The following is a 243,793-nucleotide window of genomic DNA, read 5'->3' as shown; positions in this document are numbered from 1 at the left end:
ATAAAATTGGAAATATTACAATATTCTCTAAAATAATAATTAATTTATACCTATGTACCTATATTGAATATCCTAATGTCTATTTACATGTACCATAGTAGCAGTAGTTTGTTTATAATGCGCTGAAAACACTGGCGAGATCCATTGGTCAGATCAACTCAAACCGCTAATCCTTCATTTGAACTCAATTTCCCAGCATCCTCAGAGACAGGTGATTCATAATATTGGTGAAATCTCGCGAGAAGTGCGGTCTGACCCTGCCCTATGTCTCGCGCATTCGCAGCTCCTCGCTCAGTATATAAAGCAGGACGACGGCGAACGGAGGACGGCTGGGGAGTCGCAGCCCGGGATTGTAAATAAGACCGTTAAAACTGTGTTATTTACAAACGTGATGCCGGCTGTTTTAGAGGCTCGTGCCCAGCTGATTTAAGTCGTTTTTTGGTCATTTTTGGCTTTTATTTCTCGCCTATTTCCGTGTGGTTTTGACACTACGCAAATAATGGCGAGCTCGGCTAACTCGAACCCAGTGGTAAGGATCAATCTCTAAGGACTGTGCACTGCAGGGGATGGGGTAAAGTTTGAGGAAACATGATGGAAAGCTGGCTCTTACTGGTACAGTGAAGTAAATATGCCTTTGCAAGCACTGCAGTTTAATAAACAAGGTCTTATCTGCCATTTTAGTGAGTTTCAGCTGGTTCTACTTCTCTTTAGGCTGATCTGTGGACTAACACTGGAAGCTTTATTCAGTGTAAATATTAACTCATGCCTACAACGCCACGACTTTGCTTCATAGTCTACGAAAGGCAGATTTTCACCTTGTTTTTGGCAACGGTCTTAAATAGTTTGTGCTTTTACTACACTTTATTTATTTAGACTAGTTTGCAGGTCTTTTGTCAAAGGTGTCTAACTACAGATGTTCGCAAAGCACTTACATTATCCATGTAGCTTAAAATCGCGTTTGAAACAAGCATAGCCAGAAGACGTGTGGTATTTTTTTTCAGTCTGCCTTATCATTGTCCACCATTTCCACAACAGAAAGCAGGACAACTCTCCCAAAAAACACAACTTCCGTCAATCCTATATAACATTTGCCATTTCCCACGCAATAACGACACGATAGGCCCTGGTTTCGTGCGCAATAAGGCTGAAATAGTCCTCCAAAGTGTGATAAAAATCGGCTTTGTACGCGACTCTGAGGCTCGCAGTTCCCCGCTCAGTAAAATGGCTTCCTTCTGTCCTCTCCTCTCGTCTCTGGCCCTCCTCTTTTCCGCTGCCTGGTTTTATACGGCCATATTGCCTCTCTAATATAGCTTTGCCCGGGATGGGAAGGTGCTACTCCGCGCTACGTCACCGGCTCCGCTTATAAACAGCACTCCGCTTTAAATAGTGGAGTCGGACCGAAGGGAGGGAGAGACGCGGCCGAGAGCGCGCAGTGGACAGTGGGACAGCGCACGGTGTAGGGAGCGCAGTGCGGATCTGTCCTGAAATGTTCCTCAGTGTCGCTTTAAATCCACGCTTTGTACAGTCTGTGGTGTAAACTGACGCGTTATAGCCGCTTGTTGTTTTGGTTGAGATAAAGCAGTGTGGTGCAAGCGCAAGACTTAAACACAGCGTATTATTAAGCTGCAGCGTTGATGGTCAGAGCGCAGGACTGTCCAGAAATAGCTCTAGGCTGTTTGGTATTGTGTTACAGGATTATCCCATGCTACTTTAAAGGTCGAATGTAGTGTAGTTTACAAATGTATTTGGACAAGCTATTATGGTCATTTAAAATGGTAGTAACAAATTACACAAGTTTACTCATATGCTGCAGTAGTGGGTTATGCACTATATTACTTACATAAATAGACCTAACACATGTAAACAATACTTACACTAATACTACTACTACTGTTACCTCTTGAATTTTAATAGAAAGCATGATTTGTTATTGTAATGTATTCTGAAGGACAAACAATACATTTTCATACGTTATTCAGTTTTGCTCATTTATTTATCATTTATTTTTATATATAGAAATAGTTGTTTGTATTGTAAAGTATTACAATTAACACAATTATATATTTATATTAAGTGTAATGTGGTTAAACTTTGTGATTGGGAGTCTGCCACCTGCTTGTTTTTATAGATATGTCATTGAACCTCTTGGAATGTTCCACAGTATGGCATTAAACAGCTCTGCCTTACATTTATTCAATTACAGATGGTTTTATAGCTCAAAAATATCTAGAAAAACAGGCATTCTGGGTGAGCAGGGTTGCCTCTCCACAGATATGACCTGTAACTGGTCTGATTTGATCTCCATGAAGATAGAAAGGTTTAATACCATACTGTGAAACATTCCATACGAAGCAATAACATCTCCATGGAGACGAGCATTTGACAGACCCTCCTCTGCATCTTTAACATAACATGTGATTTGATGTATTTTTTGCAGCCTAAGCTGTACAAGTCGGTGATTGAAGATGTCATCACTGAAGTACGAGAGCTGTTTTTGGACGAAGGAGTGGATGAACAAGTGCTCTTGGAGCTCAAAACGGTAAATCACTCTAACACAATTATTTTCAACCTGATATATTTGCAGATGTGAAATGGGCTGTATTATTGAAACCAAATGAAAAGAGTTCAAGTGCAGACACAAATGCATGCTGTTTTATTATATTTGTGTGTAATATAAAAAGTAATAATAGCCTACAGGCGATATGGGTTTTTGCAATTGAATTCTTTACATATATCATTACTACCTAAGAACACCATAATAATAAAACAGAAAATGATACTGAAGTAGAGGTTTGACTATAAAGAATTTCTAATATTATTGGTAGACCTAGAGCACAGAATTAGACTAATAGTAATAAAATGACTAAATAAATAATAATAATAATCATCATCATCACATCATAATCCAAACATATCTGGAGTTGTGTTTTGTTTCATTCACACGTGTTTAACTCACACCCTCTGCATATTAAGGCTGAGTTCTTCTCTCAAACTGAAAACACTGGTGATGTCATGTGGAAATACAGGAAGTTTTACATTGTGTTTTTAAACTCCATACACCTTCACTAGAATCATTTGGACGATTTCAGCCCTAGAATTGCCAATCTCTACTGAGCAAAAGGTGTAAGGTAGCTGTTAACTTGAAAACTACTGCTTCATGACATCACAAGGTGAAACAAGCATTCTGAGCTTTGGAGAGGTAGACAGACTAATAATAAAAGTCTACTCAAACATGTGTGAATGAAACGAAACACAACTTCAGGTATGTTTTGCATATATTGATTTTTGAAATATTATAACATGGCTAAAATATCACCATCATCAAGAGTTAGGTTTGTGTAATATAGAACTGTTAATGAAATGTGGTTTTAAAGGGATATTGTCAGTTGTTTGTTTTTTTTGCACATGGGGAGTGTGGATGAGTGTCTTTATTGTGTGTACATGTGATCTTCAGCTGTGGGAGAATAAGCTACTGCAGTCGAAGGCGGTGGAGGGCTTCCACACAGAGGAGCAGGCGGCTCTCCAGGCTCAGCAGCAACAGCAGGTCCAACACGTTCACTCCAATCCACAGGTGACCACAGCCCAGGCCCAACCGGTCATCCTGCCCACGCAGCAGCAACAAGGTACAGGCTACTGCAAACCCATGTGCATTGGATTCAACCAGAGCTGTCACGATAACACATTTTGAAGCATGATATATTTCTACAGAGAAATATCACGATAAACAATAGCACTGAAACTAGAATAATTTGTCCTGGATGTGACTTTTTCATCCCTCTACCACTCAGATGTTACTGTATTGCATTAAAAATAGCAGAAACCTCTCCACTAGTGCAATATAAATATGCACATGATAAATATTGATGCCTAAAATATATTGTTCTAACTATTATATATTGACCCAGAAGATAATGAACATTGGTAAGGCAATGGTGCTTTATTATTTGATACTCTAGTTTCCTTGAAATGGGGGCAGTCAATACAACAAATATATATATATATTATTATATTTTATGTATTATATTATATTCATTATATTTTTTTCCTCATGATCAATCACAACTTTTAATTGTACTCTTTCTTATTAAAACAAAAAACAGTAGATTCAGTATTAATTCCCTGATCATAACAAACAAGACAGATTGAAAATTATGAACATTATAACTGTACTTCTAAATTCTAATGCCATCTACATTCTGAATAGATCTGGGATGTTAATGTTTACATTTTTTCTCCTTTTTAAAACCCTCATACAATCATGATGGCGTAGAAAGTATACTGGTATGTGAACAACGTAAGTGACTGAACAGATAAGAACAAAGAAAAAGTTGTCTTATTTATAATACTGTAAGGCTCCCCACAATATTTTAATAATCCCATACACTATTGTAGCATTCATGATCATAAATATTTGGTTTTGTCCACAGCGCCCCAGCAGCAAGTTATTGTTCAGGATTCAAAGATTCTTCAACACATGAGTGCAACGGGGATGGTGAGTTTAAATATTATTCTACATTGACCCTTGTTTCTCAGAGCTTAAAGTCTGTTGAAATTGGATTCTCATACACATTCACATACAAGCCGATTCACACCAGGAAATGCATTGATTTCTTTTGGGGAGTAAGGTCATATTGGCTTTTTACTTCTTTCTCGCCATCACCTAAAATAACCTTTTGCTATGGCTGAAGCTTGTAGTGGGAGGCTGAATATTTACATAATTACAAAGCGTTTTTTCTCCACAAGCCAAGGGACATAAGAATATAATATGGTAATTTAAATAGCTTCTTAATTATGCTTCTCTGGAGATGTCCACTTAAGTTAAACACCTCTTAAGTTGATGTTTTTTAATTGCCTTCAAATGGTGATATACTTGTCCCCTAGGCATTGAGTGTACTAAACAGCCAGAATAACTGTGTAGTTTAATCATGTGGGTCAATTTTGTGCCTAATGCAGTTCTTTGTTTTGTCCACTAGAGTGCAGCAGCCACCGCAGCAACTCTGGCTTTGCCCACAGGTGTTACCCCGTACCAACAGCTCATCACCAGCCAAGGTAAGAAAATACATTGGAAAATTGGTTAAATCTTATAGTTTTAGCTGTTATGTACATGTTATGCAAAATGAATGAGGTTTTAAACATGTTACAGTGTTGTATATAGTTTTATTCATGCATGTTTGAATAAGTAATTTCCTGCATTTGTGGCTTGAATGCTCAAAAAAAATAAAAAATAAATCTGTTTTCATACTTAGTGTTGTACATGTAGGATTTGAAAATGTCTTGTAGCCAATTTTCAACAATAAAAAGGGTAAATGAAGGTCACAGTAAAGTCTCTATACCACTAGTCACTCTACCAAAGAGGCTCAACAGTTCTGTATGTTGGAACAGGAAGTGAATTACTCTTCTATTATTAAACCATTTTAAAACTGTTTATAATTAAAAAACTTAAAATCACGACTAGGTTATGTAGATTATGTGGTAGTACTAAATACCTGAAAGATAACATAATAATTTCTCATCTCTAAAATATTTCAGGTCAGATCCTTCAAGTGGTTCGTGCAGCTAATGGAGCTCAGTACATCATTCAGCAGCCTCAGCAGCCCATCCTCCTCCAGCAGCAGATGCAGCCCGGAGGAGTCCAGGCACCGGTCATTCAACAGGTAATGAAAACATGCAGATATGAATTTAAGATCAGCTAATCATATCAAAAACTAATATGATAATATGAGAGTGAGCTTAGGTCATTGCCAGTTGTTAATAATATGTGTTAATAATATGGTTGGGCCTTTTTAATCAAGAGGTCTACAGCAAATTCATTCAGTAAAAGCATGTGGTTTGGATCAGAGTTCATATATTGAAAGAAATTTGACTTTTAATAAAGACTGAATTGACATTTAAAACAAAAACACAGAATATTTCGTTCTATGTCAAAATAAAACTGAATAGAAAATCATGATCAAAGTTTTATGAAAAAATGTCAATTTTATTCTCTTTTTGTCATATCACCCAGCAGGATCGAACACTGTAAATGGGCCCTAATCTCCAATGATAACTTTTATAATGATAAAAATTAAACTAGTCCACAATTCTCCCAGTGTGAAAGATAAAACTTACTTTTATAAAAGCTATTAATGGTTAAATGTGGCTGCTCACATCCAGTTTGAAATTAAAATAAAATGGTCCAAAGCCAGACCCTTGTGGAACCCCTCACAATTTTGTATAACATCCCTCTCCTAGTATCATTATGAATGTATGAAGGATTCTGTTCTTGTATTGAATATGATTAGGAAGTGGCTCAGACTTGATAATGAAATCCCGGGTCTTGGTCTGGCTGTGCAGAATAACTAATGTGTTATCTAAAAGGCCATAATGTGTTTTGCTGTAGGTCCTGGCCCCGATCCAGGGAGGCCTGCCCCAGCAGACTGGAGTCATCATCCAGCCACAGCAGATCGTCTTAGCTCCAGGAAACAAAGTCCAAGGAAATGCACAGGTCAGCACTTTAAACTCACTGCACAGACTTTACTTTAGAACAACTTAATCTGAAAAATCCTTAGATTGGGGCCATGTATCCACAAATCCGGAACTGATGATGTATAGCTCTAAAGTCTGTTGTCCTGCTGTATTTGTTCAGTCATGCGACGCAAAGAACATGCAGTGGACTAGATCACTGTCCGCCAAATTAAATGCAAAACTACAGGCTTATAGAATACGGTCATGTGTCTATAATGTGTATCCTGTTGTGTTCTTGAGCAAGACACTTTATTCACTTCGTCCATGTATGAATGTGGTGTGTGAGTGGTCGGTGAAATGGAGGCTACAGGCAACCACACTTGTTAGACCCAGGGCAGCTGTGGTCATAGCTTCCCACAATTGAGTGTAAAGGGTGAATGAGTAATTGACTTTGAGAACCAGTGTGTTTATTATTTTACAAAATCACCATGGTAAAGATGCTGCACCCGATTTTTACGGTCTTAAAAACAGAACTAGTTAATTTTAAGCAATTCGCAGTGATCCAAAGTTATTCCTCACTTAATTTATGCAAGTCCAGAGCGGAATTTTGCTGTTGCTGTAAAATTAGTGAACTAATATTGGCACTTACTGATTCATAGACAAGAAAACACTTTAGAATTGGATACAGACAGACACAGCAGACTTATTTTGACCTCAAGAGCTGCTTATACAATAAATCTGTACTAGGGCAAGAGAAATTTTACTCAAATACAGGTCCTATATTATGCAAAATTGACTCTTGTGAGCTTTTAGACAGTTGTTATCACCTCAAAAACATACCCACAGTTGTTTTGCTTCAGTCACACAAATTTGAGTTATCCGTTTTTATTATTTTATTAATAGTCTGTCTACATTTCCAAAATACTGTGTTCCACCTTGTGATGTCATGTAGTGGTAGTTAACAGCTACCTTTTACCTTTTGTTCATTAGAGATGGGCAATTGTTACGACCCAGCTCGTTGAGGTCAGGGAAGTAACAAAAATAATCAAGAATGAAAATGGAATAAATTAAATAATGTTTAATTAACAGGAGTGCAAAAGGTAAATTAACAAAACAGACTAAAATATACAGAAAATAACCTAAAGTAAGAAACAAAACAACAGAATTAACAGAGGAGTTTTGTGCCACAAAACAGGTCACGCAGGCTTAAACAATAACAAGTGGTAAGGAACACACACAAAACTCAAACAAAGTAAACCACATAAGCCCACAAACAGAATTGAGTGATCAAATAAAAGAAGGCACAATGCAGAACTACACACACATGAACACAAACACAAAATGGCAGACTGGCCACCAAGTCCAGCAGCCCCGAACAGGTGCTGAGAATTTCCTTAAAGTGGGGGCAGTGGCTGCAGGTGAGGTGGGCGTAGACAAGCCCCACCAATCACGGGCCAGGGCTCCCACAGCAGGAATCAGGACAGCCAGCAAAATAATTAAAATCACACAAAACAAATTACAACTGAAGTCCTGGGGCCGTAACAGCAATTCCAGGACTGAAATCATCTAAATGATTCTAGTGAAGGTGTGTTTTTCATTTGAGAAAAGAACTTGACCTAAATATTCAGGATTTGTGTGTGAATGAAACAAAACACAACTCTGGGTATGTTTTTGATAAGGAAATATTATAACATAGATCAGAATAAAGCTCAATATAGTAGACCCTTTCAACACCATCTCCTGAGTTACACATGCATGACACAAACCTTTACAGTCTCATATTGAAACCCTCTGTTATCCCCTCTGCTGATTTCAGGTGATGCAGGCAGCGGCCATGGCCCCTCAGCCCGGGCAGCCCACCGCAGCAGCTCAGGTCCAGTCTGTGCAGCAGGTCCAGGGCGCTCCGCAGGTGGCCCCCTCCCAGCCCCAGACACAGACACAGCAGCCTCCCATGATGCTCCAGGTGGACGGGGCAGGAGACACGTCCTCGGAGGAAGATGAGGATGAGGAGGAAGAGTACGATGAAGATGAAGAGGAGGAGAAGGACAAAGATGGAGCCGAGGACGGACAGGTGGAGGAGGTGAGGAATCTGAATAATCGAATGACTAGTTTAACGACAACAGGATGAGCCAGTGATTCCTATCAGAGAGTAATGGTGGATCTCTACAGTCTAATTTTGTTGATTATGGCCTAAAAATGTGCTAAGGAATACAATTGTTGTACATAACACGTCCTGTTATGCTTCCTGTAGTGTCACCTGTAGTCTTAGAATCATAGAAAAGGAAATGTATTGTTAAGGAAAAGCTATTATGTGAAATCAACTCTTCAGAGCTTTTATAGTTTCTCATAGTTTAGCCTCTCTAAGCTGTTTTTGGAGTGATTCATGCATATTTGAGTAATCTTTAATCGATTTTCTTCAAGACACCATATTGCTGATCAATTCCCGTTTTCACCACCTCTGGCATGCGCCCATTTCTTTGTGCTTACTTCTTTCTTCAGTTTTATTCTTGTTGTCATTTTGCTACAAATGAAAAAAATCCGCTGCTTGCTAGCGTGATAGTGCCACCTAGTACCACCTAGTACCTCCTAGTACCTCCTAGTACCTCCTAGTACCTCCTAGTACCTCCTAGTACCACCACTCAATTTCATTTCTCTCCAGTGACTAGGTCAGGAATCGGAATACACTAGACGGTTCTCAAAAACCCTGGAAGAGCAAGTTTGGGCACCAGCCAATTAGCAAAGAGCCATACATTTTGTGTTGGCAACGATTCCCGAGATTGAAAGTTTAAAGCCAGAACAAAGAGAATGTTTGGTGAATTTAATCAAGGGGAAAGACGTTATTGTCCTTCTTCCTACGGGATTTGGGGAAAGCTTAATATAGCAGTTAGCCCCGTTAGTGGCGCATTACATACATCACGACCAACATTTAATCGATTGATTAAATGAAAAAAGTACACATCTGCTGTTGAGCGAACAAATCCTACCACTGCGAGGTCAGAAGTGAAACATCTGATCAATCAGGCTAGTGATGTGCAGTTATCCAAAGGAGTTGCCGACTCTTTGTTGTGATGACTTATGTGTGGCATTGTGTGCTTCCATTGGGTGCTACAGTTTTCTAACATGGAAGTCAGCGGACTTGTTTTAAGTTGTTGATGAAAGCTGTGATTTGAACTGTCCAAATTATAACAATGATCCAAGAGTGTCATATATTATGATTACATACAGGCTCAAGCACACTGTGGGATCTTTAAAAATGCTTGGTGCTGGGTGCTTGATTTTTCATAAGATCCGTGCTGTCCATGCAAAGCAGCTCGCAGATCCTCCACCTGAAAAGTGACATAGTGCACCTTTTATTCATGAAAAGAACCTTTTAAGGCAGAGTGTAGCCTGGAGCATGAGCTAGTACGTTTGAATGAGACAGAGAGGTATGTGATTTCTGACCTCATGCATTTTGATTGTCTTCCTTTTTAGGAGCCTCTGAACAGTGAGGATGATGTGAGCGACGAAGAGGACCAGGAGCTGTTTGATACAGAGAATGTAGTAGTGTGCCAGTATGACAAGGTAAGACACGACCTTTGACCCCCATCTCTGCCTTCCCCTGTAACCTCATGTGAACCACTGTCAAAAAGTGAATATGAAACAAACTGCCTTTAGGGTTATACTTGATGCATTATTCAGTGTGTAATTTCCCTATGGCTGAAAACTGTATGTAAAAAGAGTACAAGTAACTCAGCCCTGATACAAAGTGCCATGTTAAGTTGTTCAAATGAAGTTTAAAACAATAGCCGCCTTCTTTTAAAGTTACATTTCAGATCAGAATGTGGCGGTGGTGTGTGGCTAATTCTGGGATTATCACCCAACGATGTCACAAATTGAGCCCGAACTTTTTGGAGCACCTCAGTAGGACAAAATATAATGTATTACTTGAACAAGCATTAATGAATCAATACACTATTCAAGAGGTGTTTTTAATAAGTTTAATTAAGGACACACCATTTGCATTTTTTATATGAATAGATGCTGATGTAGGGGAAATATTTAAGTGTTTTCCCTCATTGATCAATCCCAATTTTTTTATTCAAGTAAACTTTGGCTACAATTCTGCATATTTACAAGTACATGAGTTTCTTTTGCATTATCTTGTCTTTTTAATATGCTTTGTCCCTTTAAGAAATAAATACAAATACAACATAAACCACACAGACTTTGATATATTTTTTTAAATTTAAGTAAAAGTTCCACTTCCAAAATCTGAACTCCCAACCAAATGCTTTTACTGATGGAGGATTGCTGGTTGACATCGCCAATCCAATCTAACTTTATTTGTATACCAGATTTTACCAACACAAAGTCTCCAAAGTGTGGCACAGAGTAGGCACAGTATAAATTAAAACACTGAATAAATTATAGAGAAATAAATCTTGCCTAAAAGACCCAAGCTGATCATTGACGATTTCAAATGACTGAATCTCAATTTCAATAAAAAATGATAAATCGCACAGCCCTAAGATAATGTTTTTTTTAATAATCTGGAAAATGAAGTGTCAATGCATTTGATATGCTCACATCTGTTATTCTATCTCCCATTTGAAGTCCGTCTGTCTGAAAGTGTGTCCCAGTGTCCCTTTAAAACACCCACTCTTCATTTCCTCTCCAGATTCACAGAAGTAAGAACAAATGGAAATTCCACCTGAAGGACGGGATCATGAACCTCAATGGGAGGGACTACGTTTTCTCCAAAGCCATTGGGGACGCCGAGTGGTGAAACTGCGAAATTACACAACAGAAAGGAGACTGAACTGACGAAAAACTCCGATCTCCAGTTAACAGACACTTCATATTCTTCCATATCCTGTGATCAAGACAGGGACATATTTTTGGAGCGTAAGACAAACCCAAAAGACTCTTAAGATACTGTAAAAAAAAAAAAAAAAGTCTAAAAATCCGGGTTTGTTTGAAAGCTTTGGGGGAGATTTATGCCTCTATCCGGCTGTTAGTTTTCCTCACATGTTCCTTCATACACACATAGAAAGCATAGTAAACATTTTAACTCCGGGGCAGTGGACCAGAACAATCGGACCTATTCAAAACTGCAGAATAGGTCAAAGCCTGTAGTTGAAAATGCTTCAAAATGCACTGCTAGTACTTGGTTGGCTGGATTAACAGTGAAGTCTCATTACTTAGTGCCATCCAGTCAAAGTTTGCTGCCTTTAGAACAGCCAGTCATTTTTGGCCTTTTTTTTTTTTTTTTCCAGTTTCATTTTCGTTTGTGTGTACAAATGGTGCTTCAGAGTGTTTTATGTAGTTCTCGTTTTTAATAAATGTTGAATGAAGGTTTAAAATAACAGTCCAAATTTAGATCATTTTAATATTTTTTTAGCAGATGTCGCGTATCCAAAGTTAGTTTTAACCTTCTCTGGAGCTCCATTCCATCGTCAGAAAAATTTCAGAAAATTCTTGAAACTGTACAACTCCTTGCTGTGTCTCGTCTTTGTGCTTGCACTCTTTGTTATGGTGGACCTGAGGGACAAAGTCACGCAGATTCACAAAGCACAATAACAATTAGAGCAAAAACACATCAACTAATTACTAAAAAGCATTGCAAAAAACCCAACAAAAAACTAAATATATATATAATAATAATCTGAAATTGGCAAATTAACAAAACACATCAACTAATTACTAAAAAGCATTGCAAAATAATAATAATAAACAAATAATAATAATCTGAAATTGACAAATTAACCAAACGCATTATAAAACAAATACTTCAGGGAGACAAAAAGCCTTCCTGATTAAATTAATTTAATGAATTAAATTTCCAAACATTAATTTAGGAAAGCAATAACAATATCAAAGCACAACATCTAAAGAGAATGCCAAGACGATTTACAATGCACAATTTTAGAAATGTACACTACTTATAGTCAACAAAATATAGACAAAAGCAAAATAAAATAAATAAGAAGAAGAAAACAAATAAAAGTAAAAAATTAAAATAAATTAATAAATAACTAATAATAATAATCTGAAATTTACACTACTTCTGACAAACAATATACTCACTAAAACATGGGTAGAAAAAAATAAATAAAATAAAATAAAAAATTAAACTAAAAAACAACAAAAGTAAAAACTAAATTGCTAATCTGAAATTCCAGACAATTCAAAATGATAAAATCCATGATCAAAATGGAAAACAAATTCGGATCACGAAACACTTTCTTGTTTAATTGAGATTTACGTTTGACTTTTGCAGTTCCACATTTAATTGCTGTGACTTGTCTCGCCTCCGGGCCACCGTAGTTTTGTCAATATCGTGAATCAGTCCACGCGTTGAAGGATGGCTTGTATTTTGTGTGAATGCCGCGTCACTACCTTTTTTCTTCTTCTTGCACAATAATCTGCGAATACACAACAGTTAGTTTTTATGTGTTATGAGACGAGTGTTGTATTTATTCCAAATGTTGTAATAATTATTTGAAAGGGTTGGTAAAGTTGCACCAAACAGTGCTCTTATAATTATCTAATCTAAGTGTTCCTTTTTTTTTGTTTTGTTTTTGGCTGGACCGTGTTTTAAATCATTTTGTCCACTGTGTCCTTCTCCCTCTCTGCTTTTCATTTTATTCATGACTTTTAAATGAGAATATTTTCTATCAAAGTGAATTTAACTGAAGGGGCTGGTGTGTCTATGCCGTTGGTTTCTAGTGGCCCCAATGCAGCAATTTGAAATAAAGTCTGTGTTTTTTGACCTTTTGCGTTGCTTTGTTTACTGTGTGGAATAATAATAGCAGTGGTAGCTCAGAATGGCAAAGTAGGAGCTCATTAATATAATTCTGAAATGAAAGTGTGCTACATTTTGGTATTTTGCATAGAGAATTTTGAATCATTTTTACCGTTAACAAGATTTTGGTCTCTGGTGATTAAGCTGAATTGGCCCACAAATTGTGCACTTAAGTTTATTTGTTTGGTAAAATATGACTCTTGTTTTCATTCATCTGGTTGGGAGAGTACATACTTTTTTTAATGGAAAATCACTGACGCAGAGATAACTTATAGAGGAGAATCTGCTACGTTTTACCATGGAGATGTTGTTATTTTGCCTGGATTGTTCCACAGTGTGACATTAAACTCCTATCGAGCATTTATTTCATTCTTCAAAAATCAGATTTGACCAGACTGTATAAAGAAGATGATGAAGGGAGTGTGACGTGACCCAGAGTGTTCAGCTCCAGTCAAATGAAGCTCATCGAGGCTCCCTGTTAAAGGGACATAATTGCATAGTTCCATATTAGAAATGAAAACTGATCTATAAAATAGCAAAATAAAAACACCAGGATCACGTAGAGCAGGTTAATATGAACATTTTAAGACCAAAATGACAAGTTTGACAGCAGCAGTTACAGAGAGGCAATGTTTTTTTCAGTACTTTTATATATCATCTATGGAGAGCAGAGATGGGGACTTGCAAGTCGAAACTTGGACTCAAGTCAGACTTGAGTCACTATTTTTAGGACTTGAGACTTGATAAAATAGACTAAGACTTGGGACTCCATTTCAACTTGAAGCTCAGAGACTTGGGAATTGATTCAGACTTTAACTTTAGGCCTGTGACTTGAGAAGACTTGATACTTCTCCTAAAAATATATATCTTTTTAGAAAATACTTTTCACTTTACAGTTGATACTTGTTGTGTTAAATTTTACAGGAACAAACTGAAACATGTTTCTCCCACTTCTCTGTTACTTTGGATGTAACTGAAGCACACTACAACTCTTACATAAATATTCATAAATGTACCATGACGTTTTAAGTACAATTTAGTTTAAAACTCATAAATTGCACAAAATCTAAGCTATATTTGGTACTTTTGTTTTATGTTGTGAAATGACTTGAGCTCAAAGCAGACGACTTGGACTTGACTTGGACTTATGGGCCAGTGACTCAAGACTCGACTTGGACTTGCCTGTCTTTGACTTGGGACTTGACTCGGACTTGTGGTCGAAGACTTGAGACTTATTTGCAACTTGCAAAACAACGACTCGGTCCCACCTCTGATGGAGAGTACACACTTCGCAAATCGCTTAAACAGAGGTAACTTTTCTTGGAGGATCTGCCCCTTGTTACCCTGGAGATGTTATTGTTTTGCCTGGATTTTTCCACAGTAAGGCTTTAAACTCTTCTGTCTGCATTTATTTCATTCTTCACAGATCAGGTCTGACCTGTAACTTGGACTGATGGTGTCATTGTTTCTATTCCAGGCAAAGAAACATCTCCACAGAGACAAGTAGGTGGCAGACCCTTCGCCAGAAAAGTTCCATAATACACCTTTAAAAGCATCATTAAACTAATATTTTTCTTTAGATTCATTCATAACAGCACTACAGTTCGGACAGATATTACATTTCCTTGCTTTGAGCCTGTTACTGTAGCTGTAATGTTTGTGTGAGAGTGCAGATCTGTCTCTAAAGTCCTTTGTAATCCTTCAGCTGGATCATAGGCGGTCTTTCCCCGTCCCTCCTTTAGTTCTATACCCCAAGCTCACTAAATCCAAGTTCACTCAATTCAAACTCACTCAATCCACGCCTGTTTCCTTTGGAGTTATTACAGCTCAAAGTTCAGGCAGAATTTAAAGGGCCCATATTACACTATTTTCTCATCTATGTTATGATTTTCTTTATCAAAAACATACTTGGAGCTGTATATGCATATTTAGGTTCAAGTTCTTCTCTCAAACTTCCACTTTGTGATGTCATGTGATAATCCAGGAAATGCCCCACTGTGTTTTTAAACTCCACAGTCCTTTACTAGAATAATTTGGATGGAAGTTCAGCCCTGGAATTGCCAATCTCTGCTGAACTAAAGGTAAAAGTTAGCTGTTAACATGAAAACTACCGCTTCACAACATTTTGAGCTTTGGAGATGTAGACAGATTAATAATAAAGGATGAGTCAAGCATGTGTGAATGAAATGAAAGAAAAGTACGGGTATGTTTTGGAAGAGGAAACAACAGCTCGACTTTGCATGATATAGGACTTTTAAACCATGACTGAATATGGAGATTGGCTGTCACTCCTACTCCCAGTCACACTTCACACTACGGGCATTTAAAAGGAGGAAAAAAGGCTGTATTTTGGAGGTTCTGAAGTGTCTGTATTGAATAATCAATTTAATCAAGGTGGAAAACATTTTATGTAACTTTTCTCATGGAGATGTTATTCTTGTTTAGCCTGGAACAGTATGACATTAAATTTATCAGTGATTTATTAACAGTTATTTTTATCACTCACACACATATATACCCTGAAAAACATGCATTCCTACCGTGAGCGGACTCTCCTCTCCACAGACCTGACCTGCAACTTGGCCTGTCATTATCACCTCCCTGCTTCCATGGATGTTGATCAATTTAAAGGGACAGTTTGGAATTTTGGACATAGGACCTCATTTCCTAGTGAGCCAGAGTGTTGGAGACTTGTTGAGACACTTTTTTAAATATTCCATCCAGTCCTTGTATTTGCAGAGGTCACTGGTGCTAGGCTAGTGCATGTCAATGGCCATAGTTAGCCTGCCACTAAAAACACCCAAAGCAAAACTATTAATACACAAGACTGTCGATGTAAATGTCTGTGTTGATAGAATAATTTTAGAAGTAAAACCAACTTTTGCATTTATTATGTCTGAGCAGCAGCAGTGAGTTGTTCTTCCTGATTGAAAGCTTGGCAGCAGCAGACTGATATATGAGAAAATAGTCCCTCAATATTGGGACGATTCATGTGATGCAAGGTTAGTTTTATTTCAAACATTATTCTATCAATACAGACATTCACATCAACAGTCTGGTGTTATAATAGATTTGCTTTGGGTGTTTTGTGGAGTGGGTAAGACTGTTTTAGTGGCAATCCAATCCAATCCAACTTTATTTGATTAGCACATTTTACAAACAAAACAGTTTCCAAAGTGCTTCACATAATAAAGCAACATTTTACTTTAAAACGAAACACTAAGAGACGCTAATAGAAAAATAAAAAAAAGTAATAATAATAAAATCAATGAACAAAAATAATAAAATCAATACATAAAAGCAGTACTAAAAAATAAAATCAATAAAAACAATAAATAAATAAATAAATAATAAAATATAAGACACAGAGGACCACACAACTCACGCTGTATTAAAAGCCAGAGAATAAAAGTGGGTCCTAAGACGAGTCTTAAAACAGTCCACTGTGGGGGCCGTTCGGACATGGCTAACTGTGGCAGGCTAACTATGGCCATTGACATGCACTAGCCTAGCACCAGTGACCTCTGCAAATACAAGGACTGGATGGAATATTTAAAAAAGTGTCTCAACAAGTCTCCAACACTCTGGCTCACTAGGAAATGAGGTCCTATGTCCAAAATTTCAAACTGTCCCTTTAGACAACGCATTAACATCTCCACAGAGACAAGCAGCTGGCAGATCGTCCAACAGAAAAGTTACATAATCCCCCTTTAATTTTAACTAGCAGCACTTATCCAGGCACTGTATAGAAATCTCTCCCCCTGTTCCCCAGCTCCTTGTGGGCATCAGACGGAGCCTCGTAATGGGGCTCTGGAGAGTCTGATGGTGCCCCTCCTGGAATGTCTGGTGTGGAGGGCTGGTCTGAAAAATATCAGGTCTCTCGTGAAAATCATACTTCAGGTTTTACAATCCACTTTATAGAGCCGCAAAAATTGTTAACTTCTTCGTTTGGTCGTTGTAATTTCACGTTCCAAAATCTCAAGTGTTCAGAACAAAGCATCGCAGTAATTCATTTATAGTGCAAGTACCGGTCAGGCTGAAGATTTATAGTGAGTCAGTCTTTGGACTTAAAAGTTACATAGTCCACCTTTATGGTTTGGGAGTCTGTCATCTACTTGTTTCTATGGATATGCCTGCCTGGAATGTTCCACAGTATGACATTAAACAGTTTTGTGGGTTTTTTTTAGCTCAAAAATACCTAGAAAAAACAGGTATTCTGACTGTGAGCAGGGTTGTCTCTCCACAGATCTGACCTGTAACTCAGTGTGGTTTGGTCTTCATGATGATAGAAAGATTTAATACCATGCTTTAATACATCTCCATCTCCCTCCACCAGAAAAGTTACACAATGTACCTTTAAACAAAATCCAAAGAAATAATGTGAGTTTAACCCCAAATCGCTGATATTATATTTTCTTGTTTAGTTAATTCATTTTTCATATTAACAGTAAATCTTCTGGGATACACAGAAACATGATATTGGGGGAGACTTTTATTAGGAGTTGCCAAAAATTTGTAAAACTAATACAAAACATTGAAATCAGTTGTGAAAAGCAAATACTTGGGCCACACACAGTTCAAGGAAAAAAGCAAATAATAGAATTTAAATTTGAAGAACCACAAAATTGTTAACGTCTTCATTTATTATTTCAAGTTACAAAATCTCGACTGTTCAAAACAAGCATCATAACAATCATTTATAGTACTTATATTATAGTAAATATTCACGCTTTGGACTAAAAATATTTAGGCTAAACCCAAAAAATCCCCCATAGAAAATGTATGTTTGTATGTCTTAACAAATTAATTCCCAAGTTCTTCTTCTTTCCAAATCTCCTGAGATACATTCAAAAAATATGATATATATTATTTTGCGAAGACATCTATCAAGAGTTGCCAAAAAGTATTATTGCTACCACTAGGGGTGTAACGATATCCAAGTCTCACGGTGCGATATCGTCACGTATGAACCTCACAGCGATATTTATTGCGATATCATGGGAAGGCTCATGATTCAAGATGTGACAATATCCAAATCTCTCAGTATGTATTTTCTCAGTATCTCAGTATTTTCACGATATACATCTCACGGTATGACATTTATTGCGATATTTTGTTATAGGCAAACAAAACTGTTAATATGCTACTTTTTTCTCTTAAAATGCCAAAACTTAATCCAAAGAACTAAGACTTAAAAGTTTTAGAACTGTTATTTCTTCTTGTAGTTTACACTGAAACGGAGCAAAGGATCATGGTCTATGTAGTTCTCTCTGTCTTTTTTCTGTCTATTGCTGCACCATAACTCTTCATTTAAGCAAAGAGACTTGTAATTCGATATATTGTGATAGTCCAAGATATTATTGTGAGAAATTGGATGATATGATATCAGGATATTTCGGTTACTGTTGCATCCACCAGCACATGTCAGAAAAATGTATACATCTATTTTGATAACCCAAGTGACTACAAAAATTAAGCCTGTACATATCTGATTTAAAAAAAAAAAAAAAAAAGATGGCATAAGATTGGACTTGACTGACAATTGATGCTTGTTTTTTTCTAGCGTTCATTAAACTTATCATGGATACAAGCACGTGACACCACCAAGCCAAGTTACAGGTCAGCTCTGTGGAGAAGCGAGCCGGCTCACATTAAGACTGCATATTTTAAGGTATTTTTGAGCAATTAAAACCTCTTTATGACTAAACGCAAGAATGCAAAGTTTAATGATATACATTGGAGGGGGGGGGCAAACCCAATATTTAAAGGCATATATTGACCTACAGATACATCACTAATAGTAATACATAAGAAATAAAATAAGGCACAAGTATAAGTATTTAATTTTGTAATGTTTATGTCATTTTGTAGTGCAGAGAGAGGGGTGGGGTATGGGAGGGTTTTGTTTTTGTTACGTAAATAAAAACTAAATATTCTAAACAAAAAAATATATGTATCCGATTGCATATAGCCCACATAACTTTTCTCCTGTAGCAGCAGTTTTTGATAATAAATAGACCTAAAGTTGTTGAATCCAGATGAAGTGATTTGTCTCATTTCTGACCTTTCCTGGCGCTGGTTTGTTTGTCCGACAGAAAGAAAACAGTGGCATAAACTCACCACTGAAGCAATAACTCCCTGGGAAAGGTTAACTCTGTCACTTATGGGCCTGCTGCTTTCTATATAATGTAATCAGCAGCAGGCACATTTTGATAAGAAAACTCATGATTTTTTAAGACTTTTAGGAGGAGACCTTTGTATCTCCAGTCCACAGTGATGTTTATAATAGTAGCCAGCAATATCACGCCTCTTGCTAATGTTATCTAGTGTATATTGTGGCCAGGAAATCCAGTAAAAAAACACATTTATTAAGCATTGTGAAAAGTTTAGTTCAGCTCCACAATGAAACATAATGCTCAAAAGTATGGAGTATTGTCACCCTTCTCTCTATAACTGCTGCAGTGAGCCTCGTTATTTTGGTCTTGAAATTTTTGTATTAACCCACTCTACATGATCCTGGTGTTTTTATTTTGCTATTGTGAGCTTCATTTGACTGGAGCCTAACACTATTGGTGAAGTTACACTCACTTAGTCCACTTCTTTTACTGACTATGACGTTTCCCAAACTTTGTGACCCAAGTCAATAACCATTATTTGAAAATCACAAAATAAAGGTGGATTTGATCATTATTGAACATTAAAGAGGATATTTTATTATTGACTGGGTGATCGTGTCTCTCTGAACAATTAGTATGACTCCAGTTTTAAACAATGAAAAACAGTCATTGAAGCAGCAATAAAAGGATCCATAATTGACATTAAATGTAGTCTATTTCTTTTTCTTTTCAACATTCAACTGAACCAGCAATATTAGAACAAAATAGTCAGTAAAATAATTACAAAAAAGATTAGAAATTATACAAAACATGTCTTAACATCTCAACATTTCTAACAAGACAGGTGGGCCTGTCTGTGTTTTTGTAACGTGTTCCAGTCCGGGGTGCAGGAGGAGACTGCAACAGCAGATCAGGCACAGCATTCAGTCTGTTTTTGTGCTGTCTTCATTTTCGTGAGCACAGAAAATCCCAATTCACACATATATGTAGTAGTGAAAGGAATAAGCAAATACATACTGGCCCTACTGAGGACAGGATGTTCTGACAAAATGCTTATCCAGAGGTTAAGCAGAGTTAAGGTTGAGTTAAGAGATAAGGTCACAGATCCATGGATAGAACTGTATATTACAGACTTACATGCATGTCTTTGGGAAACAGTGGTCTATGGTCTCTATGGATATGTTATTGCTAAGTTACAGGTTAGATCTGGGGAGAGGCAAGTCCGAACACAGAAAGAATTCCTGTTTACATGTATTACAGTTACAGTTAATGGAATAAATGCAAGAAGGATAAGCTCCATGCCAAACTGTTGGACATTCCAGACAAAGCAATAACATCTCCATGTAGACAAGCATGTGGCAGACCCTCCATCAAAAAAATTACGTAGTGTAGCTTTAATGCAAGAATCATTCTGGATCTTTCTCCTTTAATTTATATCCGGTGCATGGGCCAAAAGTCTGAAGAGCTGTTTGCTTAGCTGCCTCTCAGCCTGTTCAGCTCTCATGTTAAGCCCCATGTTCACTGGCCCAGTGAAACACAGGCAGTGAAATACAGCCAGTGACATCATAATGCAGGGATTTGGTGTTCCCTGGAACGCACTGAATCTTTAATGTTACACTCTGACCTCCTCGCTCAACCACGCTGCTCCGATTTCACCAAATGTCCCAAAAACATGTCCAGTTTTGTCCAGAGATCGTGCTGAAGGTAGAAACTATCACAAAAGTAAAGTTCAAAGTATGTAAAAAACTTCAACATTAAATTTTAAAAGGCAACAGTGGCTCAGTGATCCTTCAAACCCAAAAGTTGTCAGTTTGATGCCAACTCAGGACTGCAATTGTGTTCCTGGACAAGACACTTTATTCATCTTGCCTATTTATTAATGTAGTTTGAACTTTGAATGTCTTATGATAGGAGACTGGCGAGAGTAGTCATCAGTCTGAAGTCTAAAGACGCCACCAGGCCAAGTTACGAGTTAGATCTGTGGAGAGGTAAACCCCTAAGAAGGCATGTTTCTTTTATATATGGATTTTTTTTCAGCAATAAAAAACATCTTCAAATAAATCTGAATAAAAGCATAATATAAAAGTTCAGTGCCAAGTATATTATGGAACATTCCACGCAAGGAAATAACATCTCCATGGAGACAAGCAGGCGGTGGACAGCCTCATCAGATATCTTTAATAATGCGTAACACATTTTCAAACAACTTAACTAAATCCTCCCAGAAGTGTCCTGCTTATTTGAGTTCATAGAGGCAAAGGAGAAAAGTGGCCTGTATATTTCCCTTATCTTCTAAATAAATTGCATGACTTTAGCAAAATATTCAAATCATATAACATAAGTATCCAATAGCGACCGTTTCCACATTGTTATGGCGCTTCCTCTGCTCTGGTGCGGACTTCCTCTGGCGCCCGGGGTAAACGCGGTGTGACGTTGACGATGAGGGGCCTTGACACTTACACTGTGATGAGATGAGTGCAGCTTTGGAGAGGCACAGGGGCCCTCACTGGAGCAGCCAGGCACAGACAGGAGCCCTGAGCTTTTAAAGGGCTCTCCTGGTCCAGCTGAGTGCAGGAGATGGACAAAAACACTGCAAAATATCTGACACGCTTGATTCTGATTATAGGTTTAAAGGCAGTACATGGCACTTTGGATTGCTATTTCATTACAGACAGACAATTGCTGGATTTTACTACAGTTTGCTGTACATGGGTTTCAGAGTGATAAGAAATTAGGGCAGTTGTCATAACAATTAACTACTTAAAACTTCTGAATAGTGAAAAGACCTCAAAATGTCACCTAACATGAAGCTGAAACACATGAATGACTTTGTGTAACTGCCACCTGCTTGTCTCCACCTGCTTTATCTGGAGTGTTCCATAGTATGGCATTAAACATATCTTCTATCATCATATAGAAGGATACAAAGCCAAGTTAAAGGTCAGATCTGTGGAAAAGCGAGCCATCTGCATATTTTTCAGGATATTTTTGAGTAAGTAAAGTCTGTTAATGAATAAATGCAAAATAGCAAAGTTTAATTATGTTATACTGTTGAACATTCCAGGCAAAGTAATAACATCTCTTAGCCAGGCTAAGTGCCTCCACTCACTTTCATTTCTCTCCAGCGACTAGGTCAGGAATCGGAATACACTAGATGGTTCGCAAAAACCCCAGAAGTGCGAGTTCGGGCACCAGCCAATCAGCAAAAAGTCATGCAGTCTGTGTTGGCAACGATTTCCGAGATCGCAGATTTAACCCTCTGAGACCCAAGCATTCATTTCCTGGATGAATTTTTTTTTTACCTTGTTTAACATGTTTGTACTAAGCCTCTAATACAGAAAATAATTAGTTTTTTCTTTTTTTTTAGGAATCTGTGGAAATGTTGCAAAATTGCAACATTGGGCTTTAGTGGTTACGAATATTACAAACTTCACATTTAATAAAAGCCAACTTTGTATTAGTTATTGCTCACTCAATAAAATTAAAACATATTTTAAAATGAATAAATTTAATTGAAAAAAACAAAACAAAACAAAAAAAGTTTAAAAAAAAAATACAAAACAGCACTAAGTACACGGCATGGCCCCATAGCTGATGTGATGCCTTGTAACCTTTTCCAGTGCTTTGCTTTCATCCATCCACTTTGTGGACAACCTCAGTGTTAGGGATGAACAGAAGCAAGACAAAGTTTGGAAGATTAGGCCATGGTCTGGTGCTAGACCTAGCAGGCTTACCCTGCACACTACCTTGGTTCACATCGAAGTCACAGAGTATGCCGGAGATTCCTGTTCTTGCCCAGATCTTAAAGTCCCAAGAATGGGGTTTACCACGCATATATTGCCTGATTCCACTGAACCTTCCCTTGAAAAGAATCATCATTTCATCAATGGAGTTAGTTTTGGCCATCCTGGCTTGTCAAAGCCTGATCTCATCAGATCTCAGAAGCTAAGAAAGGCCGGGCCTGATTAGTACTTGGATGGGAGACACTGTGAATTCCAGGTGCCACAGTGGGGCGCCAGTTGCAAAAACCCCATCGTTGTGTCCTTAGGCAAGACACTTCACCCACATTGCCTAGTATGAAAGTAGTGTATGCAGTGGAGGTCAGACGGGCAGGTGGCACCGATTGGCAGCCTCCAGGGCAGTTGTGGCTACAGTAGTAGTTTACCACCGCTGAGTATGGAGTGAATGAATAATGAACTGTAAAGCACTTTGGGTATCTTGAAAGGTGCTATATAAATGCAATGTAATGATTAATTAATTAATAAATAATAGTAAATAAATAAAAATTTATTAATTATGCTTTTCTAGCACCTGTAGAAACTTCTCCCTGAAGGACTTCAACCATAGCCAAATCTTCCAAAGTTTGTCTTGTTTCTGTAACACTGTGGTTATCCACAATGTGGAAGGATGAAAACAGCACTGGAAACAGTTCTCACTAACATTGTTCTCTGATTCTATTTCAAAATTATACAATTGTATATAGTACACAACTTTACACACACACATTCTATTGGCTCAACACTCAGGGGTGAGGGATTCTCTGTGTAAAAAGGGCACCCTTTGTAACCCAGTGTTGCGTTTTTGCAACATTTACTTAAATCACTCTAACTCATATGTAGTATACTTTTAAAAAAATATATTTAACTTTTCTAACACTAAACATGTTAAGAATGAAAGAAAAAAATATCACAGATTGTTTACTTACTTCTACAATTGCTAAAATTTATCCAGAAAAGAGAGCTGGGTGGTCAGTAGAAGGCAGCCATGTCGTTTGACTTTGGAATGTCATATTCACTCCAATATTCATATTTTCCCTCCAAAAGTGTAATATAATGTAATACAGAGTGTTGGGTGCTGGTATATGCTCTTTTTGTTACATTCAGTCAATGTGAGGCACTACTAGACAGCTCTAAGTAAATGTTGCAATTCTGCAACTGTGGGTCTCAGAGGGTTGCCGGAACAAAGAGAATGTTTGGTGAATTTTATCAAGGGGAAAGACGTTATTGCCCTTCTTCCTACAGGATCTGAGAAAAGTTTAATATACCAGTTAGCCCCCGTTAGCGGCGCATGACACAGGCACGGCAAAATAGCAGCGATCGATTAAATTTAAAAAAGTACCCACCTACCGTCGAGCGAACGAATCCCAATGCAAATGCCTAATGTCAGATGGTTTCCACAAAGTGAAACCGGCTGATGAATCAGGCTAAACATCTCCATGGAGACAAGCAGGTGGCTAACCCAATTCAGGAAAGTTACACATTGCTCATTTAAAGGTAAACATTGGCCTACAGATACATAATAGCCATCAGAAATTAAAGAGACAGTCCAGAGGTTCCTGGTGCTAGGCTGGTGCATGTCAATGGCCATAGTTAACCTGCCACTAAAAACAGTCTTACCCACTCCACAAAACACCCGAAGCAAATCTGTTATTACACCAGACAGTCGATGTACATGTCTGTGTTGATAGAAAAATGTCTGAAATAAATCTAACCTTGCATCGCATGAATTGTTGCATGTTGAGGGACTATTTTGTCATATATCAGTCCGCCTCTGCCAAGCTTTCTATCAGGAAGTACAACTCGCTGCTGCTGCTCAGACATAAATCCTTCAAATGCAAGACTGGTTTTACTTCTAAAATTATTCTATCGATTCAGACATTCACATCAACAGTCTGGTGTAATAATAGATTTGCTTCGGGTGTTTTGTGGAGTGGGTAAGATTGTTTTTAGTGGCATGCTAACTATGGCCATTGACATGCACTAGCCTAGCACCAGTGACCTCTGCAAATACAAGGACTGGATGGAATATTAAAAAAAGTGTCTCCACACGTCTCCAACACTTTGCTAACCTAACAATGGAACTGCTTGGACACTGCGTGGGTGGTTTACAAGCTTTGCGCACAGTTGTTCTTTAGAGAAGGTGTCCAAATCTCATAAAAAGTAATTTCAGATGCGTTTTCTGACATCATCCGACCACAGTGATACCAACAGAGATTATCACACTGATCTTCTGGATTACCATCGGATTGCACCGTCCAGCTGTCTGCTCGCGTATCTCCTCCACTACTTTGCAAGTGAAATTAAGAAAAGCTCTGAAATAATCCCCTTTTCCTGGAACGCCTCCCCTCTACCCCCCAAAATCACCCTTGTTAAAAAATGTCACCCAGACTCCGAAATGCTAACCAGATGTTTCACAGCCACTGGTCGGAGGTGTCCATTAGATAGCTATTTAAAAGCTAACAACATCCAGCAGCACGTGTCTACGGCGTATTTACTTTAGTCTCGAACTATCTTCTCAGAGTAGAAGTCACTCAAGGATGGAAAAATATCTCAGTTTGTACTTGGGAAAACAATCCAAGCATACCAGACGAGACTATAGATATATATTTGTGATTATCATACCTGGCTGTAATTTGTTGAAAAGGGCTCGTAATCATAACATGCTCTGGTGTTTTGCTTTTGTAATTGGACTCCTCGTACTAAGAATGATGAACTTTGAGCTTGTCTGCAAACTGTTCCCATGCACTATCTGCGACGGGAAATAAACCAAATGGGGCTATCTATTCTGTTATATTTATTATTGCAGAGGCCGCTATCACAACAGCGGTCACCTTACATGGGGTTATCTTAAAAAATGGTAAGTGATGCATTGGGTCAAGTCAGGTAAGAACATTATTTACTGTACCTGACAATATTATTTACAAAAGACAACTACATAAAGGTGAACTATAACTTTTCTGGTGGAGGGTACGTCTGCTCCATTATCTCCATAGAGACAATATTGCTTTGCTTCACAGTATGTATTTAATAACAAGTGTTTATATCACTCCAGAATACCGTAAAAAAAAATAAAATAATTTTTACTGAGATGGTATAAGGGATTAGCCTGATTTATCAGCTGGTTTCACTTCATAGAAACTGTCTGATCTTGCAGTATTAGGATTCATTTGCTCGATGGTAGGCGGGTACTTTTTTTAATTTAACCAATCGCTGCTATTTGGTCATGACGTATGTAATGCGCCGCTAACGAGGTTAACTGGTATATTAAGCTTTTCCCAAATCCCATAGGAAGAAGGGCAATAACGTCTTTCACCGTGATAAAATTCACCAAACATTCTCTTTGTTCCGGCTTTAAATCCTCAATCTCAGGAATCGTTGCCAACACAGAATGTATGACTCTTCGCTGACTCGCACTTCCAGGGTACGTGCAAACCGTCTAGTCTATTATGATTCCTGGAGAGAAATGAAACTGACTGGAGGCACTAGGTGGCACCAGCCTGGATAATTAGGGATGCCACTCTGTTTCACTGACAGAATTTCAAAACTTTTCCATGACTTTTTCATGACTTTACAGCACCCTACATGTGTAGAATTGATCAGACATTTAGGGCTAAATATGAATGAAATACGAATGTTAACCCTTTCCATTCACCTTATGGTTTGGTATTATCATTTTTAACATCCAAAATACTGTCAGTGCATTTATTGTCATCTCTTTTAAACAAAAGGTGCATAGGTTGAAATACATACTGTGGATCATAATAGCCTAATGAGAACTTAACAGAACGCTGTAGATGCGTGAAAGAGATACTAAAATTCCATGACCTTTCCAAAACTTTCATTGAATTTACAAAAAACAAAGATCTGACCTGGAACTTTGGCTTGTCTACACAGAGATGGAACAGATACATTCATTGCTGTAGTGTGGAACATTCAGAACAATAATATCTCCGTGGGGACGAGCAAAAGACATCAGAAAAGTTTCATGGTTCACCTTCCAATACAGCAACCTGTAGTAAACTTAATGAAAAGTGGAATGACTCAAAAATACAATACAGAAGTGCTAATTTGTTACTAGTACACACTTTTTAGGCAGCAGTGATCCTAGTTTGAGCCAGTTTTAATTCTGATGTATCTGTCCTGTTCTAGTCCAGGTTTAGTTCTAGGTTAAAGGGCCATATTACACAATTTTCAGATCTATATTATAATGTCTCTTCATCACAAACATACCTGGAGTTGTGTTTTGTTTCATTTACACAGTTTACACACAAACCCTCCATTTAGACTCTTAGTTCTTCTCTTAAACAGAAAATACTTTGTTCCACCTACAGGAAGTTCTCCACTGTGCTTTTAAACTCCATATACCTTCATTAGAATCATTTGGATGATTTCAGACCTGGAATTGCCAATCTCTACTGAAAAAAGGTAAAAGGTAGCTGTTAATTTGAAAAGTATCTGACATCACAAGGTGGAACAGAGCAATTTGAGATTTGAAGATGTAGACAGACCAAAAATAAAGGGTTACTCAAACAAGTGTAAATGAAACAAAACACAATTCCAGACATGTTTTTGATGCAACAGTATTCTAACATTGTCTAAAGCTCACAATAGTCAGTTTTGTGTTATATAGGACCTTTAAGTTCACAGTCAGTCCTCATTTTGATAGTGTAGTCATACCCTTAGATGACCTTTCTATTGTAGATCTATCTTGTTTCTTTAAACATAGAACAGGCAAATTTAGATTGATTTCAAACAGAATGACCAAAAATCTGGAATAAATTATCTGTGGGTTTGAGCAATTTCTTGTAAAACAAAGGGATATTTTGTGGGCATAAAATAGTATTAATTTTCTCTCAAAACACAATGCTGCTGGAGGACACTGCACTTATTTCAAGCCTATGCCACTCTAAATAATGTGACAGATTATGTGCTAGTTTGCCCTTTTGTGGTTTTTATTTGAGAATAGCATTGCATTGGTTTTTGAGGGATGTAAATAAGCACAAATAGTTTTAGATTTCAGAATGCACAGATCATTTAATTATTTTCAACAATGCAGCTTAAATATTACAAAAAATATACAATAAAATATGTTTTTCATTGTAAATAAAAGTATTGCATGTTAAGTAATGTGTACAATTTTAAGTGCAATTGATGAAATGATAAACAAAAATGTGTTTCCAGTTTTAAATTGTGTGTCTAATATTTCTTACATTATAAATACTACTTCTTATAAAACATGTATTTACATTGATCAATATATTTCTTTCAAACTCATTCATAATATTCATACTGTGAATCAACCACAGATTCTTCACAAAGTTTCATCAGACTTTTCAGATTTTCAGTCCTCTCCAAAAACTAGAACCAAAAACTCACCTCAGAGATTGTGAAAGCAGCTGTCACATGAAACTGATATGGAAGTTTGGACTTTTATCTTTGCAACAGCTCTTAAAGGTGCATTATGTAACTTTTCTATTGGAGGGTACAGCGCTTTTCTCAAAAGTCTTGCTTTGCCCGGAATGTTCCACAGTAGTTGCCATGAAGACAAGCCGTGCGTTTCAAGGTATTTTTGGGCAATAACATCCACAATGCAATTAATTCTAAGTAGACGCATCCAGCTGTCATTGTTGGAGACTGTGTGGCCATTCAAACGCCAATCACTCTTATATTTTTTGGATATGTACAAAATTAAAATCATTCTGGGACAATGTGTTTGGAAAAACAGATACGATCTTGACTTATGTTGTCCCCAAGGACCTGGAGATATTTTTGTTAGGCCTTCTGCCTGGAGAGGTGATTGAAAAAGCGGACGGATACCTTTTTAAGATTCTGACATTGGCATCAAAAAAGTAATAACAAGAAGCTGTCTTAAAAAGGACCCACCGTCAGTGAATCAGTGGCTAGACATTATAGAAGAAATATATTCCATGAAACGACAGATTTTTTTTCTGTGACTAAAAGGACATTTCTTCTTTAAACGCTGGACAAAATGGTTGAAATATAAACAAAAAGAGGCTTGATTCACCCTTTAGCATCCTTGCAGTGGAACAGTGCCCCAAGCTTTGTATTGGTTGTATTTTTGTTTGTTCTTTATTACACAAAACTTGAAAAACTGAATAAATAAGGAGTATATTAAAATAAAAAATGGACACATCCAGCATTATACTGTGAACAATCCAGGCAAAGCAACAACATCTTAAAGGCGATAACGTTACACAGTGTCCCTTTAAGTGTTAAACTGTAGAGACATGTCAATATCTCACTGCAGAATATGTCAAATTTGGAATGTGTAAAATTTAAAAACCCTGACTAGAGTTTCTGAAAGTTTAAATAGGATCTTTAATCTCCTAAAGTATTTACACACATTTTCAGTAGTGCATATGCTACTTCACTTTTTCAACGTATTATTGGTAGTTTTCAGATTTTAAAATGTGATAATGTCATACTACCAGATGAGGGGCAAGAGACAGATTTTCCTATTGATTACATTGTACTTTACCATGAAATAACCAAAAGAAAAATTCATAAACTAGACCCCAAAACTCACTGTATTACAAAAAAAATCTGCATTCCAACTATATAAACTTTAGCTGCTCCCATCTGTATTAAATATAATTGAACCTATAGAATGCTGTGATTTAATCTGAAACGGAGAAATAATGAGTTTGTTTATCATTCTGGCATCTTTATTTAGAACTACATAAGTCATAATTCAGTCCTAGTTTAGGCCTGGCTTAATCCTGTTGTAGACCTGGTTTAGATCTGGTGGTTGGTCGGTCCGGCGAAAAATGTGATAAAATGGGCATCGCGACAATGCCCAAAGTGGCCCCACTCAACAGCGCTCACTTAAAATTTCACATTTTGAAATGAATGGGAGGATGAGAAGCATATTTTGGCATAGGTTCACGAAATTAAAACAGCTTACAGTGATAGAACTCCAGGAGACAAGCAAAAAAGCCAATCATTGTGCTGCTCTATGATGAACAGGAAGTCGACCATATTGGATAAAAAATTCGCCGCCGTTTTGATTGCGCGTCAGATTCAAATCACAATTGCGTTATCCGGACCTGAATGTAATGAAATATGAAATCTAATAAATGTGAACTCTATAGCGCCCCCTAACATAGACATTAAACACCACCATTATCTGATTAGAACCAAATTCGTTGATTAAATTCTATGCATGATTACAAGTAAATAAAAAATCTATTACACGCACATGCTTTGTCTGATTGTGCTGAAATTTGAATCAATAATGCCTGATCACGGCCTGATTATAATCCACTATAAAGTATATGAAAAGTGAACACTATAGCGCCCCCTACCATAGACATGAAACATCAGCATTATCGGATTTGTACCAAATTCAGGGATTAAATTCTATGCATGATTATGAACAAAAATATATTAAGGATATTGGGCATTTTTCATAGTTGGCCAGCAGGGGCACAAAAACTCCCCCCCAAAATATTTTAAAAATGATTACACGTACATGCTTAGTCCAATCGAACACAATTATCAGTGCTACAGCGCCACCTATAGAAATGCACAAAATTTACCATGGGGGAGAAAAAAAAATAGCTTTGACATTAATTCGTGAAACTTTGCAGAGCATTCACTGACATGCTCCTGATCATAAAAGTCAACGAGAACTATGCCCCATGCCATAGTTTGTACACTTTTGCCTCTAAATTTATTCAATTTTAAAGGCACACTATGTCATTTTTATAGTGGAAGGTGTGTTTTTATGCACAGTCTTAGTCTGACAGTGCTCTTGATCATAAAAGTCGTATGACCTATGGCCAAGTTTCTATAGTTTCTCTCTAGAATCATTCTCATTATCCAATTTTAAAGGTACACTATGTAATTTTTCTGGTGGACGAGCTGTCGGTCTGTGCGGCTGTTGGGAAGAGAGGATGTTGTGCTGAAGCGGTTGCGAGTCCTCGGAGGTCGCATGGGGGGGCGTGCGCATCGGGGCGAGGGCCATCATCGCCGCAAGCGGCTTTAATTTATTCTTTATTCCCTTTCCTTTGTCTCTACGGATTTGTGATGTCCCGCTGCTTCCTTTTGACGAAACGGTTTGCCCCCTGAACAACTGCGCCCTCTGCTGGCATAACCCAACTTTACTGAGGAGAATAAAAACATCTCCTCTGAACGCTTTGGTGAAGATGGCGTACAGAAATGGATTGGCGCAAGAGTTAAGTGGGTAAAATAGAACCAATAGGATTTTTGAATTGGACACTGTGATAAGGGGGCGGTCCATAACTGCGGACATAGCGTAGAACGAAATCGGCGCCATGCATAGGAAATCTGTAAAGATTAGCACAGCCATACGCTTAGCGATATTGGTATCTTTTGACCCAGAGTGGTAGTGCGGGTTGTGTACTGCGCAGTATATTCTAAAATAGCAAGCACATATTACGAAAAATGCTACAATATTAAAAAGTAGCACCAAAAGAATATAAACTTGCGCTGCTGTTGATTTCGTATCCATCGGAAGGCATATACTAACCATTTGATAGCTGCTAACGCCAACTAGCGGAAGTATTGCTAATACAAGGCAAAAAATCCACCCGGCTACCATGACGACCGCTGCGTGATGGAGCCGTAGCTTTCTATCCAACCGCATAGCAAAGGTGATGGCGTACCAGCGTTCGAGTGTAATCACCGTGAGCGTGTATACCGAAAGCTCGCTGGCAAAAACTGTAAAAAATCCAGCTAGTCCGCACCCAGGACCTGTCTGCCAGTCTATAGCGTGATTGAAATACTCTGATCTCGTATGCAGGTCTACAGAGGCAATAAGAAGTAGGTATATTCCCATACAAAGATCAGCAAAGGCTAAATGGCACATTAAAAAGCGGGAGACGGACAGCTTGTAGTGGCTAGTTAGCAACACAATGAGAACTACGACGTTGCCGAGAACGGCTAGCAAGCTAACGAACCACACTGTCACGCGAAGGAAGCTAAACCCCATGATGTCTTCGCAAGGGTTGAATTCATCGGGGACTGGCGCGCAAGCTACCTCCGCCTGATCGTCACAAATAATGTAATCATACCGACTATCAAAGAACTGGGTATTGTCCTCTTGGGGGTTTTTAAAGTTCTCCCCAAAGCCCACATCGTCGTCGGATTGGCCCCCGAAATAGGCGGGGTAATGTAGGCTGTTGTGGAAGTACGTCCTCCTTAAGTCCTGGTCCTTCAGTAGGTCTTCGTTTGTCTCTTGGTCCGGGACAGGCTCGGACATGAAATCGTCCTGGAGGGAGGACATCCCCACCGAGCGCTTATGGTGCTGGTCGTAGTAAGCGGTCAAGTTGCAAATAACGTGCTCCAGATAGCTGAAAGAAAATAGAAATATTGATAAAGAGAATATTTTGATGTTTAAATGGCCTACATTATGCTGTTTCCTCATCTGTCATAATCTTGGTTCTTCATAAAAAACAGAGTTGTTTCTTTTCATTCACACATGTCTAACACATAAATCCTGCATACTGAACTTTTCTCTCAAACAGAACACACCCTGTTCCACCTTGTGATGTCATGTGGTAAAACAGGATGTGTCCATACAACTTGACTATATGGATGATCTCAGCCCGAGAATTGGTAAAAGTAATTGGTAAAAGGAGCTTTGAACTTGAAAACTACTACTACATGACATCATAAGTCAGAACAGAACATTTTGAGTTTGGGTGATGTAAATAGACTAATAAAAAAAGATTACTTAAACAAATGTGAATGAAAAAACACACATCTCGAGGTATGTTTATGATGAGGTAACAGCATTATAACATGGCAAAAAACTCACAAGAATCCATTTTGCGTAACATATGACCTTTAATATCTACAATTAAGCTCCAAATGATTCATAGTCCAGACTATTTTTAATTGAATTCTGAAGTCTGTTTTGGCTGGAAGTGAAGGAACAAAGTGACTGAATCTTCTTAAAATAGCCTTGTTTTGATCACTGCTGGCACCAACATTTGACCTGGGAAAGGGTGTATCATCTTGGCCATAAAACAAATTTAAAATTAAAACTATTTTTTTAAAGCAGAGGGTGTTTTTGTTGCTAAACAGTGTGGCAAAATAAAAGATGAGTAACACGGCAAAAGAAGAGACAATTTGAAACCTGAAAATTTCTAAGTATTTTAACGAAATAGATACACGATATAACATTGATTTGTACTGTACATTATATCTTCAGTTTAATGGCCAGAAACATTTATTAAAGGTACAGTGTGTAACTTTTCTGTCGGAGGGTTCATCAAATGCTTTTCTCTGTAGAGATGTTATTGCTTTGTCTGGAATGTTTCACAGGGTGGTATTAAACTTTTCTATCTTCACAGAGACCAAACCAGACCAAGTTACAGGTCAGAGCTGTGGAGAGGCAACCACGCACACAGTCAGAATGCCTGTTTTTCTAGGTATTTTGGAGCTATAAAACCACCTGTAATTGAATAAATGTAAGGCAGAACTATTTAATGTCATACTGTGGAACATTCCAAAAAATGATATATCCATAAAAACAAGCAGGTGACAGACCCCCAACCAAAAAGTTACATAGTGCACCTTTAAATTAGATTCTACACGCTGAAAATATAATAATAATAATAAAGGCCTCTATAAGATCTTGCTTGAAACACTAGCCTTGAATTTAAAATGTACATTATGCACTTTTGGGTTGATATAATATTCCATGTGCAGTTAGGGGAAAGCCCGAAGCTTTAACTGTACCATTGCACGTTCATAATGAGTCCACACCTCCAGCTCCATTAGTCAGTCTGAGACCTCTCCCCAACAATAACAGCTTTGAGTGACAGTAATTACAGCCGTGCTTCAGACATTATAGGTGCACGTGTCAGACGGTTGATTCACACCCTGCCAATGTCCACAGCACTCCACAGCAGCCAACCCAGTACTTAGGCCACTCATTAGTACGCTTTACAGTGCCCTCTGCTAATACTGGCACCTCTAATAAAATCTATAGTCATGTAGGTAACTTGCGCTATAGATTAGAGACTTTCTGACTTCAAAATGATTTTGTAAAATTTATAATTTTTTTCCTGCATTTTTATTAACGGTTCCCTATGTAACTTTTCCAGGAGTGTCCAAAATACCATAAAATCGTGCATTCCTACTGTTACTGGGGTCATTTTTTCACAGGTCTGACCTGTAACTTGGCCTGATGAGGTCTCCATGGCGATAAATAATTGATTACCATACTGTAGTAGAACATTCCAGCCCAAAGCAATAACACCGCCAAGCAGCTGGTGGACCCTGTACTGTTAAAAATACACAATGAAGCTTTAAGTCTATAAATGGATACAAGCAGGTGACTCTACCAGGCCAAGTTACAGATCAGATCTGTGGAGAGGCAACCCCACTCACATTAAGAATGCATGCTTTTACAAGTATTTTTTGAGCAATAAAAACACCTGTAATTTAATAAAGGGAAGATAGATTTGTTGCACTGCTGAACATTCTAGACAAAGGAATAAACATCTCCATTGAGACCAGAAAAGCTCCATAGTGCATCTTCATGTTATTTGTTACTGTTAGCCCCCCCATTAAGAAAATAACACCTTTTTACACCTTATTTGCTCATTATCGTCAAGTTGTGTCTCACCCTCTTTTCTTCTTGAGGTTCTTGAAGCCGCAGCAGTGGCTGGGGTAGGTGAGGTTGGCGCTGCGCAGGTTTAAAAAAGTTTTAATGGGGGGCAGTTTCTTCAGGGCCCAGGCGTCTCGTGCTTTGAGCTCACGCACACTGCCCATCCCCAGAGCGGGCAGAGAGCTGATGGCTGTTTCAGACACATCTCTGAGGAAAGACAGGAGACCAGAAGTTAGCAGTTTACAAAGGGAGGGATTGACATTTTTTATCTTTTTTTTTCCATGTGTATACCTTTGAAGTTTGAAATAAAACTTTAGAAATGCATTTGTGAAATACCTACAAAAATGCTACATAAATGGTTTATTTCTGCTAGCTATGTAATAATAGGATATACAATATGCCCATGCTCCAGCTACATATTTGTTGAACCATGTAAGTAAGGAGCTTTCTGCAATAATCACTATCACCTTCTGTGCTGTGAAATTGCTGTTTCTATGACCCCTATTATCTTGTTTTGTCAGCCATGACTACACGCTTTGCCTATACCATACTATAATACTAATATAAGATGTGTACTCTGGTCCTTTCTGGAGAAGTGGCCAGTCTGAAATAGAAATATATATAAGACACAAATTGCACCCCGGTGTTGCAGAGAATCTAATTTTCATGATTTTCCAGTGTTACAATGGTTGAACAAAGGCTAAAAATCACTGCCTTTTTAATCCCCTGAATCCACGATATCAAAATCAACTTATTAAATTAATTTAATCGTAACTCAACCACACCAAAAGTATAATTTCTTTTCTCATGCTGTAATTGTTTTCTATTCCCTTTTGCTCTCGCCACTTCGCTGTACTTAGCTCGGTTTCCTCTCGCGGGACCCGTTGTGTGGGTGGAGAAGAGGCAGCAGACTTTTTAACTATTGCGTTTTGTTTTTCCCAGATGTTTAACACATGGACGAATGGTACTCACAGGGACAAGTACCTCTCAACCTGCGCACCAGCTTACTCCACAAAACCAGACACAGTGGATCTAATATAGAAACTAGATAGCCGTGGAAAATGCATTGAAGTAACCTTGAGATTTAAAATAGTGTCTGAAGTTACTCAAACTTGCAGAAGGCCATTCAGGTTGCTTGAGTCAGATCAGAAAATAACATAAACTGGACCCTTTAGAATATCTGTGTTATAATGTTGTTAATGTTTACCCATCAAAAACATACAGAATCAAACAGAAAACACTCTATTTCATGTGGTAATACAGGAAGTCTTCCACTGTGTTTTTAAACTCCATACACCTTCACTGGAATCATTTGGATAATTTTAGCTCTGGAATTTCCAGTCTCTACTGAAGGTGCACTTTGAGCTTTTTGCACATGTTTTTCCAATGTGTTTTTTAACTTCAAATGGCAAATAAACAAACCAACGAAAGGTCAAAAGTAGCTGTTAACTTGAAAACTGCCACTATGACATCACAAATCAGAAGAGCGGAATTTGTGATTTGGAGATACTAATAAACCAGGGTTACTCAAACATGTGTGAATGAAATAAAACAAAACAAAAGGAAGTAACAGCATTATAAGATGGATAAAAGCTCTCAAGAATCCATTTGTGTAACCTTTAATGACAGAGTCATGTCTAGTTTTGTACTTATGTGTCATCCTGTCTTCAAATGACATAATTGAAAACTTGCATGTTCTTGATTAAGCAAAGACAGTTAGTTTGCGATAAGGAAGCAGGTGGTGTATCTCAACAGGTGAAAAAACACAATACAAATGTAGGGACTCGCTTCCAGAGATGATAATGTAATTAAAAGTCACTTGAAATGCGTCATTAGATCAACATAACATAAGGGAATATGACTTCAGTATTCTGCTTCAGTTTAAAAGTTCACCGTTTTCCCAATTTACAGCATTACTAAAAACTAAGAAATGTTATTGCAAACCCTTCGTGTGCAAATATAATCTTAGATAACACAGCAGTGGCTCACTGCACAGTATATCAACTTACCAAACAATAAACGTTATATGAACTCTGTATTTATTTAGGCTTAATATTTCTTATACGTACATTTTTCTGTGCAGAAGTGGGGATGTAATTCAAATTTATTTGTAGAACATTTGAGATGCGGAGGGGCAAATGATTTATGTCTGTAATTTATAGATATTAAATAACAGCTGAAGTGTTTTATTTTGCTCTGTATTTATTTTAACTCATGTTTTATCCTGCTTACAGTTATTGTGTTAATTATGGCATTTTAAGGCCCTGGATTATACAAAGTTGACTCCTGTGAGTTTTTAGCCATGTTATAATGCTGTTACCTCACCAAAAACAGTTTGTGTGTTAAACATATCTGAACGAAACAAACCAAAACTCCAGGTATGGTTTTGATGAGGAAATAACATTATAACAGAGATCAGTAAATACCCTAATATGGGTCCTTTAAACTATTCAAGAAAGGTCAAATTCTGTCCAATTATTTTTGTTCACAATCAATACCTGTTCAAATGAGTATCTAGTTTCCATACTACTTTTTGTATTTGATATCTATATTATTGACAACTCTAGCTAGTGTAGTGTAAGCCGGAGTACTTTCACATTGTATGTAACTGAGATACTCACAGAAGCATGGGGCCACTGATGGTGCCTCCAAACGCCTTTTCATCGATCCTGGTCAGGTACTTATTCCTGTGAAGGTCACTGGACACAAAGCAAAACAATGATAGTGTATTAAACGAAAGCCAATCCTTTTCATTTCAATCAGCCCAAAGCACGGCATAATATTTGGCCATTCCTCATCAGTGCACTTTTTAAGGTTTATTTTTCTTAATCCGAGAGGTGAGGAGGAACAGGGAAGGTCTCGATCATGAGTTGGTTCAAATTCGGTTCATGAAAGACAGTCCGGTGAACTCTTAAACACACTCGCCACATCTCCCCATAGCTCTTAAATCCAATAAGGACCACAGCGGAGAGAGGAGAGTTTGTGTTGGTCGGGACAAGCTGTTTGACTCACTTCTCACCTCAGAGCTCCACAGGCCAAAGCAAACATCTGTGCGGTGAGACTCCCTGGTCATTCACTTACACTGTTATTAAAGATAGACTGCAGCGATACCAGTGATTTTTGTTCAGATCTGATACCAATACCAATGTTTTTTTATGCATATTTAAAGAGTTCATTTTATGCTATTTTCTGGTCTATGTTATAATGTCATTTCCTCATCAAAAACATACCTGGAGTTGGGTTTTGTTCGTTCACACAAGCTGTGCACTAGAATCAGCTGGATAATTTCAGCCCTGGAATAAAAAATTTCTACTGGACAAAAGGTAAAATGTAGCCGTTAACTTGAAAACTTCAGCTTCATAACATCACAAGGTGGTACGTAGCATTTTGAGCTTTGGAGATGTAGACAGCCTAACAAACATCAAACATGTGTGAATAAAACAAGACACAACTCCAGATAACAACAGTTAACAACATTATAACATGGCTTAAATCTTTCATGAGTCAAATTTGCGTAACAGAGGACCTTTAAATTATTACACATCGTACGTATTACATAGTCTATCAAATAAAATAAATAATAATGCTTTAATAACAAGTAATAACATCCAAGGTTCTGACTAAAGACTAGAGGCGACTAGACTTTTGCAGTAGCAGGTCCCAGACTCTCCAACTCCTCTGGTCTTCCTCTGGGTATTAGAGCAGCCAAATCTCCAAATATTTGTAAGTATTTGTTGAAAACCCATTTGTGTCCACTGGCTTTTAAACTGGGTGGAACATTTGTATTGCATTAGTTTTATCTTGTTTTTGCATGTTCAGTTTTATCAGACTGCACTTTAAACTGCTTTTGCACAGCAGTTTGGGCAGCTGTGATTGTTTTTAGATAAAATAAATAAATAACTGGATAAAATTTCTGACTCCAAAACCAAAATAACTAACCAAACAGATTAATGGAGTCTGTATAAAGTAATATTACTCATCCATTGGCACTGAGGTCTACAAAAACAGTTAAAAATCACCCAAATATTGCTTAGAACTTTAATATGAGTTCTACTGTTCAATAACCTTTGTTGCTTTGTAAGTAGAGTTGTTTAGGTGTATAAAATAGTATGCACCATTTCAGCTTTTCAGGTTTTTCCAATTGCGACACTATAGGCATTTATTTCTTTAAATCAGAGATGTCAAACTCAGGCCCGGGGGCCAAATTTGGCCTGTGATATAATTATATTTGGTCCGCGAGATCATATCAGATATGTATTAGAGCTGGCCCGCTGGTTACAGATAGGCTATAGAGACATCATTTATTTAAAATTTTGTTATTATTTTATATTATGCTTGTTCTGGATTCAGTGTTTAAGCAAAACTCTTATTAAACATTTATTTTAATAAGAAAAGGTTTAACATTATATAAAGTATCTTGAAAGAAAAGAAAAAATGCAGATGTTGGTGACATTTTTCAATAGATATTTAGCTTGGCCCACGACTTAGTTCCAGCTTTAAATTTTGGCCCTCTGTGAATTTGAGTGTGACACCCCTGCTTTAAATCAATATTTGTTCACTTATTACGAAATAGATCCACTTGTGTTAAATGTAAATGTTTTTTATCCTGCAAATAACTACAGAACGGCTTTGCATGAATAAGTTTAAAGATCAGCCTGTAGATAATCTTATTACATTCAGGATATAAATAAGGATACATCAGAATACAACCAGGATATTGGCTGAACCGATCATTAGGCCTGGCACAATAACGAATTTTGAAGCACGATATAATGCTACAGTGAAATACTGCAGTGAACAATAATATTGAAACTACTTTATGCCACTGACAGAAAACAAGATAATTCCAGTGAGCTGCAACAAATGAAGTCATAAAAAATAAGTCATGGAAGTTATTTATTCTGCCCTCTACAACTTATATCTCATCACAGTGCAGAAACACACACGATAAATCTCAGCTTTCATATTCATATTGAAAGATAAGTTGCTACCGAAATTATCGTGACAGGCCTGCTGATCATGAAATCAAAATCAGCCTGGTCCACCAAATTATTCTGGATCTGCTAACGGTATCGGTGCATCCCTATAAACAGCATACTTCTCTGTATAATATCTCAGTGACAAGCCTGATCTACATAACATCCAAAACTTATCTTTTGCAAACCAAGCATAAAACTGATTTCTAGGGTGACAAAAAACTTAGTGTCCCCGTGTATATGGCACAGGGGGGCACACTTTTTTTGGATACATTTTTCCCATGAGAACCACAGCGGGGTAATCAAGAGCTGGGCTTAGGTCTGCACTGGAGTACACACGAGACGGCCCGCAGAGACTAGCTGTGATCCTGCTGCTTTTGTAGTGCAATTTGGACGAAAGGAAATACACATGCCAGATGTCAGGAGCAATCTCATCCAGACCAAATACTGAACCAACCATTTGCAGAAAATGTAAAACCTCTAAATCCGCTCATTTCTGTATCCTGAAAGACCGGAACGACACGGAACAGAATAAAAAACACTTTGTGCCCCGGGACAGGGTTGGTTAAACAAGTGTGAATGCTGCTAGTGTGGCTATAAGAGGAGACAGTAGCATCGTAAGAACTATATCTAACAACATGCAGTCTAAGAGGTGGCGGTTAGTATTTTGTAACATTTTATATGAGTCACTTTATGATTCATTTGCAGTCGCCATGGAGATTCCACCGGACATATAACAGGGAAGATCTACGCAGAGGCAACTCCACTTGTGGTAAGAATGCACACAATTCAAATATGCCTCAATAAAGCAGTCAAATGTGTGTTTTAATCATCTGTTATAATTTTAAGTTATATGCTGTTTGGTGTAAAAATATGTTTGTACATTTGTGTTCATTCATTTGATTGATTTCTTGATACTAGGGGTGGGATGAGACATCATTTCCAGAAGATAATACAAGACACAAGATTATATAAATAATGAGATTTAGTTCCCAAAGTTGGTTTCAGAATCTATCATCGGTTCATTTAATATTTTGGTTCTAACACTGCTTTTTGGAACTACAGCTTCTCAAAGAGCCAGTCCAATTTCTAATTTCTACCGCTACCCCATGCCCCTTGAACTGAGCAACAAGGGGTAGGGGTTGAAAGTAAACCCCTACGAATTGGGACACCCCATCAACAAATGGTTAAATAATACGTCAAACATCACATACGTCACCAGTAGTCTCCGCCAGATTTTACATAAGCAGATGTGACGAGCTTTTGCCAGAAATCCAACATGCCTTCTACAGTTTGTGAACTTCTTTGGTCTCTGTGGCCGTGGTAGCAGCCATCTTGCCAGTGATTTGCAGGACATTCTCGGAAATTGCTCATACCCCTCCGTCTGGTTAGCCAGGCTGGCGCCACCTAGTGCTTTTGCTCAATTTCATTTCTCTCCAGCGACTAGGTCAGGAATCGGAATACATTAGGCGGTTCGCAAAAACCCCGAAAGTGCGAGTCTGGGCACCAGCCAGTCAGTGAAGAGTCAGACATTCTGTGTTGTCAACGATTCCCGACATCGAGGATTTAAAGCAAAGAGAATGTTTGGTGAATTTTATCAAGGGGAAAGAAATTCTTGCCCTTCTTCCTACAGGATTTTGGAAGAGCTTAATATACCAGTTAGCCCTGTTAGTGGCGCATTCATATGTCATGATCAAATAGCAACGATTTGTTAAATAAAAAGGTACCCGCCTACCGTCGAGCGAATGAATTCTAACGCTGCGAGGTCAGACAGTTTCTACAAAGTGAAACCGGCTGATGAATGAGGCTACCGCTTGCAATGTGCCTCTGAAAAATCTTTGTTTGAAGGGGTATATAGCCCTACCACTTTCCCCTACCCGTCTGCCATAACGATAACTGGGACACCCCTATATTACCCCTACACGTGAATGCACAAAATGGAGGGGTAGGGGAAAGTGGTATGGCCAAGGGGTGTAATGGGATTCAGCCATAAGATGCAACTCACCAGCACTTAACCCTATTTTGTCCAATCCAAATAGGGAAAAAAAATCTCACAAGATAATTTTTTCTCATGTGTGTAGTCTTATGGCAATGTTATCACGTAAGATCATGTGACATGAGATCTTGTCCCATCTCTGCTGCATACTGTTGTACTCACACTTGTTCAAGCCTGGTTCCATTGAAGGCGTGATGCTGAATCTCTCTGAAGCCATTTCCAAACAACGCCCTGAAACAAAACAGAAACTATCAGCCACATTCTAGTTTTAACTTTTTAACTGAAACTTTCACTGTGGATTTATATTGCACTTTTCTTACTTCTCAATTCCTTCAGTAATGACTTACGAAAACACAACATTTAAATTCAAACTGCCAGACTTCTAATCGTTAACTGTTTAACTGTTCCTGAACGCAGTCCTGCCATGATTAGAAGAACAGGGGTCTCCACAACCTGCAGCACAGGAACTACCAGTACCACCTTCTAAGTAGCTCACCAAGGGATTTCTAAATTATTTGTATTGTGCTGAATAAATAAAATGGGATGAATTAAATGCTGTTGTAAATGTATAATTGTGATGCCTGACTTTGTGCACTAATAAATGGATAATGGTTTGTTTTATAGGCAATTAACTGCACCCGAGCTAAGGCTTACTGTGGCTCTTATATATACTCATATATTTCCTGCGACCGCCTAAATTAATAACTCTCTGATATTTTCATTTTTTAAAGGTAGATCACTGGAGGCAAAAAGGTTGGAGAACCCTGATCTAGAACATAGAGATGGATGATATCAATTGTGTTTTTGGAGTATCCCGTTGATAATAATCAGAAGTTGCAGGTCCTATGACAGGTTGGACCACACATTTCACCAAAACACAGTTAAAGGCACATTGTGTACTTTTTTGACTGAGGATCCATCATCTGCTTGTTTCTATGGATATGTCATTGCTCTGTCTGCAATATTCCACAGTATTACTTTAAACAGCTGTACCTTATATTTATTCAGTTACAGGTGGTTTTATAGCTAATAAATACCTAGAAAAACAGGCACTTTGACTGTGAGTGGGATCGCATCTCCACAGATCTGACCTGTAACTTGGTCTGGTTTTGTCTCCATGAAGATAGAAAGGTTTAATATCATACTGTGAAACATTCCAGACAAAGCAATGACATCTCCATGGAGATTGATGGAATGACATTTGACGAAGCCTCCACTGGAAAAGTTACATGATGCATAGATTTGCGTTGGGGATACCATGATGCTTCCTGTCTAATTTTGTCATGTGATTGAGTTTGACAGCACAGCGTTCACTCGGTCTGGCCTCGCATTAAAACCATAATGTAGTGAATGGAAAATATGTGTGTTTGTGCAACATATTACATTAATACTGAGGTTGTCTGCCTGTCCTTCACCCTAATTTTGTGGTCACATCTCCTAAATTCTTCGTAAAATGTCCTCTCTACCAACTCCTTTTCCTCTTATCCCTGTAGCCCCTTCACGAATGTCTCTTCTGTGTCCATGTGTGTACTTGTTTTGCAATCCTTTCCTGTTGAGTTCACAAGGAGGCCATGTTTTCAGCGTGGATTCAGTTTGGCAGATTTCTTTCTTTTATTGGTTATTATAGAGAGTAATGAGATATGGGGATTTACTACAGGCTTACTTACAGCAGAAGGGGAAAGTGTAGCCAAACAATTAGAAGTAGAAGGTTAAAAAAATAAAACAATCCAAAATATCCAAATAAATACATTTTCAAAATGGCTAATTGAAAGTGTTTGTGTTACGCTATTTTCAGATCTATGTTATAATATTATTTCCTCATCACAAACAGACCTGCAGTTGTGTTTTGTTTCGTTCACACATGTTTAACACAGAAACCCTGCATATTTATTGAATTGAGTTCTTCTCTCCTACACTCTGTCCCACCTTGTGATGTCATGTGTTAATAAAGAAAGTGCTCCACAGAGTTTTGAAACTCTGTGCACCGTTACTAGAATCCTGTGGATGATTTCAGAGCTGGAACTGCCAATCTCTACTGAACAAAAAGTAGAAGGTAGCTGTTCATTTGAAAACTACCAGTATGTGTAGTGGAACAGTGCATTTTGATCTTAGGAGATACAACTACGACTAATAAGAAAGTTATTTAACCATGTGTGAAGGAAACAAAATTGAAATCTAAGCACGTAAATTCTGGAGTATATAATAAAATGGCTTAAAGCTCAAAGTCCTTTAAGACCTTTAAAATAGTAAAGTTTAAAGTAAGTAATTCAACTGTATATATTTTGAAATCTTCTTTATCTTCCAGAGGTTTTAGAGTGCACTTCAAATGATAAAATAAACATTTTTATACAGCGCTTTTCCACCTTCAAGGCACTCAAAGCACTTAACATCAAGAAACCCACTCACACACACATACACTGGGGGTGAGGTGGGTTAAGTGTCTTGCCCAAGGACACAACAATGGTATTCCTCTATGGGAACTAGAATCGTACTGCCAACCTGTGGGCCAGTGGATTTGACCCCTCTACTGATGATGATTCTGTCGAGAGTGGGATTTGAGTGGGAACACATATTTTCCCTGTTGCTTGAGGCTCTATTTTTAAACCTGTAATCTGATCAGTATCTCTCAGATTTGAAGGCGTTTGTGGTGTTGGTGTAGAGCTCTCACACTGTCAGCAGTTCAGACGTGATGCCCTGGAATGCGTTGGCTGGGATCACGGTGATGTACGGGTGATCCACAATCTCCCTGCAGAAAATGACACCAAATAACAGAGAGAACTGGTTAGAAATGGGAAAATAAAGACCCTGTAAGAGACAGCGGTGAGTAGAGGGTAAGAAGAGAATAAATATGCAAGTGTGGTTTTGAAATTCAATTAGAGACAACAATGAACCTAGTGCTTCAGTTCAAATGACTCAAATGGCTTAGTTCAGCAGTGTCTTCTGAAGTTATATTTTCATTTTAAATCATTAATCAAAATTCAGTTTAGTTTTTACTTTGGCTTCAGTCCTCCTTTAAAAATGAGGCTTGTTTTGGTTTAGTCATGACTTTGATCTAGTTTAGATATTCTGAATTAAATATGATTAGATTTTTATATTATGATATTTTACTTGTAAGATTACATCAACACAAACACTGCTTAGATCTGACCAGCATGGCGTCAGTGCTTTAAAAAAAAAAAAAGACATAAACATATTTTGAGTGATGTTGCAAAATAGACAAGAAATCATCAAAAGTCATATATTTTCATTGAATATAATAATGGTATAAGATTAGTAATATAAAAGCTACATAGCAAATGCAAACATACATATTACATACTACTGGATGCTACTCTGATGGTGAAATGGCAATTATAAAAAAAAAAAAAAAAAAAAAAAAAAAAAAAAGATAGATAGATAATTAAACAACCACAATCAGAGATAGCAACCTGGTCCCCCATGAGGCATCAGTGGGGGCAGTTCATCACCACGGAAGCAGCTTATGAGGAGCCCAGCCCATACCCCAGTTATGTGTGTGCCAACTTGTGTGATGATTGGATGAATATTTTAGCCTGTAAATGGTTCAAAAATTGCCAAAATTGCCTATCCTTTATAATGATGTGACCTTTCAATTGACCCTTGTGACCTCAAATGACCTCAGATCATCACCAACCTTTTGTTTGCGGCATTGGGCAATTGGGCTTGACCCACGTACAAAATTTGGTGACAATCGGTCCATAAATGGCGGAATTATCGCGGGTGGACAGACACACAGACACACACACAGAAGGTGAATACAACACCTGGTCAACCCTTCGGGGACCAGATAAAAATATTAATTGAACCTTGAAAGCTTTAATAATCACAGTTTGAACTTATATGATTATTATTATTTGTTTACTTACAAAATGAAGCTTGGGTCAAACGAGTTGATGTTGCTCAGATGTGGGAAGAACGTGAGTCCCGTGTTGTAAAGGCCCCTGAAAAAATGCACACAAACATATTCAAACATAATAACCCTGTAATAATCTCCTACCATTTGTATTCTTGGAACCACAGAAGCAGCCTCAATACAAAAACAGATTTCAGCATGCAACAAACAACATTTATTTTGTCAAGAATTCAGTGAGAAAGTGAACAAACATGCAAAGAAAATGAAGAGCCATTTGCTTCAATTTTGATTTGACTGACAAACCAAATCTACATCTTGGTTCAACATTCTGCACGCAGTCTTACTTCATATTGTATTTTATTCTTCTCTCAAACAGAAAACATGCTGTTCCACCTTGTAACACCATGTGGTAATACAGAAAATGCTCCAGTGTCTTTTTAAACTCCATACACCTTCAACAGAATAATTTGGATGATTTCAACCCAGGAACTGAAAATCTCTTCTGAACGAAACATCGCTATTAACTTGAAAACTACTGCTTCATGACATCACTAGGTGGAACAGAGCATTTTGAGCTTTCAGTGTAGACAGACTAATAATAAAGGGTTACTCAAACAATTCAAACTTTAAACTTATCTATGCCAAGTCACAATTTAGATCTGTGGAGAGGCGGTCCCACTCACAGTAAGAATGCATGTTTTTCAAAGCACTAAAAACATATGCATACTTCAGATAGAATAAATAGATTCCAGGCAAAGCAATAACATCAACATGGAAACAATAAGGTAGTGCAACACCAGAAAAGTGGCATAGTGCACCTTTAATAATACTTTTATAATATGCATGCCTTTTAATATTTTATAATGATTATTGCTACTTGTTGTACTGTATTTAGCACCAAAGCAAGCACATTTCTTATTCTTAAAATGCTGTTAATTACAAAGAACTATAAAGGTTAGTCTGACTCTGACAAACAATTTTAAGATCATCATTTATCAGGGAGAACAGACTAGAATCTAGATGGATGAGTTGCTTACAGGTATTTGAGGCTTGGCAGATCGTAGAAGGCTTCTGGGTCGATGTAGGTCAGACTCTTTAAGTTTCTCAGCTCTCTGAAAAACAAAACAATTTCAATCCTTGTTATCAAAGTAGGCCAAACCACACTGTATTTGATATTTGAAGAGAACGCAGTCGAGCCGCTTTTGTGTAAATGTATTTTGTGTTTCATTCTATGCTGCATCCATCTGAACAAGAATTTCTGAAAAGGACCTATATTACACTATTTTCGGATCTATGTAGTATGTAGGACACACATGAGAAAAATGTGAGATTTGTTTTTCCATATTTTTCCATTTGGATTAGACAGAAAAGGGTTAAAGTGTGAGAGTTGCATGTTGACAAGTTGTAGTTCCAAAACACAGCGCTATAATGACAAGAAAAATATTAACTAAAATAATTTAAAAACGGCACAATTTATTTAGTACATGTCAGAGTCGTGGACCCAGTAGAGAATTGTGTCTTATCCTACAATTATTAATTAATATATAAATAGTAAATGCATATACAAACAAATATTATTCAGCAATACAGGATGAAACTTACAACTCGGTCATCCATTACAACATCAATAGGGCTATAACTACCAGTATTTTTTCTTATCAAATTCTAATCTAATTATGTAGATCACGTGGGGATGTGAGATTTTCAACATTGGGCCACTGTAAAGCTAAAATTATGTCACTGGAAGACACAAGACCAATATTAGATGTATCAAAACATTCATGTTGTAATGTGATAAACCGCTCTCTGATTCTTTATAGTTGACAAAAGCCTGTGTGGTCTTCAGTGCTGCGGTGTTAGTGGTAAAACTAGGTGGATTTTGGAGATAGGTAGTTATTATTGGGGTCACAAGCCAAAGAAAACTGCACCATTTCAGTGAACCGTATTCGTGCTTCCAACAAGACCCCGAACAAGCTCTTTTGACGCCAGACAAGACTTAAGCTAATGCATCCTAAAATATCAGACATAAATTCAATATGTTTTCACTAGAACGAAAATTACAATGGCATAGATCTGACTGTTTGAAATAATCTTCAGAAAACAAAAGGAAATCTTGTATGAGAAGAGAACATATGATCCAAAGCAAATGTCAGGATTAGGATTTTTGGTGTTACTTCCTCGCAGAGAAAAGATGATCTTTAACCCGACATCCAACCCAGACTCTTAAAGGGCCTGTACACGATTTTTTCCCATGTATATGAGCAAAATTTGGCTCCATATATTGTATACGTAGCTCCTTGGGGTCAAAATAAATCAACTGTGTACTTTCTGCAGCTAATTATAAAGAGCTATATTGTCCATCCATCCATTTTCTTCTGCTTATCCAGGGCCGGATCCGGGTCGCGGGGGCAGCAGTCTAAGCAGTTACTCCCAGACTTCCTCCCAGACCAGGTCAGACGAAGAACAGTTCAGAAGACCCTTTATGATGAGTTCAATGCAGAGGCCAGCTACGTCGCCCTGATTGGCGTTACCGGTGTCCCACCTTGGATCCAGGCCGGGGGGTGGGAGCTCGACAGTGAGCGCCTGGTGGCCGGGCCTTCCCCCAATGGGGCCCGGCCGGGCATAGCCTGAAGGAGCGACGTGGGGCCGCCGTGGGCCCACCACCTGCGGGAGGAGCCATATGGGACCGGTGCAAGAAGATCAGGGTGGCAGTCGAAGGCGGGGACCTCGATGACTGGATCTCTGGACATGGAGAGCTATATTGTTCACATTTTTAAGACCGTAAAAATCAAGGACAGTGTCTTTTAGTTTTTACTTTTCTGACTGATAGAGGGTTCGTCAAATGCTTTTCTCCATGGAAATGTTATTGCTTAGTCTGGTTTCATAGTATGGAATTAAATCTATCTTGGAGACCAAGCCAGACCAGGTTACAGGTCAGATCTGTGGAGAAGCAATCCCCCCAGTCAGAATGCTTGTTTTTCTTAGTGATTCTGATCTATAAAAACACCTGTAATTGAATAAATGTAAGGATAGAACTGTGGAACATTCCAGGCAGAGCAATGACATAGCCATAGAAACAAACAGGTGACGGTCCTTCAGCCAAAAAGTTACATAGTGCACCTTTAAGTTTTGACTAAACTATCGTGATATCGTGTGGTCAGAATGTCATGGGCTGTCACAATATATCGACTCACAAGTTCCTTTGCTTAAATGCATGGTTTTATAGTAACAACAGCTTATAAATATATGTGATATAAGATATGTATTTCAGTGCAGACAGCATGAAGAAATATGTTTCTTACTTGAATTCTTGGGATTATGACGGAAATAATTCACACCAAAATCTTGTCAAGGTATTTTAAAAGCAAAAAAGTGTCCTATCTACAATTACATTAGCCTCTCCAAAATATCGCAATAAATATCATACCATGAGATGCATGTCGTGATAATATCGTATTGTGAGATTTGGATATCGTTATATCCCTAATAAGTTATAATTTAGTTGATATTATTATTTAACTAATTCATCTTGACATTGTTGACATAACTCAGACTTTACAATTAATATGACATAAACAACCATAAAAACAGGAAACACCATGCACTATGCACTATAAGTGACCTGAACTCCATTTAACTTTACTCCACCAAACTCACAATAGAAACCTGCTGAATCAAATCTCAAGTCTGGAAGCCAAACGCACACGCCAACACTACACTCACTGTCACCCGTGATAAAGTGCAGACCGAACATTTTTGTACAAGAGTTTCCCAATAAAAAGTAACAACTCTTTAAATTGGTGATTTAGCAGCACGCAGCCAGAACTCCACAGCTGCCGACTGCCTCTCCGCCAACAGGAAGCGTAGCATTAATTTGTGTCTGACCCTGAGGGAAACCTGAGAGAGATGCCATTATCTGCTGCATGGTACCACACCACACCAATCAGCGGCAAATGGGCCCCGGAGATCCAAAATACACCTCCGGATCACACACAGCCCTGGGCAAGCAGCTCCAGTTACCCACCAAGTCTGTGTTTTGAAATCTGGAATTAGCCGACTAATAGGCAGAGACACTAAAAACCAGGGATAATTAAGATCAAAATGCAGAGTAAGTGAGTCTCGCGCACATGAAGTGGGATGGATCAAGTCAATTTGCACGCTTCTCAATCAGAGTCGCCCTCTTAGACACAAACAGTTTGAGTTTTACTGATTTTGTTTTGGGAATTTTGAATCATATTCCTGATTTTAAAGGTGCACTATCATAGACTGTATAAAGAAGGCGGTGTACGTCACCCATAGCATTCAACTCCAGCCAAATGAAGCTCATTGAGGTTGGCAGTTATTAGATGAATCTGGAATTGATTTACGGACAAAATAGTGGAATAAAAACACCAGGATTATGTAAAGTGGGTAAATACAAACATCTTAGGACCAAAATTATGAGCCCATTTGCTGCCAGAGAAAAGGCGACGTTTTTTCAATACAAAGTGAATTGGAGCCGGAGTCGATGGAACCAGAAGCAAACTCATGCTCACTTTCTATTTGTTTATATATACAGTCTGTGTGCACTACGCAATATTTGTGATGAAGGGTATGACATTTGCTTGTCACTATTGGGATGTCATAGCTTTGCCTGGAATGTTCCACAGTACGGCATTGAATCTTGGCTCTTTGTTGAGACAGGGACGTTACAGCATCAGGCTAAGTTTGAATGGATGTTTTTCAAGTTTATTTTGTGATTAAAAACTCCTCAGATATGTAAGATAGATACGTTTAATGCTATACAGTCATGCACAGCACTAACAGTTACTGTATTTTCTGGACTACAAGTTCCGGAGTATAAGTCGCACCAGCCAAAATCATGTGCAATGAAGAAGAAAAAAAACATATAAATCGCACCAGGCTATAAGTTGCACATTTTGGGGGAAATTAATTTTATAAAATCAGAGACCAGGAACCGACATTTCATCTTGAAAGGCAAGTTATAGTAATAAAAATAGAATAAAGAGCAACAGGCTGTTAACAGTTATTCAGATAACTATAGCATAAACAACAGAACAAGTTTACCAAACTCTTCATCTCACTCCAAATCACTAAATCCATTGAATTCTTCATTGTTGGTGTCACTTCTGAGGAATTCCGCGACCTCCAGAGGTAAACAGAGTGCTGCTACCTCTTGTACAGTTTCATTTAGCATTATTCTGGCCTTTCTGAATCACTGAAGTCACTCAAGTCCATGCTTTGTCAATCCATCTAATGACTTCCAGGAAAATTGCATGGTGCACCCGCCCGGTTACCATGAAGCTGTGCTCTCGTACCTATATGTTCTCCCAGTCCATCACAAGTTTCTTGGTCACTCCAAACTTTCTTTCTGCTGCTCAATTATCGTTTTCAGCTGCATATTTCACAATTTGCAGTAGAATACATGCAGAAGACATGCGCAGTAGAGCGAAGTGACAGTGGTACAGGAGTAATAGTGGTAGCAGATAATGGCACACAAGCCTATAGCGCCCTCTTAAGGCTGTGAGTATGAAAATTTTAATATATAATTCACACAAGAGTATAAGTCACAGGACCACCCAAACCATGAAAAAAGTGTGACTTCTAGCCTGAAAAATACAGTACATAGTGCACATTTAAACACTCCACTACTCAAAATGAAAAGCCCCACGCCACATGCCAAGTATAATATGACTCTAAAGAATTAACTTCCATCATTACTTATACAACGTAAAGGCTAATCATTCATCTAAAAAGAATGATTGAGTTCTGACCAAGATCCTGGGTCAAGATCTGGAGAAAGGAGCTACACACTATGGTTGCCAACTGGATATGTAGGGGCCAATTGTAGAACGAATTTGCCTTACAGTAAATAAGTAAGTAAGTCTTTATTTATATAGCTCTTTCACAGACATTTCTGTCCCCAAAGACGCTTTACACTTTATTCAGCATTATTCATTCAGCATTCATTCATACAGCGTTATTCATTCACTCTATACCCTGGTGATGGTAAGCTACTATTGTAGCCACAGCTGCCCTGGGGCACACTGACAGAAGCGCGGCTGCCATGCCACTCGGCGCCATCGGTCCCTCCGACCACCACCATCACTCACACACACACCACTTTCATACTAGGCAAATTGGGAGAAGTGTCTTGCCTAAGGACACAAAGACTGAATTGATTGTATTTAACTGACCTTGACTATCAACTATAAGGGGATGAAAAAGTCTACTTTAACTTTAATATTTGTCTTTTTGAGTTCTACCTGATCTAATCCAGGTTTATTGCAACTGTTAAGGAGTATATCAGGTCTAACTAGGAGAAAAGTGAGCACACACCACCTTATGACATCAGCTGGTGGAACAGAGCATTTTGAACTTGTGAAAAGGAATCTGAAGAAATACTCAACCATTTCAAACCTATTATTTAAAATCTATTTAACATAAAATAGGGCCTCTAATATTTTTGATGAAGCGTGAAATTGAGAAGCAAAATACAACAACGTCCTTTGACTGCATAAAATAATCTCATTAATCAAATTACCCAAACTGATATTTTGACAGCAGATGACATTCCCAGGGGTTGTAAAGCTAACTGGAGGAACTGCTCTATCTGAAGCTCTCTTACTCAAGTTAGACTTTAACCTGAGATTTGTTTCAACACAATATAACCATAAACTGACTACTACAAAGACGAGCTGATTTGTACTATTAAACAAATCCCTCTCACATAATAATTACACAATTTCTCAATGTGCTTAAATTGCCACACAAGGGCAAAAAAAGTAATATTTAGTGATGGAAATTACAGTGACAAGCGAACAGTTTTTCAGTTAGTCACTTACATTTTTGTTCAAAACACCTACACAGAAACATGAAAGCTCGTATTGAACACAGGCTCCTGAAAAACATGCTGTTTAAATCTTTTTAGTTTTTTTTTTGTTTTGAGTTTTCAGGCATTCTAAAAACATTTTGTCAGTGTTTGCTAATGTGTGCACTGTATTGTGTTAACTGCTAAACATTCTGCCATAAAAATGCATGTAGAACCTCCCCAGCGTCACTGCCAAGAATCAATATAAAAATGCTGCCGTTTTCTCCATGATTACACACCCCATAAGTAAGACAAGAACAGTGCTTGTTTGGCCGTTTAAAATAGTAGCATTAACTTCTGCCATCAGATTAATTTTATCTCCAACCTGAGGCACAGGGGCCATTTTACCATTCGATAAAACCCTGCCATTTTCACTGCTGCCTTCACGATTCAGAATGCTTTTTCTTCTCAGAGTAAATAGAACAGCTTAATCAATGAGGCCAGTAAAGAGCGTGGTATTTTCTGTCAGCTACTCACATGTGGGTGATTTTCCTCAGCCCAGAGAAAGAGTGCATTTCCAACCTCTCCAGAGCAGTGTCCACCGAGATATATCTGAAAACAAATAAACACCGCTAATATCAAACGCCAACGTACAACCGCTTTTTGATTTCTTCAAATAATGTCATTTCGTAACTGTGAGTGAAGCAAGAATGGCCCACTTGTTAAAAGTAATGGGGGGACGGAAAGCTAAGAAGTGTTTTTCTAAATGCGTTTCTATGTTAGTTACTCTTTGCAGGATTTATCAGCCCACCTTGTCTGAAGCCCCCCTGTTGAAGGCAATTTTACAGGTATGCAGCCCCCATATACGTTACCCAGTCATCAGTCACACTCAGTACATTTGTTATTACTCCAGAAATGGTCGGCTCTGTAAATAAACTTTGAACTTAGCAGCAAGTTGGTGTTGAAGTGAGGAGTTATTAGGGGAAAAGACAAGCATGTAAACCATTACTTAGAGTAATTGGGAGATACTTCACAAAATAAACCACTAATTCAGGAATTTGACTGACATTTTGGTGGATTTGAACATCTGGAGGAGGAACTGAGCATATTAATATGACATGTATTTTGTTCATGTTATAATAAGTAGTAGCAGTTAGGATGGATTGATACGATACTGAATTCGGATATCGCTGCTGATACTGAAAATCCTGGTTGGACATTAATGTAATATTCTATTTCCTGGTCGTAATTGGCCCTGAAATTTGTGTTTGAATTTCTATATATACAAAGCTGTTCTGTAGAGGAATAACATTTGGATCAGTTTTGCCTTAAATTATTTTAGTTTAAAAGAAATAAATGCAGTTGGTATTGGTTAATATTGAGTACCGGCAGATCCTTAAAGCCATAGTATCAGAATGTGTATCAGAACTGAAAAGGATGGATTGGTGCATCCCTAGCAGTAGTATAGTAGTAATAGTAGTAGTATATTTAAGTTTATTTAATAGTTGTCAGCCATCATAATATGAATACAATAAGTTATATACTGTATAAGTACTTAAAAAGTGAAACTTACAAAATCACACATGGCATTGCTATTTACTCCATTATTGAACTTGCGTTTATATTTTAATCATGGCCCTATTTTGCAGCTGTAAATTTGATCTACTTTCCCAGATAGAACATAAATCTTTCATTATAGCCAAGATGATCAAACAAATTTGTATTTTTAAAAATCTACTACATACATACATACAATATTTTATTTATCTAATATTCACTTTCACTTTTGAATCATTTTATTGTTTAATCTAAAGAATGAGCAAGACCAGAGTTTGAGGCACCATTTTGCGGCCAAAGAAACTTCCAGAGAAACTCCCTCCACTTGAGCTGTCTGTCTTGCGTGACATTTACCCAGAGAGGCTCTGTGTATATTTTACTCTCCTCCTCCAGTCTGCACCAGCCCAAAAACACTGCTCAAACCCCCAGCCCATGTCCAAGCACCGCTGCGGCTGCAAGGGCCACATTCCTCTCACAGGAACGCATTAGCGCTTCCAGCTGTGACTGTGAGCCAGGACTGATACTAAGCAGAGCACATCATCTGCCTCTGCTTGGGTGGGAGTCTGGAGCAGGGACTGGAGATAGGGAACAGGGGAGAGGGGTCCAGGATTTCAGCAGAAGAAGAAGCACAGGTGTAAAGGAAGAAAGATGAAGAGAGTCTCTGATTAAAAGGCAGCTTATGGAAACTCACATCCAGGAAATGTTGACCATGTGTGAGAAGACATCTGTCGGCACTGACGGAAGATGTGTCTCCCCAAGATATCTGCAACACATGGAAAAGGTGTGATCATTTTCACTGAATTACTGTGTCATTCATTAAAGGTGCACTATGTCACATCCACCACCTGGTTATTTCTAAGGAGAAGTTCTTGTTTTGTCTGGAATGTTCTGCAGAATGGCATAACCCTTAGCAATCTTCATGGAGACAAGCAGGTGACACCATCAGATCAGTAAAAATTTGAAAGATAGTTTATAGAATACTGTGGACCATTCTTGGCAAAGCAATAACATAACATTGAAAGACTCGGTGCTAGAAAACTTACACAGTGTACCTTTAAATGAAAGTAACAGTAATTTGAAGAACCAAGCAATCACTATTTTTTTTTTTCTTTTCAAATACAGGTCTGATCCAAATCCTAAACACAAACAGTCTGAAACCAGGACTAACCCAGAACATATTTAAAATAACACCAGGTCCAAACTTGGCATGTCTAAAATGTAGCTCAACTCCAATTTAAACTATCACAGCTCAAGATCAAGATCAGATCAAGACGCCCAAACACAGACCAGGCCACGTGTAACTGAACTGAGCATGAAATTAATGATTGGATACATGCATAGAGTTGGACATGTTAAATATTGCTTTGACCAATTAAAAAGAAATATTTAAGAATCAAGGTTATAATGGGGGACTTGTACACTTAACAAAATTACATAGAGTGTCATACCATAAAATGCAACAAGCAATGTAGGATATAGTCCAGGTTTTAAAGGTGGACTGCGTAACATTTCTAGTGGCACAACCTGCTGTCTCCATGGAAATGTTATTGCTTTGTCTAGAATGTTCCACAGTATAGATCAGGGTCACCAACATGGTGGGCACCAGGTCACCCCCCAAGGACCACATGAGTCGCCCGCAGACCTAGGTGGTTCTAAATATAGCACAACTCATTAGTGCGCTGCATCTAAAATGTAATATTATTCTCTTGCTATTCTTTCTTAATCAGCCTTCATTTACATAGATTTAAAATGACAATATCTTAAAAATATGTTCCTTATACATGAAGTTTAGATAAGCCATTTAGATGAGCAAGCTGTTTATTTTAGGGCTTACAGTTTATGTAAATGAGCCGTGCGGTTTTAAGTTTCATTTCTGTAAAATGTAAACAAATGTGGCAAAGCTGCATAAAAAATTTTATAATCTCAAACGGGCTGATGTGGCTCTATAATGGCTATGGTTTATATGTTGTAAAGTTGAGTTTATTTATGCAGAAGATTTTAATGAAGAATCTGCTGCAGTGCAGAACTTCTACAATAGAGTTTGGAAACATGGATCAGTGGATTGTGGGATACCTCAGAGCTCCTTACAGCTGGTTAGAACCTCCCAGGCTTCCTCTGCTAAAGGAGCTCATGGTTGTTTGTATTTTTCCTGGTTTAGTAAATATATCATTTTTGCACTTGTATTTGTAAGATTATGTCAAGTAACCAGGATAGTGCATTTGTAACTGGGATACTGATGTGCATTTAAACGCACTCAGAGAAGCAATGATGATAATTGCTAACACTGCACTTAATATTGATATCTGTTTCCCACCTTGCTGTTATTGTAGATAATTATTGTGAGAAATCATGAACGTGATCAGTGTCTTCAAATAGATGATTATCATGAATCATTATTAATAATGTGTAACTAAAGGCAAACTGTGCACACGTGTTATTTCAGAAGAGCATATCAAACTGGTAGCCCTTCGTATGACTCATTACCCATGAAGCAGCTCTCAGTTTCAAAAAGGTTGGTGACCCCTGGTATAAATTAAACCTATTATGAGAAAAACAAGCTGGTCCGAGCATTACGCTATATTAGAATTCACATCTGTGGAGAGTTGCCCCTATTCACAGAAGGATTGTGTTTTCTGAGCAACAGAAACACCTGTAATGAATACTGTAAATGCTAGAAGGAAATGTTTAAAGTCATACCACGGAACATTTTAGGCAAGGTAATAACATTTCCATGGGGACACGCAGGTAGCGGATCCTCCACCAGAAAAGTTGTGCAGTGCACCTAAAAAATGTAAAATGTAAACTTGCTTGCATGCTGGACAACACTCTTATCTGTCTTAGTGTTAATTATACATCAACTACTGAACGATTCCCTTTTATTCTAGCAGAGACAGAGAAAGCCACCCTCTGCTATCACTGGCTAGTGGCTAATAAATATGCCTGGTGTTTATAGACTCTTAAGTTGGCTAATTAAAATGGTAAATCCTAAAGAAGCACACCATAAAAATGACCATTGTGACCAAGTAGCACATAAATTATCTTAAACATATCGACAGTAAATGTATACATTTACTGTAGTTGTACTCACATTGTAAATCCTAAAGAAAGTAGGCTGTTAAAATTAGCTAACACATTTGCCTAGATCAGTGGTTCTCAAATGTCTCTCTTCAGTTGCCATCTAAAAGAGAAATATTTGGCATTCCAAGTGCCACCAAATCTAAACCAGGTCTGAAACTGGACTATTCTAGGTCTAACTGGGCTAAATCAGGTCTAAAATAGGACAACACAGTTTCTGTACCAGTTCTAAGCAAGGATTAATCCAAATGAAGAGAAACATGTGGAAAAAAGGAGACTGTACCTATTTTTCATGTAATAAAGTTAAATTTGTCTTGCCCTAGTACAGATGTATTGTCAAAGCAGCTCTTAGGGTGACAATGAGACCACTCTGAACAGTCTGCATGTCATTATAAAGTGTTTTTATTGTCTGCGAACCAGGAAGTAAGCTTGGTGTGCTGTTATCATACCTGTAGGATTACTGTGACGACAAAACTTCTCTGGCCTCTGAAATTTGAGAAAAGTGCTTAAAACCTCATTGTAGTGAATAATTAGGATGCTAGGAATGTGTTAGGAATGCGAAGAATAAGCTTGGACTGCTGCAAACAATTTAAAAGGAACTTGTTCTGTTTTTCACGTTTTGAAGACTTTAAAGGTGCTTTGTGTAACTGTTCTGGTGGAGTGTCCGTCAAATGCTTTTCTCTATGGAGATGTTAGAGACCATAGAGACCAAACCAGACCAAGTTACAGGTCCGATCTGTGGAGAGGCAACCCCACTCACAGTCAGAATGCCTGTCTTTCTAAGCATAGTTATAAAACCACAGCCTGATTCATCAGCCGGTTTCACTTCTTGGAAACCGTCTGACCTCGCAGCATTAGAATTTGTTCGCTCGACGGGTACTTTTTTAAATTTAACCACTCACTGCTATTTGATCGTCACGTATGTAATGCGTCGGTAACGGGGCTAACTGGTATATTAAGCTTTTCCCAAATCCCGTAGGAAGAAGGCCAATAATGTCTTTCCCCTTGATAAAATTCACCAAACATTCTCTTTGCTTTAAATCTTCGATGTCGGGAATCGTTGCCAACAACCATCTAGTGTATTCTGATTCCTGACCTAGTCGCTGGAGAGAAATGAAATTGAGCAGAGGCACTAGGTGATGCCAGCCTGGCTACTAAAACCACCTGTAATTGAATAAATGTAAAGCAAAGCCGTTTAATGTCATACTGTGGAACATTCAAGGCAAAGCAATGACATATCCATAGAAACAAGCAGGTGACAGACCCTCAACCAAAAATGTACACAGTGTGCCTTTCAGATAACTCTAAATTCAACTAATCTTCACGTACTCCCTGAATGAGCAGTTTGAGAACCACTGGCCTAGATGGTGTCAAATTTGACTTTTCCCTCATAAAAATGGCAGCCACATGCGTGAAACTATGTGATGTTATCTTTGAAGCCATCCAATTTTAAAACATTGTGTGCCCATTCTAATGCCAGCAACCCAGAACCAGGTGTAAAATCCAAACGTGCTAACTGAAGCCACCGTGTTTATGCACCTTGGCCTGATCAGGGGGAACAATAGGTTTATTCAGAGCGAGCCACGCTCAAATACGGGGGTCAGTTTGCCTGTTAGCGAGTACAGCGTACACAGTCTGACAAATTCAAACAAATATGGCGACGTAAAGCAGGCCTACATCACAGTTAAAAGAGAAAGGGCTGAAGCGTGGCTAGTTTACCCCAATGAAAAAAACGACTTCAATTTGAGAAGCAGACGTGTAAACAAACAGGGCTTAAATTGAGTTTGAAGTGGGGAGAAGCCACATGATTTAAAATGGTGTTGGTATTGGAGCTACAACAAGCTGTGGGTCATATATGGGAACAGGCTTGTTTTGATGTATAATGAGGGGTTGATGGGTCAAAGCGGTTATGGATGGACAACTCTGAAATACCATTGAAATAAATGAAGAAGATTAAAGGTCATGTATCCAATTTTTCCCCATGTATTTGAGCAAAACAAGTCCAGGACAGATGTATGGTATAGGCTGCTCATGAGGCCAAAATAAGTCAGCTGTGTGTTGTCTGTGGTTTTGTCAGATAATCAGGAAGTGCGAGTTAGCATGCTAGTTGTGCTTACCATCAAAGCAAAACTTCACACTGGTCACTGGAGCTAGGGTTGGTTGGTAATACAGTATTACGGTATCCCGCGGTATCAAAAAGTAGCAACGGTATAATTTTCATTACCATCATTAAAAAAATCTGCAGCGCATAAGGACCAAATATAATCTTATAATTTATTGGTACCTAAATTTGTTTGCTCAGCACAAATTAATGTATGGTTGTATTTTCAATTTAATGCGATCACCATTTAAAACAATAGTGGTCTATAATGTTTCTTTTAACTGCGCAGGGAGATGATGTTCTATTAGTTTCATTCCATTGTCACGTGACGCTCATAAGGGAAACCAAGACAAGACGGCAAGTGAGTTGTCTCCCAAAATACTTGTACCTCTGCAATTTGGCAGCATTTTGGCTTCAGGCGCACATTTGTTTACATTTTACAGAAACGAAACTTAAAACCACATGGCTCATTTGCATAAACTATAAAGTAGAGCCCAACCGATATGGATTTTGTTGTGGCCGGTATGAAACCGATATAATGGGAGTTGGGGCTGCCGATAGCCGATATAATCGCCGATATATTTAGTGATGTAAAAATTCACTGTAAATCTTGAATTGATTAAAAAACTTAGGTTTGGCTCTAGTGGATTCTAAATTGGGTTTATTTAGGCAACATTTATTGTTATTTTGACTCTTTACATCATATTTACATACAGTAGATTGGCCTAATGGCATTTTTGCATCACATTCTAGCTACTGTTACTGTCACTGCTAGTGATGGGTATTCCAGTTTTTTTTTGTTTTTTTTGGAGAACCGGCTCGGCTCACTAAAGCAGCTGGCTCTTTCGGCTCCCAAGCGACTCTTGAGATTGTTTTCTTGCAAGCAGGACTAAACCAGAACCGAACCAGGACTGAGTGTCGGAACTCGGTTTCTATCTTTCTCCTGCACTCGAGCCCAAGATTAGTCCTGGTTTATTCATTTTATGCTGAACTGCAGCCAAATATGCACTTTTTTTATCCTATGCACACGCAGATTTCTGAAAGTTTCGTTTTCAGCCGCTGCTGCTGTCAAACTACGGGTCTACATGCGGCATGAAGAGAAAAAGTGAGAAAAAGAGAAAACACGGCTCCCATCGTTCGCTTCAAAGAGCCGGATCTAAGAGCCGCTTCGATCGTGACCGAGCCATAACTCCTAGCTAGTAAACTATCGCTATTAGCCTTTAGCCGTAAAAACTTGCGCACCGCGGCAATTAATTATATGCATAAATGTGGATCATTCACACGTCTATTCACAGCTCATTTACATATCAGTACTGGTCCAGTAACAAATGTACGGCCAATATAGTCACTTTACAATAGACCAATAGAAAACAGCCTGTTTATGTGTGGGAGCTACAGCAGCTAATTGCTAACAAAACCTAAACTAGCTTCAAAGTCGATGTATTTCCAACACTCAGCGCTCACACAGGCTCCTCCCACATCACAAGTCTGAACTAATAAATGTCCTTTTAATCCAGACTCAAACCGATTGTCCGAAAAAGAATATAATCTCAGTGTTGCGCACGGCTGCGGGTGTAAACAAACACACGCGAGTGAAGTGACGTCACTCTGGTGGTGTGTTCAGGGACAGTACGGACACAGACACAGACAAATTACACCGCAGATAAATACTGATGCGGAGCCACATATTAGGACATTTATCTGTCTGCAAATTGGATTAAATGAACATAATGTAGAGAGTCTAAGCTTTATAACTAGATATAACATGCCCACGTGAAATATCGGCCCATATCAGCAAGCATATCGGCCGATAGCCGATATGTCTCCAGGTGCCCTTATTGGCCGATAATATCGGCCAGCCGATATATCGGTCGGGCTCTACTATAAAGCGCTGAAAAAAACAGCTCTTTCCTTGTGCGCTGATGATGATAAATGTGAAACTTTTCAGAGATGACAGGTCTGCCCATCATATGCATAGACTGTAGCGGTTTGGCTTCGTAGCTTACCAAAGTCGCACTAAAACATTTTGGTAATAAGGTAATACCGTATACCGTGGTAAAAGCCCGAGAAATTTTAACAGTATAAAAATCTGGATGCCACCCAACCATATTTGGAACTATGAAAAGCATAAAATGAGGAATAGGTTTGGACCAGATCTCCCTGCCCCAGCCCCTTATGGAGGAAGTGTCCGGGGTGAAGGAAGTCTGGGAGTCCCTGCTTAGACTGCTGGCCCTGTGACCAAGCTCCGGATAAGTGGAAGAAAATTGATGGATGGAGTTTGGACCACTGCAAACTGTTTAAAATGAAATAAAAGTTCTGTTTTTCACTGTAAGGCTGATGGTTTGATCTCGGCTCTGACAAGTAAATATTAATATTGTGTCCTTCACTTCTCCTACCTTTTGTACTGGAGTTACTGCCAAACTGTTAAGCTTCTTTGAGTGTCTGGTAAAGTGCTTAAAAGTTAAACAGCATTATTCTAATTATATAACAAGAAATGAATATTACAATAACGGAACTTAAAGAAGCTCCATGTATATGTGTCATAGAATCTCTAACTGTTATAACTGTCTAGGCTCTATGTTTAAAATGTTGCATTAATTTACTGGCAAGTACCATTTTAACATCAACATTACACCATCTTCTCTATTATCTAATAAAGCCATCACATATTACCAGCAGAACATGAGACACTTGTCACAGTTTCCACGCATGATTCTTTGTTATAGAATAGCTGGGAAAAATGACACTATTTCCAGTAATTCCCACAATAGTTCTTTCTTTTTAGTTATTTTACAATTAATCCTTGCACTCATCTGTTCCCATTCAAGTAGCCACATTGGTATTTCACTCTTAGTTACAGCTTATGTCAGATACACGCAACACAGTACTACAATCGTACAATTTTGAGGTATTTGTGAGACTGACAATTGCTGTTTTGATTCCTTTCTCCTTGAAGTCTTTTTGCTCTTAATTATTCTCAAATGGGACTCTTTAAGTGTTTGAGAAATGTGCAGCAGAAGGTAAATATTGTATTTGAATGCATCATCCAGACGTAGCCCGGAGTCACGCTACGAGAACAGCGTCTGTGCTTTTCTCTCCACCACAGCAGCTCCGGTGTCACAAATACAACCCACTCTAGTACTCATAGGGCTGTGCAATTCATCTAATAATCAATGATCAGCTTGTGGCTTTTAATTGAGATGTGTACAGCCAGGCTTCTGTCAGTTAAAGCATAGTTCAAACTGAGTTCAGACTTTAAAGAAGAAACGTAACGATTTTGTGAGTTAAATAGCAATTATTTAAAGTCTGTATTGTTTATGGTAAGAAAATTAATAGCCATTGTATTTGTTTTGAATTTTTAAGACAAAGTAAAATCCAATGTATAAAAATATATAAGAATTCAAGATTTCCTGAATGGCCATGATCTATTAGAAACCGCTAGTATATTGTGTTTACATTGACTAAATAAGAATGTTTTTATTATTATGTGGTATCAAGACTGGTATTGATATCAGTGTCAATAGTCCTTAGATGTCTTTAGTATAAAAAGTAAAATTATAGTATTGTATAATAATATAATCTTTAAAATCAAATTCCAACACATCAGCAATGAAGAAGGAACAAAATGTAACACATCCTAGAAATAGTGAAAGAAAGAAGATATTGGGGACATGTAATGAGAATGCAAACTCAGAATCCCCCTACAAGTCTAGAGATGGTCACTGACAAAAAAAAAAGAAGCAAAGGAAGGCCCAAAGAAACTCTAAAAAGAACAATGAGGCGGGATGCACAGGCCTGGGGGAAGACAACGGAACAGCTAGAGACCAGTGCCAAGGCCAGCAGAGGTACAGGAAGATAGTAAGTAATAATAACACTATCAAGGACCCATTCTTTTATTCACAAACAACCACACTGAATACTTTTATATACTCTAATGTAATACTATTGATGTGGGTCGTCCTGATATGAGATCTATGGTATCTTGATCAGACTTATGTTAAAGCTGATCAGATAATTACATAGTGAAATTGATCAGATAATTACATAGTGAAATTGCTATGATATATTTGTACCATGTGCATAAGAAGTTCAGTTCATAAAAAGTCATTGTAAAAATCACTTAGCAGCTCTTGATCTTTATTATACACTATTCACTTCTTAAAGCACTCTCCCCTTTCATCAGTTATTCGCTACATTAGCCAAGACTATAATTCCAGTAGCAGATAGTAATGCCGTGATTGAGAAGATAATGCCTTGTTTCCCAGTGCATCAGCTATTATTCTGTATTTTGCTAAGCACCGAAGATTAGGTAAAGCTATACTAAAATCTTCCCCGTTATTCAAGCCCAAATCCATGGCACTTATAATTATCATGCGGCGATGAGCATCTAGTTTAGCCCATTTTAAAGGCCCTATATTACGCAAAATTTATTCTTGTGAGCTTTAAGCCATGGTAGAATGCTGTTACCTCATCCAAAACATGCCTGGAGTTGTGTTTTGTTTCATTTACACATGTTTGAGTTACCCTTTATTATTAGTCTGTCTACATCTCCAAAGCTCAAAATGCTCTGTTCCACCTTGAGATGTCATGTAGCGGTAATTTTCAAGTTAACAGCTGCCTTTTAACTTAAGTTTAGTAGAGGTGGGCAGTTCTAAGGTTGAAGTGATCCAAATGATTCTAGGGAAAGCGTATGGAGTTTAAAAACTCAGATGAGCACTTCCTATAGTACTACATGACATCACAAGGTGGGCCAGAGTGTTTTCAGTTTGAGAGAAGAACTCAGCCTAAATATGCAGGGTTTGTGCATTAAAAATGTGTGAATGTAACTAAATGCAACTCCAGGTGTGTTTGTGAAGGGGAAATAACATTATAACATAGATCAGAAAATAGCGTAATATGGGCAATTTAACTTTTTGATTTTTTTGGCAGAGTATAAGCAGGAATGTGGTGAAAGTTTGGGCATATTGGAGCATGTGGATTTTCGAATTGAAGTAATGATTGGAAGATAATTTAATGTGATGGGCACTACTAAAGTTATCCCATCTGATTAAACACCAAAGAATGCCTAATTTCAAATGGAAAGAGCATTGCTAAAGAATTCCATTTTCCATGTGCCACAGTAAAGCGCACATGTTTCCGTCACTCAAGGCCGGGGCAAACTGGTCACCCGCGGTTATATAAGTCTCCTCTTTACTCAAGCAGTTCAAAAATTGTAAAAGATCTGTTGGATTTTTCAGAAGTGACCCTGACACATTACATCATGGACTTCCATCACTGTCTCACTCTCCCATAGTCTGTCTATATAGGATGTCAGTTTCCCCAGACGCGACACGCAAGTAACTCCTAAGCAAAAAACTTCAGGAGATAGGAAAATCTACGATGTCTTTATTTTAGCGCAGGCAGCTTACAGAACTCAATTCAAATGATTACAGGATTTTGGTCACCAGCGTCTCTGAATGACAGCAGAATAGACAGCTCTTATACATGACATCTTGTTGAAATATTAACTAATTGATTAGCTCACTTTAGCAAGAAAGTCCACATACATATTTGATAAAACTTGTTTTGAAGGACATTTTGCAGACATATTGATCAGGCTACCAGGTTCCCCCCTTTGGACCTTGATTTGGGGCAGCAACCAAAAGAAAACATAACAAGAAACATTTTGATATGATTCAATTAACAGTAAAGCATCAACACAAGAAAATAAACCCACAAGGACCAGTGCCATAGAAATTCTACTGTGGACTGAGATTAAAATAGGACCCTTAAAGAGCACTATCTAACTTTTTAGTGAAAGCTCAGCCACCTGCTTGTCTCCATAGAGATGTTATTACTATAATGTTCCACGGCATGGCATTAAATCTACATCTCTTACATTACCAATATATTAAACTTAAATCTTACAGTGAGATTTGAGTTTTAATTCTCCACGGGTCTGACCTATAAACTATCCTCCATAGAGATAGATCAATTTAATACCATACATTCTAGGCAATGCAATTAACATATCCACAGAGACAACTGGAAAGATTTCAGGAAGTTCAGCTTTGAGTAAACATATGTTTAATGTGCATAATTTAAAGTGCCATTTCTTTGAAGGGTTCATTGATTTGTTGTTCTACCACATCAAATCATCTGCATCTTAGTTGTAATATTCAACCGCTTGTCTGCATATTGGCCTTTTGATCCACTCTAATATTCACTTTACATACTATAATAAAGTCCTTGCAACAAATTGTGTGTGTAACTTTGAGTGGGCAGCTGTTGCTACATAAGTGACTGAGCCTCAAATTAATAAGTGTATAAAAATATAAAAGAGTATAAAAATCTCGTTACGACTAATGCATTACTGTCAAATGACTAATGTTGTTAATATACAATAGTGGGTTTCTGGGCATACATTTTCCTAATTAATTTTATTTCATAATTCAAAATCTATATATTATAGCAATTAATTTTCCGTGGAATGGAAAGGTATGGGTTCAAAGCAATTCCATGCACATTGTTCTCAACTAACTTTGCATTTATAGTCCTCCCACATAGGCCTATACCTCTATAATTTACATAGCAGCTTTTGCAGCCATTAAAAGATGTTATACCCTCTACCTATTCAAGGGCACCGCTCTGACTCTATCCATATTAATAATAGCACGAAAGACAAATGTAGCTTAAAGGGAATAACTGCTTAACACGGCAGACATCTTACAGCCCCCCTGGGAGCACTTTGCGGGAATATTCATGATATTATAATGGTTTTTCCTTAGGGTTTAAGAGCACTTTCTGAATGCATGAAAAACAGATGGATGACTTTTGCACGTGCACGCCTACTTACAGATTCTCCGTACTTGCTGGGAATTTGGGAATGAGATCAATCCCGCCACAGTAGATTTGGTGGTTCCCGGGCTCGCAATCGCACGACTCTGGACAAGCTTCAGCTTCGGCCGTTGCGCACATGTGCAGCGTCAACAGCGCAAACAAGACGCACGCAAACAGCACCTGCATACTCAAAACAAAGTAGAAAAAAAAATCCTCCAAGATAAATAGTCTTTTAGTCAGTGTGAAGTCTTCAACACGCGTAAAAGCCCACGAGATTGACTTAACTTATGAAAACAGTGTAAGAGTGAGTAGTTTATTTTACCAGGCTCAATGAGATTCTGAGTGGTTGTGAAGGTTGGATGCTAGAAAGGGCAGCTGCTGCATTTTGAAGGAGGATTGGAGGTGGTCTTCTGGAGAGAGGGTGGACTTTGGGGTTTAGATCTAAAAAAAAAAAAAAAAAAAAAAAAAAAAGAAAAAGAAAAAAACTCTGTCCAAAAATTCCATGCGTTGTACCTGCCAGGGTACAGTGCATGTACATGAAAATAAATTGCATTTAACACAAAGTTTAAGTATTTTTGCGTCGTTGGAATTAGAAAATAAATAATAATGTACAAATATATTTGTATATTAAACGTTGATTTCTGAATGTTTTATGTAATTTATTTCAATGATTTCACCTTACAGTTTATTCTTGTTTGCTGTCTCCAGAAGTTTAGAAAAGCGGCGGTAACAGTGGCGCAAATGAGTACTTTTTGGACAATGTAGTTCACAAATAATAAATTCCAACAGTGTACCCCTGCCCGCTTCCTACATTTCCCGTCGGACTTTGCGGCTGCGTACGAAGTCGGTTGTTTTGCTGCTCAGGCGCGGCTAGTTTGAGTTGCCATAGCACAGTGAAGCTGAGAGTTTTCTGTTTCGCAAGAGATCAGGTGGACCTTTATCTTTTTGTTACTCAAAGTGCATTGCAAGTAGTTTTCATTTTAGACGTTTAGTGCGCGTCTGCAGTGGTTGGATATTAACTTTTCATGGATGCATATAAGAATAGTTAGCCTTGGAGCTAGCTCGCTAACGCCGATGGAGATTTTACCACTTGTTGCTAACGAAGAGGATCATCCCACAACAATCATCTGAGGGGTCGTCTGTGAAAATAAAGAAAAAGTACAAAGTGCAAGATGTATGTTTTATTCGGTAGATGCCTTTAACTTTGAAGACGACAATGAAAAAGTCTACTTGTCTGTTTACCATGTCAACAAAAGGTTTGGGGAAGAAAGTTAAAATCCTGCAGTTTGTGTGTTAATACGATTATCGACCCATTCAGGAGCTAACATGGACGATTAGTTAAACCTCAAACCAAGAAAACATACTTTGTTTCACGGTTACTTGGGATGTCCTGCAGTATGAACACATCCAGTGAGTCAGATACATATGAGAGGAACCGGGGGCAAAGGGTGAGGGGCCGAAGACAGAGCCGAGACAGAGGCAGAGCGAGAGATGTCCCAACTTCAGAGATCTCCAGTAAAATCAGCACTTTGGCAAATACTCTACAGGTACTGTCTTTCTCCATTGTACCACAACACTGCATGAGTTATGAATGAAATATTAATGTGCTATGTGTTAACGCAAAATTGACTCTTGTGAGCTTTAAGCCATGTAATGGTGTTACCTCATCAAAACATACCTCGAGTTGTGTTTTGTTTTCACTCACACATTTTTGAGTAATCTTTTATTATGAGTCTGTCTAGTCTAAAGCTCAAATTTCTCTTTTTCCACCTTATGATGTCATGTAGTGGTAGTTTTCAAGTTAACAGCTACCTTTAGTTTACTTAAGCAAAAATGGGCAATTCTACAGGTGAAATGATCCAAATGATTCTTGTAAAGTTGTATGGACTGTAAAAACACAGTGGACCACTTCCTACCACATGACATCACAAGGTGGAACCAAGTGTTTTCCATTTGAGAGAAGACCACAGCCTAAATATGCAGGATTTGTGTGTTACTTCAGGGATGTGTAATGAGGAAACATTATAACACATAGTATGGGCTCTTTAAGTTGATAGTGTATTAACAGAAATTATTTGAGAATATTATATTGTTTCTAAAATTAATCTACTGTCCGGTTTGTTGCAGAGCACAAGCAAAAACCTGAATAAAGTTGACCGGATGCTGGGTCAGTACAGGGAGCACACGGATGACCAAGCTGAAGCCATGGCTCTGGTGAGTAAACACAACCTTATTATAATATGTCTGTCTGGTCCAGATAATTATGATCATAATTACAGTTATTGTAATAGTTGACTAGTCCCAATTAAGTAACTTGCTGCTCTAATATTGTTATTGTGCTGTGATAAAAGCACTGTTTGATGCAATGTTTCATAACAACACATTACGGTATGTGTTCCACTCTGGTAATGTTAGCTTGGTCTTATTGTCTTGAACAAGCTGCAAATTGGTCACTCTAAATTGCCCGTTGTAAATTAGTGTAAGTCTGAATGAATGTCTGTTGTGTCTCCAAATGCAAGCCATAAAATGAACTAACTGTTGCCCAGGGTGACCCAAGCTCCTGCAACACTGTGCTCATTTATATTTCATCTTCAGCTTAGGGAGAACTTGGAGGACTCGATCAGCCAGCTGCAGGCCCAGCGGCGGAGTGGGCGCCATGGGACCAAAAGTGCCTCTGCTTCAGCCTCACCTCTTCACACAAGTGACCTAGATCTCTACTCTGAATCAGGTACAAAACACTTCATGGTGCCATTGTTTGCGTATTCTATATTTATTTTTGGATACAAAGTAAAGTTTAGTATCCTCTCTTGCTTGCTCTTTTATTGTAAGCTTTTTTGCATTTGCTTGTCATTGCTGGAGTAAATAAAGTTGTACTATTATTTTACTTTTCTATTCCAGATAGTCGACATTTTCACCCCACTTCTCCCTTGAGAGACTACAGGAGTTCTCCAGAAAGAAGAAGGAGGTCCCACTCAAGTGTTCGCTTCAAGGATGCTCGGCTGACAGGAGAAGAGGTGAGAGAAAAAAATATATATATTTCTGCAGTATTATCTTTTACCATCAGGGGGCAGGCTACAGTACCTTCACATGTGCTGAATTCTGCCCTGGAGAATTAATGTCTTTTATAGATTCCTTTTATAAACTATTTTTTTCTTCTTGTTTTGTATTCTGTTTCTGTGTGATGTAGATCCATACTTTACACCAGTCCCTGAGGGATCTTCGTAGTGACCAGCAGAGACTAGCAGATGACCTGGGAAGAGAAATTCTCAGGAGAAATAGGTATTGTTTGTGTTCAGATATATTTCATTCAGTCCACAACAGCTTATAATAATATATAAAATACCTTTTCAAGAATGCCACAGATTAAAGATGAGGGTTCTCCTTGTCCCCATGGAAATGTATTATATGTTACCTTGAATGTTCCTTAGTTTGGCATCCATTTTGCATTTATTAAACATACATTCAACATAGATTAAACATACATTTTTACAGCATACAGGTTTGCCTCTCCACAGATCTGACCTGTTAATTGGCCCACTAGCCTAATAGTGTCACTTGCTTGTCATACATAAGTGACATAATGTCATACTGGAGAACATTCCAGCTAAAGCAATAACATCTTTAAAGAAACAAGGAGGTGGCAGAAAAGTTAGAGTTACTGTTCTCTATAGCTTTCAAGGATTTCTAATTAAGTCTTATCATTTTCATTCATTATTGTGTTTTACTCAGACATAACTTCATTTCCTGATTTCTATATAGAAGTACTATTATCTCAAAGGCAAACATGGTCCCCTCTCTTGGCCAAATGATTATGAAGTCATGGTACTAAAGTTATCCAGAGAGTTTTGAAAGTCAAGAGGCGGCGTATTTTTTCTTGCTGCCCATTAGAATTTGACATTTTGCTGTTATTAAAAACCTTGCCCCCCGCGATGCTGCTGACCACACTGCTCTGACCCTCCTCCCTATTTCAAAGCCCGACATCCACATAATTATTTCTAGTAGCTTCACATCATGCATTCATTTTGATTAGTGCTGTTTGGGAATAGGAATTTTAAACGCCTCTGAGCCTCTATTGCTGCGTAAATAGCTGCTCTCCTCTGAATTTGTCTTTTTTATAGGGCCGATATTGACACGCGGCGAGCAATGGAGAACCTCTCGGAGCATATGACAGCTTCACAAAGACAGGATGCAGTGAGTTGTGGCTGCCTATTCCACCATTTTAAAAATATGCTTTCTATTCTAAACGTCAGAATAAAGGCGAGGGGCGCAGAGGATTTACACGCCTCACAGTCTTTGATGGATGAAAAGATCCCATGCACATATATTTCAAAAACAGACCAATGAGTTTTTGTTGTAAAAATGTCTAGCAAACACTTCAACTTCATTCCCAGCACCTCTGGTTGGACGAGTGTGTTGGCTCCACCTGACATGTTTAATATTTTTTATCTTGACGCTGACAAGATAAAGGTATTTATGTGAATGTGATGGTTTCTGATTACACAAAGAAATCGCGCATCTTCAGCGTAATGTTTTCAGTTGTATTAATAAGATAGATCTGTCACGCTCTCGTCTAATTTCCTGTTTCCTTACGAGATCTCAAATACAAAGGTAGCACGCTGATGTATTGTGTCAAAATATGTCCCTTAGAAGAAGGAAAGAAGTTTTAATTAACAAATCTTGAGTAAGCCCAAACTCATTTTTAAGGATTTGCGAAATATCGGCTCCAGTGTTAGTATTGGCCAATCCATCTTTGTCAGTATCTGTATTGACAGATAAGTGAAAAGTCAGGTTGATCTTTACTTCATTTTCAGATAAATTTGTGGGACTGGCTATGGATTTCAAAACTAAATACTGGTATCAGCAAGGCCAAATATTGGATATCTTATCATCTCCAAAAGTCGCTACTGCTTATAATTATTTCTGATAGTATTTTGATTATATTTTGATTACATTTTACTAATATTGCCGGTTGTTATGTTAGAGCACATACTTTAAGCTAGAAACAGTGAGTCATACGTGCTTGATGCTAATGGGAATTTTTGATTAAATAGATATTACTATCTGAAAGCCTTTATTATGTAATTTGGCAAATAAGTACCCTTTGCATTGCATGCTAAAATCTATGTGTCTGTAAAATCCAAAAATATGATGTATAGTGTATTGTAATGTGTATATTGTGTTCAAATGCAGAGCAGGAAACAAATGGAACAATGTAGGAAAGTGACTAACATTAAACTGCTTTTCATCAGCCTTGGTTTAGCTCTCAGATTGTGTTCCCCTATTAGACAAAAGAGGTGCCAAGCTTTTATGACTGAGGCTATTCAGCTGCTGCTCTCTCATTTCATTTAATTTTACCCATTCTGGACATGTAATAGATGTTTTTGTCAGACTACCCTTGATATCCAATTTATCACTCCATCTTTCCAATTATTAGCTGAACTTTAGCATTATCATTTTCCCCACGTGTAGGTGTCGTCTCTTGTGGAACGCCGTCTGCACGAGCTGGAGCTGGAGAGGGAGATGACCTCGGAGAAGAGGGTCCCAGAGCGCAGCAGGAGGACGGAGCAGCGGGCGGCCATGTCCGAGGAGGTGACACTACACTAATGTGATCCTGTCATGTCACACCTCTCTCTCCTCACACTCAGGGAGATCACACGTCCAGCACTGAGCCTGGTCAGGGGCCGGACATGGGCGAATATGAAATCTAACACCTCTGACCATGAGTATGACTAATACAGTCACTGGTTTGTGGTACAAAAGTATTTTAAATGAGAAAGCCTGTGAAAGCTCATTATGAACTTTTGTAACACCTTCTGAAAAGACCTGGACTGCCTTCATCATCAAATCGTACGCCACATAACCTAAACCAAAAAACACAAAACAGAACGCTGACATTGTGCAAAAATGAACTTAATTGGTTCTGAAATGGAGGCTTCAAGAATAATCACAATGTAATAAAAAATATTTAAATGATTGCAATGAGCTAAAAAGTTCAAACATTTCAGTAATCTTTAAAGGTACACTGTGTAACTTTTCTGGTGGGGGTTTCACCATCTGCTTGCCTTCATTGAGATGTTCCACAGTATGGCGTTATATTTATCTGTCTCCATAAATACAAGGGCGTGAGAAAAAATGAGCATCGGTGCCATGGCAAACATTTATTAAATGGTGAAAAATACTCAGAATGGTCTCTATAAACAGGAAGTTGAAGCCCATCGATAAATGGCAATTATAAAGCATGTGATTAAGTCCACATAGGTCCCAGTAGTAGTAGTCTTCCCACTCTTTTGTCCTTAAGGCCTCCCTACTTTGTCAACAGTTTCTCTGATTAGCTTTAAACTCGAACACTACTGCTAATGCTCAGATGCAGCAGTAAGTAATCATTTGCTACGTTCCCATTTTGTGCCAATCACTGCCTTTATTTTTAGTTGTGCAACCGTCTAAAAGCGTTAATAGCAGAGAGGGAGCCCTGTCATTAGGTGCACTTTAGTTTTGGCAGAGATTATAGCTCAACTGAAGCCTATAGGAGAAAACGTCACATTGCACTATTAAGTCAGGGTTAAAGGAGATGCCAGAAATAGTAATTTGAAAAAAATAAAATAAAATCATGCAGGAAATACTTTGTAGTAATATAATTTATAACGCAGGGTTGTCAAAATGATCAAAAATCAGATACTAAATGATACTAACTGCTAGATACTCATTTCAGATCCTCAACAATTAGATCTTGAGTTTTATCAGATCTACTATAACACCACATGGTATGATTTTAAAAAAAAAAGCTATTATTTTTTGTTGAAAATTACAGTATTGTTGAAAAGTTTGCTTTTAAAACTTGAGTATCAAAATCAGTATTGAGTATCAAGTCTACTCTTATTGAAATAATATCGAAAGTATTGAAATAGAGTTTAAAATTTTTGGTTGTGGCTTTTAGAAACCTGCCAGAACCGAATAAGCTACATGGATGAGTGGTCAAATGTAATCGCTCTTAAATTTTGTCAATTTTTCTTTTGCTATTCATAATCTGGAGTAGATTGTGCTCTGTATCTGTAGATTAAAAATTGTAATTAGTAACTCTTTTCCCCTGTATCTTGAATTCAACATTGGCGTGCAGTAGTAGTTAATCTTGCTTTAAAAATGCATTCCCCATCCTTTTATCCCATTGGAGTATGTCAGTATTTAGTTTCACCACATAGGGGCACTGTGTAGCCACTCTCTTACTGTATCTTATATGAACAACACTTGCAAAGATAGTAGCGTACAACTCATTTGCATTGCCTCTTTTCTGTAGTGGCCTAATGGGACACCAGCAGGGCCCGAAGCACTAGAAAAAAAAACAAATTTGTCCAAAAATTAAGACTAAATAAACAAATATGTGGAAATGAAGAGGAAAATCATGCTTTAGTACTAAAAAGCAGCAGAGGAGGAAGCAAAGGGCGCATCTATTCCCCACCGATGGGCCTGCTGTGACAATCAAAAACATGATGAGTCACTTGGCGCATGTTATTGCTAGCAGCTGGTAATTCATAACCACATTCTGCGTAAAGTAGTGGCATCTGAACCCTTTAAGTATTCTTCATAACATTAGCACAATTCTTTCTTGTTTATCATGACTTAATCTCAGAAAAGCTATAATTAGAAATGCAATCCACACTGCTGTTGATACAATTTATTTCGGTGACACTATGTTCATCCCTATAGTACCCATTGCTAAACAGCTAGACTGTATAAAGAATTGGACTAAGGGAACCTGATGTCATCCATAGCGTTCGGCTCGAGTCAAATGAAGTTCACGAGGCTAGCAGTTACACGGGCAAATTTGGAGCAGAGTTTCATATTAGGAATAGGAATTTATTTATGGACAAAATAGCGGAATAAATGTGTAGCAGGTTAATACGAACATTTTAAGACCAAAATAACGAGGCTCACTGCAGCAGTTACAGAGAGAGGGGGTGACAATTTTGTAGAGTTCAATTGGAGCTAGAGTCGATGGAGCCGGAAGCACCCCCATGCTCACTTCCTCTTTGGAAAAAGTTGTGAAATCTGAACCATTTAAGTATTCTTTATAATATTGGCACATTTCTTTCCTGTTTATTCAATACATTTTTGTGACACAAGCTGTTTTTGACCGTTTACCATTGAAAAGTTTCAGAATGAAGAAAAAAATGGGATCTTTGACATAGTGATTAGCTATTTAAAACAAAATATTATATCTTTTGAATGAGAAAAGGTCCTTAAAGGTCACTATGGGTAGGGATGAATACATATCTTTGGTCAATGCATGCAAATTTGTCTCTACCTGCTCAACGTTCACAGCTCTCATTCACCAAACTACATCAGCTGACCCAACGCCACTGCCAGTTTATATTTGATTATTAGTGATAGAGGTGGGAACACTATTAATAAAAACATATACTGCATACCATTTATGATAGAATATGCTGAATTACTTGTGTGTCGTCTTGTCCTTCACCCACTGATTTTATACATACGTTCATTAAATTTGAGTTGTGCAATTTTCCCTCTCGTAGCTTCCAGAACGCCACAAAATCCAACCCAATGAAGGAAATGAGAGCATCACGGATAGGTTACTCCAAGTAGAACGAGAAAGGACCAAGGTAAAGTGGTTCATATAAACAAATATAGAGTAGTACTTGAACTTCTGCATTACCAAATTCACAATATTCATTAAATATGTACAAATAATTAGTTTGGATATTTGGAATGAGAACAACCCATGTCTTATATTATACAAAGTACTAATACTTTTACAACATTTTGTAACTGCTTCATAGCATGTGCATGGTCCAGTGAATTGTTTTGTCAGAAAATAATTACCTATCTTTTTAAATGTTATAATATACATTTTTTTACATTTAAGGCCTTTTTTTACGAATCAAATGCTTAAATATAAATGTACTTCATTAACAGGTTTAGATAATTTTTAAAATCATGTTATCCAACAAAGTCAAATTTTTTATTGTATTTTATGATACAGATTGTCCGAATTAGGGATGGGCATGATTAATCGATTAATCGATAATTGATCATTAAGAATTTCATCGATTACGTTAATTTTAATCGACAAACCGAATGCAGTTTGCTGTGTGTAGCGTGACCAAACAGGGGTCCGTACATGTGTCTCTGCACTCAGAAGGAGCAAGCAAACACAAACATTCGGTCAGTCTGCAGCGTACCGAAGCACAAATGCGTATTTAACGATGATTTGTACAAGAAATTCCACGCTTTCCGTTACGTTCGGGACAAGTGGGAGTCCATGTGCACAGTGTACAAAGCAGCACATATGTTTCGGTGTCCAGTGGGAAAAAGTTTTGCCAGGTGAGAGTCGCACAAGGTCGATGACGAGTTCCCCCCGTACGGTGTCCTGATTTTGACAAACGCAAATATGGTCACACTAACCTGTATTCCACTGAATCATGTCTTTTAATCTGACAGAAATTGACCGCATCAGCGACACAAGAGCTGTAGTTTTATCTTCGCTGAGTTTATGCAAATTAGCGATGTGGTTTTAAGTTTTGTTTCTGTGAGAGTTGAACAAAACTGCATTAAACACATTATAATTTCAAACGGATTGATGTGGCTCTAGAGTCGTTACGGTTTATATGTCGTAAAGTTGAATTTATTTATGCACATTAGTAGTGCAGATAGTAATAATAATGATGATCATTTTAATATAAAAACGTTAATGATTAATCGATAATCGATCGTTAATTCTTCCGACGATCGATTAAGAAAATTTCATCGAATGCCCATCTCTAGTCCGAATATATTTACTCCAGAGTTTTGTCCACTTAAAAATGATCACAATATAAGCCTTATGTTTTCTATCTTTCTGTATTATGTTACCTTACTAACTTAAACTATGAATTTATTGTATATAAAACCCATTGTTGTTATTGTATGTTATTGTATCATTGAGTCATAATGCCTCATTATATATCACTGTGTCCCTATCAGATGGAGGTGGAGCTGGACCGGGCCCGCAGACTTCTGGAGCAGTCGGAGGACAGCAGAGAGACCCTGGTTCAGCAGGTTTGTTTGTTTGGTCTTCTGGTTATGCAAGGCTAAGGAAATCCCCCCACGGTACCACAAACAGACGACGCAGTTGGTATGGCAGTGTTTTAAGACGCAGGTTTAGTGCAAAGAGTTCTGTCTAAACAATGAGTCAGTCACTGTGGACCTAACTACGTCAGTCTCTTCTGCTGGGCCTCCTGATGCGATGATCCCTCTCTTCATTCTCTATTCGCTATACTTTGAATACTAAACACTTGTTTGAACTTTCGCTATGTCTTATGCAAGTCTGTTATCTTGCCCCTGCCATTATTTTAAAAACTTGGTAAACTCTTGCTAAAGTACGTGATAAAGGTGCTTGATAAAAGGGGACATTATTGGTGTAGTATTTAAAACTGAATAGGAAAATTAGCAAGTTCATTTAAATATGTCCCTTTGATGACCTTTGGCCCTGCATAGAAAAAAAAAGTGGCAGTAAATAGGATGCATTCTAGTTGATGCCAGAGATTTGTTAAGAATAGCTTGTGACAGTTCTTCCAAAATAACCAACATGACTGTTACATTCTCATTTAAATTGTTTATCTCTAAAGGCTGTGCAGTGGATTGAATTTTTATTGAGATTGAGGTTCAGTCTTTTCTAGTTGTCATTACATTTTAATCAAAAGATCTACAGCTATTCTCCTGTCAGTAAAAACATGTAGAGTGGAGAATAGGCCAGACTTTGGAAAATACATTTTACATTTTTTTGTTGTTAAATGACAATGATGAAAATTCTATTCAGGAAATAAATAATGAAAGCCACTGTTGTTTGTTTTTCATAAGATTGAAAATTGAGGTCTACATATCCTACATTCTCCCTTCAGAAAAACTCAGAATAAATAAGCATAAAAACAATGAATGACAACTGAATATTTTAAACAGCCCATATTACTCTAATTTTTGATCTGTGTTATAATATTTTTCGTCAACACAAATGTTCGTGGAGTTGTGTTTTGTTTGTTTAACACACAAACCTTGCATACTTAAACTGAGTACACTCTGTTCCACCTTGTGACATCATGTAGTGATACAGGAAGTGCTTCACTGTATTTTTTAAATCCATACACCTTCACTAGAATCATTTGGATGCTTTCAGCCCTGGCCAAAATTGCGAATATCTACTGAACTAAAGGTAAAGATGGCTATTAACTTGCGGACTTCCTCTAAATGAGATCAAAAGGTGGAACAAAGCATTTTGAGCTTTGGAGATGTACACAGACTAATATTGCAGGATCACATACAAGAGTCAGTTTTGTGTAATATAGGGCCTTTAACTGCACCTTTACACCGGCTTTGTGTATGTTTTTATGTAACCTTTAGTATAGACTTGGTCATGTTATTTCTTGTGATTTTTCACCCTCTCTTCTGACCCACAGGTGGAGGACATGCGCAGTGAGTTGCAGAGGAGCAGAAAAGCCCAGAGCGAAGCGCAGAGGGGGCGTCTGGAGTCGTCACAGCCCATTGCCCCTCCACATGGCCCCCACACTGAGAGAGAGGAGAGGGGGGGCGGTGCGGGAGGCACAGGTAACTGATCCAAGTGCTCCAGAGGTGAGGGTCACAGCATGGAGGGAGCACCGGGAGGAATCGGAAATCTGTACTTTTACTGCAGAGATTTCAACACCACGAAACTCTACAGAATGGTGATGGATTGTGGTTCATGGAGGAATTTTTCTGAGTAAGACGGCCTTCAAGAGTCAAAATATTAACCCTTCCAGATACGATACCGTCGGACATGTTTTACATAACCGCGCATAACTTTTTAACCATAAAAGATAGAGACTTAATTTTTTCCCCCTTGTATAGATAAGACCCGTGGCTTTACGAGCATCTTTCCGGCATCATCCTACGTCACACGCACGCTGCGTGGTGACGTAGTGAAAACAGGTGTCCAATAGGAACTTCGCTCTTCGGCGCGTGACGCGCTCCATCCATTTTCATTGGCCCAAACTTTGCCAAAGATTGTTATATCAAGATAGTTACTCCTCTGAGCGACTGTGCTCATAGCATTTGATAAAGCAGACCTAAGTACCATTATTTCTCAAGTAAATGGCAAATTACGCATCTCGGTGTGCGTAATTGCGCATCCCTTACTATTTTTATTTGAAAAGTTTTTTTTTTACTTGCAAATGATACATAATACACCCAACAGGACGTAAACAGCCTAGTGCCGAGCAATGAATCGGGTGCGCGCGGGTGTGAGCAGGTGCGCGCAGATGCGCGCTTGGCGTACACACATTTGTGTGCCAAGGCATTTGTTGTTTTGCGCACAGAGGATAAAGAGCTCCGGGAAGTCTATCAGAAGAAAGAAAGAAAGAAAGAAAGAACGAACGAACAGAAATGGCACGCAAAGCGTCACTTTCCTTGCTGGAAGCAGTGGCGATGGTAACGGAGCCTGGCAGTGACGCCGAGTCCGATGTGGACACTTTTTATACAGATGAAGAGTTGGATTACCTGGAGGATCTGGACGCTATTGAAGAGTAAGTAGCAAATATTTCATAGTTATTTAGAGCAAACATCATGCACACTTGTAGTAAACGGGCGTAAATACATAATAGTAGCATGCGTAATGCCTATTTACGCATTGTTTGGATACAGTTTTATTTGATGCGTGAGGGGTATAATCATTTAGGTGGGGGATGAGATTGTGAACTTCAGACAACTGTTTACCTGTGTTGCACTAGACTTATGACATGTATGTTGTTGTTTGTAATAACGAGCTACAAACTACATGTGTAAAGTGGATGAAGTGGTTTGGGAGGTGTGGATGTCCTAATTAGTGAGGTCATAATATGTTGACACCATTTGGGTGGGGGATGGGGTTGTGCATTGTGTTTGCCCCTGCTGCACTAGACTTAGACTTGTTGTAGTACATGTGTAATACACAAGTTTTACACAAGCACACAAACTAACATTTTTCCCTTTTCTTTTGTTTAGTGCTGAGTCAGAGGATGTTCCTCAGGCTCCTCCAGATTCCCCTGTGCCATTCACTTCAGGTGTCTCCCCAGCTTCATCAGTGTCTACAACCCCAGCCACCCGTCCAGAACCATCAACACCTTCAACACCTACGATCTCCTCTGAGAGCAGGAGGAGGGGCAGGGATGGAGGACATGGAAGATCCAGATCTCCACTCCTCAGTACTTCATCTCGACCACCACACTTACTAACCACCACACCAGGAAGACCGCAGCAGGCAAGGATCATATGGGAGGCTGTCATGTGTGCACTGCTGACAAACACAGGGGAAGAGGCAGTGTACTGCATGGAAATGCAAGGCCTGTGATGTGGCACTATGCCTGGTGCCTGATAGGAACTGCTTCCATGATTGGCACTAGTGAAGGACTTGGACGAGTGCACTTTTTTTTTTGTTTTGAGGGCAAAAATGACATTTTTAGAATACCTACAAACTTCATATTTTGCACTTTTGTAGCTAAGACCCTAAACTAAGTATTTATTATGTCTAAAAAGTTGTTTATACATGTTTGCTGTGTGTTTTGAATAAAGGAGTGTGAATATTATTTTCCGTTTTTTTTTTCCTTTGTATTTCTAGTTCTATAGCTTTTATTACAGCCATATGACACAACTACAGCACTCAGATTGTGAAGGAACAGGTTGTACTGAAAAAAAGGATGTATAGCACTTCATTAGGGGATAAAAGGGGGAGTTTTAATAGCAAAATTAGGAAAAAAATCCAGGCGAGGACAAATGTACCAAAAATGCCCTTAGGTCTGGAAGGGTTAAAAAGGGAAATCATTTGGTACTTGAAAAAGAGCATAATGTTAACCAGTTGATACTTCACAGCTGATACCATCAACAACCCCTGGGGATCATGTGAAACTAACTGAGGGCACTGTTCTGTTAGACGCTCTCGACTCAAGTTAGATTTTCAAATCTCACTTTCAGATTAAATGTTTTGATCACAGGCTCCTGTTGCTTAAATCGATTTTGTATATATTCTTGACTTTTCAGACGATCTTAAAATGTCTCTGCTTTTTGCAAGCAAGTCAAAAATTTTCATATCTAATTTGTTTTGGTTGTTGCAGATCGTTCAGACCTGGAGAAGGAGGTGTCAGAGCTTAAAGAGCAGCTGCGCAGAGCCTCTGTGATGGGGGAGGTGGAGGAGCTGAGGAGGGCTTTGGCTCGTGAAGAGAAGGAGAAGATGCAACTCTCCTTACAAGTTCAGGTTTGTCCATTGTTTTATATGTAACGCACTGCATATGTTTCCATGCACACCAGTCTGATCATTATCTGATTTCTGAATTTATCAGTTCAATGAAATATCATGTAAACAGTAACAGCTGATGATTTATGATTTACTGGCCATAAATGTACCCACATCCGATCTTTGTTTTTTGCCCTTTTTTAAAAGCACTGGCCCAATCTTTTTCCTGGGTGTTTGAGGTTCAGATATATTGTATTGCATGCAATTAGGAAGCATTTTATTGTCCTATAATCAGGAAGTTAGTTGCTGTTACTTAAATTGTCATAGCAATACTCCAGTCTCTTCTCTGAAAGTTATGAAAAGCGTTTTATAAACCCATCACGGTGAATAGTTAGGCTGCTCAGAATAGATAAGGTAAGTGAGGAATAACTCTGGACTATAAACTGTTTAAAATGATCTAGTTTTATTTTCCTCTTTTAAGACAGTAAAAATCAAGTAAAGCAGTTATAACGCATCTTTCCAAGGCCTCCCTCTGAATGTCTGTCTTTCAAATGTGCCATTAGTCATCACAGTTAAGTCATACGGGCGCCTTTTTCTGTCGTCTGGTTATTTCAGTGAGAGATGTGTCTCCAGCTCCATAGCGGCTTCACACTGACCTTTTCTATATCTGCAGTGAAAATGTAACCTTTGTATCGACAACAACAAACCTGTCTGTGTCTATGGGCATTTCTGTTACTTTTTGGGGTAGGCCAGATCCAGCATCAGTAACTCACATTTTTTAAACAAATTTCCTTAAAAGCCCCAATACCTGATATTTGAACAGATCTTAAAATGTGAAAACAAAAATCTAAAATTATTGCTCAATTAACTTATGCATTCCAAGCATCCTAATTATTCACAGCAGTGAGTGTATATATATAATGGAGTTTTGCTGTCATGGTAAAGGTAATAATAACTAGCATTATAACTAGGTCTTTCATGATTTTGAAGCATGATATATTGCACACAGTTATATCACAATAAACAATAATATACCACTGATACAAATAATAATCCAAGTAAACAATTTTTTTTTAAAATGCTGCATCATTAAAAAGCCTGAGCTACAAAAAAATAAATAGCTGAAAGGACCAATAATTTGTATTGGGAATTACTTTTTCATCCCTCTACAGCTCAAATGTATCATATTACATAAAAAGTTGCAGAAACCTCCCCACTATTGCACAAAAATATATGCACACAATAAATAAAACCCCAAAATACCTTGTTCAAAGTATCATGTATTGCACTATAATGTATAGTATTATTATAGCGTAGTAGTGTAGTTTGTAGTGTATTATGTAGTATAGTATGATAGTGTGGTAATGTGGTAATGTTAATTATCCTGATAGGCCTAATGACAGAGTGCACGTCCTTATCTAAGATAAAAGACTTCAATATTGGTTGCAGACAGCGCTCAGCTGGCATATCAATAGCTGCTTATACAATATACTGTATCTGCACTGGAGCAAGAGACATTTTGCTAAAATACATGGGCAAAAATAATAACTGGCCATTATAACCAGTTTCCTTCACTATCAAGTTTAGTTTTTAGTTTGTTTGGTTCCGATTGAGATTCAGACTACTTTGTTTATCCCTTCAGGGACAATTCATTTGAGCAGCATTTCAGACAATGTTTGTTTTATTTGTCAGCTGTCTGGTAGTTGGATTGAGAATTTTCCAGTACTTCTTCTTCTGGTATCTCTATTAGGCAGACATTGACTCAGACTTATTAAATGGTATTAAAGCAGCCACAAGATGAGACCTTGGCGCAGCATTTTACACATTACTCTGAGTATTGCTGGTTTGTTAGAGTTGACATAACCCATAATTTTAATGCCTTTTAACCTACTGTTGTCAAACTCAACTGCTGAAGCTACAGCATTTTTTATGCAATAATTTACAACACACAACACTATTAGTTTCTTTAAAGACCTAAAGAAAAACTGACTCTTTTGAGCTTTAAGACATGTTGTAATGTTGTTATCTTCTGGAGTTGTGTTACAATCCCTCATCATAAACCAGGAGGTGTGTATTATTTCATTCACAAATGTTTAAGGCTGAGTTTTTCTCTCAAACTGAAAACATTGTTCTACCTTGTGAAGCCATGTGGTAATATAGGATGTGCTCCATTGTGTTTTTAAACTCCATACAACTTTCACTATTATTTGGATGATTTCAGCCCTGGAATTGTCAGTCTCTAGGTGAAAGGTGAAAGGCAACTGTTAACTTGAAAATTATTGCTTGATGGCATCACAAGGTGGAACAGAGCATTTTAAGCTTTGGTGATGTAGACAGACTAAAAATAAAGGATTACTCAAACATTTGTGAATGAAACAAAACATAACTCCAGGTATGTTTTTGATGAGGTAACAACATTATAACAGGATTTATAGCTTACAATAGTATATTTCACATAATATAGGTCCTTTAACTATTGTGCACAGTTTTGGCTATATTTCATTGATATTATGTCTCATATGCACTTTTAGTTTCCTACGCTCTCAGCTCCGGCCACATACCCCAACCCTAGTACTATCTGATCCTCTTAAATCAACAGTGAGAATAGCACATCAGACAGTTTGAATCAACAGCCCTTTTTCCTGCTCAAACTAGTGCAACGTGTCACTTTCAACCCTGACATAAAACCCACATTCCCCTGCTCTGTGCTTCTCAAGGCAAAAGGTTGCTATCAAAAAATATTTCCAGAAAGGCTCGACTTTTAGAATTGGCACATTTTGTATTTTCTTGCAACCTGTGATGTTTTCAAATGTGTTTAAACTCCCACTCTTTCGTCTGTGGCAGAGTGTGTCACCCAAGGCGTCTCTTAGCGGTTTTTAAGTCGACATCAAAATAAACTCTGCTTTCATTTTATCCGTAAATGAGTTAAATGAAGTATAGTCTGGAGAATGGGGTGAAGGATTGCATTTCTCACTGTTGGTTTAGACAATTGTGATTTGGCTATGACTAATTGCTTCGTGATTAATTACCACTGATTGACAGTTTTGTTGACTTAAACTGTTCCAGGCGTCGCCTCACCTGTACACTCTAAAGGGATTTTATTACAGTGTTGAAACTACCAACTAACTAACAACTAAATTACCATAAAGACATCATATTAAGTTTAATTCTAAGAATTTTCTCATATAAATCATTAATTAACAGTTTATTAATTGTGAACAGCAAAACAGCCTAGTAGATGCACTGACTTCATATTCAGAACTGCAGAGCACATATTCAGCTGCTAGCCCCACCTCTTAAACCTAAAATTCTAGGATCATTTCAAGTGAGTACAGTCAAAGCGGTCAAAGAGAGTAGGCAAAATTGTTTTGCTGACCACTCGAGGATGCAGGACAATACAGGATTACTCACACATGCATGAATCACTCAAAATACTTTCATCTCAAAGTAAGCTAAATTTGAAGGGAAACCATTGGGACACGGGTAAAAACATCATACAAGTCAATTTTTCAATATGTGTCATCTAACATTCATTATATAATTTGGCAGTAGAATATTTCCTACGACTTCGCCTTGGTGACTGTATTGTTGTTGTGTGCTGTCCCTGTACAAATAATACCATACCATTAACCAAAAGAAATTGTGTTCTGTTACAAATTGTATATTGCTTTGTTTCTGTTCCATCCTTCACTCCTCTAACCTTATCTTTCCTCTTTCTATGGTTGGTCTTTGTTACATAAAGTGCAAACACATCTATTCCTGACCTTTCTCTTTTGTGTAAACACTAGGACCTGACGTCTGATCTGGCACGCCGAGAGCAACAGCAACTTCGAATGCTCGACCAGCTCAAAGAACTACAGGTACCTGGATTAATGTTTTCATGATACTAAAATTTCAAACTTGATTTTGATATCAGATTTGGTACAGTATTGCTGCTCACAGGACTGAAGTATTACAAATTGTATCATTATGACTTGGCCTCCATATTTGTTCATTAGGAAATTACACCCTACCATTATAATGTGGTCTTAATCAGCTCAAATTAAAACTTGATTAGACTATTCACTTAATATGAGTCATCAAAATTATGAAATTACTATGTTTTAAGTCTACCATGTAACGTTTCTGGTAGATTGTCCACCACCTTTAATTGTATTGGCTGGGAAGTTCCATTGTATGGCATTAAACTTTATATCTTTCATTTATTCAGTTCAGTTTCTAACTCAAAAATGCATTGAAAAACATGCATGCAAATCTGAGCAGGATTACCTCTCCGCAGATCTGAACAATAACTGGGTCTGGTGACATCACTTGCTTGTCTCCATGAAAATAAGAAAGTTTAATACCATACTGTGTAATATTCCTGGAAGAGCACTTGGCATCTCTTGGCATGGAGACAAGCCGGTTGCAGACCTTCCAACAGAAAAGTTACACAATGCACAAATTAAAAATTTTTGGAAAAAAATGCAGTTATTGTGAGCCTACATTTGAAATATTATGAAATTGGACAGAATAACATCTACAAGTTCAACTTTTTCTTTTCTGTGGAGTGAAATACTGCTTATGAACTGTAGACATCTTGTGTCTATGGTCCTTGCAGGGCTGTGAGAGCGCTGAGAAAAGACAGTTGGAGGAGATGCTGGAGGAGAGCAAGAGGAGCAGAGACGAGCTGAAGACCAAAGCCCAGGAGGCCATCCGTCAGTGGAGGGCGAAGTGCAAGAGACTGCAGAAGGAGAGAGAGGAGGTGAGACCTTAGACCAGGCCTCATAGAGGGTCAGACACAGGCTTTCATAACCAGAGCTTTGTGGCTCATTATAAGGGTTATGCCGATTTTCACTCAATCAAAACAGAACTAGTTAATTTTAAACGGTTTGCAATGGTCCAAAGTTATTCCTCACTTACTTTATGCATTCTGAACATCCCGATTATTCACTGTGATGAGTTTACAAGTGCTTTTCACAACTCTCAGAGGCCAGAGGGGAGTTTTGTTGTGACAGTAAAGCCAACAACACTTACTGATTATCAGACAGTGAAACACTTTCTAATTACATGCAACCAGCACACACTGGACATATTTTCACCATAAGGTCAAGGTCTTTAAGCACTTCTCTTCTTTCTCCATTAAAAATTTGGTAATTTCTGAGTAGAAGAAAGTCAAAAGTATCAGATCCCAGATACGAATTGATACTTAACTAGTATCAAACAAGCAAAGTATCAATACTAGAAAAAGTATATACAAAATCTGACTTTTCCTGAGTCAATGGAGAGTAATTTTAAAGAATCTATATATCTATATATAGAATCTTATATTTTGTGTTGAATTTTGCAATCTGTTGACTTTTCTTAGTATTGAAATCAAGTTTCAAATTTTTGTATTTGTGACAACAGTACTAACCACTGAGAAGAAAACAAAATGTGTTGAAACAGATGAGAATATGCTATAAACCCAATTACACAGAAGTATATTTGAGAATATTTGTACATCATCTGGCAATAACAGGATATATTAACAACTGTGGCTAATTAACAGATTTTTCCAATACAAGCTTCAGTTCTTCTGTCAGGGATGTTTTTCTGTAGTTTTGTATATTTTTAGAAGCTTTGTCTAACTATAAACTAATTAACATGTTTTAGGATGATTTTAAATAATTGGAAAGCACAATATGTTATCTCTTAATTTGCCAAAATGATAAGCCTCTGTTTATTTCCCCAAAATTTGACACATTCCTATACATAAAATATTTGAGCATATGGTATTTGTGCCCCTCCAGTGAAAACATACATCTGCTTCAACGCTCTGCAAACCGCCACAATTCTCTATTTGAGTCTTATCGGAGCTAGCTTTGATGGTTATCTTTAGGCTTTTTTATTTTTTTTGTCGAAGCTTTCTTTTCGCAAACCTGCAGAGCCTCTGCGTTTCTATCAGTTGTATCCAGACACGCACCAGACCATGGTAAATCTCTCCCAAGCAATCTCAGCGCAAAGAAATGTAGCAGCAGCACTGGTGGTAACAGAGGCACAAATACAGAAGGGCTGTTAGCTGTTAGCTTCTGGCGTATCTGTTCAACACGACACAGCTGCCCCGGGCTTCTGATTTTCTGATTTAACAGCTGCTAGTGCTGTTAGTAACAACAACCAGACGACATTTAGTGTGTGTCACCTTTGCCCATTTTAGCAAGTTTTTCATAGACTCTTGTTTTATTTTTATTTTGATCTGTATTCCCCTGAAATTCCAGGTCTCAGTGTAGTTCACCTTGAGGTTTGGTGTAGCCAGAATAAAGTTAAAATCGAAAATATCCCAACAAATAACTACAGTCGGTGTGAGAAAGTACAGAATGGTACCACATTATAATAACTATACTTTAATTAGCTTTATTAAAGCATAAAGTAATGGTCCAAGTGGAGTATTTAATTAATTAAGGTGTAATTATAGTGTTACCCACAGATTTCTTAGAAACATCTTCTTAGAGGCAAATGATGATTGTTTGACTAGTAATAAAATCTTTGAATCTGAATTTTCTTGCTATTTACATCAGTAAAGAAAACCCTCCATATAATATTTAGAGAGCTGCTCTTAGTTATTGAGCAAAACTATAATAAGATCTTCTATTACAAACCTGCCTATTTTTATTTCACCTTGTATTTTTTCTTGAGATTGTGTTCCATTTTTGTCTTCTAACCCAGTGGCTCTGAAACTTTTCAGAAGTAGTCTTGGTCTAATCTAGGATTAAATCAGGTCTAAAACTGGACTAGACCGTTGCCACTTCAGTTCTAAACTAGAAATGATCCAAAAGTGAGCAAAAAAGTGGATAAAATAAACTCTAATTTAGGCAAACGCACAAGCTGAAGAGCTGGCTAAATACCACCTGAGGAACCTAACCTATTACATACCTCTATTGTATTGTATTACAAATCATTAACTTTCTTGCAAGCCCACCTCAGGAAAAATGTTACATCTTTCTTGTAAATTGACATCTACATTTTATTATAAACTACCTTAGGCTGTTGTGCATAGGTTAAACATAATAGGGGTTAGCTCTGGCCTGTGTTTTGTGTTATTACTGAGCGAGTCACCTTCATACTCGGCAGACAGACTCCCACCTGGCTCTGGGACGTGACCAGAATCTATTACACAACCATCTCTGCTCCTTTAATGAATTAGGGAGGGGGAATCAAGTGCTCAATTAAATGATTAGCTTCTGAGCTACAGCAAAATCCAGTCAAAGCCGACGTATTAGCGCCAATCTGCCTCAAACAGACCTGACCATTGTCCCTTATCACAGAGCTGAGTGCTAGCGTTTTCCTATCAACGCTAAAGCCTTCGTTGCACATGTTTCCTCCCTCGGTTACTGTTACTCTTTCAATTCTTCTAATCATTATTGTTTCGTTTATTCTCTGCGCACCTCTCACACCCTCTCTTCATGGTTTGCCTTTCTGTTTGTCCCAGCAGGCTGTGGGGGAAAGGGAGAGTTCTCATGTCCAGATGAAGGCGCTGAGCCAGCAGACAGAGGCAGCCCGCAGGGAGCTGGCTGAAATCCTAGGCCGCCTCGCCCATCGGGAAGAAGAGCTGCGGCGCAAGGACGTGGAGCTGTCCGATAGTCGCCAACGGCAACTGTCTCTGGAGCAGGAAGTCAGGGAGGTACGGGCTACAAATAGAACTATGTACTGAAGAAGAGATGTACTTTTCTGCGCTTATTTGCATTTGCTGAAAGTTGACATTTTCTTCTGTGTGGTGCTCAAATTATCTGCTAAAATCAAGCCTGGGTTTTGAAAGTGCATACAATGTGAATACTAACTTAATACGAATTGCCAATGCTTTCTTTAGGGATTAACTAATTCAGATTCATTATTGCTCTACTCAAATACAAAGTGAATAATATAATAATATATATATATATATATATATATATATATATATATATATATATATATATACACACACACACACACACAGAAAATGTACAGTGGCTCTAACAACACATTGACAGGTTTCCAACTGATAAAAAATTAGGACCGTGGTCATAGCAAATAAGAATTTAAAATGAAATCTGAATTTCACAAAACATTATTAATACATTAAAAAAGTATATTTTACCGCAACAGGTAAATATTTCCTAGTATGTGTTTTCAAAGGGTGTTTTCAAGTATATAGTCCAAATAATCCCTTTTTTTCTGTGCTGCCCTAATACTAAATGACTTACTCATATGTTCATTTACCGACTATTTACCAGGTACGAGAGGCCTACACCTCTCTAGAGCAGGAGGCTCGTAATCAGGTGGCCATCCATAAACGACTAAAAGAAGAAAACCAAAGTCTGGAGGAGAAACTGGAGTCACAGGCCCGAAGACGACAGAAAGACGAAGAGCAGCACGCGGAGCTCCAAAACACCGTCAAACAGGTCACATCGTCTCATGCTCAGCTGGTCCAGAGGTTATCAGAGGAGGAGAATCTGAGGAAAGAGCTCCAGAAGTCTCACTCAGAACTCCAGGACAAACTGAGGTCTGTGCAGGAGGAGAGGACCGCTTTGGGACAACAGCTGCAGCTACAGAGGGAGGTGCATCAGAAAGAACTGGACAACATGAAGGTAGGATGAGAAATATTGAAAATTATTATCGTAACATTATCAATAACTTTGCATTGCATTGCGTAACTTTTCTGGTGGTGGGTCTCTCAAATGCTTTTTCTCCATGGAGATGTTTTGCTTTGTCTGGAATGTTTCACAGTATGGTATTAAACCTTTCAATCTTCATGGAGACCAAACCAGACCAAGTGACACGTTAGATCTGTGGAGTCAGAATGCCTGTTTTTCTGGCAATATTTGAGCTATAACACAACCCGTGATTGAATAAATGTAAGATACAACTGCTTAATGTGGAATATTCCAGGCAGAGCAATGACAAATCCATAGTAACAAGCAGGTGACTGACCCACACCAAAAAGTTGCATAGTGCATCTTTTAAATTGTGGTGTTTTTTCTTGCAATAATCGTAGAAATAAAATTTTATATTGTGACACCACTAATCGCAATTGTTGTTTTGGAGACTGGAGATTGAGTATATCATCTATAATTTAAAAAAGAGTTAATTAAAAATAACATTAAACATTTCTACCAATTTTATCTTCCAAACAAGGGTACAGAGAGATATTTCTCCTCTTTTGTGATTCATTTTATGTTTCATTCATGTTTTGTGCGATGCTTCCCAATGCATTGTTAAAATATCGTCTGAATATTGTTTGTTATCAACATAAAGGCAGCGCTGGAGGAGGACAGGTCCAAAAAGGAGAGGGACCTTCAGGACATGCTCAAACTCTTCACACAGGAGAGAGATGAGCTACAGAGACACCTGAAAGAAGTCAAGGTAAGTCCGTCACTGCTTGATACAATTTGCTAAGGTCAGTGTACCTGATGTTTACAATGTTGATACTTTATATTCCCCTCTTTCCTTACGCATTCCTCGCTTCCTAATTATTCAGTTTTGCCATCACACCAATTCTAGCAACAACGCACCACCATTACTTCCTCATTCGCAGATGCAGACAGCCCACCAGGGTCTCATTTTGAGCTCAAGAGCTGCTTTTACAATAAATTTAAACTGGGGCAAAACAAATTTTATTGCAGGAAAGAAATCTGGTATAGCCCCTTTTACAGTTCAGAAAAGATACATTTAAAGGTCCTATATTACACTAAATTGACTCATTCACACATGTTTGAATAATCCTGCATTAATAGTCTATCTATTGCCAAAACCTCATAGTGCTCTATTCCACCTTGTGATGTTATGAACTGGTAGTTTTCAAGTACCACATGACATCACAAAGTGGAACAGAGTGTTTACAGTTTGAGAGAACACAGCTTTCATTCAGCTTTCATTTCATTCAGGGTTTATGTGTTAAACATGTGTGAATGAAGCAAAACACAACTCCAGGTATGTTTTTAATTAGGAAACGGCATTATAAACACAGATACAAGAATATCTATTTATTAACTATTAAAAGTATTAGCTGCTAGCCTATTTGGTTTGTCTTTAGAGGTGGTCAGATCTGGACTTTATTTTCAGTTTAATAACATAAGAAGCCAACATATGTCTAAATGTGCTAATAAATGCAGAGCAAATTTAACCAAATGGCAACATTCACAGCCCATGAGGTGATACAATATGACGTCAGTACAGTGGTTGGGTTTATTTATAGTCTGTATGGTGATTTTGTGCCAACTTCCCCTGTTTGTAAACCATTAACTGCCATTACATTTAAGAATCTCCAAAGAATCTTTAGTCTAACTTTAACTTTTAATATCTTTAGTCTAACACTAAAGGTGCATTGTGTAATTTTAAAGTGGAGGGTCCGCCACCTGCTTGTCTCCATGGAAATGTTATTGCTTTGTCTGGAATGTCCCGGTATAGCATTAAACATTTTTATTTACTCAATAGCATGTTTTAATTGACCTAAAAATTTGCATTCTTACTGTGACTGGGCTTGCCTTTCCACAGAGCTGACATGTAATTTGTCCCTGTGCTGTCATCTGCTGTCTCCATAGAGATAAATAAGTGTAATGTCATACTGTGGAACATTCCAGGCAATATCTCCATGGAGTACAACTGCAAACAAACCCTCCACCAGAAAAGTTACACTGTGCACTTCCTTTGAGATCAATAAAGTATCTATCTAGTATTGGAAAAAATTTAACCTTGATACTTCCCTTGTTATATTTCAACAATTTCATTGTCACTACAGCCCTAATCAAACTTGATGCTCTGTGCTTTTTCTGAAAGCAGTGAAAGCAAATGAATTAAAACTTGACTTTTAATTTCAATTTGCTCAACAAAAGAAAAATTGTATCAAATAGCAGCAAGTTAATTGACTGACTGAAGCTTCAAACAGGCACAAAAACCCTGTAATGTGCAGGCCCTGCTCTTACCTCGGCCTATAATTGTCTCTGTCATGTTAAAATCCCATCTCCCATCTGCTTTTTACCTCTGTCACATTTGAATGTACCTCAAACGTCCTCCAAAAGCACAGTTGGCGTTCAATTATGCATCTTCCACTTCACACACACTTCCTGTCAAATCCGTGAGCGATGGCAAGGTCATAAGCCAAGCAAAGAATAAACACGGATCAGGGTTTAGCGCTTTTTAATTGACACTCCGGATCTCATGGGCTCCCGTTTGAAATTCCGCACATGGAAGACACGCCTCAGCCACTAAACATCTGGCAAATTTACGCCGGCTAAACCCTCATTTTGTGCACTTTTGCTTCCATTGTCCTCGGAGTACGGGTGAATCGAGGATATATCTGCTCCTTAAGTGTGTGCAGTGCCCCGTGGACTCCAGTTCTTCCAAGGCTCCGAGCGTGAATATTTAAAAAGGCCTGATATCAGACCTTTCCAGCGTCATCGAAGCTGGTTGGGAGATAGGGGACTCTACTCCTCCGTCGGTATCTCCCAAGATGAGCCCTGGTGGGTACATTATTTCTTAAGGGGGCATGGTGCTCGCTGATACGCTCCAGTTTGGGCCATTAACGCACACTAAATGACATTAATATCTGACATAGCTCATTGTAATGGTGTCATTTGTGAAGTGCGCTAAGGACAAGGTCGTAGGCTGGAATGTGTAAAATGCTCGCCTCAGGGTGCAGCAGATGTCCCCAAAGAGGCCCACCCAATATTGGAGCAGTTTCGCCCCAAGCTTCTGTTGAGATTTAGATCCAGTGGACTGTCAGGCAAAGCTTTAACTACTCGTATATTTTTTGTCCTTGCGTTTCTCCATTTCTATCCTCTCCCTCTCACTGTCTCAATGTTAATCCGTCTTTTAATGCCCCCCTCAAGTCATAGTTCTACGTTTTCCATCTGTTTTTCTTTACCCATTTCCAGAAGACGTGTTTTGCTACTTTGTTTATGCCTTTTTGGCTTTTGTATTCTTATTATCTTTACAAAGGAGTATGGTAAAGAGGCCATAAAGATTAACATAATACCTAAATTTACAGAAGAGGGAAAGTCAGTTCTATGAATATTAATTTAAGAATCACCAAAACAATAGCTAGTGAGAGTACCTTAGTTCAAAACATCTGAACATACTATAATAACTTAATTTATAGAATTAGAAGGGCAGAATAGAAAGATTAATGCCATACTGTGAAACATACCAGAAAAAGCAATAATGTATCCATGAAGAAAAGCATTTGATGGAAAAATGGATGGATAGTTGTGCACCTCTAGCACAACTATCCATCTTGCAAGAAACAAAATATATTGCTGAGGTTCTACATTCGACAGTAAGTAAATAAGTATTTATATAGCGCTTTTCACAGACATATATCCACAAAGTGTTTCACAGTAAAAAGTCATCAAAAGTGTGCAGCAAAGGTACAGTTATATATAAATAAATAAGGTTAAAATGCTTGCTCAAAGAGGTAAGTCTTTAGGTGCTTTTAAAGGCATCCGCAGAGTCCAAAGAACGAAGGGAAGGAGGCAATTTGTCCCAGAGAGGAGGGGCAATAGCCAGGAGCTAGTGAAGCCCTTTTCAAATAGCTGTGACAGAAATGTACCTTTTTTATTTAAAGGTCCTATATTACACAAAATTAACTCTTGTGAGCTTTAAGCCATGTTGAAATGCTGTTACCTTATCAAAAACATACCTGCAGTTGTGGCTTTGTTTCATTCACACATGTTTAGGTAATTCTTTCTTATTAATCTGTCTACATCTCCAAAGCTCTAAATGCTCTATTCTACTTTGTGATGTCATGTAGTGGTACTTTTCAAGTTAACAGCTACCTTTTTTCCTTTTGTTCAATAGAGAATGGTAATTCCAGGGCTGAAATCATCCAAATGAAATTATATGGAGTTTAAAAACACAGTGGAGCACTTCCTGTATTATCACATGGGAAGAACAGAGTGTTTTCTGTTTGAGAGAAGAACTCAGCCCAAAAATGTGTGTGTGTTACGTAAGAATGAAAGAAAACACAGCTCTAGATATGTTTGTGAAGAGGAAACAACATTATACACACATCAGAAAACAGAGTAATATGGGCCCTGTTAACGTAAAAAAAAAAAAAAAAAAAAAACACTTCATGAAATCCAAAATTAGCTTTGTTTTGGTCTGGGCCACAGTCTACCTAGAAAAAATACTGCATGTACATTTTAGTTACATCAGAATCCATGTTATTTGGTTTATTAACATTAAATAATTCTCATTACATATCACATTTTCCTCATATTGTGTTCCCTTTGCATTTGCATTAGTGGCTTGGTTTAACACTCAATTAAAACTCATTATAGACACACTCAACCAAACGAAGTACTTAAAGTGGAACAACACAGCTTTACACGCATTCCATGAAATAATTAAGCCATTGCGTCCGTGTAGATCTATTACACTTTTAAAAACCCTATCAACTTGTTTTATGTTGGGTTTGCTTTCCCCGCCGGATCGCCCAGTGGCTTTTATAGCAGTAAATGATTGCTTATGTCCACATCTCCTCTGTACCAGGCAGATGCAGCCTCCGACAGAGAGCTGTGTGAGGGGCTGCGCATCAAACTGGACAGGATGAAAGATGAGTGCGATAAACTGGCAGCGCAACTGAGCTCAAAGGAAGAAGCACACTCCCACCTCCAGAGAAAGCACCAGCTCCTGCGAGAAGAACTGGACCACAAAGTAAGCAAGACCTGCCCACGCTCAACTCAACATCACAATCCGTATTAAAGGTGCGCTGTGGAACTTTTCTGATGATTGGTCCACTACATCCTTGTCACCATGGAGTTATAGCTGAGAGAAACTATGTTATTTGCTTTAAATGTTCCACAGTACAGCAGTAAACCATTCATTTTTGTATTTGTTCAATTACAAATATTTTTATTGCTCAAAAATACCTTGAAAAATATGCCTTCTTCCTGTGACGCCTCTCGACAGATCTAACCTGTAACTTGTCTCTGATGCATCATCTGCACCTGCTTGGAGATACATTTAGGTACATTTAATGCCATACTGTGGAACATTACCTACAAAGCAATAACATCTTCATGGAGACAAGCTGGTGGCTCATCTCTCTCCAGAAAAGCTACACAGCGCACCTTTAAATTTTCTGTATTGTGCTTTATATTTGGGCTGCTTAGGACACCATTGATGCTTCCTGTTGTTTAAGTATAAATGTTTGTGTTTTGGAAGAACCTCAAAGCTTTAATCAGTATGACATGATTGAAAATACCAATAGGGTGTGCTAGGACTTCATCTGCTGTGCTATTAAATTATGTAGCTTATATGCAGCAAAGATAGTTGTAGCTATTGTCAAAATGATTAAACAATTTGAGCTATGAAATTAACATAATATTATGGACTATAAAAATACTTTAAAAACATGAAGGAACTTTTTACAATGTAGTGGCATTTAAAAGGGCCTATATTATACTAAATTGACTCTTGTGAGCTTTAAGCCATGTTATAATGATGTGCAAAACTCTTGATTTACCGGTCAGTCTTCGTTCCCACCCTCACCTATGGTCATGAGCTCTGGGTAGTGACCGAAAGGACAAGATCGCGGATACAAGCGGCCGAAATGAGTTTCCTCCGCAGGGTGGCTGGGCGCTCCCTTAGAGATAGGGTGAGGAGCTCAGTCACACGGGAGGAGCTCGGAGTAGAGCCGCTGCTCCTTCACGTTGAGAGGAGCCAGTTGAGGTGGCTCGGGCATCTTTTCCGGATGCCTCCTGGACGCCTCCCTCGGGAGGTGTTCTGGGCATGTCCCACTGGGAGGAGGCCCCGGGGAAGACCCAGGACACGCTGGAGGGACTATGTTTCTCGGCTGGCCTGGGAACGCCTTGGGGTCCCCCCAGAAGAGCTGGAGGAAGTGTGTGTGGAAAGGGAGGTCTGGGAGTCCCTGCTTAGACTGCTGCCTCCGCGACCCGGCTCCGGATAAGCGGAAGAAAATGGAATGGAATGGAATAATGATGTGCTTTGGTTTCAGTCACTTTTGTTTCAGTAAATCCTTGTATCATTCCTTCTTTCACTTTTTCAATATAAAACCAGAAATAAGAAAACTAAAAAAAAAAAAAAAATTCCAACATAGTTCAGTTTTCAGTCAATTTTGTGTTTAAATGAATAATGGAAAAACTCATAACAGCCGTTTCCCGTTTCCGTTACTTAAACTGTGATGCCAGACTGAACCAGGACTGATCTCAGTCGTGGTCTGGTCCTGGTCTCAGTCCTGGTTTAGACCTAGTTTAGTCCTGGCTCAATTCTGGTTCAGTCCGGCATTGCAGCTTAGGTCACGTACACAGGAAACGGCCGTTATCTGTTTTTACCATTTTTCATTTAAACACAAAATCGAAAACTGAAAAAAACAAATTGTTATCCGATTTTTCATTTTGGTTCTGGAGACAAATAAAAAAGAAAATAGTTGCTGTTTTTTTTTTTTTTTTTCTTATTTTTGGTTTTATCTTGAAAAACGAATGAACAAATGACACAATTCTCTGTTCCACTTTGTGACGTTATGAGGCAGTTTTCAACTTAACAGCTACCTTTTACCTTTGGTTTTGTAGAGATCGGCAATTCCAGGGCTAAAATTATTTAAATGAAGGTGTATGGAGTTTAAAAACACAGTGGAGTTGTATTACCTGTATTACTACATAACATCAGAAGGTAGAACAGAGTGGTTGCGTGGAATAACTCAGTGTAAATGTGCAGGGTTTGTGTTTTAAACATGTGTGAATGAAACAAAACACAACTCCAGGTATGTTTTTGATGAGGACAACATTCTAACATTAGGGTAATATGAGCTCTAAAAAGTCCTAAATACTCTGTATTACCGAAAGCATGCACAAATGAAACACAATAACACTGTAGGTGTATTTGCAGTGAGGATGCAACAAAATGCTTAAGAACTCAAAAAAAAAAGGAGCATAATGTACCTTTTTCAAAATAAAACTTGCACCGATAGCAGAATTTCCAGCGTCATGGTTTCGGATTGTAAAAGGCATATCTTTTCCCTGGGTTGATGTCGTACAGTATTTGTGCTGATTCTAATTAACTGTGACAGCGGAGGTCCAAGGACATGAGAAGACAAGCTGTAAAGATACAAGTGTGTATTTGGCAGCGCTGTTTCACTGACTCTGCAACTTTCTCTCGCCTTTACTGAAATTTGAGTTTGCTGTGTTATCTGATATAAAACAACACAGAGCACAGTGGACTCAGGGATAAAAGAAGGATTGGCTTATAATTCAGACATTTTCTTAAACTCTTAAGGCAGTTGTATTTTAAGTCTAGTTATCTGCTACTTTGAGCTTCTATCAGTGTTATGAGGCATCTGTTGTCAAAGTCATATAGGGCAGATTTCTGTTTTGTTTCATTACACACTTGATTGGCTAGTCTTGCATATTTTCTCCTCCATGACCTAAATGTTGTTTGTTTATTGTTTTTGCCTAATATGATCTGCTTTACTCTTTGCTGTGCCTGCAAACAGTGAGTTTTTTCACTTCTGTCAACCTTTTCATACAGAAAACTAAATATGTGTCAAACAACAATGCTCAGAAAAAAAAATGTTTCAAATACCTGATCAATGCATACTATAGAAAATTTGTATCTATCAATCTATGGCACATGTCTTTTAAAAAGTGAATAGCATTATAACCTTTTTTTCTGTTGTTGAAAAGTTGTAAATAAGCGTCAGTAGCACCTTCCATAATAAATCTTAATCTACAGCCTTTAGCACTGCCACAAACAAGGTTGGTGTCTTATTAATGGAGATTTAGCTAGTCCATTAGCTTCAAAAAGTATATATCTCTCATAAAGGCATTTTATACAAGTCAAACCCAGTAACACCTCTTTGTACTGGTAACTGGCTTAGCTTTTTCATTTATGTATTTTATTTTTATTCAGGAGGTGTCATTGTGAATCATGGTGACTAGTAATGTCATGATTCTAAAAACATTCTATACTAAGGAATAGACTCAATACTCAATACAGATTTAAATACAGTCGTCCCTCACCTTTCATGGTCTCGCTGTTTCGCAGATTTTTTTTGGTGAAATTTTGCATGCTTTTTTTTTGGTGTGTGTTCCTCCCCCTGAGTCTTGATTGGCTGTAGACCATTGTCAATCAATCTCCTCCGTGCCGTGACTCCTGTACAGTACAGAATGCGTTCAGCTGCCAAATTTACATAAATGTTCGATCACAGTGTGATTCTGAAGTGCAGCATGATTGGGCAATTGCTACACTTACCTCCATGAGGTGCGGAGCTCTCAGTCGGTCCTTTCTCCTGTGGTCACCTCCGAGCCTGTCCCGATCGTGAGTCCTGGTTCAGTCCTGGTTCAGTCCTGGTTCAGTCCTGGTTTACTCCTGGTTTACTCCTGGTTTGTCCTGCTTTAGTCCTAGTTCAGTCCTGGTGTAGTCCACCTCTTCAGTCCTGAATCAGTCCTAGGTTAGTCCTGGGTTAGTCCTGGGTTAGTCCTGGGTTAGTCCTGGGTTAGTCCTGGGTTAGTCCTGGTTTAGTCTTGGTTCAGTCCGTGGCATATGCAGCGCAAAAGTTTGATATAATCTCGGGTTAACGGGCGGGTGCGGTGCTGTACTGTGCAGGTGCGAATCTCCAAAAACAGACCCGTGCGGGACCCTGCGCTGTGGGGCTCCATTACGGAATAAATTAATCTTCGGTTCATTACATAAAGAAGGAGAAAAATAACCTAAGGACGACAGCAGCAATAAATTTTAAGAAGGATGCAAAAGGGTTGTAACTGTCCTGTGTGAGAAAAGTGTTAAAACAGATATAATCATTGTGAAATATAAAGTTGACTACTTTGCGGATTTCACGCAGGTTATTTTTAGAACGTAACTCTGCGATAAACGAGGGACCACTATACCACAAAAACAGTAGAATGTCATTTTCGATGTTAAACTGTAGTACCAGTACTTTCTTTCATATTACCATGTGGTCTTATATCTGTGGAATCCCTCAGTCGTCCAGGTATATGTGATCTTATACTTGTTCTGATACGGATCAAGATTATTCAGGAAAGGTGTTTTTCTGTCCTGTTAATGTGAATTTGTTTGTATCAATACTACCTCAAACAAGTATCTAGTTTCGATACCAGTTTTAGTATCAATTTCCCATACGTTTGATAACCCTAGTGACTACTTGGCAGATTTTTTCTCCAGAAGCCCATACTCAGAAGATTGTTTGCGAGTAAGAACAAAAAACAAACAAAAAGCTGTAACCTTCTTCAATAATACTATATAAACGTACGAGGTGACAACAATGTTTGGTGTAACGTTGTTTGAGGCATACCCAATTTCATATCTACAGCTCCATTGCCTTTAGATAACAGACTTTTCACCTTCATAAATCCACTCTGTGCACATCTCCAAAACCTCGCAAAGGTGCAGCCATGCCAAATCAGCAGTATTTTTAAAAGCATTTTATTATCACGTCTTCAGGTGTTTTATAACTACAGATGAAGTATTGAACACTATTCCCTCAACTGACAGACCGCTGATAAGTACTAGGGACTCTATTGGGGATCCATGTATTGATCTGATGTAAGTGAAAGCAGAAAAAGCGGCTCTTATTAATGTTACTGCATAGGTGGTTTATTGTCAGGGGACTGTGTAATGATCCAGGTCCCTATGTCTTTTCCCATCGACTGACCCTGAAAGTATTGACGTGAAAAGACAGGATTGTGGATGAGTCATATGCTATGTGCCATGTGGAGTAAGATGTCCTCACAGCAACTTTTGGCTGTTTTTTCAAATATTTGTCCAGGTGATTGACAGGGAGCCAGGTTATTTTGTCATAACCTGCCCAGTTACTGATGCACAAATGTTTTATTATGTTATTATTTAGCCTGGATCGGGGAAGTGGTTCTCATGAATACGTTTGTTACTAACATTATCATTCAACTTTTGTATTATTTTTGCTTGACAATAATGAAAATAGATGTTCAAGCACCCTATATTACACAAAAATGACTCTTGTGAGCTTTAAGCCATGTGATAATGTTACCTCACCACAAACATACCTGCAGTGTTTTGTTTCACTCACACAAGTTTGAGTAATACTGTATTATTAGTCTGTCTACATCTCCAAAGTTCAAAATGCTCTGTTCTACCTTGTGATGTCATGAGGTGGTAGTTTTCAAGTTAATAGCTACAATTAACCTTTTAAGTTAAGTGGAGATTGGTAATTCTAAGGCTGAAAGTATTCAGATGATTCTAGTGAAGTTTATTGAGTTTAAAAACACAGTGCAGCACCTGTATTACCACATGACATCACAAAGTGGAGCAGAGTGTTTTCCATTTGAGAAAAGAACACGTCCTAAATATGCAAGATTTCTGTGTACGTGTGAATAAAACAAAACACAACCCCAGTTTTGTTTTTGATTGAGAAACAACACATAACATAAATCTGAAATATGGATAATATGGACCCTTAAATATATTTCAATGAGTAATTCATAAATGTGTAAAAACATTCACTTTAAAATTTGAAACCTTGCAAAGAGGACTGTATACTTCTGTCATGCAACTGTGGCAGGAACTTGGTAATACTATGCAGTAGGGATGGGCATGATTAATCGATTAATCGATAATTGATCATTAAGAATTTCATCGATTACATTAATTTTAATCGACAAACCGAATGTAGGTTGCTGTGCTTAGCCTGACCAAACGGGTCTGTACATGTGTCTCTGCACTCAGAAGGAGCAAGCAAACACAAACATTCGGTCAGTCTGCAGCGTACCGAAGCACAAATGTGTATTTAACAATGATTTGTACAAGAAATTCTACGCTTTCTGTTGCATTCGGGACAAGTGGGAGTCCTTGTGCACAGTGTACAAAGCAGCACATATGTTTCGGTGTCCAGTGGGAAAAAGTTTTACCAGGTGAGAGTCGCGCAATGTCGATGACGATTCCCAACCTCCCACCCCCGTACGGTGTCCTGGTTTTGATAAACGCAAATATGGTCACACTAACCTGTACACTGAATCATGTCTTTTAATCCAACAGAAATTGACCGCATCAGCAACACAAGAGCTGTAGTTTTATCTTCGCTGAGTTTATGCAAATTAGCGATGCGGTTTTAAGTTTCGTTTCTGTGAGAGTTGCGCAAAACTGAATTAAACACATTATAATGTCAAACAGATTGATGTGGCTCTAGAGTCGTTACGGTTTATATGTCGTAAAGTTTAATTTATTTATGCAGATTAGTAGTGCAGATAGTAATAATAACGATGATCATTTTAATATAAAAACGTTAATGATTAATCGATAATCGATCGTTAATTCTTCCGACGATCGATTAAGAAAATTTCATCGAATGCCCATCCCTACTATGCAGTGATAATGTTGAATGTTGTGGGACTTTTATCTACTGATGTCTGTACAAAATACTTAAAATGTAGGTTAAATGTTGAAACTGAGTGAGAAAACAGTTTACAAAGTAGCTGACCATTTTCTGTAGTTCTTGTATAATAGATTTAAAATGAAACTGTCGTTAGGCGTAAATAACAGCAATTGTAAACCATATCATCTGCACTCAAATCCTTTCAAAACAGCACAATTCAGAAGTAATTCATAATCATACTGTAAGTAAATTTCACATTTTCTTTTTGAATTAGTCTTTGAAACTCTGATTAAATAACCTCTCACAGGGCTGATTTGGGGCTGTTGTCTCTGCTGCGTTAAGGTCAGGTTAAATGAAAGAAGGCGCTGCTCTGGGTTTCTCTGCATTCCTTTCCAAATGGCACAATTCAGGTGTAATTCATGATCATATTGTAAATCAATTTTCCCTTTTTTCTTTTTGAATCCATCTTTGAAAATTTGTACTAAAAGAAATCTCACATGTGATGGGCTGTTGTCTCTGCTCTGTTCAGGTCAGGTCAAATGAAAGGAGACGCACATCAGAGTCGGAGCTGATCCTGCTGAAGGAAAAGGTGTCTAAGATGGAGGAAGAACAAGAGGTCGTGCTCACAGCCCTGGGAGACGAACTGGATCTCGCCTGCCGCCAACTCCACAAGAACGGAGAAGATAAACTACAGGTACATACACTATTCTGTCTTAGATTTGCTTTAATTAACTGTGTACTAGGGATGTAATGATATCCAAATTTTGCGTATCTCACGGTAGGATATTTATTGGAATATTTTGTGGACGATTACATAATTGTAAATATGCTACTTTTCTGTCATAATCAAAAGAATTATGATTTAAAAGTGCTTAATAACAGTTATTTCATCATGTAGATTATACTGAAACAAAGCAAAGGATCATGGTCTATGTAGTTTTTTTAACTGTTGCTGCATGATCACAATGTATTTAAGTAAAGAAACTTGGAATTTGCTATATTGTGATGGCCCATGATAATATTGTGAAACTTTTGATGATACGATATTGTGATATTTAGAATATTATTACATTCCTACTGTGTATATGGTGTTTTAATAGCATTGCTTATCGTTCCTGGTTCCTTTTTTTGTGAATTTGCAGCTTTATCTTCAAAAGCAGTCAAAATAACTAGCTACTGCAATTTCAAGTATTATGTGACATCACACATGACTGCCCTGACTAAAGATTGAGATTACAAATACTTGGCTGTAATTAAATAAGGACAAAATTTATAAATTTAATGTCAGACTGTGGACTATTCTAGGCAAAAAGCAATACTATCTCTACGGAGTTAAAACAGTGTCAGACCACCCACCAGAAAAGTTACTGACCCTTTAATCAGTTCCAAGTTCAAATTATTCTGACCATTTCACAGTGATAAAGGAATCCCAACTCTATAATGTAGCCCCAGAATGATCCCCGTGCCCTCTTATTCCTGCTTCTTAAACTGGTTCCTTCTGCCGCTCAGGGCTAATGAACCTAGCCAGCTCTTATCTGCTGATATGGATTTGCTAATCTCAGCCAGCAGTCTTCCACCCGGATATTTGAGCCAGTGCCGCGCCTCATTTGTAATCTGTCATAGTGAAAAGAAGTCAAACTCGCCCCTGATTGGCTTAATGAGGGGAATCATTAACAGTTAAGGGCTGTATTAGTTTGCAGTTACCCCAAGATAACCTCTTTTCTCCCAGTTCTTGTTGCCACAGCCAAAATGGAGGTAAAACTGTTGTAGTGAAGTATCAGTGAGCACAACTTTTTTTTTTCTTATTTTGTTTTAATTCAAAAGAACAAGAAAATAGTCCCTTACTGAATTGCAGTGATAATGCAATGCAATGAACAGCAATATTAGAAAGCCACCGAGACTTAATTCAATTCAGATTCTAAGTTATTAAGACAAAAAAAAAAAAACACAGATTGCTATCAACTAAGCAATTATTACATTATAAATTTTGCATGATGTATGTGTAGTTAACTTTGATGTATGTGTAGTTACTTTTCTTATGCATAGAAAGTTAATGTTGGATAAGTTAGGCTACGTTCAGACTGCAGGGCTTAACGCTCAATTCCGATTTTTTTGTGAAATCCGATGTTTTTGCGAGGTCGTTCACATTTTCAATTAAATGCGACTTGTATTCGATCCCCTGTGTGAACAGTAAACGGCCCAAAAGTGTCCCGCATGTGCACTGGAGACACGATGACGTCAACCGCAGCGAGCGTGCTCTGTGTTTACGGAAGTTGTCCAAACATGGACGCAGCATCGAGCACCTGGAGATTTTAAAGTTCCTCTCGTAACGGAGCCAGAACATGAACAACTTACTTGTTTTAAGGAGGAGATTGAGAAGGAGAAGGACGAGGTTTTTGGTCGTGGTGTTTTGTGGAGCAGCGGCAGCGTCCGTTGAAAGGAACGTGTGGATGTGGAGACGGAGTCAAGAGTGGTGAGTGGTGATGTGCTTCGCTTCAGTGACACGGAGTTCATTAACAATTTTCGCCTACTTCAGCGCAGAATAGTGACGTTGTGTCTTGTTGATAACTTGTAGGTGGATGAATGCACTTTGGCCATTCACACTGAAGTCGCATGTCAAAAGATCAGATATGTATCAGTTTTAGGAGCACATATCCCAGTGGTCTGGGTCGCATTTGAAAAAATCGGATCTGTGCCGTTCAGACTGTCATTAAAAGATCAGATACAGATCACATAGGGGCCAAAAAATCGGATTTGGGTCACTTCAGGCTGCAGTCTGAACGCAGCCTTAGATGACTCCAAATTAGATAATGGTTCACGTCTATGTTAGGGGGCGCTATAGTGATCTTATTTAAATGCAGGTGGAGCTGAACATCGTCCAGCATCTGAGGAACATTGACCTAAACCAGGTGAATAATATAAAGTTTTTGATGATTAAACAACATTATAACATAGATGAGAAATAGTGTAATATGTGCTCTTTAAAGACTGCATAAAAGATACTAAGAAAATATTAATTGTAATAAAAATCTAAATCCTGATTAGACTGTAAGAAAATTCTAATATAAGTTTTTGGCATACTCCCCATTCTCTAACTCACTGTTGTACCACTGGTGTCAGAGAAAGTCACACGTTCACTCTGAGCTTAAAAGAGACATAACCTGTGCTATTGCTTGTTAGCTGGGGCAGACTCCAGATTACCTCCACTTTTGGCCTTTTTTCACTTTAACTCAGTAGACAGCACTTTGAACCTGCAGCTTTCTCCACCTTCTCAACACTTCCACCTCCTGTTTGCCTGCCCGTGCTGCTGCTGCCTTTGATTCTGTGGGAAGAGTAAAAAGAATCGTAGCGCCATGTTTTATCCACCCACACAATCACACGCTCCGCCACACGCCCGTGATGGGGGCCTCTACACAGCTGTGAGCCGTTCAGACGCTTTGAGCTACCGTGGCAACATCTCTGGGATATTCATTTTGCTTGGAACTGAACTTGAGTGACGTTGTGGGGAAAATGGCTTGACACCTGTGCAGCGCCGGCGTTGTTTACCAAAGCAAAGGACAGAAAAAGCTCCAAATGCTCCCGCTGACTGTGGATCATGTGTAAACACGGAGCCATGAGGGGCACTTGAGGAAAGCAGGCCGTAGCATTAGCCTTTTCATGATTCTGAGTGGGGGTGCGAGCAGGTCTGCACCTATAGTCAGAGGAGAGCTACTTCTGCTTTGCCTTTTTTCTGCCGTATTTTTCTGCCTTTTCCTCTCTCTTCACTGCAGAGACTCTGGTTCAAGGCGAGCAAGATCATCACTTTTTCTTTGTGCACACTACAATACAATAATCTCGCAGTATGGCAGAGTTTCTTTCAAAATTCAAACAGCTTATGGCCTGAACCTTTAGACTTTCCCTCCAGGACAAAGTATATTGTCAGTTGTGGAGCACTTGCAGACCCATGTCTAAAACTACAATAGACGTACAGCTACTTTATATTTTATAGACTGCACTGCAGCTGTAGCCTCCAGTCAGGCTGGCTTTTTATTATAAAACCTGCTAGGACATTTTAAGCAGTTTGAAAGTTCCATTTGTCCAGACCTGAATAACAATTGCTGTTAGAACTCTGCATTTACATAGGACAACTAGGATTAACCATATCAACTCATTTTATTCTGACTTTGGGTAATCACCAAGCCTGTGGGCTAGGGATGTAATGGAGTTTGTTATAAAAACAGAAGCTTTACTGGCTTGTGTTTATTTTGCAAGAAATATGAATTCGACACACAATTACACAAGGTAGTATGTAATTATGTACAGTTAGTTTTGCCTCTGTACAGAGATATTGCAAAAGCAGCTGCTGGGGTCAAACTGAGACTGCCGTGTTGTTTGCATCTAATTATAAAGCAAAAGAAAAATTGAATTCTGTCAACTGAACAAATATTTTTGAGTGAATTGGCTTCTTCAATTCAATAATTACAAAACTTTTAAAGTAGAAGTAAGGCTAGTGTGCTGTTAGCATGCTAGTTGTTATTAACATTACCATCAGACCAAAACCCTGCTCTCTGCCTCTGAAAGTTGTGAAAAGCTCTTATAAACTCTTTGCAATGTTGGTGAGAATGCTGCTAAAGTTTGGATAACGGAGGCAAGCAGTATCTCATAATCTTCTACAATGGAAACCTTCCTTTACCTTTAGTTGACAAATGCATGTGGTACTGTAATAAAGTAAAGGACCTTGTTTAGGCTGTGTGTGTGGTGTGTGTGTGTGTGGGTGGGTGTGTGTGGTGTGGTGTGTGTGGGTGTGTGGGTGTGTGGGGTGTGTGTGTGGGTGTGTGTGGTGTGTGTGGGTGTGTGTGGGTGTGTGTGTGTGTGTGTGGGTGTGTGTGTGTGTGTGTGTGGTGTGTGTGGGTGTGTGGGTGTGTGTGTGTGTGTGTGTGTGTGTGTGTGTGTGGTGTGTGTGTGTGTGTGTGTGTGTGTGGTGTGTGTGTGTGTGTGTGTGTGTGTGTGGTGTGTGTGGGTGTGGTGTGTGTGTGTGTGGTGTGTGTGTGGTGTGTGTGTGTGTGTGTGTGTGTGTGGGTGTGTGTGTGGGTGTGTGTGTGTGTGTGTGTGTGGTGTGTGTGTGGTGTGTGTGTGTGTGTGTGTGTGTGTGTGTGTGTGTGTGTGTGTGTGTGTGTGTGGGTGTGTGTGTGTGTGTGTGTGTGGTGTGTGTGTGGGTGTGTGTGTGGTGTGGTGTGTGTGTGTGTGGTGTGGTGTGGTGTGTGTGTGTGTGTGTGTGGGTGTGTGTGGGTGTGTGTGTGGTGTGTGGGTGTGTGTGTGTGTGTGTGGGTGTGCACTTGTTTGTGTGATTACCCCAAGCCAGTGTGTGTGTGTTGTGTCAGCAGTCATTAGGAGCTGGCTCACAGTTTGAATGTCTGATGCTGACACGCTTGTCTCAGATGGATCAGGGAACATTCTCCCAGAGCTCATTTTGACAACACACAAACACAAGCAGGAGCCCAATGTGTGTGCGTGTGTGTGCGTGCGTGCGTGTGTGTGAGTGTGTGTGTGGGATTTGGTCTGAAGTGCAATTACTGTTACACATAGAAGCACTTTAATGTTAGCTGGATCGAGCATTTAAAAACTGAAATTCATGTTTTGTTTTGTTGTTTTTTTTCTAGTTTTTTAGGTTTTAATGTTGTCAAGGCTTTTAATAGGCAAAATAATCTATTTTTAATTAAGTTGCTCTACACACCCAAACAAGAAACAAAGTGTTCAATTGTGTGGGCAAAAGTTGAGACAAGTCAAAGTACCATTTTTTGTTTATTTTTTTCTTGGATTTGAAGAAAACCTTTGCTTCACCAAACATACTGTAGCAACTTCACAACAATACAATACTTCAACCTTCAATCTGTATTTTATGGTAACACATAATGGTACAAAACTGTATGCAAAGCTTGGTCAATTTTCTTTTCGTTGGTCATTCCTAAATGCATAAAGCTATTATGTTACCTGCTAATGTCTTTTACCACTGACAGTATAAATCTGTTAAAAAGTTGAGTACAAATGGTTTATTCCTCAACTTTCTAATTCTTCACTTCCAAGACTCACCTCATCACTCATCTCATTAGTTCTTCTATTTCACACAGTCTCTCTTGGTTACCTAAACAGCCATAACAGATAATGGAGGATGCATTTTAGTTTTTGCCAAATGCACTGCACAAATTTATTTCTGATTTTCTAAATGTCAAGTTAATTATTTTCAAATTTCGACGAATGCGTTCTGTAGAAAGTGCTTCTTTGAAACGCTGCCAACGTGACTCACTTGTGTCTTTTTCCTGCTCTTTTAACAGGCAATCTTGCAGAAGCCTGGATTAGTGCGAGACCCCCACCGCTGGTTAGCTGAGACAAAGGTAAGGATTTAAAGCAGCGAATGCGGCTTTCCATCCGATCCTTCACATAATGGAGAGAACACAGGATTAACACGTGACATGATGAGCATAACATGGTGCTTACACTGCTCTATTCAATTAGAGGGCTTATATAACCAGGAACTTTGATTTTCCCTGCTAGAAGATACTCATCCCTCAGCACTCACAGGAATACATTTTAAAAATTGTTGTGCAGTCATGTGTTTTCAAATTTATCACCTAGGATTATCCAAAAAATCTGATACTTAGGGTGATGATACTTAATAACTGTAGGCACTGCTCTGTCTGAAGTTGTTTCTGAAGTTAGACTTTAAATTGAGCTTTATTTTATCACAATATGACCAGAAGGAGCTGAATATGTTTGGAACTACAACAGGTGAGATGATGTGTGCTGTTAAACAAGTTTTTTACACTTAAAATTCCAGTCACAAAAAGATAACTAACACTAGTCAGTTTTTTTTTGTTTTTGTTTTTTTTTAGTTAGTCACTCTGAACTTTTTGTTGAAAATCTTAACACTTAAACAGGACCATGGACTCTTGTATTGATATAGGCTCCTGAAAATGTTTTATTTGTATTTTATCTTAAACTATTACATCTTAACCTTTTTGGTCTGTGCATTGTGTCACCATGGTAACTGCTGATTTCTCCCAATAGAGGTAAAAGGTAGAACAAAGGAAGAACACCCCCAGCATGATGTCACTTCAAAGTATCAATTAACATTATTCCATTCCGCCCTGTCCACTTTTGCCTCTAGCTACTACTAAACTGAACTTTTTTGTGGTGGTACTTCCAGTTAAGCGGGAATCCCATTCATTGCTATGGAGAATTTGAGAAAAGTTTCACTGCTAAAATATAATATAAAGTAGGTTGATTTGTGTGAAATATTCAGTGTTCATGTGCACCGATAAGTCAACAATGCACCGATTTTCTGGGAGCCTTTAACACAGCTTTGTTTATGATCTGTAACTTTGCCTGGTGGAATCACATGCTTGTCTACATAGAGAGATGAGATTCACGTCACCCTGTGGAACATTCTTGGCAAAGCAATACAATCTCTATGGAAACAAACGGGTTACTGACCCTCCACCAGAAAAGTTACCGTATATAGTGCACCTTTAAGATACAAACGGAGCCATTTCTGATCTTTTGATTCCTTTTCCCCCGTCAGTCGAAGGTGCGCTGGCTTTGTGAGGAGGTGCGAGAGCGTAACAAAAGAGAGCAGAGTCTGAAGAGGCAGCATCAGCACACCAAGGATCAGCTGAAGGCCCTGAGGCACAGCCGAGACTCTGAACAGGCCGATCTCCTACAGCGTTTAGACCAACAGGAGAAACTACTGCACTCACTCAGCACAGAGAAGCACGGTACGACTCTACAAACACATAATGCACCCAAATAATTCAGTTTATACAGCCTTGTGTTTAGGGAATGGAGAAAGTAACTAAAAGTGCATTGTATATTGTGTATTCTCCTTTAAATTTAGAATAAACATTGTTGGTAGAGCGGTCACAGCCACAGTCCCATGAATAGGTGAGTGATTCCTTGAAATATAGCACGTTTCAAGGTGCTCAAACACTCTATATCACAAAATGTAAAGATTTACTACTATACTATTAACACATTTTCACCACTATCTCACAACTGACATCTCACACCACCTGACACCTGTAGTGGTAGTAGCACTAGAATGAGTCATGATCACTTTGAATGGGAGTAGTAGTAGTAGTATCTCAAATAGAGCCTTTCACCCACTAACCCAAAGTAAAGTTGACATCTGGCTTTGCATAATGCCATTGTGCCCTACAGCAAGACACTGCTCCCTTTATCACTGAGGAGGTGAATGAATAATTTATCTTAATTGTAAACCGCTCCTGAAAAGACTATTAATATTTCAGTAATTAGTAATCTTCCTACTGATCGACCAACTGCACAGTAGTTCATGCAAAAATAACTAATTTTGAAATAAACAATGTATTTCTAAAGACAGATAGTCTTTTTACTAGTAAATACAAAGAACACAAATCTTCATCTAACTCACTCACTAATTTCTCCTTTCTGCTGTGGTTAATAAATGTGTCAGCTAATACAGATCTAGATCGCCTAAGACAAAGTTTGTCAAAGTTTAATAGCTTATTGTTATGAAAATATCCCAAGAGCCCACTATCGTCCTCCACAAAAGCATCGCAATAAAATTCATAAGTTCAAGCATGTTTATAACCTAAATAGGATGAAGATTTATTTCTCAATGTTCCTATTTTATTGGTGTAGTTGTTGTCATCAAAACATCAAATGTTTGTGAACGTATATCGTAAGAAATTTTGGGATTTAAATGATGATCAGTTGCCCTCGGATCCCATCCAAAATGGGACTAAGACAACATGGCTTTGTCCAATTCATTGACCAACTAAACGACTACAGGCCTACAGCCCTAAAAATTAGCAATTAATTATTTATGAGAAATCAAATATATTTGTCTGCAAACTTTCATATTTCCTACTTGGACTAATGAAAGTATTTTTACTCAAGTAAGTCCTTTGAGTACTTTTATTCATGTTGTTTTGAGGTAGTGCAAGTACTGATTCTTTTTTTCCTCACCTCTTGATTTTTTGCTGTTCGTTTGGGTTCACATGAATCATAAAATATGGCACATACGATTATCCCCTGTCAGTGTGAGTGAGTTTTAAATAACAGTGGCTGGTGTCTGTTTACAATGACTAATGTTTGAAAAGGCGCCATGATGTGCACGGAGTTCTGGGAAAATTGACTCTCTCTTCTTCTAATGAGCTGTAACTGCCAGAGGAAGAACAGTCTGTTTTGGTGCTTCTTCTGAACAATACAGAGACAAGGGTCTAAATTGGATTCCATTATTATAGAACAAGAGAAGGCTGGACCCCAGCGAGACTGACAGGGACAATCAGTGCGGTTTCATTCAAGTAAGAAAATTTGAGTTATTGGCTTTGATTATAGCAGGAGTGTGCATGTCCTTATTCAATGGCAAAGCTGTAATTTTCAGTTTTTCTTAATGGTTGCGCCACACGTGAATAATTAATTTGTGGACAACATGCATACAGGACAAAGCAACCCATTCAGACTAAAAACTGAGAGAAAAACATGAACAGTTTTTGATACAGATACACACTTTTATAAAGGGAAAGTTAAAATTTGAGGTTTATGTTGCTTCTTTACTTGCTGTTTAACATGATGCAGTTTGTTGGAAACTTCCTATTTCTTATATTTCTGACTGTGCTGACCTTATTATCCATCTATTAAGTCAGAAGTTGACAGAGAGTGTTTCCTTTGGTTTTGGTACTTGAAAGGTGGGTACCGATGAGTTTTTGGTACCTATTCCGGTATCAACATTTTTGAGATCGACATTATAGAAGGCAAGGCAAGTTTATTTCTGTATCACAGTTTGTACACAAAGTAATTCACAGTGCTTTACAGAATAAGAAAGACATAAAAATTACTATACAGATTTAAATAATCAGCATAAAAAACATATAATAATCATCAAATTTGCATTAAAAGAGAAAAGTGTGGACCAAAACCCTTTCAGACATAAGCAGCTAAACAGAACAGTTTTTAGGCTGGATTTAAACTTAGTCAGAGCAGAGGCCTGTCTCACATGTTCAGGAAGAGTTCCAGGTTTTAGTTGCATAAAACTGAAACGCTGACTCCCCGTGTTTAGTCGTGACTCTGGGCACCAGCAGGGGGCCAGTCCCTGAGGTCCTCAGACTGTGAGTTGGAGATGGTTCATATGAATAATACTGTTGCATTAAATACTTTGAAGAAAAGCTGCTGTATTTATAATTTATTTTTTTCTGTACCAATAGCGTTTTAAAGAGGTAGTATAACTTTTGTGGTGGAGGGTCTGTCACTTGCTCATCTCAAGATATTTTTAGCTGGGATGTTCCACCAAGTGACATTAAGCTTATCAATGTCCACGTAGATAAGATGGTAATAAACTGTAACTGGGTAATGCAAGATAGAACATTAATGCACTTTTGTAAATCCTTCTAGGCAAAGCTGTGACATCTCCATGGAAACAAGGCAATAGTAACCCCTTGTTCCCCTCCACTCCCACCCCAAACAAAAAATGTACATACATATCTCAAAATGACAAACTCATTTCTCTGGAATGATTAAGAAAGAATGATGAAGAGAATCGTATAATCTCATCCTTTCTTCCAGACTTCCAAGCCCACCTTTTACTTTTAAACCTGTCATTTTCATTCAAAGCAGTACATTATCTATTTCTGTGCGTCTTAACTGACATCATTGTCTATTTATCTACATGACAATTCATGACTGCTATTTTCTACACAAGTGTTCAGATTCTTAAACTTATACTTGCTTTATGAAAGTTTATGGAAAGTTTAACTCAATAAATCACACTAATTGCTTGTGCTGTAGCTTGTGTACCCAGGCACGCATTAATACACTTTATTTATTAATATTATATGTATTCATTCACTATATTTCAACCTTAATTTTGTTGATAATGAATTTGAAAAGTTTCATGTACAATAGAAATAATCACTTGACTAGTTCACTAATCAAAAAACTAATCACTGACAAGTCAACCACTCAAACTGTTAGTCACAACCCTACAACATAACCTTCAATACCTCTTCATTTCATTCACAATAAATGCATTAGATTATATTAAAAGTACATTTCTCTGTAGTACTTCCAGCTTCAGTGACGAGATACCAGCCCAATCATATTATGCACAAGAGCTGCTTTTCCTCTGCTGTATCAGTGCTCCCAATCAGCATCTGACAGCGCTCGTTCTGCCCATCTCCTCTGCTCCTCTGCTCCGATACCACTCTCCAGTAATTAGAACTACACCTAATCTACGCTCCACAACAGCTTCCAGATCGGCTTATTTCAACCACGGGAATTAAGATTTTATCAACTTTTACTTTGAATATGGGTAATGCGCTTGCTTGCTGCTCCCTTTTGTGAAATTATTATTGAGCGGAGCTGGGCTTACAAATTCTCTGTATGCTTGAATAGGCCCTGTATAATGAACCATACCTCACTAAAAGCACTAATGGCATGCCGCATTCACAACAACGCATTTGAAATTCTAATTATGTCCTCATTTACCTGTCCATCACTCGTTGTTTTTCGCTGTTGAAAATTACATTGTAAAAGTTGCTGTTTCGTTAGTCTGCCGTCCCCTCCATTGTGATATAATGGTGTTTATTTATGCTAAGCAGGCTTTTTGATGTGTCATTTTACTGGCTTCTTTAGAAGTATAGACATGAATGAAATATGTATATTATAGCTTGGAGAGAAGATGGAGGAAGTTTGGTCTGCAAAATTGAAATGGCAAAATCACAATAATTTTAGCCGATACCCTATACTTAAAATGTGAATTGCATAACTTTTTCTGATGGCGGTCTGCCAGCTGTTGCTCTCCATGGATATATTATAACTTTGCATACTATTACGCAGTATGGCATTAAAAGTATCTAGTGTATCTAGTATCTCCAGTAGATGACACCACCAGGCTTTGTCCGATCTGTAGAGAAATGAACCCACTCACAGTAATACATTTCAGATGGATAAGTCAATGGCAAACAGAACATTTCAGGTAAAGCAACATCTCCAGTAAGACAAGCAGGTAAATGGTAACTGTAAATCGTCACATTTTTCTGTAGCGCTTTTTCACCTTCAGGGCACTCAAAGGGCTTTACAACAAGGAACCACTTACCCATTCACACACACACACATTCCCACAACCAGTGTACACAGACACTGGGGGCGAGGTGGGTTAAGTGTCTTATCCAAGGACACAACGACAGCATTCATCTGTGGGAGCTGGAATCACGCCAGCCAACCTGTGGATCAGTGGATCTGACCGCTCAACCAATGATGTTTATGTCGAGAGTGTGATTCAAACCGCCAACCTTCAGATTACTGGATGAACACTCTTCCACCTGAGCTACTGCCGCCCAGGTGGTGGACTCTCCTTCAGAAAAGTTACAAAGTGCATCTTTAAAGGTCCTATATTACACAAAATAAACTCTTGTGAGCTTTCAGCCCTACTGGAATGTTGTTACTTCAGCAAAAACATACATGTAGTTGTTTTTTGTTTCATTCACACATGTTGAATATATCTTTATTATTAGTCTGTCTACGTTTCCAAAGCTCAAAATGCTCTGTTCCACCTTGTGATGTCATGAAGCAGTAGTTTTCAAGTTAACCGCTTGCTTTTATCTTTTTGTTCAGTAGAGATTGGTCATTTCAGGTCTGAAATTATCCAAATGATTCTAGTGAAGGTGTATTGAGTTTAAAAACACACTGGAGCATTTCCTGTATTACCACATGACATCACAAGGTGGAACAGAGCGTTTTCCACTTGAAAGGAGAACTGAAGATGCAGGGTTTGTGTGTGAAACACGTGTGGCTAAAACAAAATACAACTTCTATACAACATTATAATATAGATCAGAAAATAGCGTAATATTTAAGCCTCTACAAACATTAACAAAACGTATGTGTTTCTTGTATTACTGGTGTGTAAATTGTGCTTTGTAAACAAAATCCTTTATACAAGTCACTGGACATACTGCAGCTTATTTTTTGACTGCTAAACTTTATTCTGCTTACTCTGCGGTCCTGTGGGCACTCATTGGACTATGTTAAAGAATTGAAGTGATACCATGAAGAAGCACTCAGCATGTTGAGAAAAGCACTTGTAGAGTCATTCAGGTCCTGTTCACAATGGTACAAAATGGATCAAAAGCTGTAAATATTATCCTGGAGTGTTTTGCAGAATACAGCAAGAATATGTGAAAGTGTTTTTTGTTCAGCAAGGTTTTCATCGATTCAGCCCTTGTTGAGTGTGTTTAAAGCTAGAAAGACTTGAGAGGAGATCAATCTGCAGATCTATTTCTTTGGCAGATACTCAAGAAATGTCCAGTGGAAATGCTAAATGATCACCTCTTTATACGGTGCTTTTCTACCTGTGGGCTTTCAAGTACTTTTACATAAAGGAATTGTCCACCCATTTAGTCACTCGTTCATAATTACATCAATACTGGTGTACTGTGAAGGGTTGTATTTTTATCTAATACTAGAATTTCCAACCACTGATATTAAAGAAAAAGCTGATAGAAATTCCAATAAAACTCTACCCTCTTTATTCACTTTATTGACACTTTGCAACTGATGTCATCAACATTCTCTGAGGGTGTGATGCTAACTGTAGGCACTGCTCTGAAACTTTTGTTAGAACTAGACTAGACAGTGCGTTGTCACTGTAAAGAAGTTGTGTTCATGTTTAAGTGTGGAGCTGGGCGATGACTATTTATTTTTATGTATTTGTTTTTATTCTCATGTTGATTAATCACTGTTTTTAAATACATTTCTTTATGTTTCTGGATCATAAGTAAATAGACCCTTTTAGTAATTGCCATTGAACATAAAACATATTTCTGTCTGAGCCCTGCTCCAAAGTTGCCAGGCTGGTTCCACTTAGTACCTCCGCTCAATTTCATTTCTCTCCAGCGACTAGGTCAGGAATCGGAATACACTAGACGGTTCACAAAAACCCCGAAAGTGTGAGTTCGGGCACCAGCCAATCAGCAAAGAACCATATATTCTGTGTTGGCAATGATTCCTGAGATCGAAGATTTAAAGCTGGAACAAAGAGAATGTTTAGTTAATTTTATCAAGGGGGAAGACATTACTGTCCTTCTTCCTATGGGATTTGGGAAAAAGTTTAATATACCAGTTAGCTTCGTTAGTGGTGCATTACGACCAAATAGCAGCGGTTGGTTAAATGAAAAAAGTACTGTTGAGTGAACGAAATCTAATGCCGCGAGGTCAGACGGTTTCTACGAAGTGAAACCGGCTGATGAATCAGGCTAGCTCCAAACCACATAACTTTTACTGACACAACTGGCTGTAGACCTCACGAATAAAAACTCAATTCTGTTTCCTTTTCCAAATTAAAAGCATAACAGTATAATGACATTTTGAACACAGATTGTCAGTAGTTTCTTAAACTGTCTATACTGTCATACTACTTTTGAAGAAGTTCAGAATTATTGACACCTGCTCAAATTAGTATGTAGTTTGTATAGCAGTTTTATTTTATGCAATGGTAAGAGCTGGGGTAGAACTATCAACTTTTGAATTTGTGGGTTTTCTTAACCCTCTCCAGGCAGGCGTTGCAGATTTGCAACAGCTAAATTCCAATTACCTACTGACTCCACATCCATATTTTATGAGCTTTTTTTAACTCAGGAGCCTTTTCTCCCATCCATGCTGATAAACGTGGGCGATGCAGACAGTGCAAGAATGGCTCCACGCAAACGGCCTGCCAGAAGTGCAAAATAAAATTTTTGTTCACAAAGGATAAAAAAGTCAGGATTGTATATTACTACCCCATATGATCATTTTCCCCAAATATCAGATTTTTCCTGATACTAAAAATTAATTTGAGCCTGAGAGGGTTAACTCTCTTTTCACTGAGCAGTTGTTATCTCAAGAGGATACATATCTGTTACTACATATCTGTTCTTCCATGTTGTATTTACATCTGTGTTTTGGAAGAACACTTGGCTTCAAATATGTTAAAACCACAGGCCCTGAAAACAATTACCTCACAATCATTGGTGTAAACAGCAGTGTGGTATTTCCATAATAGGTCTGCACAGCTAAATAAAATCAGTCATTCATGAGCACAAACATTTAATTAAGCAAACAGAGCTTGTTGTGTTGTAATTGTAAACAGTGAGGTGCAGCCGTCAGCAGTGCACGGTGCAGGTTTGTTTTCACTCCTCTTTCTACAACTGCTCAGGTTGTAACTGCAGCCATGTTTTTTTATTGAACCAAAACATGTCACTGTTACCCAAGTACAGCCCCTTCAAATGAGTCCAAGGTAGACCTGTCACAATAAATACTATATAGGCTTATAGTTCAGTATATGAAAGCTGGAATAATATTATTTGGGTGTCAGTATTTATCATGTGTACATTTTCTTTGCACTACTGAGAAATGTGTGGTTATTTTTTGGCTATATGATCAAATTTAAGCTGTAAAGGGTTGCATTAATAACTTCTATCACTCATTACAGATGCAAACTAAGTACAGAAGTGTCTCATTCTGCTGTTTATTTATTGCAGTTCTTGTTTTTTTAACAATATTGTAGATTTAGAATATTTTTTGTGATGTAAATCTGCTCTTGGGTTATTGTGTGAATGGTATAAACAAGTTTGAATTGAATTATCGTTTAGCGTCTTTATGTACTTCAGCAATATATTGTACTACAAAATTTGGTATCGTGACAGGCCTAGGCTCAGTGTTTACCAGCTTATGATTAGGACTTGGCTTTACAGGGTCCCTCACAGGTTGATAAGATACATAAATCATGGCTCGCAATATACAATATACATGTGATAATTGATATTTTGCACATTTTATTATTCTATGATTTATTACTGTTTTAAAAGGTACATTTTAACAAGAGTATTTTTTTGTTATTTGTAGTGTGCTAAGTCAGGATCTCCTGTATTCAGCATCTAACTGTAACGTGGTTTATTCTCCTGGAATCAGGAAGTGTACTATTATCATGCTAGTTGTGTACTGAAAAATATTCATGGTAATATATAAATGTAACAGCCTTCAGTAACAGTATTATATATAAAAAATACTAATAATAATACAAATGTAAGCATCACAATATCGATTTTGAGCACACATCTAATAATCATACTCATGTTTTATTACAGAGTTGCTGGAGAGAAGTCGCAGTAAGGAAGATGAAATGAGAAGTCTTCAAGTGAGTATACCATAATTACATGCTTTATTCATTTTCCCCCCTACTTTTTCTTTTGCAAAAGTGTTTACAGCTTATTTTGTCCAGGGCATTTGTTATAAGAGTCCCACATGGGTATTAACACGCCCAACTCTGATTTATTCATTTCTGTTAAGGTTAATAATCCATTTATGTTACTAAATTCCCAACTTGTTCTGACATGCCCTTCATTGTATGTTTCATCATGCTCGGCCAAATTAGCATGTTAATAGTTTTAAGGTCAGTAAAATATTTTCATTTGCCCTGCCCTGAGGTGTGTAATTAACAATTCACAAAATAGGTTTTTGTAGCACATGCTCAGATTTCTCTCCTGCACCTTTTTAGGAAATTTAAAAAGATGATACAAATATTACTTACTTTGAATTACTTTGTGTATTTATGTATTATAATGTAGTTTCTTACAATAATGACAAAATAATGGAAACACTGCTGGTCTACAGTCACTTAAATGTCCTGTAGGCAGTCAGACTCTTTAATCTACTTTTGAACATTGGCATTTCACATTTTAAAATTTTAAATTATATATACAGAATTAAAAAAAGAAGAAAAGTATTTCATCTGTATTTTTGAGCATGCAAAATTCCATTATTACCTGAGGTGCAAAGTGAAGCAGTTCAAATGAGGCTAAAGACAATAGTGTCAATCTTCCGTGTAGTCAAGACAATTAGGGATGGGCATTCGATGAAATTTTCTTAATCGATCGTCGGAAGAATTAACGATCGATTATCGATTAATCATTAACGTTTTTATATTAAAATGATCATCATTATTATTGCTATCTACACTACTAATCTGCATAAATAAATTCAACTTTACGACATATAAACCGTAACCACTCTAGAGCCACATCAATCCGTTTGACATTATAATGTGTTTAATTCAGTTTTGTTCAACTCTCACAGAAACGAAACTTAAAACCGCATCGCTAATTTGCATAAACTAAGCGAAGATAAAAATACAGCTCTTTTGCGCTGATGCGGTCAATTTCTGTCGGATTAAAAGACATGACTCAGTGGAATACAGGTTAGTGTGACCAGCTTTGTCAAAACCAGGACACCGTACAGGGGGAGGGAGGTTAGGAGTCGTCATTGACATTAAGTGACTCTCACCTGGTAAAGCTTTTTCCCACTGGACACCGAAACATGTGTTCCTGCTTTGTACACTGTGCACATGGACTCACACTTGTCCCGAACGCAACGGAAAGCGTGGAATTTCTTGTACAAGTCATCGTTAAATACGCATTTGCGCTTCGGCATGTTGCAGGCTGACCGAATGTTTCTGTTTGCTCGTTCCTTCTGATGCAGAGAGCTACATGTACGGACCCCTGTTTGGTCACGCTACACACAGCAAGCCTACATTCGGTTTGTCGATTAAAATTAACATAATCGATGAAATTCTTAATGATCAATTATCGATTAATCAATTAATCATGCTCATCCCTAAAGACAATATGTGTTTCCTTTATTATCACCTAATGATGTCAGATTAAACGGACAATTTAAACAGATAGGAACAGGATGACCAATCTAATTTATGGATGTTACAATAACTGAAATGTCATGATATTATATCGTCAAAGTTCTCATAATAATATCATGGACCATTACAATATATCGAATTACAAGTCGCTTTGCTTAAATTAAGAGTTATGGTGCAGCAATAGTTAAAAAAAGACAGAGGGAACTACATAGACCCATGGATCTATTAAAATAACTGGATAGGGTATTGCTGCTTGTAGCTGCCTCCAGTTGACGTAGTGGCCACTCACTGGAATTTCAGCGGAAAAAATCCCACGGGCTGAGAGGAATTATCTCATAGAGCACAAACACCCACAACTTTCAAAAATGTCGGATTTGTTGGTGATTTTTACCTAGTTTTAGATCATAAACTTTTTCTCAGCTCAAAATCCTTCAGTTGTCTTAAAAAACGTTTTATAATCGTTAGCTCCGGCTACGCTCTAGCTCCTCTCGCTCCGATTGGTCAAAGCAATCAGGTGATACACGTGCCTGCGCTCCGGGCGTGCGCTCGCGTGCATTCACGTGTGCCCACAGGAAAAAAGAGCACTACTGCGCATGCTCGGTCGGCCCACAGCCACCAGAAGTACCTAGGTGGGCTAGGCTAATCTGGGATCAAGCGCTCAGCCCATTGACTTGAATGGGCAACCATTTTGAAATCCTGGGACTTGATCCTTTGCTCCATTTCAGTGCAGACTACAAGAAGAAATAACAACTCTAAGCACTTTTCAGTCTTAGTTCTTTGGATTAACTTTTGTCAAGGCATTTTAAGAGGAAAAAGTAGCATATTCACAGTTTTGTTAGCCTCCACAAAATATTGCAGTAAATATCGTACCGTGAGATAGAGGTAAGATCTTAAGACCGAGCCCAAGTCTAAAATGTCAATCATTACTTCGGGTCGGGTCGGGCTCGGGCTTCAAATAAATATATGTTTATAAAATGTATGCTAAAACGATGTGAGGATACTAAACTAAGGAATACTTGTTATAAAATAAATAATATGGATAAAACAGAGAAGTGATGTAATGTAATTGCTATTTAACTACTAAACAGGATCCGCAGAGCCAGAGCTCTGCGCACGTGAACGCCCCCTCTTCATTTAATAATCTTCCCCTCCGCAAGTCTGCATCTATTTTGACCTGGTATCCCCAATATGGAGGAGCAAGAAGTTAAACTAAAGGCAGGAGAACTGAAAAGACAAACACGCACCGGTAAGAGTGAGGTGTGGAAAAGCTTCAAATTGATTGTTGAAAATGCTACAGAAACTTGCGTTGGCTTCGCTGAATGTCGTCAATGTGGCGCTTTGCTTTCATACGAGAGCAAAAAGACTGGCACCTCGACGCTGAGCACTGCTCCTCCTCCCGAGTCCTCACAAATAAAATATGACATTTCGGGTTTGCTTCGGGCTCGGGCCTGCAAATCAAGTTAATTGGTCGGGCTCGGCCCGGGTCGGGTTTTAATACCCGCGGGCCGGGTCGGGTCGGGCTGGATTTTTTAGGCCCGATCTCACCTCTACCGTGAGATGTATATCGTGAAAATATCATACCAAGAGATTTGGATATTGTTACATCCCTAATCATGACTCTTCCCCCCATATCCTGAGTTTTCCATGATATCGCAATAAATATTGTACCGTGAGGTTCAATATTGTGACAATATCGTATCGTGAGACTTGGCTATCGTTACATCCCTAGATATTAGCTTTAAAGCCGAAGTCTAGATTACCGTACTACATTTTAAGCCTGTTTTTTATTTCATTTTGGATGACTGACAGCGTACCACAGCGTTTCCATCCTATCTTGTTTAGGTAATGACCCAGAGTTGTTTAATAGAAACTTCTACCAGTTTTTTATTTAGACCTCATATTTGTGCTTGTTGTGAAATGTCTGCTCACTGAATTCTCCGTCGTGATGGCGCAGTGCTACAAACAGCCCTGGGCCTGTCAGACTCTTACGGCTTTGCTTGGACAAGTAGCTAATTACTGCAGACACAACACTTCGCACTTTTAAAATCCACTCAGGGCCCTTCTCTTCAATACCTCTACATCTACTACACTCTCTTGGCAAGCCACCAACTCACCTTAGACTGTAGTGGACTGGCCTGGAGCGTCACTGTGCCCCTTTACTCCCCATTAGGCATCCCAACATGAAGCCCTGGCCCTCAGAAAATGTGCTGATCAGTTGGACTTCCCCCGGAGTCTGCAAGCTCAACGCTGTTCCCATCTGTGGCGGTTTCCAAGGCACCTGCCAGAACTCATGTGCAATTAATCAGCCCTCCCCAAGCCAGTCAAGCTTTTAATTATGAAGGATGAGGAGAGCGCGAGGAAGCCGAGAGGAGACAGACAGCAGCAGAGGCGATGGTGACGAGGAGAAATGGTGTGTGGGTTTAAAGGTGCATTGTGTAACTTTTCGAGTGGAGGGTCCGTCATATGTTTGTCTTGTCAAAGCTCAAAATGCTCTGTTCCACCTTGTGATGTCATGACACGGTAGTTTTCATGTAAACTTTTACCTTTTTTTTTTCAGTTGACTTTGGCAATTCCGGAGCTGAAATGATCTAAATATATTAGTGTTCATGTGACAATGTATGAAATTTAAAAACACAGTGGAGTGCTTTCTGTATTACCACAAGACATCACAAGGTGGAACAGTGTTTTTCCATTTGAGAGAAGAAGTTTGTGTGTTAAACGTGTGAATGAAACAAAACAAACTCCAGGTATGTCTGATGATCTAACATTATAACATAGATCAGAAAATGGGCTCCTTAAACAGCTCTACTTTTTTAAATTACAGGACGTTTTGTAGCTCAAAAATACAGAGAAAAACAGGCATTCTGACTGAGCAGGGTTGCCTCTCTAAAGCTCTGACCTGTAACTTGTTCTGGTTTGGTTTCTATGAAGATAGAAAGCTTTAATACCATACTGTGAAACATTCTAGACTAAGCAATAAACCTTTTTCACAAAAGCCAGAAGTGCCGCAATGTTGGGTAAACGTCACTTAAGTGAATGCTTTTCTCTGGCAAAATATCTGTGGAAATGTCTTGCGTATTTTCCACCAGCTTCATAAATCTGCCCCATCACCAAGTCTTCATCCAACAAGGCTGACAAAGGACATATTCTGTCCATGAAGAATTATCCACAACTATCAACTTTAGAAAGATGAAAATGTAAAGGTGAACAACGATGCATTAGTGAACTTCTCCTGAGCAAAACTAACTAATAAGTAAGTACTAAGTAATTCATTAATAAGTAACTTGTTAACTCAGACTGATTCTAGAACTAAAATTAAAAAATCGATTTTATGAGGTAGATATTAGCATAGACAGAGAGATTGCTACAGATGGTCACAGATTACACGTCTTGCATTTAAACTGCACAAATCTCTCTGTCTATGCTAATATCCACATCATGAAATCAATTTTTAATTTTAATTCTAGAATCAGTGTGAGTTAACAAGTTATGTTTTATTCATGACCATAATCCTACTTTTGCTCATTTTTGCGCCACTTCCGGCCCATTGTGAAAAAAGTCTCTAATGCCTACATTGAGACAAGCATTTGACGGACCCTCCACCAGAAAAATTACACAATGCACCTTTAAGGGAGAAATGTTGACACATTAGAGATACGGAGAGACAGGGGGTTTGGGATGGGCAGGTGTGTTTGAGTGGCAGAGTCAAAGGCGGGAGCTGGAGGAGTGAGTAGTGCCAGGGAAAGAAAGTGGAGCTTTGGACACTGAGCCAACACTGCAGGTGGTTACTTCACTGCTAACAGAACTCCTGTGAGAAAAGGAGAAAATGGGGGCTTTCAAACTTTAAATAACATCTAATTAATTGGTTCACCACGATGGCTATAGAGTCACCATAATTACTGTACCGAGCTACATATACATACATACACGATAGATTGAACATTGTATTTTGTGGGTCAATATTCTTTATGGGTACTTTTTCTTTGTGCTTTTTTGTTATTTTTTGTGTACTACGATTAGATTCGAGCCTGAAGGGTTGATTAAATAACTTCTATGACTAATTTTAGATACAAGCTAACTACTTAAATATTTAATTCTGCTCTTTATTGATCACAGCTCATCTTTTGTAATGAAATTGTACATTCATAATAGGGCTTTTTGGAGAATCCTGCTTTAGAATCAAAGACTTCACAAGATCATTGTGATTTATCATGCTGCCGTTCCTTTTATTCGGTGCACCACTGGCTTTTTCTCCAAACCTGCAGACAGACCCACTGGTTATTGTTCATTTACAAATCTTTAATTGGTAAAACCCCGTCCTTCCTACCTCAGATCACTACTTACATCCACAGCTCCTTTAAACTGCTCATTCCTAAAGCCTCCTGTGGCCACTTTTCGTTTCAATTTTCTGCAGCAGGTGACTGGAACCACCTAAACGGACTTTAAGACTTTGTTTTTACCTGTCTGCTTTTAAAAATTCAACCCAGAGTATTTTACAGGATTAGTGCATGTGCTTTTAGACCCTTAAACTGCAAATGTTTTGATATTTCATGTTATAATTCACAATTTTCTTCTGCAATATACAGTATCTCACAAATCAAAATGTATAACAGGCCTTCTTCTATAGAGAATGGTCAAACGTCTATTGTTTATGAGGTATTGACCGTTGTTTCTTTTTAACAGGACCGAGTCTTTGAGCTCGAGATGGTAAGTGAAAGATTTTTTTCATACACTTATTTTAGTTTATTCTTTAATGTTCGGGGACTATGTACAAATTCATTAATCTAACAAAAGAAAAGATGATTTGTACCAGATTTCACAACTGTATTATTGAAAGTTTGTTCCCTTGAAAAGCACTACTGGTACATATGGCCCATTTTACAATTAAAGCCATTAAAGATGATTACAAGCCCTTGCCTTTGCGCAAGTATAAATGCATGTTTTGATGTTTTGATTTTGAAGTAAAACAAAGAACTTTCCATGGAACGAACCATCCCACTTACCACTAGTTTACTCCTGGGTCAGATTGACCAGGCTGTGTTAAGAGCTGAAATACTAATTAACGCTTTTTGTGCAAGTCATATTAAAAAGTTTAGTTTTTTCAAGTGCGCCGCCTAATGGACTCACATCAAGTTTGAAAGTGCGGTTTCTTTAAAATCTGTAAAATACTTTGACACACTGGGTCAAAGTAACCTGTTGAAAGAAAAGTGAATGCGAATACAGCAGGAGGGATACATTTACACTAGATCTGTTGTTCATTTTTTTGTCAAAAATTACCCATTTAAATCAACAAATTGAAATGATGGCTTTACTCAAGGTCTCAGGCTCAGTCAGTCATGTCACTGAGTGCTGACAATACATTATCGACCCGTGCACCAAAATGGCTCTTCACTCCACATTCATCTCAGCACATGTCAGGAGTAATCTAGTGGAGTATTGAACACATTTACAGACCAGAGGGATAAAGACAAGCAAACATGGCCATCATGCACTGTATTTGTAGAGTACCATTTGATTCTTTTAAATAGTGTGGAATCATTTTAGTAGTTAGCTGAATCAGTCTATTTGTTATTACTTGTGTATGAAAGAGCGTTAAAACTGTTAAATAGAGAGATGAACAGAATTAAGCTCTGAAATGAAATGTGTCAATGAACCATTGCAATTAGCTGTTGTTGCTGCTATTATGTTGCATTACTGCCCTGTCAAGCAGTTATTATCTTTTGTTTGTATCTATTGTCTCAATGTACACCATGATTAACATATGTGTGACAAGTAAAATACAGTAAGTTTTATATCTCATCTGTTTTTGGTTATGCCCCCAATGGTGCACGCCACAACAGTTATGAATGACAGAGTTTGAAAAAGTGAAGTTCTACATAGACAGTGTGTTTTTGAAGTTAAGGTGTACTTTAATTCATTTCCTGCATTTGAACTTCAGTCCTGCTGGGGCAACCTGTCAGCAGCACTGAATGCCATAATGCATGAATTGGATTGATGGGGGTAACTGGAGTGCTAGCCACCCATGCTTTTAGATAGATTTCAGAAGATTTAACACACAGCAACATGACCGTTACACTGTTCTAAAGTTCCATCACAATACTTTTTACAGTCAGCTGCATCTGTATGTTATTTCTTAAAAATAAAACATCTCTGGGTTATAGAGACAAAATGTCAGGGACAAAAATCACATAACATAAAACAATGAATAATAATACTAAAGTATAAATGTTAGATTAAAAGACAAGTATAAAGTATATAAAAGTATAAATACAAAGTATTAAGTAAGCTTGCAGCACATTCAACACCCATGGTATAGCAAATGTTTACTGTGTAAGGGAAGATAAGGTTAAACTCAATTCTTCAAAATCACATAAAAGTATATTATGGAACTTTTCTGGTTTCCACTTGCATTTTGGAGATGTTATTACTTGACCAGGAATGTTCCACAGTATTGCATTAATTGCATTGATAAACCTTGCATTTTACTATGACTGCTGTTTTAATACCTTGAAAAACATGCATTCTTACTGTGAGCGGGGTCTTCTGGAGCCCTGCAGGGACCCAACGCAAAACAGTACAGCTCGGGACACATTTTGAAAGCTCATTATGGGAGCGGGGGCGGGACTGCACAACGCGGGATCGGGCAGGTGGGATGATAAACTGCACTCCCGCAAACTAAATATGAGTGTAAAATAAGATATGCAAATGATGAATGTATGCCTATCATAGGGCTGGGTATCATTAAGAAGTTGCCAATATGATACATATCTCGATACATAGGCCACGATACGATACATAGCTTGATACAGTGCGCTTTTGATTCGATACGATGTATTTCAAATTGATTCTTTACGGTTCAATAAAATGTCTAAATCATGGCTGTGATAGTAAAATCTTTGTTAAACCACTTCTTGTGCAAAAGTGATATAAAATACGCCCATTTGAATCAATCATCGCTTAAACAAGTTTCCTTCTTCTAAACAAGCAACAAAACTGTAGCTGTAACAAAATTATTTTGTAAAATATAAAAAAAAAATACTCTTGGCGATATATATATCGATACAGCACCCCACGATATCGATACTGTATCATCACTTTGAACAATACGATATATCGATATTTCAGTATTTTTGCACACCCCTAGCCTATCATCGTAATTTGTGCTGGATATTTTATTTAGCCTTAATAAAAATAGTTTAAAGTGCATGTGACTGATTAGACTACCCATTCCACTAAAACATTCTTAACATTATATTTTTAATACTGTGGGCCCGATCTTGCCCCCGATCTTAGCACTAGCCTGAATATCAGGTGGAGTGGAACCAAACTGAGGGCATGGTGTGATGCGTTCAGTGAATTGCCAGAATCATAAAAATAAATATCAAACTAGACCATTGAAAAACAACGTGTAACATGCTCAAGTCTTCTTTTACTTGAAAATATATTAGGATGATAAATGCTTAACATTCATAACACGTTCATGTGCTGGGTAAGATGTTCGCGCATCGTCCGGATGCCCTCCCGCAGCAGAGCACAGCCCCTCGCCCACTCTCTCTATCAAAAGCTGCTCATTCACATGACGCACACACATAGACACACACACAGACGCACAGAGACAGAATGAAAGAGACACTGGCCTTTTGGTCAAATTGTGCAATCAAAACTTGTGAACATGTGAGGAGAAAAAGAGAAATGCTGTGGCTCAGGTGATTTTTCCTAAACAAGAATGCAAATCCCCTGTGCTTCCCTTATCATTGAGATCGAACAAATTTCAGATCGTGACCTATTGATCTTACAATTTTTGGCACAGCCCTAGTTCAAGCTTTGTTTAAGCATCCTAAATTTGCATATGTGGTCTAATCTCGTGTACATTTTAGATAACTCCTTTCCGCTTCTCCATGTTTCATGGAACTTAAGAAAGTGAATGTCCACATCTTGCGGGACTTGTGGGCGGGACCGGGACAAAATATTGCAGATGTGGGCGGGAGCGGGACTGAAAATTACAATTCTTTGCGGGAGCAGGAGCAGGCAGGAGCTGGCAGGAGCGGGCTGGAGCAGGCTGGAGTGGGCAGGAGCAGGACTGCATAGTGTGGGTGCTTACGAGAACTGAAAATTCGGTCCCGCATAGACCTCTAGTCCTCTCTTCATAGATCTGACCTGTAATTTGAGCCTACCGGTATCACCTGCTTGTCTCTGTGAAGATAGATAACGTTCAATGTCGAAATGTTTCAGGAAAAATGATAACATCTCCATGTAGACAAGAAGATGGCAGGCTCTCCACCAAAAAAAGTTGTAGTGGCAGATTAAAGTCATGATTCACAAGTTTATTCTGTTTTATATAAATACATTGTTTCCTAGTAGTTTTTTCTACATAAAGAGTTGTTTTTGTATGAACTCCTGTGCAGGTGTAGTCTTGTGAGTTCAGTTTGGGTCATATGTAATAGAGATACATAATAGTTCCTTACCTAATGCCTTTAATGTCTTCCCTCCATCTATCAGTGTGAATAGCCAAAGCCCTGTCATGCCAACAGTATCACATTTCTTCTTATACTGTGAGTTCTGTAATAAGCTTTAATAAAGGAGCATCAGAGGAGCCTTAACTTGCACCTCCAGCTGTGAGCGCCTTCACTAATTGTGCTTCGGTTTGACCCGTGTCTTGGACCAATGTCTCATTTTACTAATGTGTGTATGATCGATTCTCTCCCCTCACGTCTCCGCTTTCATCTGAGCCTTCTGAAGAGGGAAGTGCTGAGACAGAAAGAAACTCAAGACAATTAAAGGCTTTGGGGATGTGTCTCATTTTAGCCTGTGTTGTTTGAGGTGACTGTCCAAAGTTAAATAAGACGTAGTACAGTTTGTAGTAGTGAAATTTTGCATACATAGATCATTATTTTATATTTTGTTCATTGTATATCTCAATATTTAGATATAACCATTTAATAATTGAAACAGGTTCATTGAGTTTTTGTTTAAAATTGCAGAATTCTCTCTTCACAACGGCTAGGGCTGTAGTCCACTAAAGAAATATATGTCCTGCCCTCAGAACTATTGTGTGTCTCTACGTATCTAACCCAAACTGTGTTCATATACCTGCACAGGAGTTCATGCAAAAACAATTTATGCAGAAAAAGTGCTAGGAAACAAAGTATTTTACATAAAGCCACTTGTGAATCATGAGTTTAACCTTCCTTTTTACATATAGATACCAAAAAAATACAGAATCCTCAGATAACACACTCTCTCGCTAGCATCTCCTTTCTGCTGTTGTCCCATATAAATCACAATACAAATACAAAAAGACTAAACCACTAAAGGACTGCAACTCTAAGAGCGGCATAGTTTTATTTTCTTCAAATGCAGAAGAATCCATTTTTCAAACTTGAATCTCTCATCATACGACTCTGAGTAAGCTAATGACCAGGGAGTACTATTATAACAGGCTTGAACAGCTTTTAGCACTGTGACATTGCTTTATTTGGGGTTGGCAAAAGAGAAATTCAGTTTATTAACTGGACAAACATTTTTGGGTCGAATACATTTGCAGCTCATCCAAGTTGCTGCTTCAGTTCTGATCAGATTGCTGGCAGAGACTGCCTTATATCTGCCTGAGGGGAAGAGCTAAGTACAGTGAAACTACTCTAAAACTAACATACCTTACTTGTTTTGCTTGGGGTTACATGTTAAACAAAATGCCAACTTTATAATGTACAAAAAAAATCCTGTTAATCTAAAAATTATTAGATTCAACTTCATTACTCAGTGCCATAATTCTAAACTGAGAATTCTCCTGTTTGGTTAAATACTTTTATGATGGCTGCACTTATTTAATGTATTTAATTTTCTCACGAAGCATTGTTCCTTTTATCTGAAATAAACAGATGATTCATTCATTTCCCTGTTAGGATCCAGTGTTGAATTTTATTTAAAGTTACTCCAATCAAAATAAGTTACTGTAAGGATACACAAATTAGACTTGGACTGAAAACATTACCTCACACTTGCGCAAAAAATAAATGGTAATAAAATTCTAAAATGTACCAAAACTTCTCCTACCCCAGGTGCTGTTTTGACTAGTGCTGCAATACAGACAGTGATTGACAAGTTTATGTTTGACAATAGTCACTGAATATTACTGTTTAACCATCTGATTTAGTTGTATTTTTGTGTTCTGTTGAATAGAGCACCAGAGCAGCCCTGGACGGCCTCGAGGCCATCCCAGAAAAACAGTCTCTTATGGACAACTTTAAAGATTTGGAGGTGAGTTTTAGTTTTAGTACAAACTAGTAGAAGACTGTAATTTAAATTTGTGGAGTTAAAGGTACACTGTGTAACTTTTCTGGGTGTGGGCTCCATCATCTACCTCTATGGAGATGATTATTATATCTATAGAAATGAAGTATGACATTTAAACACACTGTAACTGATTTTTAGTCTTAAAAACAAGGTTATACAAGAACTTAAACTTAAAAACAGAAGTAGTTCATTTTAAAGACTTTGCAGTGGTCCAAAGTTGTTCCTCATTTACCTTATGCATTCTAAACATCGTCATTATTCACCGTGATGAGTTACGAGCACTTTTCACAACTCTCAGAACTGCTTATACAATTTATCTGGGGCAAGACTTATTTTGCTGAAAGATGCTGAGGGATTTATTCAAATTTATTCAAATACAAGTGTTTATCCAAGTGTTTATAATGTAAAGTGTGAGTGGGGTCGCCGCTCCCCAGCTCTGACCTGTAACTTGGCCTTGTGGCATCATCTGTTTGTCCTCATGGTTGTAGATAAGTTTACTGCCATACTGTGGAAACTTCTCGGCAACGTAATAACACCTCCACAGATACAAGCAGGTGGCGTATTCTCCATTACAAAAGTTACGCTAGTTAAGTTAGTTTAATATGTGCATAATTCATAACACACTGTACATTGACCTGGACTGTGCCTTGCTCCAGGAGTCCCAGCGGCAGAGGGAGCAGGTGGAGCAGAGATACTCCAAATACAAAGAGATCGTGTGGGACCTTCAGCACCAGCTTGATGAATCCAAACGAAAGATCCAGGAGTACAGGGTAAGACCGCATAATGTATTGAATCAAAATTTGAGTTGGAGCAATTATCAAATCACAAAGACATAATATCCTGTCTTTTTTATAGAGAAAAAAACTTATATCTGTAGTTTAGACCTCTACAAACGTTCTGAGATGTATGGTATTCTTGTATAGGTTTATTAGTTCATATTTCAGCCGTCTTCTCTCTTCTCTTCTTGAACAATATCCCACTTTTAAAAACTAAATCGCATACTTGTCAATACTTGTAAAAAATGTATTTGGCTCTGTTAGCATCACTACTTCCTGTCCTACTTCCAGTTATCTCTCTATGGATTTTTTGCCAAGTCACACTAGAATTGACAAATACTTAAAGATCAGACAGTGGAACTCGAGTTGTGGGTGAATGTCACTGACTGACGATATGTTCAACACTTTACAAATAAGGTGTGTGTAAAGGCTGGTGTAACACTAATGCAGATTTTGAGATATAAGAAGTATTAAAATAATCCCACAAACTGAATCAATCTACATATTGATACTTTGCAGTGACATCACGCTGGGGGTGTTCTGCGTGCATGTCTATAGTGGAATGTTCAACAGTTTCCATGATGACACAATGCATACATTAGTAAACAGTGACAAAAAGTTTTAAGACTAAATCAGCTCTTTCTGGTTAGATGTTGTTAGACTTCCTCCAGACTGCCTCCAGTTTGCATCACACCCCTGTTGTGTAATGTTGTGTGATATTGATGACATCAGCTGCAAAGTATCAATAGCAACAACTGTCTAGTCTTTAACTTAGAAGTGATTGTTTATTTGATATTTGATGTTTTAATAATAAGTTAGCATTAGCCTTGAAACACAGTGAGCTAGCCAGCGCGCTTCTGTGTACAGATCCTTTTACATTTTTGTTTTGTTTCGTTCAGTGCTAGATGAGTACAGATATACAAGCTCAGCAAACACAAACTAATCAGTTAGCATTAAAAGGCTCTATTTCCAGTACAAGAGGCCGTCCTCCCAAACAACATCCCACGCGCTCCTTCCTCAGCCCTAACTGCTCTCTGTATTCGAGTGGTGAGGTTTGAGTCAGGACAGTCCGAGTCTATTTGTGAGTGTAGCGCGCCCACAGCACTGCCAGTCTGTGCACCTCTCTCATTTACAACTGCTATGAATAAATGAATAATTCCTCACAGAATAACACAGAGCCAGTCTCCAGCTCTGGTACAAATGTACAGTTCAACAAAGATCTGCAGCTCATCTCGTTTGTTTGAGTTCAGTCGAGTGTTCCAGTGATAATGAGCCTGTTTTGATTATATTTAGGTACATGACAAATTACTCAAACCTAGTTGTGCTTGCGCCCGAGTGAATGAAAAATGAAGCTGTACTGTAAGTTTTCTGCAACTGTAATCAACAGGCTCTGTGCACAGCATCACGCGAGCTAGCTCACTGTGTCTCAAAGTTAACAGTCACACTAATTAAACTAGGAAAACATAAAATAAACAACCTATTAAAATTCAAATTAATAAAAATAAACGGTGCTCAATTCTTTTTAAATGTAGAATACTAGTTTGTGGTGTTGTTTTAGTATTTATTATTTAAAATTAGCATTAGCATTAGCATTGAGACACAAACCTCTCTCATTCTAAGCACAGAACTCATTTTATTTGCGAACTTTTTAACATGTCCATGATGTCCATCCTCTCCGTCCACTGACTGCCCTTCCTTTATTTATTTATTTATTTATTTTTATTATTTAAACATGACTCAGCAAAAACCTCATAGAGATCAAATTGGACAGGAAGTATCATCACATCTCAACTCCATCAGCCCTAGTACAGCTTCTAAAGATGCAGTATGTAACTTTTCTGGTCTTTTTTGCCACCTGGTTGTTCCCATGAAAATATTATTGCTTTGTCTTGAATGTTCCACAGTATGACATTAATCTATCTGGCATTCATTCAGTTTTTATTTTCAGTGTTTATTTTGCTGAGAAATATCTTACATAATATGTTCTCCACAGATCTGACCTGTAATTTGGATATTAGTCATTGTCTCCATGGTGACAAGTAAATTTAATGCAAGGCAGAACAGTAATATCTCCATGGAGACGAGCAGGACCAGAAAAGCTGCATAGTGCAAAGCCAAATAATTCATCTAATAACATTACTAATCTATTGCTGTTCTATTCATAAGCAAAGTAAAATTAGAATCAACACATAAAAAGAATAAAATCGAAATAAAATTTTTAAAAAGTCCAATCTTAAATAGGCTATAAAAACCTGCTGTGCAATCTGAACAACGCTCTATAATAATGTATTTCCTATATCCTATTATGAGTCATTGAAAACCCTCTTAAATCTTGAATTTGGAGCGTAAAACCCCGGAGTTATCCTATGAACCACCTAATTGTTCTTGTTAAACGGTCCTTGAAGAGCAGCCCAGAGAGCCATCCACATGAAGCCGAGCGTTGACAGGCAAATACCCCCTCTCCCCGATCAAGTACCCCCCCTCCCTCTCCGAGCACCCGTCCTGTCACTCCTCAAATGCCCTTAAGAGCCAGATTACCCCCGCGCTTTGCCAAATGAGTCCGTGTTGAGCGATAAGTGCCCATTGCATTAGCCTAATAGCTGCCCCTACTTCAGTTTGTTTAAGGAAAATAGGATGGATTGAATGTCTTTGTGTGTGCCACTTTTGAATCAGCGCTTTAGGTCAAAGTGGTGATGTTTGTTTGGTGTGCAGTGCCAGTTTCAAACATTTTTTTGTATGAAATTAAACAAAGATATAGTCGAAATGATGACATTGGTCTACAGTGGAGTGTTTTAAAGGTGAACTCTCTGACTTTCTGGTGGAGGGTCCATCTACAGAGACAGGAGGTGAGACTACAGGGCCAAGTTACATGTCAGAGCTGCGGGTAGGCGAGTCCTCTCACAAGAATAATGCAAGTTTTAGGTCAATAAAAAGCCAAGTTATTGAGTAAATGCAAGATGGATACATTTAATGCCATACCGGACCATTTCAGATAAAACAATAACATCTCCATGGAGACATGCAGGTGAAGGAGCCTCCACCAGAAAAGTTGCTCAGTGCACCTTTAAGTCTCATCTTAAGATCCACTTTTATTCTGACTTTTAACACCGCCTGAGCTGTGTGGTTATGTGTCTTTTTATTTATTTTTACCTTTTTATTCATTGGTATTTTTGCTCTTATTTGATTCTACTAGTTTTATTAATGATGGACGAAGATTAGTGGAGTTTTTTAAATGTGTATTGTACAGAACTTTGAAATGTGCTAAATAAATAAAGTGGTTTGGATTGGATATGTTGACATGCCCTTTTCAGTAGATTTTACAGTTTTAACAATGGCCAACTTGTGAAAGCATGGAGGCTGGTTCAAAACATATCCAAAAAAAAAAAGAATGGGAAATTACTTGGGGCACAGTAGATTGAAATACAAACTTAGAAAATGCAAAAATATGAATCATAGAAATAATAAATAAGTGAAAATGTTCTGTAAAACGTTCTGACGATGAACAAAATATTACATTGAAAATTACACATTACCGACCAGCATTGCAATTATTTTTTAATAGTAGGATTCTGTTCATAGTTGACATTTTAAACAAGTCCAGGAGAATTAACATTTGAGAGAAACTGAAATTTGAATTGCTAAACTAACACGAGAATCACATGCACTTCAGAACGTGTTTGATTGAGGTTACGCTGACAGTAGCTCAATTTGTAGCCTGTTTTTTCTGGTACGAAGTTTGGTTTAATAATAATAGTACATTTTATTTATGTAGCGATCTCAAAGACTCTTTACAGAATTAAGACAGTCAAAAGAGCAATAAATCAAATACCACAAGAACGATAAAATCAAAATGAGAAGTCAATTGAAGTTGGTTTGAATCCTGATTTAAACATCAGTGGTAGAGCAAACTGTTCCGGGCATCTCTCAACGGAAGGAGGCCCCGGGGAAGACCCAGGACACGCCAGAGGGACTATGTGTCTCGGCTGGCCTGGAAACACCTTGGATCCCCCGGAAGGAGCTGGAGGAAGAGGCCGGGGTGAAGGAAGTCTGGGAGTCTCTGCTCAGACAGTTGCCCCCGTGACCCAGCCCCGGTTAAGCGGAAGAAAATGAATGAATGAATGAATGAATGGCAGAGCAATCAGACCAACAAACTTGCAGGTTGGCAGTTTGCTCCGAGCTCTCACAAATTAATGCTGTTGTTCTTTGGGCAAGACATGCAACCCTCCTCACTATCACTTTTGCAATTTGTGCTTTTTGTTTTTTTCAGTGTGGCAGCTGGTTACAGTAGCATATTATATTGTGATGTGTGAGCTACTGTGTCCAAATAATTTTCCTTGTGGATCAATAAAGTTTATCTAAATCTAAATAATTTGGCAAATCTTGCAGTCTTCAAAGATAGTAGTTCAGATTACTATGTACTGTTATATATTTAGAACAGGGGTGTCAAACTCAAGTTCACAGAGGCCAAAATTAAAAACTGGGACTAAGTCGTGGGCCAGACTAAATATTTATTGAAAAATGTCAACATCTGCATATTTACTCTTCTTTTGAGATATGTAATGTTAAACCTTTTCTTATTAAAATAAATGTTTAATAACAATTTTGCTTAAACATTGAATCCAGAATAAGCATAATATAAAATAATAACATTTTAAATAAATAATGTCTCTATAGCCTATCTGTAGCCGGTGGGCCAGCTCTAATACATGTTTGATAGGATCTTGCGGGCCAAATTTAATTATACCATGGGCCAAATTTAGCCCCTGAGCTTGAGTTTGACATGTCTGATTTAGAATAATAATCAACCAAAATGTGTAACAGTTTCATTTAGATTATAATGATTTAATATGAGTTGATATGTTGCGGTATTTATCTAGTAAGGAAGATTAAACTCATGATTCATATGTTTTTAGTCTGTCTTTATATAAATACATACGATAGTTTTTAGTCGATTTTATTAGTTAGCAGATCATGTCTTTAGTCAACTAAGAATTTCTTCAGTTAACAGCTTCACTCGTTCTCTGTTGGTTTGTGCAGGAAGAGAAATTGGACGCCGCATCTCGAAGCCTGCGTCTGACCACTCTGTCCTCGTCCATCAAAGACCCTGGCACGTTCCTGTCCGGCTCCCTCAGATCCGACTCTCTATGTGGGTATTTTTATAATCCGCCTGCCACTGTGCCTATCAAACACTTTGATGCCAGCCATGTTTTCTTCAAGCTCTACTTTGCTGGATAATTTGACAATGTATGTTTATTTTTAAATCTGGTTCAACGCCTTCACAAGTCTACTTTGTCAAATCCAATTATCAATAAGCATATCATGATAAAATGCAGGATCCCAGGAGAAAGGAGAGCACTACTGATTTCGTAGGCTTATATTATTTTAATTATTTAGACTGGGGTGTCAAAAGGATCGAAAATCTGATACTGATACCAAAACTAGTACTGAAACTAGGTACTGATTACACTGACTCAGAAAGTAACAAAAAACAATATTAAAGAAATCACACTAACAAAATTAGAGCTTTTGTGAATAGTTTGAGTGACCTTGATTAGAAATAAAAGAGGTAACAAACAAATAACAAAAAAGTATTATGAAACCACACCATTACAACTACAACTTAATTAGTCTTTATAAAGCATTAACAAAGACTTTTCAAGGTCACTAACTACTACTTAAACTAATTAAACTGTAGTTATTATAAAGTTTTTCCAATACTATTATTTAGTGTCTATTGTCTATCAATGTGGTATCAAAATCAGCATTGTGTTTTGAGCCTATTCCTTATCATTGAAACCAAGTTTGAAAAGTTGGTTAAAATGAATCACAGTGCTCTTTTTTCTCATATTGATCGTTCAAAATTTTCAATTCAATGTAATTTTCTCTTTTGAAAAAATAAAAAATAAAAAGGGCTTTCAGTGGAGATTCCATGAACAAGAACAAGACACACTTAAGGCTGCCACACACTACTGCAGAATTTGTCAGATTTAGGCTGTGATTTGTTACTCCCAGAGTTCAGGAAGGCGTGACCCGACTGTGTGGTGTCAGTGTGACTCTGAGCGGCTCTGTCAGATCATAACCACCAAACATCAGCAACGCTACGGTAACAGGCAATAAAGCGTCAGGGGCAGACGGAGTGACAGACACAGAGGCGCAAGATACAAACTCAGTAAACAGCGAAAATAATTATTCCTCACCCCTCATAAAGTTGTAAATTTAAACTGCAGCATCTCATACGCATTATCTATACAATTTGTCCTCCGCAAATAATGGCACCCAGTCCCCGAACAGGGCTATGAATCCAGTTTGAGTCATTCTTTAAAAGTAAAAAGGTGAGAGTAGCTCCTTACGTGTCCGTTTTTATCCACACAGCAGGCGGTCGGGGTGAAGCTGCATATTAGCAATCGAGACTCTACTTCCTGTGTGCCTTTTATACTTTAAAAATCATGTATCTGAAGTATTGCACCACATTTCACAAATATTAATAATGCAGTTTGACTTGTATCTAAGCTAGAAGTGCAGTGCTCTGATCTTTTGAACACAAGAGTCTCAAAGCGAGTGGTTTTACTGTAGACAGGAAAGGATAGACACGAGGTGCTCACAACTTTGTAGCATGTGGTACGTAGCCATATCCCGCTGAAGTTGCTGCAATCTGAGATTTTAAGTCTCATAAAATTCTCTCTTCTACATCCTTCTACATCAGAGGGGAAAGAGGGGAAGGACATTTCAGAGCCAAAGTTTACTGAGAAGTTTTGACACTGTAGAAAAACTACTGTTAAGTGTTACTCATTTTCTCGTGTCTGTCATCTTTGCTTTTAAAAATGGTTTAAAACCAAAAAATCCTGTAGTGTGTGGCGTCTTTTATAATCTGTGTAATTTAACAAAAAAAAAAAAAAAAAGCAACTTTCTTCCTCCAAAATCTGAACTCTCACATGCTTTAACTGACAGTATCTGGCTGTGGATCTCTCAATTAAAACCACCCATGCACATAATTGACGATTAGACATGACTGAATCTCGATCTTGATTCAAATTAATCAGTTGTCCATTAATTAGACAGCCCAATTAAATGTGATTTTCTGGGATTATAAACCTGCTCACAGTCCGAGACTCATTTTCAATTCTCTATGGCTAATTTCAGTTCAACTTTTCTCTGTGAATGAGTTCTCCTCTGCTTCACTGCCAGCAGCTCTGAGCCAAAACCACTTGTAGAGTTTTTGCCAGTCACAGACACCTGGCAACACATCCCAGACTCTTCTGCATTTAACCTGCCGCTCTATGGCTCTGTGCATCATTTTCATCATTTGTTCTTAGTTTTATGGCCAATGCAGCAAGTTTTAATCATTTTAGGTATTTACTTTAAAAGTGCACTGTGTAACTTTTCGGTTTTAAAGCTCTACCTTACGCTTTTTCAATTACAAGTGGATTTATATCTCAAAAATACCTAGAAATATTGTGATTCTGAAAGGTTTAATGTCATACTGTGAAACATTCCAGACAAAGTCATAACATCTCCACGAAGAAAAGCATTTGACGGACGCTCCACCAGAAAAGTTACACAAAGCACTTTTAACAGCTGCTGCTTGTAAACTTGTAAATTTTAGTTTTTATTCACTAAGCACGGATTAGATAACCAACTGGACTTTGTTTGCAAGGTATTACACATGTAGTGGATAATGAAAACGCACTGCTTTAACAAAAAAAACTAGAAAATGTAAAAATGTTTTGTAATTCTGTTGGGCGGGGCAACATGATAAAAAGTAGTATTTATTTACTGCAATTATCTTTTCACCATCTTTTTTATCATTATTAAACACAAAAACGTTTGGCCTTTAATAACAAGGTTTAGGAATCTTTAAAAAAAATAATTATAATGGAAAAATTCACAAATGAATACCTTCCGTTCCAGTACCATTTAACACACAAAAAAAAGTCCATTTGTTTCTCTTAAGGCCAAAGTTCCCAACAGTGTGTTTTATTGTTTTTACACTACATACAAGAACAATACACGGGAGACTCTGTGCGTGTTTTCTTACAAAAACACTATTACAACAAAAGTGCAGAGACTTGGTTATTTCCAAGAATTTCACATCACTTTCTATTTATTCTTGCCCATGTGCTGTACTGGACATAAACATATAGTCACTTTTTTATTGTTTTGTAGCCTACTTGCACAGTGTTGTATTTTTTATTATTTGTCTTTGTAATACGGGTGTAACGGTCACAAAAATCACAGTTCAGTATGTACCTTGGTTTTAAGGTCATGGTTTGGTTCATTTTCAGTACAGTATGGGAACAAAATGCAAAAGCATTTGTGTGTTTATTAAACCAACAATTTGTTTTAACATTATACAAATGGGAAAATTCAGTGAATGCAAAGTGCTGCTTGGTAATTCTGATAAATAAATATTCTCAAATATGCAACAAATGTATGAAATATTATAAAAAATAAATAATAAATTCCTTGTAAACAGTAAACAAAACTTTTCAAAAAGTAAAGTGCAGCACTAACTAATTTTTGGCCAGAAAAAAACAACTTGTCCACATTGTCTGCAATAAGTACAGATCTCCTGGCAGTTGCAATGTCCCCAGCATTTGAAAATACCCTTTTGGGGTGGGCAGAGATTTCATGGCAGCGAAAGTGAGGCCCATACGTGGCAATCGTAGTTTTGCAAGGATTCACATGTTTTGGACTGACGTAGTCAAGGCGGGGGGCAATTGTTGTCAAGGCAGCCCCCCTGACATACTGACTATAAAACACTGCGGGAAACACTGTCACCCCAATCACGGACGAGTTCCCTCGTGAATATTAAAGAGCCGAGCCTTCCGTGTAGCTGCACATGTTGTGGAGGAATGTAAACACACAGAAATTGCGTGAACTCACTCGTGCACAGCCCTGCACCAAACTGAACGTCCCGTACTGAAACGGTTCAGCATGAATACATGTACCATTACACCCCTACTTTGTAAAGTTTGGTCTCCGTGCAGATATAAAGGTTTAATACTCTACTGTGAAACTTTCCCATACGATGCACCTTTATTTATCTTTATTTTTGAGTGCATATTTTATGTTCTCCTTCCATGTTGTATTTTTTGTTGCAACTCCCATTGTCCCACAATTTTCAAACTCCTGTTCAAACAACATCTGTTACTGCCAAAAGACTGGCCATACACCTCTCATTTTGACTACAGTTTCATTACTTTCACACTCATGGATGCCATTTTGAGGACTTTAATTCGCAGCATTTACCCAACCATAACTCGTTTGGCTATCACACATAAACAAACTGAAAAAGTAAACTCCTGTCTCTCTCCACAGCTCTTCCCAAACGCCTGACCACTCTAGACCTGGGGAGCTCTACGGTGAATGGGACCTTCTCTGATTAAGTCCACTACAGGAGGACTCTTAAAAAAAACAACGGTGCTTCCTTCTCCTTGTGAGCCTGATTCTGCCCTCTTCAGGACCAAAACATAATGACACTCCACACCACGGCCTTGCACTCAAACTAACCCTAACCCTCCACTACGTCCAAAGAAGAAAGGGATGAACGAATGGAAGGACAATTCAGAGGCAAAGTTTACGGAGGAGTTTTGACACTTTAGAAAAAAAAGTGCACACTACTGTTGAAGTGTTACTAATTTAAAAGAATGTATTTTTATGTGAAAACTATGCTGTTACTAACCAAACTTTTTAACTTTAGAATGCCAATGTTCTTTGTTTTATATTGATTTCTGACTTGGGCCCTGTATTACAAAACTAATTTGGAATTGGGTGTTGCCAGATAATTGGTGTGGAAAATGGCTAAAAGTCTAAAAGTCCAATCACATCAATATTTTAAAAAGATGAAAAGACAATATATTTCAGGTTTTCAATTCAAAATGAAGCCATACTCACAATCACAATGACCACTCAGATGCAAAAATTTCAGATTTTATTTGAGAGTGTATTTTGGCAGCTCTGTCAGAATAATGTACAAACTTTAAGATGAGATGTATTGGTGTTTTTCAAGAATGTGTTTTTATAATATATGAGCCAAGAGACATTTTTTTCCTATTGATTACATTTGTACTTTGCCGTGAAATAGCCAAAAGGTAAATGTACAAATGTCGAACCTGATCATTTCTTTTATTGATCTGACCAGACCCAAGAACTCAGTGTGTTACAACAATAATCTGCATTAGAACCATATACATTTTACCTTTTTTACCCCCCATTCGTGTTAAATATTATTAATCTATGGAATATTGTGATGCCATCTGAAACCTGGCAATGAGAATGTTGTTAAGAAGATACTGTCGTCCCTCACTGTAACATGGTTCACCTTATGCGGCCTCGCTGTTTCGGGCTGTTTTAGGGATTGTAGACCATTGTCAATCAATCTGCTCCGTGCCGTGTCTCCTTTCCAGTACAGAATGCGTCCAGCTTGCCAAATTTACATAAATGTTCGATCTCTAGCAGTGTGATTCTGAAGTGCTGTATGTTTGCGAGTTTTCTCCCCAACAAAACCCAAAATGTCGACGAAACGTTCTGCACCGACAAAGCTCCTGCGGTCGCACCCAAAAGGCTGAGGAAGATGCAAAGCACCACACAAAAACTTGGACTTCTGGACATGCTGAAGGAAGGGAGAAGTTACGCAGCTGTAGGCGCCATTACGGAATAAATGAATCTTCGGTTCATTACATAAAAAAGGAGGAAAATAACATAAGGATGACAGCAGCAATAAGTTTTCAGAAGGTTGCAAAAAGGATTGTAACTGTCCTGTCTGAGAAAAGTGTATAAAGTGTGTGGTGAGGGGTTTTACAGCTTTAAAACAGATATAATAATTGTAAAAAGTAAGGCTGACTACTTTGCGGGTTATTTTTAAAAACGTAATCCCCACGATAAACGAGAAACCACTGTACACTGAAGTAATTTGTAGTTAACTTTAATCCTTTTGTCTCTTGTATCTTTGTTATACTTTTGCTAGAGTTAGTAACTGCATCTAACAACACGGCTTTCAGAATGATTAAAAATTAGGATTGTCTCCATAACAATTAACAATTTAAAACGACATATCCAAATGGTGAAAAGTCCTCAAAATGTTGAAGCTGAAAACCTATAAACACACACAGATCTGATTCTCTTTTATGGAGTTTGCAAACTTCCGAAGCCCATTTCTCGAGCCGTTTTCCTCTGTTAGGATCCAACAACCACACAATTACAATGTCTGAATCCCATAACTAAAATATGACTATATCGGAACCAGAAACAAAAGCGATATGGTTCAAAAGACTAGAAAAGACCAGCTTTGACAATAGACAAATCCCACTGGGAAATCAAACATGGCGGGTTGATGGTCACTTTTTCAGAGGATCCTTCCCAGTCTGCATTGTGTGATGACTGGAAATTCGGGATGCATGTATTTGAAAGTTACACACTGTGGCATTTCAGGGCCTTATCTCATCCAATATTGACATTAATTTAAATAAACTAAATGGCAACAATATACAGTAGTTATATATGTGAACCAGCATAAACCCAGAGTTCACCTCAAACTTACCTTTTCACCCTCAGTATTTTTGTACTACAGGGCCCTGTTCTCTTTTTGCACAATATGCATTTTATACTTATCTCTTCCTCACTTCCTCCACAATAAATTATGCCAACGTTCTCGCCTCCATTCTAAGGTAACTATATTTTAATATTCTCCAGTAATATGTGTATTTTAAAAGTGCACTGTAAGGAACTTCTATTTTTTATGCGCCACAACAGATAAAAATAAACCTGATGAAGCGCCATGTCTTATTTAATGAACCTGTTGTCCCAGTGTGTTTTTAAACTGAAGTGTTAGCTTTGCTGCAGCCCAGAGACTCGTGAAGTTCCTGCTGTAGAGGTTTGCTAAAATTCTTCATTTTGAGGAAGAGCCACGAGAGAAAGAGGAGTGAAAGAGAGAGATGGATAGAGAAAGAAGAGAATGAGGGAGAGGAGAGATAGGAGTTAGAGAAGAAGAGACTAAGGGGGAGAGAGGGTGAGAAAGGGAAGAAATGGAGGGAAAGAGAAGGCAAAAGAGAGCAAGCGGGAGAAAGGGAGAGGAAGGGAAAGAGAAATAAGGAGTGAGAGAGGGAGAGAATGAGTGAGAGAAAGGGAAGAGCGGTGGTAAAGAGAAAAAGGGGAGTGATGCTTGGCGAAAAATCTCATTTTTAATCATGACAGGTTTTGGCCCCAAGCTGCCTTCGAATGACAAACGATGTTCTAATATGTACATCTGGGTGGTCTGAGGTTGTTTGGAGACGTTCCCAGCAAGTTTTGGTTTGGTCAAATTTAAGCTGAAACACCTGGCGAAAAATCTCATTTTTGGCCATGTCAGGTTTTGGCCCCAAACTGCCTTTTAGGGCCTGTTTAGACGAGAACACTTACAGGTAAAAGCAACAAAATATTTTATCAGAGGTGCCTTTTGTTTAGACAGTGACGGCCTTTTTGGGGCTTAAAAATGCAAAAATCTGAAACCACCCTCCAGAGTGGAAAAGTTGAATACGCTCTGCCGTAGTGTTTCCATCTGCACTGCCCAAGACACAAAACTCTGGTCAGATCTGCTCAAGTCGTGGACTCGTTTACGTCACATACATCACCACCTAGAGTCACCACCGAGCCGCCTGGCATTCATATCCAATGGAATTCCACACACTTTTGTGGCACCATATGCACACAGATTTCCTCCAGACAACACTCATCTGAATGCAGAATAAAAAGTGAAGATACGATGTCACTTTTGCGTCTTCTGTTCAGACCGTCATCATATAAACGTAGCCTAAGGTTGAGGTTAATATAATTGAGATTCAGGAGCAGGACCACGCCTCAACCGTCCTCTCCTCCTCACCAGCCGACCACAGCTCACTTCGACCACACCTCTAATTTCCCAGAAACCTTTCCCATCATCCCAGTTTGTCTCATCTAACTTATCCCCACCCTCCCACACTCTATCTTGTTTGTCTTTCAGCCATAAGACACCTACGAGTTAAATTTGAGCCGAATCATTGAGCAGAAATGCTGCCAACACAAAATGTTTGTCTTCATCTAGATCCATCCTGACCACTTTGTTTACTGTTGTATCACAAAAGGGACCCAGACCAGCACTTAAGTTTGACATCATGGCTTCACAGCTCTTCGCTGATTGGCCGGTGCTTGGTCTACAACCTCCAAGGTTCTTGCAAACCGTCTAGTGTATTCTGATTCCTGACTTAGTCACTGGAGAGAAATGAAATTGAGTGGAGGCACTAGGTGGCACCAGCCTGATGAAAAATCAAATTTTTGGCCATGTCAGGTTCTGGCCCCAAGCTGCCTTCAAATGACAAACGATGTTCTAATATGTACATCTGGGGGTGGTCTGAGGTTGTTTGGAGATGTTCCCAGCAAGTTTTGAGCAATTTCAAAATGTGGTCAAATTTGAACAGAAACGACAGGGAAAGCGAGAGTGAAAGAAGAGAGGGACACTGAGAGGAACAGCAGACAGACTGGCAGAGAAGTGTGAGAGAGAAAAACAAAAAAAATAGAGAGAAATAAGAGAGGATGAGGAGAGAAAGAAAAAAGGGAGGGAACGTGAAGAGTGAGAGAGAAAGAGAGACAAGCCCTGTGTTAATTTAGCGCTCTACTTCAAAGGCGTAAACAGAGCTGCTGTGTAAACACTTCTGCTTGTACTTAATCTGTGAGGGACTGGAGCTGAACTGCAGACACACAGGGCTCAGGGCATAGTACTAGTCAAGGTATGTCTAGCATGTACTGTAATTCAGACTGTATTTAAAGGTGCACTGTGTAATTTTCTGTCCCCCTCCTCTACTCGTGTTTGTCTAGAACGGTCCACATATAGCTTTAAATTTACTGATCTTTCATTTATTCATTTATTCATTTACAACTGTTTTAACTGCACAAAAGCTGCATTCATACTGTGAGCGGGCTTGCCTCTCCACAGGTTTGACCAGTAACTTTGCCTGTTGGATAGATAAGTTTAACGCCAAATTATTTCCTCGATGGTAGAATCACTTTAAACTAATAATTTCAACTACTGACTTGGCCCTTAACCCACTTGAGTTCGATATATTTCAACAAAATTCCCTATCTTAACAATTATTTTAGGTGCCCCTCATTTGTATGAAGTGTTTTTTACAATGTTAGAATGACTAGGTTTTACATTCTGATGTGTCCGTGCCTCGTGTAGTCTTTGCAGGTCTTACTGTTCTGTTTGCAGACAGGCCCGGCCCAGTCTGCCTTCAGCGTCTGATTAACAGTTTCACCCAAATTACATCATCACAGTGAAATTATTATTATACTTTAACATTGTTCAGCAAATTTCAGCAGATCTCACATCGCCTCCAGTCACTATCACACACCATTTAAGACGAGACGCTCCTTTAAAGAGACGCTAAGTCACTTTGCTGATGGAAGGTCTGACTTTGCTGAAATGTATGGCAAAACATATTTATCATCACAGAGATAAGCAGGTGGCATCAGTAGACTAGGTTACAGGTCAGATCTGTGGAGAGACGACAATTCATTTTCGGTGGAAGGTCTGCCATGGTTTGTCTCCACGGAGATCGTTACTTTTTCTTTAATGTCCCTTAGTGTGGCATTAAACATTTATCATCACAGCATCAGTACAGCAGTAGGCAGTAGGAGAGGTTACAGGTCAGATCTGTGGAGAGGTAACACAACTCAGAGTGAGAATACTATAATCCACCTACTTTGTGTCTGGAATGTTTAACAGTTTGGCAATTTTTCTATCTTCACGGAGACCAAACCAGACCAGGTAAGCTCTGTGGAGAGGCAGCCTCGCTCACAGTCAGAATGTATGTTTTTGTAGGTATTTTCAGCTATAAAACCACCTGTAATTGAATAAATGTAAGGTAGAGATGTTTAATGTCATACTGTGGAACATTCCAGGCAGAGCAATGACATATCCATAGAAACAAGCAGATCACAGTTTATTTGTACACAAAGTAATTCAAAGTGCTTTACAGAATAAGAAATACATTAAACTCACAATACAAACCAATCAAAACATAAATAATCATCATAAAATTAAAAGAGAGAGAGACATTAAATAGAGAGAAGAGGGCAGAATGCAGCTAAACAACTGTTTTGAGTCTGGATTTAAACAGAGTCAGAGTAGAGGCCTGTCTCACATGTTCAAGAAGACTGTTTCAGGTTTTAGCTGCATGAATCTGAAACTCTGACTCCCTGTGTTTAGTCGTGACTCTGGGCACCAGCAGGAGGCCGGTCCCTGAGCTCCTCAGAGTGTGAGATGGTTCATATGACACTAACATGTCACAGATGTATTTGGTGCTCAGTCATGGAGAGACTTGTACAAGCAGAGACACTTTAAAGTCTCTGAGCCACAGGAGCCACTGCAGAGACCTGAGCACAGGACACATGTTCTTGTATTTTCTGGCTCGAGTCAGGACCCGAGCTGCAGCGTTCTGGATGTTCTGCAGAGTCTCACAGCTCGTGTGGAGAGACCAGTGAGCAGAACATTACAGTATCTAACCTACTGGAGACAAACGCATGGATAAGTTTCTCCAAGTCTGCTTTAGACAGTAAACCTTTGATTTTTGTTGTTTTTTTAGATGGTAAAAGGCTGCAGATGTTATTGATTTGATGTGGCTGTTAAAGTTCAAGTCTGTGTCCATTATTACCCTGAGATTTCTTGCCTGATTTGAAGGTTTTAGAGCGAGAGAGACTGGAGGTGATGCTGACACTGTCCCTTTGTTTCTGTGGACCAAACACTATGACTTCAGTCTTGTCAGAGTTTAGCTGGAGAAAGTTGTTTTTCATCCACACACTGATCTGTTGGATGCAGCGGCAGAGTGAGTCCACTGATCCAAAGTCCCCTGCTGCATCTGAGCATCGTCTGCATCGTTGTGGTAGGACACATTATTGTTACGTATTACCAACAGATTGAACAAAAGGGAACCCAGGATCGACCCCTGAGGCACCCCACAGGTCAGGGCCATGTGATCTGAGACACAGTTTCTAATTTCAACAAAATACTTCCTGTCTTTTTCATAGGACTTGAACCAGTTTAGTGCAGTACCAGAGAGGCCCACCCAGTCCTCTAGTCTCTGTAGAAGGATCCCATGCAGGTGACATAGTGCATCTTTAACTAAACATTAAAGCATCCTACCTTCTAAAATCCTTCATGTCTGCAGTTATTTTCTGTATCTCCTGTTTCCTTTGTAGAGCAGCTTGTAAATATTCAAACACTATTAATTGACAGCCAAGTTGTTATCTCAGTGTGTAAAAATCAAAGCAGAGAAGTTTGTCATTCGTGAACACATGTTACACTGCACCGCTCCTCTGAAGTTACCGTTTTAACATGAGCAGCAAAAAGGAGAGAATTTGAAAAAATACAAATAAAAATACGAGTCAAACTTTGTGCCAGACTTAAATTACAATGTTCAAATGTGCTGTGAAAGTGACAGTTTTGTGAGGCCTATTTTGATAATACCTACCTCTGAACGGAAGTTTCAGACTGAATGGGTTCTAATGATTTTAATAACGGTGAAATTTGTGTAACTTTTTAGGAAATGTTGTAAAATATTAAGAACAAATGTATGAGATATGATACAATTTTATTTCATCCTTTGTAATAAGTTTTAAATGTGCGTTGTGTAAATGTGTGAAGATGTTACTGCTTTGTCTGGATGTTCCACAGTATAGCTTTAACATTCACTATCTCCATGGAAACAAGCAGGCCCTTAAACTAAGTTACAGGTTAGATCTGTGCAGGGGCAGGCAATCTGTGTGTCATTCTTTGGTTCGTTTTTCAAAATAAAACCAAAAATACGAAAATGAAAAAGCAACTATTTTCTTCATGATTTGTCTCCAAAATCAAAATGAAAAAACAGATAATGATTTGTTTTTTTCAGTTTTCGATTTTTGTGTTTAAATGAAAAAATAAAAAAAAAACTGATAACTGCCGCTTCCTGTTTTTGTGACTAAAATGTGATTTTGGACTTTTGCACCGCATATGGACTGAACCAGACTGAACCAGACTGAACCAGGACTAAAACAGGTCTAAAACAGGACTGAACCAGGACTGAACCAGGTCCCAGTGTCAGTCCTGGTCTGGTCCCGGTCTGGTCCTGATCTCGGTCCTGGTCTGGTCCCGCTCTGGTCCCGGTCTCGGTCCCGGGCTCAGTCCTGGTCTCAGTTCTGGTCTCGTCCCGATCTCAATCCTGGTCTGGTCTCTGTCTGGCCCTGGTCTGGTCCTGGTCTCGGTCCTGGTCTGGTCCCAGTCTCGGTCCTGGGCTCAGTCCTGGTCTCAGTTCTGGTCTGGTCCCGGTCTCAGTCCTGGTCTGGTCTCTGTCTGGTCCTGGTCTTGGTCCTGGTCTGGTCCCGGTCTCAGTCCTGGTCTCTGTTCTGGTCTGGTCCCGGTGTCAGTCCCCCTCTGGTCCTGGTCTCGGTCCCGGTCTGGTCCCACTCTCAGTCCTGGTCTAGTCCTGGTCTGGTTCCAGTCTCAGTCCCGGTTTGGTCCGAGTCTGGCCCCGGACTGGTCCCGATGCAAGTCCCGGTCTCAACCCTGGTCTCACTCCTGGTCACAGTCCTGGTCTGGTCCTGGTCTGTTCCTGGTCTCAGTCCTGGTCCTGGTCCCTGTCTGGTCCTGGTCTTTGTCCTGATCACCTGACAGTCTACGCGGGCACCTCCAGTCCTCAACACTCAGTCCTGGTTTAGTCCTGGTTTAGTCCTGGTTCAGTCCTGGTTCAGTCCTGGTTTAGTCCTGGTTTAGTCCTGGTTTAGTCCTGGTTCAGTCCTGGTTCAGTCCTGGTTTAGTCCTGGTTTAGTCCTGGTTCAGTCCTGGTTTAGTCCTGGTTTAGTCCTGGTTCAGTCCTGGTTTAGTCCTGGTTCAGTCTTGGTTCAGTCTTGATTCAGTCCATATGCTGCACAAAAGTTCATTTTCTTATTTTTGGTTTTATTTTGAAAAACGAATGAACGAATGAACGAATGATACACAGATCGCAGGACATCTCCATGGAGACAACAGGTGATAGATTCTTCACCAGAAAAGTTACACAGTGCATCTTTAAGCACATAAAAAAACATTTGTCAGGTGGGATTTTTAGCCGTATCTTACAATGGAACAACAAAATAACACTTGATATTTGACCCCAAACTATAATACTAGTTGTTTTAATATTTTATCTCTCAAACTCTAAAACAGAAAAATCCATGTTCCACCTTGTGATGTCATATGGTAATACAGGAAGTGCTCCACTGTGTTTTAAACTCCTTACACCTTCACTAGAACAATTTGGATAATTTGAGCCGTGGAGGTGCCAGTCTCTACTGAACTAAAAGTAAAAAGTAGCTGTTAACTTGAAAACTACCACTACTTGACAATGGAGACTAATAATACATGTTTACTCAATGTGTGAATGTAACAAAACACAACTCCAGGTATGTTTTTGATGAGGTAAAAGATTTTATTTAAATGTGCTAAATTTAACAAGTTATGTACATAAAGTAAATATGCATCGAGTTTTACACATTTCCAGTAGTTCACTCTGACAGAAAGTACCATGTCTTACACAGCAGTATCCACAGAGAGCAAAGCTGAGCCAGGCTTAGAGGAGGAATAAGCTCCAGCTACACTAAGCTCCACCCAATCCGTCCATTTTAAGGCCCAGAAAGAGTCGGCGCTGTGGTCCTAAAGAAAAGCTCAACAATTGTGTTTATACTCATTTTGGTTTAGGGGGCAGGGGAGTTTGGGGCATTATTCTCTTATTTTCATTTAGGTTCTGTATTACGCTAAACTTTAAGCCATGTTAGAATGTTGTTAACTGGAATTGTGTTTTGTTTCATTCAAATGTTTGAGTAACCCTTTATTATTAGTCTGTCTACATCTCCAAAGCTGAAAATGCTCTGCTCCACCTTGTGATGTCATCAAGTGGTCATTTTTCAAGTTAACAACTCCTTTCACCCTTTGCCAGTGCCATACAGTAGATCATTCCAGACAAAGTAATAACGTCTCCATGGTTACAAGCAGGTAAAATATATAGTAACTGTAATAACTCTGAAGCTGAATGCTGTATAAACAAGACTCTTATTCCTACGTCTTTTCAACTGTCTTTTGCTGTCAGCCAATCACAGTCTGACTTTTCCGTCTGAACCATCATATTAAGACATTCACACTCTCTTTCTCCTTCGTACTCGCAACAGTAGCACCCAAGATTGACAATGCCAGGGCTGAAAACATCAGAGGATTCTAGGGAAGGTGTATGGAGTTTATGTATGAAGCACTTCCTGTGCAAATATGTATTAGAGCTGGCCCACCGGCTACAGATGATTTATTTCAAATTTTGTTATTATTTTATATTACGCTTGTTTGGATTAAATGTTTAAGCAAAACTATTATTAAACATTTATTATAAAAAGAAAAGGTTTATATCTCAAAAGAAGAGAAAACAGATTCAGATGTTGTTGAAATTTTAAAGAAATAGTTAGTTCCAGTTTTTAATTTTGGCCCTCTGTGAATTTGAGTTTGACACCCCTGGTTTAAAACTTGAGTAATACTAATAGTTCACTCAGTCAACAATAAAATATCCTCATTAATGTTCAATAATGGTCAAATCCACCTTTATTTTGTGATTTACAAATAATGTCTATTGACTTGGGTCACGAAGGTTTTAAAAAAGAACATGGGTCCCCAGAAAAAAAAAGTCTGTGAAACACTGCTTTAAAAGGAGAAAATCCTATCTCCATGGAGCTGTTACTGCTTTGCCTGGAATATTTCACAGTATGGCGTTAAGCATACTTGTATTCTTACATTCAGTAGGCTTGTCTCTTCACAGATCTGACATGTAACTTGGCTAAGTGGCATCATCTGCTTATGTGGCATCATCTGCTTACGTACATAGAGACAGACAAGTTTAACTCTATAGTATACAACATTCACATCAAAGTAAGTAACATCTCCGTGGAGACAAACAGGCGACTGACTCCCCCCCCCCCCAGAAAAGTTACACAGTACACCTCTAACACAATAAAGTCTGAATTATAATGATGAGTGATTGTAACTGCTGATCGCTTCCCTATTCCTCCATTCATCACAAAACAACACAATAAATCACACTTGTTTATTACTGACAATACGCACTCACTACTCTGACATAAAAAATGGCTACCCACATTAAAGCTACTTATCTGTAACACTGTATACTAAATTTCTTAAGAGCTTTCCCAACAGCTTTCTATCGCATTTGCATCCTGCCCCATCATTAGTCCTGCTTTTGTACATTCTGTCAGGTTGAGAGAAGCTAATAAATTGTCCCTCCCCATTGGCTGCTGTTTATTTGAGCGCGCAGAAAGCATGTCAGAGGAGTAGATAATCTGCATTTGCACATGCATGAGCAGCTAAGCACACATCTGTCTCCCTCTTGTCAAAATAAAGAGGGAGAAGTGTGGTTGGGAGTTAGCTCAAATGTGGGACTTGTAATTCAAATCTATGCACGAGACTGCGGCTATAGTGTCTAGCCGTGCAAATCAGGGCAATACCGGAGAGAAGCGTGTACGGCAAAATGGAAATATGTCCCTCTGAAATCACGTTCAAGATCATGATTTCACTGTTATTTTGTGCCTGGAACTTCTCTGACCAACACGGATATACACTGCAAAAACTCAAATCCAGCCAAGTTTGAGTACATTTCACTTGACAAGCAAAACAGTCTACCAATGGAACAGCTTTTTGTAGTTAAAATATGAAAATACATCTTGCTTGAATTAAGAAAAACGCACTTATTCCATTGGTAGATCATTTTGCTTCCCCTTAATGTAAAACAAAGATTGAAGGTCTTATATTACGCAAAACTGACTCATTCTTAAGAACATTGGTACCTCATCATCATCAGCATACCTGGAGTTGGGTTTTGTTTCATTCACACGTTTGAGTAAACCTGGATTATTGGGACATCTACATCTCTATGTTCTAATGTTCTATTCCACCTTGTGATGTCGTTACTAGTCAGGGGTAGTTTTAATGTTGAGAGCTATTTTTTATCCTAAATTGAACAGCTTCACTTTACAATACATTAGAATAACCTTAAGCTTTTTATGTTTTAACTTTTGTACAGTCTACTGCATTGTTTCAAAGACTGGGTCGCGATCCTCAGGTGGGTTGCAAGAGATTTTTTTGGGTCAACTTGTCACGATCTGCATGTAGGTCTGTAATACACAGTTCTGACACATGACATTTTCTGTGCCCATAAAAATGAAGACAAAGCACAGAAACAGACTGAATTCTGCGCCTGATCTGTATGTTGCGCTCTCCTCCTGCACCTGGACTGGAACGTGCAACAAAAAATGCAGATTTCATTAGAGATAGGTGGGCCTAAGACATGTTTTGTATCATTTCTAATCTAATTTTTGTAATTATTTAACTGACTATTTTGTTCCTTTCAATTTGCTATTTCAATTGAATGTTAAAAGAAAAAGAAATGGGCTACATTTAATGTACAAATAGTGACTTATGGATCATTTTATTGCTGCTTCAATGACTGTTTTTCATTGTTTAAAACTTGAGTAATACAAATTGTTCAGAGAGACACGATCAGTCAGTCAGTCAACAATAAAACATCATCATTGATGTTCAATAAGGGTCAAATCCACCTTTATTTTGTGATATACGAAAAATGTCTATTGACTTGTGGGACTTGTGAAGGTTTGGGACTTGATATGGGTCCCCAGAAAAATAAAATAAAATAAAAAAATTCGGGAAACACTGGTCTACCTCTGGTGCACCAAGAAGCAAATATTTCCCTGCAAATGATTCTAGTGAAGGTGTAATGAGTTTAAAAACACAGTGGAGCATTTCCTATATACACCACATGACATCACAAGGTGGACCAGATCAGGTGGTTTAGATCTGGTGGTATAATACTGTCTGTGGGTGAATCACAGTTATAGATCTTGTGCCAGTATTGACAGGAAATAAACATGTACTTTCATTGCAGGATTATATGATTGAAAATGATGACATATTATTGTTTGTAGCAGTTTTATCTGTAAAATATTTACTTAATAAAACTACGCTAACCTTTTACGATCACAGTTATCTCCTCTATCTACTATTGTAACACATGGTCGCTGTCCATGGTGCTGAACTAAAGAGTATAAAAACTCAAAAAACGTATTGTATTTCTATAACTGTCTATAAATGTGGCCTTGACTAGAAGAAGAAGAAGTATTTAAAAAATTGACAATATAGCAATTATTTTCTGACAATAAGCAGAATTAGAATATCAAGTATAACGTCTATAGATAAATTAATAAAAAAAAAACACTAGTGCAATCTTCTAAACAAAGACATAAAGGCATGTTTTGGCACTGTTGTGTTCTGTGTGATACTTGAACCTCCACCAAGACATTTATAGACTCATTTTAACACATTCTTGATGCGTTGTTAAATATTGAATATGAATATACTCTTCGAGATAATGCCAAAAAATAAATATAAATATACATTTGCTGTCAATACTGCCCACCCACACTGTTGGCTATCTTTCTACACAAACAAACTTCACTTATAGATGCAGACATACAAGTGAAAGATCCTATATTACACTAAATTGACCCTCGTGAGTGTTATAATGTTGTTATCTCATCAAAAACATACCTGGAGTTATGCTTAGTTTAGACCTCTGTTCTAAATCTCCAAAGCACCAAAGTACCATAATTTCTGGACCCTAACCCGGACACCTGAATATAAGCCGCATCAAATCTGTACATATATAGGCCGCACCTGAATATAAGCCGCAGGTGTCCACGTCTTCAAGAACGTTTTCAAGTTTAGACCGTCTGCTTTTATCACCTCTGAAAGCTTTTGTCGTCTTTTTGTATTGAGTCAGTTTGTCACTCCGCCGTCGCCAACGTCTCACCATCGACTCACTGATGCCGAGTTCACGTGCAGCAGCTCTGTTTCCTTCTTCCACAGCCACATCAATCTCCGTTAACTTAAAAGCTTGACCATCTGCATTTCTTTGTGTGTTTTCCATGAGGAGTGTGTGTGTGCATGAAAAGCAAAACACAAGCACACTGCATCTTACTCAGTGCATAACTCCATCTCTCCCCGCGCTCTACGGCGCATGTCTCCTCCAGAAAGAGCCTGTCTGTATCATGTCAGTGTCTTGGAAGATTTCAGCAGATTTCAGGCTCTCTCAGGGGGCTTGTCTAGTTGTGTCGATCAGGTATGAGTGGATGTTCGGCTACTGAAGTTTGAGACATTTCTTCTCATCATTTACGCATACGGGTAAGACGTATCCCCTCACTAATGTTCATTTAGCATCATAACTTATTTTATCACACGCCGATAAACAGATAAAGAGTGTGCTGACAATATCACTAGCAAATGTTGCAACTTCATGATAACCTTAGATCCATGTGTTACCCACACAGACAGCGGTGTTTTCTGCACTCAGGCTGTGAGTATCTGCTGTGTTACCAAACCATAGACCTTATATATGAATGGACAATGTGCGAAACAAATAATCCATCCATATATTAACCGCATCATTTTATTCGCCGCAGGGTTCAAAGTGTGAGAAAAAAGTAACGCTTATAGTCGAGTATTTACGGTAGTTTTCAAGTTAACAGCTTCCTTTACCTTTAGTTCAGTAGAGATGGGCAATTCCAGGGCTGACATTATCCCAATGATTCTAGTGACGGTTTATGGAGTTTTAAAACACAATGGAGCACTTCCTGTATTACCACATGGCATCTTAGGCTGTGTTCAGACTGCAGAGCTTAACATTCAATTTCAGTTTGTGAAATCCGATGTTTTTGCGAGGTAGTTCACATTTCCAATTAACACGACTTGAATGTGATCTCCAGTGTGAACATTAAACGGCCCAAAAGTGTCCCGCATGTGCACTGGAGACACGATGACGTCAACCGCAGCGAGCGTCTCTGTGTTTACAGAAGTTGTCCAAACATTGACATGAGCATTGAGCAGCTGGAGATTTTAAAGTTCCTCTCGTACCGGAGCCAGAACATGAACAACTTATTTGTTTTAAGGAGGAGATTGAGAAGGAGAAGGACGAGGTTTTTGGTTGTGGTGTTTTGTGGGACAGCGGCAGCGACGTCCGTTGAAAGGAACGTGTGGATGTGGAGACGGAGCCAAGAGTGGTGAGTGGTGATGTGCTTCACTTCAGTGACACGGAGTTCATTAACAATTTTCGCCTACTTCAGCGCAGAATAGTGACGTTTGTGGCTAGTTTATAACGTGCACTTTGACCGTTCACACTGAAGTCGCATGTCAAAAGTTCGGATATGTATCGGTTTTAGGAGCACATATCGAAACGGCCTGGGTCGCATTAAAGAAAAATTCGGATCTGTGTGGTTCAAACTGTCATTAAAAGATCAGATACAGGTCACATAGGGGCCAAAAAATCGGGTTTGGGTCACTTCAGGCTGCAGTCTGAACGCAGCCATAATGTAGAACAGTTTGAGGAAAGAACTCCTAAAGAAGCCTAAATCCTGTATGCATGTGTGTGTTTGTGTGTTAACCATGTGTGAATGAAAGAAAACACAACTCCAAGAGTGTTTGTGATGAGGAAACAACATTATAACATTGATCATAAAATAGAGTAACATGGGCCCTTTAAGTCTGATATTTGCTCCATTAGTTATTGTTCTCTCACTTCTCAAACAGGACTCCACAGCTCTGCAGCGCTGAGAGCCTGAGCAGCCACCACCGACTCCCATTACAACAAAGCTATTTGGCTGCATTACGGACTCATTGGTTCGGACCGGTCTGCTGCTCTGGGCCTGGGGGGGAGGAAGGGAAGGGACGAGAGGGGTGGGGAGGAGGGTTTGGGGGGGCTGTGATGAGGGGTGTGTCCTGCAACTAACGCTCTATAAATGAAAAGGTTTGTGTCATCAAGTCTCCCAATCATCATCGTACGAGATGGACGTAACATATTTAGATATCATTTTGGACTTCTGATTACCACTTTCTATTAGTAGTAATGGTTGTAATATGTATTTTTTTTACTCTTTGTTATTATATTATATTGCGATGAGGGAGCTACTGTGCCCAAATAATTTCCTTTGTGAATCAATAAAGTTTGTCTAAGTCTAAGCACTTAAATGTACAAGTTAAAGGTGCACTGTGTAACTTTTCGGGGGAGGTTCTGTCAACTGCTTCTGTCCATAGAGAAGTTACTGCTTTGCTTAAAATGTTCCACAGTATTGCATTAACCATATGTTACTTGTATTTATTCAATTACAGTGGATTTTGTCTTGAACAGCATGCATCCACTGGTCACTTATCCACAGATCTGACTTGTAACTTGGCCTAAGCAGCTTAACCTGGTTGACTCCACGGAGAAAGAAATCTGCTTTTTAATTAAATGTTTTGCTACTATTATTATTATTATGAAACTCATACCGGTAAGTGAAACTATGAACCAGATATTATGTGTTCTCAATAAAGATTGGATTGAATTGAACTGAATTCTTCATTTTATTACAGTTCTGTTGAGAAGGGACTGGCTGTAGACAGTGGGTTGCCAAGTCTGCTTCCTTCCTTATAGCAACTTTGAGCATATTTATTATTTATTTATTTTTGGAGAAAATTGCTTGCCAGGTTTGACAGTTGCAGCATTAGTAAAGCAGCATTAATGACAGGAATGAGATATAACCAAAATTCAAATGTGTAAATTATGTGAAATATCTAAGAAGAAATCCTATTAGTACTATGTCCATCTATTATTTGAACTAGTTGCTAGGCTTATTTTTTCACATTTTACTAAGTGCAGTTGTATATATTTTAACATGTTAGGCTGTGTTTGAGTGTGTGTGTGCGTGCGTGCGTGTGCGTGTGCGTGTGTGAGTGTGTGTGTGTGAGTGTGTGTGTGTGTGTGTGTGTGTGTGTGTGTGTGGGTTGGTTGGTTGTGTGGGGATTGGGTAGGTGGGTGGGCAGAAGAAAATGTGGGATTGTTTTTAATCACTGTAACACACTTTGTGTTAAATTCTTGTATGAAAAGCACTTTATAAATAAAGTTTGATTGATTGATTATTTTTAATTGTGTTATTAATGCAATAGAACTGTCCTTTATTCAAGTCATGATAGTATATTCCGGAGGTGGGGACTTGCAAGTTGTGACTTGGACTCGAGTCAGACTTGAGTCACTGTTTTTAGGACTTGAGACTTGACTTGATAAAATGGACTAAGACTTGGGACTCGACTTGGACTTGTAGGTCAGTGACTTGGGACTTGACTCGGACTTAAGGCCTGTGACTTGAGAAGACTTCAGAAGCTATTTTAAATCTGAATTCTTTCTGTTCTGACCATAATGATTCACAGTCACTAACATCTTGTCAAGACATTTAAAAACATTTTTACAACTCTTATATACTTTATAAATACACTTATATAAATATAGTAAGATTTTTTAAAGTATAATTTATATTAAAATGTATATAAATTACAAAAATCTAAGCTCAGTTTGGTACTTGAGTTTAAAGGCTTGAAATGACTTGAAGCTCAATGCAGACGACTTGGACTTGACTTGGACTTGAGGTCAAAGACTTGAGACTTACTTGAGACTTGCAAAACATCGACTTGGTCCCACCTCTGGTATATTGTAGAGATATTTATTAAGAAATAATAATAATAATAATAATAAAGCCTACAGTAGATTCTTTTTGTGCCTTAATCTCATCATGTCTCTGGGCGTGAATGTTCCCAGGATGCACTGCCTGTGCTGGTCTGTAGGGGGCGCTCCTGTGTGTCTGTGGGCGGGGGGGCGCTCCGTGTGTCTGTGGGTGGGGGGGCGCTCCGTGTCTGTGGGTGGGGGGGGCGCTCCCTGTGTCTGTGGGTGGGGGGGGCGCTCCGTGCGTCTGTGCTGTTTATAATGCAGCGTTGACAGTCTGTAAAAGCTTTTCTCAAAAGAACGGCAGATTTACAGACAGATTAGTGCATTCATAACATGGCAGTTAATTAGGAGTGAAGAGCTAACGAGGGAGTGACAGACAGAGAGAGAGAGAAAGAGAAAGTAAAGGGGAAAGGGAGGAGAGGAGACTTAATACTGTCAATACTGCCTGAATAGATAATTATCAATGACAAGGCTTAAAGGTCTAATCCACAAACACCTCATTTGGCTTTGTCTGCAGAAACGTAAAAATGTTCCCAAACAAAGAGCCAAGTTTAAATTAAAGGTGCAATCTGTAACTTTTCTGCTGAGGATTTTGCCATCTACTCCTCTCCAGGGATGTTACTCACAATATGATTTTACATGAATCTATGCTTTAATTACTTATATTTTATAATAAGCGAGAGCGCCTCACCACAGATCTGACCTGTAACTTGTAACTTGACGGCGCCGGGCAAGCAGGTAGACATGATCATTTTATCAGTAGACCGTATATGTATCTGTGCAAAATTACTTTTACTTAAGAAACTACTTGGATTATGAGAAATGCTTTTACTTCTGCTTAAATATTATTGTTAGTAAATGAGTCTTACTTAAAGGTGCATTGTGTAACTTTTCTTGTGGAGGGTGTTTACCGCTATCCCCAAGTTTTCCTCACATAGCCACATCACAAGTAACACCATGTGATTATTTTCATTTTCCTATTTGTGCTTAGAGACTATTATTATTATTAAGGTATTTTTGTTTATGGTACTGTTTATGATTTTGTGGTATTAAACGGGGAATGTATGTACTATTTCTATTTATCCGTTTTTTATTTTTTATTGATTTGGGGGAGGAGCCTTATACTATAAAAGGGGTCTCCCATCTTCACAGAGGTAAAACATTCATTACACCAGACTGTCGATGTAAATGTCTGTGTAGATAGAATAATTTTGGAGGTAAAACCAACCTTGCATTTGAAGGATTTACATCTGAGCAGCAGCAGTGAGTTGTACTTCCTGATAGAAAACTTGGCATCTTACCGGCAAAGTAAAATTCTGCTGTTGCTGAGAAAAAAGCGACGATTCATGAGATGCAAGGATAATTTTATTTCAAACATTATTCTATCAACACCGACATTTACATCGACAGTTATAATAATAGATTTGCTTTGGGTGTTTTGTGGAGTGGGTAAGACTGTTTTAGTGGCAGGTTAACTATGACCATTGACATGCACTAGCCTAGCACCAGTGACCTCTGCAAATACAAGGACTGGATGGAATATTTAAAAAAGTGTCTCCACACGTCTCCAACACTCTGACTCACTAGGAAATGAGGTCCTATGTCCAAAAGTCTGGACTGTCCCTTTAAGGAGAAGAGCTGTGTGCACCACAGGCTCCAGCTTTGGAGCTATTCAAGAGCTGCTACAGACTGTAAATATATCTTTTTTTTTTTTTTTTTCACTATTTTGCGCACTTCTGTAAATAAAATCACCAACACTAGTATTATATAAGACGTTATAAAATTTGCATGGTCATTTTCAAATACAAACATATTTTTTTTTACTGTGACCAATGTTAATTTTTACCAAATAAAATCAAGGAATTGTTGTAATTTCTCCAACTAATTCTTGTTTCAGCTACTGTTTACATCTATGTGAGTCGTTTTCATGGTCTCAAGGTTTCCGTTAAAGTTTTAAATGCTACATTAACGGCCCCACAACTGAATACCATAACTTTCTGTGTTTTTGAGCTATAAAATAATTGAATAAATGTAAGGCAGAGCTGTTTAATGTCACACTGTGGAACATTCCAGACAGAGCAATGACAACTTTAAGCTTTAATGCTGTTCATCGGAAGTGAGGGAATTTACACCGTTTATTCAGAGATATGTATATATCCTTTGCATTCAAATAAAAATACACAGCTGTGAATAAACAACCAACTTATAGAAGAAACTTTTTGCTGTAAGAAAAATACCAGACCATCACCCCACGGCAGCTTTTCTCAAATACAAACGTAATGCCTCCATTTCCCTTTCATTTAGCTGTTTATGTGTCCTTCCTGATGTGGCGTTTAAGGTCAGTGGGTTTATATTTTACCTGTCAGCTCTGATCACGTCTTCCCTCGGCACTGCTCCTCTGAGACTTCACAGGATCTGCCTCCTGCATAAATGCTCATTCCAAACAGGAGAGACTTTTAACTTTTAACTAAGACTTGTTGGTGAAGAGGAAGGGTGGAGAGGATGAGGCGGCTGGTTCGGCTGGTCTTTAAATATGATTGGTTCTGAAGAAAATGTCAGATTGTGATTGGCTGACAGCAAAAGACAGTTGAAAAGACAAAGGAGTTTTATTATACAGTGTTCAGCTTCAAATTTATCTAAAGTTACTATAAATTTAAAGGTACATAATGTCACTTTTCTGATGGGAGCCGCTACCACCTGCGTGAAGTTGGACCCATCAAACGCAAACCTACACAAAACCTATGTCAGTCGTTTGTGCTCCATTTGTGCTGTTCTGCAAAAAGTTTCATTTGGGCTGCTTTAGTTTTTGAGATATTAGTGATTATTTTCCAGGTCAAATTAGGGTCGAGCAGCCCTCCAGGAAACTTCAAAATGCTCCAAAACAGCTCAAAATGGTGTCATTCGTTTGTGCTCTTTTATGTGATTATTACGGTTCTTAAGATATTAGCAGTTTTATTTTCAACCGATGATGTCATCCAGCCCCTGAAAATGTTAAATGGCTTCAAAACAGGCAGAAAATTATACGAAACATTTGTATTTCATTTGTGTTGTGACAATTTTCATTTATATATATTTATATTTCTAAAATGTAAAGCGTCTTTGTGACAAGTGTCTGTGAAAAGCACATATACATAAATAAAAGAAAGAAAGAAAGAAAAATTACGAATTATTATTTTTGCGGAAATTTTATGACATAATTTCCGTTCAGCTGACGGCAGCAGCTTTAACAAAACTCTGCAAAACAATTGAAGATAAACGATCTCAGGCTGTGGAAAAGTCTGTATTATAATATAAAATATGAATCAAAAGTTATAAGACTGATATATACTTTTTTGATACATACTAGTTTTGCAGAGTTTTGTGTATAATAATATAAATATGTGTTGAACATGTGTGAATGAAACAAAACAAAACTCCAAATATGTTTTTGATGAGAAAACAACATAACATAGATAAAAAAAAAAGAAGAAAAAAAATAAAATAAAAATTTATATTGAGCCCTTTAAATATAAAAGCTTTAACTTGTAAGTGGGCTTGCCTTTTCATAGATCTGACCCATGTCTTGGTCTAATGATATCTCCTGCTTGTCTCCATGAGAGGACAGACAGATAGATGGTCCAGTTTAATGCCATATTTATGAACATTAAAAAAAACACTGACAGAAGGCAAGAAAATGCGTTGTGTCAATGTGAACAGCTCTTTTTAATAATAACAATAATAATACATGACATTTGTTTAGTGCTTTTCAATACCCAGACGCTTTCCATGAAGAGACAAACAAAGGCATACAAAAGAAAGAAAGAAAGAAAAGAAAGTCTTTTTGAACATTTGAACCTCTTTGACCCTTTTACATTGATGTAAATAACCGTTATGAATATGAATTATGCAGTTCATTAGTCGAGTTTGTGCTTCGTCCAGGTCAGTGGGCAGTGTTAAACCCTACATGGACTGTGCACATTCAGGGTTTGTGCACTCAAACTCCAGCCCATTTGAAAAGCCATTAGCAAATGTAAATTGTTTTTCTGTCAATTAAGATATGAATTATCCGCCCCACATCGGCAGGATTGATGTAATGTACTTGTGCTAATTGGACTAAAAGGAAAAGGAGTTGTTACACATAAAATTCAATCAATAAACTTTGTCAGCCAACCACTGTGTAAGCAAACTGCTGCTGAATATCAAATAGATGGAAGTGTGCAGAGATAGAGACATGTGTAAACAGCTCCTCATCTGTTTGAGTGAGATATGATACCATTTGTCAACGCAACGTGTTTAATAATGTGATTTATAGAGCTGCTGCTAAATGTGGGCTTTTATTTTGCAACAGTTGAAAAGAAAACTATCTAGTGTCTCTGCTCTATACTGCAATTTTTATTTTTTATTTTGGTGGTAATTATAAGTAATATACTGTGGTCCAAAGCAAGAAAAATGTTCTGACGAAGGCTTTTTTGCCTAAATGTTATTTAAAAAAAAAAAAAAAAGCTTTTGGACGTCAGCCATCTGAGTGTGCTATGCATTTATTTTTTACTTTTATATTGCTGTTTGTTGCTCTACAAGAACTTTGGTGTGTGTTTTCTGTTTCATTTAATTATTTCATTTAATTATATAAACAGTAATGGACTAGTACTTACTATTACCACTACCACTACTACAGCCAGTCCAATGGACTCTGGAAGTTATAACAGCTATTTTGCATCCAGCAGAAGTCAACTGAACCCAGACTCAGATTAAACCAGTTTGTGCCTCTGCTCACTTCCTATTTGGCAGCAGCTAGCAGGCTAACTATGTCCGTCTATTTGCAGTCTATGGTCGCACCCAGTTTGTTGTGTTGTGGCGTTTGCATTTGTACAACACAAATGCAAACGCTTTTGTATTTGTGATGTGGCGTTTGCATTTGTGTTGTGGTGTTTGTATTTGTTGTTCGTCTCGCGGTCACTTCCTTTGTGGCTTCTTTTGGTCCGTTGTGGCTTTTCGGTTTGTTGTGGCTTTTTTTTTGGTTTGTTGTGTTGTGGCATTCGCATTTGTGTTGTTGCGTTTGTATTTGTTGCGGTGTTTGCGTTTACGAGCCTCCCGGCTTCAGTGTGACAGTGATGAGAAACAGAGCCCCCACCCACGGGGGAACGCCCATTTGTGTCCACAGCTGGATGATATTGGGAACTACTTACTTAAAGGTGCATTGTGTAACTTTTCTGATGGAGGGGCTGTCAAATGACCAAACCAGACTAAAGTTACAGGTCAGATCTGTGGAGAGGTAACCCCACTTACAGTCAGAATGCATGTTTTTCTAGGTATATTTGAGCATAAAACCACCTGTAATCAGTGTTGGGGAGTAACGGATTACATGTACCAGAGTTACATAATCAGAGTACAAATTATGAGTAACTGTGTTCGGTTAGTTACTTGGTTGAAATAAATGGATTACACGGTGGTATTTTCCTGTTTTCACATTTGGGTCTAAACCAGGACTAAACCAAGACTAATCCAAGACTAAACCAGGACTAAAGCCAGGTCTAAACCATGTCTCCAACAGGATTTAACAGGACTAAATCATGCTGCATGGACTGTGTCTCCTCGTCTTCTATCAATATTATTTTTAATTTGGTTCAGTAAAGTCTGGGCTTTTTATTTTCTTTTAGCAGCCAAACATCTTATGTGAAGATATCCTAGTCTTTGCTTCTCAACAGCAAACCAAGTAATCCAAAGTATTCAGATTACGTTACTCACTTTAAGTAATTTAATGGATTTCGTTACAAACTACATTTTGGGGCATGTAATCTGTAATCTGTAGGGGAATACATTTTAAAAGTAACCTTCCCAACACTGCCTGTAATTGAATAAATGTAAGGTAGAGCTGTTTAATGTCATACTGTGGAACATTCAGAGAGCACATTGTCTCCATAGAAACAAACAGGTGACAGACCTTCCTCCAGAGAAGTTACACAATGTACCTTTAAAGAAACACATGAAATTCTTCACAAATTCACCTAGTCATGTCATCTTTAGTGTCATTCCTGCTTTCTTTGACCTTTACAAAACCACACATTTTCAAATAAACCCTCCATAAACGATCATACAGGAGCTTTACTCACCAGCACCTGTTGTCCTGCCGGCCCAGTCTCTTCATTCCCAGAGGCGGAATAAACGCGTTAATCTTGTAGTCATCAATGCGTGCGCTGGATCCACTCACACTCACCTCCCTGATATGCTACATCAATGGGCTATAGCGAGTTAATGACCAGCTCCTTGAAGGCCCATTTACACGAAATATGGACAGAGTTAAACGAAAACGGAGAGAGCAGGTGCCACCACTATTATGCAGTCCATAACCTGACCATATGCTGGTGCAAAAGCCCATTCACGTCAGTAGAAGAGAGCCTTGTGAATACTTTCTGGACCCGCTAATATCTACCTCCCGTTTTCACGTGTCGCACCGGTGAGCACTGTATGAATTTGCATAACCATCTATAGGTAAATGTACAGTAGAGCGGCTTTCATTTGAATAGAGATTATGGCACTTTTCAACCTTAAAGAAATCAGCCAGTATAGAGTATAGAGCGATTGATACTTCGCACTGACGTCACACTGGGGGTGGACTGCATATGTGTCTACGGGGGAATGTTGTGGAGTTACCATGGTGACACAATGCACACATTTGCAAACATTGCCAAATAAGGCCCCATTCACACTAGTACGTATTTGAATCATATCTGTTGTGGATGCAGTGTTCGTCCACACTAATACGATTGAAAACAGCTCCAGAGATGGAACGATCTGGTGCCTGCAGCTCCCACAAATTCATTTGAGTATGGATCTGATCTGGCACCGTATGGACACCTGAAAATGCTGATACACTGATGTATATATTCATATATACAGTCTATGTGTATGACCTGCAGACGTATAATCTCTGAAAAGTTTAACATGAACCATCTCCAATGTGATAGAAGCACAGAACAGACTCACCATCAGCAGAACACCCCTCTGTCACAGAAAGAACACACATAATCCACTGAGTCGTGTCCTTTAGTCCGACAAAAGCTGAACCGTGTTTTGAGTGCTCACTTTATGCAAATGAACCATGCGGTTTTGAGTTTCGTTTCTGTAAAACGTAGACACACATGCTCAAAGCTGTGTGGATAAGGAAGGATTGCAGACAAATGACGTGTGTGGATGCAGATCGTTTCCGATAAGGTGATACGCAGATTTGTTCCAGTGTAAACGGGGTCATAGTTGATACAAAGATAAAAGTAAAAAGATTTCAAGTCTGAAAACTCAATAAAAAAATACAGAGTGGATTTTTTCAGGAGACTGATCAATACAAGAGTTCAAGTGTTCCTGTTTAGGTGTTTGATTTTCAACAAAAACGTGAGACAGACTAACTGAAAAATGGTTGGCTATTGTTATTCGGCTTGTAGCTGTAATGTTATTTGAGAGATTTGTTTAAGGACGCACTCACGTTAGGATTTTAGAACCGTGTCGTGCTCAGGCATGACTGTATAGAGTTCTATGACCCACACTCACATCTGCACAACTGACGACGTCACATGATGTTGTTTGATTACATGTGACGCAGCAGAGCTAACAATCTGTGGAGAAAATAAGTCCAGTGGCAGAAATATCTATTAAATAATGAGACAGATATGACTCCTTCTGTATGTATTATGTATGTGTGGTGTATTCTATATATGTATTTATTAGGGATGTAACAATATCCAAATCTCTCAGTACAATATTTTCATGATGTACATCTCATGGTAAGATATTTACTGTGACATTTTGTGGAGGCTAAACAGCTAAAACTGTTCATATGCTAGTAGGCCACACTGAAACGGAGCAAAGGATCATGGTCTATGAAGTTCCCTCTGTCTTTTTTTAGCTTTTGCTGCACCATAACTCTTCATTTAAGCAAAGAGACTTGTAATTCAATATATTGTGATGGTCCATGATATTATTGTGAGACTTTTGACGATGCGATCATGATATTTCGGTTATTGTTACATCCCTAGTATTTACGTGTAGGTGTGTGTGTACATATGTGTTCTGCATCAGTAGGGAGTTTAAGGGCGGGAAGTGTGGGGCTTAAAAGGGAGAAAAATGCAATGCTAACTGGAATATGTATAACTGCAACTAATAACACTTGAATAAAAAATGGATCACAAAAAAATAAAAGATAGGAGTCCTGCTGTGATACGCGCTCCTCTGTGAGTTATGGATATAAAAACAGCTCGGAGGAGTGAGGAACGCTTGAGGACTGAAATTGCAAAACTTCTGTCACCGTACACAGTGAGCGCGGATTCTCTGTGTGTTTAGGAGCAGAGTTTCTTCACTGTTTTCTTCGTATGAGTAACATCAGCGCTCACACACACAGGGCTTGTGCGTGTACACGAGCAACCGGGCCATGCCAAAGTCCCAACTGAGCCATGCCCGGGCACAGTTCGATTGTGCTCACAAACGTACAGCGCTTTAGGGGCAATCCGTGCTTGGGCGCAGTTCAATTGGGCTAGTGTGAGCGTGGTGTAATAGTACAAATCATCTCTCCTGTTGCAGTTCCAACTATGTCAGTATTTTATGGTCAGATTGTGTTAAAAATTGTGCTAAAACTCAGCTTTAAGTTAGCATCATATGGAAGATAATTTGTTCCATCAGATTTTGAATTTTAAATACCACTGAATTTCTCACTTTGGAAAAGATGTTTGAATTATTTTTATTCTGAATTTTAGTTGCTGAAATTTGAAGTTTACTTGTGTGTACTATATTTTAAATTGTAAATAAAAAAAATAAAAAAATCACCACAGATATTTTCAAGCCCTCAAATTCAACAGTCAAAATTGGGACTGTAAAATTCGCAGTGAAAAATTACACAGCAAAAATCCAAGATGCCAAGGCAGAAGCAATCGATCAATCATCAATCGATCATGTGAGCGGGGAGGACAGAGGCTGTTTCCTATTGGCTGTTCTCGTCTCTGGGCAGAGTTTACACTAAAGAAATCAATGAGGTGAGGTTCCAATGAGGCTAATTCTGACCAGTCACATCGCTTCACTGCACCTCCTGTTTGTTTCCTGTTGGTTACTATGGAAGATAATTTGTTCCATCAGATTTTGAAATTTAAACACCACTGAATTTCTCACTTTGAATTTTTTAACTCGACTAAGATGTTTGAATTATTTTTATTCTGAGTTTTAGTGGCTGAAATTTGAAGTTTACTTTCAATTCAAAATAAAAAAAATCAAGCCCTCAAATTCAACTGTCGAAATTCAGAGTGTAAAATTCGCAGTGAAAAATTAGACAGCAAAGATCCAAGATGCCAAGGCAGAAGCAATCGATCATGTGAGTGAGACAGAGGCTGTTTCCTATTGGCTGTTCTCATCTGTGGGCGGGGTTTACACTTAAGAAATCAATGCAATGATGTTTTGATGAGGCTAATTCTGACCAATGAGATCACTTCACTGCACCATTTCCTGTTTGTTACTAAGTTAGATCAGATCACTTTGGATCTTTACTGTGAATTTTTTTCACTGCGAATTTTACACTCTGAATTTTGACTGTTGACTTTGAGGGCTTGGAAATATTTGTGCTGAATATTTAAAAGGTGATTTTTTTTTTAAATTGAATTTTATCCACTTCGAAAATGTACACTTAAATTCTCAGAAGCTAAAATTCATAATATGTTTTTTCAGAGTTAAAAAATTCAAAATGAGAATTTCAACTGCATTTAAAATTCAAAATCTGATGAAACAAATTATCTTCCATAGTTACTAAGTTAGATTGGATCACTTTGGATCGATTGCTTCTGCCTTGGCATCTTGGATCTTTACTGTGAATTTTTTTTCACAGCGAATTTTACATTCTGAACTTTGACTGTTGAATTTGAGGGCTTGAAAATGTCTGTGGTGAATTATTTTTTTTATTTTGAATTTAAAACATAGTGCACACAAGTAAACTTCAAATTTCAGCAACTAAAATTCAGAATAAAAATAATTCAATCATCTTTTTTCAGAGTTATAAAATTCAAAGTGAGAAATTCAGTGGTATTTAAAATTCAAAATCTGATTAAACAAATTATCTTTCATAGCATCACACCCCCAGTGAATGTTGACGAAATCAGATTTAAAGTATCAACATCAACAGTTTTGCATGCGAAACCCACAGATTATTTTTGGGAACAACAGTTTTATTTTTGGGAATTGTTCGGAGTCAAAGGAGCATTAGACAATAATAATAATTCGTAATAACACAAAAAATTAAATATAACGTACACACTGATTGAGCTGCATGGAAATGAATGAGAACATAGGACATACATTGGTAAAATAATAAATACAAAAACAACATATTGTCAGAAGAGAATGTAAAAATATGAAATAACTGAACAGAGAAACAGTAAATAAATATGCAAAAAAGACAAAACATTGACGTCACAGTTTTTGTAAAAATCAAAACTAAATTCGAACACGTATTTGAAGTCATTAAGGTGCTAGCAACAGCTCTCCAAATCCATCATAATCTTTCTTTATTCTCTTCTCATAGTTTAAAATTTTCCATTAAAAAAATAAACAACATGAAATCAATTTGCAAAGAAGTCCCAAATACATATAGGGGAAGTCTGCTTTGAATGACAACTTTTCTTGGACAAATATTTAGCATTTTAGCATGAAAAACTAGACTCGTAATCCAACATTATTTGCACCCCTCATAAACAAAGTACTGAAATGTAATGTACTGCTGTCTCCAGGCGTTTGCTGTAAATGAAGAGCGATGATTTTCTGAAACGTTGCTACAGACATGAAATCAAATTTAATACAAGAACTTCAGATACGGAAATTTGAGTTTTCTGAACAATATTGACCAGCAAAGTACAACGGATATGAAGTAATATAAGATGTAAACATATTAGCAGTTTCGTCATGGTAATCCAGACACTAAAGAATGTATAGCCGAACATTTAAACACATTTTCGCAAGGTAAAAAGTGATGTAATGTATTTTTCACAGGATTAAATCAAAACTGAAAAAGCGAAGACAATGCACTCGGCCTGGATCTCTCACACTTACAAACTATTCGCATTTTTGGATGCCATTTTTGCTAGAGGTCTGAAGCTATGTCCACATGTACGGCTGGTACTCTATTACGACGAATGTATCGCGCTTTTCTAATCTTAATTATTAGTTATGGTCTCATAAGATTGACCGACCACTAGATGAAAAATGACCGTTTCATTTGGTTGCAATTTTTGTTTTACTACCATTTTAACGCAAAAAGTAGTAGCCTAGTAACAAAATAACATATTTTTCACGTAATCTGTATAGTTAAATGTGATAATAAACTGAAAACGTTGCGTACGGAAAGCCCAAACGGCCAAAACACCTGCCCACATGTGAACATAGCTCAGATCGTCAAAGAGGGAGAAATACACATTAGGAAATGTAAGGTAGCGGTCTAAACTTGGGTCGCCTTGGCAACCCACCATTATCTTAAAAAACAAAACAAAAACAAAACTCAAACGTAAAAAAAATCGGACTAATTTAAATACACATAAACCTCCGTTGTCATCTGTGTTAGCTACATTAAATGAAACCGTTTGCAGGCTCTTCTTTATGACTTCCAACCTTCCCCTTACAATCATAGTTTCTTTGAGGTCCCTCACTTACACAGATGCCAGCACCACGTCACATACACCTCACATGCAAGCTCAAAATGGCCCAATGACACTGGTCGTATTTTACAGGGTTAACAATGGACAAGGTTGTTTTCAGAACTCCGAGGGTGGCGCCCCCTACAGTCACGTTAAGAGGGTTGCGTGGATGTCAACAGTGATGTTTTTATTCACACTACTAAATGTCTTCAGAGGGGGACTCCTTAAAAAAGTCCTTTTGAGCCCCGCTAGATTTTCACTGCGTTTATTTGTCCGTAATGGATACAATAGTGTGCTTCCAGGAACACCAGAGTTCTTTTTAGTCCAGTTCAGGAGATGTCTTTCTTTTTTAATCACAGTTGCCAATATGGTACTGTCTAAAAAGTTTATTTATCTCCAGTTTTTGTGTGTTGTAAATGACTAAATTTTCTATACATAATATTCCTTGTCCTTGTCTTTCGGTCTCTTGCTACTCCCGCTTGCTTTGGCGCTGCCGCTGGGTGCTTTCTCTTTCACCACAGCGCCGTTGGTTTGCGCCGAGTTGCTGATGTAGTTGCGGGTTTCGTCCACCTGGTAGGAACCCTCGTCTCTGTTCCTATACTTGTACATGGCGTAGAGTAAGATAAGGATGCAGAGGGCGGCGGCGGATACGATGCCCACCACCATGCCCGTGGTGCTGCTGGACTCCCGGATCACCTCGGAGGCTCCAGGAGGGACGCGCCGGACGATGCCAGGCACGGTGGGCAACGCCGCGGGTACAGTACGCAGCATGGGCGACGTGATGAAGGGCCCCCGCGGTTTGGTGCCATCTGCGTCGAAGGCCGTCGGCAGGGGCAACAGAACTATGTCTGGCTGGGGCGGTTTGACCTCGCGATTGTTCATTTTCCCCGCGGGCAGCTTTGGGGGCGTGTCCGAGGGGACCGCCGGTGTGCCACGGGGGCCGAGGACAGGAGAGGTGGATGTAGTCCTACCTGCCTCAGAGGCTTTGCTAGGCCTCAAGTCCTTCGATTCCCACTTGGGCGCGATAGCTTTGTAGCCCCCTTCATAAGCCGACGTGGTCAAGATCTTATCTGTTACCAGGGAGAAGGTGGTGTAAAAATCTTCATCGTCAGTCGGGGGCAGGCTTGAGTCGAAAGCCTCGCCAGAGCCAAACCCCGAAATCACCATGCCATCATCACCATCAATATCACCATCACCATCATCACAATCATCGCCGCCTCGGTCCGACAAGCAAGGAACCCCCGCCTCAGTTGCCATGGTGAGGACGGGGCGGAGGGTCGGGGGGAGGGGGATGAAGGGAGAGCGGGTGGATACAGAAGGGATGTCTATGGGGTCCTCAACTAGCACGGGGATCACTAGCTCCCCTCCTGGAAACCAAAGAGAGAAAGAGCAGAGTTAGAAAGAAGCGAGCAGGTCCACAGACAAGACAAAAGTTACAGCGAAAGTCAGTATAAAGAACATAAAAAAGCAAAGCCCAACAGAGGAACAGAGGAACTGAAGAGAAACAATAAAAAGAAACTGAAAGTACTATACCAGTGCAAAAACAATGGAACTCAGAACCAAACAAGACCCAACTGAAAGAAAACAGCCATAAATAAAGAGAACATTGCATCAAAAGGCTTTGAGGGATGCACAAGGGAGAGCCGTCTTAAACCTAACTTTCCTACTGAAAAAGTAATATTGGTAAGTTAAAATCATCTGAATTAAGAATATTTTATCTTGATTTGAGTGGATTTGATTTGAAAAGTAAAATTATCCACCAATGTAATAAGACTTTTCATTGGTAGATCATTTTAACTAAGTCTAATCTACACAAATCAAGAAAACATGCTCTTAATTCAAATAACTTTAATTTATCTCGATATTACTTTTCACAGAGTATCTAAACTATCAACTGTTAAAGCTTAAATGTGCACTACGTAACTTTTCTGGAGGACAGTACGCCGCCTGCTCATCTCCATGGATCCATTACTTTTTTCCTTGGAATGTTCCAAAGTATGGCATTAAAGTTATCAATCCATGGAGACAAGCGAGTGGGAAAGAAGATTTTTTGAAGAACCAGTAACTAAATAAATGTAAGATAAGTTTAAGGTGATACAGTGGAACATTTTGCAGCAATATCATCTCCATGGAAACAAGCAGGTGGCGTATCCTCCTCCAGAAAGTTACATAATGCACCTTTAACTAGGACTGTTTAAGCTGTGCCTCCCTGTAAATCACTACCTGATCCTCCTGCATATTTTTTCAATTAAAGTCAAGTCCAGTTTTGTTTAATTTAACTAAGAGTAAATCTTTCTAAAATCCTTTTTCAAATCTGAGCTGTGTGAATTCAAACAAGGATTTAGCATTTGTTTGCAATTCATATGTGAGCCGTGGGCCCGAAAGTCAGTTAAGAGAGAGATAGTGTTCAGTGGAGCAGCGTTTAACCCCACTGACCTCCACAGCCAAACAAATCCTACAACTGCAAGCTGCCTGGAAAACTCTGAGAACGAAACGAGTCCAAGGCTAATATGTTAGAATCATTTAAAGTATAAGCCTGTTTCAAAGTTTGGAAGTCACAGTGACATTGAGGTGGTAGTAAAGGTTTGGTCTACTTCTTTTACTGACTTTTTTAGTAATTGCGTATTTTAGCTTGGGTAGACTTTACATACTTTCAAAAATACACAATTCAAGTATTAATCTTTCACTAGTTTTGATTTATTTACCTGATGGACATAGATTATCTGAATTGTTGCAAAACATCTACACAAACTGAAATATATGTACAGATTTAATCATTAATTTGAGTAGATTTGAGCATTGCGTTTACTTTAATTTCCCAACGTTTTAATACATAACAGGGTTTTAATGCATTTTTAGAATTCAAGGTATTGCTTTTTATCATCTTGGACTTGAAAAATACACTTTCTAATCTCAAATGGCAAAAATTTCATCATCTAGATCTGTCAATAATGTAAGAAATATTGGCCCTTTTTTATTATAAACAAATCTAAACTAGTAAAAATGTCAACCATAGCAAAGATTATACAAAACTACATTACACAATTCAAGTATTGATCTTTCACTAGTTTAGATTTATTTACCTGATGGACATAGATTATCTGAATTGTCGCAAAATATCTACACAGACTAAAATATATATGTATAAAAAATAATGTTAATTAAAAAAAAGAATAATTAGAATTACAATTTTAATAATTCATTTGAGTAGATTTGAGCATTGCGTTTACTTTAATTTCCCAACTTTTTAATACATAACAGGGTTTTAATGCATTTTTAGGATTCAAGGTATTGCTTTTTATCATCTTGGACTTGAAAAATCCACTTTCTAATCCTAAATGGCAAAAGTTTCATCATCTACGTAGATCTGTCAATAAAGTAAAAAAAAAAAAAAGGGCTTTTTTTTTGTAAAAATGTAAACTATAGCAAAGATTACACAAAACTACATTAATCTTTCAGTGTGTATCCAGTGCAGTTTGATACATGATTTTCTATTTAATTCTCTTGTCTGAATGTATTTTTCATGTATTTTATCTCATCTCTTATCTCATCGCATAGTATATAAGTACATAAGTATAATATTTATCCCTTCCTGTTATGTGCCTCCTCTACCCTTGATTAATACTTTCTAAAACTGTACTAATTGGGCTCCCCTATATGTTCTGGCCTCTTGCCTTTTGACCCCTACAGGGACCACTATGGCACAAAGTCTCACAGCAGTTCAAGTACACCTGAATGTTTGCCTCAGAACAGATTTAGTCAGAATATATATGTAATATAAGTAAAATAATATATGTAAAAAATAAAATAAAATAAAAAATACTAGAAATTTACTAGTTATTAATATTTTGCTCTAGCATGCAAATTAAAGGGCCCATATTACGCTTTTTTGCTCTCTGTTCTAATGTTGTTTCCTTATCGCAAACATACCTGGAGTTGTGTTTTGTTTCATTCAAACATTTAACACACAAACACTGCATATTTATGCTGTGTTCTTCTCTCAAACACTCTGTTCCACCTTGTGATGTCATGTGGTAATACAGGCAGTGCCTCACTGTGTTTTTAAACTTCATACACCTTCACTTGAATCATTTTAATCATTTCAGCCGTGGAATTGCTTATCGCTACTGAACTAAAGGGTAAAAAGTAGCTGTTAACTACTACTTGATGACATCACAAGGTGGAACAGAGCATTTTGAGCTTTGGAGATATAGACAGACTAATAATAAAGGGTGACTCAAACATGTGAATGAAACAAAACACATCTCCAGGTCTGTTTTGAAGCTCACAAGAGTAAATTTAGCGAAATATAGGACCTTTAAAAATGACTTATTTTTGGATTTATTTTGCAGTCTATCAAAAAAAAATGGGAAACATTCAGATATGTCTTGAAGCTGCTTTTCCTCTTGCCAATGTGGCTAGTTAGAACATTGCAAAGGCACAAACGGGGCACTATAAAAAGAGATGCAAACCTTTTGGAACAATAAGGAAAATTAACCGAAAACAAAAGTGAAAGTAAAAGTGAAACCAAGGCATAAGTAAGGCATTGCAAAAAGAGTTTAGAGTTAGAGCAAACATCGTCAAAACATTCACAAAGTAAAGCCACAGATAGAGCTATCCAGAAACAGGGATTAGTATAAAAACAAAAAGAAATTTGAGCTTGGAAAATGATAAAAGCCTACGAAAACTTTGTCAAAAAGGAAGAAAAGCATACCAGTCAGTTTTGTCAACTTACATCAACAAATTGCCCGCATGATTTTGGCAGGAAGAAAACAAAAATTTACAAAAGAAAGTTGTGTAAGAATGCCTTTGGACAAGTTAAGTTTCTTTTTTTATACAACTTCTGATTAAGTAGTATATAACTCTGTATTTTCAGACAGGATGGGAGGCAAACACATACATCCACACATCATGACATGAAAATATTCTTGACCATTCTGTTGGGGGTATATCTTTTCTTTATAAAAATGTTATAGCTATACTTCGATACACAAGTCTCTCCGTTAAGTATCTTGATGACTTCTTCTGTTTTTTTTGTTTTTTTTTACTTCCAAAATGGCTGTACAGTTTTTCTAGTAAAGTAAAGGGAGTTGGGGAGAAGGTAAGGTAGAGTGGGTGATTGAAAGGGGGTGGGGCCTATGAACATACTAGGAAGGTAATGATATAAATGGGGGTGAAAGTGTACATCAGCTGCCATGTCCATGTAAAGGCGGAACGGAGAGATCGGACGGCATTAGAGCTTTTGGCTGTAAGGAAGGGATGGGAATACAAACAATGAGCATAAACATGCCCATCTACAGAAGAAACAGCACTCTGAACAGTCACAGTGTTACAAACCCTAAACTGCAACTTCTTTGACATGCACAAATATAATAAGAATTAAGTCAGGTAATTCAAATTTGCAAGTAGCTGCTAAGAAGATTTCAAGATTAGCATAGAAACAAGATCGCAACAATAGGGTTTAAGTACTTTTGGAGGTGGCTTCGCTTTTTTCTCAGTGAAATTCCCCAGATTTCGATTTAGAGTTGCAGAACTGAAAACGGCCCGATGTGGTGAAATTTTCGTAAATGCACAAATTTCATTGAGAAAAAAGGAAGCGTGATTCTAATAAGGGACAAAAATTCGTTAAACATTTCTATACAGATTCTTAAAAATTGGAACATTTTCAGAAAGTATAAAACAGAGAAACATATATGCGTTGGGACATATATGTACAAAAAATAGACAAGAAAAAGAAATAAGATTGGCAAGCAAGAAAGAAAGGCATTTGAATTTTCCACAGTTTCAAAGATGGACAACCAGAGAGCACACACTGAGGGACAGGTCGGGGGACAGTTTGTACGCAAAGTGTCGCCACCTTCAGTTAACTAATAATAAATTGAAATTATTATTAGTAACAGTTTTCTCTTGTTAGTATAAAACACATGACAGGGCGTGCAATCTGGATGTACGTCAAGAAAAAAAAGTTAGGAAATCAAAAATACTGGACATGGTGTTTTTCTAATTGGATTTTAGTTTCGCTATCACAAGTTAAGGGTTAATGCATGCGTTAAGTAAGTTGCATTTAGGGAGAGTAATAAACAAATAGAGTTACAGAGCAAGCAATGGGTAAGGTGATAAAGGGAAAGGGAAAGAGGGCGGGGCTTAGAAAGGTCAAAGGTGAATAAAAAGGAAGCTGCAACCAATGGCTGTGGGGTACATCCGTATAAAAAGACACCATTTATCAGTGGCTAACAGGGAGCGCGAGGTGATAAATAAGCCACATTATAAGGCATTTAAGCAAGCAGCGGTCGCTAATTAATCAAGGGGTGGAACGCTATGGTAATTAATGGGCGAGTTTTATTTAATTTTTTGAAAACCAACAGCCTTCGCTTGACAGAGGGAGAGAAAGAGGGATGGAGAGAGGGAGGAGTTCCACAAAGAAGCATTCATTTGGGCATTGAAGTTAAGCGGATGTGAAAGGGACATTTGTCTTCACGTATCAGAGACGGGGGGATCTGTGCAGGGTGCCGAACCAAACCTGATTTATTAAGCGGCGCCGAGTGTCGCGAGGATATTATATAAAGGATATGGGAAATGTCGTTCACGTGGCGACAGTGTGTTATCAGTTTTGGCGTGTTAAATGTGAGGTTTCTGACTGTACGTTTGGAAGCATCACCTTGTACATCTTGAATTGATAAAGAGTGCCATTTTTTGATTTTTTTGTAGATGTGTTTATGGAATTTTTCGCTTTCTATTTGTTATCACTGAGCTACATATTACAGTTTGCTTATTGTTTCAAGGAATGTTCAAATTTAAAGGTTCTATATTATGTAAAATTGACTCTTGTGAGCTTTAAGTCAGGAGTGTCAAACTCAAATTCACAGTCAAAATTAAAAACTGGGACATCATAGGCCAAACTAAATATTTACTGAAAAATTGCATGTTTTCTCTTCTTTTGAGATATGTAATGTTAAACCTTTTCTTATTCAAATAAATGTTTAATAATAGTTTTGCTTAAACACTGAATCCAGACCAAGCATAATATCAAATAATAACAACATTTTAAATAAATAATGTCTCTGTAGCCAATCTGTAGCCGGCGGGCAGCTCTAATATATATTTGATATGATCTCAAGGGCCAAATATAATTATATCGTGGGACAAATTTGGTCCCCGGGCCTGAGTTTGACATGTCTGATTTAAGTCATGTTATAATGCTGTTACCTCCTCAAAAAACAAACCTGGAGTTGTGTTTGTTTCATTCACACGTTTGTTATTAGCCTTCCTGTATCACCACATGACATCACGAGGTGGAACAGGTTCTGAATGAACATACTTTAAAACATGCTACATCAACTCTGGAATTCAAACGCACCATTACAATATTTATTTTTATAATGAACAATGGCATTAATTTGAATTTTTACTAAATAAAATCAAGCAAATATCTAGACTTTTAGATATTTTTACTAGTACTTTTTAATTTCAGTGTTGTCTAGTACATATTTCTATCTACTGTATGTCAGCTGTTTTCATTGTCTTCAGGTTTGCATTTAAGATTTTATTTCTGCCAAAACAGCACCACAACTTTCTTAAACTCCTCTTCCATTATATGTCAGCTCTGTCACTCTGGCCTGGGACTCTTCACTGTTGACATCTGCCTGCTGTTGTTGCTGCAGGACACAGAATATTTCAGCCACAAAGTCGAGCTCATAAATGAAGCCAGCCTCAGTCCAGTGAAGTGATTTCATTAGAGGCTGCCCTTGTGCTCTTGACCCTGTTTTCTTCATGTAAATATTGTCTGATACTGATTAGGAGTGTAGCTTTTTGTAAACAGAAGGGTTCATGGTGGTTAATTTCTTTCAAAATTGACCCACCGACTACTGTAAATTGAGAATTATTGAGTATTATATAAGACGTTATAAAATTTGCATGGTCTTTTTCAAACACAGACATATTTTTTACTACGATCAATGTTGATTTTTACCAAATAAAATCAAGGAATTGTTGTAATTTCTCCAACTAATTCTTGTGAGTCATTTTCATGGTCTCCAGGTTTGCGTTAAAAGTTTTAAATGCTGCATAAACAGCCCCACAACTGAATACCATAACTTTCTTAAAGGTGCATTGTGTAACTTTTCTGGTGGAGGGTCCGGCAAATGTTTTTCTCCATAGAGATTTTATTGCTTCATCTGGAATGTTTCACAGTATGCCATTAAACCTTTCTATCTTCATGGAGACCAAACCATACCAAGTTACAGGTCAGATCTGTGGAGAGGCAGCCCCGCTCATCATCAGAATGCCTGCTGCTAGAGCTGTTTAATGTCATACTGTGGAACATTCCAGGCAAAAAAAAAAAAAAGTTACATCGTGCACTTTTGGGCTCCTTATTTCGATATTCCTTCAAGAAAAGTAAAAATTCAAGTTCAGTCCAGGGGAAGTGATTTCAAAGAGGTTTTATTTATTGAACGCTGTACTTGTTGTCTTGGCCTTGTTTGCATCCCAGTCCCCCTATTCGCCGCTAGCAGCTTTCGGTGACTGTTAGCTTTGTGCTAAATCAACAGAGCACTTAGAAGGGCAGGAGAAGAAGACGGGAGGGGTCTTTTGGTGATGTCCGCGCGGGGGAACCTTGAGGTTTTGGTCAACATTTTAATCCCGCGTAAGCCCCAGTCAAAGCTTCGGCCATCTCACATGTTTTCAAACCCAGGCAAACAATGCACTACCTAATACGTTTATTTAGCCAGATTGAGTTTGTTTTGTGGACTCCTAAAGATGCACGGGGATTTCGTTGTAAGCCTCAGCCTCCCTGGTAAATAATTCTTCAGTTGAATACAGACACTTCTGTTTTTCTGATTTTTTCAAAGCTACAACTACAGATTAATACATTATTCGTGAATGTTGCTTTCTTTTATTACCCTGAGTGTGGGTGACAAAAAAAAAAAAAAAAAAGAACGATTGCGAGGAGCGGCGGAGTGGACAAACACCAGCAGAACAACACCACGAAACAAACTCTATTCTATCTCTGACACAACACAAAGTTTACACTGCTTTAAAGCATTGTGTAAGTTTTCTGGTGTCTTTGTCTAGAGTCTTGTCTGGAATCTTCCACTGTAGAGATTAAACCGATCTATTTCAACTGAGACAACTATAGACTACATTACAGGTCAGATCTATGGAGAGGCAACCCTGTACACAAAGAGAATTATTGTATTTTAGAGCAGTAGAAACAAACAAATGCTAGATAGATGTATTAAACATCACGCCATGGAACTTTTCTGGTGGAGGGTCCATCAAATGCTTTTCTCCATGGAGATGTTATTGCTTTGTCTGGAATCCTTCACAGTATGACATTAAACCTTTCTATCATCATGGACACCAAACCAGACCAAGTTACAGGCCAGATCTGTGGAGAGGCGACCCCGCTCACAGTCAGAATGTCTGTTTTATTTATATATTTATATCTATAAGTATTTTTGAGCAGTAAAACCTCAATGCAAAAAGTTAAATCTAGTCAAGTTAAGATGACTTGAATTAAGAAAGTTTTATCATGATAAATTTCACTTGACAAGTAAAATTATCTAGCCAGGCTGGCGTCACCTAGTGTCTCTGATCAATTTCATTTCTCTCTAGCGACTAGGTCAGGAATCGGAATACACTAGACGGTTTGCAAGAACCCCGGAAGTGTGAGTTCGGGCACCAGCCAATCAGCGAAGAACCGTACATTCTGTGTTGGCAACGATTCCTGAGGTCGAGAATTTAAAGCTGGAACAAACAGAATGACGTTATTGTCCTTCTTCCTACGGGATTTGGGAAGAGCTTAATACCAGTTCACCCCATTAGCGGTACATTATATATGTCACGACCAAATAGCAGCAATTGGTTAAATGATAAAAGTACCCGCCTACTGTCGAGCGAACAAAATCTAACACTGCGAGGTCAGACGGTTTCTACGAAGTGAAACCGGCTGATGAATCAGGCTAAAAATTATGTACCAGTGGAATAAGACTTTTTGTACTAAAATCTGAAAATACACTTAAAATAGGAAACAAAATGTTACTTAAATTAAGAAAAAGACACTTATTCCATTAATAGATCATTTTACTTGTCAATTTGAATCTATTCAAATAAAGTCAAATGTTATTAATTTAAGTCATTTTAACTTACCTAGATTTGTTTTTATTCTAGTGCAGTAACTAAATAAATGTAAGGCAGAGCTGTTTAATATCATATATGTAGGTATAACATCCCAGACAGAGCAAAGACATACCCAAAGAAACAACCAAGTAATGGACTCGCAACCAAAAAAGCTCCACAATGCACCTTTAAGTAAATATAACTGAACTTAAATGTGTGGATTGACTGGCCAGCTCAGCAGCCTGGAGTCTACACACGAGCGGAAACCTTGAAGCAGCACTTTTTCTTCACTGATCCATGTGTCCCTCTACTGTTTGCTGAGGTTTCTGAACCGGGGTTTGGTGGATTTCACTCCTTAAGAGTAAAAAAAATATATATATAAACCCTGCACCAGCATCAAACGTGGAGTCAATGGGATTGCAACATGGCAATTTGTGGTGGATTCGCCGGCTTGCCGACCTTAAAATCCCATTGTTGTGGCGTGCATTGTGCCCAGAGACCTTGCTTGCTATGGCAGATTAATTCACTACCAACAGCGACAGGTAGCGGCTGATTGCTAGCATGGAGGCGCTAAGGATTACGTTCTATGCATGGGTTAGCTTCTCGCGCCTTTAAGAGCCTCGTACTTTAGCCTCCCATTAAATCATCTTATCTCTGCTGCACACATGCTAGCAGGCTAACTGGAGCTAAGAGAAGTTGGGTTTCTCACCGATGGACAGTCATTCGTTTTCATTGCTCAAAAAGTTGGATAATGTTTCATTTATGGCCCGAGTGAGCGCGAGATTCACTGCTGCCCGGGGAGAAAGGAGAAACCCAGAGCAGGGCAATATAATATCTACGAGAGAATGGGGAAAATTGTTTGGGGGATTTGCCGAATTGGAAGTGTAACTGCGCAACCAATTTCAGGAATCAACCAAAAATCGTCGCCAAAATTTTAAGAGCTCAAGAGAAAAGTAATTATGTGTATTATGTGATTTGTCTGCCTTTTTGTGCTTCTTTTCAGCAACAAATTAAAGTCGTGCTTGGTAACTTTTCTAGTGGAGAGAATGTCACCTGCTTGTTTCATGAAAATGTTGTAAACTTTATCTTTCATTTATTCATTTTCAGGTGTTTTTTTGTGTCTAATTTTGTCCATATATACGTTTAAAGCATTTTGCAGTCCGATAATCAGGAAGTACATATTAGCATGCTAGCTGTTGTTAGCTCTGGTCTCTGGAAGTTATGAAAAGCACTTAGAAACTCATCGCGGTGAATAATTTGGATAAAGGTAAGTGAGGAATAACTTTGGACCACTGCAAACCTAGTTCTGTTTTTCACGTTTTTTTTTTATAGGAAAATTAAATCTGGGTGCCTTTAACTACAACAAAAATCTTTAACTCTTACGTTCAAGCAAATTCCACATGGGTAGCAATGACATTTTCGTGTTATTGTTGTTACGGTAATCAAAAAAATATCGATAAATACGTTTTTGTTAATAGAAAACCAAAGTGCGTGCCCTGCTACTGTAGATCCTGATCCATCACCGCGGGGCACAGTAGGGGAGCACCGTGGCATATTAAACTGGCATCTTGTACCAGGCGCGGCGACTCGGGGCCCTGTCAGATGCTCCATTTGGTGCGCAGCTATTAGGTGTGTCAGCCGGATAACCTTTAAAGTGATCTGAGGGCTGCGCTGGGTGTCACGGCAACTGATGGGGCTTGACGGAAACCAGAGAAGAAGAGGAGACCCGCTGATCCGTGCCTATCATAGCTCACGCCGAACCAAATACAGTTGTCTGGCGTGCTCTTCATAATGGAGAACTCACATGACAAAAGCCAGTCTGTTTCATTGTCCGCTGGAGATTTGTGGCTTCCAGAAGCGGGAATGTACGCTGGCAGTTTGAGGGGTTACACATGTGCATGGATTTAGTGCCCACTTAATCAACCAATGATGGGGCAGAGACTGTATACGATCTGTTATACCATGGTCAGTGAGAATTGGAAAGGCTCATTTATACTTTAAGCTCCAGACACGTACAGATACGCATAGAGGCTTCTGTTGGTAATATGGTCCTTTTCTAGCCTGATTCATCAGTCGATTTCACTTCGTGGAAACTGTTTGATCTCGCAGTATTAGGATTCATTTGGTCGACGGTAGGTGGGTACATTTTTATTTAACCAATCACTGCTATTTGGTCGTGACATCTGTAATGCGCCAAATCCCACAGGAAGAAGGGCAATAACGTCTTTCCCCTTGATAAAATTCACCAAACATTCTCTTTGTTCTGGCTTTAAATCCCAGATCTTAGGAATCGTTGCCAACACAGAATATATGGCTTCGTCTACATCCATCTCGAACGCTTTGTTGAGCACTAGTCCTTTTCTTCAGAACATGTGGAATTTTACCAATGGAGCAGTACATGAGCTGACCACTAGGGGCAGTAGTGAACACAGCGTGATTCTGGAAGCTAAAGTTATAAAAAAAAAGTGACTAGAACAAACTGACAAAACTGAAATTAAATGCTTCTCTCACTTAATTTTTCTTTGTTCTTTTCCAACAGATGCGATGCTTGTTATTATTAGTTTGTTTGTTTCATTGTTGTTACTGAAAATTGAATTTCCTACAGGATCAATAAAGTCTTTATCTCTCTATTTATCTATTGTTCTAGCTGTCCCTCTATCTCCCTATCGATGTATCTTAAAACTGCTATGTGCAAAGACTTATGGTAATTCTCTTAAGGAGATATTAAAATTGCACCATGCAGTTTTTCTGATGAATGTCTCACTACCCACTAGACTTAATGGAGACATCATCGCTGAGAATGCTCCACTGTATGGCAATGTACATGTTTCCATGGAGATAATCAGGTGATGCCACCACGCCAATTTCTGATGCCATACCAGTGCAGAGGTGAGCCCACTCACAGTAAAAATGCATGTTTTTAAGACATACCTATAATTGAAGAAATGCAAAATAAATAAGTTTAATGCCATACTGTGGAACATTCTAGGCAAAGCAGTAGCATCTCCATGGAGACAAGGTAGTGCACACTATCAGGAAAGTTACATAGCACACCTTTAATGTTTATCTTTTGAGGAAAATGTAGAAGTTCAGACCAGTTGAGCAGTGATACCTTTTTGTCTCTTACCTATTGTATCTATTGTCTTTTTAATGATCTTTTTAAACTATTTCTTTAATATTAAAATAGCAGAGAGAAGGACCAGAACTGAATTAGTGCCAAAAACGACACCATTAATTACCTTTAGCAATGTACTTTCTAACACACAGACTAGTTGAAGATCTCATAGTTTTTGGGAGCTTGAATGCACCTGCCAAATTAAGTCTTTCCTAATAATAGCTACATTTGGGAAATCTCTGTAATGCTTCACTTTGTTGACTAGCTACTTTCTTATCTCCAACTTTTCCCTCTGAGTGCGGAAATGAAATATTCGTTTTGCATAATCCTATTAAAATTTATATACAGATGTTATCAAAAGTTGTGCACGCGTCAAAACCCCCAAAACAAACCAACAGCAGCATAAAATTTAACTCATTATTTCAAGAAGACTGAAAAGATTGGCACTAGAGACGCCAATGTGGTACTTTTACAGCCTCTTTTCCTCGACGGCCAATGTTTTTAAGATGCAAATGTGGTGGAGTTTATTTAAAAATGAGCCGTCAGTTGGCTTTTTGGTGCTGGCCAGATGATGAGGAGCCCCGCTGCTGCTCAGAATAACTTCAATGATTTGTATTGATGTGACGCTAAAATGACTGTTGTTCAAGATGGCTCCCACACAGAGCAGAGCCAAAATACAGAGGACATCAATTTTCCAAACACAAAACTGCTAAACTAAAGATGTAATTAGAAATAAATGCTTAACTCCATGTTGTTTATACCTGAAATGTTTTACAGTATGACATTAGAGACAAGCAAGTTTAAGAAATAAAAATGCCTGTAAGTGAGTAAATACAAGATATATTTCTTTAATGGCATACTGTAGAACATCCCAGGCAAAGCAATAACATCACCATGGAGACAAGCAAATGGCACACACTCCACCAGAAAAGTTACACAGCGCACCTTTAAGCACGATTAGTCATTGTAAAATCATCAGTTAGAAGTGCGTCACATTTTTTAAGGTTAAAATGATGATTCTTAACGCATTCAAGTTGCCTCCCACGCAGAGCAGAGCCAAAAGACAGAGGACATCAATTTTCCAAACACAAAACGATTAAACTAAAGATGTTATTAACTGTATTTGTTCCACCTCCGCCAGGTCAAAATGCTCCCCACGACAACTGCGCACATTTGAGTGGCGATTTGTCTTTGCTTTAAATCCGAAGGGGAAAGTTTGATGTGTTCTGTAGTAGAATATTCAGATTTATGGAAATCATTTGCATCAATTATGAGAGTATAATTACATATTAATCATAGAATTGCTCTGATTACACGGTAATGACAAGCTCCAAAACCGTTAATCTCTGTGAAATGAAATCATAAATTGGCATAGTGTTCTTGTATTTATCATTGAGAGGATGTGTTTTCTGGGCCAGGGAGAGGGGCAGATGAGGGGGGCAGTAACAAAGTACACAAGTAGAAGTAATATATGAATATGTTTACAGTGGATTATTTTATGATTACGTATTTTATTTTGATTTGGGCAACTCTTTTTCCTCTTTTACAAAATTTACAGAACATAGTCATCATAATCTTGGAGGTACTTTGAATGATTTAAGATGAAGGGAAATTGAATATTGAGTAATTTTGGGTATGAAAATCTTCAAAACAAGAAAATGTAATAATTATAATTGGTGATATACTACAGATGCACCGTATATATGATATGATATATGACATAAGGGGTTCTCAGAGCGTGAAACAACCACAAAAGTTAGGAACTACTACTAAACTTTTTTTTATTGCACTTCAAAGTAGAAAGTAGAAATTTCCCTCAAGGTTTAACTGCTGAACTGGCTGAAGGGTTCATTTTTTTGGGAGGGGGGCAAATATTTTTTGGGATGAAATATGAAAACTGTACTGAGTTGCCTCAAATTTCAAATGACCATTACGTTTGGCACATTAATAGTTTTAAAAATATGTTCTATTTTACTCTATAAGTACATTTCTTGGCACTTGAATACTTTTACTTCAGTACATTAGATGCTCATTGAATGTAATACAGTATTTGGTAAATAACATGAGTTGGAAACATGTGAGGAACGGCATTTAATTTGTTCGTAACAATCGCCATATCGTCTTTAGTTAAAGGTGCGCTGTGTAACTTTTCTTGTAGGGGGTCCACCACCTACTTACATCTGTTGTTTTTTCCTGAAATGTTCTATAGTACGGCATTTAATTTAACTATCTCCATGGAGACAAGCGGGCCACATCACCAGTTTTGCCATAGTTTTGAGAAATAAAACACCTGTAATTCAATAAATACAGGACATATTTGTTTAATGCACTGTATTTATCTTTTTATTCTTACCATTGTCTTTTTAATACAATGAACCCGATATCATGTGTTCTTAATAAAGATTGAATTGAATTGAACTGAATAATGCCATACTGTAGAACATCCCAGGCAAAGCAATAACATCACTATGGAGTGATGAAGTTACACAGTGCACCTTTAAGCATGTTTAGTCATGTGAGTCAATCTTTTAAGGTTAAATATATATAGTTAGTAGTATAGTTAAATGTCAACTGTATGTAAGATTCTTAATGTGAATAAACCTGATATTGCAAGCTCGAAGAAAAGTGGAAATTTACGATATGTACGCTTGAGAGGGAATGCATTTTCACAGTATTTTTTGAGGTAGTATCCGTCACACCGCTGCACAGTGTTTGCCTCTTGTGGAACTCCAGGGGGCATTGTGTTGAGGTTTAACACTTGTATTTAAGACACAGACAAACACAGAAGAAGACAACCAACACACAGCCAACAGACATTGCTGCTTTGTTGGCCACTGACAGGAGACAAGCAAGCACCAGCACCAAAACACGAGACACATTCAACGTCAAGGGGAACGGCGGTGGGCCGGGGACCCCCCACGTCGCCCCTAGCAACACACTGACATGTATTAGAAGCCAGCTGGGGTTATGGGTGGAGTAGCACACAAAATGGCTGCCAATCGAGTGCATGCTAAAGCAACAGGGGTAAGTGGGTTGGGAAGGAGGGGCGGGGCTATATGCTATATGTTAAAGGTACAGTCCAGTTACATTGCATGCCACAAATACCTTCTACTTGGAGCAACAGATAGAATAGAAAAACAGATATACTGTGTGGCAATAAAAGTCTTTTTTATGCCATCCGCAATTCAAACAAACATGTAGATGCAAAAGAGGCGGTAAAGGTAGGGAGGTAGGAAGGAAAGGAGGAACGAAGGAGGGTGCTGGGATGGGATGGAGGAGTGGAAAAGGGGGCGGGGCATGTGAAAGGAGGCGGGGTCACTCAGGGAGAGGTACAAGAGGGGTCATTCTTTCACACACAACTTTCTTGAGGCCAAAATAAGGGGTGATGGCAAGAAAAGATTTTGTTGCCGTTCAATTTCCCTATATGGTCGAATGGAAAAGGGGGCGTGGTGTGATGGTAGGGGGCGGGGTCACTTTTAGAAGCCATTAAACACAAACTTCATGATCGTGATGAGGGAGCGAGGGGGGGATTTTGAAAAATTTTTCCAACCACCAAAAGTTCATGCGGCACAAGATGAGGCAAAAACGGGAGGAGCAGCTCTATCCTTGCTTGGAAGATGGTGACGACGATGATGGAGACATGGTGATGATGAAATAAAAAAACAAAAACAACAAAAAACACACCCCTCCCGCCCCACGTCAAGCACTCAAGCCCACCCAAATATGAAAACAAGGTAGAAAATCCGACCCGAGTATCAGATCCGGACCACCACACAAGAGAGATGTTCAATGTGCATTCACAGAGGAAGAAAAAGCAACACAAAAATCATGGCATGCAATCCTCAACCGACAGAAAGCAGGGCAAATAATGAGGAGATGAATTTCTGTGTCAACATGGAGGATGTACAGTGAGTGTGTGTGTACAGTACGCGGACATGTTAGCAGCTTTTACAGTGAGTGCTATGGTACAGGTCTGTTTGGATAGTGGCCCAAAGTTTAAATTCATAACCTTGTCAATTACGAACATTTTTATATGTTTTAGGCTTCAGAAGAACAAAATTAAATGAATCTACTATGATTGTATGGTAATTATTAACATTTTGTTCATTGACATGCTATACTGTCTTACATAGCAGAGTTCAGGGGTCACCAAACTTTTTTCTCTGGGGGCCACATTATCGCTCCTGACTGTGATGGGGGCTGGGGTTTGGTAGACTGTAACAGAACTGCATGACCGTGTTGAAGCAGATTATATTCTTTGAAAATTGCCACACTTTCTTTACATATCAAACAAACTGCACGGTCCTTGCGCTGAACAAAAAATAATTGGTCGTCCAGTGTTTTTTGAAAACTCAGCGCATTCTGTCAAGTTTTTGTACTTTAACACTCGCCATTTTGCTGTTCTTAACTGCATCACAGTACTTTCTGTGTGCATTGACTGTCACTGTTTGACCTCGAGCTTGACAGGGGACAAAAATGTGGCAGCAAATTTGGTGGCAAATGTAAATACGTCATATAATTATTTAAATATAAAACTTCATATAAATATCATAATTTTATTGAAAAAAATCAACAAAATACAACATGCCGACATGTTATTATTTGCCAAAAAGTAATTGATTTAAAAAAATAATAATATAATAAAAAAAAAAATAAAAATATAAATAAATATATATATATATATATATATATATATATATATATATATATATATATATATATATATATATATATATATATAGGCCATGACAACTTCATGAGGATTGCCTCATAAGGCAAGTTCAAGTGTTGGGGGGCAGAAGGGCTGGGGACCAGTCAAAAGGGCGTGGCGGGCCAGAGTCGGCCCGCGGGCCTTAGTTTAATGACCCCTCCCTGCTTTAAGGAGCAGATTTCTTTGATTAAAAATACATATGAATAAATAAAATTATAGTATTGTTATAGCTGTTACATTTTTCATGTATATAGTTAATTATATAGATTATAATTACTGTTTAAATTAAGATAGTCTTAATAATAGTCTCACGTACATTATTTAGTTAGTTAGTTAGTTAGTTAGTTGCTGACCCACCAACCAGGGGGTCAGCAGGTCTGAACATGCTGTTTGTGCCATACTGTTTTTGTATCCATGAGCAAGACACTTCACCCAAATTTGCCAGTTACAATAGTTGGATATTTGCAAAAAGAATGGCAACCAACATAGCCATTTGTTTTCACTGTTTTGTGTGTTTAATGTAAGATATGGCTTTGAGAAGAAAAGCAGTTATCACGACATCATCAGAACCTTTAAATGTAAATTAGTCCTGTTAACAGATACATATTTTAAATTTTTGACTATGAAGGTTTAACAACTAAATTACAACAGCATTAAGATCAATATTAACTAAATGAACCAAAGTAGAAACGTTGACTTTTTTGGGACATGAAAACAGACCTGTGCCGGATCACCCATACCATAGCACTCCAGGCTTTTTGGGAGGAGGGTCCCTTATTGTGAGTAAAAACTTCTTTGCTGCTCTATTGCTTTGAGAAAACTTGGGTTTGAGCCTTGAACAGTGGAAAACATGCTGTGAAAATGTCTCTTTAACACCAGTCATTTTCAAATTAGTAAAACCATTTGTGCTCAAAGATAAAGCACCTAACACAGGGAAAATGACTTTGTGCTCACATCAAAGACCCAAACATGGTCAGAATATTCTACGAACAATTGCTCCTGTGTTTTGATAAGACCTCAAAGTAAATAAATGAGGAATATTGCAGGATGAATATTAAATTTTCAGCCCTAGCTTCAGCCCTTATAAACACGGGGTTGATTATCCGTGGTGCTGTGTGAGCGCTGATAACCGAAGTGAAAGGGCAAGGCATTGTGGGAGCTTGATTATGGGCTGTGAAAAGTGGACATATGCTAGGTGCTAAGCTCAGCCATATTTAGCCAGATTAATGCTTCATCAATTAGCGTAGGGTGATGGTGCTCTGAAGGACAGTGTGGTAATCAAATAGTCTCAGTTGTTAATGATTCACACTGGGCCTAAGGGAGCAGGTTTTTACATCGTAAGCTCATTTCTACTGGATATACCGTGTACAGAAGATATCATGTGTGCTATATTGCTAAATCAACAGATATGTGGAATAAATACATTTTTTAATACTTCCAGTAGAAATTATAATTTATTGGTTTTACATATTTATCAGATTTTAAATGCAAATTATGTTTTTTCGTGATAGCAACATCTGTAAACAATTGCTTTGCGAATTGTTCACCTCAAAGTTACTTCACAGGGATTTCAGTACTTCAGGAACTGTTGGGAATTGTACTAAAGCATCCTTGTATCGATCCCTGAATTGCCAAGAGTCTGGAGCACTAGACTAGTAAGTGGATGTTCTAGTTCAGACTTTGAAGATCAAATGATTTTCCATTTGAAATTGTAATGTGAATATTTTTAAGTTCATCCATTGAAAACTACTTCTGATCTCAGACTTAAAGGGTTCTCACACAGCCCAATGCAAAGGTGAAACTGTTTTTGCTCAAACCTAAAAATTAAACCTAAAAATGCTCCAAAGTCTAAACAAACTTGATACAGATGATGAACTGTGAATTCAGGAACAAGAATATACGAATAACTCTTGTCTTTTAATTCTAAGAAGTACGATTAAAGGTGCATTGTGTAACTTTTCTAGTGATGGGTCCATCAAATACTTTTCTCCATTGAGATGTTTCACTTGGAATGTTTCACAGTATTATAGTATTAAACCTTTCTGCCTTCATGGAGACCAAACTGGGCCAAGTTACTGGTCAGATCTATGGAGAGGTGACCCTGCTCACAGTCAGAATGCAGAATGTTTTTCAATGTATTTTTGAGGTATAAAACCACCTGTAACTGAATAAATGTAAGGCAGAGCTGGTTAATGTCTAGGGGTGTAACGATATCCAAGTCTCATGATACGATATCGTCACGGTATGAACCTCACAATATGATATTTATTGCGATATCGTGGGAAAGCTCACGATATGGTGGGGAGGCTCACAATTAGAGATGTAACTTATATTTTATATTATCATGATATACATCTCACTGTACGGTATTTATTGCGATATTTTGTGGAGGCTAACAAAACTGTTAATATGGTGCTTTTTCCTCTTAAAATGTCTTGACAAGACTTAATCCAAAGAACTAAGACTTAAAAGTGCTTAGAACTGTTATTTCTTCTTGTAGTCTTCACTGAAATGGAGCAAAGGATCATGGTCTATGTAGTTCCCTCTGTCTTTTTTAAAACTGTTGCTGCACCATAACTCTTCATTTAAGCAAAGAGACTTGTAATTCGATATATTGTGATGGTCCAAGATATTATTGTAAGAACTTTGACAATACAATATCACAATATTTCTGTTGTTATTGTTATTGTCAGTTATTAATGTCATACTGTGGAACATTCCAGGCAGAGCAATGGCATATCCATAGAAACAAGCAGGTGATGGATCCCCAATGAAGAAATTACATAGTGCACCTTTAGACGAGATGAATGTACTAATCAAAATCATTCCAGTATTTATTCCACAGTTCTGTGCTAGCTGGTTGTATTTGATTCAGGGGACTGGGTTACATTTGGCAGCGAATGTGAGGCCGACCCAAGTTTCCTCAAAACCACACTTCCATTTCGATGTCAAATATACTCTCTTTCTTCCTCCCTGACCCTGAATCGTGTCATTCACTTTGATCCAACCACAAAGTGACCGATCTGTTGTGCGTCTGTGTGTATATTTGTGTATTTGAGTGTGTGTGTGTGTGCGAGGGAGGGGGGAGAGAGACGATGTGCACAGAAATTCTAGGATATCTGTTCTCTATTAGAATGTTTCAGGTAGGGCAAGCCTCCGACGGAAAGGAAAAACAGAGGTACAAACAAGAGAAGAAGAGTAGAGAGGAGGAGGAGGAGGAGAGGGGGAAAGGCTCTGTTGCAGGTTTATAGTCTGCTACATTTCACAGTATCTTGGCTGAAAGCATCTTTGCTCTCGGAAGAATCTCAAAATGTATCCAGTGTCAGAAAAGGACGCACACAGCAAGAGGAGGTCAACCAGGTACAAAACGGATACATTTTGAAGCATCAGTGCGGGCAACATGAGGCTTGATACTAATTGAGTAGTTTGGCTCTCCACCGAATGCTGAGAGCCCAAAATTAGTATCAACGCTCGCTCATGTCTGCGACCAGTGGCCCCATAGCTAAGTGTAACTTGCATTTCTCAGAGTTGGGGACTATATGAAGAAGAGGGTTAACTGAGTCTAGAGGGAAGGTCTATCCAGTTACAAACGTTAAGAAAAACATGCTAAATCTATCTATATATCTATATAAACAATGCATTTACTACAGTTCTATAAAAATGATACTTAGGCCATTACTTTATTTATTATTGCAGTGATTAATTATGGGCCAAAGGGTTACACAATTCCTACTGACTGTCGATATGGTGTAATATGACTACCTCAAACTTCTTGTTGGGGGACCAAATCAAAGTAACTGATTCATTTTTTCAGTCTAAGAGGCTGTTTGGGGATTGTATAATGTAAAACTGAACATAAATTAATGGTCAAAACCTGGTCAAAAACTGTTTACGTCCTATCTCCTCTCCATACACTACACTAATGCATCTACTCCACATGTCAATGCATCCATCTCCAAAATCTCAACTTCACTTTCCAGTATTCTACGTTCACTACTCCCCTAAAATAACCCTAAAAATACTGTGGCTACAAAGGTGGGGTCTTTGAAGTTACACTTGAAGCTCCCATGGGACCTGATGCTAAGAGGAAAGACTCCTCTGCAGCAAATCAAAGAAAAGAAGAAGAACTAGACCAAGTAAAGAGCAAGCACAGGGCGCACACCCATCCCACCTGCATGTCCAGAATCGCACTCCTCCAGGTCCTCGTCGTCGCTTGAACACTCCGCTGAAGAGACAATGTCATCTGTCGTCTGTGGAAATATAAAAACAGGAAATTAAATTAGGTTAGGTTAGTTTATTTGCGAGTTAAAGATCATATATTATACAAAACTGACTCTTGTGAGCTTTTAGCCATATTACAATGTCATTATCTCATCAAAAACAAATCTGGAGTTGCTGTTTGTTTGAGCAATTCTTTATTATTAGTCTGTCTACGTCTCCAAAGCTTAAAACGCTTGTGATGTCAAGTAAAGTTTTCATGTTAACAGCTTCAAAACTTTACATTTTGTTCAGTAAGGATTGGCAATTCTGGTGCTGAAATTATCCAAATAATTCTAGTGAAGGTGTATGCAGTAGTTTAAAAACACAGTGGAGCACTTCCTGTATAACCACATGACATCACAAAGCGTCTTTTCAGTTAGAGAGAAGAGTTTTTGTGATAAACATGTATGAATGAAACAACTCCAGGTAGGTTTTTGATGTAGAAACAACATTCTAACATAGATCAGAAAATAGTGTAATATGGCGCCTTTATAAACCATGTGTGTGAAGCTCAAAGTGCACCAGGAGACATCACCCATACATGTAGTCAGTCTAAAGCCATGCCTCCCCCCTGTGAATAGTGTCAGAAGTTTGCTCCCTGATGTGATGGTAAAGAATCTGCCTGTGGAGCAGCAGGTCACAGGTTCAAGCCCCAGAGGAGAACTTGATAGATCAGGTACTCACACTGCAGATAGTTTGGAAAATAAAGAATACTGAACTAAACAACAGCGGGGAACAAGAAGAGAGTAGTTGAATATAAAAGGGATCGCCATGGTCACAGTTTATCTGCTTCAGTGGTCAATTTATATACCATCAAAGTGTATGGAGGAGGTTAAACTCTTGCAGTCTGTTTATCCTCCCTGTGTAATGGTGGATTCTCTTCCCAATGTTTGTTATATGCATGAAAAAGTATTGGTGTGAATCTAGATAATTATTTAGATCGTAGATAGACTGACAGCACTTACGAACCTCCTGTGCATTTTCAGAGACAGAAAACTAAAAAAAAGCTGTCTTATTTTGTGTATATTTCATTATCTTAATACCTGTTGTACATGTCTATTAACCGGAGCACACACTTGCTGGTCTGAAGCCATTGGCTGCTGGATAACACATGTTAATGCAGTGATTATGAGGTATTTTTATGCATTGAATAAATTACTTTCAACCGTAATTTCACTTCATTCTCTGGAGTGCGAACCCAAGTAATTTAATTCACTCAAAATACATTTATGCGTTGAATTATGTGTTCTTCAATACTACATAGTGCCCAAAGTGGTCTTCCATGAGCACTCAGTCCGATTGTTGCGTCACCATAGCAACTCTTCTCTGAATCAACTTTTGTTTCACTACTTCCACTACCTCCACAGTGTCCTATAACTGATCATATGATCCACTCCTCCTCTACACTGCCCCATGTCTCAGCTCTGGAGCAGGGAAGAGAGAGCGCTCATCTCCCCTCAAGGATATCAGCTCCAGGCCAGGCTCTCCGCTTGTCCCCTGGCCTCCATACATCACCCAGCAGTCCATCATATTTCACAGTGTTTATCATTCTTCACTTTATGTGCTTTCCACCTCCACCGATAATTGTTTTCCTTCACCCCTCGCACCGTGCCTCCCCTTATTTATCGCCCCTCTCGTCTCGCAATCAATGGACCTATAGCAAGAGAGCACCGGTGCAGATTTGTGCTGGAGGGGTGCGAGCTTCGAGGGGGCGGGGGAGGGAGGGGGCACTAAACATGAACCAGCAGCAATGGATTATCTACAGCTTCCAGCCCTGACAATTCTGATTTATCCACCCGCCCCGTGCATGGCTTTCCTTCGGGTCGACCCAAGGAGGACAGCAGGGGTGGATGGCGGATAGTGGTTGGCGGTTGGAGGTAGTGGTGATGTGGGGGGAGTGAGGTTGTATTTCAAACTGTGGTGTGAGCGTTTATTAGAGTGAATCAGCGTGACGATAAAATAAGACAAAATACTGAACTGCCAAATGTTCTCAAAATGCTGCTCATGAAGAAGAGGGGACCAAAGCTAACTTACTCTAGAGTAAGGGTCTGTCCATTTCAAAACAATACAACATATAGTGTAAAGCCCAAACTCAGGAATAAGGCCAACTGCTTCTTGCCTCCATTACTATATCTAATGACTTCAGTCAATAGTTATAATACCCAGTAGGTATAAAAGTTATATTACAAAAAATGTTGTAGTGTGTGCTCTACTTTTTTGTTAGTCCCAGATGACATTCCATTTTAAAGTTTTTAAAGATGTACTTTGTAACTTTTCTGGTAAGGGACCCACCACCTAACCTTGCACAGCAAGATGGATTCTCGCAATATTTGTGAGTTCACAAACTCACAAGAATCCATCTTGGCATGCACCCACTGCTGCCATAGGGCCCGCCAAGTGGTTGGTGCACCAATCACAGAGCAGCATTGAGGTGCGGAAGCCAAAAGAAAAGTGCACAAGTAAACCAAAAGGACAAAGGATGTACTTCAGTCTATTTTAGCTTCAATATTGACCATTTTGTGAAAAATGTGCAGAAGGTAAACACTGTACATTTGTGGACAGGGAAGATGTCTGATGGCTTTTCTCACAACTGGATGTAAGAAAAGTTAGATTTTTCATCTTCTTCTGTTGTTGTAACGCTTCAACCAGTCTGATTGAAATAGTCGTCATGACATTTTGCGTTTTCTGATCGCTTTCAGCAAGAGCCTTCCCAGATTGATAATGTGCAGAACTCAGTTCAAAGTGACACACATACCAATGTGCCGTGAGCCAGGTTACCCGCTCCTGCTTGTCTCCATTGATATGTTATCGCTTAGGATGGAGTCTTCCACTGTATTAAACAGCTTCCAGCCCTGACAATTCTAATTTAGCCATGGCTTTTTCTTCAGGTCGACCCAAGGAGGACAGGAGGGGCTGGAGCTGGGTTGCGGTTCGCGGTTGGAGGTAGCGCTGATGTAGGGAGGGTGAGGTTGTATTTCAAGGCGTGGTGCGAAGGGGCAGCTAGCGTTTATTAGAATGAATCACCGTGGCGATAAAATAAGCCCTGTCATTGCTTTGGGGTTATGAAATCAAGAGTGCTGATTGAGTTTTCCAGCGTTGGCCCGGGCGACTCGGCTCTAAATATCATGCGCAGTGACAGACTAATGAAACGCACCCCACATGCTCACACTGCAGCAGCTTTCAACAGGCTGGGAGAGGAAGGCTTTGTGTGCATTAAAGTGGGATTCTGCAGCGTAAATGTGGTTATGATGTGAGGTACAGCGACGGCAATTTCTCAGCTCCTCGAGTCTACAAATGCAACTTAGAAAATAACTATTATTCAGGCGTTTGTTGTACTTTTCGTGCGACTGAAAGGATATTCAACTGATATTTTGCAGCTGATGTTGATGAACATTCCCTGTGGGTGAGATGCTAACTGAAGGCACTGCTCTGTCTGAAGCTCTGCTACAATCACATTTTTGTTGACAGGATCAATAATGCTTCCACTGATCACAGGCTCTTTTTCTTGCATTTTCAGAAAATCTTAAAACTTTTTTTGGCAGTGTTTGCTAATGTTTCACCATGGTAAGTGATGTAGAACACCCCAAGTATCAATAGTACTGTCTTTAAATGTGCAATTTGTAACTTTACTGGTTTGATACTCAAAAATGCACTGAAAACACATGCATTTCTACTGTTAGTGGGGCTGTCTCTCCATAGATCTGACCTGCAACTTTGTCTGGTCTCACATCCTGCTTATCTCCATGGAGAATGATACGTTTAATGCCATACAGTGAATGATCTCCATGGTTACAAGCAAAAAAGTTCCTAGAGCACCTTCAGTAACACAAAACTATATCTGTGGCATATATAAAAAACCTACTGTAATAAAGTTCATTGCATTTACCATGTTATTTAGGTCACAGGCTGTATAATATGTAGTTGTTAGATAGTGCACGTTCTATAACCTCTTATGCAAACAGACCTGTCGCCTCAGTGATGTCTTCACTGTGTAATCAGAAGTCACAAAGGCTGTTATTTTCACTACATCTCATAACTCCATAATGTGTTCCAATGCCATTTACCGCCAAGGCGAAGAAGACGAAATGCTTGCGACTAAATAGCTGAAAAATACAGCCCCTCGGAAAACATGACATTATTTATTGAGGCCACATTATGGGTGTAAAAGTCTGGGTTATTGCTGAAAGAGGGGTTATTGCTTGTTATTATGATGAAAGCGGCAGATGTGGAAGGCAGTGAAATGGAAAAGAAGAAAAAAAATATATCCATCTACTTCAAATTCTGCTCCAGTCGTTTCAAACCGCGGACCATTGTGCCATAACCCAGCATCAGCAAGACCAAAATGTCGCCATCTTTCTCTCTTTCTCTTTCTCTCTCTATTCTCCGATTCTCAGCAAATATTTTCACAGCTCCGTTAGCGGGTCCCGTCCACTTGTGTAAAATGTGCTTGTTGTGGTAGAAATGTGATCGTGCACAAAGCGTTCAACTGCGAGGACAATGTTCTACAGCCATCCAAGACGTACAGTGTCTATTTTATGGGAATATGAGAATAGCCCTTTCGCAGTGAGAATGATACACTGACACATATCACTTGAGGCAAAAAACCCTGCTGTCTACATTGCAAAAAGTAATATTTGGCAAGATAAATTGAAGTAAATTAACAACTTTTGACAACAATTGTGTGTGTTTTTTTTTCTAGATTTAAGCAACATAAGATTTTACTTCTTATTTTGACTGCAAAGATTTGTTGTTTTTCTTATCTTATGTAAAACCAGATGTATTTCATTATTTCAAGTACAAAAAACCTGTTCCATTGGTAGATAATTTTACTTACCTATTGAAATGTAATCAAATCTAGGGCTGGGAATCATTAAAAAGTTGCTGATACGATACAACATAATTCGATACAGTGCAGTTTCAGTTCGATATGATATATTTCAAACTGATTCGATACGGTTCAATAAAAAATAATGGCAAAATGATGGCTGTGATACCAAAAGTCTTTGTTAAACCACTTCTTGTGCAAAGTTAATTTGAAACACAAACATTTTAATCATCAAAACAGTAAAAATGACAAATGTGTCACATAAACGAGTTTCCTTTCTCTAAACAAGCAACAGAACTGAAGCACTATATCAAAAGAATTTAGTAAAATATACCAAAAAATACTCTTGGCGATATATAGACACAGCAGCCCACGATATTGTATCATCACATTAAAAGATATGATATATCGATATTTCGATATTTTTGCACACCCCTACTCAAATCAAGATCAAACTTTCTTAATTGAAGTAATTTTAACTTAGCTAGATTAAATTTTTTGCAGTGTACTTAATATGTATTTTGAAGAGTACATAATATGTAACTTTTCTGGGGGAGGGTCGGATACCTGCTTGTCTCCACAAAGATGATGTTGCTTTGCCTGGAATATTTCACAGTATGGCATTAAATGTATCTATCTCCTTGAGACAAGCAGATCTATGGAAAGGCAATCCTGCTCACAGTAGATTGTATGCTTTTCAAACTATTTTTAATTGATTGAATTGAAGATAAATCAATTTCATGCAGGGGGGACTTTATCTTTGGGTTGTCTTAAGAACGCCTTGGGGTCCCACTGGAGGAGCTGGAGGAAGTGTCTGGTGTAAGAGAATTTAAGTAATTTATCTTCCACGTACAATACATCTCAGTTTACCATTGACTCACAAAAGCTACATTTAAACCATGATCTTCCCTTGGCATACTACTGGCACACTGTTATCTAAATTGTGGCATATTGCTGTTTAACCGGTGCCTACTGGCCTTCATAGTCTCACTAAATGCTGACTAACTGGGGTCTACTGGCCTTCATAGTCTCACCACACTTGCTTTATAAACCTCCTCCTCCGTAAGCATAGTAAAGGGGCTTCAACACTCAAAGATCATACTATTTCAAGTCCCCCTGGGCCCATATATTGATCGTAAATAAACTTCGCCTGAGTAAGACATCCAGTTGGTCTCCAGCTTTTTACTTCCACCCTTTCTCTTCTTTCAAGCTGAAAACTTCAACAACATCTGGGGTGAGGGAAGTCCCTGCTTAAACTGCTCCCCCCGTGACCTGGCCCTGGATAAGAAGAAGGGAATGGATAGATGGATGGATAAATCAATGTCAGGCTATATAGTGGAACATTCTAGACCAAGCAATAACATCTCCATGGAGATAAGCAGGTGATGGACACTAGATTACATGGGGACCATTTAAGTACTGGCAAATTGCAGACTGCTGGAGTTTTATCTGTGACAATTTACCACATAATAGACAAGACCTGCCACTTCTTCACAAAGAATGGTTCAACTGGAACATAATGATAGTGATAAGAACAAATATAGAACATTTTAAATATTGGCTTTAAAATACGACACTTACAAACACTGAAACAAGCCAAGGATGAGTGCAGCTAATAACAGTTATCCCCCAAACAAACAGAAAGCAGTCGCTGGAGTGAATATGCATTAGTTTAACGATAAATCCACTCTCTCCACATCATTATTCTTCACCTGGTTGGAGCTCTCCTCTTGCTATTGCTTCACTGAAAGCACTGGGAGCTGCCTGGGAGGCTTGAGTTGCCAGGTATTGTGCAAGCATTGCGTCTGGAGCCTCACAGGTCTGCTCTGTTTGATTAAAGGCCCGTACCAAACATTTCCATGATTGGGGCTAAGGTGGATGCAGAAAATCAATAAGTACTTAAACCAATGAAGACAGTGGTGTGGAGAGAGGACACGTGTAGAGGTGACGGATGCGGGGATACTGATGGTTAGCGCGCATGTGGGCTAGCTAATCAATGTAATAACACCAACAGAGCACAGCCTTTAGCCTTTATAGCCCTTCTGTGCTTTCTCTTCTCAGAATTACATCTTCGTTTTACAGTAAATGGCGTCGGCGAACACTTCAGACGATTCTCTACCTCTCCCGCTTTGATTGAAAAACCATTCTCGGCGAAAAGAAGTGCTCATCCACCTTTCAATCCACTCCGAGAAATTGAAGAGGGCTCCCGTTTGACATTTAGCGACCCTCTCCACAACGCGCTTGATTCATTTTCATAAACACGGCGTACACCAACGATGCTTCCGATTCCCAAGTGCTGTGATCGGTTTAGGGTGTCATTTTTCTACATTTAGACTGATGCAGAACCAATGGAGTGAGTGGCACGCCGTATCTAGGGTGTCCATGATAACATATGGCGACACAGTTCAATGCGGAGAATGTAAAAGCGTCGTAGAGTGGAAAGCCTTAGACAGTGCATATACAAAACCTGGTATGGTATTATGATCCGGTTGGCTAGCACGACTACAAAAACTGATTTCACAGCTGGGGAAATCCAATTCTTTCACTAAATCTCCATAACGTAGAGTGGGATAAATGTTGGCAGCAAAGTGAATTCATTTTTTAGAGTAATTATTCTCTACAAATCATTTATAAGAGTAGAGGGATGTGAGGGTACAGCTTGCTTACTGCGTGGGAGGGATTTAATATGCGAATCTTCATCTTCCAGTACCAGAGTCGATCGCATGAAATTTCAAGGCTGTGAGCAGAACTGCTGATGGTCCTGTTTAGGCTGCCTCCTGTGAGTCGTGCACATATTAGAACACAAACATACACTATTCCACATGAAGATTTCAATGCTGTTTTCACCTTTTGACCTCTCCTGCACTCCACAGACATTGGGCAAAATAGACAGACAGACAGACAACGTTAAAATTACATGATATTAATACAAAATGGTAAGGTTGCACTATGTTTGGAGAGAAATTCATTCAATATTGTGGTCTGTAAATCAGTCAAAAGCGATAGAGAAACTGTTAACACTGACAAGAGACTAGATAATCTACAATTCATGAGAGGTTAAAAGTGTTAACTACATGTCAGTGTAAAAGTAGATGGGGTAGGATTCAATACGTTTTCTAAACTTCCACCTACTACCTTTTGGGCACCAATAATTGTACTGACATATGCATATGTACACTAGCCAGGCTAGCACCACCTAGTGCCTTCTCTCAATTTCATTTCTCTCGAGCGACTAGGTCAGGCATTAGAATACACTAGACTGTTTGCAAAAACCCCAGAAGTGCAAGTTCAGGCACCAGCCAATCAGCAAAGAGTCATACATTCTGTGTTGTCAACGATTCCCGAGGTCGAGGATTTAAAGCCGGAATAAAGTGAATGTTTGGTGAATTTCATCAAGGGGAAAGACTTTATTGTCCTTCTTCCTACGGGATTTAGGAAAAGCTTAATATACCAGTTAGCCCTGTTAGCGGCGCATTACATATGTCATGATCAAATAGCAGTGATTGGTTAAATGATAAAAAGTACCCACCTACCGTCGAGCGAACGAAATCTAAGGCTGCGAGGTCAGACTTCGTTTCACTTTGTACAAACCGTACAAAACTGTGTACAAAAGTATGTACACAGGCATGTTCCTCAAACTAATAAAAATGAAATAAAAAATGACATTTACAGTTTAACATCAGCTTCCTGTAAAATGCATTTTGAAGACTTTTTGTGATTGTGATTTTAAAATGTTGATCACTATGCCAACGGTCCTAAATTTTCATCATTCTAAAAGGCTTAGCTTGTTCACCCTGTTTAGTTCTGAAGTAGACTTGGTTTAGTCCTGGTTTAGTCTCAGTTTAGTCACCCCAAGAGACATGTGCACAAAGAAAACTACCAAACACAACCCACAAGAGCAAAGTAACAGTGTGTTCTAGCATCTATATCAAACTGAAATCAACAATCATTTTTTCCCACTGTTTAGAAAGGAAAAAACAAATCTCTTCAACGTGACTGCTCAGACCACTCTTCTGTCCTTACTTTAACCTCAGCCCACTTCTTACAAACAGCCATATATCCCATAGAGCCCCTTTTGCACTCACAAATGTATGTGTTGATAGCCAGCTGCTGCTTATACCACAGCTGAATTCAGTGTTGAGTTGTGATGCTGATGCGAGCAGTCACATCAAAAGCCACAGAGAAAAAGACATAATGTAGAAAGCCACTGTCTGCAGCTGTCCCCTGGGTCGGCAGTGGCAGTAGAAAGGGTAAAACGCAGCCATGGCCCCGGGTTACAAAACATGACATGAAATATGAGCACGGAGTGGACCGGAGAGGTGAGAAAAAAGAGAGGAAAAAAGAAAAAAGAGTGCGCGCGTACACATGGTTAAGTAACAACTGTATCGCATCATGAAGAGGGCAGTGGAGGATGTCCCTGAACGCGCCACAAGCTTATCATAACAAATGACCTTCAAGTGTTCTCAAAGTCCACAGGGAGAGGGAGAATTGGTGGTTTTCAGATGTGATGATGTCATACTCCTAGATAAAAGGACAAGAGGTACTTTTTGATTATATTTTATTCTCAAAAGAAATAGAAGGTACATTCACATTTCTGTTTGACAATACCCAAGTGCATTTTAACAATATGCATGTTAGCTAATAAGAAAACATAAGGAAGTAACTAAGTCCATGTGGGTAAAATACTGTGTTTCAGATGATATCACAACATTCTAAAGGTCACTTAGTAGATGGAAAGCAGCTTTATTAAAGGTCCTATATTATGCAAAATTGACATTTAAGAGCTTTAAGCCATGTTAGAGTGTTGTTATCTCATCAAATAACATACTAAGAGTTGTGTTTTGTTTCATTCACACATGTTTATATAATTTATTATTAGTCTGTCTACATCTCTAAAGCTCAAAATGCTCTGTTCCACCTTGTGATGTCATGAAGTGCTACAAAGTGTTTTCAGTTTGAGAGAAAAGCTCAGTCTACATGAGGAGGATTTGTATTTTAAACATGAGTGAATGAAACAAAACACAACTCCAGATATGTTTTACTGAAGAAACAACATTATAACAGAAAACAGCACAATAACATGCAAAGTTATGTTGTAATAAAGCTAGTTTGACAAATGTTATTTTAACTAACTACTGTTAAATACAATGCAGTCAACACAAAAACTATCTCTAGCCCCACATTCTCAAAACTGAAAACCACAACAATAAAGTTTACAAGTAAAATTGGACTTTCTTCCTCAAACACGAGTATCAGAAGTAGTTGTTGCCTCGTTCCCAGTGGCTAACCTGACACTTTTCTTTACTGTGAAGGGATTGAACCCTAAACAAATCAATTTTCCAGCAGCACCTTGTCCTTGCAGCCAGTTGCCATGGATATCCAATGTAGTGCATGTGCAGAGATCAAAGTGACGCCGCCAAGGTAAGGGCGAATCAAAGGTACAAGAGAAAGGCACTGCGTATTCCCATGGGGTCCTGTGGTCACCTTGGTCATATATTATACACATTAACGCGTGTTTGATGGAAATACATGCGGCACACTATTTATCAGTTTGAGAAATGACCTGAGTGACAGATATCAGAGGTCACTCCCACCAGCTTCTCTTGGTTCTACCTATCTGTGGTCCAGTCCATCCTCTCATCAAACCAAACTAAAATCTCCTGTGCAGACATCAGGAGGCCTATGAGTGTATGAGCACATCAAAAGGGGGAATACTGTATTAGTGCAGAATACACACAGCACTCTCTCTATCAGTCTGAGAAATGACCTGAGTGACGGATCTCAGAGGTCACTCCCACCAGCTTGTCCTGTTTCTCTCATATTTGCGGTTTAGTCCATCCCCTTCTCTCCTCACACCAAAATAAGATAGTCATCTCCTCTGCGGAAGCCTCTATTGACGTCTGTCTGATGCGCGCGTTATCATGTCCGATCTGGGCTTTGACAGGTCGACAAGGGAGAAGCTTGTATTACAAGGGGAATCAATGGCACTGGGCCATATCCCTATCAATAACCTGCCACAACTCTTTTCGCTCATACTCGCCCACGCCATGACAGATAACACCCTTTATCAGGCAGTAACGGGTCAGTGATGTGGCTGGTGATAGATATACGTCAGCGGGAATCACACCACATCAGAAAGTTTTTTGTTTTTTTACTTTGGCTTAATCTTAATTAGTTTGTTCCAGTTTCAACTTCAAGATCAGAACAGTTGCATAACAAATGGATCAGATAAGAGTCAGAAATCCAATATTCCATTTCCATTTCCAGTAAAATGTGAATGAAATATGTTGCTTCCAAAATTAGACACTTTCCCTCCTAGACTTTGACTTCAAAATAGAGGCTAAAGAAAATATATTCTCAAGCCGATCAACCATGCAGAGATGTCGTAAAATTTAAAGGTGCATTGCGCAAATTTTCTGATGGAGGGTCCGCCTGGAATATTCCATGGTAAGACATTAAACATATCCATCTAACATTTGTTCTTTCACAGGTGTTTTGACTGCTCAAAAGTACAGTAATTCCTTCTGTGAATAGGGACGACTCTCCACTGATCTGAACTGTAATGTAGCGTAGTGCTGTAACTGGCTTGTCTCCATTGTGATAGATAGGTTTAATCTATATTGTGGAACATTCTAGACAAAGCACTACTATTTCCATAGAGACCAGCAGGTGACGGACCCTCCACTAGAAATGTTATGCAATGCACCTTAAAAAAAAGACACACACAAAGAACAACCAAACAAATGAAAGACTCCTGCGCTAAACATGGCAACACACAGTATTTCCCAGTACCATTTTCTCTTCCCATTTTGCCTTAATTAAAAACAAATTGTGAAATAGTGGAAAAGCTGCTAGTGCCAAAGGCTGCATGTCCTGCTGTTAACCTCAGACTTCCATTGAGAGACCGTTTAAAACATAATGAGCAATACTAACAGACTAGTGCAGGTCAAAGCTCCGCGCAAAATCATTCTTAATGCATTGTGTGGTGCATTGTGTAACTTTTCTTGTGGAGGGTTTGTCACTTGCTTGTTTCTATGGATTTGTCATTACTCTGGCTGGAATGTTCCACAGTATGACATTAAACATCTTTACCTTACATTTATTAAATTACAGGTGGCATTCTGACTGTGATCTGACCTGTAACTTGGGCCCCGTCCACACTAGTACGTATTTGACTCGTTTTTGTTGTGGATGCAGTGTTTGTCCACACTAATCTGTACCACCAGCTTCCAATTCATCTGAGTCTGGATCCCGCATGGTGTGGACGCATGAAAATGCTGATACGCTAATGTAGTTCTATGTGCCACGAAGTAGCTGATTCAGCGCCAAAACGCTAAGAAGCTAGAATGTGTATGATCATACACATATACAATATAATCTGTGAAAAGTTGAACTATTTCCAACGCAATAGAAGAACATAACAAACTCGCCATTAGCTGAACACCCCTCTGTCACAGAAAGAACACATATAATCCACTGAGTCGTGTCCATTAGTCTGAAAGAAGCTGAACCGTATCAGCGCACAATAGTGAGCTGTTTTTTGAGTGTTTAGTTTATGCAAATTAGCCATGCAGTTTTAAGTTTGTAGTCTGTAAGACAGGGAAGACTTGTGGACATAGAAACGAGTCAGTCCTCACTCTGAGCCGCCATGCTCGTCTTAAAATCCAGTGTTACGCTAAGTAACAACTGAACCTCGTCGTTGGTCTATGAAAAGACTGTTTTTACACTTGTCATCTCATTCAGCTCAAAAATCAGCTGCTGCAACTTCAGACTTCCTTGTTTTTACTGCTCACGTGACGTCGGGACGTTGTGACGACGTGACACCAGCCTGTCACGTGAGTAGCATTTCAGGCAGTTTCGCATTACTGTGTGGACATGGAACGCTTTGATTGCAGATACAGAAACAACGTGTCTGGACGCAGATCATTTCTGATACGCTGATATGGTGATACACAGATTTGTTTTAGTGTAAATGGGGTCTCAGTCTGGTTTTGTCTCCATGAAGGTAGAAGTGTTTAATACCATACTGGGAAAGATTCTAGTCAAAGCTATAACATCTCCACAAAGAAAAAGCATCTGACGGAGCCTCCACCAGAAAAGTTACCCAATGCACGTTTAAATGTAATATTGATATTTTAACAGAGCAGACTTGGTGGGCCTATCTGGGCGAAATCATATCGTCAGCATTTCTTTCAGGGGATTGGAAATAACCACTTTGGAAAAAAATTAAATAAAAAAAACATTTAATTTGTTGGTTGATGCGTGTAGGGCTCGAGCAGAATACCTTACAAGTATATAGTCTGTTTTTCAAGGACCTGCCCCAGTCGACGGCGAGGCGAGGGCTGCTGGCTCACTGCAGAGTCTAATTGCCCCGTGGCCATAGGCAGCCACTTCCAGAGCAGGTCATTCATCTTCCCATGGAGCAGGGAGCGGTGGCCAGCCCTGATCCTTAATCACCCCCATGCCGCAGCGTGCAAGGTCGTCACGGAAACGGCCGACAACACTCACGCCTGCCCCGGGATGAGGTCAGGTGGGCAGGTGAGGGACAGGTGCGTGACAGGCACATGACAGCTTTCCCCAGTCAAAGACCCAGGAAGGGCTATGAGTATGTGAGCCCATTAAAAAGGGAAATGTATTACTGATTTGATTGAAAATATTGGTGCTGAATAATTAAGTTATTAACTAAATTATGAAGAGTAAACAAACAAACAAAAAAAAAAAAAAAAATCTAATTCCCATTCCCAAGGCTGAAATTTTAAAACTAATAGGCCTATAAGAATTGCATTTCAGAACTTGTTTGTACACATTTGACTACAGGGTTAGCAAATTCTAAACAGAATAACAAAGTATATTTCAGTGCTTGTGGAGGAAATTATGATCCTTTTTGATTACAGCCTTTATGATTTAGAGTAGACGAACTTTATTGATCCACAAGGGAAATTATTTGGGCACAGTAGCTCACACATCACAATAAATATAATAACAAAGAGTAAAAATGTAAATGGTAATAATAAATTCTAAATAAGTAGCAAAAAAGAAAGCAAGAGACAAGTAAGTCAAATAAGACATACTTATATAAATGTACTGTATTTTTTGGACTATAAGTCCCTTCGGACTATAAGTCGCACCAGCCAAAAAATGTGTAATGAAGAAGAAAAAAACATATATAAGTCACACTGGACTATAAGTCGCACTTTTTGGGGAAAATTAATTTTATAAAATCAGAGACCAGGAACTGGCATTTCATACTGAAAGTCAAGTTATAGTAATAACAATAGAACAGAGAACAAAAGGCTGAATAGGCGTCTGATATGTTACTGTAACATAACAGTTATTCAGATAATTATAGCATAAACAATATAACATAAATTTACCAAACTCTCCATCTCAGTCCAAATCACGAAATCCACTGAATCCACTGAATTCTTTATCCTCAGTGTCACTTCTGAGCAACTCCGCACAACTTTTACATTACATTACATTACAGTTATGAAAAAGGAAAATAAGAAAATGCCTTGGGTACACTGAAGTTATAATGAGAGATTTATTTATCTGTTTTGACGTTCTGTTTTTAAATAGCCTGAGTGACCTTGCTAATTGCTCCTAAATACTACAGTAAGTAAGATGAGACTTTCTATTGAATGAACTATTGGCTTTCTATTGGCCATGTGTGAAGTCATGGAACATGCATTTGAAACCGGAGCTCGCACTTCTGTCCTCGCGGAGTGTTTTGATTTGCCTTTTCAATCCATTTCAATATTGCCAAGTTTCTCGCCGTCAAAGGCTATTATGATTTCAAGGCCGCTACACCAAATCAATGTAGGCGTTATGTAATGGGTACCGCTGGAAGATTTGCATTTCAGAAATTAGCCAGGGGTCCCTATTGGGTTTGTGTTCATAATGAGCACAAACTAAATTAAGCATTCGATTTGGAGCTGTTTTAGTAGATGAAAGTTGAAACGTAATCACTAACCAGCGGAGGCATTTATCTAGACTCTACACACGTCTCCGAGTATCCGAGCTTGGTTCGCTGGTTGCCATGCGTGCACATATAAAACCTCGTCTTTATTCCGCACAATTATCATCTGCTTATGGCGATTAAGTGCAGAAGGCGTCAGTGAAGTTTGAATCCATTCTCTGCGGATGCTAAAGAAGAAACATTAGTGGGCTTTGCTAACAGTTCAAGCTAAGCAATGGGACAGAACACTTAATTGAGGCTAAACATCAAAGCGTGCTGTCTGTGAAATGCAGAGGGAAATTCAATTGTGAAGGGCCTTTGTGGATGGAGATGCAGGGATGGTGTATTTTATAGGGCAGAATTTGTTCCAGAAAATTTGAAATAGAAGTGTTGTTGACCTGGTTTGTAGATCATGTGCAGAGCCATCCAAAAAAAAAAAAAAAAAAAATGGTCTTGACGGTAAAAAAAATATATTGTTTTTATCAAAAACACTGAATATAGAAACAATTTACCACAATGTTGGAATGGCCGGAAGTGCCACGATGTAGGGTAAACGTACCGTATTTTATGGGCTATTAGACGCACTGTCATTAAAAGGTCTATTTTCGAACTTTTTTCACAAATAAACCGCACCGGACTTTAAACAAAACACAACAGTTTGATGGGTTAGGCGGACCTTGTTTGGTGTGTTCACGGTGACTCTGGGCTTTGTTCAGTTGTGGCGTGCAGGGAGGGTGCTGTCTGGGAACATTGGACTGTTGACATGTTCGCAGTGAGTTTTTCAGTTCTGGCTCAGAAAGGCACATTGGACTCGCTTTTTCAGTTTGTTCCTCCGTTCCATTCCTCGTCTGCGTGGAGTGATGAGTGTGTCTGTGGGTGTGTTTCGCTGTGCGGTCGCTGTCTGCTTCGTGTGTGTTTGTGTGCGCTGCGGGTGATGCGGCTTTGTAGTTTACTGAAGTCGCGCTGAGACACCCGAGTGGATTCGTGTATAGGGCGCTCTGGATTGCGGGGCGTGCGGTTGTTTTTTGATGGGGTTAGAGGCTTAAGAGCGCGTCTAATAGCCCGGAAAATACGGTAATTTCCGGTTAATGCTTTTCTATGGATAAATATCTGTGGAAATGTGTCACGTATTTTCCACCAGCTTCATAAATCTGCCTACTCATCACCAAATCTTCATCCAACAAGCTCGACAAAGGACATATTCTGTCCATGAAGAGTTTATCCATAACTATCAAGGTAAGAAAGATGAAAGCTTACATCAGGAAATAGATTTTTAATTTTAATTCTAGAATCAGTCCGAGTTAACAAGTTACTTATTATGACATTAGTTTTGCTCAGGAGTAGTTCTCTAATGCTAGTTGTAGTTCGCCTTTAAGCTTTCATATTTCTTACCTTGATAGTTATGTAAACAAGATTTGGTGATGGGGTAGGCAGATTTATGAAGCTGGTGCAAAATATGTAAGGCATTTCCACAGATGTTTTGCCATAGAAAAGCATTATCCAGAAGTTACGTTTTCCCTACACTTCCCTACACTGTGGTACCAGATTTTCAAACAATAAAAGGAGACAGTATTAAAATCCGTCTCCTATAGCGCTAAGAAATTCTATGGCACATTGCTATTATTGTTGTCCTTGTGGTGAAGCACTTTGTGACTTCCTTGTCAGTGAAAGGTTCTTTATAAATAAGCTTTACTGGCTAGTATAGTAATTCACTTTACATTATTATTTGGTAGATCTAGGGCTGCGCAATTAATAACATTTTTGTCAAGATTCAGTCATATCTAATTAACCAAAAACAACTAAATGTATTTATTTACAAGAGAAAAAGTTGGGTAGTGCAGCTTTAAAGGTGCACTGCGCAACTCTTCTGGTGGAGGGTCTGCTACCTGCTTGTCTCCATGGAGATGTTATCGCTTTGCCTATAAGGTTCCATGTTATGACTTTAAACATATCCAGTGTTTATTCATTATGGGTGTTTCTGTTGCTCAGAAATACAGTAAATCTCTGTGAATAGGGTCGTCTCTCCATAGATGTGACTTGTAATGTCGCCTGTAGGTGTCTCCCTTGAGATAGATCTTAGTCTCTATGGTTGAACATTCTCAACAAAGCAATAGCATCTCCATGGAGACAAGCAGGTGACAGACCCTAAAACAGAAACAATACCTAGCTAGAGGAATGTTATATTTTTAGATTAAACAGAAAACCAAACAATCTACAGCCCAGGAATTGAACTCACAACTTTCTACCTGCTATGCTGCTTTAAAGGTACATTGTGTAACTTTTCTGAGGGAGGGTCTGTGAAATACTTTATCCCCATGGAGATGGAGACCAAACCAAGTGACAAGTTACTGGTCAGATCTGTGGAGAGGCAACCCCGCTAACAGTCAAAATATCTGTTTTTCTAGGTACTTTTGAGCTGTAAAACTACCGGTAATTGAATAGATGTAAGGCAGAGCTGTTTAATGTCATACTGTGGAACATTAGAAGCAAATCCATAGAAACAAGCAGGAGACGGAACCACAACCAAAAAGTTACATAATGCAGCTTTAAGAGAAACATATAAATCTACTGTATCAGCCTGTTTCCTTCACACACAGATACATCTACATAATTAGAATGCATCAAGGGTTAGCTGGAGATGTCTTCATAAAGTACATTTCCTTCCCAGTGGAGCAAGCCGTGAAAAGTGTTAGGGCTTCCTCCAAAAGCGTCCAACTCTTCATTACTCCGCTCCAGGCGCTGCTCTTGATGTATACGATTTATAATTTAACATTTGTGGGATTTTTCTGAGCACTGTTTCGACTAAATGATGAATGTCAATTTCATATTTTATCTTCAGTGTGGTGCAATGTAAAGGATGTGACATGATAAGCCCCGGGCTGGAAACAAGCTCTGAGGTAAAGCCAAGCATTAAAATACAAACAACAGCGTAAATGTTTAAAAATCAGATCAACTTTTTGTAGCGAGTGAGTGTTTTCTGTGGGAAGAGATAGTGTTTTCTATAGCACTGCTTCAAATAGAGATATGTCTTTTTTGGATATGAAGGAAAATTTTAAATTAAGATTACACCCCTAAACTCCACACACAACCACACTGCAAATACAACTACTAAACTGTGCAGTACCAGGAGGACTAAAGTGAGGGCAGAGTCTAAAGGCGTAAGGAACAGTGTGATTGGCTGAACAAACTCCACCCCTACAGCAAGATGTTTGTAATCAGAAATACATGGCTTTATTAAGGTCAGTCCTGTGTGATGTCACCCTGTACTTGAAATTGCAGTCACCACTGGAAAGAGCACACACTTTTTGACTTTTCTTGACCACAGAGTTGCAAATTTACCTCGTGTGCACAAAAAATGGCCAAAAATGACTATGAACAGTAGACAATGCTATTAAAACACAGCAATAAAAAAGAAAGAACAATACTGAATAAAAAAAATACAATTGACTTTAACTCATAATGTTAATTGTAATGAAATGGGAAATATATTTGAGGAATTATTCAATCACAGTTTTTATATATGTACATCATATAGTTTGTCATTGCTGTAGTGGAGTTCCACAAGGTACGACGTTTGGACACATTACGCTCCTGACTGACTAAATTTGACCTATTAATCATTATCCATAATTGTTCTAGAGCAGGGGTTCAAACTCAAATTCACAGAGGGCCAAAATTAAAAACTGAGATTAAGTTGTGGGCCAAACTATATATTTACAAAAAAATTTCAACAACATCTGCATCTGTTTTTTCTTCTTTCGAGGTATGTAATGTTAAACTTTTTCTTATTAAAATAAATGTTGAATAATAGTTTTGCTTAAACATTGAATCCAGAACAATCATAATATAAAATAATAACAAAATCTTAAATAAATAATGTCTCTATATTCTATCTGTAGCCGGCGGTTAGGGCTACAGATAATACATATTTGATATGATCTTGCGGGCCAAATATAATTATATCACATGCTAAATTTAACCCCCGGGCCTGTTTGTTCTAGAGGATCATAGTACATTATTGTTTTATTCTATAGATCTTTCTAGATGTTTCTCCTTTTTCCAGTGACTTTTCATGCCCTCAGTTGCTCCAGTTACTTTCACATTACAGCATGTTTTTGTTATTTGTACCATTTCCTTTCGAAAAATGCAATTTTCTGAGTTTCCGTTATAGTACACTGCCTTACCATTACACCAATAATAAGCTAATAGGTTGCTTTTATATAGCAAAATTTGATGTCATAATTTCCGATGGAGGACAGGGGCCTATATAACCCGATGAGAGATTTACTGTTTTTGAACGATTCACAAATGTTCAACCTTATCATTGTTTGTTATGGATTGGCTACAGAAAATTGCCATATTAATCTTAGGTCCATTCAGCTGACAACAATCACATCTTTGGAGTTGAATAATGGCTCCAATTTCTGAAGCTATTGTGAGAACATAATTTCACTTTTGTTTATTTGTGCTGATCGAGAAAATGTCCAACTTAGTTTTTGTTTCATGTGGCTAGACAATCTGCAATCTGACGTTTAAAGATCCTAGATTTTCTGATCTGTTGTAATGTAGTTTCCTGAACATTTAGACTAAGTTCTTCTCTCAAACAGAAATCACTCTGTTCCACCATGTCATGCGGTAATACAGGAAGTGCTCCACTGTGTTTTTAAACTTCATAGACCTTCACTAGAATCATTTGAATATTGTCAGCCCTGGAACTGCTGATTTCTATTGAACTGAAGGTATAATGTCACTGCTAACTTCAAAACTAGCACTTCATAACGACAAGATAGCGATAGAGAAATTAATAATAAAGGGTTACTCAGACATGCATGAATAAAGCAAAACACAACTCCAGGTATGTTTTTGAGGACGTAACAACATTCTAACATGGCTCAAAGCTCACAAAAGTCAATTTTGCGTCATATGGGTCCTTTAAACAGTAAATTCTACCATAGAATTTAGACCTGTACTTCAGCTCATTTTTAAACTATAGGTTGTGACCTCTTGAATATTGTGTGGTAAAATGCCTCTGACTATATATATATAGTAGGAGCACATAAGTCCTGTGCTCAGGTTTCAGCAATGGCTCCTGTGGCTCAGAGACTTTAAAAGTGTCTTTGCTTGTGCACAAGTCTCTCCATGACTGAGCACCAAATACATCTGTGACATGTTAGTGTCATATGAACCATCTCACACTCTGAGGAGCTCAGGGACCGGTCTCCTGCTGGTGCCCAGAGTCACGACTAAACAAGGGGAGTCAGAGTTTCAGATTCATGCAGCTAAAACCTGAAACAGTCTTCTTGAACATGTGAGACAGGCCTCTACTCTGACTCTGTTTAAATCCAGGCTCAAAACTGTTCTGTTTAGCTGCGTGAAAGGTTTTCATTCTGCACTCTTCTCTCTCATTTAATGTCTCTCTCTCTTTTAATTATATGATGATTATTTATGTTTTGATTGGTTTGTATTGTGATTTTAACGTACTTTATATTCTGCAAAGCACTTTGAATTACTTTGTCTACGAACTGTGCTTTACAAACAAGCTTGCCTTGCCTATATATATATATATATATATATATATATATATATATATATATATATATATATATATATATATATATATATATAATCTATTTACAAACCCATGGATTCATAGTTGAAACAGTTGGCTGTCAAGGAGCTCAGCTGACATGAAGCCGAAATTGAATCTCCGAAGGTTCTAATCCATAATCATGAGTGCATCACAAGAATATGATATCAAAATCTATACATTTCGGTTTTGCAATGCACACATCCATTATGCTAAGTTTAATATGACAGTGAAATGGGAGGACAGTCTGCAGCCCCGTGCTAAGCTGCTCTAATCGTATCATGCAGCTATCAGTGTTCACCAAAGACAGATGAAATTAATATTGATCTCCGTGCAGCCTTCATCAGAATGCCTCTCGAATATTCCAGTGTCTAACAACAGCATGAAAAAGCTCAAATAATGCCTAGAAAATTAGCTGTGTTTTTGTATGTCAAAGCACCGGACTTCAAAAACTCACTATCAACTACCTTGTGAAGTGGAGAAGAAAGAAAAGGATAGACAGGAATTTTACTTTCATAATAGTTTTGTTCTGGGAAGCGTTGTGTTGGAAAAAAGTTAATTACAAAGCAGCAAGAGAGTAGGATGTCACCGCATTCACACAAGTTTTCAAAATGACTTGGCAAAGGATTTAATACCAACTGTTCCACTGTGATAGGCCACATTCAGCGGTGGCATTGGATCGATTACATCTGCAGGAGAACTGGGTTTGTACATTGGTGAAGTAATATGAAAATTAAACAGTTTGCTAAGGTTTGGAGCTAGTTGAAGAAAAATATCACAAATTTAAAGGTCCCGTATTACCCAAGATTGACTCTTGTGAGTTTGAAGTCATGTTAGAATGTTGTTACCTCCTCAAAAACAGACCTAGAGTTGTGTTTTGTTTCAATCACACGTTTGAGTAATCTTATTATTAGCATTATTATTATTATCATTAGTTTGTCTACATCTCCAAAGCTCAAAATGGTCGTTCCACCACGTGACGTCATGCAGGGGTTGTTTTCAAATTGACAGTTGCCTTTTACATTTTGTTCAGTAGAGATAGACAATTCCAGGTCTAAAATGATGACAGGACATCACAAAAAGGAACTGATTGTTTTCCGTTTGAGAGAAGAGCTTGCCGGCAGTAAGTCAGACCTGTTCCCAGTATACGTTGGACTCCGCCAGGCTGCAATTTGCCACCAGTTCTTTTCTTTGTATTTATGGACAGAATTTCTATGAGCAGTCAGGGACCGAAGGGGGTCCAGTTTGGGGACCACAGGATCTCATCTCTGCTGTTTGCAGATGATGTTGTCCTGATGGCTTCATCCAGGACCTGCAGCGTGCATTGGGGTCGGTTTGCAGCCGAGTGTGAAGTGGCTGGGATGAGGATCAGCTCCTCCAGGCCATGGTTCTCAATGGGAAAAAGGTGGCTTGCCCTCTGCAGGTGGGTGGTGAGTCCCTGCCTCAAGTGGAGGAGTTCAAGTATCTCGGGGTCTTGTTCACGAGTGAGGGGAGGATGCAGCTGAGGTGGCTCAGGCATCTGTTCCAATCATGTCCCACCGGAAGGAGGCCCAGGTGAAGACCCAGGACACAGGTCTCTCGGCTGGCCTGGGAACGCCTTGGGATCCCCCCGAAGGAGCTGGAGGAAGTGTCTGGAGCAAAGTAAGTCAGAGAGTCCCTGCTTAGACTGCTGCCCCCGTGACCCGGCCTCAGATAAATGGAAGAAAATGGATAGATGGAGGAGCTCAGCCTAAATATACAGGTTTTGTGAGGGAATTAAACTAACCCTTTTGGTAAGGAAACAACATTATAGCATGGATCACAATAGCATAATATAGGCCCTTTAAAGGACAAATTCCACATGTATTTGCTGTGTATGAATTGTAAATTTTTGATGCTTGAAACTGCTTTGATAATAATAAAAGAAAACTCCATAAATAACTCTCCACATGCCCATAAACAGTCAGAACAGCATTATAGACACTCCAAGAACATTCTATCCACATATACTCCAGCCTCACTCACAAACATCCCTCCCCTCTGTTCCTGTGTGTGCTGGTTGTGTCAGTGACAAGACAGCGTGTCTCCTCTCACATAAGCCTTCCCCCAGGATCTATAAGCTGTTGTGCCACTAGGGGGGAACATCCATTACAAGCCCCCCAAAGTCCCTCACCGCACGAGCTGAATCCCGGGGCTCACACTGAGAGACAAACTGCCCACAGCACGCCCGAGAACATGAGATCGCCAACGCCACACGCAGAGAGGTCTAATGGATACTGGTCTGTGTACATGTTGTCTTTTTTGTAGCGAGTAACATGAAAAATGCATGGAGTCACAACTAGCTTTGCATGCTGCGGGTACGGGGCTGACGGAGCAGACAGGCCACGCATGACTGGGCTGAAATGGGATTGTCATGTCTGGGAATCTCAAATGGAAGAGCGGATGTGCCCTGCTTTGGCATTTTGAGGAAAGAGTGTTGAAAAATCCTGCTTAAAATTCCTACATCATGCAAAATTGACTCTTGTGAGCTTTAAACCATGGTATAATGCTGTTATCTCATCAAAACATACCTTAACAGCAACATTTTACCTTTTGTTCAGTAGCGATTGGCAATACCAGGGCTGAAATTATCCAAATAATTCTAGTGAAGGTTTATAAAGTTTTAAAACACAGTGGAGAATTTCCTGTATTACTACATACTGTAGATCAGAAAGTAGAGTTATATGGGCCTTTTAAAAGATACTGAATTAATGTATTTGCATTGTTGTTCTGCCCATATTGTAAATTTTGTACCTATAGTCTCATTTTTATCTAACCGAATTGTTGTCTTAAAGGGAGAGTCTGGAATTTTCTACATAGAACCTCATTTCCTAGTGAGCCAGAGTGTTGGAGACGTGTGGAGACACTTTTTAAAATATTCCATCCAGTCCTTGTATTTGCAGAGGTACGCCGTTGCTAGGCTAGTGTATGTCAATGGCCATAGTTAACCTGCCACTAAAAACTTGTAAAAACAGTCTTACCCACTCCACAAAGCACCCAAAGCAAATCTATTATTATGCCAGACTGTTGATGTAAATGTCTGTGTAGATAGAATAATGTTTGAAATAAAACTAACCTTGCATCACATGAATCATCACATGTTGAGGGACTGTTTTCTCAGCAGCAGTCAGGAAGGCAGGTGTAAGGTCAGAGTTTCCCAAACGTTTTTCTAGGGACCCATATTTTAAAAGTCACAAACCTTCACGACCCAAGTCAATAGACATTATTCGTAAATCACAAAATAAAGCTGGATTTGACCATTACTGAACATTAATGAGGATATTTTATTGACTGAGTGATTGAGTCTCTGAACAATTAGTATTACTGAAGTTTTAAACAATGAAAAACACTGAGCCAGCAATAAAAGGATCCATAAGCATCTATTTGGATATTAAATGTAGCCCATTACTGTTTCTTTTCAACATTCAATTGAACCAGCAATACTGGAACAAAATAGTCAATAAAATAATTATGTCTCATATGTCAGAACTGTACATTGCAGAGCTACAGGCAGATTGTGACAAGGCAACTCAAAAAAAATCTCTTGCGTGAGGGTCGTGACCAAGTCTTTGGGAAACAGTGTATTGGTAATATCAGTTCTCCGCTGCCAGGCTTTCTATCAGGAAGTACAACTCGCTGCTACTGCTCAGATATAAATCCTTCAAATGCAAGGTTAGTTTAACTTCTGAAATTATTCTCTCAACACAGACATTCACATCGACAGTCTGGCATAATAATAGATTTGCTTCGGGTGTTTTGTGGAGTGGGTAAGACTGTTTTTAGTGGCAGGTTAACTATGGCCATTGACATGCACTAGCCTAGCACCAGCGACCTCTGCAAAATACAAGGACTGGATGGAATATTTTAAAAAGTGTCTCCACATGTCTCCAACACTCTGGCTCACTAGGAAATGAGGTCCTATGTCCAAAATTCCAGACTGTAAATAACAATGGCAAAAAGCCCCTCCATGTTCGATTATTTAGTTTTCAAAACAAAATTAAAATTGGAAAAAGTGCTAAGAAATTGCTTTCACTTTAGGTCCTTTTTTTTTTTTTTTTTTTTTAATCTTATACATTTTATTTTTGCAAGTTTAGAACCCCCAGTTCAATATCTAGCTTTCGTTTTGATGGTGTAAATAAACAGTTAGTCATTTTCGAGCCAAACGCTATTTCAGTATGCTGCTAGCTCTCATTTAAAAAAAACACTCCAAAACACAAAACAAAATTGTTGCAAATTGTTTCATTTCGTTCAAAAAATATATATAAAAATAAAAATTAATCAGCCCAGTTTAACCAGCAGTTATCAGAAGATCCTCTAATGCAATATTAAAATCTGAGTTCCCATCTGAAAACACGCAGACGAGCATCACACTCCGACCCAACAGCTCTTCGTCTTTCATTAGCATAAAGCGTAGTAAGAGTCTTCATTTAGCGGCGCTCGTATGCAAATGAGGGGGATAGAGATGTAGTGAAGATGGTAGACGCCGCGTGCCTTCTCTGCCGCTTTTGTGCTAATGAGCCAAACACCTCAGCGGGGTCACCATCACTCTGCCGGCTCCTAATTGGTCTAACGGCGCTAACAGCAGACCTCCGGCATTCATCTCCCATAATGCACCGGGACATCACAGCTCCACACAGAGAGAAGGACAGATAAGGAAGAGAGGGAGAGAGAAGGAGAGGGAGAAGAGAAGAGAGAGAGAAGGAGGGAGAGAGGAGAGAAAAGAGAGGGGTAGAGAGGGAGAGAGAAATGAAAAGGAGGAGAAGAAGAAGACAGAGAGAGAGGAGAGAGATTGAAGAAAGAAAGGGGGAGAGATGGAGAAATTGAGGGAGAGAGAGAGAGAGAGAGTGAAGAGAGAGGGGAACGGAGAAAAGAGAGAGAGGGGGAGAAAAATGGAGAGAGAAAAGAGAAAAGACAGAGAGAGAGAAAAGAGAGGCATAGAAAAATGAAGAGGGGGACAAGAAGAAGACGGAGAGAGAGGAGAGAGAGATTGAAGAAAGAGAGGGAGAAATGGAAAGAGAAGAGAGGGAGAGAGAGTAGGAGAGAGAGAAAGAGAGAGAGAAAGGGAGGGAGAGAGGAGAGAGAGAGGGAGGAAGAGAAAAGAGAGAAAAGAAAGGTGGAGGAAAATGGGGAGGGAAAAGAGAGAGGGAGAGAGAAAAATGAAAAGGAGGAGAAGAAGAAGACAAAGAGACAGTTCAAAGACATTGAAGAAAGAGAGGGGAGGGAGACAGAGAAATGGAGAGAGAAGAGAGGGAGAGAGAATGGGAGCGAGAGAAGGAGAGAGAGAGGGGGAGAAGAGAGAGAGGGAGGGAAAATGGAGAGAGAATGAGAGAGAGAGAGAGAGGGAACAAAGGAAAGAGAGAGAAAGCAAAAAGAGATGAGAGAAAGGAATATGGTGCAGTTGACCTTTTGCGTTCCAAGTGTTTTTAGGATTTATGTGTTGGAATGGACAAAACTACAGAATATACATCAGCCAACAGAGTCTCATCCAAACTGACACTATTACATCTCACACTCACACTCACACATACTGTCAACACTCACACATCTACAGACGTATGTGAACATCAGACATTTCACTGGCAGTAGTATGTATGGCTGACCTGATTTTCTTTTTGGCATAGATTCAAATAATGTTTCCGTAAACTCATCTATTGCAATTTTGGATTTTATTTGATCTTAAAATAAAATATACTTGCTTCAGTAATAATATTAAACAAGGCTGAGACAGACTTAAATAACAAAACAGTTAAATCTAATCGTGCAAAGCCTGAACTCTGCTCCAACCCACTTGATTAACTGACTGTAGACCTCTCAATTAAAAAGCACCGAGCTGATCACTGATGATTGATTCAAATTCAAAGAACTGCACAGGCCTGTACGGTGCATAGTAAAACTGGAGTTAAATTATAATCGTGTTCTGACTCCTGATGTGTTCTCCACAGTTCTATATAATCATGAAACTAGTGAAGGTTTGGATCCAAATACATCTCCAAGCAGCAGAAGACAGATTTGACTGAGTTTCTGAACATCCAAATCCTTCCTGAATCCAGCTGCTTCACAACATAATCAGTTTTGCATAACATTTAACACTGCAAGCCCTGCTACTGTACAATCACACATAACACACACACACAACAGCACTACACAACCACACTAGACACAAGCTCACACTCAAACGAACGCTGATCAAACATCATCAAGCAGCGAGCACTTGGAGACACAGCGTTTTAAAAAGAATAAAACAGTGATTACCACACAAGCGCGAGCGTTTAGAGATGCAATATACTTTACTTCAGACAATCAGCCAAAAGAAATCGAAAATTAGGATCCATACATTATAATGTAACATACAAGTTTCAGTCAACTTTCAAGTTTTACATGATATCACAACACTTACATAGGCCAAGAGTATTTTGAATGCATAGGAGGGCAGATACAATTAACTAAACCTTTAACTACAGCCCCGTCCACACTAGTGCGTATTTGAATCGTTTTTGTCGTGGAGGCAGTGTTCATCCACACTAATCTGATTGAAAACGGCTCCGGAGATGGAATGATCTGGTGCCGCCAGCTCTCACGAATTCATCTGAGTACGGATCTGATGCGGCACCGTGTGGACGCCTGAACATGCTGATACGCTGAAACGCTGATGTAGGTCTATGCACCATGAAGTAGCTAAGTCACCGCCAAAACGCTAAGAGGCTAGCATATATTCATATATACAGTCTGTGCGTATGACCTGCAGATGTATAATCTCTGAAAAGTTCAACATGAACCATTTCCAACGTGATAGAAGCACAGAACAGACTCACCATCAGCAGAACACCCCTCTGTCACAGAAAGAACACATATATTCCACTGAGTTGTATCCTTTATTCTGAGAAAAGCTGAACCGCATCAGCACACAACAGTGAGCTGTTTTTTGAGTGCTCAGTTTATGCAAATTAGCCATGAGGTTTTAAGTTTAGTTTCTGTAAAATGTAAACAAATATGCTCAAAGCTGTGTGGATAGGGAAGGATTGCGGACACAGAAACGACATGTGTGGACGCAGAAAGTTTCTGATACAGTAACACGTGGATTTGTTTCAGTGTAAATGGGGTCTAAATGAATTGTACCATTTCTGTTGAAATTCTCCATGGAGATGCTATTGCTTTGCCTTGAATGTTTCGCATTGTAATATTCTCCAACCAGGGCATGTCACAGGACAGATCTATGGAGATGTAACCCCAATCAAAGTAAAAATGCATTATTCAAATATATATATTTTTTGGAAAAAAACACCTGTATTTCAATAAATAGATAAGTAATAAGATAAGTGTTCTGACTGTGGAAAATTTTAAACTAAATGTTCCACATGTTTAACTTGTAGATGTTTTATGTGTTTTGAGATCTTCGACATACACACTTAGACTGTATATATGAGTGGACATAGCTAACGTGCTTCCAGCTCCTTCTGACTCTGGCTCCAGTTGACTTACACTGGGATCTTGTCGTCCCTCTCTCTGTAACTGCTGCACTGAGCCTCGTCATTTTTGTCTTAAAATGTTCGTATTAACCCATTCCACATGATCCTGCATTTTGTTTTCGCTATTTTGTCCCTCCAAAAAAATCCTATTCATAACAAAGAGTCTGGCTCCAGTTTCGCTCCTGTAACCGTGGGGCTGAACGCTATGGGTGACGTCACACTTCTTTTATACAGTCTATGCACGCACACCAATATACATGATGCTATAAATTGTTAATTCAAATTTATGATGGAAATATCGGTTTTCAGCCTCCTGTTATATGCAACATTTTGAGAACTGTTTCTCATTCAAAAGATGTAATATTCTGTTTAAATTATTAATCGCTATGGCAACAGCCCTAAATTCCTAATGTCATCTCTCGCTTGAACCAGTAAAGACCCAATAAAGCTCGTACATCTCTCTTCTAGCTTCAGAAAAAATATCATACTGTTAATATCTAGTGAAAATTAGATACAATTAAATACATTGTTAATCGCTATGGCAACAGTCTGAATCATTCTGTGTATGTCATCTCTCACTTGAACCAGTACAGAACCAATAAAGCTCACATATCTCTCTACACTCCATTTCTCTTCTACCTTCAGAAAAACATGCTTTCCTATCACTCGGCATGTCAGCTCAATGTAACACTGTCAGGGGAACCAGGAGAAAAAAGCCCAATTAAACCACAAACAATTTACCTCTCATTTCCCCTGGACTTGGAGCGTGGTGTAGCCGAGCATGATGGACGCGAGCAATTTCGGAAACACGGCAGCCATGCAAATCATTTAGACCGGCTCTCCCCACAGTACGCTCCAGACCGCCGCCTACCTCCCTGCAGTTTTTCCATAATTGTTCCCAAACATCTCAGACTTTCGCCGTGAGTTAATTGAGTATGCGAATGATGCTGATCTCCCGTGATAGAGGCGCGCTCCCAAAATGAATACGCAAGATCGGAGTTGCAAGCGGAAAAATCCAAGGTACGCTTCAACGGGAATGCAATGGAGAGAAAGGGAGATTTGTCATACAGTATATGGTCATGTGTAATGTTAAAGACACATTATGTAACTTTTATAATAGAGGAACTGTCTTGTTTTGCTTTGTGGAGATGCCAGTACGACGTGCACCACGTAACATTTCTAATGGAGGGTCTGCAATCTGCTTGTCTCCATGGAAATGTTATTACGTTGTCTAGAATGTTCCGCAGTATAGAACCTATCCATCACGAGGTAGACAAGCAGGTTAAAGCACTACGCTACATTATAGTTCAGATCTGTGGAGAGTTGTCCCTTTTCACAGAAGAAATGATTGTATTTTTGAACAATAAACATGAATAAATGCCTGATACATGTGTTTAATGTCATACCATGGAACATTCCAGGCAAAGCAATAACATCTCCATGGAGACAAGTACCAGAAAAGTTGCGCAATGCACTTTTAAAGACCCAACACAGTAGTCTGAATGTTCCGCAGTACAGCATTAAACTCATCTATTGTGCATTTTGCTCAATTAGGTGCAATTACTGTACATCCCTAAATATTTCGCTTTGCCTATATTTACCCCCTGCTTGTTTCCATGGAGATAGATAAGAAACATTCTAAGCAAAACATCTTCATGGAGACAAGCTGGTGTGGCAGATCTACCACCAGAAAAGTTACGGAGTGAACCTTTAATTGTCTTAATGCAATCAGTAGTGCAAGATGTGTTAGAACACATTTGAAGATTCCTCTCTATATAGGATTATTTTAATATACTTGGGTAAAAAAATCCTACTGCAGGTACGTTTTAAAGTGTAAATAGCCAGCCAACATGTCCAAAAGCACAAAAAGGTGGATCTTTTTTAACACTGCACACTTTATTTCACCTGTTACATATTTAAGACTCTTTACTTTAGCTTAAGGTTCTGATCTAAGTGTTAATAAAATTACTACTAAAATGTCCTCTTGCCTGAAGTTCCAGACCAGAGCACATGATTTCACTTTATGGTTTGAGCGAGACATATTTAAAAGGGCCCATCCATCTCGAGCTGGCTTTATCTATCTGCACATATTGGAAAGCTGTTTCATTTTCAACCAAACTGCACAGCGTACGGAGAAGAAAGTTATCCTACAGCTACAGGTTTGGTCAAGCAATACAACCAGTGTTAAAAAAGAATGGATAAAACAATATCAGCTTATACCCTTCATTCATATGAAGGAATATAAGAAAAAAATATACTATAGCTTCACATTTACACTACAGAGGATAACCAAAATATTAATTGATAATAACACTTTTTTGAACAGGTGTCAATACTGAAAAAAGCAAAAACTATATCACCATTAGTAAAAAGACTTAATATCAGTTGAAATTACATTATATCTTATTTCCTAAATACCATATTTTTTAACTATAAGGATTATAAGGCCCATTAAGCAAAACAAACAGACAACACTTGAGATTGATCCCTTAGCCCAGGCATCCAATGATCCATGTGCAGATAGTGGTGTAACTCACCCGGCGTTGTCTTCCTGTCTTGATGAATACATTGAGTAATAATGTGTTTAATGCAGCTTTGTGCACAATTGTTTAGTTTTACAGAAACAAAATTTAAAGCCACATGGCTTAAGCATAAACTATAAGCACTGAAAAAACAGCTCGCTCCTTGTGTGCTGATGCGGGCAGCTTCTGACGGACTTACTCCACGAGGCTCTTGACTACGGCAGCCATAATGTTCTGACAATCCATCAAGCAGTGTGGCTTCGTAGCATACAAAAGTTGTACTAAAACATTCTGACAGATTTCTGAGCGCCGTGTACCACTGGCCGTGTAAATCAGTTTGAAATCAGTAAGCACAACCACAATCAATACGTAAGGCGCACCGGATTTTACGTGTGCCTTATAGTCCAAAAAATACATATAATATTTTCTAAAAGAGTGTTTTATTGTCATTGTAGTAACAAAATTGGTATTGAGACTTTTCCTTATTATTTAAATCAAGTTTGAAATTTTATTATTGTGACTACGCATCCATGGAGACAAGCTGGTGGAAGATCTGCCACTGGAAAAGTTACATAGTACACCTTTAATGAATGGAATCTTAATGTAATTAGTAGTACAAGGTGTCTGCTTTATTCAAACTGGAGTCTTATTTCGCATGTTTGGCTCTAAGCACTGGGGCATACAGACCAAGTTGGAAATCTTAGAATTGTGGCAAAGCTAACAACTATTTTATTTAATCTATTATTCAAGCTCCCTACCATTGAAATGAGGTGAACCTGAGCCAGCCCCAAGCACATATAAACAGGTCACTGCAATAAAAAACAAACCCATTTCCAACTGATTCCACTCTTTCCTCTTTTCTTCGACACACGTTAAATCCCTTCAAACCTGGTGTTATCTGTCTTCACACAAACCGTTTTCCTTTTCACACTCTGAGACAACACTGTGCACTAGGGTGTGAACAGCCCATCCTACATCCTCTTGTTCCAGCCCCCAGCGGACCACCTGACCCATCCAAGTGTCCAAAAACCCCACCTACGAGAGGGAGGAAAGCAGCCAGAACGCGCCCGTCGCAGTAGACCATATACCCAGTTGGAGCTATCATTAATTAAGCGTGAGATTGGCTCCCTCCACCACCCCGCCCCTGTCTGCCCCGTTCTGTTGATCCTTCGCCGCCTGGGGACTCAGCGCTCCTCACCTCCGCAAGGAAATAGGCGAAATTGGGGCTCCGAAAATAGACTTGCGCTGATTCAAAATTCAGCGCACATGCTATTCGGCACTACAGCCAGTCCAAGCGGTGTCAGGTGCCTATAGCTCACTTTGAACACTGCAGTACATCACTAGCGATAGCTCAGCTCCCCCTACGCACCCATGCTACGCGAAGGGGTGGAGAAATCTGCCAAGACGAGGCCAGTTCCCTCTCTGCACCTCTCGAATCGCCGTGGTTGACATCCGGCGAGGGAGCTGTAAAATTAAAGGGCCTGGCAAATGAAATTCCGTGGCACAGCGGTGTGAATCAAAGCAGACGTCGCCATGGGAACGGAGGTGTGGATGAAAAATGAATTTAGTGTGTGCAAGGAAGAGGAGAGGAGATTTGGGGAGAACTTCTGACCCTCTTAAAAAAAAAAAAAAAAAGAAAAGAAAAAAAACTTTGGTCTTAGTTTGCCAAGTTGATTCAATATGTAGTGTCAACACAATAGATACAGGGACCAAAACATGATGATGTTGGTTTGTAAAAAAGAGGGACAAACAAAGTTCAGAACTATTTATGGGCTTTAGCTTTCATCACTCTGAAATCCATGCGTGAGTGTTATTCAGTACAAGACATTTTGATGATAGGGAAAAGTTTTAAAACTCTTTCCATGTTAGTTGTGTCTGGGTAAATAAAATACTGAGTCAGGCTGTTACATTTGTTGTTGATGCTCTTGTCTGGTAGCCAGGCTGGCACCACCTAGTGCCTCCAGTCAATTTCAATTCTCTCCAGTGACTAGGTCAGGAATCGGAATACATTAGACAGTTTGCAAGAACCCTGGAAGTTGTAGACCTCGCACAGGCCAATCAGCGAAGAGCTGTGAAGCCATGACGTCAAACTCAAGCACCTGTCTGGGTCCCTTTTGTGGTACAAAACAACAGTAAACAAAGCAGTCGAGATTAATGTAGACAAAGCCATACATTTTGTGTTGGCAACGATTCCCGAGATCGAGGATTTAAAGCCGGAACACAGAGAATGTTTGGTGAATTTTAACAAGGGGAAAGGTGTTATTGTCCTTCTTCCTATGGGATTTGGGGCATTACATATGTCATGACCTAATAGCAGCGATTGGTTAAATAAAAAAAGTACCTGCCTACTGTTGAGCAAACAAATCCTATTGCTGTGAGGTCAGATGGTTTCCACGAATCAGGCTACTTGTCTAGTACAACTATTAAAACTAGGAGGCAGAATTAAATTTTCCAAATACTTGTCCAACATTGCCCATCATGCTTCAGAACAGAGGGAGATCTGGGTAAGAAATCCTCCAAATTTTGAGTCTTGTAATGCATCTCACACTAGCAGAATCCACATATGCTGGGGTCCCCAACCACTGGTCCATGGCCCAAAACCAGGTCGCAAAGCATCTGGTACTGGGTCCCAGAGAAAAATATTATATATCTTCATATAAAAGAAGTAAACGCCCTTTAGGCTACCACCATATTTACTCTGATTATTAAACTATGGTTAAGTTTGTTATAGTGCTGTTGTTACTGGCCCTGTCCCCTCCACTGGTCCCTGAGAAAATTGTATGTTTATTATCAGTCCTTACAAGAAAAAAGGTTGGTGAATGCTGCGCCAATGCAATTTTATAGTGAAATTTGTGATAAGTTGAACTCCATCAAAATTCAAATCTTGAAGCCGCTGTTGTGATTCAAAGTTGAAGAATAAAAACCCAGCTGACCCCACTTGCTCTACTAGACAATATATAACTCTTTAGGGGCCAATTCTTCCATCTAAAGTTATTTGAACAGCAAAGATTCTCGACTATAATGAAACATGGTCTAGACAGCTTGGTATTGCATTTTTCACTACCATACATTCCACTATTTTGAAGTTAAGAATGAAGTTGCTTGCAGAGGAAAGTTACAATGAGAACATATGTCTCCATTCTGGTATTGACAAAAGACATATCACTTTATCCTTCCACCTTGAAAAGAAACACGCTCGAGCAAAATCTCTTTCAAAGTATTGACTACCCTTGAAATTAATAGCGTATAACTCAGAAATGCTGCCTTTTACCAGTGCGATCTGACTCGACCTTGTTGGAGAATGAAGAGGACGACTGTGTAATGTATCTGAGATTACTGAAGTCATGCAGGTTTACAAAGATTTTCAAGTCCGACTTATGACAGCTTGGGGTGGGCTTTTCCCCAGATCACAGGGTGTTAAGTGGCTTTCAATAGGTCGTATTCACATTCTACTGTCTGACTCAAAATGATTCAAGATGTCACAAATGGAAGACAATTGAATAAAAAGAAGATATGTCTATGTTTAATGCCAGACAGTGGGACATTACAGGCAAAGCAATAACATCTCCATAAACATAAGCAGATACACAGTGCACCTTTAAAGGTCTTACACAAAATGGACTTTTGTGAGCTTTAAGCCATGTTTAAATGTTGTTACCTCATTAAAAACATACCAAGAGTTGTGTTTCATTTCATTCACTATGTGTTTGACTACTCATTCATTATTAGTCTGTCTACATCTCCAAAGTTCAAAATGCTCTGTTCCACCTTGTGATGTCATGAAGCACTAGTTTTCAAGTTAACAGCTCCTTTTACCTTCAGTTCAGTAGAGATTGTACATTTATAAACAGACTTTTACTTTTATGTTACTGCTAACCAGAGGTGGGACCAAGTCATTGTTTTGCAAGTCTCAAGTAAGTCTCAAGTCTTTGATCTCAAGTCCGAGTCAAATCCCAAGTCAAATACAGGGAAGTCCAAGTCGAGTCTTGAGTCACTGGCCCATTTTGAAACCAAAGTACCAAATACAGCTTAGATTTTTGGAATTTATAAGACTTTTAAACTAAATTGTTCTTAAAAAGTCATGGTATATGAGTATTTATATAACAGTTGTAGAAATACTATTTTTTCTTTGTCAAGATCTTAGTGTGATTCATTACGGTCAGAATAGAAAGTCTTTTCAAGTCCTAAAAATAGTGACTCAAGTCTGACTCGAGTCCATGTCACAATTTCCAAATCCCTACCTCTGACACTAACAATAACTACAATGCTAAGAGCACACTGTCTGCAGACAACACACATCTCTCTCATTTTGCCTCCAAAAGCTGCTATATAGCTGCACTGGAGCAAAATAAAATGTAGTCAAAGACAGGAATAAAAATCAGTTACAGCCACTTTTATGCACTGTTCAAAGTAACAAAGCCTGTGCGCTATACAAATATCACTATAATTTCCTGAATCATTCCTGATTGTAACAAAGTTTGCAGAAATTTTAGTAATTTTGCCCTGGCAAATAAATACAGAAATTATCGCCTCACATCACGTCAAAACATCTATAATATAAAAAAAATAGCTGGAGATTGAACTATGTAATTCTTCCCAGGCAGACACCTCCGCAATAAACTATAGCACTATTACAAACTGATAGAACATAGCACTGACACATGAGGCCATCAGCGCCACACGCAATCTGCAGTTAACGTGAAGAGTGTGATAAGAGTTACATGACAGGCTCTGACTGAGGAAGGGCCAAGGAGAAGACTTATGACTTCAATATGAACACCACATTCATAGTTCAATCTCTCCTCTGGGTGTGACGGGACAGCGCGGCGTGATTACTTTTCCAGAAGTGAGGTGACGTTCAGTGGTTTGGACGATTGGAACAAAACATAAAGTGTCAGGTTGTCACAGTGACAGATGAAAGAGTAGAGAAAGTAAAGTGTGTAAGTTGGTTTTGTACGTGCAGGGTAACAGAGTAGAGTCAGGTGTTGAATGAGGGGTGACCTTGACTGATCAGGTAGGGCAAAAACAACATGTCTGACAGTCTGCCCCTGAAGTATCACAATAGCTTGATACGCAGTTGTTAGAGTCAAAAGAGATAGAGTTTTTCATGTGGTCGAGTTTAGGTATACCAGTTAATGCTTTAAACAGCAAGCCCAATTATCAAGTATATAATAACTATGACAGATAACTACTGCAAAGTTGCTGCAGAATCAGTATAATACAGCAAACATAAGCAAAGTTGGTGAAGTGCCTTGCTAAGAAACACAAAGGCAGTATGTAGGTATGTAACAATAACCAAAATATTGTGATATCGTATCGTCAAAAGTCTCAAAATAATATCGTGGTCCATCACAATATATTGAAGTTTCTTTGCTTAAATGCATGCTTTTATAGTAGCAACAGATTATAAACATCGGGAACTACATATCCCATGATTCATTTCAGTGCAGACAACATGAAGATATATGGTTTTTATTTGAATTCTTGGGATTATGACGGAAATAATTCACACCAAAATCTTGTCAAGGTATTTTAAAAGCAAAAAAGTGTCCCATCTACAATTATATTAGCCTCTTCAAAATATGGCAATAAATATCGTACCATGAGATGCATATCGTGATAATATCGTACCGTGAGATTTGGATATCGTTACATCCCTAGCAGTATGCAGTTCTATTAGTGGGGGTCAAATAATTAATCTTCTGGTTAAAAGTTGATTATCTCATCAAATATTGGTATTTAGATTTCAATATCAATCAATATTCACGTTCTGTTGTTAACAATGTCCAACAATTACTTGATAGAAATGCATTTTCTGACATATAAAATTATACTACGTCTATGGATTGTTTCTGCAGCAATATTATCTTCAATGAAATGTACACATATTGATGTGTTTTAATAATGATTGTAACTGTAATGGATGACTTAGCATTTAATTTGCAATTACATATACAGTTTTGGCTTTAAGCCTTTGTGGCTGGCCTGGGAACACCTTAGGTTTCCCCTGGAGGAGCTGGAGGACGTGTCTGGGGTGGGGGAAGTTTCGGAGTCCCTGCTTATACTGCTGCCCCCATGACCCCGCCCCGGATAAGCGGAAAAAGATGGATGGCTCTAAGCTACAAAATTGGTTGATTCTAAATCCGGACAGATATCAGATTTAATTAAAAGTACGGCTCGCAAGGCAGGAGGAAAACCATATACTTCAACTGACCAAAGTGACAAGAAGCCAGAACACCCCCTAAGAATTCAAAAGTTCTATTTGTCAAACTTGAGTTATTCATATTCTTGTTCTATGATACTTTCTGTACGTTTTCAACAAGATTGCGTAGGGCTACTTGGTTATATATAATGTATGTACTTTTTTTAGGTTTATATGAGCAAAAACAAATTTCCTGATTCCATTGTGCTCTAAGAATTATCCGAAATCTTACACTTCAATATTTCAGAACTACCCAAAAAGCAGATAGAACCTTTTAAAATGAAGGGAATGAAAATTAAAATGTACCAGCTACCAGCTCGGCTATAACTACTGTGAAGTCTCATCTTTTGCCTTACCTGAATAGTGGGTGGAGAGCGCTGTTTCCTCGTGGTGGTAGTGGACAGTGTAGTTGTCGTCTCTATGAAGGTGGTGGACATTTCGGGGGGCACTGAAGTTGTGGTCCGAGCTGCTCCCTTGCTCGTGGGCACGTCTCCCACCAGTCGCACGCTCCCGTTCACCTTGATGTTGACGTGTCCCTCGGCAGCCATGTTGAGGACCTTGAGGCCGTTGTAGTAGAGGCCTGAGAGCTGACCCTGGTAGGGCCTCTTCCTGTCATTGCCCCCGATGGAGATAGTGGCTTGGGTGTTGAAGATTGTCAGCTGTCGGCCTAATGTAGAAGAATGGATACATATTTGTTTAAAATGCTACAATGTTAAGTTTGAGTACATATATTTATGCTTATTTAGACTGTGTTTTGACTACAGAATACTAACAATTATCATCCCAAAGCCTCTGAATTCCAACTTTTAGTCACTGGTCACTTTCTTAGCAAAAATGGTGAAAGACATCATCTCATCTAAGTAGCTTCGTCAGTTCTGGTAAGTCACCCCCTTAAAGGTGCATTGTGTAACTTTTCTGGTGGAGGATCCATCAAATGCTTTTCTCCATAGAGATGTTATTGCTTTGTCTGGAATGTTTCGTAGTATGGTGTTAAACCTTTCTATCTTTATAGAGAAAAAACTAGACCAAGTTACAAGTCCGACAGCAAAAAAAGAAATTCAATTTATCAACTGGACAAAAGTTTATTTTGGTCGAATACGTTTCCCAGCTCATTCAAGCTGCTTCTTCAGGCCTGGGTTTCACAGCTTGGGTGACCAAAATAAACTTTTGTCCAGTTGACAAATCAAATTTCTTCTTTTCCCATTTATCCTACCTAGACGACTGAGGGATTGTACTTACAGGTCACATTTGCAGAGAAGCAACGGCTCTCACAGTCAAAATGCCTGTTTTTCTAGGTATTTTTGAGCTCTAAAATCACCTGTAATTGAATAAATGCAAGGTAGAGCTTTAAATGTCATACTGTGGAACATTCCAGGCAGCATATTGACACATCCATAGAAATAAGCAGGTAACAGCCCTCCAATCAAAAAGTTACACAGTGCACATTTAAAAACCTTCAGAAAGGGAGAAACTAATCACTAAAATGAAACTAACACACCCTTATCTACTGTGAGGACTATCTATTATTAGTTGTCCATTGAACTACCCCCAATACCAAGGTGTTAACTGTCATATTTTATATTATGTGGTAATCCTAGCCCATTTAGTTTTGCAGTTAATTTTACCTCAAGAACTGTTAATCAACTCTAAGTTAAAATCCAAATCTTTATTAAAGTAACTGCATTTTAAGTCAACTGTTTCAGTTAATCCCTACGAAACTATGACTGTTGATATTAGGCTATTCAAAATAAATTCATTGGACACACACTTCTTGCAATCTGTTCTTTCATAGTTATTAAAGTTAGCAGGAGTGTTTGTCCATTAGTGTACAACAATACATCATCTTTCTTTAGAGAATACGTCTTTGCTTTTCCTCTGGCTGATTTCTATGCCAACATTTGAAGTGTTTTCCTCTACTGTTCTCATTATCACAATTGTAAGCTGTGATTTTGTCTGTGAAAACCCATGCAGAGTCTGTGGAGATGATCTATTCATTCTAGCACACTTGCTTTTTGGTAGTGGAATCTAATCTTACACGCTCTTGGAAACTTGGAGAAAGTATGGAAGCCCTAAAGTGACATGTACTTCATTATGTTAAAAAGTTAAATTAAAGGTGCACTGTGTAACTGCAGGTGACGGACTCTTGTCACCCGCTTGTCTTCATGAAGATGTGCCTAGAATGATCTGCAGTATGACAATCAACTTATGACTCTCTATGGAGACTTGCCAGCCAAATTACAGGTTAGATCTGTGGAGAGGCAACCCCATTCACAGTAAGAATGGATGTGTTTTTTTTTAAGTTATGCTTGAGCAATAAATAACACCTGTAGGTCAATAAATGCAAGACAGATTAGTTTAAAACCATACTGGACAATTTAAACCAATGTATTAACATCTCCATGGAGATTGACATGGGGACACCCTCCAAAAAAGTTGCACAATGCACCTTTAAATAAATAAATAACACATTTTAAAGGCGCATAGTGTAATAGTAATGTAGTGTTTTCTGGCGGAGAGGCCGTCAAATGCTTTTCTCTGTTGTCTAGAATATTTCACAATATGGCATTAAACCTTTCTATCTTCACGGAGACCAAACCGGACCAAGTTACAGGTCAGATCTGTGGAGAGGCAACCTCGCTCAGTCAGAATGCTTATTTCTTTAGGTGTTTTTGAGCTGTAAAAACACCTGTAACTGAATGAATGACAGAGATAGTTGTTTAATGTCATACTGTGGAACCAGAAAGAGCAGTAACATCTCCATAGAAACCAGCAAGTGACGGAACACCAACCTAAAAGTTACACAGTGCACCTTTACATTCAGCTAGTCACTTCAGTTGTAAAGAAAAGCGTTTTAAAATCTTGAGGTAGTGCTATACCAGACTACACGTACTTATATATTTTGGTGCAGTTTGTATTTATTCCTTTAGGTAATACTATAACACTTTAAACAATGGAATATGAGATCTTCAATATAAAGTTATATTGCCTTTTCCCCATCGTGTTAACAGTAATGAGCTTTGTCATATAAGCTTACCAGACCAGAGACTAAATGTTGGTACAAATGCTTCGGAATGCTAACCGCTTGTGTTTACTGTAGAAACTATATTAATAACAATTTCTACTCCATTTATCAACACTTTATAAATTGCTTTACTGGGGTATTATATATGGATGCGCATGGAAAACAATGAGGAAAAAAGAAAAAGCGGATGTATTTTTTCATCTGCTCCTTTCACTACTGTATTATAAATGATACAGCTACAAGAAGTGATACCAGAGAATGCATTATGGAACTTGTTAACTCTAGAGAACAGTACGCATAAATAGCAGCTAGCTCTACAGTACACATGCAGGTGGTGTATAGGGACATGTTGAAAAATGAGCCTGAGCACTTAACATTCTCAGGACAAAACATTGTACTGGTCCGCTACAGTGATTAATAAATATGTATACGAAACATGGCATATTATGATAAAGCGTGCACCACACACACCCAGTGACCGTCATGCAGTGTGCCATTAGCGAAGTCTAAATATCGTTGTCAAAACATTCAGCTCATGCATTAATTATAAAACACACAAAATATTCATAATATGGAATCATAATTGAAATCTTGCTTGTATAATTTGGCGTCATATTACATTGCAAGTGTGTATCCGTAATAGAACAACAGGGAGCGACAGGGGCCTGTCACACAGAAGCAAGAAATGAAGCATGTGGATTGGGGCATGCATTTGAAGGCCTGATGGTGGTTTAAAGCAGTTGTTAAAGGGACTTTATAATCAGGTTAAGATGAAGTTTCAACGCTAGCAACTTTATGTGAAGTTTATAGTGATATTATGCAAGGTAAATATAATTAAGTGGAAGTTTCTGGGTTGTAACTGAGAGAGGTGTTGACTTTTTAAAGGTCATATATTACGCAAAGCTGACTCCTGACTTGAGCTTTATGCAATGTTATGATGCTGTTACCTTCTCAGAAACATACCTGGACTTGTGTTTGTTGTTTGAGTTTGTTAGTCTGTCTACATGTCCAAAGCTCAAAATGCTCTGTTACACCTTGTGATGTCATGTGGCTGTAGTTTCAAATGACCTTATACCTTTAGTTGGTGGGACAGAGTGTTTTCTGTTCGAGAGAAGAACTCTAAATGTGCAGGGTTTGTGTGTTCAGCTAAAATGTGTGAATGAAACAAAGCATAACTTCCGGTATGTCTTTAATGAGGAAACATTATAACAGTTCAGAAAATAATACTACTGGCCCTTTAAGTGGAAGTTTCCGAGTTGTAACTGAGTGAGGTGTTGACTTGTTAATGGGATCACACTGATTGAGCTACACTGACAGTAGCTGTCAAAAATTCCCAATTATCTCTCCATCATTAAACAAGATACAAGTCTGGAACATGTGTGAAGTGTAGTGAGCGCTGGCGGGAGGTGCACCTGCTGTTCATGAAGTTTTCACAGGTACCAGTGTGCAGATTATGTACTCAAACACAGCTAGCTAATGGAGCCAGTTCTCTTCACAACAGACTGACTACTGTTACCACAAATATGATAGGTGATAGTCAATTTACTTTAATTTGGTTGGTGAAGGTTGACATAAGCATTCCAGGTTTCAGGGACCAAGCTGTTCTAAATGAAATTCAGGTTAACAGCTTGTTTTCATCATTTTTGGTGGAGTTAAACTAAAACTAAAGCAAACAGAATTTAAAGGGCCCATATTACACTATTTTCTGATGAATGTTATAATGATTCCTCATCAAAAACATACCTGGAGTTTTGTTTCATTCACACATGTTTAACACACAGATCCTGCATATTTAGGCTGAGTTCTTCTCTCTAACAGATAACACTCTGTTCCTGCTTTTGATGTCATTTAGCAATACGGAAAGAGCTCCAAAGTGTGTTTTTAAACTCCACACATTTTCACTAGAATCACTCAGATAATTTCAGCCCTGGAATCACAAATCTCTACTAAAGAAAAGGTAAAAGGTAGCTGCTTCATGAGCTCACAAGGTACACAAGGAACAGAACATTTTGAGCTTTGGAGACGTAAACAGAGTCAATTCTGTGTAATATAGGACCTTTAACTGTTGCTAGACAAACTAATTAACATTTTCATGGGTTTCAGCCTAATGTTTATAGACGCCATTTTGAATACTTTAACCATTCAAAGGAGATTATATTTACTTTTGAAATGTTAATTGCTATGGCGTTTTACATCACTCTGAAACCCATGGAGAACGTTAGTATCCTATTAACACTAGTAAATGTGTGCATCGTTTACTTCACACTGTTTATTCCAATGAAGAAGTACAAATATGTTAGAAGCATCATTCGTTTTGGACAAATTATAAAGTCAATACCTGGCTCATTTTTTCAGAAAGCAACCAATTTAACAGCATTTTTTTTTCCATTTGTAATATCATTTTATTTACTCTAATTTTATTTACACACATTTTTCGTAATTGGCTTGAACCCCAAAAGCTGTGAATATTAATGTACTGTAAAAATATTCTTTTTAGACAATGGTGCATCCTTTACCCAGTCCCTTTAACTGGACACCATGATTAAAGAAAATTTGAAAAAACATGACGATGACAAGAGGGCATGTGAACTCAAAAATATAAAATAAATAAGAGAAAGGAGAGACGACTGACTATGCACTGATTTTGTGCCATTCTGGTTTGCTTTAAGGTTTAAGGGTTTCATTCTCCAAAAAGGTCGAGAAAGGGGGGAACAAGCCGATGGGATGACAGATAAAATCAAAACAAAAGGAACATTCTGGAAGATCGACATAGATTTACCTTTCTCCTGAAGCCAATCTTCTACTGGCCGGGTATATTTGAACGGGATTTTCTTATTTGCCATTTGATAACGCTCAATGTCACTGTTGGCTTTAAAGTTTGAGAGTGTGACAAAAACTTGAGAGGACATGGCAACAGCAGCACACATCATACATTTATACAGTGGTTTATAATGTTGTTTATCATAGTTTATGGTGATTTATAACAGCTTTATGGAGAGTTTTGGTAGCTTTAAGTGGCATTTATATCATATTTATATCACACTGCAGAGATAATAGAAAGACACATTCACAGACAAAACCTGGAAGAAAATGTTAGCGCAAGGAAAGACACTCAAACACATCCCAGCAGTAAAACAAGAGCCTGTTTCAAGAAGCAGGTTTAGTGCAAAGTCAATGGAAGTTTAACCCAAGTCTGTCGCCATGGTAACTGCATACACGGGTCTAGCCTGGTTTAAACCCAGAGTCTACTACTGCAAGCTCAAAACACGTCTAACTGATAGTTTTAGTATGATTTAATTTGCATACTTTTGTAATGTCCATCATGTCTTCCAAGTTACGATAATGAACTTCTTGTTTTCAGAATAGACAGTTCTGAAGATGGCTTCCAGCTAGCAGCCAAAACATGTCAAGGTAAATACATCTCACTAAGAAGTTGTCTGAAGTGAAAATAAGAAGTTCAAGCGTAGGCTATATGTCAAACAATAAAGCAGACAACTTATTTTTATTTAGCCACTTGGTTGTTAATGCAATCTATCCCACTCATTGTTGTCAAGCCCCATTTTCTTATATATTCAAAGATTCCAGCTTCATTTTATATGTGATAATATATTCTGAATTTACTTTTTTCTATAAAAAAATAAACAATCATAATGGCAACAGCCCTAATATTTTAGCATTCCGAAACCCATACCCATGTTATCTATTACTAATCTACTAACTCAGGTCTCATTTTCTTTTGTATTTGGACTCCAGCTTAATTTTATATGCAAGATTTTGAGTTTCAATTTACTTTTTTTGATTTCCAAAAATAATCACTATGGTAACAACCCTAAGATTTTAGCTTTCTGAAGCCCATGCCTAGACCATGTTATCTACTTAAAAACTCAAGTCCCATTTTCTTTTGTATTTGGGTTCCAGCTTCATTTTATATGCAACATTTTTTTTTTGTTTTGTTTCAAGTGACATTTTTCTATTAAAAGAATAAATAATCACTATGGTAATGGCTCTAATATTTTAGCTTTCTGAAACCCATGCCTAGACCAGGTCCCATTTTCTTTTGTATTTGGGCTCCAGCTTAATTTTATTTGCAACATTTTGACTACATTACATTACTTTTTTTTCTATTAAAAAATAAATAATCACTATGGCAACGGCCCTAATATTTTAGATGTCTGAAACCCATGCCTAGACCATGTTATCTACTTAAAAACTCATATACCTTTTTTTTTTTTTGTATTTGGGTTCCAGCTTCATTTTATTTTCAACATTTTGAGTTTCAATTGACTTTTTCTATTCAAAAATAAATAATCACTATGGCAACAGCCCTAATAGTTTAGTTTTCTGAAACCCATGCCTAGACCAGTTCCCATTTTCTTTTGTATTTAAGTTCCATCTTAATTTTATTTGCAACATTTTGACTATATTACATTACTTTTTTTCTACTAAAAAATAAATAATCACTATGGCAATGGCCCTAATATTTGTATAACTCTAGCTAGACAACATATACTTAAAACTCTGGGCTGTCGTAGTTGTAGATCATAGGCTTGCTGTAACCTGCTTCGTGAAACATGTCCCACATCTCAACAGCAAATTAATCGTTGCATCAGAGAAACAAAATGACAGATTAAAAGCATGCATTAACTGTCTATGTGCACCATTTTCCATCTGGACACCACCTGTTTTCACATTTCAAGGACTGAAAGATGATCCCCAAGAGAGTCAGATTTGGAATAAAAGAAGCTCGCTGCCTGTATCTTGGCGAAGGGAAGAAGAGGTAATTTAAAACAGCACAAACCTATTGAGAGCAGTTGGGGTGTCCCGGAGTGGCATAGTTTTGTAGAGGACAATGCATAGAAATGAGGTCATTACCAACATGGCGGGGGGTCTTTCTGGGACCTATCGCCGTAACAACCTCAGATACCCCAATCTACAGAGACTTCGGAATTACAGGTAAACTGGAATTACGGATAATAGAACATCTTTACTGGATATCCTCCGTGTGTTAGCGGTATTACTGCTGCTATTATGGGATTTGGGATGTTGTGTCGTGAGCTAGGGTGCAATATTTTGTCTGACAATCACAGAGGCGTTTGAAGAGAAAAGCCGGTCTCAGTATTAGATGATTTGAAATGCTCAACAAAGAAGAGATGAGGGTTGTAAAGATTTGTAAATGGTAGCAGTGAGTCGTTTGGATCCAGGGTGAGGGGGTGGTCTGTTATCACTGCGCGCATGTAAAAGAGTGAGGATTTGAATGAGGTGCTATTGTTGCCCACGGTTACAGTAAATAGGCTTCTTTTGACATTCAGTACTCCTGCATCTTTATAAGCAAAACACAGTAATAGTAAGTGCATTTCCAGTTTAATTATTGTGTCAATGGTTTGTGTAAATTTATTTGGAATGAAGGAATTTGTATAAAATCATTTGATTTGGTGTAGGTTAGTAGTAGTTGTAGTAGTAGCAGTAGTAGAGGCAGCAATAATGGTATTAATTGTAAATGGTAAATAATCATATTTATATACAGCTTTTCCACCTTGAAGGCATTCAGAATGCTTTACATCAAGAACCACTCATGCATTCACACACACACACACACGCACACAGGTGTCTTGCCCAAGGGCACAATGACACTGCCAACCAGTGATGTTTATGTCAGAAGTGAGATTCAAACCACTAAGGGTGGACAAACATTCTACCAACTGAGCTATTGTTGCCCCATCACTACTCGTAGTAGTAATAGTAGTAATAGTAGCAGTAGTAGTAGTAGTAGTAGTAGTAGTACTAGTAGCAGTGATAATAATTGTAGTAATAGTAGTATTAGCATTAGTAGTAGCAGTAGTTGGTAGTAGTAAAAGTAATTTGGTGAGCTATTAACTCCACATAAAAGCAATCAAAAAGTAGTCATAGTATTCTTTGTAGAAGTAGCGGTGTTAGTAGTAGTAGTAGTAATAGCAGTAGTGATAATAACTATAAATAGTAGTACTAGTATTAGTAGTAGCAGTAGTTGGTAGTAATGGTAGTAGTAAAAGTAATTTGGTGAGATACTGACTTCACAAAAAAGCAATCATCAAACAGTAGTCATAGTAGTAGTAGTAGTAGTAGTAGTAGTAGTAGTAGTAGTAGTAGTAGTAGTAGTAGTAGTAGTAGTAGTAGTAGTAGTATGTGGGCCAGTACTTCTCTAGTTAGAAAAAACATAAACAAGAGAAAATACACAAAATATGAAAGCTGTAATTAGCACCAAACAAAGTTCCACTCGGAATCCAAACTATTCCAGGTAAAATTCCTCAGTCCTTTTGGCATGATGTAACCCCTGGCCCAAACCTCTCCCTATTCTCCTGCACTTTGTGATCACAGCACAGAAAAGGCCAGAGCGCAGTTTGCAGCCAGCTGGGAGTGGGGCACGTATTGGGCTCTAAGGGGGCTGCTGGAGGAGCTAAAGGAGTGAGTCTGCAGTGAGCCAGCAGGTTAATCAGTGCTGAACAGGCCTCCCTTTGCCTCTGCTTTGATGTGAGCGAGGTCTGAGAGAGGGGCCAAATACACTCCGGTCTGGACAAGGGGCGCATGGGGAGAGCTGATGATTGCATGTGCAGCTACAGAAAGGTTAGAGTGGAGAGCGGGAGAGCATCAGAGGCGTTCGCTTCAATATGGACAGTTTCAAAAAGTTGCTTCAAGTTATTCAAATACGTGAAAAGGTTATTCAAGTTCCCATATTATGCTATTTTCTGATCTAAAGTGTGTTATTATGTTGTTCCTTGATCAGAAACATACCTGGAGTTGTGTTTTGTTTCACTCACGCTCTGTTCCACCTTGGTGATACAGCTCCACAGTGTTTTTGAAATCCATACACCTTCACTAGAATCATTCGGATAATTTCAGCACTGGAATTGCCAATTTTTATTGAACAAAAGGTAAAAGATAACTGACATGACATCACAAGGTGGAACAGAGCATTTTGAGCTTTGGAGATATAAATATACAAATAATAAAAGGTTACTCAAACATGTGCGAGTGAAACAAAACACAACTCCAGGTATGTTTTTGATTCTAACATGACTTTCTGCATAATTTAGAACCTTTAATTTTAGGACTATAGGCTATTTCACTTATTACTGCTTGAAACTGAAATCATACTGTATTGTTAAAATTAATTGCTTTTTTTTTTTTTTAAGTTTCAGATTTCTTCTTGCCCCAAAGACACACTAAAACTATCCACAATTCTGTTCTAACAAACTCCAGGAGACAATTTGTTAGCACTCCTGCCTCACAGCAAGAAACGACTCCCCTGTTTGCTTCAAAAACTGGAGGCATCTGAGTTGGTCCAATTTTGCAAACCATTAAAAAAAATGGAGTGATGTGATGTGGAGTTTAATGAATTTTAATGTAATTGAGATCTAATCACTTTAAATTGTCGATGATCAGCTTGTGGCTTTTTAATTTAGAAGTCTAGAGCCAGTCTGGCAGTAAAAGCATGGGGTTTGCAGACGTCCATGTGATTAATTGGAGTTTTTTGGTTTAAATGCCAGTGGATTAGTATGTATGTCTTCATGAAATCAGTAATGAAATGCATTTTATTTGTTTTTCAATTTTGAAACATCAAAAATTGTGATTGATTAATCTTTAAATCCCATATTGCCCAGACTTACATATTCCAAGATTCCAAATGTTTACAATACTTTCTATAATATTAAAGTAGTTGGTTGGATTTATGGAAAAGTTTTAATTAAATCTTCAAATGCACTTGGAGCGAGGCCATAACTACATCTCAAGCAAGCTACATTATCACCCCATCACGGTCTGTGAAAAAAAGAGAAACCTGTACCTTTTTGGACTTGTTCCATAATGGACTAGTTTGTAAGAGCGAAACAGAAAGCCTGCGCTGGATGCTAATGGCATATAGTCCCAGGTACAGCTCCGCCATTGTTCAGGGGTGATTAATGAGGTGACAGTAGCGCAGTAATGAATACACCACAAGCTAATTGTCCAACTAATGAGAAAAATCTCTCCAGTTTGTCAATTTGATATTCAATTTCTTACGCTGACTCCAGAATGGATGACCTTGCCAATAAAAAGAGCAAAAGGAGATCTTTATATGCACACATTTCAATATAACCTCCAGCTATAGCATCCTGTTCTTACCATACAGCCAAAGCAGAATCTAATTGTTTTTGTAGTTACTTTTCTACGAGGTTCTGGATGTATTATCATTGATTATTGATTCATTTTTGTTCTAACAGTCAGCCATTCTACTGAACAGGCAATCCAATCTACAGTATTTTTTAGCATCATGTGGCAAGTATATGATAAATTGCAATTAAAGGTCTCATATTACGTAGTTTTCTGATCTATGTTTTAATGTTTCCTCATCACAAACAGACCTGGAGTTGTGTTTTGTTTCATTCACACATGTTTAACACACAAATACGCCATATTCAGGCTGAGTTCTTCTCTTAAACTGAAACCTCTCTGGTCCACCTTGTGATGTTGTGTGGTAATTTATGGTGTTTTTAAAGTTCACTAGAATCATTTGGATAATTTCAGTCCTGGAATTGCAAATCTCTACTGGACTGAAGATAAAAGGAGCTGTTAACTTGAAAACTACTGCTTCATGACATCACAATCCTTGGCGTCACTATTGAGAGTGATTTTAAATTTGATAAACAAGTGAATGCAGTTGTAAAATCTGGCTTTTAGCATATGCAGCTTTTGTCTAAAATTAAACCTTTTTTATCCTCTAAATCATTTGAACAGGTCACAAAGCTTTTATCTCCTCTCATTTAGACGACTGTAACGCATTTTTCTTTGGCATTATCCACTGTGCACTTTCTTGCTCACAGTTAGTCCAAAATTCTGCTGCGTGCCTTTTAACTGGAACCAAAAAATGTGAGCACATTCTCCTGATTTTAGAGTTGATTATAAGATTTTATTGTTTGTTTTTAAAGCTTTGAATGGACTGGCCCCACAGCACATCTCGGACCTCATCCAAATTTACACCCCCGCAAGCACTCTGAGGTCTGAGGTCTGAGGTCTGAGGTCTGAGGTCTGAGGGCTCGTGGTGCCTAAGACGAGACTTAAAACCAGGGGGGCAGGGCCTTCTCTGTGGTCGACCCTGAGCTTTGGAAGGCTCTGCTCTTGCTTTTATTTTGGTTTTATTGTTTTAGGACTGGTATGACCACATTTTAACAATTTATCTTTTTGTTGTCTTCATTTTTTTTATCTCTGTGCAGCACTTTAGACAAAGCTTTGTTTGTAAAATGTGCTACATAAATAAAGTGGATTTGGATTTGGATCACAAAATGGAACAGAGCTTTTTGAGCTTTAGAGTTTTAGAGATGTAGACAGTCCTTTATTATTAATAAAGGATTACTCAAACATGTGTGAGTGAACAAAACACAACTCCAGGTATGATTTTGAAGAGGTAACAGCATTTTAACATGGCTTAAAACAAACAAGAATCAGTTTGGCATAATATAGAACCTTTAAAAATGGCATTCAAATTATACATTATTTTAGGTTTTAAATATGAAACACAAATACATAGTTAAACAGTTTTAGTTGTTGTTGTTTGTTGTTGTTGTGTTTTTTTGTTTTTTTGTTTGGTTTTTTTTACAGAAAAGTGCTATGGAACTCATATAAACCTTGGATAATTTTGCTCACACCCCAAACGCAGCACCTTCTTAATTACCGCTATAGTCAACCTTATTCTTTCACTCTTACATCGTCTAATTAAATTACATTAGACAAAGTGGCCCTGTTGGATTCCTGGCTCCCTTTTTATACCTCCATCTAAATTAGCCAACTCAATTTTGTTAATTCATACAGCAAGCATGTACTCTTTCCAGATTTTTTTTCTTTTATACTCCCAACTGAAACTTCCTTCTCTCTCAGCCAGAACAGTTTCCCCCTCGGTAGTGTGCATTCAGTGGACAGTCTCTTGTCTTTGCTTTGGTTTGCCAGACTCGACTCACTGGGGTTCCATCATGCCCAAGCCCAGACCCTGAAAAACTGTGCAAAATTGCAGCCTAAATGGCGACTTCTCCTGGCTCTGACACCACTAGAAGCTGATGGTTTTGATACATGACGGGCCCTGTCCAGAAATCCCACAATTCTTTGCTCCGCAGCCTGTCCAAGTGAGCGAGTTGCCATTGCCGCCGGACAGGAAAACCACCCACCTACTTTCCAATCCGTCGCTATATTTTTATCCAACTTTTGGGCTTCAACTGCAGGTTTTTCTCCACTTGTCTGGTTCACAAGACTTTCTATTTCCAGATGTTTCTAAGTGTAACCACGCAGAAATTCTGAACTTTTAATACACAAATGTTGGGTTGCCAAGGTAAAGATTGATGACAACTCAAACAATATACTGTAGTATCTCTGACCCTATGGAAAATACTATTATAAAGATATCACCATAAACAAATTACTCTTGTGTCCCTATATGTAGAGGTAGTAGTTGTAGTAGTCGTAGTAATTACGGTAGACATATCAGAGGTGGAACCAAGTTGTTGTTTTGCAAGCCTTAAGTAAGTCTCAAGTCTCTGACCTCAAGTCCAAGTCAAGTGGTAGGCAAGTCCACATCGAGTCTAGAGTCACTGGCCCATAAGTCCAAGTCAAGTCCAAGTCTTCTGCTTTGAGCCTCAAGTCATTTCAAGTCTTTAAACCAAAAAAGTACCAAATATAACTTAGATAAAACTAATCTGTACTTAAATAGTCATGGTATATGAGTTTTTATATCCTTTTTAAATGTCTTGACAAGAGTGCAAATTATTAAGGTCAGAAAGAATTAACAACAGGTATTTCGTCAGGTTGTCTGCACTGAAATGGAAGGATCATATTCTTTGTAGTTCCCTCTGTTTTACTGTATTGGACTGTATATTACTGTAGTACATTTGAGGATACCATTTCACAGTACTTCAGTTACATCCAAAGAAACAATAGAAGAAGCTGACAAGGTCCAGTTTGTTTCTGCAAAATTAAGCACCGCCTGCATCAGTTGTAAAGAGAGAAGTATTTTCTAAAAACATATATATTTTTTTAGAAGCATAAAGTCTTTTCAAGTCACAGGCCTCAAGTCCGAGTAAAGTCCCAAGTCTTAGTCTATTTTACCAAGTCAGGTCTCAAGTCCTAAAAATAGCGACTCAAGTCTGACTCGAGTCCAAGTCCCGACTTGCAAATCCTCACCTTTTGAGTAGAAGTAATAGTAGTAGTAGTAGCTGTAGTTGTGGTAGTGGTCACAGTAGTGGTAGTAGTAGTAATAAATACAAAAATTTTGCCCCAGTTTTGTTCCTTAAAATACAATGCTCATGAATATAATTTTATTGTTTTTGTAATAAATTGCTACAATAATAAAAGAAAATGCTAAAACATGGTTGAGTTGAACAAAATATTTCTAAAAAATATTACATCTCAGAAAACATGTTCGTTGATTGGGAGAAGCTGACATTTCATTGTTGATTTCAAAATTCGACTCATACATAATGTTATTTAGTGAAATATTGTGAAGTATGCAAAGTAGTAAGATCTACCTCTTTCCTTACACAAAGTTTTACAATCGCAGTAGCCCAGAAATTCCAGAATTCCTTGCTCCACACCATAGCTCGACTTCACTATCCGCTGGACATGTATCCCACCTCCCACCTCCTTCCCATCTACACCTGCCTTTCATCTCTCCGCCCCTGGACTTTGGCGAGCTCTCCATCCATCTTTTATCCCTCTCTCGGATTCTGTCTCCGTCTCTCTCTCTCCTCTTCTCTCCTCCATCTGTTCTCTGTCATTTTGTCTCACTCAAAGGCAATCACACACAGATGCCTGCCTTCTCTGGCTCCTATTAGGTGGCTTGAACTACAGACACAATCTAGTTCCCATTTATGTGCTTTTCAGTCACTTTCTCTCCCGCTCCGAGCGTGGATCTGTCAGGGTCAGATTGTTCTCTGTCCAGTCCATGTGCGGAGGTGAAAGGCCATGAAGGACAAGTGAGGAGGACAAAATCAAAGCATAGAGAGCTGAAAAAATGAAAAATAATATGAAAAAGTATGTATTAATAATGAAAGAAAAGACTGTAAACGTACTATCAGCAATATAAGCTCATACATATCCAGAGCACACACAAAAAAAAATTATATGAAAAATTATTGTTTTAAAATGTGCTGTTAAAAGTGCACTATGTATGTTTTCTGCTTGTATTCATGGAGATTAATGTTATTGCTTTTCCTGGAATGTTCCAAATATGGCATTAAATGAAACAGAAAATGCACATCAAAGTTCTTGTAGAGGTGCAAATGCAAGGAACAGCAAAATAAAAGTGAAAAAATGCATAGCACACGCAGATAGTCGATGTCCGAAAGCTTTTTTTTTTAATTTTTAAATAATGTTTTGGCAAAAAAAAAGATTTTGGATATCGGCCAGTCAAATATGGCGTTAAACATATTACCGTATTTTTCAGACTATGAGTTGCACTTTTTTTATGGTTTGGGTGGTCCTGCGACTTATACTCCAGTGCGACTTATATATTAGAATTTTCAGACTGACAGCCGCGAGAGGGCGCTCTAGGCTTGTGTGTCAGTATCTAGTACTACTATTACTCCTGTACCACTGTCACTTCGCACTCTACTGCGCATGCCTCCTGTAGAAAAAGCCGTTGTCCAGCTGCAAATAGTGAAATATGCAGCAGAAAACGGTAATGGAGCAGCAGTTTGGAGTGAGCGAGGAACTTGTGAGGGACTGGTGGCGGAAAGTGGGGATGGAAAACACAGCTTCACGGCAACCAGGAGGGTGCACCATGCAACTTTCCTGGAAGTCAGTGGATGAATCGACAAAGCCTGAACTTCAATGACAACAGAAACCATCCTGTCAGGATTCAGAAAGGCCGGAATAATTCTAACTGGAACTGATGCTACACAGAAGGGGAAGCGGGGCTCCCTTTACATCATGGATCTATGGTTTATCTCTGGAGGTCACACAGTTTCTCAGAGGTGACACCAAGAATGAAAAATTCAATGGATTTTGTGATTTGGAGTGAGATTGTGAGTTTGGTAAAATTATGTTATGTTGTTTATGCTATAGTTATCTGAATAACAAGTGCAAGGTGGATATGTTCAATAATGCCATACTGTGGAACATTCCAGCAAAGTAATACTATCTCCATGGAGAACGAGCAGGTGGCTGACCCTCCACCAGAAAAGTAACACAATTCTCCTTTAATAATAATTTCTTTTGCACTTTTAGTAACAAGCAGCACAGTTTACATAACAATACAATATATACAAATCCAATTGCAATTCATATCTCTCTATTGAGCTCCCTCCTTCTGGATGGAGTGACAGCCGAGCCAGGTGAAGTCATATCAGAGCTACATTATTCATAGTTCTTCTCCGCAGCCCTTGTCCGTACACTGTTTTTCCATTAGCAGACAAAACTGAGGAGCAAATTTATCATTTATCAGAGCACAGTGAGATGTGTGGAGCTCAGAGGATGAATGGGGCTGGAGGCTGGGGCATGGCGCACTTCTGAGGGGGACAGAGATTGTGTCAAAGATTGGGCTAATCGCGTTCAGCCCCCGGGACGCTAACGGATTTATCAGGCTACAGAGGAATTGTTGTTTTTTTTTTCTTTTTTGGGGAGTATTTCTAGACAAAAGAGTGACCGATAGTTTTGGGATGACAGAGTTTGTTTTGTTAGCAGTAGTTTCTCTTCTAGAATTATAATGTTGTAGGAAATGGAAGCGATTCATAAATACTGTAATATTCTCATCAGCGAAACATTGGCGAATTGATCCAAGTTGATAAATTTGACTTGAGTATGCTTAATCCCAAGGATGTTTTTAAGGCCGTCTGAGTCAAATTATTGTTAAAATTAGTAGTATTAATATCCATGGATTTCAGAGTGATGAAAAACAGATGGTTACCATAGCAAATTATAATTAAAAGCTACAGTAAATCTTATCTGTTAAATAGAAAAAGTCCAAAACAAATACTTCAGTGGGGAGTAATGAGGTCACGGAAACCCATTAATAAACACTATCAGTCAAAGGTTTGGACACACTCTCTCATTCAATATTTTTAATTTTAAATGTTTTATAATTTTAGTTTTTTTTTTACTACACTACTTTCTACATTTTGTGTACATACAGGAGACATCAAACATATAAAGTAAGATGTATGGAATTATGTAGCAAAGGAATTACTCCATAATTTCAGTAAGATATATATACAAAATGTAGCAAGTAGCAAAAAATGAGAAAGAAAAAAACTGTTCTAAAGTGTGTCCAAACTTTTAACTCTTAGTGTAGTTTTGACTAATTACAATTTTGAAATTATGTTGAATTATTTTTTAGTGATGTATATTTAATATGGCATAACTAATACACATTTACCTCTTAACTACATTTACAAATCGTACACAATTTTACCCATTGCGAGATATAAATTGGTGCCTTGGTAGACCCACAATTCCCAAAACTTCTGATTCAACTTCATGATGATTAATTAAAG

The 243,793-nt window shown here is 38.4% G+C and overlaps 4 protein-coding genes across 7 annotated transcripts in view; 2 read left to right on the top strand and 2 right to left on the bottom strand.

Annotated features, from left to right (window-relative positions):
* The first annotated feature begins 348 nt into the window (after window positions 1-348).
* Window positions 349-13,195, top strand: gtf2a1 (general transcription factor IIA, 1). Its single transcript, XM_020927721.2, has 10 exons — window positions 349-529; window positions 2,438-2,539; window positions 3,455-3,623; window positions 4,428-4,492; window positions 4,974-5,049; window positions 5,530-5,654; window positions 6,380-6,484; window positions 8,261-8,524; window positions 9,916-10,005; window positions 11,102-13,195. Exons 1-10 carry the CDS (start codon window positions 500-502, stop codon window positions 11,207-11,209), a joined length of 1,134 nt encoding a protein of 377 aa, XP_020783380.1. The 5' UTR covers window positions 349-499; the 3' UTR covers window positions 11,210-13,195.
* A 17,738-nt stretch (window positions 13,196-30,933) lies between these two features.
* On the bottom strand, window positions 30,934-66,117 carry tshr (thyroid stimulating hormone receptor). The gene is made up of 10 exons (XM_020927673.2): window positions 65,948-66,117; window positions 54,628-54,699; window positions 52,917-52,991; window positions 46,606-46,680; window positions 45,582-45,656; window positions 44,366-44,443; window positions 41,860-41,928; window positions 37,347-37,424; window positions 34,744-34,932; window positions 30,934-32,458 (listed from the first exon to the last, which is right to left on the bottom strand). Exons 1-10 carry the CDS (start codon window positions 66,115-66,117, stop codon window positions 30,934-30,936), a joined length of 2,406 nt encoding a protein of 801 aa, XP_020783332.2.
* A 665-nt stretch (window positions 66,118-66,782) lies between these two features.
* LOC110162776 (centrosomal protein of 128 kDa) lies at window positions 66,783-141,038 on the top strand. Of its 4 annotated transcripts, none has more exons than XM_055149613.1 (26): window positions 66,783-67,478; window positions 68,059-68,145; window positions 68,527-68,659; window positions 68,830-68,945; window positions 69,119-69,210; window positions 70,050-70,122; window positions 71,401-71,520; window positions 74,463-74,549; window positions 75,910-75,984; window positions 77,379-77,526; window positions 80,043-80,182; window positions 83,950-84,021; window positions 84,762-84,905; window positions 87,612-87,800; window positions 88,393-88,746; window positions 89,414-89,521; window positions 93,647-93,811; window positions 101,011-101,175; window positions 106,793-106,852; window positions 108,040-108,232; window positions 116,618-116,667; window positions 122,866-122,889; window positions 128,362-128,439; window positions 129,132-129,245; window positions 134,289-134,397; window positions 138,570-141,038. In XM_055149613.1, the coding sequence occupies exons 1-26, from the start codon at window positions 67,317-67,319 to the stop codon at window positions 138,635-138,637; spliced, it is 3,126 nt and encodes a 1,041-aa protein (XP_055005588.1). In that variant the 5' UTR covers window positions 66,783-67,316; the 3' UTR covers window positions 138,638-141,038. The 4 variants fall into 4 exon arrangements, with proteins under 4 accessions (XP_055005588.1, XP_055005587.1, XP_055005589.1 ...); XM_055149612.1 differs by having other exon boundaries at window positions 87,609-87,800; XM_055149614.1 differs by lacking the exon at window positions 93,647-93,811 and having other exon boundaries at window positions 87,609-87,800.
* Window positions 141,039-167,575: 26,537 nt separating this feature from the next.
* The window catches only part of LOC110162778 (neurexin-3b), a 487,474-nt gene continuing 411,256 nt past the window's right edge, over window positions 167,576-243,793 (bottom strand). Inside the window, exons 14-17 of the mRNA XM_055149454.1 lie at window positions 226,642-226,952; window positions 224,810-224,812; window positions 189,628-189,697; window positions 167,576-168,260 (exon numbers count right to left, since the gene is read on the bottom strand). Coding sequence (XP_055005429.1) covers window positions 167,935-168,260; window positions 189,628-189,697; window positions 224,810-224,812; window positions 226,642-226,952 — 710 coding nt within the window. The 3' untranslated portion in view covers window positions 167,576-167,934. The remainder of the gene's footprint in view (window positions 168,261-189,627; window positions 189,698-224,809; window positions 224,813-226,641; window positions 226,953-243,793) is intronic.

The sequence above is a fragment of the Boleophthalmus pectinirostris genome, unplaced genomic scaffold (genome assembly GCF_026225935.1).
Source record: "Boleophthalmus pectinirostris isolate CB_2022bp ecotype Guang Dong unplaced genomic scaffold, ASM2622593v1 HiC_scaffold_13, whole genome shotgun sequence".
In the NCBI taxonomy this organism is placed as follows: Eukaryota; Metazoa; Chordata; class Actinopteri; order Gobiiformes; family Gobiidae; genus Boleophthalmus; species Boleophthalmus pectinirostris.
The sequence above is the reverse complement of the archived record's forward strand: the minus strand, read 5'-3'. Positions and strand labels throughout refer to the sequence as shown.

Bases quoted from the DNA above. Each gene is read 5' to 3' on its own strand.
- gtf2a1 (XM_020927721.2), top strand. From the start codon at position 500: ATGGCGAGCTCGGCTAACTCGAACCCAGTG. The intron at 5,655-6,379 runs GTAATGAAAACA...GTTTTGCTGTAG, and splicing joins AGGCACCGGTCATTCAACAG to GTCCTGGCCCCGATCCAGGG. The intron at 10,006-11,101 runs GTAAGACACGAC...TTTCCTCTCCAG, and splicing joins TAGTGTGCCAGTATGACAAG to ATTCACAGAAGTAAGAACAA.
- tshr (XM_020927673.2), bottom strand. From the start codon at position 66,117: ATGCAGGTGCTGTTTGCGTGCGTCTTGTTTGCGCTGTTGACGCTGCAC. The intron at 45,657-46,605 runs GTAAGCAACTCA...GCATTTTTTCAG, and splicing joins CTGCCAAGCCTCAAATACCT to GGGCCTTTACAACACGGGAC. The intron at 37,425-41,859 runs GTGAGTACAACA...CTTTGTGTCCAG, and splicing joins GGAACCAGGCTTGAACAAGT to TGACCTTCACAGGAATAAGT.
- LOC110162776 (XM_055149612.1), top strand. From the start codon at position 67,317: ATGTCCTGCAGTATGAACACATCCAGTGAGTCAGATACATATGAGAGG. The intron at 89,522-93,646 runs GTAAGTCCGTCA...CCTCTGTACCAG, and splicing joins GACACCTGAAAGAAGTCAAG to GCAGATGCAGCCTCCGACAG. The intron at 106,853-108,039 runs GTAAGGATTTAA...TTCCCCCGTCAG, and splicing joins GCTGGTTAGCTGAGACAAAG to TCGAAGGTGCGCTGGCTTTG.